This window comes from Ranitomeya variabilis, chromosome 2, assembly GCF_051348905.1.
Source record: "Ranitomeya variabilis isolate aRanVar5 chromosome 2, aRanVar5.hap1, whole genome shotgun sequence".
Lineage (NCBI taxonomy): Eukaryota > Metazoa > Chordata > Amphibia > Anura > Dendrobatidae > Ranitomeya > Ranitomeya variabilis.
This window is the reverse complement of record NC_135233.1, coordinates 457714723-458003080: the sequence shown is the minus strand read 5'-3', so window position 1 is coordinate 458003080 and position 288358 is coordinate 457714723. Positions and strand designations below refer to the sequence as shown.

Sequence of the window (288358 nt, the reverse complement as noted above, 5' to 3'; positions counted from 1 at the left end):
AGACAGATCTACATATAGATAGATCTATAGATGCATACATCTACCTAATCCTATATCTATCTATAGATATATCTGGATAGATATATCTATTGATAGATGTATGGATAGTGTAGGGTGTGTGTCCACTGTCCGGATTACATCCGAATTAGCTGCAGATTGGATGCTGCGTACTTGTAGTCCCATCGGATGATGCCTGCACACACACCCCAAAAGACCCCCCGCACAGCCCCGCACACACCTGAACAGTCCCGCACACAGCCGAACAGTCCCACACAGCGCCGCACACATCCAAACAGTCCTGCACACATCCGAACAGCCCGCAGACCCCGCACACACCTGAACAGTCCCGCACAGCGCCGCACACATCCGAACAGCCCGCAGACCCCGTCCACACACACATACACGCACACCGTCACCGCCCACACACTTCCTTCCTCCCGAACTGCAGCGTTTCTCGAACCCACATCAGCATCTGCTGCGGTTTTGCTGCGGATGTGCCCGACTCAGTGCAAATCTATGGGTGCATAAACGCTGCAGTTCGGCACAAAAGAAGTGACATGCTGCAGAAAAAAAAGCTGCGTTTCGGTGCGGCTTTTTCCGCAGCATGTGCACAACAAGTCTGCGGCTCCCATAGACTTAGGGTATGTTTCCATGGTCAGGAAACGCTGCTTGTTTGACGCTGCGCAGAGCTGCAGCGTCAAACAAGCAGCGTCCAGATGTTCCAGCATAGTGGAGGGGATTTTATGAAATCCCGTCTCCACTATGCGTGGAAACCCGCACGTGGCGGCCCTGCGACTCCGGACATGCGCGTCTTTTCAGATTGCAGCATGTCCGTACACCTTGCGGGGACGCAGCGTCCCCGCAAGGCATATCACAGGGCCCTATGGGAGCGAGCGATCATCCCGGATGTGAAGAGTTAACACATCCGGCATGATCGCGTCCCAGAAAGGGGGCGGGGCTTACCGCCGGCCATCCTGAACGTGGAGACATAGCCTTACATTGGTTGTGCACTACACTGCGGATTTGATGCAATTCTGTGCGGCAAAAAATGCTGCGGATCTGCAATCATATTCGCAACGTGTGCACACAGCCTTAGTATTTAGTGAACCTAGTAAAAAAACAAGCGTCGGATTGCACTTTTTTTGCAATTTCATTGCACTTTTGACTTTTTTCACATTTTCTGTTACACAACATGGTAAAACCAATGGTGTCGTTCAAAAGTAGAACTTGTCCCGCAAAAGATAAGCCCTCACATGGCCATACTCAGGGCCGGACTGGCCATCGGGCACTTCTGGCAAATGCCAGAAGGGCCGGTGCCAGTAGTGGGCCACTCGATCCGCCTCCCCCCGCCCCCGCCGACTCCCCCACCTCGCCGTCGCATTCAACTATACCGCCGTATAGACGCCGGTACAGTTGAATGCAATGATGGAGGAGAGAGCGTCTGACGCTCCCTCTCCCATCATTCCCCGCTCTGCCTCTGACACTGCGGGTGCGCGATGACATCATATCATCGCGCACCTGCTGTGTCCCGGGCAGACTGCAGCTCCTGAGACAGGAGCAGGAACCAGGAAGCAACGCAGGCAAGAGGAGAGGTGAGGAGAGTGTTTTTTTTTTACTGGACTGTGTGGGGCCATTCTCGGGGGGGGGGTGGAGGAAGAGAAAAGATGCGGGCTGTGCTCTGTGCTGTATACTACTGTGTGGGCTGTGCTATATATAGTACTCTGTGGGCTGTGCTGTATTTAGTACTCTGTGGGCTGTGCTGTATATAGTGCTCTGTGGGCTGTGCTATATATAGTACTCTGTGGGCTGTGCTGTATTTAGTGCTCTGTGGGCTGTGCTATATATAGTACTCTGTGGGCTGTGCTATATATAGTACTCTGTGGGCTGTGCTGTATATAGTACTCTGTGAGCTGTGCTGTATATAGTACTCTGTGGGCTGTGCTATATATAGTACTCTGTGGGCTGTGCTATATATAGTACTCTGTGGGCTGTGCTGTATTTAGTACTCTGTGGGCTGTGCTGTATATAGTACTCTGTGGGCTGTGCTATATATAGTACTCTGTGGGCTGTGCTGTATATAGTACTCTGTGAGCTGTGCTATATATAGTACTCTGTGGGCTGTGCTATATATAGTACTCTGTGGGCTGTGCTGTATTTAGTACTCTGTGGGCTGTGCTATATATAGTACTCTGTGGGGGGGCTGTATATAGTACTCTGTGGGCTGAGCTATATATAGTACTCTGTGGGCTGTGCTGTATATAGTACTCTGTGAGCTGTGCTGTATATAGTACTCTGTGGGCTATGCTATATATAGTACTCTGTGGGCTGTGCTGTATATAGTGCTCTGTGGGCTGTGCTGTATTTAGTACTCTGTGGGCTGTGCTGTATATAGTACTCTGTGGGCTGTGCTATATATAGTACTCTGTGGGCTGTGCTATATATAGTACTCTGTGGGCTGTGCTATATATAGTACTCTGTGGGCTGTGCTGTATTTAGTACTCTGTGGGCTGTGCTATATATAGTACTCTGTGGGGGGGCTGTATATAGTACTCTGTGGGCTGTGCTATATATAGTACTCTGTGGGCTGTGCTGTATATAGTACTCTGTGGGCTGTGCTATATATAGTACTCTGTGGGCTGTGCTATATATAGTGCTCTGTGGGCTGTGCTGTATATAGTACTCTGTGGGCTGTGCGCTGTATATAGTACTCTGTGGGATGTGCTGTATATAGTACTCTGTGGGCTGTGCTATATATAGTACTCTGTGGGCTGTGCTGTATATAGTACTCTGCGGGCTGTGCTATATATAGTACTCTGTGGACTGTGCTATATATAGTACTCTGTGGGCTGTGCTATATATAGTACTCTGTGGGCTGTGCTGTATATAGTACTCTGTGGGCTGTGCTATATATAGTACTCTGTGGGCTGTGCTGTATATAGTACTCTGTGGGCTGTGCTGTATATATTACTCTGTGGGCTGTGCTATATATATTACTCTGTGGGCTGTGCTATATATATTACTCTGTGGGCTGTGCTATATATAGTACTCTGTGGGCTGTGCTATATATAGTACTCTGTGGGCTGTGCTGTATATAGTACTCTGTGGGCTGTGCTGTATATATTGCTCTGTGGGCTGTGCTGTATATAGTACTCTGTGGGCTGTGCTGTATATAGTGCTCTGTGGGCTGTGCTGTATATATTACTCTGGGCTGTGCTATATATAGTACTCTGTGGGCTGTGCTATATATACTACTCTGTGGGCTGTGCTGTATATATTGCTCTGTGGGCTGTGCTGTATATATTACTCTGGGTTGTGCTGTATATAGTGCTCTGTGGGCTGTGCTGTATATATTGCTCTGTGGGCTGTGCTGTATTTAGTACTCTGTGGGCTGTGCTATATATAGTGCTCTGTTGGCTGTGCTGTATATATTGCTCTGTGGGCTGTGCTGTATATATTACTCTGTGGGCTGTGCTATATATAGTACTCTGTGGGCTGTGCTGTATATATTGCTCTGTGGGCTGTGCTGTATATAGTACTCTGTGGGCTGTGCTGTATATAGTACTCTGTGGGCTGTTCTGTATATAGTACTCTGTGGGGGGGCTGTATATAGTACTCTGTGGGCTGTGCTATATATAGTACTCTGTGGGCTGTGCTGTATATATTGCTCTGTGGGCTGTGCTGTATATATTACTCTGTGGGCTGTGCTATATATAGTACTCTGTGGGCTGTGCTGTATATAGTGCTCTGTGGGCTGTGCTGTATTTAGTACTCTGTGGGCTGTGCTATATATAGTGCTCTGTGGGTTGTGCTATATATAGTACTCTGTGGGCTGTGCTGTATATATTGCTCTGTGGGCTGTGCTGTATATATTACTCTGTGGGCTGTGCTATATATGGTACTCTGTGGGCTGTGCTGTATATATTGCTATGTGGGCTGTGCTGTATATAGTACTCTGTGGGCTGTGCTATATATAGTACTCTGTGGGCTGTGCTGTATATATTGCTCTGTGGGCTGTGCTGTATATAGTACTCTGTGGGCTGTGCTGTATTTAGTGCTCTGTGGGCTGTGCTGTACATATTACTCTGTGTGCTGTGCTGTATATATTGCTCTGTGGGCTGTGCTGTATATAGTGCTCTGTGGGCTGTGCTGTATATAGTGCTCTGTGGGCTGTGCTGTATATATTGCTCTGTGGGCTGTGCTGTATTTAGTGCTCTGTGGGCTGTGCTGTATATATTACTCTGGGCTGTGCTGTATATATTACTCTGTGGGCTGTGCTGTATATATTACTCTGTGGGCTGTGCTGTATATTTTACTCTGTGGGCTGTGTTGTATATATTACTCTGGGCTGTGCTGTATATATTACTCTGTGGTCTGTGCTGTACATAGTGCTCTGTGGGCTGTGCTGTATATAGTGCTCTGTGGGCTGTGCTGTATATAGTGCTCTGTGGGCTGTGCTGTATATAGTGCTCTGTGGGCTGTGCTGTATATAGTGCTCTGTGGGTTGTGCTGTATATAGTGCTCTGTGGGCTGTGCTGTATATATTGCTCTGTGGGCTGTGCTGTATATAGTACTCTGTGGGCTGTGCTGTATATATTGCTCTGTGGGCTGTGCTATATATACTACTCTGTGGGCTGTGCTGTATATATTACTCTGGGCTATGCTGTATATAGTGCTCTGTGGGCTGTGCTGTATATAGTGCTCTGTGGGCTGTGCTGTATATAGTGCTCTGTGGGTTGTGCTGTATATAGTGCTCTGTGGGCTGTGCTGTATATATTGCTCTGTGGGCTGTGCTGTATATAGTACTCTGTGGGCTGTGCTGTATATATTGCTCTGTGGGCTGTGCTATATATACTACTCTGTGGGCTGTGCTGTATATATTGCTCTGTGGGCTGTGCTGTATATATTACTCTGGGCTATGCTGTATATAGTGCTCTGTGGGCTGTGCTGTATATATTACTCTGGGCTGTGCTATATATAGTACTCTGTGGGCTGTGCTATATATAGTACTCTGTGGGCTGTGCTGTATTTAGTACTCTGTGGGCTGTGCTATATATAGTGCTCTGTGGGCTGTGCTGTATATATTGCTCTGTGGGCTGTGCTGTATATATTGCTCTGTGGGCTGTGCTGTATTTAGTACTCTGTGGGCTGTGCTATATATAGTGCTCTGTGGGCTGTGCTGTATATATTGCTCTGTGGGCTGTGCTGTATATATTGCTCTGTGGGCTGTGCTGTATATATTACTCTGTGGGCTGTGCTATATATAGTACTCTGTGGGCTGTGCTGTATATATTGCTCTGTGGGCTGTGCTGTATATATTGCTCTGTGGGCTGTGCTGTATATAGTACTCTGTGGGCTGTGCTATATATAGTACTCTGTGGGCTGTGCTGTATATATTGCTCTGTGGGCTGTGCTGTATGTAGTACTCTGTGGGCTGTGCTATATATAGTGCTCTGTGGGTTGTGCTATATATAGTACTCTGTGGGCTGTGCTGTATATATTGCTCTGTGGGCTGTGCTGTATATATTACTCTGTGGGCTGTGCTATATATGGTACTCTGTGGGCTGTGCTGTATGTATTGCTCTGTGGGCTGTGCTGTATATAGTACTCTGTGGGCTGTGCTATATATAGTACTCTGTGGGCTGTGCTGTATATATTGCTCTGTGGGCTGTGCTGTATATAGTACTCTGTGGGCTGTGCTGTATTTAGTGCTCTGTGGGCTGTGCTGTACATATTACTCTGTGTGCTGTGCTGTGCTGTATATATTGCTCTGTGGGCTGTGCTGTATATAGTGCTCTGTGGGCTGTGCTGTATATAGTGCTCTGTGGGCTGTGCTGTATATATTGCTCTGTGGGCTGTGCTGTATTTAGTGCTCTGTTGGCTGTGCTGTATATATTACTCTGGGCTGTGCTGTATATATTACTCTGTGGGCTGTGCTGTATATATTACTCTGTGGGCTGTGCTGTATATATTACTCTGTGGGCTGTGTTGTATATATTACTCTGGGCTGTGCTGTATATATTACTCTGTGGTCTGTGCTGTACATAGTGCTCTGTGGGCTGTGCTGTATATAGTGCTCTGTGGGCTGTGCTGTATATAGTGCTCTGTGGGCTGTGCTGTATATAGTGCTCTGTGGGCTGTGCTGTATATAGTGCTCTGTGGGTTGTGCTGTATATAGTGCTCTGTGGGCTGTGCTGTATATAGTGCTCTGTGGGCTGTGCTGTATATAGTGCTCTGTGCTGTATATAGTGCTCTGTGGGCTGTGTTATCTACTACACGCGCTGTGCTATATTATGCAGGCTGTGCTATATGTGCTTCTATGGGGGGCTACATTATATATTATGGGGAGGTGGGCTGTATTATATTCTATGGGGGGTTACATTATACTCTGTGGGGTGGCTGCATTATACTATATGTGGGCTGCATTATACTGTATCGAGGACTATGGGGAATACGTTATACTATATGAAGAACTATGGGGTGCATTATACTATGGGAAGTGAATTGTAGTACATGGATGACTATGGCGGTGCATTATACTATATGGAGCACTATGAGGAGTGTATTATACTATGTGGAGGACTGAGCAGTGTATTTTAATATGGAGGACTATAGGGAGTGTATTATACTATATGGAGGACTGTGGGGCACATTATAATATATGGAGGACTATGGGGTGTATTTTACTAAACAAGTAAAATGCTGCATATTCAGATTGTTCTTGCTGGAACAAAAATCCTTGTTCTCAGCAGCACATCGCCGCTGTAAACTGTAGATGTGCTGCTGATAACATGATACTGTATGATATTCTGTTAGTGATCTATTAGTGATCGTTCTGTCCCATCATTATTCCTCAGTTGGTGGAAAGAGGCCGGGAAACAAGTATTGAACAACTTCCGTATTGTCGATCAAACTCATTTAGCGGCCTGAACTCAGCGCACGTAAATACAACAGAAATGCTTTTGTGTGATGTGCAGTATGTTAGCATTTGGGGCCCCATTTGAAACTTTGCCTAGGGCCCCACTTTGCCTAAAATCGGCCCTGCCTACAAGTGTACAAATATATTATACAGTCACCATGTGACAAGTGGGCCTGTGTAACTTCAAATGCCCGGGCTGAATTTTAGTCCCAGTCCGGCCCTGGCCATACTGACGGAAAAATTATGGCTCTGGAAAGAAGGGGAGCGATAAACGAAAAAAGCTCCAGGGGTGAAGGGGTTTAGAAACATGGATATGGACATATCTATGGAAATAGATATAGATATATAGATATATCTGTATGTAGATATATCTGTATGTATTCATCTATCTATCTATCTATCTATCTATCTACATCTGTCTGTCTATCCCATATCTATCTATATATCCCATATCTATCTATTTGTTATCTATCTATCACAAATGTAAAAGAGGAGGTTGGACAGAAATGACATCACAAATCTTTTTGAAGATAGAGGGGGGAGAGGAGGGAGGGGTTGGGGTGTGTTTTGGAGAGGGTGTGCCAGGTGCAGAGTTACAGGCGAGTGCAATGCATCATGGAACTTGTAGTATTAGAGCACAATAACTCAGGAGAAAGGAAGTTGTCGATTAACCCCATGAGAGCTGGATCCAGCACTGAAGATGTGCTGCTACAGCATGGTAAAAGGTAATATTGCTAAAATAAACACAGTGGATGTTTTCAGTGGCACATAATAGCAAGATTTATGAAAAAAAAAAAAAATAAGTTTATTGTAGTGGACAACTTCTTTAATGCCAATATACAAGGAGTAAACATAGCATCAGTTTCCCATAAACTCTTTTTGTTCACAGACATGTTGCTTCTCCTGACATCACCTCAGTCATCCCTGCCAACATTGCTCCAAACTCTTAAGAGAATTTGAACATATCTCAGGTTTACAGATTAATCCCTCTAAATCGTACGCCATGAATATATCCCTTTCCCCTTCAATTGTCTCTCGCCTTCAACAAAACTTCCCGTTTCAATGGGCCACAAATCATCTACTTAGGAGTAAAACTGACCCCAGAATTTGATTCCTTATACGCCGCTAATTATCCCTGCATGCTACGTAAAATTTGTTTAATATTCCAGTCGTGGAAAAAGTTATATCTTTCCTGGCTTGGACGGGTACGCGCCTTAAAGATGACTATCCTCCCTAAATTGCATTACTTATTTCGAGTACTGCCAGTTTCGGTCCCCTCTCATTACCTTAAATTAGCTCAACGTCTAATCAACACCTTTGTTTGGAAAGGAGGTCTCCCCAGAGTAAATAGAGCTACCCTCTATCGCCATCATTTGAAAGGCAGGCTGGGAATTCCCAACCTTTCTAAATATTATCAAGGAGCCCAAATAGATCAATTGACCCTATACCATGCATACTCCGAACCCTCCCTATGGCTTTCTCTAGAAGCCTCTGAAATCCACTCAGACACCCTTGACACAATACTCTGGATCCTCCCAGTTCAGCGGAGACGCATCTCAAATCCCATCCTAATTCACTCCCTTAAGATTTGGGACTCGTTTAAGTACTTTTCGCCGCTAATTTCCCTATTTTTGCCTCTCGCCCCCCTCTGGGGTAATATTCAGTTTCTCCCGGGGGTGGAATCCCTTGGGAACTTCCGTCTATGGGTCGCTTCGGGTATAACTCGAATCCACCATCTCTTCAATGTAGACGGAATTATTCCTTTCCCAGCTCTGAGGGAAAAATATCATCTTTCCCCTAGCAAAATATTCCGCTACTTGCAACTTAAAAATTTTGTTCAATCTTTATTAAAAAAACTCCACCCCTCCTTACTCTTTTACCCCTTTTGAACAGAGGTGTCGCCAGAGCCCACGCGCCCCGGGCATTATATCCCTCCTCTACTCCCACATAAACTCCCCCTCCCATAGGCGATGCTTGAATTACACTTCCCACTGGGAGTCTGACATTGGCTCCACCCTGATAGACTCAGAATGGTCTCAAATTTGGTCTTCCTCCACTGGAGGTACCGTATTTTCCGCTTTGTAAGACGCACTTTATTTCCCCAAAATTTTTGGGGGAAATGGGGGTGCGTCTTACAAAGCGTATATACCGCTTACCGTTACAGGCTGGGATGAGGGGGTGTCAGCCGCCGCTGCTGCCCGCAGCCTCTGCCGCCCGCCACCGCTGCCGCCTGCCACCGCTGTCGCCCGCCACCGCTGCCGCCCTGGGTGATGCTGGAGGCTCCGGTGCTGCGGGGGGCTCTGGCGACATTTTGTGAAAGACCAGAGCCCCCCGGCAGTTCGTCCATGCGTTTCTGTATGACTGACTCTGGGAAAATGGCCGCCGGAATCTCGGGAGATAAAGATTTCAGCGCTGAGATCTCATCTCTCGAGATTCCGGCGGCCATTTTCCCGGAGTCAGTCATACAGGAACGCATGGACGAACGGCCGGGGGCTCTGGTCTTTCACAAAATGTCGGCAGAGCCCCCCGCAGCACCGGAGACAGCCCTGCAGCACCGGAGCCCCCCTGCAGCACCGGAGCCCCCCTGCAGACCCCCTCATCCCAGCCTGCAGCACAGGAGCCCCCCTGCAGCACAGGAGCCCCCCTGCAGACCCCCTCATCCCAGCCTGCAGCAATGCTCCACTCCTGCCTCCAGCAACGACCCTGGGACCCTGATCCACCGCAGCCACAACCCCTGGTAAGTAATAAGACGCATGGATTATAAGACGCCCCACCAATTTATTAAAAAAAGTTTTTTCCTATTTTTCTCCTCAAAATTTGGGGTGCGTCTTATAATCCGGAGTGTCTTACAAAGCGAAAAATATGGTATATTAAATACTCTTATGTTGGAAACAAATTACAAGGTATTGACCAGGTGGTACCTGACCCCAGCCAGAGTGGCTAGAGCAGTTGTTAACTGCTCTCCAAATTGCTTTAGAGGTTGTAATTCTTCTGGTGACATGCTTCATATCTGGTGGCTTTGTCCAACCGCACGTAGATTCTGGACCAGAGTATACCATTTAATCTACTCTATAACAAATACTCATCTTAAAAAAAATCCCTAATACCTCAAAACATTCTCGAGCCCTTATTACATTTATATTCCTAGCTGCTAAACAGACCATAGCTTCGGCTTGGAAAAAAACTAATTTAGAATTATCCGCAGTCAAATCTCGCCTCTCCTGGTATATGATAAACGAAAAACTATCTGCCATACTCATGGACAGGTTTGGCAGATTTGAGAAAATATGGCTCCCCTGGGTGGAATATGTGAACCATACCCCCTTCGCCACGCCTGCACTCCGCCTGACTACTCCCGACTCCCCTGACGTCGATTAACTTATTTAACGAACTTGGACTCATTGTAATCCTCTCTCGGGTTCCTTCCCCCCCCCCCCCCTTTCCCCGCCCTTTATTTTGTTGTTAATTGATTGTCTGATTTATCAATCGCCTATATTATTTACTATTAACATAATGTAAAAGAAAGTTAATACTGAGGCTTTTCTTTACTGCTTTGTTTGCAAACTTTAATAAAAATTTATTGTTAAAAAAAAAATGTCTTTAAAAGGTATGGCTAACCGACTAGCAAGAGATGCGACAAACTACCCAAAATACTAATATATAAGGCCGCCTCGGATAGCATAAATCACTAATGTATGTTCAATGTGACATAATTTGAAAAAAAAAAAAGTACCATTTTTAAAATTGACAGGTGAATTTAAAGGGAATCTGTCAATAGGATCAACCCTCCTAAGCCATCTATATGGGTGTGTAGGTAATGGGAAGCTGATTAAAACAATACCTTGATATCTGAGATCCAGTGTCTTATTCACGAGATATTCACGTTTTTCTTAGTATGTAAATGAGCTGTTAAGATCTATGAGCAAGACACAGCTAATTTACATATTAAGAAAAACGTGGATATCTCCGAAATAAGACATCGGATTGTAGATATCAAGGTATCATTTTAATCAGCTTCCTATGATCTACATGCCCATATAAACGGCTTAGGAGTGTTGATCCCTTTAAGTCTTGTCTGAAAATGTGCCCCAAATGACTTCATTATGTAACATCCGTGTGTATTTTCCAGATCCATTCTCATTTCTTATACATGTTCCAGTGTGACACTATGACAGTTCCAAACATTCAACCATTTCACATGCACTAATCTTAATTTACTTTGATGGAAAGAAAGCAGATTGCGTGCGTGAAATCTTCCGTGGGAATGTTAAACAATGTTCATTAATTTTATGTTCATTAAGAGTTTCCAACTGTCTTACTGTTCTGTTCTTCCCAGGAGCGATATTGGACTGTGTTGAAGCAGCTGCCGACTCTCGCTGTGATCTCTTTTTTTCATGTTTGCAAAGGGTGTTCAGACAATTCTTGATTCCAGGAGGAAGATACACAAAGGATGATACAAACAGCCTATAAACCCCGTGACAATTACTTAAGCAAATTAACTATTTTGCTGCCAGTTTACCCCTATAAAAACATTAATTTTATTTTATATGGAGTCTGTTGGACCTGAGAATAAGCCGTCATGCTGGTCTTTGAAATCAAGAAGTCAAGTTCTAACCCAAAACGGAAAGCTCATTTATCAATTTTGCTGAACACTATATGGGTAGGTTCCCACAAGCATATTTTCGGGTCTGAGCAATGTCCATAAAAAAAAAATCAGACAACACCAAGACCAATATTATTCAGTTAATTAAAATCACCTGTGCCAAATATGAGGAGTGCACATTCAAGAAAAAAAAAGACATCATGCAATATGCTGAAAAAGAGAATGGACAGCTCCTCCAAAAATCATACATTGATCTAATGCCGCTAGTCAAAAATATATATAACTGAACAAGAGGTTCCTACCGTAGTTTAACATTCTGATCAGACTGAATGAAGCCCACTGCCACGTCACGGCAGTGGAGGTGCGGTCCATTCCTTTTTTTTTTTTTGGGTGTATAGCATGTACGTTCCCCTTTCTTAGTCCAGGACACCTCCAATTTGGCACAGGTGATTTTAAATTAACAGGAGACTGCAAAGAAAAGGATCCAGCCTATTTTTGCTCTCACTGTAGAGCTCGAGGAAGGTGAGTTTCAATGCTCCTTTCATTTGGTGTGGGGTGCTATGTGGCGGCCATTGTTGCTGTGGTTTTGGGCTGGTGGGGCGGCGCAGTCTGGAGTCATGGGGACTCTGCCTTGCAGCATGGGTGCTCTGATGCACCAGGCCATCTGCCCTGCCGATGCATTGTAGCTGTGGCGGTGGTCGGTGCATGGCTCCACTCCGTTAGGGCGGTAGGGACCCTCTTAGAGGTTCGCCGTGAAGTGGCAGTGGGCTTCATACAGTCTGATCAGAATGTTAAACTAAGAACCTCATGTTCAGTTATATATATTTTTGCCTAGAGGCATTAAATCAATGTATGATTTTTGGAGGTTCAATAATTGCTCCTTTTTTTTATTCAGATTTATATGAACAATAGCCTATGTTTCTTAGCCTACTGAAAATATAGGTCTGGCATAATTAAGATTAAATGCTGTGTCGTCAAATTGCACCCCCATCGTAATTAGCCAGATGTGATAGGATTCTGATCTTACTTCTCCTGGTCCTCGGCTTGACCTGGGTAACTCCTCACATAATTGACGAGAACCGACTTGTATCCATTGCGTCTACGAATGGTGTGCTCCGCATTTCTTGGTTCCTAGATCACATCTGACTGAGTGTCAGTGACCTGGTATTCAATCCGTCGAAGCTGGCACAACTCCTGCAGTTGCCGTTTCTTATTGCAGTTATACATCCATTCTGGTCCTCTTCCCAAGGCCGAGCTCTTTGAGCTACATGGATTTATACGATGGTTAATCAACATATTAGCAAACATCGATTGTTCAAAGACCTTGCGTCCCTGTACTCCAAAGATAGCAGACAAAAACCTGTAAGAAACACACAAAGGCCTCTCAAGGAAGATTTAAAGACAGGTCACAGGAATGTATAGTTAAAAATATAAATTTTATTACATCAAAAAAAGGTAAAAACCTCAACCTTTAATATACAATCCAATCATAATATAGAAAGTACCTCCGATCTAATACAGGTTTAAAGATTGCATATACAAATATCTAAATGTCGATACAAAAACGTATATTTCAGCAAGCCACTAAGTGGCTATATGCCATGTAAATCGACATGATAGCGGCAAATATGAAGGAGAGAAGCTGACAGTAAAATGCAAAATGCATACTTGTAATGTAAACAACCGCAAATACAGAGAGAGTAATGGGGGGCTACAAATAAACCAGTACCAAGGGTATAACCCTAACACCGGGTACTAATAATGCCCCTAAATACCCAGCCAAATTGTCTGAACATAGCGGATTGTTTAACAGCCATGACAAGAAACCTCAAAACATAATTACCGCAATAGGATGACACGAGACCTGGGAACCCCTGTAAGAGCTGGTATAAGAGGTAAACGGCAGCCATTCAACAATTCACAAACATCAGTTCAAGAGTCAACGTTCAGATTCATATGAACAATAGTCTGTTTCTTAATCTACTGAAAATATACGTCAGGCATAATTAAGACTAAATGCTGTGTTGCCACATTTACATATTAAGAAAATGTGGATTTCTCTGGAATAAGACATTAGATCACAAATATCATCAAAAAAATAAAATTAGCAAAAATCACTTGACAAAGACATCGACATTTCCATGTAGGGTTTCAAACGTTCCAAACCAAAGTAAAAAGCAGATAAGCATACATGATATCATAGATCGTGAAGCAATCATGCAGACACTGTCCTCTTCAGTGCAGCTGTGTTTTGTTGCCAAGCTCCAGTCCAAATAGACAGATAGACTACATAGCAACATAATTAAAGCAAACAAATACAACATCGATACCGCTATAATAATTACACTGTCAATCAGAAAACCATGGGCATAGTCAAAAAGGTCCATTGTGCAGGAAAAAAAATGCTCAAAGAGGAAAGTTAAGATTTTTGTGGAATAATGTTCGTTATTAACGGTGTTGTCTGATTGTTAGAAACTTTCTTTTTGTAAATAAGGTCCAATTTAGCTGGATCTCCTTATGGAAACGTCCAAATATAATCATGCATATTTTTTTTTAGATATCCTAATGCCCGTGGCAGGTATCAAGGTGTGAATAAAAGTCACTTCTCAGGGCTCATTCTGACGTCTAATTTTCACTTGCGAATTCTTTCCGTGTTTTTCACCGATAGATCTCAAGAAGAAAAATTCAATTTGTGTATTCCCACAATTAAGCTCAGTTCACAAGAGTGTATAAAAAATATTGTAATTTTTCATCCAGAAAAAAAAGTACGATTTTTCCATCCGTATTGCTATTCGCATACAATCCATACGGCATCTAGATAGGTTGAGTATGAATTCAGTCTCCTTCGTAAATAATGTGAATGTATCCGTAACAGTCAGATGCTATTCGATTGATCTGTTTGGGGTCAATTTTTTTTTGCACCCATAGGCTTGAATGGGCAAATTTCAACCAAAATACACAAAATGACTAATGCATGCTGCAATTTTTTTCGCGCGGAAATTTGCCCAATGTGAATAAAATGGTCATCTGAACAGTCCTATAGAATAATTTTGCTATCCAAGTACGCTCAGCTTTTGTCATGGAAAAATATCCTTGACTTTTTTAAATATTGTTATATTAACATGTGTGAGGTCCTTTGTTTCATGAGATAAGACGAAGTTTATTTTAAACATTTTTTCATACACCTAAGCAAGTGTTTAATTCCAATTACGGCAACTGAAATGAAGAAAAAAGTTGAACCCGTTAAATATGTTTTTATTTTAATACTTTTTTTGTATTTTTTTTTTTTTTATAACTGTACTAGGGATTGAAAAACGTTTACTTTTCAAGTACAGCAAAATGAATAACAATAGTTCATGACATATTACAGACATAATGCAAAGAAATGTGACACAAAAAATAGAAATATTACTCAGTGCATAAAAAAATAAATAAATGGTTTACAGGTATTACAGGTAGAAGCCGCAACGCCGCCCTACTAGTTCCTGTACAGACTAAGCTATGCCTTGCCGCACAAGTAAAAACACCACCTTGGACCTGACTCTTAAAGGCTATTGAGGGGTTTCTCCTGAGGAACCAGAGGTGAGGCCACTGCACACTGCTAACAAGGGGAGAGGAAAGTGTGCAGCTGGACACTAAGGCTACTTTCACACATCAGGTTTTTGCCGTCCGGCAAAATCCGGCGACTTTTGAAAAAAACGGATTTGGTATATTTTCTGCCGGATCCGTTTTTTCTCTCATAGAGTTGTATTAGCGCCGGATTGCGCCTGATGGCCACATGTTTCATCCATTTTTTTGCCGGATCCGTCAAAAATTTCTATTCCGGCAGACAGAGAAAACGTCCATAGGAATGTTTTTTCTATCCGGCATCCGAATCCAGTTTTCCAGGCATTCCCCATTCAAATAATGCACATTTTCCGTTCTGGGGTCTCTCTCTCTCTCTCTCTCTCCTTCCTTTCTCTGGAGCAGGAAGTCCATCCCTGGGTTAATTTAAAAAAAAAAATGATCCAGCAAAAAAACGGATCCATTGCATCAGATTTTCCACTATTTGCAACCGATCCTTTTTTTAAATAATTAGCCGGATCCTGCCTGACGGTGAAAAACTGATGTGTGAAAGTAGCCTTAGTCCAACTGTGAGAAAACTTAAAGTCCGTTCATAAAGGGGAGAGCGGGAAAACTAAGGAGAACCAAAAATAAATGACACAAGAATAACCTCCCAGAACCCTGTGTTTAAAGGAAAAGGTGCTGGGTAGGTAGACAAACAGACACTTATCAGGAATACAAACAGTGTTTGCCCAGCAGGGAAAATCCTATAACTGAGGGTCTGGAACTCAGCACAAATCCACCTCAAGGTATAGCCAGCAAGGAAGTGCAGTGAATAGTGAAGATATAAAAACCCACCCAGAATGTGATAGGGCAGACCAAAATGGGAAAATGAGAAAGACCAGGAGAGGAGCAAACCAAGAAAGGAGAATAAAGACAATAGAAACAATTAACATTTGGATAGGGAAGAAAAGGGCAATACCTAAGCAGACAGAAGAACCAACAATGAAACTACAGGTCTCCGGATTGAATCCCAAAAGCATGACAACCATTTTATATTTTTCTATCCTAAGAATTGTTACTTGTGATCAGGCACCAAATTGATATATTATTATTATTTATTATTATAGCACCATTTATTCCATGGCGATTTACATGTGGAAGGGGTATAACATAATAAAAACAAGTACAATGATCATGAACATTACAAGTGACCGATTGGTACAGGAAGAGAGAGGACCCTGCTCGCAAGGGTTAGTCTACTGTTATGGCTGGACCTGGTGGTTAGGAGCACCGGGAATGACCTGATAGTCAAAACTGCAAAATAGAGTGAGCTCTGGGAAGTGGGAGCTCTGCTGACCGCAGCCCTAATCTATTATCACACACACTAGAATTAGCCGTGGATCGTACCTGACTCTGCCTAGACGACTCTTCACAGCCTGAGAGGTAACTACCCCTAAAGAGAAATATAGCCTCACCTTGCCTCAGAGAAATTTCCCAAAGGAAAAGAGCAGCCCCCCACATATATTGACTGTGAGTTAAGAGGAAGGCACAAACATAGGAATGAGACAGGTTTCAGCAAAGGAGGCCCGACTTACTAAATAGACAGAAGATAGATAAAGGGGTCTTTGCGGTCAGCACAAAAAACTACAAAAAGCCACGCAGAGTGAGCAAGAAACCCCCTGCGCCGACTCACGGCACGGTAGGTGCCACTTTGCAACCCAGAGCTTCCAGCTAGCGAGACAATATCATGATAGCCAGCTGGACAAAACTTAGCAGGTACTCAGAAATATATTCAGCACACAAATGAACAACAAATGAGCTTAACAGGGACTTAGCTTCTGCTGAAGTAGACAGGTCATCAGGAGATCCAAGTGAGATCTGAACCAGTACAGATACATTGACAACTGGCATCAGGTAACGATCTGAGCAGAGTTAAATAGAGGAACCAGCCCAGTCTTAAACGATGCAGCTGAGGAAGCCACCTCCAGACCAGCAGCTCCACTTTCAGCCACCAGAGGGAACCCACGGACAGAACTCACAGAAATACCATTCCTGACCACAGGAGGGAGTTCGAGAACAGAGTTCACAACAGTCTACAGGGGATGGGTGAGTAGACTGTAGGTTAGGGTAGAGCTGGTGGTGTAGCGGTATAGTCAAACAAGGTTTATTGCAGGTTGTAGGCTTGTCGGAGGAAGTAGGTCTTCAGGTTCCTTTTGAAGGTTTCCTCTTTAGGTGAAAGTCTGATATCTCAGGATAGAGAGTTCCAGAGTAGGATGATGCACGGAAGAAATCTTGTGTGCGATTGGGGAAAGAGATTAGAGGGCAGTAGAGAAGGAGATCTCGTGAGGATTGGAGGTTGCATGCAGGTAAGTACTAGGAGATGAGGTTACAGATGTATGTCGGAGACAGGTTGCGGATGGCTTTGTATGTAATTGTTAAGGTACCGTCACACTAAGCAACGTCGCCAGCGATCTGTGACGTTGCAGCGTCCTAGGGAGCGATATCGCTGTATTTGACACGCAGCAGCGATCAGAATCCCGCTGTGAAATTGCTGGTCGCTGCTAGAAGGTCTGCACATTATTTGGTCGCTAGGTCGCCGTGTATCGCCGTGTTTGACAGCAAAAGCAACCATACCAGCGATATTTTACACTGGTAACCAGGGTAAACATCGGGTTACTAAGCGCAGGGCCGCGCTTAGTAACCCGATGTTTACCCTGGTTACCAGCGTAAAATGTAAAAAAACAAACAGTACATGCTCACCTGCGCGTCCCCCAGCCTCTGCTTCCTGACTCTACTGATCGCCGGCCCTAAACTGAAAGTGAAAGCACAGCGGTGACGTCACCGCTCTGCTGTTAGGGCCGGAGCTCAGTCAGCGTCAGGAAGCAGAGGCTGGGGGACGCGCTGGTGAGTATGTACTGTTTGTTTTTTTAACTTTTACGCTGGTAACCAGGGTAAACATCGGGTTACTAAGCGCGGCCCTGCGCTTAGCAACCCGATGTTTACCCTGGTTACCCGGGGGCCTCGGCATCGTTGGTCGCTGGAGAGCGGTCTGTGTGACAGCTCTCCAGCGACCAAACAGCGACGCTGCAGCGATCGGCATCGCTGTCGCTATCGCTGCAGCGTCGCTTAGTGTGACGGTACCTTTAGGGTTTTGAACTGGAGTCTTCCGGTAATGGGGAGCCAGTGAAGGGATTAGCTTAAAAGAAAGGATGGAGATTAGCAGGGGGACAGGTGGTTTAGTTGGGACATCAGAGTTTAGAATAGATTGGAGGGGTGCAAGAGCGTTAGAAGGGAGGCCACAGAGTTACAGTAGTCAAGGTGAGAGATGAGGGTATTCACTAATGTTTTTATAGATTATTGGTTAAGGAATGTACGGATCCAGGAAATATTTTTGAGTTGGAGTCGGCAGAAGGAGGTAAGGTCTTGGATATGTGGTTTGAAGGAGAGCAGAGTCAAGTGTTACCTCGAGGCAGTGGGCTTGTGGGACTAGGCAGATTAAGCAGTCATTGACTTTGATAGATAGGTCTGTTGGTGGGGTTGAGTGAGGGGGGATGATGAATTCTGTTTTGTCCATGTTAAATTTTATAAATCAAGCAGAGAAGGATGAAATAGCAGACCGACATTGTGGGATTCTGGTCAGTAAGGAGGTGATATCGGGTCCACAGAGGTAGATCTGTGTGTCATCAACATAGGGGTGATATTGAAAGCTGTGCGACTCTGAGTTGTCCCAGGCCGAAGGTGTAAATGGAGAAGAGCAGGTGTCCTAGAATTAAATCTTGAGGGACACCGACAGATAGCGGGCAAGGTGATGAAATGGTATGGGAGGGGGAGATTCTGAATGTTCGGTCTGTTCGGTATGGAGAGATCCAGGATAGGGCCAAGTCTGTGATGCCAAGAGATAAAAGAATCTGTAGTAAGAGGGAATGGTCCACTGTGTCAAAGGCAGAGGACAGGTCCAGGAGAAGGACAGAGTGGTGTCGCTTGGCTTTGTCGGTTAGCACGTCATTTTTTACTTTAGTCAGGGCAGTTTCAGTGGAATGATGCGGTTGGAAGCCAGATTGTGACCGGTTAAAGAGGGAGGAGGTGGAGAGATGGGGGGACAGTTCAAGATGGACATGTTGTTCCTGTAGTTTTGAGTAGTGATGAGCGAGTATACTCATTGCACGGGTTTTCCCGAGCACGATCGGGTGATCGCCGAGTATTTGTGACTGCTCGGAGATTTAGTTTTCCTTGCCACAGCTGCATGATTTGCGACTGTTAGACAGCTTGATTACATGTGGGGATTCCATAGCAACCAGGCAACCCCCACATGTACTCAGGCTGTCTAGCAACCATAAATCATGCAGCTACGTCAACAAAAACTAAATCTCCGAGTAGTCACAAGTACTCGGAGATCACCCAAGCAACGAGTATACTCTCTCATCGCTAGTTTTGAGCCATAGGGGAGAAGTGGTAGCAAGACACAGAGGATGGGTCAAGGGAGGGCTTTTTGAGTATGGGTGTGATCAAGGCATGATTAAACTTGTACTGCTTTTTCCTTCTATAGATAGATAGATAGATAGATAGATAGATAGATAGATAGATAGATAGATAGAGAAAATAAATTGAGACCGTTTGAGAAAGATTCACGCTATGAACCAAAATGTCACCATATGGGCCAATACCATCTAGTAAGTCTGCATCTTTCCTGCGTTTTTCTAGTGCTGTCTCATTTTTTTTTTACATATTTGGAAGGTTTGGTAATTGCCTCCGACACTTGGCATTCAGACACCGTCTGTTAATGGCTGCTGCTTTGTTCCATTTTTAGGTTTGTTAAAATACCAAAAAGATAAAGCCACACCAATCAAAGTTTGGGTGCAAAGTCCAGACCACTGGATTATTGAATATTTATCATTAAAGGGAATCTGTCACCCCCAAAATCGAGGGTGAGGTAAGCCCACCGGCATCAGGGGCTTATCTACAGCATTCTGTAATGCTGATGCCGGTGGGCTTACCTCACCCTCGATTTTGGGGGTGACAGATTCCCTTTAAAAGAGGCAGCACTCCCATTTATAAAATATTAAAGTAGTGGTTATTCTAAGCTCATATACATGTTCTTGTAAATATACACTGCCCTAGCACAACTACTACTCTTTCACCATTTTTCAAATGGGATTGCCTCCATAGACAGATTGTGGCCAAATAACTAGTACACTCAACACCTAGATAAATAGTTATATAGTGGATAGCATCTTACAGACCAGATAAATAACACTGTTCTACATATTTTCAAAGGTTGTCAGGTTCAGTTATGAAATGGGCCATTTCTTAATGATTTTCATCTCCTGAATTAAAATTGACAGTGAAAATGTTTAGTTTGCTCGTGTCCATGTTATGAAAGTTTTCCTTTTACTGCTACATATAATTAATGCATAAAAGTTTCAGTACTTTGAAACATTATTATTTTTGCAAATACAAAGATGCAGAATATTTTGTTTTGCCGATTTGTTGATATTTATTTAGAGGAAATTTAGCAACAATTCAAATAACTAAAACCTGTCTAAATAAACACTATTGTGAATTATACAGTTACAGAAATTGCACTACAAAATGTGGTTCTCATTCAGTGACAACTCTTTTTTCCTTGTCTCTTGTACTCCTCCATCGGATCTTCTCTTACAATTGTCCAACAGTAATCTGCAGGCATTAATGGATTCCAGTTTCCTAGATATCTTTTTTCCATAGCTGCTTTGTCCTGGTGAAATCTCTCACCGTGCTCGTCGTTCACTGCTCTCTAGTTTGGTGGAAAAAGTCTAGATGCGAATGTACAAAATTAATCTTTAACCCCTTTCTGCCATTGGACGGAATAGCACGTCCGATGGCAGATCCCCTGCTTCGATGCGATGTGGGCTCCGGCGGTGAGCCTGCATCAAAGCCGGGACATGTCAGCTGTTTTGTACAACTGACATGTGCCCGCAATAGCAGCCGGTGGCATTGCGATCCACCTGCCACTATTAACTAGTTAAATGCCGCTGTCAAACGCTGACAGCGGCATTTAACTAGTGCCATCCGCCCGGAAATGCGCACACCGGTGACTCCGTCACGTGATCGGGGGTCATCGGTACGTTGGCATAATAGCCAGAGGTCTTCTGGTTATTGATGCCAGATTGCTGTGAGCGCCACCCTGTGGTCGGTGCTCATAGCAATGCTGTAGTTCTGCTACATAGGGGCGATCTGAGCAGCTCTCCTATGTATCAGAGCCGATCAGGCTATGCCAGCTTTAGCCTCCCATAGAGGCTATTGAAGCATGGCAAAAGTTTAAAAAAAATGTTTTAAAAAAATATGAAAAAAAAATAAAAGTTCAAATCACCCCCTTTCACCCCATTCAAAACAAAACAGTAAAAAAAAAATCAAACCTACACATATTTGGTAATGCCGCTTTTGGAATCGCCCGATCTATCAATAGAAAAAAGAACCTGATCGCTAAACAGCGTAGCGAGAAAAAAATTCCAAATGCTAGAATTACGTTGTTTTGGGCGCCGCGACATTGCGTTAAATCGCAATAACAGGCGATCAAAAGAACGTATCTGCACCAAATCATTAAAAATGTCAGCTCAGAGCACAAAAAATAAGCCCTCACCCGACCCGAGATCCCGAAAAATGGAGACGCTACGGGTCTCAGAAAATTGCACAATTTTATTTTTTTTTTGTTAGCAAAGTTTGAAATTTTTTTTCAACACTTACATAAAAAAAATAACCTAGACATGTTTGGTGCCTATGAACTCGTAATGACCTGGTGAATCATAATGGCAGGTCATTTTTAGCATTTAGTGAACCTAGCAAAAAAACCTAACAAAAAGCAAGTGTGGGATTGCACTTTTTGTGCACTTTCACCGCATTGGAAATTTGTTTTCTAGTACACGACATGGTAAAACCAATGGTGTCGTTAAAAAGTACAACTCATCCTGCAAAAAATAAGCCCTCACATGGCCATATTGACATAAAAATAAAAAAGTTATGGCTCTGGGAAGGAGGGGAGCGAATAACGAAAAACCGAAAAAAGCTCTGGGGGTTAAGGGGTTAAGGATATGCTATAGCCAAAATCCTTATGTTTTGAGGAGATTTTCCACTAACTCTCCATATTTATCTGCACTTCAATTTTCCTAAAAATTAATTACCACTAATACTAATGCTACCCATGCAGCCTTTCTTTTGCCTGCAACAAATGGAGAAACTCCTAATCTTGAAGAAGCTTAGAAATCGCGATCCAATAAAGACTCTCCTTTATCTTTGCTTCACTCAACCTTGGAAATTTATCAGTGAGATACTTGAATGCTTTTGCATTTTCATCCATTGCCTTTACAAAATTGTTCATTAGGTCCAACTTGATGTGCGATGGTGGTACCAAACTCTTATGTAGGTCAACAAGTGCTGGATGCCGGACATTTTTACTCCCTGGCTGAAGTGAATGTTGGAGAGGCCAGTCTCTTTTATTGTAGTGTTATTCTCTTGCACAACTATCCTTCTCACACAGAAAGCAGAAGTACTTTGTGTTTCCACCCTGGAGACCAAGTAAGAGGGCATCCATCTTTAAGTCACCACAGAGGGCCACAAACATTGGTCATAGTTCAGGCACCTCAACAGTTTTTCATGTTCTCATAGGTTTCTTTCATGTGTACGGTATAACCAACTGGAATTGAAGGTAGCGAATTGCCATCGTGTAACAAGACGGCTTTTAGTCTTGTTTTGGATGAGCCTCCATTCTTCTGGATTATGACTTACCTTCAGAGCTTCCATTATACTGTTGATGTTGTTGTATGCTATAAAAACTCCCTCCATGATGAAGTATTGGACAAGATCTTTATCGCAGTTGCGGAACAAAGAAATCTAAACATCACCCACTTGGAGATTCCACTGCTGTAGTCGGAAACCTAAGAGCTCAGCCTTACTCTTGGGCAGATCCAAATCTTAAACAAGATCATTCGGTTCATTTTGTGTTATAAGGTGTGATTCAGCTGAGGTTGCTGACAGAAAGTCTGGGTCGTGAGAGGAAGATGCTTCATGTCACCAAGCGCCCTCTTCTTCTTCACTTGACTAGACTAAAACTGTTTCTGGTGCTTTTGGAATTGGCAGTTCTTGTGTATGTGGGACTAGGCGTATTACAGATGGAAGGTTTGGTGTCATGATCTCAATGGCAAGAGATCATAGCATCAGCATATATAGGAACTAGCTCTTGGAAGATGGAAACTGAGCTGACCATGAACTAAACCTAACGCACAACTAGCAGTGGCCGGGTAGCATGCCTACGTTGATTCTAGATGCCCAGCACCAGCCGGAGGACTAAATAAAGCTAGCAGAGGAAAATATTAGTCCTAGCTCACCTCTAGAGAAATACCCCGAAAGGAGACAGAGGCCCCCCACATGTATTGGCGGTGAATCAAGATGAAATAACAAACGTAGTATGAAAATAGGTTTAGCAAATTTGAGGTCCACTTACTACATAGCAGAAGACAGAAAGGACACTTTCATGGTCAGCTAAAAACCCTATCAAAACACCATCCAGAAATTACTTTAAAACTCTGGCATTAACTCATAACACCAGAGTGGCAATTCCTGTTCACAAGAGCTTTCCAGACACAGTAACGAAACTACAGCTGTGAACTGGAACAAAAATGCAAAAACAAACATGGACAAGAGTCCAACTTATCTAGTAGTTGTCTAGGAGCAGGAACAAGCACAGAGAGGCTTCTGATAACATTGTTGACCGGCAAGCAACTAACAGAGCAGCAAGGTTATATAGCGACTCCCACATCTTGATGGGAACAGGTGAACAGAGAAGATGAAGACACCAGTTCAATTCCACCAGTAGCCACCGGGGGAGCCCAGAATCCAAATTCACAACAGTACCCCCCCCTCAAGGAGGGGGCACCGAACCCTCACCAGAACCACCAGGGCGATCAGGATGGGCCCTATGAAAGGCACGAACCAGATCAGAGGCATGAACATCAGATGCATTCACCCAAGAATTATCCTCCTGGCCGTATCCCTTCCACTTGACCAGATACTGGAGTCTCCGTCTGGAAACACGAGAGTCTAAGATTTTCTCCACAACGTACTCCAACTCACCCTCAACCAACACCGGAGCAGGAGGCTCAACGGAAGGCACAACCGGTACCTCATACCTGCGCAATAATGACCGATGAAAAACGTTATGAATAGAAAAGGATGCAGGGAGGTCCAAACGGAAGGAAACAGGGTTAAGAATCTCCAATATCTTATACGGGCCGATGAACCGAGGCTTAAACTTAGGAGAAGAGACCCTCATAGGGACAAAACGAGAAGACAACCACACCAAGTCCCCAACACGAAGACGAGGACCAACACGACGACGGCGGTTAGCAAAAAGCTGAGTCTTCTCCTGGGACAACCTCAAATTGTCCACCACCTGCCCCCAGATCTGATGCAATCTCTCCACCACAGCATCCACTCCAGGACAATCCGAAGATTCCACCTGACCAGAGGAAAATCGAGGATGAAACCCCGAATTACAGAAAAACGGGGACACCAAAGTGGCAGAGCTGGCCCGATTATTGAGAGCGAACTCCGCCAATGGCAAAAAAGCAACCCAATCATCCTGGTCAGCAGACACAAAACACCTCAGATATGTCTCCAGGGTCTGATTAATCCGCTCAGTCTGGCCATTCGTCTGAGGATGGAAAGCGGACGAAAAAGATAAATCTATGCCCATCCTAGCACAGAATGCCCGCCAAAATCTAGACACGAATTGGGTCCCTCTGTCAGAAACGATATTCTCAGGAATACCATGCAAACGAACAACATTTTGAAAAAACAGAGGAACCAACTCGGAAGAAGAAGGCAACTTGGGCAGAGGAACCAAATGGACCATCTTAGAGAAACGGTCACACACCACCCAGATGACAGACATCTTCTGAGAAACAGGCAGATCTGAAATAAAATCCATCGAGATGTGCGTCCAAGGCCTCTTAGGAATAGGCAAGGGCAACAACAATCCACTAGCCCGAGAACAACAAGGCTTGGCCCGAGCACAAACGTCACAAGACTGCACAAAGCCTCGCACATCTCGTGACAGGGAAGGCCACCAGAAGGACCTTGCCACCAAATCCCTGGTACCAAAAATGCCAGGATGACCTGCCAACGCAGAAGAATGAACCTCAGAGATAACTCTACTGGTCCAATCATCAGGAACAAACAGTTTATCAGGTGGGCAACGATCAGGTCTATCCGCCTGAAACTCCTGCAAGGCCCGCCGCAGGTCTGGAGAAACGGCTGACAATACCATTCCATCCTTAAGGATACCTGTGGGCTCAGAGTTACCAGGCGAGTCAGGCTCAAAACTCCTAGAAAGGGCATCCGCCTTAACATTCTTAGAACCCGGTAGGTATGACACCACAAAATTAAACCGAGAGAAAAATAATGACCAGCGCGCCTGTCTAGGATTCAGGCGCCTGGCGGTCTCAAGATAAACCAAATTTTTGTGGTCAGTCAATACCACCACCTGATGTCTGGCCCCCTCAAGCCAATGGCGCCACTCCTCAAAAGCCCACTTCATGGCCAAAAGCTCCCGATTCCCAACATCATAATTCCGCTCAGCGGGCGAAAATTTACGGGAAAAGAAGGCACAAGGCCTCATCACGGAGCAGTCAGAACTTTTCTGCGACAACACTGCCCCAGCTCCGATCTCAGAAGCGTCGACCTCAACCTGAAAAGGTAGAGCAACATCAGGCTGACGCAACACAGGGGCAGAGGAAAAACGGCGCTTAAGCTCCCGAAAGGCCTCCACAGCATCAGGGGACCAATCAGCAACATCAGCACCCTTCTTAGTCAAATCGGTCAATGGCTTAGCAATATCCGAAAAACCAGCAATAAATCGACGATAAAAGTTAGCAAAGCCCAAAAATTTCTGAAGACTCTTAAGAGAAGAGGGCTGCGTCCAATCACAAATAGCTTGAACCTTGACAGGATCCATTTCAATGGAAGAGGGGGAAAAAATATATCCCAAAAAGGAAATCCTCTGTACCCCAAAAACACACTTAGAACCCTTCACACACAAAGAATTAGACCGCAAAACCTGAAAAACCCTCCTGACTTGCTGGACATGAGAGTCCCAGTCATCCGAAAAAATCAGAATATCATCCAGATACACAATCATAAATTTATCCAAATAATCGCGAAAAATATCATGCATAAAGGACTGGAAAACTGACGGAGCATTTGAAAGACCAAAAGGCATCACTAAATACTCAAAGTGGCCCTCGGGCGTATTAAATGCGGTTTTCCACTCATCCCCCTGCCTGATTCGCACCAAATTATACGCCCCACGAAGGTCAATCTTAGAGAACCACTTGGCCCCCTTTATGCGAGCAAACAAATCAGTCAGCAACGGCAATGGGTATTGATATTTAACAGTGATTTTATTCAAAAGCCGATAATCAATACATGGTCTCAAAGAGCCGTCTTTTTTTGACACAAAGAAAAAACCGGCTCCTAAGGGAGATGACGATGGACGAATATGTCCCTTTTCCAAGGACTCCTTTATATATTCACGCATAGCAGCATGTTCAGGCACAGACAGATTAAATAAACGACCCTTTGGGTATTTACTACCCGGGATTAAATCTATGGCACAATCGCACTCTCGGTGCGGAGGTAACGAACCAAGCTTGGATTCTTCAAAGACGTCACGATAGTCAGACAGGAATTCAGGAATTTCAGAGGGAATAGATGATGAAATGGAAACCACAGGTACATCCCCATGAGCCCCCTTACATCCCCAGCTCAACACAGACATAGCTTTCCAGTCGAGGACTGGGTTGTGAGATTGCAGCCAAGGCAATCCTAGCACCAAATCATCATGTAGATTATACAGCACCAGAAAGCGAATAATCTCCTGGTGATCCGGATTAATACGCATAGTTACTTGTGTCCAGTATTGTGGTTTATTATTAGCCAATGGGGTGGAGTCAATCCCCTTCAGAGGAATAGGAGTCTCCAAAGGCTCTAAATCATACCCACAGCGTTTGGCAAAGGACCAATCCATAAGACTCAAAGCGGCGCCAGAGTCGACATAGGCGTCCGTGGTAATAGATGACAAAGAGCAAATCAGGGTCACAGATAGAATAAACTTAGACGGTAAGGTGCAAATGGAAACAGATTTACCAAGCTTTTTAGTGCGCTTAGAGCATGCTGATATAACATGAGTAGAATCACCACAATAGAAACACAACCCATTTTTCCGTCTAAAATTCTGCCGCTCGCTTCGGGACAGAATTCTATCACACTGCATACTCTCTGGCGATTTCTCAGTGGACACCGCCAGATGGTGCACTGGTTTGCGCTCCCGCAAACGCCTATCGATCTGAATAGCCATTGTCATGGACTCATTCAGACCCGCAGGCACAGGGAACCCCACCATAACATCCTTAATGGCATCAGAGAGACCCTCTCTGAAAGTCGCCGCCAGGGCGCACTCATTCCACTGAGTAAGCACAGACCATTTACGGAATCTTTGGCAGTAAATTTCCGCTTCATCTTGCCCCTGAGATAGGGACATCAAAGTTTTTTCTGCCTGAAGCTCCAAATGAGGTTCGTCATAAAGCAACCCCAAGGCCAGAAAAAACGCATCCACATTGAGCAACGCAGGATCCCCTGGTGTCAATGAAAAAGCCCAGTCTTGAGGGTCGCCCCGGAGCAAGGAAATCACAATCCTGACCTGCTGTGCAGGATCTCCGGCAGAGCGAGATTTCAGGGACAAAAATAATTTGCAATTATTTCGAAAATTCTGAAACCCAGATCTATTCCCCGAAAAAAATTCCGGCAAAGGAATTCTCGGCTCAGATACAGGTGCATGACAAACAAAATCTTGCAAATTTTGTATCTTCGTGGCGAGATTATTCAAACCTGCAGTTACACTCTGAAGATCCATTGCAAACAGGTGAACACAGGGCCATTCAAAGGAGAGAAAAAAAAAAAAAAAAAAAAAAATTTCAGCAGACTACTTATTTCTCTCCTTTCTCAGCCAAGGATTTTAACCCTTTAGTGGTCCGGTCAAACTGTCATGATCTCAATGGCAAGAGATCATAGCATCAGCATATATAGGAACTAGCTCTTGGAAGATGGAAACTGAGCTGACCATGAACTAAACCTAACGCACAACTAGCAGTGGCCGGGTAGCATGCCTACGTTGATTCTAGATGCCCAGCACCAGCCGGAGGACTAAATAAAGCTAGCAGAGGAAAATATTAGTCCTAGCTCACCTCTAGAGAAATACCCCGAAAGGAGACAGAGGCCCCCCACATGTATTGGCGGTGAATCAAGATGAAATAACAAACGTAGTATGAAAATAGGTTTAGCAAATTTGAGGTCCACTTACTACATAGCAGAAGACAGAAAGGACACTTTCATGGTCAGCTAAAAACCCTATCAAAACACCATCCAGAAATTACTTTAAAACTCTGGCATTAACTCATAACACCAGAGTGGCAATTCCTGTTCACAAGAGCTTTCCAGACACAGTAACGAAACTACAGCTGTGAACTGGAACAAAAATGCAAAAACAAACATGGACAAGAGTCCAACTTATCTAGTAGTTGTCTAGGAGCAGGAACAAGCACAGAGAGGCTTCTGATAACATTGTTGACCGGCAAGCAACTAACAGAGCAGCAAGGTTATATAGCGACTCCCACATCTTGATGGGAACAGGTGAACAGAGAAGATGAAGACACCAGTTCAATTCCACCAGTAGCCACCGGGGGAGCCCAGAATCCAAATTCACAACAGTTTGGATAATGTAAAGTCCGCTTTTTCTTCCTTGAAACACCTTTCCTAATGGGGGGCACCATGCAGAAATAACAATTGGTATTGTGATCGGTTGGCTCTCTCTAGATCATTGAGATTGCAAAAGGCATAGATTTTCTTTTCCCATGCAACTACTGGGTAAGATGTGAAGCATATCTATTGCAGCATATGTGTGGTGCCCAACTATTGTCCTGATTTATTCTGCAGCCAAAATACAGGTTGTAGGCTTTTCTTATCATGATACTCAAGATTCGCCTTTGTGACTCAAAAGTGACTTCTCCGCATATGTAGCAAAAACTATCTGCTTTGTCAATGCAAGAATGAGGCATATCTGAAAAAACATAGAAACATGTCAATACGCTAAGAAACTAAGCTAAGGGGTCCTAAAACTGTATACCTTACACAGAAAGAACTTATAAAAGTAGATGATGCAACTGTAATTTGGATTACATCATCGGAGCTGAGGTGGCTTCTTTTATAGGTCATCCTAAGGAGATGGAATACTGAAGGCTCAATAGATGATTTAATAGACCAGCTACTAACAATGCAATAATAAATACGCAATTTTTTTATAAGCCTTCATGAAAGGTGTCATAAGCAATAACAACCTCCTCTGTATCTTGAAAATTAGAGCCAATCAGCAAATTTAAGCATTATATTTGTCTTCGGCACCAAAAAATTAGTTGAGTACAACTGTTCAACTGCCATAAAACAATTATCAGGAAATCCTAGCTTGAGTGTCATTGGAACAGGAGAATGATTCCAAGCATAACTCAAAGTTTTGGCTTTGTACAAAGTTTCTAAAGATTCTGGAGTGACCGTCACAATCATCTGACTTGACCCCAGAACAAAATTTTGGTGGGATTTGAAGAAGGCGGTAGCAGCACACAAACGCAAGAATAGTAGGAAAACAGAGGCCATTGTCAATGAAGAATGGATAAGATTCCTCATAAACATTCCCAGAAGCTGCAGTCCGGCTATTATTCGTTTGCAGCAGGTCATAACAGCCAGAGGAGCTCTACTAAGTACCAAAAACGCTTTCAAGAAGGGCTGGAATAATTCTGAGACTGCAGCTGGCAGTAAAAGTTACATTTGGAGAAACAAGTCGTTATATTATTGTGTTCGGTTATTTCAATTGTTATTGTTTGATTTAATGCAAATTTCAGAAAGTTTGTAAATTTTGCTAATAAATCAAATTTGCAATAGGAAGATTGAATAATTTTGATTTAAGCTGAATAGATCTATGAGGAAGTTCGCTCAGGTCGTGACACCCAACCGTCAGCCCTCGGGATTTCATGAACATGTGAATCTTACGTCACAGAAAAAAATACATAACGTTGCTTAACTTTTTGATAAATAACAATTTATTTTCAGAAGTTTGGACTTTTTACATCGTGATCACTCGATTGCAACATTGAATTGTAATTACACAACTATTTATAAGTTTGCATTAGTTTACAAAGAAGGCAAGCGGCTGTTAGGTTAGGAATAAAAATCAAGCTGTTATAACTTGCTATCATTGTTCACACTAATAGTTTTTATTTTCCCAGTCCATAAAATCCATGCTAAAATCAAAATTGCTCTCATCATTGGATGATAATTCCAAGGGATGACACTTTTTTTTCTAACAGTAGAGCCATGTAAATCCCATGCTGCAACTTCTGCTTCTTCTTCTTCTTGCATTGTTTCAATAGCAAACAAAGTATTATATTTAGGAGTGCCAATCCAAACAAAGCAGAAAATCAAAGCTTAAAAAAAATAATTCAGAAGGTTCTCAAAGTCATTAAAGTTTTGCCAGACAAACAACACATTTAATTAGTAAACAGACATCTAGACATATTTAACCTGGCAGCAAATGCTGCCTCTCTGGCTTTACTGCCTTAGGCATTAATGCTGCTCTTTCGAGCTAGCCCTCAAGGCGGTTGGTTCTGGTAATTTGGCAGCATTTACTTCTGGGAAACAGTTAGACTCTATTAAATGTATTTTAGAAGAAGGATTATTTAGAAACTTATACCATATGGAAAGCCACTTGTCCCTGTCTAAGGCTTAAAGGAATTGTCCGGGCTTGGGGCTCAAGTCTTTAAAACAATATCATCTGAACTGAAAACATATTCTATTAACACAATATGTGTAATATGCCTTATGCCTCAAAATGACCCATTCAAATAAGCAGATGGACACTCCCAGCATGGAATATACTACTGAAAACATGGAGTCATAAGTCTATCAAAATATATTCAATAAATGTTATTAAGTCATAGAAGAAATGCCAAAACATATGTACATCCCCATATAAGAATCAAATCTATAACAATAAGACTCAGGTATTAAAGGCATGTAGTCCACATATGGGGAGGGAAGAGAAAATCATAAGAAAAAAATTATACAAAAAGTGGCAATGCTAATTAACGATACATAGTGGTATCAAGCTTAATACACGAGCACCTGTTTAGCAAAAGGAAGTAAACAAAGTATTGATTATATGTATGGCAACCATTAGTGTGTACCTATATGGTCTATGTTATGATACTGCTAAATAGCTGAATAGAAGACAACAGCAATTAACCTAAATAGAAAGGTAGAGATATATCTTACCCATTTCTCTCCCTGTGAGATGCAGTGCATGCAGCCCCGACGCGCGTTTCGCTTTACGCTAGACACGCATCGGGGCTGCAGGCACTACTTTAATATTGATGAGCTATCCTCAGGACTCATGATAGGTCATCAATATCAGATCGATGGGAGTGCATCAACATCACCCCTGCCAATCAACTGTTCCCGACACCGACCAGATGTGATGAGTTGCGGAGCTGAAGAGCACTGCTCTGTCAACTGCATTGGGGCTGCAGAGGAGTACTGCATAAAGGGTGAAACAAATGAAGCTAGGATGCGAATACTACATATAAAATACCAACTTGAAATATCCAATCAGTTTTTCTCTTCCAAAGTGTTATCTTTATTATTACGCAGCATACACAGAATTTAAAAAAAAAAATCGACATTTCTGCCACAAAGGGCCTTTTTCAAGCCATATACAAAAAGAAACACATATGCACAAAGGCTGCATGGTTCTCAGAGTGGTGCACAGTACCACACAATTTTGACGTATAAAGTGCCACACACTAAAATAACCTGCAAAACATATAAGAAAGAAGAAGTGGGTGTAAGTGATCTAATTACTGTCTAATACACAAAGCTACCAAAAGTAATCAATTGTATCGGATATATATGATCAAACTTTTAAAAACAATGAAAAAGGACGCCAAAAAAAGATCAAAGGTTAGTAAGGGTCCTCAAACTGATACATGGCAGATTCCAGAAATTTGTACCCAATATGCTGTAAAATGAGGACTGAAGACCCCAAGTATCAGAATGATGTCATCATAAAACTATTCAATAGAAAAAAAATAATTTGCTAATTTAACCTACAATGCATGTAAATAAAAGCAAAGCAAATACAATCAGAAAATAAGGTCCGCAGGAAGTTAGTGTGACGCTGAATCGCTCTCGAAGACAAGACGTGAGTCAGGGAAGTCAAGGAGTCCGAGGTAAAGAGCCAGGATGGTACGTCATAAATACAGGGAAGAGACAAACCACGTAGTCAGGGCACAGTCCAGGGTCAGAATTCCAAAGTCAGAGTGCATCAAGGCAAAAGGGGTAATACAAACAAGTAGTTAAAAGGCAAATCAAAGGTTCACCAACAAAAGATCAGAATGACTGAGTTCAGAGAACAAACCACAGAGAGAATACACCACTGAGCTGAAAGCTATGACTACCAGATGGCTGGGACTGATAGCTTAGCTAAATAGCTGGGTAAACACTAAGGACAAGGAACACCTGAAGGAAGCTCAGCACCACCTAGTTTCAGATTGGACAGCTGAGCTGTCTATCAAAATATTGACAACTCTGCACGCCCCTGCATTAGATTGGATGACTGAGCTGCCAATCAAAATACTTACAACCCAGCATGGATAACAGACAGAGGAGACGAGAACTGTCTAAGAACTTGAAAACCAGAATTGTTGAATAATATAAACAATCTAAGGTTACAAGTCCATTTTCAGAGATCTCGATTTTCCTTTGTCCACAGTGCTCAACATAATCAAGAAGTTCACAACCAATGAGACTGCAACTAATATACCTGGACATAGAGAGACATAGAGAGAAAAATTGATGAAAGGTTGCAACGCAGGATAGTCTGCATTGTGTATAAGCAGCCCCAATCAAGAAATTCAAGCTATCCTGTAGGCTCATGGTGCATCAGTGTCAGCGCAAACTATCCGTCGACATTTGTATTATATGAAACACTATGGCAGGAGATCCAGGAGGACTCCACTGCTGACACAGAGACTTAAAAGAGCAAGACTGCAGTTTAGCAAAATGTAAGTGAGTAAGCCAAAATCCTTCTGGGAAAGTGTCTTGTGGACAGATGAGACCAAGACAGATCTTTTTGGTAAAATACATCATTCTGCTGTTCAGCGGAAATGGAATGAGGACTACAAAGAAAAAGAACACAGCACCTACAGTCAAATATGATGGAGGTTTAAAGATGTTTTGGAGTTGTTTTGCTGCCTCTGGCAGTGGGTGCCACGACTTTGTGCAAGGCATCGTGAAATCTGAAGATTACCATAGGATTTTGGGTTGCAATGTAGTGCCCAGAGTAAGAAACCTGGGTTTGTGTCGTAGGTCATGAGTCTTCCAGCAGGACAATGACCCCAAACATTCTTCAAGAAGCACCCTGAAATATGGATGGAAACAAAACGCTGGAGAGTTCTGAAGTAGCAGCAATGAGCCTGGATCTAAATCCTATTCAACACCTGTGCAGACATCTTAAAATTGATGTTGGGAGAAGGCTCGTTCAAATATGAGACACTTGGAGCAGTTTACAAAAGAAGAGTGGTGCAAAATGCCAGCTGAGAGGTGTAAGAAGCTTGTGGATGGTTATAGGAAACGATTGATTGCAGTTACTTATGCCAAAGGGTGTACAACTAAATATTAAGTTGAGGGTGCCAACAATTTTGTCGGGCCCGTTTGGGGGGTTTTGTGTGAAATGATGTCCAATTTGCCCTTTTTTCTTTATTTGTTTTGTGTGTTGTTCCAGTACACAGAAATGAAATAAACACATGTATAACAAAGCGTGGATGATTGTAATAATTTTCTGGGAAAAATACTTCATTTTCTGAAATAATTTCAAGAGTGCCAACAATTTCGGCTATGACGTCTATAAATTTGCAAACACTATAGTAAGTAAATATGTAAATGGTAATAGTACATGTAAATAACATAGGGTACTCGGTTAACACTATTTTGATAAAAGAAAAGCTGAAAAGCATAAAGCTATGTCACCAAGACAAGATGTACCCAGGTGGGATAGTCATAGTGTGAATAAGCTCTCACACATTGCATACGTACCGACTTAGGCTCGGACTCATTTCTTTGGTTTTCCTGTACCAATCATGCAGAGATAGCTGCCAATCACTAGTAGGACCGCCCACTGGACTCCTATGTATGCAAACACCAGGGAGGTCAAGGAATAAAATACAAGTTATACTGAATGTTTCCCTTTGTATATATCACTCTACTCAGCTTCTCCTCTATACCGTGCTGTCCACAGATTGGATGGCATGTACAACGTAACAGGCTCTCTTTAATGTACAATGACAACCATTTTTTTTATTTTCAAATAATGACGTCAATAAATACCTGGAGCAAAAAAAAATCATCATATGAGGCATTTATTGAAATATTTTTTGATAAACTGCCCAAAGAAAAAAAGGCACCGACATAATCACAGCCTCATCCCTCCGTACCTCTCTCTCTGATCTTTTAGAAAACAATCGTGTGTACTCGATATTTTGTCGTCAATATGAGTTGCATTAGGTATTGTCTGACATGATGTAAGGGGTTAATGCATTTCTTAGTCTGAATCCTTGCAGCTTCCAATTACCTTTTATCAGAACACACTAATAGTGGTATTTCTGCCCGCTGTGGTACATTAATACATACCTCTTCAAAGTTTACAACCCACTTACCTAGTATGGAATTGCCTTGCTAAAAGCAACTACCATACATTTTCTTAATCCCCAGCAATCAGTAGTCCTTTCACATGTGGGGTCATGTATTGTTCCATCTTTGCAGGTGTTCTTACTCCAGTAAAATGATAGTTTGAGAGGAGCTAAAGAAAAAAAAATACAAGAGGTTTCATTACACTGATCCCTTTTCTGGAATTAGATTAATTGGCTCTGAGCAAATGCTTTTCGTGTTACGTATGGCTCCATTATGTGGCTCGTTATAACGTCCTGATAATAAATTCTAAAAAAAGGGGCTTCCTAATGAGGCACAAAGCAGGTATCAGAACTATAAAAATGTGATTAACTTGATATTTTTTAATTAAAGGGGTTATCCAGGACAGTTCATTTTTTTTTCACTATGGTCAAAAATCTTACTGGCAATGTAATTGATAACTACCTGCCTGTTGTGCCCGAAGCCGATCTCTCCCGGCACAGAGCGGTCACTGACTGCTCCTGCCGGCGATTCAGTGACTTCTCATCCATGCTGCTCTGTTGATGGGATGTGACTGCCGACATCATGCTGATTGACAGCCGGCTCCCCGCTAACCTAACTGCGGGGAGCCAAAGGTCAGTCATTATGATGTCAGCAGTCACGCCCTGTTAACTGAGCAGCCCGGAAGAAGAAGAGCCGCTCTGCTGATGTGAAGCAGCTAAATTTCCAGCTGGAGAATTTGATGACTATGTTGCTTAGACGTCTGCATGAGCCCTTAAAAAGTGAAGAATGGACAGCACTTGGATGGCATCCGTGCACCATTTTATTTTTTACATGGACCCATCAATTCGAATAGGAGAGTTTGATCTGTGACTTGGATCAAAATTGACGTCTCCATTTTTTTGCAGACACAACCCACAGAAAAAAAGCAAAACAAATGCAAACAGCGCCTTAGGTAATAATGGGCATAAACAATCTGTGAAATAATGAATAGACATCTGAATGAGGCATAAGGAGGAACAAATCTGCAGAAAATTTGTCTTGAGTTTTGTCATGGCTCATCTGGTGAGGGGGATCCACTAAACCAAATAAACAGATTAAAGGGCACCTGTCACCCCGTTTTTTCAGTATGAGATAAAAATACTGTTAAATAGGGCCTGAGCTGTGCATTACAACAGTGTATTTTGTGGACCCCGATTCCCCACCTATGCTGCCAAAATACGTTACCAAAGTAGCCGTTTTCGCCTGTCAATCAGGCTGGTCTGGTCAAAAGGGCGTGGTGTCTTCCCACAGATCTTGCTTAGTTTTCCGTTGGTGGCGTAGTGGTTTGCGCATGCCCAAGGTCCCGAATCCACTGCACAGGGGAGTTAAAAGAGCGCGATGTGCACTATTTCATTGGTGATCGGTGGGGGCGGCCATCTTCCTTTGGCCGCGCGTGCGCAGAAGCGGCGCTCTGCTGGCCGCGGCTTCAGGAAAATGGCCGCAGGATGCCACGCGTGCGCAGATGGAGATCGCGGCGGCCATTTTCCTGAAGCAGAGTTCGCATCTTGGCTTCAGGAAAATGAACACTGGTGCAAGGAAAAGTTGAAAAAAGCAATCCAAACACTTTTCTATCTCCAAATCCAAGTAAGAGCACTTTATTGTATCCACAGTCTTTCAAGTAGGTCAAGAAAATCATCCAGGAGGATATTCTGATCTGGTCAAAAGACTGTGCATGCGGTAAAGGGTATTTAATTGGATTAAAACACAAGCGTAGTTGGAAAAGTCAGACAGCTTGTGGAACAGCAGAGCCCGATAGGCAGGTCAGGAACTGAACTCTGTGGAACAACGCAGCTGGATATCCTGGATGGCACATGATGTATCATGGAAAAGTGGAGCTGGATATGGTAGAAGGCAGATGGTACTACGTGGAGAAGGAGTTGGATATGTTGGACAACACATCGAACAGGTGAGCTTGATATGCTGTATGGCATGTGGAACAGCAGAACTGGGAATGTAGACGGGCACCTTGGTACAGCAGAGCCAAGTGTGGGGACTGAGACCTTAGTCTAGCAAAGCTGATTATGCAGACTGACACCTTGGTACAGCGGAGTCGAGTGTACATACAGGTACAGACAGCAGAGCCTAGTATACAGATCTTGGTAATGGAGCGCTGAGTATGTGAAGGGGTACCTTGAAACAGCAAAGCTGACAAAGCAAACTGGCAAGTCAAATTTGTCAGGACACTTACTAGAAAATATTTAGTAAAGCTCAGTGGTACAGCTCAGATGTGTTTGTCAGGAGACACAACAGATTCCAGATGGATAGTAGTGATGCATGTCTAACTACCTGAATACATGTAGAAAAGCCGCGGAGACACCATCACGTGTTTCTCAACGCAAGCAATCCATCCACAGACAGCTGTTTCGGGGTATTTGCCCCTCATCAGTGTGGAGTAGGAAACTGGCTATTAGGAGCAGTGCCTAGTGAAAAGACTATAAACAAGGGTGAATGACCTCGGGGAGATCGAAACATCCAACACCGCGGAGACACCATCACGTGTTTCTCAACGCAGTGATCCAGAACACTGCCCCCATCCCTGATGGGAAATATGCAAATGCATGTAGAAAAGCCGCGGAGACACCGTCACGTGTTTCTCAACACAAGCAATAAATAGCCAGGTCTTTCACCTAGAAGGAACAACCATGGGAAGGGCAGCATCCAATAAAGGAAAACCACCTATGCCAAAACATGGTATCCATCCACAGACAGCTGTTTCGGGGTATTTGCCCCTCATCAGTGTGGAGTAGGAAACTGGCTATTAGGAGCAGTGCCTAGTGAAAAGACTATAAACATAAGGGTGAATGACCTCGGGGAGATCAAAACATCCAACACCGCGGAGACACCATCACGTGTTTCTCAACGCAGTGATCCAGAACACTGCCCCCATCCCTGATGGGAAATATGCAAATGCATGTAGAAAAGCCGCGGAGACACCATCACGTGTTTCTCAATGCAAGCAATGAATAGCCAGGTCTTTCACCGGAAAGGAACAACCACGGGAAGGGCAGCATCCAATAAAGGAAAACCACCTATGCCAAAACATGGTATCCATCCACAGACAGCTGTTTCGGGGTATTTGCCCCTCATCAGTGTGGAGTAGGAAACTGGCTATTAGGAGCAGTGCCTAGTGAAATACTGAATACTCAGGCAGTGTAGTGCTGCCTGAGTTGGCCTAAAAAGGCCTAGGCAAGAGCAGAGGGAGCTGGTCGCCGGGAAAGGAAGATACGGAACCCTGCAAAATATTTTGGACAGGTGAGTAATAGGTTTCCCACTTTTCATTGTAAAGGTTAAAACCTGCGACAAATCTGTAACGTAACTGATTTTAATAGTCGCAGCACAAATTTTTCCAGTATATATACAGGAAAAAATTATTGTTACCTTGAACAGTTAAGCAAATTGAAGGTGAAATGATCTCTAAAAGGCCTAAAGTTAAAGATGATACATTTTCTCTTGTATTTTAGGCAAAAAATATATATTTTTTCATCTTTTACGTTTTAAAAATTACAAATAGGAAAATGGGACAATGCAAAAGTTTGGGCATCCTGCATAATTAGTACCTTGTAGCACCCCCTTTTGCAAGTATCACAGCTCGTAAATGCTTTTTGTAGCCAGACAAGAGTTTTTCAATTCTTGTTTGAGGGATTTTTATCCATTCTTCCTTGGAAAATTCTTCCAGTTCTGTGAGACTCCTGGGTCGTCTTGCATCTTCTGCTATTTTGAGGTCTAGCCACAGATTTTCAGTGAAGTTTAGATCAGAGGACTGTGAGGGCCATTGTAAAACCTTGATCCTGCACCTTTTGAGGTCGTCTGTTGTGGATTTTGACATGTGTGTAGAATTATTATCCATTAGTATAAGCCATCCTCTTTTCACCTTCAGCTTTTGTACAAATGTTGTTATGTTTTCATCAAGAACTTGTTGAAATTTCACTTAATCCTTTCTTCCCTCTACCCATGAAATGTTCCTTGTGCCATTGGTTGCAACACAACCCCAAAGTATGATTGATCCACCCCGATGCTTAATGGTTGGCAAGATGTTTTTTTTTTCCTGAAATTCTGTGCTCTTTTTTCTCCACACATACACTCTGATCATTGTGTCAAAAGGGTCATATTTAGTGATGAGCGAGTATACTCGCTACTTGGTTTTCACAGAGCATGCTCGGGTGGTCTTCAGTATTTTGGTGTGCTCGGAGATTTCGTTTTTGTCGCCGCAGCTGCATGATTTGCGACTGCTAGACAGCCTGAATACATGTGAGGAATGCCTCTTTGTTAGGGAATTCCCACATGTATTCAGCCTGTCTAGCAGCTGCAAATCATGCAGCTGAGACAACAAAAAATAAATCTCCAAGCACGCCAAAATACTCGGAGACCTCCTGAGCATGTTCGGGAAACCAGAGTAACGAGTATACTCGTTCATCGCTAGTTATATTTTAACCTTATTGGTCCACAGGAGTTGTTTCCAAAATGCATCTGGCTTGTTTAGATGTTCTTTTGTTTACTACTGACACTGAATTTTATGGTGAGGATGCAGGAGAGGTTTTCTTCTGATGACTCTTCATGAAGGTCATATTTGTGCAGGTGTCTCTGAACAGTAGAACAATGTACCACAACTCCAGAGTCTGCTAAATCTTTCTGAAGGTCTTTTGCAGTCAGTCAGGGTTCTGATTTTCCTCTATAGCAATCCTACAAGCAGCCATCACTGAAATTTTACTTGGTCTTCCAGATCTTATCTTGACCTCCACTGTTCCTATTAACTGCCATTTCTTAGTTACATTTAGAACTGAAGAAAGGGAAACTTGAAAAGCCATAACCCTAACAGACTAATTAAGGTCTGAAACCTTGGTCAAAGTTATGTGAGCACACAAATCTCCAAGGGTGCTCAAACTTTTGAATCTGTCCATTTTCCTTTTTGTAATTTTTACAATGCAAAAGATGAAAGTGTATTTTTTTCCCCCTAAAATACAAAGGAAATATGTAATCTTTACTTCAGGCCTTTTAGAGATCATTTCATCTTCAACGTGCTTAACTGTTTACAATAACAGTTATTTTGACCAGGGGTGCCCAAACTTTTATATGTCACTGTAGTTTATTTAAATGTGTTATTGTTCAATTTGTCAGGGATTTTAGATTTATTATTTTTTTTAATCTGCAACAAATCTGCCATGTCTGAATGTGCCCTAACATAAAGACCGGAACATAAGCATTTCTGCAAGATGTGACCAGCCTTTGCTTTATTTGAATTCTGCGAAACCCAACATAATTGTTGAGACTATCACCCCATATTCTTTATATGGGTGTCAGTCACGTCTTTTTAGGATCTACACGGAGAGTCATATGTTGGATTCATTATGTAGCTGTCGCTATGATTTATTTTATTTTTTTTATAAATAACGGCATGGAATAAAGCCGTTTTTGCCCTTTGAAATGAAGAACGTATTTAAGTGGCCATATTGTGTAAGGGGTTTTAATGGTTTCATGTTTTAGGGGAAAAAAAACGTCCCCCCACCTGGTGTAATCTGAGCTCCTCAGAATTATTGTTCTTACACCTGCATAGTCTCACATCCAATTCTCTTTCTCACTTCTAGCACAAAAGGCGCCAGACTAACACAATCACGAAATAAGAGCGCTGCAAAACAAACACCCGGACCCTCCAACATGATCCTCCCATATAATAGTCTATATTCAAAGGCCCCCTTATTATATGGCCCCCTTACCTAAAAACAATTACAGACCCTTTATCTTTCGAGTTATTATAAATCGTATTAATCCTTTGAGCATTTCTGAGAAATTCGAGTGTCAAGTAAAATGAAAGAACTTTCCAAATGAATTCTTCTCCCACCCCTGCCAAATAATGTAATGTGTTTTTATAAAAAATAATGTAAAAAAATAAAAAGTAAAAAAATTCAAATCACTTCACTTTACCCCATTAAAAATAAATAAATAAAAAATAAACTACATTTGTAAAAGTCAAATTGATCATAGCATAAAATTTTAGCTCTATGGCCAAAAAATGGTAGTCGTGAACAATTTAGAAAATGGAATCCCTTAACGACGGCCAATGTGCATTAAAACGGTGGTCGTTAAGGGGCCTTATTCCGGATTGCCGTTATAAAACGGCGGTTGGAAATAAGTTAATAGTGTCCACCCCCGCAGGCACAATTTTCGTGGGTGACAGCTTTACAAGAGCCGATAGGGACAGTTTAACTCTTTAAATACCGCTATCAATCGTAACAGCGGTATTTAAGTGGTTAAATGACCCCCTATGGCAGGATCGCCCCCCCCACGATCGTAAACGCAGGTGCCGATCGTTGACCTGGTACTCTGAAGTCATCTGATGACCCCAGGGTACGGTGGCCTGTGAGATCCAGATATAGGCTGGGTCTCACAGGTAAAGTCAGTGAGTCACTGACAGGTCTCAGGCACTGCAGTACACGAGTACTGCAATGCCTGAGACCAACGATCAGAGTGAAAAATATACACGTCCCACAGTGGGACTTAGTGAAAAATAGCAAAAAAATAAATTTGGAAGACTGTGAATCAAGCAAAATCTCCAACGTAACCACTCACTTATGAGGCAGATGGAGTCGCTTTTGACTCCGTTTGGTCTGTGTTCAGTCGGTGTCACTTATTTTAGGCATCTTTCTAGTGCACAGTGTGGGCGACCACAGATCTGTGCATGCCTAAAAAGATGGAGACCGCCGGAGCAGACGCCAAACGGAGTATGAAGTGTCGCCATCTGCCTGATGGTGTGCGGTTCCATTGGGGTTTTGTCGAAATCACATCTTTTGTGAGATTTACACAGAAACCCCGAGGTAAGTGCCCAGTGTAGAACACAAGAATGTGATTCTGCCTTATTCTGGAAGCGATCCAAAAATATATACCACAAAATGTTACTGATAAAAAACCTAATTTATCCAGCACGAAACCAGCCCCCACTCAGGACTGTCATCTGCCACTGGAACTATAGGGGGTTCCCATGTTACTAGTACAACAAAGACTCCGGAAAAGCAACATAGCCCCCGCCCCCTCAAATAGGTTCAAGTGAATTCGGCGCTCCCAAATCCATATACCCCCCTCCTCTTGAGCCCCATTGTGCCTAAACCACAGTAAGAGACCACATGTTTGACATTATTATAGTGGGGAGAGCCCAATAAGTAATTTACTTGGTGCATATCTCCAGAAGCACAAGCTGGGCACAATATATGGGGGCGCTACACTATATAGGGGCTCCACACTATATGGTTGCACAATGTATGGGTATTAGATGGACAGATTTGCAATTCTCCAGATTAAAGCTCACCGTGAATGTTACAAAATAGTCACTGCAGCAGTAGATTAATTCATTTAGAGGTGCAGTTTCTACAATGGGGTCACTTTTGGGGTCTTTCTATTCTGTCATGTTCGGGGCTTCACAAATGTTGCCCGTAAACTATTATAGCAAAATCTGTGCTCCATAAGCCAAATAGCGCTCCTTCCTTCTCAGCCCTATGGGGCAGCACCACGTTTGGGGGAAATTGTGCAATAAATTGTGGGGGGTCTAGTTTCACCTATTAACCCTTGTTTAACTGACAAATTTGCTCCAAATACAAAAATTACATTTTTACCACTAAAATGTTATATTTCCACTTCCCAATGTTATGAAATTCTGTGAGGCATCTATTGGTTCAAAATACTCACTAAACCCCTTGATGAATTCCTTAGGCAGTGAAATTTCCAATGCGGGGTCCCCTGTGGGGGTGGATGGAAGGGAGTTCTGCTGTTCTGAAACCTCAGGGGCTCAGCTAATGGAGCCCACAATCTACTCAAGCAAAATCTGCATTCTAGAAGCCAAGCAGGGCTCCTCCAGATTCGATCCCTACCGTGTGCTCAAACCACATATGGGGTACTGCCACATTCGGTAAAAAATAGCAAAAAAATATCAGGGGCTCTGCAAATGAGATATGGATTCTCCAATCTATTCAAAAAAAATTACATTCCAAATACCAAATGTCGTTTCTTCCCTTCCAAGCCCTGCTGTGGCTCCAAATAGAACTTTTTGATGGTATTGAAGAAAGAAATATGGCTAAAAGCTCAGAAAGTGGGTAACAAACTGTGAGGTCCACTTTTTCATGTTACCTATTTAAAAACTGAAAAATTTGAGGCTAAGGCTAGGTTCCCATTGCGTTAATGGGTGAGCGCTAACGGACAGCGTTGCACGGCGAAATTAACGCCGTGCACCGCGTCCGTTAGCGCTCCCATTGCCCGCAATGTTAAAGGGCATTGCTAGCGCGTGTCATTTTCGGCACGCGCTAGCGATGTGCTGGTCTTTTGTAGCGCAACTCGGACGCTGCTTGCAGCGTCCGCGGCGCGCCCGAGGTCCGTTCCCCGCTCTTGCAGATCGGGGATCTGCACTAGCAGGGACGTTTAACGCGACCCCGAAAAATACATTGCGTTAGCGCAATCCGCTAGCGCTTAGCGCTAAACGGATTGCTCTAACGCAATCTGAACCTAGCCTAAGGCAGCATTATCGTGAAAAAAAAATGAACATTTTCAAAATGACAACCTAATGTTATCAAATTTTGTGTTGTACCTGTGAGTTCAAAATGATCACTGTACCCTATAACAAAATCCTTGAGGGTTGTAGTTTCCAAAATGGGGCCACTTGTGAAGGTTTTCTGCTGTTTGGGTGCATCAGGTGCCCTTCAAATACAACATGGTGCCCATAATTTAATTCAGCCAAACTTGTGTTCCAAAATTCTAATGGTGCTCCTTCCCTTCCGAGCCCTGCTGTGTGTTCAAACAGAACTTTTCTACTATGTGTGGGGCATCACCACGCTTAGAAGAAAGTGACTAACAAACTTTGCAGTCCACTTTTTCATGTTACCTCTTGCAAAAGTGAAACATTTAGGGCTAAAGCAATTTTTGTGAAAAAAAAATAAAAATTTTCAATATGACGACCTAATGTTATCAAACTTTGTGTAGTACATGTGAGTTCAAAATGTTTACTATACTCCTGGATAAAATCATTGAGGGGTGTAGTTTCCATAATGGGTTCCCCAGTGGGTTTTTGTATGGCTTTTTTGGCGCCATAGAGCCAGCACAAATGCAACATGGCATTCACAATCTATTTCAGCCAAATTTGTGTTACAAAATTGAAATAGTGCTCCTTCCCTTCAGAGCCCTGGTTTCTGACCATATGTGGGGTAACAGTGCACTCAGAAGAAAATGGCAACAAATTGTGGGGTCCATTTTATCATGCTATTCCTTGTAAAAGTGAAACAATTGGGGCTAAAGCAACATTTTAGAGTAAAAAAAAAAAAAAAACTCATTCGACATTGCATTAATTCCTGTGTAGCACCTGAAGGGTTAAAAAAAATCCTGACAGCAGTTTTGAAGTATTTGTAGAATGTGATTTTTAAAATAATATCACTTTTGGGGAATTTCCAATATATAAGCCCCTCAAAGTCCATTGAAATCTGAATAGGTCCCTAAAGAAACAGGTCTTTGAAAGTTTTTGAAAAAAAAATAGAAATTGTTGCTCAAACTTTAACCCTTCTGAGCTGATCTATGACTGGAGACCACATCCAAGTTGAGCTGAACTTTGAAATGGCCAAAAATCATCCGAGAGGAGTTCAGAAAAAGTCAGAAAAAAACAAATAAAAAATCATCCATCATTGCACATTCACTGACCGATTCTCATTTAACTCAATCTGCAGCCAGCAATGTATAGGGAAAAAAAGAAGTTTGTAGGTGACAAATTATGCAACATTTTTAATGCAACTCAAATGTAAAAATTAGTTGTAGCCCATAATACATGCATTTAATTGAAAAATGCCAACGAAGGTGTCCACATCATTTAAAATTATTGATTTAAGTTCAAACATTTAACACAAATCTGTCACTAGGATCAACTGTCCTGAGCTGTCTATATGGGCATGCAGGTCATAGGAAGCTGAATAAAATGATTCCTTGATATCTGCGATCCGATGTCTTATTCCAGAGAAATCCATGTTTTCCTTAATATGTAAGTGAGATGTTAAGATCTACAGGTGGGACATAGATCTTCCCGAGAATCTGCCTCCAGTGTATATTTTAAATAAAAGGGAGAGTTACCAGTGTGAGACATGTAATGACTGACAGTCTGCTCTCCTGATTTATATATATCACAGTGGTAACTCTCCTTTTCTTTTAAAATAAGCTCTGGAGGCAGATTCTCGGGAAGATCTATGTCCCACCCGTAGTCCCTAACAGCTCATTTACATATTAAAAATAACATGGATTTCTCTGGAATTAGACATCGGATCGTAAATATTAAAGTGTAATTTTATTCAGCTTCCTATGACCTATGTGCTCATATAGACGGTTTAGGACAGTGGATCCTATTGACAGATTCCCTTTAACCCCTTTCTGACATTAGACGTACTATCCCATCGAGGTGGGGTGGGCCCGTATGACCACCGATGGGATAGTACGTCATGGGGGAGCCGATCGCGGCCGGGTGTCAGCTGACTATCTCAGCTAACATCTATGTGCCAGGAGCTGTCACGGACAGCCCCCGGCACATTAACCCCCGGCACACTGCGATCAAACATGAGTGTTCCGGCGGTATAGGGAAGCATCGCGCAGGGAGGGGGCTCCCTGCGTGCTTCCCTGAGACCCCCGGAGCAACGCGATGTGATCGCTTTGCTCCGAGGGTCTCTTACCTCCTCCTCCCTGCAGCAGGCCCGGATCCAAAATGGCCGCGGCATCCGGGTCCAGCAGGGAGGTGGCTTCACAGCTCACAGAGCAGGCGCCGGGAAGCCTGGAGCTGTGCACGTCAGATCGCCGATCTGACACAGTGCACAGCAAAGTGTCAGATCAGCGATCTTACACTATAACATGATGCCCCCCCCCCCCCCCCCCCCCCGGGGCAATGTTATAGTGTAAAAAAAAAAATATTCACATGTGTTAAAGAATTTAAAAAAAAATCAAAAAAAGTATTGTTCCTATAAATACATTTCTTTATCTAAATAAAAAAAAAACAATAAAAGTACACATATTTAGTATCCCACTAGTTAACCCCTTCAGTGAACACCGTAAAAAAAAAAAAAAAAAAACGAGGCAAAAAACAACGCTTTATTATCATACCTCCAAACAAAAAGTGGAATAACACACGATCAAAAAGACGGATATAAATAACCATGGTACCGCTGAAAACGTCATCTTGTCCCGCAAAAAGCCGCCATACAGTGTCATCAAAGAAAAAATAAAAAAGTTATAGTCCTCAGAATAAAGCGATGCAAAAATAATTATTTTTTCTATAAAATAGTTTTTATCGTATAAAAGCGCCAAAACATAAAAAAATGACATAAATGAGGTATCGCTGTAATCGTACTGACCCGAAGAATAAAACTGCTTTATCCATTTTACCAAACACGGAACGGTATAAACGCCTCCCCCAAAAGAAATTCATGAATAGCTGGTTTTTGGTCATTCTGCCTCACAAAAATTGGAATAAAAAGCGATCAAAAAATGTCACGTGCCCGAAAATTTTATCAATAAAAACGTCAACTTGTCCCACAAACAACAAGACCTCACATGACTCTGTGGACCAAAATATGGAAAAATTATAGCTCTCAAAATGTGGTAGCGCAAAAATATTTTTTGCAATAAAAAGCGTCTTTCAGTGTGTGACGGCTGCCAATCATAAAAATCTGCTAAAAAACCCGCTATAAAAGTAAATCAAACCCCCCTTCATCACCCCCTTAGTTAGCAAAAAATAAAAAAATTTAAAAAATGTATTTATTTCCATATTCCCATTAGGGTTAGGGTTAGGGCTAGGGTTAAGGCTAGGGTTATGGCTTGGGTTAGGGTTAGGGCTAGGGTTAGGGCTAGGGTTAGGGCAAGGGTTAGGGCTAGGGTTAGGGTTGGGGCTAGGGTTAAGGCTAGTTAGGGTTGGGGCTAAAGTTAGGGTTAGGGTTGGGGCTAAAGTTAGGGTTAGGGTTTGGATTACATTTACGGTTGGGAATAGGGTTGGGATTAGGGTTAGGGGTGTGTTAGGGTTAGGGGTGTGGTTATGGTTAGGGTTGGGATTACTGTTAGGGGTGTGTTCTGGTTAGGGTTGGAGTTAGAATTGGGGGTTTCCACTGTTTAGGCACATCAGGGACTCTCCAATCATGACACGGGGTCCAATCTCAATTGCAGCCAATTCTGCTTTGAAAAAGTAAAACAGTACTCCTTCCCTTCCGAGCTCTCCCGTGCGCCCAAACAGGGGTTTAGCCCAACATATAGGGTATCAGCGTACTCAGGACACATTGGACAACAACTTTTGGGGTCCAATTTTTCCTGTTACCCTTGGGAAAATACAAAACTGGGGGCTAAAAAATATTTTTTGTGGAAAAAAAAGGATTTTTTATTTTCACGGCTCTGCGCTATAAACTGTAGTGAAACACTTTGAGGTTCAAAGTTCTCACAACACATCTAGATAAGTTCCTTGGGGGTCTAGTTTCCAAAAAGGGTCACTTGTGGGGGGTTTCTACTGTTTAGATACATTAGGGCCTCTGCAAACACAATGTGACGCCTGCAGACCAATCCATCTAAGTCTGCATTCCAAATGACGCTTCTTCCCTTCCGAGCTCTGCCATGCGCTCAAACGGTGTTTCCCCCCCACATATGGGGTATCAGCGTACTCAGGACAAATTGGACAACAACTTTTGGGGTCCACTTTCAACTGTTACCCTTGGAAAAATACAAAACTGGGGGCTAATAAATAATTTTTGTGGAAATAAAAAGAATTTTTATTTTAACGGCTCTGCGTTATAAACTTGGGGGTTCAAAGCTCTCACAACACATCTAGATGAGTTCCTTAGGGGGTCTACTTTCCAAAATGGTGTCACTTGTGGGGGATTTCAATGTTTAGGCACATCAGTGGCTCTCCAAACGCAACATGGTGTCCCATCTCAATTCCTGTCAATTTTGCATTGAAAAGTCAAATGGCGCTCCTTCCCTTCCGAGCTTTCCCATGAGCCCAAACAGTGGTTTACCCCCACATATGGGTTATCAGCGTACTCAGGACAAATTGTACAACAACGTTTGGGGTCCAATTTCTTCTCTTACACTTGGGAAAATAAAAAATTGGGGGCGAAAAGATCATTTTTGTGAAAAAATATGATTTTTTCTTTTTACGGCTCTGCATTATAAACTTCTGTGAATCACTTAATGTGTCAAAGTGCACACCACACATCTAGATAAGTTTCTTAGGGGGTCTACTTTCCAAAATGGTGTCACTTGTGGGGGGTTTCAATGTGTAGGCACATCAGGGGCTCTCCAAACGCAACATGGCGTCCCATCTCAATTCCAGTCAATTTTGCATTGAAAAGTCAAATGGCGCTCCTTCGCTTCCGAGCTCTGTCATGCGCCCAAACAGTGGTTTACCCCCACATATGGGGTATCAGCGTACTCAGGACAAATTGTACAACAACTTTTGGGGTCCATTTTCTCCTGTTACCCTTGGTAAAATAAAACAAATTGGAGCTGAAGTAAATTTTTTTGTGAAAAAAAGTTAAATGTTCATTTTTATTTAATATGCAAATTGCCTCTTCTGAGAAAAAGAGGACTTAAACTCTATAGCGCCACCTGTTGGAACTATAGAGTTTAAGTCCTCTTTTTCTCAGAAGAGGCAATTTGCATATTATATTTCCCAGAGGATCATTGCACGGCGAATAAGCCTCCTTACCTTGACAAGCCAGAGATGGTATGTCACTCTCCATAAGGAGAAACGATACCATTTTTATTTAAACATTCCAAAAATTCCTGTGAAACACCTGAAGGGTTAATAAACTTCTTGAATGTGGTTTTGAGCACCTTGAGGGGTGCAGTTTTTAGAATGGTGTCACACTTATTATTTTCTATCATATAGACCCCTCAAAATGACTTTAAATGAGATGTGGTCCCTAAAAAAAATGGTGTTTTAAAAATGTGAAATTGCTGGTCAACTTTTAACCCTTATAACTCCCTAACAAACAAAAAAAAATTTGGTTCCAAAATTGTGCTGATGTAAAGTAGACATGTGGGAAATGTTACTTATTAAGTATTTTGTGTGACATATCTCTGTCATTTAATTGCATAAAAATTCAAAGTTGGAAAATTGCAAAATTTTCAAAATGTTCGCCAAATTTCAGTTTGTTTCACAAATAAACGCAGGTAATATCAAAGAAAATTGACCACTATCACGAAGTACAATATGTCATGAGAAAACAATGTCAGAATCACCGGGATCCGTTGAAGCGTTCCAGAGTTATAACCTCATAAATGGACAGTGGTCAGAATTGTAAAAATTGGCCTGGTCATTAACGTGCAAACCACCCTTGGGGGTAAAGGGGTTTAAATTTAGGTTTATATATTTTACTATTATCTGAGAAAAATACATATTTCCCGTTAAACATATTTTTTTTTTCTCGTGTCACTTTTGACGTTGAACCTTGCATTAGTCTCATTTTATAGGGGTCTCTTTTTTTGAATTTATTATTATTATCATTGGCAAGAGGCAAGATAGAGCTGTAGGCAATGAGGGGAAGCTTTGCACCCAGCATACCCATCACTCCATCTTACAGAAGGTAATAGGTAGCTTTTCTTTTTACTAAGGTTTCGTATATGTCTACTTGGCTACTGCGCAGATCTTTTACAAGACAGATCGGGAAAGATGGCGCCATAACCGTATACAGAAAATAAATAATATAGTTCAATATTTGGCTTAATAATTGAACCAAATAAAGGTGATGTATCTTCCTGTTAAATGTAAATTTTGTAAAAAGGATTCGCTGCAGGCAATGTCGCCAGTATGACCCAGGAAAGGACGAGGAAGCGACTCTTTATCACACTTTTAGTATTTCCACCAATTACTTTAGCTTTGCAACAATGTCCTGTAGGTTTTTTTTTCTCTTTACATAAATCGAACATATTCTATATTTCCTAACAATTGTTTTGTCTCCTGTGATTGTATGTAAATAAATTGTGTAGGATGCCTGTGGATTTTAGGAAGGAAATGTCTGGTTGATCAATATATATATTTCAATGGCATCTCAGAGACAAAATGTGATGTTACATCGAACCTGTTAAATTGAGATATAACCTGTAAATTAATTTTTCTGCAGTTATGAAAAATAATTTATCAAGAGACAACCAGGCTAAAGTATATGAAAGCTTAAGCAAGGCGGTAGACTGCAATAAAGGCTATAAAACCAACTTTTGATACCCCAGGCTTAAAGGATGCTATCATCAGAAAATTACTCATTGATTTAATATTTTTGTGTTAAATATATATTTTTTTCTTTTTACAAATCACAATCTGTATTAAAAATAAATACGATAAATAAATAAATGCTGCAATTTTCACACTGGTTGCTGGGTTCTTTTTAAGACTCTCAACTACCTGTTTAAGGAAACAATACCTGTACATGGTCACAATGACCGAACCCTGACCTTACCTTTTGTATCAAAGCATGTAATGAGAGTGTGCAAAGGTTATTGTGAAGGGACCGAGAGCAGGCGGATGGTGAGATCTGTATTAAGTCTGTAAAGACATACTGATAGGGAATTTAGGTTGTGAGCCCCATCGGGGACAGCGATGATAATGTGTGCAAAAAACTGTAATGCGCTGCGGAATATGTTAGCGCTATATAAATATAAAGATTATTATTATTTATTATTAAAGAGGTATTACCTGTCATTGTAATCCTGCCTCCTATGATAAGAGCCTGCTGATAACAATTCAAGAAAATACAGGAAGTATGAGTTTGTCCTCTCTGTAAAGTGATGCAGAATAGGTTGGTACTATAGAAATAGAAATTATTATTATTATTTGAGTTGGGGAAGCATACATAATACTTATTGTGAGCCGAGCTACGGAGAGGAAATAACCTTTATTCCTCCTGGCAGCCTCCGGCTTTTAGTCATAGAGGAGTGGCTGGAGCAGTTTCAGTCACCGCTCAGTACATAGTGAGCGGCAGCTGCAACCGGGCCCCGCCACTGACTGACAGGAGGCTCAGCACTGCATCAGTAAAGAGCCAGTTGTCAGACAGTGCCGGTGAGCAGTTATAGCTGATGCTCAGTATCTACTGAGAGATGACTGAAGCCACGCCAGAAGCACACCTATGACTGAAAGCCGGAGGCATTGCCTGCGCCGAACAGCTTTATAAACTCTATAAACCTGAAGATTAGCCCCATATTTGCACGTGAATACGTTTTTTAACATGACAGGTTCCCTTTAATTTTGTCATGTATAAATTAATTTTTCAAGTAATTATCGGTGTATGTTGTGAGGTTCTAGTTACGGTTAGTTGATGGCTATAGAAAAACCAATGGCGGAATTGAATTTTTTCACCATTACACAGCACCACGATTTGTTATTACCATTTTTCAGTACATTATGTTGCAAAATGAATGGCGAATTGACAAAAAAACAGAATTTAACCCACCAAAAAAGGCTCTCATATGACTTTGTTGACGGAAAAGTAAAAAGTTATGGCACTTGAAAGACATGAAACAAAGAATAAGAGCGCCAAGATGAAAAATGCGCCAAAATAACTAATGGATATTAAAAAAAATCACTCCTGGGGAGGATTAAGGTAGAATTTAGCAAAATTTTGTGACTTTTTAACAAGCAACATTTCATGAATCTGTCTAAAACATCTAGAAAAGCCACAATGGTGTAAAAATCAGAAAACGAACTAAACTACAAAAAGACAACTTTGAAAAAAAAATACTCCTCAAATCGCTGGATGAATTTGTCGCAAATCAGAAAGTCCCTAATTGAGATATATTCTCAAAAAACTGGCAGAAATTAGACAAAAAAACTTGTAATTTTAAAACTGGTAATAAAAAGATGATTTTCCTATATAAACAGTAATGTCATTTTAGCACCACCACATATAAATCAGCATTTTTTGTGGTTAAATCTATGCAAATTCATGACACCGGTACATTAAATGTTTGATTAAAAGCAGCAATTAAAATGATAAATGTGTGGAGCTGTGGAAAACTATAATGAATACATGCAAAGTGCCAAATACTATTCAAACACTTCTGCTCTTCAGGAAAAAACTTCATCTAATTTGATTATGATCGGGGTTCGCTAGTTTTTTATAACAAATACATAATATAATAATGACTGATATGGGGAATGGGTACAGCATCACCCTCCTAATGTCTGGTGTCACTGCCTCCAAATGTCTTATTTACAGATGAGCCGATCTTCTGAAATTCAAATTCACCAACTTCACTGAATTCCTCCCAAAAATTTGTTGGAAAGTTTGTAATTGCTTTGAATATTCACAGGGCTTTAGGAGGAGAGAGAAAGATAATTCTGCTGTCCATAAGAGCTTACATTCTATAGGGGAGAAAGAGGACCCCGCTAACCATAAAAACTTACACTCTACAGGAGAGCGTGAAGACTCCGCTGACCATAAGAGCTTACACTCTATAGGAGAGAGCAAAGACTCCGCTGACCATAAGAACTTACACTATATAGGAGAGAGCGAAGACTCCGCTGACCATAAGAACTTACGCTATACAGGAGAGAGCGAAGACTCCACTGACCATAAGAGCTTACACTCTATAGGAGAGAGCGAAGACTCCGCTGACCATAAGAACTTACACTATATAGGAGAGAGCAAAGACGCCGCTGACCATAAGAACTTACACTATATAGGAGAGAGCGAAGACTCCACTGACCGTAAGAGCTTACACTCTACACGAGAGCGTGAAGACTCCGCTGACTATAAGAGCTTACACTCTATAGGAGAGAGCGAAGACTCCACTGACCATAAGAACTTACACTATATAGGAGAGAGCGAAGACTCCGTTGACCATAAGAACTTACGCTATATAGGAGAGAGCGAAGACTCCGCTGACCATAAGAGCTTACACTCTATAGGAGAGAGCGAAGACTCCGCTGACCATAAGAACTTACACTATATAGGAGAGAGCGAAGACTCCGCTGACCATAAGAACTTACGCTATATAGGAGAGAGCGAAGACTCCGCTGACCATAAGAGCTTACACTCTATAGGAGAGAGCGAAAACTCCACTGACTATAAGAACTTACACTATATAGGAGAGAGCGAAGACTCCGCTGACCTTAAGAACTTACGCTATATAGGAGAGAGCGAAGACTCCGCTGAACATAAGAGCTTACACTATAGGAGAGAGCGAAGACTCCGCTGACCATAAGAACTTACACTATATAGGAGAGAGCGAAGACTCCACTGACCATAAGAACTTGCACTATATAGGAGAGAGCGAAGACTCCACTGACCATAAGAGCTTACACTCTACAGGAGAGCGCGAAGACTCCGCTGACCATAAGAACTTACACAATATAGGAGAGAGCGAAGACTCCGCTGACCATAAGAACTTACACTCTACAGGAGAGAGCGAAGACTCCGCTGACCATGAGAACTTACTCTCTACAGGAGAGAGCGAAGACTCCACTGACCATAAGAGTTTACACACTACAGGAGAGAGAGAGGACACCACTAGCCATAAAAATGTACACTTTACAGGAGAGAGCAAAGACTCCACTGACTATAAGAGCTTATACTCTCTAGGAGAGAGAGGACACCACTGAGTGTAAGAACTTACACTCTACAGGAGAGAGAGGACCCTGCTGACCATAAGAGCTTACACTCTACAGGAGAGAGAGCAGGGCCGGACTGGCCATCGGGCACTTCTGGTAAATGGCTATCAGCGGCGCCAGGGCCGACTCCTCTCGCCAGCGCCGAATCACCCCCCCGATCGCCCGCCCTGCCTCGCATTCAACTATACTGGCCTCTATGACGCCGCTACAGTTGAATGCAATGATGGAGGAGAGAGCGTCCCTGTCGCTCCCTCTCCCATCATTCCCCGCTCTGCCTCGCATTGACACTGCGGGTGCATGATGACGTCATATCATCGCGCACCTGCTGTATGGCCGGGCAGACTGCAGCCGCTGAGACTGGAGACAGGAGCAGCGCGGGGCAAGAGGAAAGGTGAGTAGAGTGGTTTTTTTTAAAATATATATCAGTGAGTGATAACTGGATTGTGGGGCAATTTGAGGGGGGCTGTATTACATTCTATGGGGGCTGTGCTGTATTACCTTCTATGGGGGGCTTTATTACATTCTATGGGATCTGTGCTGTATTGCATTCTATGGGGGGGCTGTATTACATTCTATGGGGGGCTTTATTACATTTTATGGGGGCTGGCTGCATTACATTCTATGGGGCTGGCTGCATTACATTCTATGGGGGCTGGCTGCATTACATTCTATGGGGGCTGGCTGCATTACATTCTATGGGGCTGGCTGCATTACATTCTTTGGGGGCTGGCTGCATTACATTCTATGGGGGCTGGCTGCATTACATTGCTGCATTACATTCTATGGGGGGCTTTATTACATTCTATGGGGGTGCTTTATTACATTCTATGGGGCTGGCTGCATTACATTCTATTTGGGCTGGCTGCAATACATTCTATGGGGGCTGACTGCATTACATTCTATGGGGGCTGGCTGCATTACATTCTATGGGGGCTGGCCGCATTGCATTCTATGGGGCTGGCTGCATTACATTCTATGGGGGCTGTGCTGTATTACATTCTATGGGAGGCTTTATTACATGCTATAGGGGGCTGGCTGTATTACATTTTATGTGGGCTGTGCTGTATTACATTCTATGGGGGCTGTGCTGTATTACATTCTGTGGGGGCTGGCTGCATTACATTCTATGGGGGCTGGCTGCATTACATTCTACGGGGGCTGTGCTGTATTACATTCTATTGGGGGGGCTGTATTACATTCTATGGGGGCTACATTATATTCCATGGGGTGTTGTATTATATTCTGTGGGGAGGTGGGCTGTATTACATTCTATGGGGGGGCTGTATTACATTCTATGGGGGGGCTGTATTACATTCTCTGGGGGCTACATTATATTCTATGGGGGGCTGTATTATATTCTATGAGGGGTGATTGCATCTGTTGTGAACTCTATTTTTGGGCTCCCTCTAGTGGTCACAAGCGGTACTGTGTAGTGTTGTCTTTCTGCAGGTTGGCTGCATCAGCTGGTTCGTTATCCTTGGTTAGTTTCCTATTTAGCTCACCTGGATACTCAGTTCCTTGCCTGCTATCAATGTATTCAGTGCTCTTCAGATTCCTTGTGACTACCTTGCTCCCAGTCTCTCCAAGACAAGCTAAGTTTTTGTTTGTTCATTTTTTGATTATCAGCATTCATCATGTTTCTTGTCCAGCTTGCTAAAATGTGATTTCCTCGCTTGCTGGTTGCTCTAGGGGACTGAGTTTCTACCCCCACACCGTTAGTTGGTGCGGGGGTTCTTGAAATCTCAGAGTGGATATTTTGTAAGGGTTTTTTACTGACCGCATAGATTCCCTTTTCTATTTTCTGCTATCTAGTATTAGTGGGCCTCATTTGCTGAATCTGCTTTCACCCCTGTGTATGTGCCTTCCTCTTACCTCACCGTTATTATTTGTTGGGGGCTTCTATATCTTTGGGGATTATTTCTCTGGAGGCAAGAGAGGTCTTTCTCTCTCTCTAGGGGTAGTTAGTTCCTCAGGCTGGATCGAGACGTCTAGGATTTTTAGGCACGTTCACCGGCTACTTCTAGTGTGTTTGGATAGGTTCAGATTTGCGGTCAGTCCAGTTTGCCACCTCCCTAGAGCTTGTCCTATGTTTGTTACTTAGCTGGAGTAATTTGTGATCCTCAACCACTAAGGATCATAGCATGCATCATACTCTATGAGGGGGCTACATTATATTCCATGGGGAGCTGCATTATACTATATGAGGGGGGCTGCATTGTATTCTATGGAGAGGCTACATTATACTCTATGGGGGGCTGCATTGTGCTCTATGAGGGGGCTACCATATATATGCCGGGACTGCATTATACTATATGAGGGGGCTGCATTATATTCTCTGGGGGGTTACATTATACTCAGGGGGCTACAATATGTTCTGTGGGGTGGCTGCATTATACTCTGGAGTAGCATCATTATACTATATGTGGGCTGCATTATACTGTATTGAGGACTATGGGGAATGCATTATACTATATGAAGAACTATGGGGTGCATTATACTGTGGGAAGTGAATTGTACTACATGGATGACAATGGCGGTGCATTATACTATATGGAGCACTATGAGGAGTGTATTATACTATTTGGAGGATTGTGGCGGTACATTTTACTATATGGAGGACTAAGGAGTGTATTATACTATATGGAGGACTGAGCATTGTATTTTAATATATGGAGGACTATGAGGAGTGTATTTTAATATATGGAGGACTATGAGGAGTGTATTATACTATATGGAGGGCTATGAGGAGTTTATTATACTATATAGAGGACTGAGGAGTGTATTATACTATATGGAGGACTGAGGAGTGTATTATACTATATGGAGGACTGAGGAGCGTATTATACTATATGGAGGACTGAGGAGCGTATTATACTATATGGAGGACTGAGGAGTGTATTATACTATATGGAGGACTGAGGAGTGTATTATACTATATGGAGGACTGAGGAGTGTATTATACTATATAGAAGACTGAGGAGTGTATTATACTATATGGATGACTGAGGAGTGTATTATACTATATGGAGGACTCTGGAGTGTATTATACTATATGGAGGACTGAGGAGTGTATTATACTATATGGATGACTGAGGAGTGTATTATACTATATGGAGGACTGGGGAGTGTATTATACTATATGGAGGACTGAGGAGTGTTTTATACTATATGGAGGATTGAGGAGTGTATTATACTATATGGAGGACTGAGGAGTGTTCTATACTATATGGAGGACTGAGGAGTGTATTATACTATGTGGAGGACTGGGGAGTGTATCATACTATATGGAGGACTGGGGAGTGTATTATACTATATGGAGGACTGAGGAGTGTATTATACTATATTAAGGACTGAGGACTGGTGAGCAGACTGATGAGTAAAAGTGCACAACTCCGTAATCAGTTGTATCTAACACAGGCATTAAACAATATTATCATATGTGAATCCTACCGACCGGTTTCACACATCAGTTTTTTTTCCTTGCCAAACAGGCACTTATGACAAATGCTGTGAATATGCCATCAATTGTGAAGATGAAACTTTGCCTTCAATTTTACTACAAGAAACGGAAGAATTTACAATTACTATTTCTCGATTTAATTTTTCATAGAGCAGCAGAATTGGAGCAAATCGATTTGCATGACCTAATATTAGTGCACAACTAGGAGGAAAATAAAGGGAGAGAGTGAGCCAAGGGGAGCTGCTCAGTGAGAGCGCGGGGAAAAAATATCCTGGACATTTGTCTGGTACAACAGAATATTACAAACATTTAATAGTGCAATCCATGTGTCTGATGGGAAAAAAGGAAGCAATTTCACTCTTAAAGGGAATCTGTTAGCATGTTTTGCTATGTAATCCAAGAGCAGCATGATGTAGTGGCAGAGACCCTGATTCCAGTGATGTGTTGCTTGCTCATCAGCATGCTGTAGTTTCAGTACAATCAAGAGAAGATTATTACGGCAGGACTAGGTGTCTTGTGCCATGTAGTCCAGCTAATCTGTGTAACCCCGCCCCTACCACTGATTAGCTGCTTTCTCACAGTGTACTCAGGAAGCTGCCAATCAGTGGTGTGGGCGGGGTTATACAGAGCTCAGCATTCTGACCTCTATTTCATCTACAGCAGAGAAAACAGGGATTCTGTCAAAAGTGCATCAAGCAGCCCAGTGAGTGATACATCACTGGAATCAGGCTTTCTGCCCCTACATCATGTCAATCTCAGATTACATAGCAAAAATTCCCTTTAACGAAAATATTTTTTTCGAGGCCAGCATGAGGTAGAAAGGATAGATGTATAAATTCTTAAAATCTACATTTATTAACCTGTAAAATAGTTATGTGACTACACCATGAAGGTATCAATACAAACGAGTGGGGGGGGGGGGTGCCGGTTTCATAGGTGGGTACTTTCTGTGCTGGAGTTTATATGTACAACACACGTTCTTTACCCTAAGTGGATACCGGCAGCTTTGACAACACCTTCGTGAAGTAGAAAATACTTTCGGAATGATTGTCGATAGTGAACCGCAGGTGAGAATTCCTGTAGAAGGATCTGTCCACGTCTGTGTAATCATGCCATACATCACCCTTATCAGCACTTCACTCCGACAAGAGCCTTTTATTGAAATTACACCTCGTACACACTGGTTCTACCAGTTTCATATCTGGGATATATGCACGGATTTCGCTATGCCAGTATTAACTGAATGCCGCGGGTTATCTTCCTCCGAACCTGTGCCAAGCATTGTCTATAGAGAAGGAGCTGAAAAAAAGAATTACGCGAGGGTTCTTTCATGCAAATTTTAATCCTCAGTGAACCGTACTATAGTGCTAGTATTTTAGCTTCAGGAATTGTGATACTTTTTTTTTTTACAGTATATCAAGTATCTGTTTGCTCTTCACACCCTGTGAATAATCGCTAAAGTCAGGAATCGTCACGATGTAGCTGCCTCCAAGAAAATTATAATGATTGACCATGAAAATGTGGGAAAAGATCATTGATGAAACCATTATTTATCATGGATCTTGATTGATTGTGCCAGAAATCACAGTGCAGAATCTATGGTTGATGGGGTGGTCAGAAACCAAAGGGGAATTTCGTACTAAACATCTATTAATCAAGTCACTATTTTTATATACTTCAATTAAAAATCCCTTTTCTGTCCCTCTTTACTTTAACTTTCTGTCTGCTTTTTCTTTTTAACTCCCAGTGACATGACGTCTGTTTCAGTGGCTGGTCTCTGTTCTCCATGCTCGCCGCAGTTTTCTTTTTCAATAAGAACTGACCGTGCGCTCTCTTGTCGGCTCATCACTTCTCTTTAGAGTCGGCGAGGGAGTGCACTGTCACTGTGCTTTCAAAGAAGTAAAACGCAGGGAGCACATACTAAGCATGCATCGGAATTGACAACTAACACGTGCTCAGTGGAGCAAGGACTAGAAATTGAAGTCACTGATGATGTTTCCTTACAGGATGGGGACAGCACGCAGCCCTGATGATGTCCCACCTGAGCGTCCCAGCATGCACTGGGAATTCTCAAATTACACATCTCCAGAAGTAAAAAAACAACAAGATATCAAGATAGAGTAGAGATTGAACAGTAGTGAATTTTTAATGGAGCCACGTATGGGACACAGCGTTCATGTGGAAGGAGATGCTGTGGTCAAATGAGAGCAAAGTAGAACTTTTTGCACTAAACACTGCACATCACCCTAAAAACACCATCCCCACCATCAAACATGGTGGAAGCATAATGCTGTTTGGAGGCTTTTCTTCTGCGGCTGCGTTTCTCCTGGAAAAAAAAAACATGACAAAAATGCAACGAGTGAAAAAGCCCTAAGATTTCTGCTTAAAAACAAAGAGAGAGAGGAGCGCACATGAGTGGTATCAGCCAGGAAAAGAATGTAGAAAGGTCATAGACCTACTCACTGCAGACAGTTATGCTAGACAAGCATAACAATGTTGTGGAATGGCTCAGAAGGATTCCCAGTCCTGTCCGACAGATGAACGGCAGCTCTCAGACCTCCACAGGGAAGGCGCAGGGCAATGATAGATGGTTGAAGTCCGGAGATGTGCCGGCATGCAGGAGACTCCGAGTACTGCGTCCCACATGATCAATGACCTGCCGGTCACGTGGTGGAAGGTCCTGGAGCAGTGAAGGGCAATTTGGCTTGTCAACTGCAGCTCCCACCACAGTCCCTCGAGGAGGGAGCAGTAATGCAAATAAAAAGAGTATAGCGGTCTTGATGGAGCGCTAATGACAGAGGCCACCGGAACACAGATTTAGGGGTTTAAAATCTTTAATCACAACGCGTTTCAACAGCCAATCGCTGTCTTCTTCAGGTGGCAATAAAAAAGTTTAAAAGGGAAGAAGGAAGTATTTAAAGGGACAAAGACCAATGAAAATTAAGGAGGGAGGTGCAAAAAAGGAAAGGGGGAGGAGGGACAAAAAGTGGTAAATAACCAGTAAGAAGGTATACACAAAATGCAACTATGCAATAAAATATTAAAAACCAAAATAGATATAAAATGTATAGTGTAAAAATAGCATGATGAACAACCATAATACACAGTTAAAAGAACAGACAAAAAACTATCAAAAGTGTATGTAAGGTAAAATAAATGTCACATTATTTAGCCACATTTTCTATTGTAAGATTAAGTCCCTCAAGGGAAAGAGTGCCCAATTTAAAGATCCAAAAGCTCTCCCTATTGATTAGTCTCCTATACCGGTCAGGAACATTAACAAGTATGCAATCAGTAAGATTCAAATGGCTGGGATCTTTCTGATGTGTTAATGAGAAATGCTTAGATAGACTATGCAAAAGGAACCCATTGCGGATATTCTGCCTATGTTTGTTCAGACGGGCGTGCATCGTCTGGATGGTGCGTCCCACGTACTGGAGCCCGCCCGGTGGATCACTAATATCCCATATGGCCAGTATTGGTGTATCCGGAAAAATTGTACCAATGAAAATGATTTTCAGAAGGAATCCAAGATTTTAAAGAATTATTTTTTAGAGAAGGGCTACCCTAAAAAATTGATCCATGATGCTTTTAATAAAGTTCAACCCCTTTCTCAAAAAGACTGTCTCAGCAAGATTAAAACCGATAAGAGGAAAGAAACCTCTGAAATTAGTAAGTGGAGTTTTATTACAACTTATAATTATTCCCATGCATCCATCCAGGGTTTACTCAAGAAATATTGGTTTATTTTAAGAGGGGACCCGATCCTTTCAAAATATCTTCCTGCTAAACCTAAATTTATTTTTAGAAGGAATCGTACTCTTCGGAATATGGTTGCCCCAGTAATCCGACACTCAATATTCACTCTCCATTAATCACTAATACGCGTAATCCTGGTTGCTTCGCATGTAAGGCGCCAAAATGCCTCTGCTGCACTTCTATTGTGCATGGTGCTAAACAATTTAAATCGACTATCACGGGCACTAACTTTAACATTACGTATCATGTCAATTGCCAGTCCTCGTATGTTATTTATCTGATCCAATGTACATGCGGGCTCCAGTACGTGGGACGTACCATCCAGACGATGCACGCCCGTCTGAACAAACATAGGCAGAATATCCGCAATGGGTTCCTTTTGCATAGTCTATCTAAGCATTTCTCATTAACACATCAGAAAGATCCCAGCCATTTGAATCTTATTATTATTGATTACATACCTGTTAGGCCGGCGTCACACTAGCGAGTTTTACGGACGTATGAGCGCATAAACTACATCCGTAAAATACGCATAACACACGGCCCAATGAATCTCTATGGCCCAGCTCCTATCTGCCGTATATTACGCATCCCTAATATACAGTCTTGTACGGCCGTAGAAAATCGCAGCATGCTGCGCAAAAAAATCGCCAATGAAAGTCTATGGGGGCGAGAAAAATACGGATTACACACGGACCATGCGTGTGACTTGCGAGAAATACGCACCAGTGTTAGAGAAAAGCCGGTAATTTAATTGCCGGCTTTTCATTTCTCCTTCCCAAACCCGACAGGATATGAGACATGGTTTACATACAGTAAACCATCTCATATCCCTTATTTTTTTGCATATTCCTCACTACTAATGTTAGTAGTGTGTATGTGCAAAACATGGGCGCTGTAGCTTGTAAAATCAAGGGTTAAATGGCGGAAAAAATTGGCGTGGGCTCCTGCGCAATTTTCTCCGCCAGAGTGGTAAAGCCAGTGACTGAGGGCAGATATTAATAGCCTAGAGAGGGTCCATGGTTATTGCACCCCTGGCTACAAACATCTGCCCCCAGCCACCCCAGAAAAGGCACATCTGTAAGATGCGCCTATTCTGGCACTTGGCCTCTCACTTCCCACTCCCGTGTAGCGGTGGGATATGGGGTATGTGGTGTAGTGACCCCTGTGGCAGCTAGGGGGCGCTCTGTGCGCTCTGTGAGATATGCATGGAGGCGTATCTGTTGTGGTAATAGTGGTGAACCTGTAATCGGCAGTGTTGTGAATGGCCGATATGTGTCGCAGAGGGAGTCTGCGTGGTAAGTCTGATGTATTGTGGTTATGCTGGGACCTGTAGTCCCTCAAGAGTTTGTGTAATGTGTATAGTTAAGTTTGGGTGACTTACTAGGCTAGTCATGAGAGATGGGAGGGTCAGACTAGCCACACATACACTCCCACCCAGGGGAGTGGTTACCAGTATGTAACGTGACCTGGGTGTGGGTCAGTGTTGGATGTGAGCTCCCTGTGTATGGAGCTGAGAGGTGTGTCCGGTAGGTCCTGTGTGGTTCCTGTGTGGAACCTGTGTATGGACCTGACCGTGAAGGTCCCGAATGGTGCTGGACTGTTCTAGGAGTGACTAGGGTCCTGCAAGCACCTGAGTTCGTGGGACTTGGCTTCGGGTGGCCTGGGTATTGGACGTTCCCAGCTGGGGAAGGACGTCCTGAAGAATACCCGGACTAGGCCACCGGCGTGATCCTGGTTACCTGTGGTGACGGGTGGAGGACGGGGTCCAGGACCTATGCTGACAGGTGGAGGACGGGGTCCAGGACCTGCGGTGACAGGTGGAGGACGGGGTCCAGGACCTATGCTGATGGGTGGAGGACGGGGTCCAGGACCTGCGGTGACAAGGTGAGAACCGGGATCTGCGGAGCCAGAGACACTTACTGTGTGGGGAAGCTGGAGTCCTTCAGTAAGGTCTGGACTGACTACTGTGTGCCGGACAGGCAAGTTGGTGATCCCCGTTAGGCAGCTTACCCGGAAGAGTGTTAACAGAGTGTGGGGAAGCTGGAGTCCTTCGGTGAGGTCTGGACTGACTACTCTGTATTGACCAGGCGAGTTGGTGATCCCCGTTAGGCAGCTTACCCAGAAGACTGTTAAAAAGAGTCGGCAGGTGGAGCAAGGGCTCCCGTCAGGTACCAAAGAGACTGTTGGTGCCTGTTGTGTTCTATGTGATACAAGTAATGAACTGTGCATTACCCGGTTTATGGCACTTTAATAAACCGCATGGACTGCTTTGTTTTATAAACCCGTGCCCGTGTGCTTGAATATCGCGGTCAAGTGAGTGTCCCCCAACACTCTCAGTAAGAGAAACCTTACAGGTAATGAAGGGTTAATGTCACCTTGCTATTGTAAGGTGACATTAAGCCAGATTAATAATGGAGAGGCGTCAATTATGACACCTATCCATTATTAATCCAATAGTACGAAATGGTTAATAAAACACACACACATTATTACAACGTATTTTAATGAAATAAAGACACAGGTTGTTGTAATATTTTATTATACTGGTAATCCACCTGAAGACCCTCGTTCTGTAACAAAGGAAAAATTAAAAAACAACAATATCTCATACATTCCGTCACTCAGGTCAAGTCCCACGAAGTAAATCCATCTGAAGAGGTTAAATCATTTTACAGCCAGGAGCTCTGGTAAAGCAGTGCTCGTGCCTGTAAAAACCCCAGGGAATGAATGGAAAGCAGGGTGACCTGTAGTTACCTTGAGTTGCGGTAATGCGCCCTCTGCTGGATGTCCTCATGAACTGGAGCCTGGGAAAAGTTCCCACGCTCGAGTTCATATGAGGATGGAGCGCCCCCACACCGCCGCAGGGCCGAGGGGTACCCGGAGCCGGGCCTCTGGTTCTCAGTCTCGGGGTTGTCACGGTGGCTAGACCCGGTCCGTGGCCCTGTCTGTCAATGGGGGACGTCCGGTGCAATAAGTGGTGTGGTAACGGTGCAGGTCGCGGTAAATAACGAGGACACCAGTTTGCAGTCTCTTTACCTCTTTACTGAAGATGTTGGAGACCTCAGTCCAGAGCGCTGTTAACTGGGTTTTCAGAGACCGGCCGGTCCAACGACACATCAGGAGTTCTCCTCACAGGTGGGAATCAGTATCTACCTTCTAGCGCTGTGTGTTGTAGTTCTTCCCTGCTGAGCTCCCGGGATAGTCCTCACAACTGTTTCTTTCTGTCTCTACTGTTCGTTCTCCGTCCTCCAGGTGATATGGTAGGACGCACCCGTATGACGGGGTAGGCCTGGAGTTCTTCCGGGACTCTAGAGTCGCCCCTCTCCCACAGCTGCCTCCGTTGTCTGCTTAGGTGTTAAGTGAGACAGCCAACCTGTAATTAGCTGTCCTGCCGTGGTTTGCAATGTACTTAAAGTCTCTTACTTGCTCGGCGTTCCGGCCACCGATTGTTTGCGCCTCAGCAAGGTGCTGCCTCTTTCAGCACAACCCCTGCTGGTATTCTCCTTTTCTGTATTCCCGTTGTTTGTTGGTTAGTTCTGCTCTGAGGAGTCTGCCAGGATCCCCATCCCTGACAGGTCCTCTCACTAGCTCTTCCCAGCTACTTCTCCCTGTCTTCCTGTCCAACCCCCAGTTTTACCAGAGTTGTGAGGAGTGGCCTACTAGATAGGACCACCCCCCCTGGTGGCCGGAGTGTGAAGTGTGGTGAAAATGTACCTGGTCAGAGAAACTCCTTAGTGCAATCAGACGTACCATAGCTCCCCATAGTGGCGGAGCCGCAGTACTGCAACAACCAGGACTCTGGGGTGCTGCACTCCCCCCCGGTTAAATCCAGTACTCCGGGACTGGGAAAACAAGAACAATAATACATGTTAACAGGAAACACACAAACTTTTGAAATAGCATAACAATTGAACATAACAATGCTTCCCTTTACGGGAGGTGAGGATTCTTGAACGTTGCAAAAGTTAGGTCATGCACAGTTTATGACTCTCAGTTCAGTGGTTGAAACAGCGGGGACCCCGGGTAAACAAAGGGGTCCCCCTTATGAAAGTTTTTGAGCAATTCACTGTCCATTACTCTATTGTCCATTTTAACAACCTGTAACAAAAAGATATGCATACAAACATTTTTAATGAAATAGCAGCCCTTATCAATACCTCCACATTTTGTAGCGGAGGGGAGTTTGGTTCTGTGTGCTGCGTGTGGACCTTCGCAGCGCAGGGGTTGCTATTGGCCTAACAGGGCCCGCTATGCTTGCTACCGCTGGTGTAGTGCGCTGTCTTCTAACTACACTTCTAGTGAGTCTGGGTAGCACTGGCAGGTTGGGGCTCTCAGAGCTGCTGCTATCAACAGTGGGTACGGCAGGCTCACTGATAGCAGAGGGAGGATTTGCCGGTTCAACGGTCAGCATGGCTTCTTCAGGCAAGGCTTGTTGAGGTTGCGGGGCCGGATGATCTGGTTCCACCATTGTTTCTGGCGGGTCCGGCTGTTCAAACATTACAACAGGTACCACAACGGCTTGGTTTATCAGAGTCCAGGACTGGGGAAAGTCACCAAGGACAGTATGGAACATTTTCTCCTTTTCCACCGGCGGGGAGATTTCTGGGGCCGTGCCCCTCTCTTTCAATTTATCGGGGCAGACCTTAAGGTGATCCCTGGATACCGCTGTCGAGGTCTCCCCTTTGTCCTTGCTGATGAGACAGACCTTAGTGTTGTCGAAGTCGGATGGCAAGATGGTATACGGTTCCGCTTCCCATTGGTCATCGAGCTTGTGTAACCTCCTCTTTCGTTTAAGCACCTGCTCACCAGGTGACAGGGGAATCGCAGGAGCGTGTTGGTTGTAGTCCCTTTCTTGCCTCTGCCTAGCCTGGGCGAGACTTCTCTCCACACACTCTTGCACTTCGCGGTACCTTCGCTGCCTTTCTGCATCCCAATCCGCATCCGGCGAGGTATCTTCGGGTACTAGGACCCCCATGTCCAGATCAACGGGTAACCGACTAGACCTTCCTCGCATCAGGTACGCTGGAGTACAGTTGGTGGAACTTACTGGGATGTGGTTGTACATATCCACCAAGTCAGGCAACTTTGTCGGCCACAGATTCCGTTCCTCCACAGGCAAGGTCTTCAATAAATCGATTACTACCTGGTTCATCTTCTCGCACATCCCGTTGGTTTGAGGGTGGTACGGTGTAGTTCTGATCTTCTTACACCCGTACAACTGGCAGAATTCTTGGAATACTTCTGCTTCAAAGGCAGGTCCCTGGTCGGTCAGTACCTTCTCTGGGTAGCCATGGGGCCTACAAAAGTGCTGCTGGAAGGCCCTGGCGGCAGTCCTGGCCGTTAGATCTTTAACAGGCACAACCACCAGAAATCTGGAGTAGTGGTCCACGATGGTAAGGGCGTAGATATAGCCCGACCGGCTAGGTGTCAGCTTCACATGATCCAGCGCGACCAGTTCAAGCGGCCGTTTGGTGATGATAGGCCGCAGGGGGGCCCGTTGGCTGTCACGGTCCTTTCTGCGCAGACTACATGGACCACACTCCCGACACCACTTCTCAATGGTTCTCTTCATGCCAATCCAATAGAACCTCCCTCGGAGTAGCTTCTCCAGCTTCTTCCATCCGAAGTGTCCGGCTCCATCATGGTAGGCTCCCAGAACCATGGGCGCATCTCGCCTTGGCACCACTATCTGCCACACCAATTCATGAGTACGTGGGTCGATGCTCCTCCTGCACAGCTTGCCATCATGGATAAACAGCTTGCTTCTTCCCTTCCACAGCTGTTGGGTTTCTTGTGGATCATCTGGGCCAGGGTGCAACCCAGCCTGCGTCAAGAGCTCCTTCACCTGACGGACCGCGGGGTCACTATCCTGGGTTTCTGCCCATCCGTGGTGGGGCAGGGGATTCAGCGTGGCATCCGGTTGGTTCTTGTGCCTGTTCTTCACATAGTGAGAGCTCTGAGTGGCTTTGGGGCGATGGAAGGCAGGCAGCTCCACCTCTTCAAGTGCCTCCGGGTCTTCTCCCACTTCTGGTAAATTGGGCATTCGGGACAAAGCATCGGCATTGGCATTCTGGTGCCCTGCCCGATATTTGATGGTGAAATCATAGTTGGACAGCCGGGCCATCCACCGCTGTTCCAAGGCCCCGAGTTTGGCGGTATCCAGATGCGTTAGCGGATTGTTGTCCGTGAAGACGGTGAATTTCGCGGAAGCCAGGTAGTGCTTAAACCTCTCCGTCACTGCCCAGACAAGGGCAAGGAATTCCAGTTTGAAGGAACTGTAGTTGTCAGGGTTCCTTTCCGTGGGACGGAGTTTCCTGCTGGCGTAAGCGATCACCCTTTCCTTGCCGTTCTGGACCTGAGACAGCACGGCTCCTAGTCCCACATTACTGGCATCTGTGTACAGCACAAACGGTTGGTCGTATTCGGGGTAAGCCAGTACCTCTTCCCCCGTCAGCGCCGACTTCAAGCAGGTGAAGGATTCCTCCAGCTCTTCGTTCCAATCAAAGGGGGTTTTCCTCCCCTTGGTCTTCTTTGGTTGGCCCACCAGCAGATTTTGCAAGGGTGCGGCCTTCTTGGTGAAATCCTTAATGAATCTCCGGTAGTAACCTACCAACCCGAGGAACTGCCGGACTTCGTGGAGGTCACTAGGCTTTGGCCAGTCCTGGATCACTGTGACCTTGTCGGGGTCTGGGGCCACTCCTTCAGCGCTCACTACATGGCCCAGGTACTGCACTTTAGGTTTCAGCAGATGACACTTGGACGGTTTCACTTTTAGGCCGAATTTGGACAAGGCTTCAAACACCTCGGCCAGGTGCTTCAGATGGTCTTCGTAGGTTTTAGAGAAGACTATGACGTCATCCAGATATAGCAGCACGGTTTCAAAGTTCAGGTGTCCCAGGCAGCTCTCCATCATCCTCTGGAACGTTCCGGGAGCATTGCACAATCCGAAGGGCATGTAGTTGAACTCACAGAGGCCCATTGGCGTCGTGAAGGCCGTCTTTTCCTTGTCCGCCTCCGCCACAGGAACCTGCCAGTACCCACTGGTGAGATCTAAGGTAGAGAAATAGTTAGCAGATTTTAAAGCAGCCAGAGACTCCTCTATCCTGGGCAGTGGGTATGCGTCCTTATGTGTAATGCGATTCAACTGTCTGTAATCAACACACATCCTCATTGTACCATCTTTCTTTTTAACAAGGACTAACGGAGCCGCCCAGGGGCTACAGCTGTCTCTCACCACCCCAGCCTCCTTCATTTCCCGCAACATGTCCTTGGCACACTGGTAATGAGCTGGGGGTACAGGGCGATATCTCTCTTTTATGGGTCGATGATCTCCCGTGGGGATGTGATGTTGGATCCCTTTCACCTGTCCAAAATCTGAGGGGTGTTTGCTGAATACCTGTTCGTACTCGTGTACCACCCTGTAAGCCCCCTGTATTTGATGAGATGGGGTAGAGTCAGTGCCCACATGCAATTCCCGACACCAATCTTTCGAGTGCTCTGCAGAACCTTTGTTCTCCGCCACGTTTGACGGGCCCAAAGGTTCAGGTGTCTGTATTACACTATTATTGACAGTGAACAGTTTGGCGAGCGTAGTATACTTGGTTAGGTGGACCTCTTCCTCCCCACAATTGAGGACACGTACAGGCACTCTCCCCTGTCGGACGTCTACCACCCCCCGGGCTGTCAGAACAGTAGGCCTATTGTCTGAATATACAGGTTCTACCAAGGCCTGGTAGTCCTTACCCCTGAGGCCTATGGCTGCTCGACACCATATTAACATTTCACTCTTGGGAGGTATCGCGATGGGGTTTGAATCACTTACAGTGACACGACCAATCTCACCACCAGTCAGCTCTACCTGCTGTCTCTGCATCAGAGCTCTGATTTCCTTCTGCAGGGCACGTTGCTCACTGTGGCCAGCGTTTTCTGCCACCTGTTGCAACAAAACAATCACTTCTGCAAGACAATTTTCTATAACATTAGTACCAAGAGTCATCATGGGATTACATTCTCGATGATCAATATCTACAATCACAATCCCTTGGGCTTTCAATTCCACCCGCCCCACTTTGATGGTGACCTCCTTATACCCCACTTGTGGCAATGGCTGACCATTACTGGCGATTATGGTGAAATCATCATCAGGGCCACGAGTAATATCAGCGTCCTCCCAATACCGTTTGTAGAGCACGTAAGGTATAGTCGTCACCTGAGAACCGGTGTCCAGCAAAGCATTCAAGGGGATTCCATCAATCACTACAGGGAGAACTGGTCGTCCTCCAATATACTTGGTTCTCCAATGCTGCGGGCCTGACCGTCCTACTCCTGGGGGTTGGCCCTTTGCCCCAGGGGTTGCTCGTTTAAAGGACAGTACCTTGCAAGATGGCCCACCTGGTGACAGCGGCGGCAGATGGGTCGTCCATCCTGGTGGAAGCGATCGTCGGGCCGGCTCCTGGTCGGCGGAGTCCTCCTCTGTCGCATCCAAGGGACATCCTCCGGGCTGGAAGCCAACTGGATCTTCTCTTTGGGGGCCTCCTGTAGGGACTGCACCGTCCGGGCCAGGGCAGCAACGCTCTTGGTTAGCTCTTGCATCTGGAGACGAAGTCCTGCAGGGGAGTCGTCCTCGAAGCTCTGGGCGTCGGCCTCCGCGGCAACTGGGGTATCCGATGCCACCTCCTGGTGGTATGTGAGAGCGGGGCGCCTGGGTGGTACTGCGCGGCTGGGCTGTCGCTCCTGCAATGCCTGGATAGCTTTATCTTTAAACTGCGCAAAAGTCAAGTCTGGATTTTGCATGGCCAGAAAGTGCAATTGGCCCCGCTGGTGACTGCACAGGAGCCCCTCAATGAACCGCTCCTTCAGGATTTTATCTTCATCCTGCATGCTGCCGGGGTCACTCTGCTTAATGGCCCGCATCGCTTCCTGGAGATTAAGGGCATAGTCCCGCAAGCTATCCTGTGACTTTTGTTTGCATCCATAAAAAGTCAGTTTAATCTCTGTAGCAGTGCGAGTGTCAAAGGTGGCTTTAAGCTTGGCAAAAATCTGTTGTGCAGTTCCTTTATCCTCAGCGGGCCAGGATTTCAATTCCCTCAGAGCCGCCCCAAAGAGTTGGCCGGTTATCATATGGACCTTCTGGGGCTCGGTTAGGGGATAGAACTCGAGCAGGCTGCAGAGCCCTTCTTTAAAGTCAGTGAACGTATGCGCCTCCCCAGAGTATCGTGGGAGCCAGGCCGCTCCGGGCAGGTAGGGCATGGAGAAGGGCATTATGGCTTTTGCATTAGCGGCAGTGTCCGACTGGCTGATGGGGGCAGCGGGTTCTGCGGCAGTCAGTGGTGGTATTAGGGCCGCGGCTTCGCCCGCTGCGGGGACCGGAGCTGCCCCTGCGTCCGCGGCTGCGACCGCCACCTCCTCTCCTCCCGACTCGGACATGGCCGTCCCTTCCTCCCACTAACCTGCTGGAGGTTGGAGTTCCTCTTCCGGGATTGGCGCCTCACCGCGCTTTCCGTTCCGCGCTTCTTTTGGCTGATCCCGCCCACGTAGCTAAGGCTCCTCCCTCCGCGCGCGGCAATGGCGAATTTTGGCGGCAAATGGCACAGCACAGTCTTTTCAATAAAGTACAGTCCAAGCACAATAACTCACAGTTCCAAGGCACACATGACCTGATTCTTCAGGCTTAAGTAAATCCTGTTCGTGACGCCAAGTTGGAGCGCCCCCACACCGCCGCAGGGCCGAGGGGTACCCGGAGCCGGGCCTCTGGTTCTCAGTCTCGGGGTTGTCACGGTGGCTAGACCCGGTCCGTGGCCCTGTCTGTCAATGGGGGACGTCCGGTGCAATAAGTGGTGTGGTAACGGTGCAGGTCGCGGTAAATAACGAGGACACCAGTTTGCAGTCTCTTTACCTCTTTACTGAAGATGTTGGAGACCTCAGTCCAGAGCGCTGTTAACTGGGTTTTCAGAGACCGGCCGGTCCAACGACACATCAGGAGTTCTCCTCACAGGTGGGAATCAGTATCTACCTTCTAGCGCTGTGTGTTGTAGTTCTTCCCTGCTGAGCTCCCGGGATAGTCCTCACAACTGTTTCTTTCTGTCTCTACTGTTCGTTCTCCGTCCTCCAGGTGATATGGTAGGACGCACCCGTATGACGGGGTAGGCCTGGAGTTCTTCCGGGACTCTAGAGTCGCCCCTCTCCCACAGCTGCCTCCGTTGTCTGCTTAGGTGTTAAGTGAGACAGCCAACCTGTAATTAGCTGTCCTGCCGTGGTTTGCAATGTACTTAAAGTCTCTTACTTGCTCGGCGTTCCGGCCACCGATTGTTTGCGCCTCAGCAAGGTGCTGCCTCTTTCAGCACAACCCCTGCTGGTATTCTCCTTTTCTGTATTCCCGTTGTTTGTTGGTTAGTTCTGCTCTGAGGAGTCTGCCAGGATCCCCATCCCTGACAGGTCCTCTCACTAGCTCTTCCCAGCTACTTCTCCCTGTCTTCCTGTCCAACCCCCAGTTTTACCAGAGTTGTGAGGAGTGGCCTACTAGATAGGACCACCCCCCCTGGTGGCCGGAGTGTGAAGTGTGGTGAAAATGTACCTGGTCAGAGAAACTCCTTAGTGCAATCAGACGTACCATAGCTCCCCATAGTGGCGGAGCCGCAGTACTGCAACAACCAGGACTCTGGGGTGCTGCAAGGACATCCAGCAGAGGGCGCCTCACCGCAACTCAAGGTAACTACAGGTCACCCTGCTTTCCATTCATTTGTTACAGAACGAGGGTCTTCAGGTGGATTACCAGTATAATAAAATATTACAACAACCTGTGTCTTTATTTCATTAAAATACTTTGTAATAATGTGTGTGTGTTTTATTAACCATTTCGTACTATTGGATTAATAATGGATAGGTGTCATAATTGACGCCTCTGCATTATTAATCTGGCTTAATGTCACCTTACAATAGGAAGGTGACATTAACCCTTCATTACCCCATATCCCACCACTACACGGGAGTGGGAAGAGGGTGGCCAAGTGCCAGAATAGGCGCATCTTACAGATGTGCCATTTCTGGGGTGGCTGGGGCAGATGTTTGTAGCCAGGGGGGGCCAATAACCATGGACCCTCTCCTGGCTATTAATATCTTCCCTCAGTCACTGGCTTTACCATTCTGGCGGAGAAAATTGCGCGGGAGCCCACGCCAATTTTTTCCGCCATTTAACCCTTTAGTTTACAAGCTACAGCACCCAAATTTTGCACATACACACTACTAACATTAGTAGTGTGGAATATGCAAAAAAATAAGGGATATGTGATGGTTTACTGTATGCAATCATGTCTCATATCCTGTCGGGTTTGGGAAGGAGAAAGAAAAAGCCGGCAATTGAATTACCGGCTTTTCACATATCTCGCGCTGAATTAAATATACAGTATGTATATATATATATATATATATATATATATATATATATATATATATATATATATATATGTGTGTGTGTCTCAATGACATATATATATATATATATATATATATATATATATATATATATATACTGTATATATGCTTTAACGAACATTTGAGCACATAAATCCATTAGATGTCGGTTTTGCAAGCCTGCGAGAAAATATCGCAGTACGGATGCCATACGGATTACATACGGAGGATGCCATGCGCAAAATACGCTGACACACCCTGCCTACGGATGACATACGGATCACTATTTTGGGAATATTTCTGCGTATTACTGCCGTAAAATACGGACCGCATTTTCACATGCTGAGTGTGACGCCGGCCTTAATGTTCCTGACCGGTATAGGAGACTAATCAATAGGGAGAGCTTTTGGATCTTTAAATTGGGCACTCTTTCCCCTGAGGGACTTAATCTTACAATAGAAAATGTGGCTAAATAATGTGACATTTATTTTACCTTACATACACTTTTGATAGTTTTTTGTCTGTTCTTTTAACTGTGTATTATGGTTGTTCATCATGCTATTTTTACACTATACATTTTATATCTATTTTGGTTTTTAATATTTTATTGCATAGTTGCATTTTGTGTATACCTTCTTACTGGTTATTTACCACTTTAGGTACCTCCTCCCCCTTTCCTTTTTTGCACCTCCCTCCTTAATTTTCATTGGTCTTTGTCCCTTTAAATACTTCCTTCTTCCCTTTTAAACTTTTTTATTGCCACCTGAAGAAGACAGCGATTGGCTGTTGAAACGCGTTGTGATTAAAGATTTTAAACCCCTAAATCTGTGTGCCGGTGGCCTCTGTCATCAGCGCTCCATCAAGACCGCTATACTCTTTTTATTAAGATTTCTGCTAGCAGTTAAAAGGAACTCTCAAAGGGTAAGTTCACACTAGGCGGATTTTTTCTGCAGCAAAAACTGATATAAACATGTTTTCCGTGTTTTTTCTTGTGTTCTTTTGCTGCTTTTTGATTCGTTTTGTACCTTTTTTTGGAAGCGGATTTGTCTCTTGTGCATGCTAATAAAGTTTAGCGTTGAAAAAAAGAAGTCCTATATCATAGAATCAGGATGTGGCTCAAAAAGACGCAGCAAAACCTGACTTAGAAAACCAGTGGTATATGGTAAATGTGTCTGTCGTCAGTGATTTACCTTCTTTTTCTGAACCTAACCTACCTAATGAAGCTTCCGGAGCCCTGACTGCACATTTGGGATGATGAGGAGTCCCGAGAGTGATAAGAAATAAAAATGATCTGGTTATTTTTACTGTCGGAATATATGAAGTTCTCTGGGAAATTCCCACCCGAGACGCCCATGTAGTGTCTTAGGATCCTTCCTTCCGTTGACTGCAGTGCGCGCTCTGCTCAGTGTCTCTACCTGTCCCAATGACTTCACATCTTCATTCCACAATGCTTGTAATGAATCGGAGGCTTTACTTCGCCTGCTGCATTTTTTTTTGGAGCAGTAATTACTGGTATCCAAAATGACATTTTTTTCAGAAAAAAACTGTTTCCATGCAAAACCACTCTGCAGTGCCGAGCAAATGCCAACAGGAACAAAGCCACATGACTGAATTCTCAAGTGCAGGTTTTTTTTTTTAAGGGTAAGTTCACACAGGGCGTTTTTGCTGCGTTTTTTTATGCTAATTTTCAGCTGCTTTTTACAGTACCAGCAAAGCCTATGAGATTTCAGAAATCTCATGCACACACATTGGTTTTTTGTTTGATCAGTATTTTGTGCTTTGCTGCGTTTTTTGGACATAGAGCGTGTCACTTCTTTCAGCGTTTCTGCTGCGTTTTTTCACCCATTGACTTGAATGGGGGTTGAAAAACACGCAGCAAAAACGCAGGTATCATTATGTGCTGAAAATCCAAGGACATTAGCAAGGACAAAGAGAAAAGAAACGCACCAAAAACGCACCTAAACCTGCGTTTTTGACGCAGCTTCTTTCCTGCCAAGAAGATCAGGTTTTGCTGCAGAAAAAAAAAGCAACAAAAACGCCCTGTGTGAACTTACCCTTATATAGTTTTTGTATGATTAAAATGTTTCTAAAAACACAGTTAAAGTGTAATAATTTTTAAAGGGGTTGTCCAGGATTATTTTTTTTTATCTATGGGAATAAAAACAAGCAGGCAGGTAGTTGCTAACAGAGGTAACCACCTGCCTGTTCTACCTGGTGCTCAGAGAAGTCACTGTCCGCTCCTGCCGGCGATTCAGCTGCTCCACGACAACAGAGCAGCTCTTCTTCTTCTGCTCTGCCCTGTTGATTGAGCGTCACTGCTGATGTCATGCGGATTGACTGCTGGCTCTGCGCAGTTAGGCAGCGGGCAGTCGGCTGTAAATCAGCAAGATGTCAATAGAGCAGAGATGGAAGGAAACATAGGCAGAGAGAGACAGAGAAGCTTGCTGAGGCTTCTGGTGCACAGGGAAAAACTGCTAAAAATCATGTGATGGTCAGTATATTCATCTTGCTGAAATGTCACTGAAAGGGGATATCCAGGGCTGTTCAATTTTTATTCCTATGGGCCCAGCGCTGATCTCTGGCCACAGACCTCTCCTGCCAGCGATTCCGCTGACATCCCGTTGGCAGAGGAGCGGCTTGTCTCCCGCTCTGCTCTGTTGACGGGGCGTGACTGCCGACGTCATGCTGATTGACTGAAGGCCATTTGGCCAAATAGTGTGAGCCCATCAGCCAGGTGTTTGTATTCACCCATGCATTCAGAGATTAGCCAGAGGTAAGTGTTCACACTGGGCAGTTAGGTCAGGGACCCATCAGATTCATGAGATTACCTTGATGATGGTGGATGGGCTCAAACTATTTGGCCAAATTTTGTGGTAAACGTCTCATGTGTATTTTCCCTAAATTTCAAAAGCCATTTTGCTATTGCCACTTCATGTATTTCACATTGACATGCTCTAACACAATTGAGTGCAGCCACTTTCATATTTTGATATATAAGTGCGGAGAGCCAGCAGTCAATCAGCACGACATCGGCAGTGACGTCCCATCGACAGAGCAGAGCACAAGAAGAAGAGCTGCTCTGGTGATGAAGAGCAGCAGGAGCGGACAGTCCAAGCCCGCAGCGGGTAGAACAGGCAGCTGGTTACCTCTGTTAGCAACTGCCTGCCTATTTGTTTTGATTCCCAAAGCAAAAAATAAAATAATCCTGGACCACCCCTTTCACTGGTGTCGGTGGTTTGATGTCTGATGACATGTGACCCTGCTAGTCCGATGCTTGAGCTGATCGCTTCTGATGCTTGATCTGATCGCTTCTGATGCCTGAACTGATCACTTTTGAGCTGATCACTTCGATGCCTGAACTGATCACTTCCGATACGTGATCTGATCACTTAAGATACCTGATCTGATCGCTTAAGATGCTTGATCTGATCACTTTTGATTTGATTGCTTCCGATGCCTGAACTGATCACTTTTGATCTGATCACTTCCGATGCCTGAACTGATCACTTTTGGTCTGATCGCTTCCGATGTCCGATCTGATCACTTCCGAGCCTGAACTGATCACTTTTGATCTGATGGCTTCCGATGCCTGATCTGAACGTTTCTGATGCCTGATCTGATGGCTTCCGATGCCTGAACTGATCACTTTTGATCTGATCTCTTCCGATGCCTGATCTGATCACTTCCGATGCCTGAACTGATCACTTTTGATCTGATCGCTTCCAATCCCTGATCTGATCACTTCCGATGCCTGAACTGATCACTTCTGATGCCTGAACTGATCACTTTTGATCTGATCGCTTCCGATGCCTGATCTGATGGCTTCCAATGCCTGAACTGATCGCTTCTGATGCCCGATCTGATCATTTCCAATGCCTGAACTGATCACTTTGGATCTGATGGCATCCGATGCCTGATCTGATCACTTACGATGCCTGATCACTTCCGATGCCTGAACTGATCACTTTTGATCTGATCGCTTCCGATGCCGGACCTGATCGCTTCTGATGCCCGATCTGATCACTTCCGATGCCTGAACTGATCACTTTTGATCTATTCGGTTCTGATTTGTATGCCTGGCATCACAGTGAATGTATGATGTTGGGCCTAACTCCTCGGGAGAGGCGCGGGCAGCCGCCAGGTAATAGGCAGTCACAGGGCCACCGCCATGAGCCACTGATGTATAAACAGCTGCTGGATCAGGATCGGTCCCTCGTCTCTGCACAAAGTATACAAATCCCTCCTTCCTTTTTACCATTTCTTTTAAAGAAAACAACATAATTGAGTCCGCCACATCTGTAAAAGTTTTAACTATTAAAATACCATATATTTTTTTCCGCACCGAAAACAGCTTGAAATTTAAAATAAAATAAACGTTGTGGTTGTAAACTAAAAAAAAAATAAAAAAGTTTGGGGTCATGACATAAAGCAGACGTGGGAACAGAATCCTGAGGAAGAAACAGGAATAATATAAAAAAATAAATGAATTAAATATTTACTTTAACAAAAATCGAACAATAAAGCACAATTTAAAAAACAAAGAAAACAGGCAAATGTGAACGGATCCCGAAAACACGCACGCAGCGATAGTGAGTGACCCGTCACGGAGCCGTCACTGAGCCGCGGAGAGGGCGGGCCGTGTGGGCGTGTTCTAAGTGTTGCACTTGGAATGTGGGCGTCGCCTACTAAAGCGATGTCAATCGGATTAAAGGCGGGGCTATGTAGATTTGGAAGGCAGAGACGCGTTGTTATAGGCTAAGGGGCGTGTTTGAAGTGAAGGCGTGGTTTGTCTAGGTAAGGTGTGCAAAGAAGGGGGCGTGTCGTTCCAGAGTCCATGAAGCAGTCGGGAGAGGAGAAGGAGGGATCGCAGGAGGGGGGGTCCGCGGCCATGGGATCTGCCTGAGACAGACGGAGCCGGGGAGCCGGGAGAACATGGGCGCTCCGCTGGGGGCCGCGCTCCTGCTGTCCTGCTGCTTAGCCTCCGTCCAGGGTGAGCTCTCGTTACTTTCCTCCGCCATGTGTCCGGTGCCGGGAGAGTTGGGGGCGCCGCCGCCGCTGCAGCTGATGTGTGCGGGGAGCGGAGGAGGGGAGCTGTCTGCACAGGGCCATAAAAAGTAAACTATGCACAAGTCGGAGCCTGACTCCTCATCCCCCGTGGTGCAGAGCCGTGATAAACACGAGTGGGGGCGGCACGAGTGCAGCAAGGGTCCTGCAGGCATGCTGGGAGCAGTAGTGCCTGTCACGGGGAACTGCTGGGAGCAGTAGTGCCTGTCACGGGGAACTGCTGGGAGCAGTAGTGCCTGTCACGGGGAAATGCTGGGAGCAGTAGTGCCTGTCACGGGGAACTGCTGGGAGCAGTAGTGCCTGTCACGGGGAACTGCTGGGAGCAGTAGTGCCTGTCACGGGGAACTGCTGGGAGCAGTAGTGCCTGTCACGGGGAAATGCTGGGAGCAGTAGTGCCTGTCACGGGGAACTGCTGGGAGCAGTAGTGCCTGTCACGGGGAACTGCTGGGAGCAGTAGTGCCTGTCACGGGGAACTGCTGGGAGCAGTAGTGCCTGTCACGGGGAACTGCTGGGAGCAGTAGTGCCTGTCACGGGGAACTGCTGGGAGCAGTAGTGCCTGTCACGGGGAACTGCGGGGAGCAGTAGTGCCTGTCACGGGGAACTGCGGGGAGCAGTAGTGCCTGTCACGGGGAACTGCTGGGAGCAGTAGTGCCTGTCACGGGGAAATGCTGGGAGCAGTAGTGCCTGTCACGGGGAACTGCTGGGAGCAGTAGTGTCTGTCCCGGTATTCGCCTGTTATCCCCCGGCGGAGAGTTTTTAAGATTTTCCAGAATAAGTTTAAAATGTAAAAAAAAAAGTTTTTCAGTTCTGTTGTTGTTTTGTATAATTTGTAAATCTTCTCCCATAATAATCTGCAGATTCTCAGATTGTTTTTTTGTGATGTCAAAAGTTCTGTTGCTGCATTGAATAATCAGAGTGTACCCCATAGTGGATCATTACTCAACAAGAACCTGGCCCCCCTATAGACCGCTCCGGGGTGTACTCAGCGCTGTCTGGTGGCCCCTCTATAGACCGCTCCGGGGTGTCGTTAGCGCTGTGTGGTGGCCCCCCTATAGACTGCTCTGGGGTATACTCAGCGTTGTGTGGTGGCCCCTCTATAGACCGGTCTGGGGTGTACTCAGCACTGTGGTGGCCCCCCTATAGACTGCTCTGGGGTATACTCAGCGTTGTGTGGTGGCCCCTCTATAGACCGGTCTGGGGTGTACTCAGCGCTGTGGTGGCCCCCCTATAGACCGGTCCGGGGTGTACTTCGCGCTGTGTGGTGGCCCCCCTATAGACCGGTCCGGGGTATACTCAGCGTTGTGTGGTGGCCCCTCTATAGACCGGTCCGGGGTGTACTTAGCGTTGTGTGGTGGCCCCTCTATAGACCGGTCCGGGGTATACTCAGCGCTGTGTGGTGGCCCCTCTATAGACCGGTCCGGGGTGTACTTCGCGCTGTGTGGTGGCCCCTCTATAGACCGGTCCGGGGTGTACTTCGCGCTGCGTGGTGGCCCCTCTATAGACCGGTCCGGGGTGTACTCAGCGCTGTGTGGTGGCCCCTCTATAGACCGGTCCGGGGTGTACTTCGCGCTGTGTGGTGGCCCCTCTATAGACCGGTCCGGGGTGTACTTCGCGCTGTGTGGTGGCCCCCCTATAGACTGCTCTGGGGTATACTCAGCGTTGTGTGGTGGCCCCTCTATAGACCGGTCCGGGGTGTACTCAGCGCTGTGTGGTGGCCCCCCTATAGACCGGTCCGGGGTGTACTTCGCGCTGTGTGGTGGCCCCTCTATAGACCGGTCCGGGGTGTACTTCGCGCTGCGTGGTGGCCCCTCTATAGACCGGTCCGGGGTGTACTCAGCGCTGTGTGGTGGCCCCTCTATAGACCGGTCCGGGGTGTACTTCGCGCTGTGTGGTGGCCCCTCTATAGACCGGTCCGGGGTGTACTTCGCGCTGTGTGGTGGCCCCTCTATAGACCGGTCCGGGGTGTACTTCGCGCTGTGTGGTGGCCCCCCTATAGACCGGTCCGGGGTGTACTTAGCGTTGTGTGGTGGCCCCCCTATAGACCGGTCCGGGGTGTACTTAGCGCTGTGTGGTGGCCCCCCTATAGACCGGTCCGGGGTGTACTTAGCGCTGTGTGGTGGCCCCTCTATAGACCGGTCCGGGGTGTACTCTGCGTTGTGTTGTGGCCCCTCTATAGACCGGTCCGGGGTGTACTCAGCGCTGTGTGGTGGCCCCTCCATAAATCGGGCATCCAGACTTCTCGAGTAGTGAGGGACGCTGGCTACGCCGATGGTGGCTCCTGTAACTCACTGCCATTATTTATTCTTTTGTTGTTGTATTATTTTCTCTCCTTAGATAATATCACCCGATGTTGATTTTTTTTTTTTTTTTTTTTTTTTTTTAATATTTTCTATGTTTTTGTTCTCTTCCACGACTTCAGAATAGAGAAACATTTTGGAAGTTCTCTATTATTGATGGAAATACCGTACATTTCAGCAGAAAAGTTTATTTTCCCTTCTCTTTTTCCTTTTGCTTCTCTTTTTTTTTTTTTGCGCTTACACTCTCCTTCCCTAATGGGTCATATGCATTTTGTAGCGGGGTCCCCTGCTTGGAATCCCCCTTTACGAGCTACTTCATTGCCGCGTTTCTGAAAGGACTTCTTTCTAATGAATGTTTGCCAATTCTCAAAGTCTCGATATCGCACAAATGGCGCTTAGTTTTAGCAACCGGTGAGGCCGGGTATGATCTCTACTGATCTTGTGTGGTGCTAGAGTTCTAGTCCACTTCCTCTCTATAGAGACAATTTGCATATTTAATTTCCCAGAGGAGCATTCGTGGCCTATAAGTCTCCTTATTGTTGACATTTCAGGCTTGACTTGTCACTGTCCACAAGGAGAAACTTTACACCTTACACCCCAGTCCAAAGCCTCTCACCTAGCCAAATCATATCTCATACTTTGCACTGATGAGGGGCAACACCCCCAAACACTGTCTGCAAATTGAGATTTCGGTTTGGCTTTCATCCTTAATCATATTGCAAGGCTCGTTAAAGGGTCGATATTGACTTTTGACATATTTGACATAGAGCTTTAGTTGTCTTCCTTTCTGAAGAAGAATTTGCATATATCATTTTCCAGAGGAGCATGCATGGCTTATAAGTCTCCTCACTCTGGAGCGTGCCAAGCCAAGCCTGGCATGTCAAAGGGGAAAAACGTTAGTCATTAGATCTCTACTGATCAAACTGTCACAATGTTTGAATAAAAGTTGAATGTTCCGTCCCAGCTGTTCCCAACTGTATACATTGTGTCTGAAGCTATAGGGCTGCGCTGCTGATTTTGTACCTCTGTGATAAGTGAATGTGTTCACCTGGCGTATCCCCTGGGTCTGGGGAGCTGAGGAATGGTGGGACGTATTAGGACCATGGCTTCCATATGGTAGAACATCCTCTTGATTTCACCGGATTGTTGTGTTTTCCTGGTTTAAAATTTTTTTTCTGACCCTGTAACAAAAATTAAAATGAAAAACTGATCGCCTTATTTAAAATGTGGTGTGTGTATGTTCCCAGTCATTGTGAACCCCACCAAATTTGTATTGTACTTGCATAGTGATATGTAGTCTCTCAAAGTTTATGGGTTTTTGTATATAAAAGTTTGTCATCTGGGACTGACATTAAAACATCAAAAGTCGCAAAATTCCAAGCAGTTTTATGCCACAATTCTGGAGATAACGGCTTGTTTGATGAATCATGTGTGTTTTGTTTTCTGGCTACTAATGGGAAATTATTAAAAGCATTTGAAGGATTGCATTTTGTAGCTTTTTTTTTTTTTTTTTTTTTTCTTCAGGCTTTTTGTTTCAAAACCCAGCACGCACATGGCTTTTTTTCACAAACTTTTGTATATGCAGAAAGGAAAAGTAAAAAAAAAAATGCATATGGGAAGTGTCCAGATATGGGTTTTATTTACTATGTTTTTCTATGTTTTTCTCTAACTTTGCCCTTGTTGCTCTATAACTGCCATCGCTCTTTATTGCACCGATTTTCGATTGTGTAATATCCTGGGCACAGAGAACACGTTTACTGTCAGCTATAAACTTTCTCTTTCTTCCTATAATCAGATTGTTTTAATCAGTCATTTCAATTTCTGAAATGTTGGCAGTGTTTTAACTTTAATAGATCCTGTGAATAATTGTTTTTGTGAAATCCTTAGCCCATCACTTGCTCAAGAAATTAAGTACCTTGTAAAAAAAATTTCTGAGCTCCCCTGATTCTGCCATGCTTTTCCGTTTTGCATTGCGCCACTGCATTGCAGAGATATTCACATTTGTTTCTTCGGAAGTGCAGCATGTGAAATCTCTGCTTGTAGACCAACTGGCCATTTCTTCAGAGTCCTTTCTGAGGGGCGTGTACTTTCATCACAACCTCCCAAGCCGCTGCCAATCACGTTGCAGCAATTGATCTAGCAGTATAGCGGTCTCAGAGTCTGTGGTTGGAAGAATCTGGCAAGCGAAGGGTGAAAGTGTGCGCCTTTAGAGAAGACTCTGAAGAAATGCCCAGTTGATCTGCTAGCAGAGATTTCACATACTGTGGTCCAAAAGCAACAAATGTGAATATCTCTGCAATGGAGCGACACAGCGCAAAATGGAAAATAGCGGCAGAATCAGGGGAACTTAAGGATTTCTATAAGATATTTATGGTAAATAAAAAAATATTTAGCAAGTGACTTTTCTTTTGTCTTGTGTTGATCTGTTTGCACCAAATTGGCTCTTTTGGTTGATGAATTTTTTTGCACAATCATTTTACCCCTTTTCCTAAAATGCCTTACCGCCTACCAGCTCTCTCGGGGTTTCAGTTGCCGGTCATTTGAAGCTTCTTCCAGAGCGGGCGTGTTGTGTCATGAGTGTCGTTGTGCCCCCGCTGTAGCAGCAATGCACCCCAGCCTCTTGTATTAATTTCTTGGATTATAATCTTTCCATGGGAGCTGAGTAAGACGTCTGTCGGCTCCCAGAAGACTTCTTTATGTGTTTGAGGATCAGTAAAAGCTTTGGGTAAATCCTGTAAAAAACGTGTTTATGCCTTCTAATTAAAGTATTTAAAGTTCGGCAGCTAAATATTGTGACTAGAGCCGACTCAATAAATTGAAATAAAGAGGGAATTTATTGATAGGAGTTTTAGTTATTTAAATTGCAAAAAAACTTGCTTGTAATATAAGTCCATCTGATTCCATAGGTGGTCTTGTATAAAATGTGCTCGGTAAGCACCAAATACAATGCACTGATCCTGTAAGTGGCACATATGGATTATGGACCTATAGGCGCAGCATGTGCCACTGTATGGCGCTCTTCTGCAACACTGGATTCTGCCCCAGCCAATAACATAGTAATAATGCAGGCTACGGGTGTACAGATCCTTAGGCTATTTTCACACTTTACGTTTTTGCTGAGTTTTTTTATGCAAATGAAAAGCTGCTTTTTACAGTACTAGCAGAAGCTGTGAGATTTCAGAACTCTCATGCACACGTTTTTTGTTCTCTCAACCCCCCCCCCCCAACTAAATTGGAAAAGTCTTTTTTGCTTTTTTGAAAACTGCAGCATGTCAATTCTTTGTGTTTTTTCAGCACTTAGTCACCCATAGAAAGCAATCAGTAAGTGCAGAAACGCAGCAAATAAACGTTGCCATAAGTTTTTGCAGCGTTATTGGACAAAAAGCTGGTATGGCAGTATGTAAATCCAACATATTTTGGGTTAAACTTAAAATCATAAGATGTTAGTACGGTTTAATTAAATTAGTTATGTTAAAATAAACAAAGCCTGACCAACTCGATGCCCAACCAACATGTGAAAGTAAACTGTGCCCTACCAACTCAGTGCCCTACCAACATGTGAAAGAACTCCATTCCCTACCAACTCAGTGCCCTACCAATGTCTTAAGTTAAAATGTACCTGACCTACTCAATGCCCTGCTAGTGTCTTAAAATAAATTATGCCTGGCCTACTGAATGCCCTAACAATGTCTTAAGGTAAATTGGACCTGACCTAATAGTACTCAATGCACTACCAACTCAATACCCTGCCAAAATGTGAAAGTAAACTGTGCCTGACCTAGTCAATGCCCTGCCAGTGTCTTAAGGTAAATTGTACCAGACCTAGTCAATGGCTTACCAATGTGTTAGGTAAACTATTCCTGACTCCCCCTGCTGTTTTTACATTTGCAATTGTGTACTTTTTCTGGACTCATATGAACTTTTTTGTTCATAAGTCACTATTTTTTTCGCACACAAAAATCTTTTTCCACTAAATAATTTAATCAAATTGCCCTTTTTTTTCTCCAAAATGTTTTTCAATTTAACATATGTCTTGCATTGGTGGCCTGACAACTTACATTGCAAAAACAGTTGTTTAATCATCATCATCATCATGAGTTTAGCCTTGCCCAAAAACTATGTTAATAAAAATCCAGTGATCCTTCATTTTAGGATATTAATTGCTTCTGGAGCGACCATTGTAATATAGTAGCTTGGGATCAAAACTAGGGGAAAAATGAGAAGTCGCCCCAAAATAACAAAAATGAAAGATTAAAGAAATAAATCCAAATTAAAGCAAAGTCCTCGCGCATAAAAAATTTGTGAATGGCACATGGAGTACCTGAAAATAAATTGAGGCTCTCAGGACGTGTACTACTGCATTGTGCTGTCAGGAGGGACGGTCAATGCATATTCTTCAGTACTACAAGGTGTTGTGTGGTTTATTTTTATTTTTTTCCACATTTTCTTTTTCAATGTAAAGTCATTGGGAGAAACAACTTTTGAAAGTTTGATTATTTCCGGTTGCAGAGAGTAGATCTCCCAAAAAAAAGTGTATTTTACCAAGAATATGCTCCGGCTGGATTTTGGCATTGCATGTTGAACATGATTTCAAATTGCTTTGTCCCAGGAAAGACCTGAAAATACTGTAATTTGAGGCAGTTCTAATGGGACCCCGTGTATGTAGATCCTGAGCAAGGTCCCTCGCTAGGCCTGATGTTGGCAGCAATTGGGGTGGCTTCTCCAGTTTCACTAGTGGCCCGTTTGCAGTTTCACAGCGTGATTGAGTTTCTCAGAAAGCATCTGGACAGGGGGGGGGGGGAGACGTTGTTGTCAGTCTATTTCGGATAGAAGTTCACAGTTCTGTTTCTGACAGATGGACTCTCCTCGTGTGTGAGAACATTTGCTCCTGTACTGTCTTTGCCAAAATAACTTTTATTAGAGGGGTTTCCCTGTTACCTAGAACTGACTTGTCCAAATGTATCCAAAACTGCAGTAAAGGTGTGAAATGATGTAAAAATAACCCCCCCAAAAAAAGTAACTTGCCGGAGAGAGTGGCCAAAAGAAACTTCAACTTGCTGTAAGATTGTAGGTGGGGAGGGATCTTGCCACTCCAGCTTTTTACTATTCCGTTGTTCAACCTTTGGCTGCAGCAGTCAAGCAATCGGTGACTTTCACTGCCTCAATCTGTCTGTCTAGGCATGAATGAAACTAAAGAGCAACGTCCTATGTCATTTGTAGTCAATTTGGGACATAACCACTGCTGCCATGTTGTCACTCCTTGATCTGATTTTCTCATACATGGAGACATAAGTAAAAAAATAAAATAAAAATAATCTCCACCTTCTCCTTTCTGACACTGTCAAAATCGGACCCCGCTCGAATGTCAGAGTGCAGCCAGATTTTATTTTTTTTATTTTATAATATATATTTTTTTTATACCCACGGACACAGACTTCCATTTCCGATTTTGATCCGACCCTCAGATCAAAATTGGACATGCCTCTGCAATTTTCCGAGGGTCAAAAATCACGGACATGTGAATGACACCAAAGACTATCACAAAAAAGCAGATGTGTCAATATGGCCTAACGGAGCAAACATTTTTGGTAGCGGAATTACACCAAAGACTATCACAAAAAAGCAGATGTGTCAATATGGCCTAACGGGGCAAACATTTTTGGTAGCGGAATCCCTGTTCCTAATATTTAGTAAGAATTCCACAGAACCAAACTTTTCCTTTATAAAACCTAAAATAAGTGATATTTTCCTGTATTCATATCGTGCTCAGTGAGATATTAAATATCCAGACATTAGCGGAAAAAAATGAAATAATCTAATCTCCATAAGCTTCTCAGGAGGCTGCTCTCCGAAGACTTGCAGATCCTGAATAACAAATGTTCGGAATTCTGCGTATTACAATGCTCCGACTGTTCTGAAATCCATATGTGTTTTTAAGTTCTCCGGCCTCTTGGCAGACGGAGGGGTTGAGCAGGGGGGAGTGTGTCTTGGAGCTGTATCGTTGGCAGTGCCCATGGGAATGTCTGCTGTCAGTCCCCTTTTCTTGAAATGAATTTTACGTTTTTGCAAATGGCAAACAATAGTCGTCTACATAAACTTTACTCCACTGCTGGAGAGAGTGGCCAAAATAAACTCCCGACTAGCTGTAAGACTGGGGGGGGGGAAGGGATCTCGTCTTCTGAATCCCAGCGGAGGGAGTGTTCTTCTGAAAAGAAGGAGCTTTGAAATTGGAGGAAACATAATCTCCATAAACAAAGGGTAAAAATGATCGGCCTCAAGTGATTATTCTCTGAGAATCGGGACGTAGGTGAAAATTGTTCAGTGGTTACACAAACCCTGACACAGGAGACCCGTCCTCCTCCGTGGGCTGGCCCTGTACACGCCGGTGTGTGAGCTACAAAGGTGGCTCTTTATTTCTAAGCCATTGTTTAGTTGTACAGTATCCGGCGTCCCGCGCGGCTCAGCCGTGTAATTGCCCAAATTGGATCCTGATTGCACAAAGCAAAAGTTGAATTTCGGGGGTCGTCCAACATCTGGTAGAAGTTTTGAAATATTTTTTTACTTCCTTAAATATTACTCTTAAGGGATAACCTGCTGATTGAGGGGGAGCTCCAACCCCAGGACCCCTCGCTATCCTAGAATCCAGATCCGCTACTGCACATGCTCAGTCTCTCCTCCAATCATTGATCCCGGTTCATCAAAGCTTTCACACCAGAATTCTTTAGTGACTTTTGCTGTTTTCACGTTGGCTTCTCCCAGCTTTGCCGAAATGGGTGGAGCTGGCGCTGCAGTCAGTCGCTGGCCTCAGTGCTGTACATGCTCGTGCCCACTGCAGCCAATCGCTCGCCTCAGTGCTGATGTTCTGTACATGCATGTGCCTGCTGCAGCCAATCACTGACTTCAGTGCTGACGTTCTGTACATGCATGTGCCCGCTTCAGCCAGTCGCTGACATCCGTAATGTGCTGTACATGCACATGCATGTGCCTGCTGCAGCCAATCGCTGGCCTCAGTGCTGATGTGTTGTACATGCATGTGCCTGCTGCAGCCAATCGCTCACCTCATTGCTGTACATGCACATGCCCACTGCAGCCAATCGCGGATCTTCGTTATGTGCTTACTGCAGCCAATCATTGACCTCAGTGCTAATGTGCTGTACATGCACTTGCCTGCTGCAGCCAATCATTAGCCTCAGTGATATGTTGTACATGCACATGCTCGCTGCAGCCTGTCGCTGATCTACATGATGGTTGCACATGCCCACTGCAGCCAATCACTGACCTCAGACTACCAATAAAGAACCATGAAGGCACTGGATCCAAAATGTACCAAATATAAAAAACATACTTTATTAACACATTTGTTAAAAACAGCACATGACATGTAACACAATAAATATAATATAACAATGAGCCAATACAGGGTCACCACAGAAACTACAGACTGATACAACCCCCTTTGTATCTGCACCCGGTATTGTAAGAGATCATAGGTCCTCTATCATAACAGGCACCCTAACTAAGCTGCTGGGAGTGTAACATACTAAAACATCTAGCCACCAAATCCGGATACTGTGATCCATAAATAGTTGTAGCTATGCAAAAAACAGCTAGTAATGGTGATTACCTGTAGTCATCATGAACTGGGGATAGGGGGGGGTCGACCAAACTGAGCGCACCTCGACGCGCGTTTCACTGCAAAGGCAGCTTCGTCAGATGTTTTAGTATGTTACACTCCCAGCAGCTTAGTTAGGGTGCCTGTTATGATAGAGGACCTATGATCTCTTACAATACCGGGTGCAGATACAAAGGGGGTTGTATCAGTCTGTAGTTTCTGTGGTGACCCTGTATTGGCTCATTGTTATATTATATTTATTGTGTTACATGTCATGTGCTGTTTTTAACAAATGTGTTAATAAAGTATGTTTTTTATATTTGGTACATTTTGGATCCAGTGCCTTCATGGTTTTTTATTGGTAGTTTCATGTTCATCTATGAAGGGATCCCGTTATAGGGGATGAGGAAATCATAATTGTTTAATCACTGACCTCAGGGCTGATGCCTGCCTATACAGCTATATTATTACTGTAGGACCAGTCACCAGTGGGCACTTCTGGAGCTGCAGGGGTTAAACAGTAACTTATTTTTCTTTCTTTTTAATACCCATGAATAGCAGACAACCTTAAGAAGCAATAAAAATCTGCGACTATTTGGATAAATATGGAAGTGGCGTAGGCATCTGTATTGGATGGAAGGGCGCAGAAACTCTGCTTAGTCCGAATTTATTTATTTATTTTTTATACCCCTTGGATTCTTTTATAAACAGAAGGAACCATTAAAATACTTCCACAAATAGAAAAGGAATCCCAAAGTATTTGAACTATTTTCTCGGGCAGCCAGTGTTTGCCGTACATCACCCCGGGGCTTGTTTTCTTTCAGCTGGGGCCACCCAGTGTCCAGACAAGCCCTCTAATTAGTGGAGATGTAGTCCTGTGCCAGCGATGTGACCTGTTTACGCAGGGCTGCCTCCTGTGTGTGTCATAGGGAAGGTGGGCGACGGACCCTGCGCAGGAGCACGGTTATAGCTTCTGTGGTCATTATGTGGTTTATAGTCCAAGGAAATCTCCGAGTATCATCTGATCAAATACCATGTAATGTGTGAGACCATAGGGGCTGCCGGCTGCACGGTGCCGTTGTTTATTTTTTAATTTGTATTTTTTTTTCATATTTTTATTTTTTTTATGTGTGCTATACATCAGATAGCAGGGAAAGGGAAAAATAAAAACTGTTAGGTCGGTTTCATACATTTTGTTTTGCAGTTTGTATTTAAAGGGTTAGTCCAGCTTTAGGGTACAAATCTGTGGTCACTCTGTGACTGTGTGCTGTCGGCATTCTCCGGTGTTGGGCGCAAATGTGATTTGCATACTTCAGTCCACATTCACACTAGACTTGTCCGGCCTCGCACAATTTGCTTGCATTGAGTGAGACCTCACACGTCTAGTCGGCATGTGTGCAAATAACATACCCGGTGCTGGAGAATCCACATAGCCCACACTGTGAGGATTCACAAGGCTGCAGTCACTCTAAGGCTGGACAACCCCTTTAACGTCGATGCACAGACTTGCCACCGAACGCTGCACGTGGCTGATGAATTCAGGACTGTCAGTGCCGCAAAACATTAATAGTGACATCGGCTCTAGTCTACAGTACAGGCCCAAAGTTTGGACACACCTTCTCATTTAAAGATTTTTCTGTATTTTCATGACTATGAAAATTGTACATTCACACTAAAAGCATCAAAACTATGAATTAACACATGTGGAATTATATACTTAACAAAAAAGTGTGAAACAACTGAAATTATGTCTTATATTCTAGGTTCTTCAAAGTAGCCACCTTTTGCTTTGATGAATGCTTTGCACACTCTTGGCATTCTCTTGATGAGCTTCAAGAGGTAGTCACCGGGACTGGTTTTCCAACAATCTTGAAGGAGTTCCCAGAGATGCTTAGCACTTGTGGGCCCTTTTGCCTTCACTCTGCAGTCCAGCTCACCCCAAACCATCTCGATTGGGTTCAGGTCTGGTGACTGTGGGGGCCAGGTCATCTGGCATAGCACCCCATCACTCTCCTTCTTGGTCAAATAGCCCTTACACAGCCTGGAGGTGTGTTTGGGGTCATTGTCCTGTTGAAAAATAAATGATGGTCCAACTAAACGCAAGCCGGATGGAATAGCATGCCGCTGCAAGATGCTGTGGTAGCCATGCTGGTTCAGTATGCCTTCAATTTTGAATAAATCCCCAACAGTGTCACCAGCAAAGCACCCCCACACTATCACACCTCCCCCTCCATGCTTCACGGTGGGAACCAGGCATGTAGAGTCCATCCATTCACCTTTTCTGCATCGTACAAAGACATGGTGGTTGGAACCAAAGATCTCAAATTTGGTCTCATCACACCAAAGCACAGATTTCCACTGGTCTAATGTCCATTCCTTGTGTTCTTTAGCCCAAACAAGTCTCTTCTGCTTGTTGCCTGTCCTTATCAGTGGTTTCCTAGCAGCTATTTTACCATGAAGGCCTGCTGCACAAAGTCTCCTCTTAACAGTTGTTGTAGAGATGTGTCTGCTGCTAGAACTCTGTGTGGCATTGACCTGGTCTCTAATCTGAGCTGCTGTTAACCTGCAATTTCTAAAGGCTGGTGACTCGGATAAACTTATTCTCAGAAGCAGAGATGACTCTTGGTCTTCCTTTCCTGGGGCGGTCCTCATGTGAGCCAGTTTCTTTGTAGCGCTTGATGGTTTTTGCCACTGCACTTAGGGACACTTTCAAAGTTTTCCCAATTTTTTGGACTGACTGACCTTCATTTCTTAAAGTAATGATGGCCACTCGTTGTTCTTTATTTAGCTGCTTTTTTCTTACCATAATACAAATTCTAACAGTCTATTCAGTAGGACTATCAGCTGTGTACCCACCAGACTTCTGCACAACACAACTGATGGTCCCAACCTCATTTATAAGGAAAGAAATCCCACTTATTAAACCTGACAGGGCACAGCTGTGAAGTGAAAACCATTCCCGGTGACTACCTCTTGAAGCTCATCAAGAGAATGCCAAGAGTGTGCAAAGCAGTCAGCAAAGCAAAACGTGGCTACTTTGAAGAACCTAGAATATAAGACCTAATTTCAGTTGTTTCTCACCTTTTTGTTAAGTATATAATTCCACATGTGTTAACTAATAGTTTTGATGCCTTCAGTGTGAACGTACAATTTTCATAGTAATGAAAATACAGAAAAATCTTTAAATGAGATGGTGTGTCCAAACTTTTGGTCTGTACTGTATGTTCACACAAAGTTATGTGAATTTTTTTTTTTTTTTCCCCTGATTAAGTAGAATGCCTGGGGCCAAAAAAAAGTGCAATCCGGTCCAAACAAGGCAAACCAAAATCTGCACAGGAAAAAAAACAACAACTCGTCAAACTGCAAAACTCTGGTTGCTGTTGCGCATACCTTCTGGCATTGAGTGTGGGTGAAATCTTTCACTTCTCCTGTCTCCAGGTGCTGCATTTTAATAAGGATCCTCTCCCTTCTGTGCAGCTGAGATATTGTTCTTAAATCTGTCAAAACAGTTTTATTACCCCGACTGAATAAGCTGCCAGATGATGACTGATCTGTTTAATGAAGCAATTCGAGAAACTGGGGATGTGTGACTAACCCGGCTGTCTTGCAGATTTTCTCCTTTTTGCAGAAGACACATTCCTTTATTGTGTTTTCTTAAAGTAGGCAAACTGCATGTTGTTTTTGCTGTTAGTTTAATCTCATTCTCTTTGCATAAAAATGCATATTAGTCCGTGTCTTTAAGACTAAAAGTTCTAATTAAGCAGGTAATCGCAGGGGTTTACGATGTAGAGCGCCCCGATACGGAAAATCCTTTTTATGTTCATTCTTGCAGTCTGTCATTCTTCCTCCTCGTACGTCTCCATGTTTTTTTTTTTCTGTTAGACACCTGTTAACTTTCCTATCTTTTGTCACTTCTTGTTGGTAGGGGGAAAAGTAATCACATATACTTAAGTTAAGACACCTTTCTAGATAAAGGTCCATTCATAGATAAAGGTTCATTTGTAGATAAAGGTCCATTATCATAAATGAGTCTCCAAGGAAAGCTCCTTTTACTATAATCTTGCAGTTTAAACCAGCGGATGAGCGAATGTGCAGGGATAAGGTGTTATCTGAGCATGCTCAGGTGGTTACCGAGTGTCTTCGGCGTGCTCGAATAAAATGTCCGAGTCCCCGCAGCTGCATGTCTCACAGCTATTCGACAGTCACAACACATGCAGGGATTACCTAACAAACAGCCAATCCTTGCATCTGTTGCAGCTGTCGAACACCCGCGAGACATGCGGCCATGAGGACTCGAAGATTTTTTTGGGCATGCTGAAGACACTCGGCTAGCAGCCGAGCGTGCTCAGATAACACATTCGCTCAACACTACCAATTACCCAACAAACTAGGAAAATACTTGTTCGTCAGGTGAAATTATTTTTTTTTTGTTTGCCCAAACAATCTTCATTCTCAGCAGCACATTGTCCTGTAAACAGGACTTGCGCTGCTGAGAATAATTCCATCCTTTGCTATAAAAAAATTGCTCATTGACCAGCTGAAGCGAGGTCTACGAAACAACGTCAAATCGTCAAATGTGTACCGATGGGCATCGCGCAGTGTAAATGAACCCGTAGTCAGTCAGGCTTGTGACTGTGACGCTAGTCACTTCTCACGGCCTAGCCGGGAGTCAGTGTGGTCAAGGAGTCCAAGGTCAGAAGCCAGGAGGGTATGTCATAAACAGAAGGAAGAGAAAAAGGCGTAGTCGGGTAACGTTCCAAGGTTAGAAGCCAGGAGGGTACGTCATAAACAGAAGGAAGAGAAAAAGGTGTAGTCGGGTAACGTTCCAAGGTTAGAAGCCAGGAGGGTACGTCATAAACAGAGGAATGAGACAAAAGTGTAGTCGGGTAACGTTCCGAGGTCAGAAGCCAGGAGGGTACGTCATAAACAGAAGGACGAGACAAAGGCGTACTCAGGTAACGTTCCGAGGTCAGAAGCCAGGAGGGTATGTCCTAAACAGAAGGAAGAGACAAAGGCGTACTCAGGTAACGTTCCGAGGTCAGAAGCCAGGAGGGTACGTCATAAACAGAAGGAAGAGACAAAGGCGTACTCAGGTACCGTTCCGAGGTCAGAAGCCAGGAGGGCACGTCATAAACAGAAGGACGAGACAAAAGCGTAGTCGGGTAACGTTCCGAGGTCAGAAGCCAGGAGGGTACGAGATAAACAGAAGGACGAGACAAAAGCGTAGTCAGGTAACGTTCCGAGGTCAGAGTATCGGGAGGATAACGGATCAGAGCAGAAGGGGTTAAACAGGCAGATGGTCAGAACGAAGTCCAAGGTCAGGCAACAGAGCAATCATACAGAACTCATGGCACAGGAAGCACAAACCTCACAGGCTGAATGTACGTCGGTCAGTGGGAGAAGCTGCTCAGTTAAATAGGCATGGAAATCACCTGGGATAGTGAACACCTGGAGACAGCCGACGCCTCCCAGTCACAGATTGGACAGTCGAACAGTCAATCAACACGCTGACAGCTTCAGCACGCGCCTGTACCGGATTTGACGGCCGAGCTGTCAGTAACTGCATCCCAGACACACTGGGGTGGAACCGTGACAGTGAACTTGTGGTTTTGTTTGACAAAGTAAACCTCTCAATCGCTGCGAATAACGGAAGAGTCAGACGGTCCTGTAAGTTGGACCGGAATATAAATACTTGGGTCGGGACAGACAACATCCAGTACGATTTTTCTGGTCGGTCGACAATCACGGACATGTGAATGAACCCCACTCACTATTGTAGGTGCCATCTGTCAAAAACACATGCAGCACTCTTACGCAAAAAAATGAATGTCTGAATGAGGCCTGAGCCTGGAAGTTTGTTATGTAACCTACTTCTTTGTGTATATTGTTCAGTCATATGCGAGATGCTTTTCCGTGTGTATGCCAGACCTAACTTGGTGCAGAAATTGGATCCAGAAAGTGTATTTTTTCCTGCATGTCTCCTCTATCAAATCAACCGAGAAATTGCTGTCCTCCAAAGGCTTTCTTACGATGAGTATTTGGTGCATATTTTTTTTTCTATTGTGTATTTTCATTTTTCCAAAAAAATCAGTGTATTACAGTTCCCGCAAGGTGAATGAGATTCATGTAATTCTGCGCAATGTGCAGTTTTTAATGTTGCACAAATCCACAGCATGTCAATTTCTCTTAATGTGTTTATTTCTGGATTTTTTTTCCCCGGAGACATTGAGATGCAGAAAATCCACATATATATATATAAAAAAAAAAACCCACAAAAACAACTAAAAAAAGCACATGCGTTTCTATTGCAATTCCTCAATGGAAATAGATGTAATACACCGATGACTTCATTCATAAACTTCTATGCGAACTTTCTTGGCAGACCAAAACTGCAGCAGGAAAGCTAATAAATGTATGCATTAAAAAGACGAAAAAAAACATGCACTTAGTATGGTAATGAAAAAATGTAAGTAATCGAATTGGTACAGAAAATCTGCAGCATCAAAAACGCACCAAATACTCATGGTGGGAACTTGGCCTTAGGAGCATGTTTTGCATTGGACGCCTCGACTGGTCATACTGGTTTTAGGTGACTGTCGTCCTGTCATTCTTGTAACTTCAGTTTCACGTTCCAGAGATATTTTCATGAACACCACGAGTCGGACTTAATACCGCCATAGGGACAGGAAATGGCCCTTTGTATTGTGCTTTTGCTTTCAGCCGTATAAGATGTATGAGGAGGACATTTTTTCTGGATGTCGATTTATGTAAACCACCGTCCATTATCTGAAGAATGTTTTGTAGCACCTCCAGGTACACAGATGGGGGATGATTATACACCCAAAACCTGTGCTACACTTCCACCATCGCTGATCTTTTAATACCTTCCTGAGGTCTCATGCCCACGTTGCTTATTTTTTTCCTTGCAGATCTGCAGCATTTCAAGTCTTTCGGTGTTTTTGCCGCAGATTGCTCCCATCAGCCTAAAATTGGAAACAAAACACAGGTTAAAAAAAAAAAAAAAAGTGACAACGTGCACTTTTTTTGGTTGCAAATGTTTCCCCTGCTTATTAGTTTGGTTGAAATCTGCAGTAAAAACTCTGAAAGAATTGACATGTTGCAGATGCAAAAACAAAATGAGCAACGTGGGCATGAGATTTTAGAATTGTCATACTCTTTGCTGGCCCTAGGAAATCTTAAAGGTTTTGTGGCAAATCTGCGCAGGAAAAGAAAACTGCAACGTGTGCACAGGCCCTTATGGGAAAAGCATGAAGACCATTACTCTTTTGTAGTCTCCGTTTTAGCCATAACTATTGATTGGGGGCTCTTCTCCTCCTTTCTGAGTAGGGATCTGTTCACAACTCTTTTTTTGTACCCTCTTCAGTGTCTCCGTCGGGACTTGCGTCTCAAGACCTGAAAAATTAAAGGGATTTCGTGGCAAAATTTTGACTTTCGTGAAGTTGACGGAGTCACTTTTTGCTGTCGGCCATCATTATCGGCAGGTACAAAAACACAGTGGTTCACGTTTTGTTGCCCACCTCAAATGAATGATTACTGCCGAAAACTTTGTCCAACAGAGCACGAAGTGACCCGTCTGCTTAAATTCAGGCGATGGCCCTGTCGGCAAATATGATCTTGGTTTAAAGGCCTTCTGACCGAGGTTGGGTGAAGCCCCTGACGAGGGGCTTAAATCATGATGTGAACACATCCTAATTCTCATGTTTGTTGTCATGAACACAGCCTAAGACTCATGTTGCCAATGAATAACGACTCCATCTATATTCTTAAGACCTGGATCTTTAGGTCTAGTAGATGTGGACCCACTGCAGACCCCAGTTTGCGTTATTCCTTCTCCTTTGTAGCATGGTGCTGTAGGGGCTTGGCGTGCCAATGCATGGTGAATATTTTTTGAAATACAGCATCAAAATAAACATGGCACTATTTTGATTTTTTCTGTTTTGGCGTACTAAAAGAAGAGCCGATACTGGGGTGATGACCTCTAATGGCATAATTGGTGCAGACTGTGACATGGTGGAGATCGGCAGCTTATGCCACACAAAGCCCGTGTTCATTCACTTTAACGAGCTAATAAACATTGTGGCATTGCTGGTTCCTGCCGTATTTTTAGACAATGCGGTATCCTGTTCTACTTTCTGGGAATCAGACCTCGCACAGATGTTTCTTTTAATAGATTAACTTGTTAATGGGACACAGATTTTCTGTTTTGGACTTTTCAGGCTTTTTTGTTTATTTGGATATATACATTTGGTGCCCCCTTTCCAGCTGTATAATGGACCTGTGTCATCTAGCTTTATACATCCATGGGGAATGATGGATGCTTATTGCAGTTTTCTTGGCGATCCATTCTGAGGTTGCCAGTGTTGGTCGTTGGGGCTCATACACACAGTTGTATTTCGGTTTCCTTCGGAGGTTTAAGGGACGTCCGTCCTAGTCGGTAACCTTTTGCGGTTTCCAGCATTGTGACTGAGGTTTTGCAATCTGCTCTGCAGACATGAAGTCATCCTTCAGTTTACTCGCGGGTTACAATGCAGCTAGTATAATCTGCAGAAAAATCCATATTACGATACGGCTCAGATTCAGACAAAATATTTGGCACACTTTATTTATTTGTTTTATTAGTATTCAATTAGATTTTTAATAACCATTCACCATGTGTCTGATTTTTTTTTTTTTTTTTTTTAAAGGGGTGGAGGAGTGGACATAAGCGTGGTATACCATACTTTCTGACTTTAAGAAAACAAAAAGAACATAGCCAAAATGGAGGCCAGTGATTCCATCTTCCTCGTTATAGTGGGTTTCTGTCAGTGTCTCATGACTGCACAACGGAGAGAGGGGATTTGTCTTTAAGGACAGAAAACCTACAAAAGGGCGGTATCTCTCCCACGCATCAGTTGGTTTCCTGTCCTTGAAGGGGGAACCTTCATTTAAATCGGTGGTGCTGGATGAAGAGGAGAAGATTTACCCAGGCCTGGCCGGTTGATTCAGGCAGTAGCTCGGTCCCTGCTGTGGCCGGTGCAGGGTCCTGCAAGCGCCACGGTAGGTCCAGGGGGACTTGACTGGTGGGACGGCCCAAGTAGCTGTGCCATTCTGTGGTTGGCCAGATACCAAGCGTCCCCGGTCTGAGTATGTTCGTTGCGTGCACCTGATGACCAGTGACATTTGACCCTGAGGTGGTTATTTTTCACTTCCAGGGTAAGACCATAAGAGACCTCAGCGGAGGGACTGGTTGTGTCTTGCAGGTCCCGCATTTAAATGCGGTTAGACCGCTGGCAGAGCGGATTGAACAGTACTGGCAGCTAAATCGGTGACACTTTCTAATGTGGTCCATAGATCTCTCTGTTGAAATGCTGACCGGGGGATATTCAAACCAAGTCCAAGCTTTGCTCTATCCCATGTGAAAAAGAATACTTATTAGGCCTAGTCTTGGATGACCTTTTGGAGAAAGCAGGAGACTGCAAAAAAAGTATTTCCTAATTTGCCAATTCCAGCCGATAGAAAATCCTTTCGGAAAGGTAGGCATAACCGGAGAAGACTCCCCTCCCCCCCCAGAGATGAGGATAGAAGGGATGACTGGAGGAAAAAGTTAGAGGTTCTATGTTTGGGGGACCCTCCCATGAAGGAAAAAAATCCAGTGACTTGTGTTCCCGCTTATGGGGAAGGCTCTCACTGCAGAGCCCTTTCATTCAGTCTGGCTGTGGCCCCTCTGATCTTTGCAAAGCACAAGTGATAGCTCACCTTCAAGAGAAAGATGCGCTGGTAGTTCCATATCGGGACGACTTCCTAATTCTAGGCAGCTCAGTCACTGCAATGTTCAGTTAGAAGAGGTCAACGCCACCTTCAAAAACTTAGGTTGGCTCTTAAATCTAAAAAAATCAATACTAAAGCCCCTGAAAGTACAAATCTTTTTAGGTCTCATGCTGGACTAGTGGCCTTAACATCTGCTGGCAGGGTTGATGACTTCCAGGCCCTGTCAGAAGGTCCTCACTTCACACTGATCTCCCTAGGCTATGTGCACACGTTCATGTTTTTTCACGATAAAAACGCTATAAAAACTCATTAAAAACGCATACATTATGCATCCTATCATTTAGAATGCATTCTGCATGTTTTGTGCACATGGTGCGTTTTTTTCCGCGAAAAAAACGCATCGCGGTAAAAAATTTTTTGTGGATTTACCGCGTCTTTCCCGCAATTCTATGCATTTGGGAAAAAAACGCACAAACGCATAAAAACGCGGTAAAATCGAGGTAAAAACGCATGCGGATTTCTGGCAGAAATGTCCGGTTTTTGTCAGGAAAGTTTCTGCCAGAAATCCTAACATGTGCACATAGCCTTAAGGCTGTGTGTTCACGTTGCTGATTCTTCGCGTTTTTTTCAGGATAAAACCGCAAAAAACCAACATACAATATGCATCCCATCATTTAGAATGAATTCTGCAATTTTTGTGCACATGATACGTTTTTTTCTGCGAAAAAAACGCATCGCGGTAAAAAACGCAGCATGTTCATTAATTTTTCTGGGTTTTTTTGCGGATTTCCCACTATAAAATGCATTGGGAAATGTCTGGAAAAAAACGCACCAAAAATACGACAAAAACGCGCAAAAAACGCATGCAGATTTCTTGCCGAAAATTTCAGGTTTTTCTCAGGAATTTTCTGCAAGAAATCCTGAACGTGTGCACATAAGCCTAAAGTAGCTTCTAGGTTCAATATGACTCAAGAAGTACCGTAGTTCTTCCATCTTTTTATTCTAATCCCAAAAGTCACAAAGAAGAGAAACTTCATACGCTAGACGTCAAAAGATGTCTGATTAAATACTTTTCAGTCACGGAGTCCTTGAGAAAAGATTGATCATTATTTGTCTTGTTTCCTGGTACTAGAAAAGGGCTTTAAAGCATGAACACTAACCAGATGGATTAGGGGTGCGATCAGTTTGGCTTATTCTGTGAGGGCTGAAGTCTCACTGCACAAGAGCCGTTGCAACCTCCTGGCCGGAGAGGTTGGACGTGTCCATTGAACAGATTTGTAAGGTAGCTCACCTCCTACTTTTTATAGACCAGATAGTCTGCATTTGACTTCCTCTTCTGGTCTCACCTTTGAGAGAGGTTCTGCAGGCTGTGATCCCTCCCTGAATACTTATAGCTCTGTAATTCTCTCTGACTTACCGTACTTACTGGTAATGGGATTTTTGAGAACACACGACAGCCCTCTTTATATTCCCTCCTGTCACTTGTATGGGTGAACACTATTTCTTTTTGGTTGTATGGTCACTTAGTGCTTAAGGGAAACGTGGTGTTGGTGTTTTAATCTTGTTAATAACCATTGGAAGTCCTCTTATTCTCTGTAAGGCCTCTTTCACATTTCCGTCGGTACGGGGCCGTCGCAAACCGTCGGCCCGACGTACCAACGGACGTTGTGCAAATAGTGCACAACGTGGGCAGCGGATGCAGTTTTCAGACGCATCCGCTGCCCATTATGAATTCCGGGGAGGAGGGGGCGGAGTTCCGGCCGCGCATGCGTGGTCGGAAATGGCGGTTCCGACGGACGAAAAAACGTTACATGGACCGTTTTTTCGTCACGACGGACCTCAAAAACACGACGCATCCGTTGCATGACGGATGCGACGTGTGGCCATACGTCGCTAATGCAAGTCTATGGAGAAAAAACGTATCCTGCGGGCAACTTTGCAGGATGCGTTTTTTCTCCAAAACGACACATTGCGACTTTGGCCAAACGACGGAAGTGTGAAAGAGGCCTAATCCAACTGATGTGTGGGAGAGGTGCTGCCCTTTAATCCTGTAGGTTTCCTGTCCTTGAAGGCGGATCCCCTCTCTCTGTGGCACTGTCATGGGTTCTGAAATTTCCCATTACCGGTAAGTAATTACATCTTTCGGAGCTTAAACGGAATCTCAAACTTGGGGTAAAGTGAACATAGGCTTTACCCGCTTGAGTTGTCTAAAAGACAACCCTTTAGGATATGTGCACACGACTCCTTTTTCAGGTGGCCAGAAGTTGTTTTTTTTTTTTTTACAAGCGGAAATTGCTCCTTTTTCTCTGGAGTTTTGTAAACCTAAAACAGCTTTCACTTTCTAAAACCTTTTCCTGAGCTCGTTTTTGTCTGGCTCCAACCTAGGAATTTTTTGAGCGCTTATACTCCATTTTTGGGTTGTCTTTTAGTGTACTTGTTTGTTCTGGACTGTTCTATTTTTTTTTTTTTTTTTTTAACTACAACTTCGAGAACACTTGACAAAAAATTTCAAAAAAGACACTCTGGCATCTTCTCAACTTCTTTTGAGTCCTTCCATTGACTTGTAGTGTAAGGCCTCTTTCACACTTTCGTCTTTTCAGATCCGTTGCAATGCGTCGTTTTTGGAAAAAAACGGATCCTGCGGACACATTTGCAGGATCCGTTTTTTCCCCAAAACGACCATAGACTTGTATTAGCGACGGATGGCCACACGTCGCATCCGTCGTGCGACGGATCCGTCGTGTTTTGGCGGACCGTCGTCTGGAAAAAACGTTCAATGTAACGTTTTTGTCTGCGTCGGGAAAACGTGTTGCGACGGATCCTGCGGCATACGTCGTTTACTAGAATGGAAGCCTATGGACGCAGGATCCGTCGTGACACGTCGTATGACGGAATCCAGCGCTGTAATCCGTTTTTTTACACTGAGCATGCTCAGAATCAGGAATTTGTAGCCAATTGGGCAGACAGGCCCCAAATCTATATAAACCTGGCCTGGGGCGTCACCCCCAAATGTGCCAGCAAGACTCCTGCCAGACTGAAGAGACAGCCAGTCAATATATTGGTTTCGCTATTTTCCAGTAGCCAATCACATTTGAGAGACTCCCATTTTTAGGCAGGGAAAATGGATCCGTGAAAAAAGGATGAAACGGATGGTAAAAACGGACAAAACGGATGCAACGGATCCAGTTTTTCGACGGAACCTTCTAGCGGATCAGTCGAAATACTGGATGCGTTGCATCCGTTTTTCACTATTTTTGACGCAACCGTCGATACATCGCGCCGACGCATTGTGACAGATTCAAAAAAAAGGAAGTGTCAAAGTAGCCTTAGTTTAAAGCATCTTTAGAGCAGAAGATGCCGGAAGAATGGTCCGCTTCCTTTTTTTTTAAAACTGCTTGGTGTCTTTAGAAACCTGGAGTGTTAAAATGGTGCTCCAGGATGAGTATTGTAATAGCAAGTCTTTTTGCATAGAAATTAATACGTTGGTGCTTTTGAGTGTTTTGTTAGTGCTTTTTCCACCCGGAAACGAGGCATGTGAACATACCCTTAGGCATCATGCAGGTAGCAGAGCTGCACTCGGCACCATTCCTCCTGTCAAATGTGACAGATGTATGACTGCGGTTCCAAACGGAGTAAAATCTGAGGACAAATGGGTACTATGTTCCTTCATTGCTGCTTACTGTTTATGCCTTTTATATAGCTCCAACATATTCTTCAGCGCTTTACTCAGATTGTCCTCATTCCCTCCGATCCCTGTCCCAATTGGGGCTCACAATCTAAAATCAAAATTAACCCATCGGCTTGTTTCTGGAGTGTGAGATGAAATCGGTGTTTGGAGAAAATCCATGTGAACGCTGAGAACATGCCAACTACATGCAGACGTTGTCCTTTGTGACAGATTAAAACCCAAGTTCCTGACCCGCACATCCGGTTTCTGGCTGGTGTAGTCCCTCTGAGAAGTTGCAAAGTCTTACAAAAGACTAAATTCATGATACTTTTGATAATTTAGCTCTTTTTTTTTTTTCTTTTATAGTAACTTATGATTTTTCTTTTACTTCTATATTGGCTGACCAGTAGTCTTTAGGGTGTTTTTTAGTGTCGGGTCATATTATGATGCTAAGTGGTCCCCGGGTGTTGAGATGGTTGGTATGCGTCTGGAGATCATATTAGACTTAACGTGGACTCTAAAAATATTTATTCAAGCAGGTCTTTCATCTCCAATGCGTAAAAATAACAGCTGGGCCCCATTTTTGCATCTGAATGTGGCGGTTCAGTCTGTTTCTTAAGCCTTCCTGGTAATCCAAGAAGCTGGATGGCGTTCTATTCTGGCTCTGGCCTGAAAGGGTTTGTATGTATGAGGCTTGTGAACAGATCCTGCCTTATGGCCTATTCTTCTCAAACTTTACTCTTTTTTTCTTTTTTTTTTCTTTTTTTCACCTATTTTTCCTGGAATAAAATATACACATATAGAAGAAGAGGCACCAATGTAAGTTGGGTTTTATCTGTTCTGTACACAGCAATATTTCCTTGTATGTATCGTCTCTATATATGTATGTATGTATGGGCGTTACAACCTGTATTATAGTGCAAAATGGAAAATATCCCTGCATTCATTGCTGGCCCTCTTCTGTAAAAGTCCGTATTGGGCCTGAAAAGAAAAAAAAAATATTCGGCTGGGTCATAGACATAGGCACTGAATACAAATGTAAAAAAAGACTGTCAAATCCAAACATGGACTAAGTGTGAACAGGTGCTGAACCTAGCGTCACCAACTCATACACATACAAACAAAAAAGGCAGCACTCTGTAGCGCCATAGCATGCAAATATGAAATATGACAATTGAATTGCATTACTGCACTAGAAATATGAAAAATTGAGAAAGCTTAACTCATAAATTGGCCAATTCATGTGTACCTGTAAGGCGTTTCTCCTTTTCCAGGACCTAACACTGCCATTCCTCTCCTAGAATAGAGTCTTCATCTGAATGGGAACCTAATGTGAGTCCTCTCTTAGACTAAAATCTATCTCTCTGTGGAGGGATCTCTCAAGAGAGGACTCACATTAGGTTCCCATTCAGATGAAGACTATTCTAAGAGAAGAATGGCAGTGTTGTGTCCTGGAAAAAGAGAAACGCCTAACCGTGGCTTCCAGGTACACATGAATTTGCCAATTTATGCGCTAAACTTTCTCAGTTTTTCATATTTCTAGTGAAGTAATGCAATTCAATTTTCATATTTCATATTTGCATGCTATGGCACTACAGAGTGCTGCCTTTTTTGTTTGTATGGACATAGGCGCTGTCACAGCAAATGTGTATCCACTGCATGGTTGAGCAAGGAGCTGACGGATCCCTGCTCCATCATCCTACTCCAATATACCGTTGAAACCAAGAAGCCACTTGGTCTTCTGCTACCACCGGCGGGATTTAATTATATGATTTTTATTTTTTTTTTAAGAGCAGTCTCTGTACTGAAGTGTAGAGAGTAAAGTGAACACTCCACCACAGATACGTCACACAGGAACGCACCCGTAGAAAAATAATAATAATTCTTATTATTTAATTCTTAATTCTTAATTATTAATTCTTATTTCCTACGACGCATCCACTTATCACTGTATACTCTGGAAAAAGAGGACCAAGTGGATTTATACCGTTTAGGGTCATTTTGGGATAGATTGAAAGGACATGCCTTGTATATACGATGTCATAGAATTAAGTCCCATGACCCGGTATCGGACTTGTAGAAATTTTGATTGTTAGAATAATTGGTGACACATACTATTGGTGACATAGTGATGATTGAACGTGCTGGGATAAGGTGCCATCCGGCCATGGTTCGGTGCCATCCGGCCATGGTTCGGTGCCATCCGGCCATGGTTCGGTGCCATTCGGCCATGGTTCGGTGCCATCCGGCCATGGTTCGGTGCCATCTGGCCATGGTTTGGTGCTATCCGGCCATGGTTACGTGCTACCCGAGTGTCTTCGGAGTGCTCAAAAAATATGTTCCAGGTCTCGCGGCTCTAACAAACAGGAAATCCCCGCATGTGTTGTGGCTGTTGACCTTCAGGCGCGGGGACTCGAACATATTTTTCCCTCTTTTAGCACCCGCGCATGTTTGGATCCGACCACATTCGCTCATCACTAATCCTTCGTCTTTATTTTTGGTACGCCGATATGATCCACCAATTCGGCATCCAATTTCTGCCATTGTGTGGTCAAGCTGTGCGTTGAAGTTTTTGTGTATTATTTTTTTTTTTATTTATTTATTTTCTTTATTTTCATCTCACCGTGAAAACAGAAGCCATTAGGGGAACAAAGCTTTCTGCCCCGACAACTAACAGGTCTCCAGGTTCAAGCGTATTGTGTGATCAGTTTTGCACATACCTTGCGGCTTACCGAGCATTGAAGATTGGTGCGTTCCACCCATCATCCCTCCCACCCTCTCAATGGAATGTCTCTATTTTTTTTTTTTTTTCGGCATCCACAGAAAGGTGAACAGATTGGAAGCAGTAAGTGAAATAAGAGACTATTGTTTCACAATGGATGCTTTTACTAATTGTTGTAACTTGTTTTTCCAGGTCTTGCGTGTAGCGATTCTACTCAACTGTTCGTATTTACCGTAGTTTGTGTTCTGTGTATCGTCGGGAAAGAAAAATGATTTGGCCGCTGCGATGACGGCAACTTTTAGTGCTGCTAGAGAAAAACTGAGTAGCACTTGGGTACCGTGTGGAATCATAGGCTGCTGTTCAGACTGTGATGGATGGATGCTGCAATTTTTTTGAGAATTTTTTTTTTTTTTGTGAAATTTAAAGCTAATCTGCTTCAAAACCCATAATCGTTGCTTAGATTTTAATCTAAATCAACAGTACACGTAAAAATAATCAACTTTGTAATATATCTTATCCGAGGAATCTGTTTCTCCTTCTGGACTGAATTTATATTCTCAAAATTCCCAATTTGTCGGTGAAAATCTGTCTTCAGTAAATTCAGACTTTTCCATTGCGGAGATAAGAGATGACAGTTGGTGCTCATAAAGTTCTATGGAGAATCCTCTAGCTCCTCCCCTCCAAAGAATTTTCAAAGCACCAAGTGTCATATCTGATCTCGGTAATGGGAAAATCTGTCTTCGCTGAATAGAGATTTTAGACATGAATTGAGGGGGAAACCGTTAGGAAGAAGGAAGCTGATTTATCTGATAAAATATATTACAAAATTTCGGATTTTTCCCGTGCACTATCGATTTGTAAGGTAAAGAGTAACCGTTTTAATTTTTAACTACTTTTTATGCGGATCTGCTTCAAAATACGCCAAATAAATCATGTGAAACCTACCCTTAAGAACAAGATATCATGTTCAGATATATCTAAACCCCCCAAAAATAGCCTTGAAGAAGACAGTAGAGTCTCTTGTACCACCTATTGTAGGGACAGCATCCTTTAGTCAATATTAACCCTTTGAGTCTTGCCACATGACTAAAGACATGAGGCCAAATCAAAATGGAAGATCCTCCATTTTCTAGACATCTGTTTTGGAATTCTTGTCCCTTGTTGGTGCAAAAAAAAAAAAAGTGTCTGGGTGAAAGGACTCTAATGGAGGCCTAGGGGGGGTAAAGTTTTATCTTTAGTGTAATGAGACTTAAAGGCCAGATTGTTTCCTGGGAAAAGATCTGCAAATGGCCTCTTCCAAAAAGAAGAGAACCTCAACTGTCACCTATTGGATCTAGCATCCTAGAACTAAATATTTACCCCTTGATTTTTTTTTGTTTTAATTTTCTTATGAAGAAGATATTTGCATAGTTTTCTCCCTGGTAGCATAGCCTGGCCTTTTAGTCTCCTGACAGAGAACCTTTTTTTTTTCCCCCTGAGACCTTATCTAAATGTGCATTCTATGTAAAAAATAAATAAATAAAATAAATTCTAAAAAGCCTGGCCAAAATCCCCAATAACCATGTACAGAAAGAATAAAAAAAATTATATAATTTTCTTTTTACGACCTCATAGATGATTCATTCATTTTAATTTATTCCATGTCAATAGTCTCCATTCTTCTGTAGAGATCAGTGCCGAGTATCGCTTCTTTTAGCAGTTTGTTATAGAAACTTTAGTTTTTTGGTTTTTTTAACTAGTACTCCGATAACTTCCGCTGATTTATTTTGCATTCAAGTTAAATGTGCTGTCTCCTGTTCGCGTGACACGGGGAAACTAAAGGCGGAAGGTGCCATCTCCCACCTGCACCCACCATGAGATCGAGAACAATGGGGGCAGTGGAGTGTTTTTTCTGCTTTTTGCTCATTGTGTGAACTCTCGCCTGTGTACACACGCTCCCGACGCCTTTCTCCTCTTGGAAGTAACACACCTTAAGTTTTATTTTTTAAGCTTAATGAAAGCGTTTTTGCTCTTTTTGCACTCGTGCATGATGAATCCAGATGTTTGGGTCTTGCACAAAGTATTGACTGGCAGTGAAGTCCGTCCTACGTGCTGGTGCGCTTTGATCAGCCTTTTTTTCCTCTTTTGGCTCGCGGATTAAAGAACCGTGAGTGCCAGTGGCTTCTGATCAAACAATAGATGTTTGCTTACAAACTGGCATCTTACCTTGTGTGCGCAAAGGAAAAATTATATAACTTCCCTCTGTGTCTGCAGCAAGAAGACAAAGTGTTCCTATGGCGTTATAAGGAGGAACTAGTTGAGCTGCGTTCACATGTTGCGTTTTTGCTGCATTTTTTTAATGCAAATTATTTAGAAGCTGCTTTTTACTGCACCAGCAAAAGCTACTAGATTTCAGAAATGTCATGCACACACTTCCTTTTTTTTTTCCTGACTCTATTGGAAAACTGCTGTTTTGTTTTTTTTTAAATCTGCAGCATTTTAATTTTTTTTTTTCCACCATAGAAAGCAAAAAAAAAAAACCCACGTAACCATGCAATTTTTTTTTTTTCTACTTTTTTGTTGGATAAAACGTAACTTTAGACAAATGACACGTGTAATCTGCGCCAAAAAAAGCAGCAAAAACCTGCTTTTTGGAAGCAGCTCCTTTTTACTGCCAAGAGATCAGGTTTTGGCTGCAAAAAAAATCAACGTCTTAAATTACGTGGGAAAAGATTCAGTATAAGGGTCTGTGCACACGGTATTTTTGAGCTGTATTTTTTAAGACTGAAAAATCCAAATAAAAAATCCGCAATCAAAAACTCGGTGTTTTTTACATTGAATTTTCAGCCCCTTAATTTTTTATTATTTTTTTTTCCTATGGACCCTTATTTCTTGAAGGAATTATTCCCAAGATTAATAGGCCTCATAATGATGTACATACGTTTTTTTTTTTTGTTTGTTTTTTTTTCATATAAAATTTTCCTTAGTAAACTTTTATTGCAATATTTTGCCAATAATTAGCCTGGGTCACACGTTACATCTGACGGTTATTTATTAAAGTCAGACAATTTTTGGCTCAATTCTTCCCCCTCCACCAATGTGGTGTTGTATAATTACTGAAGTTTTCTGTTTTGGTCCATGAGGGGATAAAAAAAAATACCCTTAGTTGAATGGAAAGGTTTTTGTTTTTTTGTTAGGGGTTGACTGTTTTTCAAGTCCTCACCTAGTTGCAGTTTTCCGTCTTTGAAGACCTCATTGATTAAATATCAATTCCTTTTCTGTCATGAAGATCGAGGCAAGAAATTGCTTTTAGCAGTTTATTTTAGAAACTTTTTTTTTTGTTAAACTAGTACTCCGATAACTTCCTCTCATTTTTGCGTTCAAGTTAAATGTGTTGTCTCCTGTTCGTGCAACACGGCAAAATAAAGGCGGAAGGTGCCATCTCCCCATCACCCCCCTATGGGCAGCAGCATAGAAGATAATATATATATTTTTATGCCATAGTATAAATGCGTTAATGTTTGTAGACTTTTGTACTAATGACTCGGAGATCAGTGTTCAGGAATTAGAGGGGCTTGTCATACAGTGGATTCGACTTCCAGCCCACCAGGTGTGCACTAAAAAAAAAAAAAAAACTTTAGATAGTTGTGAAATGTTGAACAATGACCCATTGTTGGGTACAGAAATGAAGTAAATGTGGCTAACGTCGCTCTCTGCCGCGCTCTCACATTTAATAGTACAGTTGTTGTCTGTCTCTTGGCTTTTTGCCTTCTTCCTTCTTTTTCCGCCTACATTATTATTACTAGTTAACTGCAAAAGCCTTTACCTGAGTCCACTTTGGCTGCAAGAGGACATTTTCTTCGAACCTAAGCTTGTATTCTTTTTTTTTTTTTTTTTTTTAAATGCCTGAAGAAGGAGCCTCTTTGCCGAGAAAGCTGCAAATCTAATTTTTCTGTTTAGCCAATAAAGTTATCATTCCTAGAATACTTTTTGTCATTTTTGGGCGTAAAAGTATTTACACACTGACACTGTATCACAATATAATTTTTGTTGTTGTATATCTTAGTACATGAATTAAGCAATATACAGTAAGAGGAGCCATTGTGACAACACAGCCTACCTTTATAGTATACACCTCTTGAAACTTTGTCAAATAAAAAAAAATAAAAAATCGCTCTACTACTACGGCTTGATATGGTGTGTAGTTTTCCTATAGGGTAAGTCATCAGGATCGTTTGTCTACCTCCAACAGAAGGTGTCTCAATGTAAATAGTTTGCCTATGATAGGGACCGAGCCACGTGGTGCAGGTACATGTTGTTGCAACGGAGGAACAAGAGAGACTCTTAACAGGTAGTCAGATTCACACTCCGGTTCCGGCCAGACTAGTGTCTGACAGCTTTACTTATACAAAATTATAACAACATACTTCAATGGGAAGTCAAGCTTATTCCTTCTCATAATAGACTCACTACTGCTAATGACGTATATAATTCTGATGATATCTGCTTGTAGTAGACCATTTCTTGGAATTGGCACGGTGTTGCTTCCACACAAGCAGGGTGGCATAGCGCCACTTGATTTCTTCTTGATTGTGAGCAAAGAAACTGGAACACAAAATGGAGTCTTGATCCAAAGTCTCTAAAATGGCTGCTGAGCAAGAGTAGGCCTGAGGCCTCCTTCATCAGGGTAGGTACTATAAAGGTAGACCATGTTGTTGCAACGGGCCCAATGGGCAATTGTCCAATCTCCTTTTAGTATTGAGTTTAAAAACAAACAAACCCTTGAAGAACTTTCTTCAGAGAAACTGAATTTTTACCAAGCAGGACGCCAGGAGACTGATCCAAGGGTCGTTTAAGAGGTGTTGAGAGAGGAACAGTCAATGGGTGGCAAAACCTGGCGGGTATAGTCTTATTTTTCTCCTTTTCTTACTGCAGTGATGGGTTGCCTTCTGTGGGAGATTGCCCTATGGCCAGACTCAAGTTCTTGGACAGGGATGGCTGGTCTCCCTTGGGACACATGTAGATTCTTATTATCATTATTTATTCCTTACCGTTTTTGTTGCAGCTGAATGAAATGAAGGGGATGCTTAAGAGCGAAAAAAGTAGCATTCCTTTGTCCCTACGACAAATCCTAGGGCAAGGCGCTTGCCTTAACTTACAATCCATAGTTACATAACCCCTGTTTTTGCGCTTTGTCTAGGGCAGTGTTTCTCAACTCCACTCCTCAATACCCACCAACAGGTCATGTTTTCAGGATTTCCTTACCACTGCATAGGTGATGGAATTAATGCTTGTGCAGGTGATGAAGTTATCACCTGTGCAATACTAAGGAAATCCTGAAAACATGACCTGTTGGTGGCTCTTGAGGACTGGAGTTGAGAAACACTGGTCTAGGGATCGTGCCTAATGTAGCTGAAAAATTTGACAGTTGCCTCGCGCTTCAATAGAGAAACTGAAAATCTTAGTTAACGGCTGCCGCGTTGTAGTTTTGGCCACTTTAATATGTACAGCTAGCCTCTGCCCCCCCGTTACCAGCCCCGTTGTCACATCAGCAGCTTTGTGTGCCAGGTCACATTGTGGTTTTTATTGGGGTTAGAACAAATAACATCACTAAATGATCTTCGTTTATTGTTCTAAGCCAGTTCTAAAACTCGCCTGACGGGAAGGTGAAGGTAGATCTCCCTCTCTTATAAGCTGTAGACCGTACAGGAACACACAACATCGTGTGAAGGATACTACTAGTGAATTATTTTCGTTCACATTTCGATTCTGTCCCAATTCTAAAAACTGACAAACTGAACTAATATCAAAAACTGATCCGTTATGTAACTTGTTCAAATCCCATTGACTATGACGGCATCACGGGGACCTTTTATCTCTTCCATCTGGATTCCATTGTTAGTCCTTAAAACAGAAAACCGAACTCATCATTCAGATTTTTTTTTTCATGTTTTCGATTTCCAAAACGAATATCTAACGGAACCCAGATGGACCCTCTTGTTGTCTGCATCAGTTATGCAACAGATCCATTTTATATTTTATTTCAGTTTGTCTTTCTAAAAATTAGGCCATAAGAACGTCCGAGCAGAAATGGACATGGCATGGCATATACTAATTTGTACAGTATTTTTGATTAAAAAAATTTCTGGCATTTCCTTCTTTTGGATAACTTGCATACTCCATTACAATCAGCTAGTTACCAGGAAACCTGCCTAGTCTTTAGTGTGGTCCTGATGTCCTGTATAGTGGCCAGCTTTTGACTCCCTATTATGCCATAGGTTTTAAAGAAAATTTGTCACTTGAATCAATCCTCCTAAGCCATCTATGGTCATGTAGGTTATGGGAAGCTGAACAAAACTATACCTTGATATCTGCGATCCGATGTCTTATTCCAGAGAAATCCCCGTTTTTCTTAATATTTTAAATGAGCTGTTAAGATCTATGGGCCGGACATAGATCTCCCCAAGAATCCGCCTCCAAAGCTTATTTTAAATGAAAGGGAGTGTTAACCGTGTGAGGCATGTAATGGTTGACCATCTTCTCTCCTGATCTGCAGTTCTCACACTGGTAACTCTCCTTTTCATTTTCAATAATTTCTGGAGACAGACTCTCAGGGAGATCTATGTCCGGCCCATAGATCTTAACAGCTCATTTACATATTAAGAAAAACTTGGATTTCTCTGGAATAAGACATCGGGTCTCAGATATGAAAATATAATTTTATTCAGCCTCCTGTGACCTACATGCCCACATGGTAGGATCAACCCTCCTAAGCTATCTGACAGATTCCCTTTAAGTGTATTGCCACCCTGAGGACACAGTACAGTTGAAAGTCGTGAGACCAATCGCAGCTGCTTCAAGTCCTACCCCACAAAAGGAACTCATTTTTGTCTTCATATGACCTGGAAGAAATACGTAGTCGCGTTGCACCTCACCCTATATTTAAGGTCAATGTTTGTTTGTTTTTTTTGTCTGCTTCCTGACCCTTTTTAGGTTGAAACCTCCAGATGACCTTTTATACAGTGATCCCTTACAGGTGGTCACCCATGTCCCACTACGCACGTTCGCTCACCTTGTATTCCTTTCTTTTGATGTGGGGAAATTGCTGATACTTGGCGTTCTGCACACAGATGTAAAAGCAAAAAAATAGAGATTTTATTATTGCATTTGAAGGTTTTCTTTCCTTTATAAACCATTTGAGTGATTACACAGTATCGCTCTGACCTTGTACATTCATTTTTATATGAATTGACATTTAAAGTAAATATTTCCTTTTTTTGTCTGTCAAAGGTCACATTCTTTGATTACATTTGTTGCCCATGTTTGAATACACTTTTTTTCCCTAAATGCATGTATTTCGGCTAAAAATAATCATTTTTTGGAATTGGGCGTCATTAAAAATGTTGCACTGTTTGCCTTTTAAAGTCAAAGATGAATTTGCAGGGAAAGAAAGATCTTGTCAAAGCTATTGGTGTAATATTTTTTAATGATGCTGAACGGCAATAAGTGTTGTTTTGTTTGTTTTTTTTTTTTTTAGCCCCAAATACATGTATTTAAGGGAAAAAGATTAAAATGGTCGACCCTTTTTTAATACATTTTGGTGAAGTAGTCCTGGGGACATTGAACCGCCTTATGACAATTGCTGTGGGTCCCAGCAGTCAGATTAGGGCCGGGCTCGACTGAGGGCCGGGCTCGACTGAGGGCCGGGCTCGACTGAGGGCCGGGCTCGACTGAGGGCCGGGCTCGACTTGTGTTTTTAACAGGGTGAGAAGAGAAAGCTGCTGCCAAAAAATTAAAACAGCCCGATCCTTCTCGATCAGGAGGCCACCATTCACATCAGATGGGCCGCCGGTCCCATCAAAAACGGCAATTTCGGTCTACTTTTATCTGTGTTTTGGGGGCATTTAAATATTGAAAATGAAGCCCAGTGAATTGTTTTTGGAGCAAAGTGCATCAAAAAAGTCCTGAATTGTAAGTTGTCGAATTACCCCAAATACTTTTCATTGCACACTACAAAATACAGACCAATGTGGGCGTCGTTTCAATGTTTTAGACAAGTTGTAAGTTGAAAATCTGAAAATATTGAACATTTTTGGCACACCGTTACACCTGCAAAATGCCTACATTAATTGGGGTGGGCTAACTTTATTACAGTTTGGTAAAATTTACTCCAGAAAACCTTTTTTTAAAATTTTAAAGTGTTTTTAATGTTTTTTCTTAATCTTTGTTATTGCAGGATCACCTTTACTACTTTTTGCCAACCGTCGAGACGTCAGATTGGTTGACACAGGGGGAGCAAAATTAGATTCGGTGGTGGTGGTGAGCGGTTTGGAGGACGCAGCTGCCGTGGATTTCTTTTACTCTCAAGGACTTATATACTGGACAGATGTCAGCGAGGAGTCGATAAAAGAAATCTCCTATAACCAGAGCGGGAGCTCGCAGCATGTCATCATCTCTGGCCTGGTATCTCCGGATGGTCTGGCTTGCGACTGGATTGGAAAGAAACTTTATTGGACGGACTCTGAAACCAACCGGATAGAGGTTGCTAACCTCAATGGCACTTACAGAAAAGTCATTTTTTGGCAAGATCTGGACCAACCCAGGGCAATAGCATTGGATCCGGCTCATGGGTAGGTTATGATCTCTTGTCGTCACCATTGTCTCCTCTATAGTCAGTTACCTTTTAGGAATGTAGAGAATTTTTATTTTATTTTTCGGACTTACCATGTGACAAGGGAATAGTACTAGTGAGTTCATAAAACTTCATTTTAATAGTGGAAACATCCATCGTCCTCAGTTCCCAGCATCTGGTAGTCCCCTTCTCGCTGCTTTCAAATTGTAACTAAAAGAGGAGGAGGAGGGAGATGGAGCTGCAGCATATATTAGCAAATTCCTCCAATTAGAAATGTAGTAAAGTTCTGATTCAATATGTCTCTTTCCTCATGTACAGGCATTGCAGAACCTTAGGTTTCCATGGTTACGACCACTAGCTAACTAATTATCACTATATCAGTGCTCTTAACCATGGATACCTAAGATCCTGCAATGCCCTGTACATGGGGTAAGCGACACATTGATTCAGAAGAACTATACTACATTTCTAATTGGAGATATTTTCTAATATTTATTATTATTACACCTACTACATATTGGGATAGGATCTTGGAGATGGGAATACCCCTTTTAAGTACATCTGTGTGTTCTTTTGTTACAACTAGTGATATATATATATATATATATATATCGGGGACGAGCGAGTCCTGGAGGTACAAGCTGCAGATTCTCGACAGTCTCGAGTAATTCCGGAGATGTTTCTTCGGTAAGGCCGAGCCTCCTTGGCCCTCAATACTCTTGACACGGTTGCTCTGCACAGATCCGTCGTGCTGAGATTGTTGACATTGCATTTTGGCTTGTGAGGAATGAACATATGCTGGCGAGTGGCGGCCTCTATTTTAAGCTCAACCACAGCAAGTGAGGTTTCTCAAACTACCGGGTCCCCGGCCGTACGCACACAAATGAGTACACCACGGTTGTGCCTCTCGTACGGCTCGGAGCGGTGTCATTCTTCATTCTTATTCCTCCAGATTATCCTTTGTAACGTTTTTCAGATCTTGAGGGACGGCGCATACAAGCTAGATTTTAAAGGGAAGGTTCAAATTGCCACATTTCACTATTTGAAAGTGTTTTCCAAGACTTTTTTTAAATTCTTTTCTTCAACTGATACTTCAGACTGAAAACAGCCTAAGGTGAAGATAGACTGTTGCCGTAGCTCTGCTAGTCCTCTCGGTGCAAGCTTCTGCTCTGTAGCTCTTGATATTCTTGTGTTCCTGCAATCCCTGCCCCCCTATGTTTAGTTGCCAGCTTTCTGCCTATGCACAGTGTAGGCAGACAGCTGTCTATTACTGGTATGGCTGGCTCATCAATTAGAAGACTAGCATAGCTGCAGCGGATAAAACTACGGCAAAGCCAATATATTACAAAGTCTTGGATTAAGGATCTGTCCTTATTTTTGCAGCTCTCAGATTTATCCTTCCTAATCTATTTACAGATACTCAATTAAAAGTACCTGTGTTCCCTGAAATGCATTAATATTTTATTTTATTTTATTGTATAATATTTCTCTGTAATCCTGAGCGCTTATAAAGACTGCGTATTACAGGTGTTTTCCTACTAATTACGGTAATATTAAAGAAGTTGTCCACTACTTGGACAACTCATTCCCCGCGGTTGGTCCAGATTTTAAAAAACAAAACAACCCCTCCCATACTCGCCTCCCGTGTTGGCGCCGTTACTGTGCGGTGTTGCGACATGTGGCCCAGCGGCACCCAATCAGCGCTGGCATCTGTCCCCACCTCCAGTCAAATTGAACATGAAGAGGAAGTCAGAGATCAGCTGCCGCCCGGACTTCCTCTTTATGTCCGATTTGTCCGAAGGAGGAGACAGTGACTCCAGCGCTGATTGGACGCCGGGGTCACATGTCACAACAACTGCACGAGAGCCCCCCGGACCGCAAGCGCTTACACTTTGGGAACTGTCGGCACAGGCGGTTAGTATGGGTTTATTTTATCGGGGCCAAACATTTAGATCAAAAAGGTGTTGTCCTATTAGTGGACAACCCCTTTAAGGGTCCTTCTTTGGAACACAAAACATACTAGTTCTAGTGCCCCCCTCCCTCTAAGAATGACCACCTAAGGTGCACCGGGTGTATGAGAGGATCCTGTTTTGTCAGCGGGTCCACTCTTCTCCCTAGGTTATGTCTCAGCTCAGTCAAGTGGGTTCTTTTCTTGAGATATATATTTATATCTCATATATTCATTTTTTTTTTGTTATTCAGGACAACCCCTTTTGGATACTGTATAATATATATATATATATATATATATATATATATATATATATATATATATATATATATATATATATATATAATACACCTTTTTAATGTGGATGAGCAGAATGAGCTTCTTCATAGACAATCTCTTTATAATGGACGTTGTCTGGCGTTTCAGACATTATTAAATTCTGAAATCCTAGCAATAAAATAAATGTGGTCAGTGAGTAAGAGGTAGACTTGATCTAGTGTGACAACCTGAAATAAAAAAAAAAAAAAAACGTGCCCACGCTGTTCTCAAACCAAGAGGTTGTGTGGTCCGGGCACCAGTGTACTAGAAGGCGGCCTTCTTGCCAAGAATGAGAATAATGAAAAGTATTGACCATTCTCACCATTTGGATGGTCCAATCAGTGCTAGTAATAAGGGAATTTGTAGGGACACACCCAGTTGTCTGTTATATTCATATAAGGAATAATGGGAACAACACACAAGGCAAAGAAAACGGAACTACACCCCTATAGGGATGTCTGTGATGCTGCCTGCCCTCCATTGTGCTGGTCTAGTGTAAGGCTAGGTTCACATTGGTACAGTGCTCTGCGCCGAGAACTAAGTCAAGGTTTGTGTCAAAAAATAGTATTCCAACGAGAGGGCCGATGGAGTCGCTATGGACACTGACCTTCTTTTTGGCAGTATCTGTCTTTTTCAACCAGCACAAACGGTCAAGTAATAGTTAAAGAGGACATTACTAGGACAGCCCCTTCTTAAACGAAATGTTCGCCCTGATAAAATAATAAAGCCTATACTCTCCTCTGGAGGCCGGCGCCGTTCCCGCGGTGTCAGCACTCGCTATACCTGAGGCCGTGATGTGTTGTGACATGTGACGCCGGCGCCCAATCAGTGCTGCCATCACTGTCCCCGCCTTCGGACAAACTGAACATGAAGAGGAAGTCAGAGATCACCTGATCCCCGGCTTCCTCTTCGTGTTCAGTTTGTCCGAAGGCGGGGACAGTAATGGCAGCACTGATTGGGCGCCGGCATCATGTGTCATTCCACTGCATCACCGCCCCGGGGAGAGCGAGTGCCGCCACCACTGGAACGGCATCGGCATGGGAGTATAGGTTTTTTATTTTAACGAGGCATAACCTTTAGTTTTAAGAAGGGGGTTGTCCTAGTAGTGTACAACCCCTTTAATGTGTATTTAGAGAGTGATTTTCCTGATTATCGGCCTTCTAAACAGACTTCCAGTCTCCCAACAAACAAACAAAAGACTCAGTCATTGAGAGAGATGAATTTTTAAGCTTAACGTAACAATCCTCATTCTCGGCAGCACATCGTTCTGTGCGCAAGGAGGTACGGTTGGCCGGTCTAAACAAGCTCTTAAGAGGAGTCTGGCATCGGAACCCTTAGGGTGTGTTCACACATGGCTTTTTCCAGCTGGTTTTTCTGCACCCATAACCTTCCCTCTTGGCAGTTATAGTTTTGTCTTTTACATGTGTTTTTTTTTTTTGTTTTTTTGTTTTTTTTATATATATACATTTTCCAAGCGGATTTCATATTTTTGTGTGCGGTATATTAAAAAAATAAATAAATGTATCTGTAATGTGTGTTTTTTGTTTTTTTTTTTGTAAACCACAAAAACCCAACGTGTGAGCATACCCTTGATCTGAAAAATAAAATCCATAAGTTTTTGCCACTTAAAAATTGACAGTCAGATGCAGACGTGTGATTGGCTACCGTAGCCACCGTTACTATAGCCGTATAGGTAGTAAAGTTTGCAAAGTTAGAAGCATTTTGGTTATTTGGGGTGATGTCTTATTTTTATTATTTTAGGTCTAGAACTCGTCTAATGTATTTTTTTTTTTTTTTATAAGTTTGTCTTGATTTATTGTATCATTACCCATTTATTTTATGTCTTTATTATAGATAGATTTTATCTGATTCATATTTGGATTGCCGACAGATTATTTTTACTTTTGGCAGCTCCATTATGTGATTAATAGCCCTGCCTCATACATCTTTTTTTCTTTTTTTTTTTTTTGTAACTTATCTGTAATAATAAATCAAAATGAATGAACGTCGTTGGCGGCTCCATTATTTATGAAATCTGTTTCCGTAGAAAAGAGGCGGTTGTTTTGTCACATAGTAAATGGTTCACTAACATGTCTGATAGGACGAGTACCGTAATTTGATTTGCGCTGCTTTTGGTTCTGCTTCCAGTCTTAATTGGCAGTCAATCTTAATTTCCGCATCGGACATCCTCGTCCCGGCATCCTGGGCCTGGTAAGTACGAGTGGTGCCCAAGATGCCGTACACAAAACTGAGGACCGATTGCCAAAGAAAATCATACCAGACCAAAGGGGCACCAACTGAATTATTGAGCTCTCGTGTGTAGTCCTTTACGAAAGTTTAATCTAATCTCTTCCCAGATAACCTGATTGACAAATCCTCAGTGACCCTCCTCCTTGCTACTGCTGAGATCTCGCACTGCTCAGTACAAGCTGCAGCTGTCAACAGCTGTGAAATTTGCAAGATTTAAAGGGGTTGTCCAGGCTTGGGCTCTTATGTTTGCAGACATTTGATGTGACTGCAAATGTGTGAATCTATTGGGATTCTCCGGTGCCAGGATCGGTATGAGCTCAAATAATGTGATTTGCATACATGTGGTCACATGCCGACTAATCGTCTGTGGCTTCTCTCCATACAAGTGAGTCTGACCCGTCTAGTTGGAATGTGGCCGGAAGTATGCAAATCACACACAAAAAGTGATGTGCACAGATCAGAACATGATTAGAACATGTGCCTCCTGTAAAGACTATCCCTAAATGTTGTTAAAGGGTTATTTCCATTTTCATAGATGGTTAATGTCAGATAGTGTTTGTAAAAAGGAGCACTTTTGCAATTTACTTCTTATTAAACTTTTCAGACTTTCTTGAATTATTAGTGCTTTTTTTTTTTTTAACAGCTCGTTTATGTTTACAGCTCGTTGCCTAGGACACTGACCACCACAGCTGTCTCTCTTGTAGGCACTGAAGATGACCAGAATTAAGTGATATCGGCACGCTCCAGTGATCCTGTCCAGCTTCCAGATTGTGCTTACAAGCTCAACAGGAAACGGCTTGTAAGCACTTCCAATGTTCTGTCCAGCAGTGGTGGTCGGTCTCCAAGGAAACGAGCTGTAAACAAAAAAGTGTCCATATCTCAAGAATGGCTAAAAAACTTAAGAAGCCGCAAGTTGCAAAATTGCTTGTATTTACAAGCGCTATCCGACAATAGTCCATTTAGAAAAATGGAATTAACCCTTTTAGAGAAGCTGGCTGCCCCTCATTCATTAAAAATATCTACAGTTGGAGGTTATAAGCAGCTTTATGTTTTACTAATAAATAAAAAAAAATACAGATTCATTCCATTTTTAAGCTAACTTGTCAGATTGAGCATGCTGAACTTTCTAGGGCACGAAGGTTGGAGCTGATTCTTATCTAGTTTTATAGGATTCCATATAACCTGAGTTTATTGTCTTGAATCTCTGCTAAATCTGTGTTTGAGTCCAACGATCAGTTACTCCTTGATTGACCGCATTCTTTGTTGAAGTCCCTGCTGTTACACGGTTGTAGTCAAATTTCTTAACACCAGTTGCAAATTAGATTAATTGGCAAAATTTACAAACTTTCTGCATTTTGTTTGATTGGTTTATTGCAATGTAAATATCTCCACACAACTAATATAACAAGTGGTTTTACAAAATTCTCACAGAAGTGCCACCTTTACTGCAGTCTCAGAATTATTCAAGCCATTCACAACACTTGTTTTAAGTACTTAATAGATCTCCTCTGGCTGTTATGACCTGCTGCAAATGCTTAATAGGTAGACATCACCTTCTGGCAATCTAGTCTCCTTCTTGAATAATCCTGGCCTCTCTTTCTCTACTATACTTGGGTTTGTGTACTGCTACCCAACAAATTTTTTTTTTTTTTTTTTTTATGGGGAGCGGGTCAGGTGGTTATGGCAGCCACTCTAGAAGTATTTATTTATACAGCACCATTAATTCCATGGTGCTGCACATTAGACGGGATTACATCAAAATACAAATATCATTTACAGTAAGCAAACTAACAATGACAGACTGGTACAGCGGGAAGAGGACCCTGCCCTTGCGGGCATACATTCTACAGGGTTATGGGGAAGGAGACAGTAGGTCGAGGGTTGCAGTAGCTTCGATGGTGTTGAGGTGACCGTGTGGTCATTACAGGCTGTAAGCTTTCTTGAAGAGGTGGGTTTCAGGTTTCTTTTAAAGGATCCAAATGTGGTGGATAACCGGACGTTTTGGGGCATAGAATTCCAGGTGATTGGGGATATTCGGCAGAAGTCTTGGAGGCGATTGGGTGAGGAGCGATTAAGCGTGGAGGAGAGAAGGAGGTCTTGGAAGGACCGGAGATTACGTGAGGGAAGATATTGAGAGATTAGTTTGGAAATGTACGGAGGAGAAAGGCTTCTTCTGAAACAAAGCCTTTCAGGTCTGCTTGAGATCATTCTCCTGTTGAGCGTCATTGGAGCGTCAATCTTCAGCTTCATCACAGAAGACAAGATGTCCTCTACTAGCATTTCTTCATAATGGATTTAATCCATCTTGTCCTCCCACATACTGCAGCTTTCCAATGTTGGAGGAAGCAAAGCAGCCCCAATTTGTCACTGATCCTCCATCATGCTGTACTGTAAGAGGCATCACCGAGACTCCCGTCGTGCTGTACTGTAGGATCACTGAGTCCCCGTCGCTCTGTTCTGTAGGAGGCATCACTGAGCCTCCGTCGCGCCGTACTGTAGGTTTCCTGTGCCAGAGGAAGCGGAGCAGCCCCATGTTGCCACTGAGCGCCCGTTGTGCTGTAGGCATCACCAAACTTCCGTCGTGTTTTGCTGTATGCATCACCGAGCCCCCGTCGTGCTGTACTATGCAGGGTATTTTTTAGGGTATGCTTCATCCCTCAACCTTTTACAGTTTTGTTTCATCCTTGCACAGGCCAGAGTTTTAAAGCTTCTTCTGTTGATCATGTTTATGGTTTTGAACATATTGGAGCCGATTTCCTTGTGCTTTTGGGTCCTTAAAGGTGATGTCTTGGAGTTCGGGAATGGAAATTTTCTGCCTTTGATAGGTGTCTTAATGTGCAAACTGAAACATCAGTGCTGCTGCCGCCGCCAAATCTTTCTACTGATCTTTTGCAGTCTAGTGAGGATTTTTGACCATTGGCCTCCTCAGTGGTGGTAGCCGGTAATGGCTTCCTCTTTCCGTCACGTTCAGGTAGCTGGTGTGCCTAGACCTTTGAACTTGTGAACAATTCTTCCAACCGCATCTCTGGGAATATTCAATCATTGCCTTTGTATCCTTTCCTTGTTTATGCAACACAATGAGGTCTTCTCAGCTTTTCGGACCACTCTCTTGCCATATTTTTATTTGGTTTATTGGTAATGGCAGAAATGTTATACATTTTGATAAAAACTCAATTTGCAGTGCAGGTGGAATAATTTTGATTGCCAATGACGACATGCTTTGTTATATTGATTTATTCCGAAACTACATCCACCATGGCACATAAGGCTGTGTTCATACTGACCTGCATGATACATGTAAAGGGTCCACTACACATCGGATAGTTTTCTAACCCATCTTCAAACCTTATTTTGCCTTTAATATATGGATTTACCAGTGAAGTAGATTATTTTACTTGTCGGTTAAGAAAACTCTACTGAGCCAATACCACCAGTATGAACAAAGAAATTGAGGAATGCCAATTCATAGGTGGCATCTGGGACTCCTTGAAGAGTGCCATTGTCCAGTTATACACCACTTTTTTTCCAGTGCCTGTAGCAAGTCTTCTAACAATGCATTGGCAGTAATTCCTTTTCATTAAACGGCATCAGTCACATTGGCAGAAACTGGTGGGAGTGAGTTTACCGCCAAGTGCCAAGCTTTCACTTTTATCTTCTCACCCAACATACTGTCCCAAGTCATAAAGTTGAAGTTCCTGTGGTATTTCTGAATACAATTGATTGTGTGTGTGGATGAGCTCATAGGTGTTCAGTATTCCTCCTTTCCCACATAATATTTCTCCTGGGCATTGAGTCTCTGCTTATGTGGCCTTGGATGTCTTCTCGGTAAATGCCTTCTTCCGCATATCTCCTCTCCTCCTCCTCCTTTCTTTTTCGCACTCCCATCTTACATCTTTGTATTTGCAACAAAACAACTTGTTACCTCTCTCTCCCTTTGCTGTGACTGGTCCTGTGTTGCACAACTTATTTCAGTTAAGCAAATATTTCCTCTGCTCATTTGGTTCTTCTATAACTTGTGTTTGGTCAAGGTTGATGAGGCTCTGATAAACTTGTTGACTACAGCATGTGCAAACCTAATTTCCAGACTCTGAGTACTCTCAGACCCGTGTCTGTGCTCAGTACAAGAATTGGCATGAAAAAGGCAGTAATACAACTTTATGTATCATAAAATGCCAGTCTGATCTCCTTTTTTTGCCCTGATGAGGGGCAAACTCCCCCGAAACACATGTCTGAAAATGGATTAACTGGTTTGGCTTCTTATCCCTAGTCATGTGGTAAGGTCCACTAAAGGATCGATCTTGACTTTTTTAGGATTGCCACATCCAATAGGTGACGCTAGAGTTTTTAGTCCTTTTCCTTTCTGAAGAGACTGCATTTATAGAAGAACAGGGTAGGATATGTCTGTGCAACCTGGACAATCCAACTTTTTCTTAAAAAAATAAATAAATATAATAATATATTATATATATATATATATATATATATATATATATATATATATATATATATATATATATATATATATATATACATATATATATATATATATATATATATATATATACACATATACATATATATATATATATATATATATATATATACACATATACATATATATAGTGGCGTAACTACAGAGTTATGGGCCCCGGTGCGAACTTTCAAAAATATTTTCCACCCAAATTGATACTTTCCCTATTAATTTCGCACACTATATTTTTGTTGCAATGTTTCTGAAGTGCAATATTTAATAAGTATAGGCACCTATGTTAAATTTCTTAGAAATAAAATAAATATATATATATATATATATATATATATATATATATATATATATATATATATTATATATATTGCTCAAAAAAATAAAGGGAACACTTAAACAACAGAATATAACTCCAAGTAAATCAAACTTCTGTGAAGTCAAACTGACCACTTAAGAAGCAGCACTGTTTTACAATCAACTTCACATGCTGTTGTGCAAATGGAATAGACAACAGATGGAAATTAATGGCAATTATCAAGACACACTCAATAAAGGAGTGGTTCTGCAGGTGGGGACCACGGACCACATCTCAGTACCAATGCTTTCTGGCTGATGTTTTGGCCACTTTTGAATGTTGGTTGTGCTTTCACACTCATGGTAGCATGAGACGGACTCTACAACCCACACAAGTGGCGCAGGTAGTGCAGCTCATCCAGGATGGCACATCAATGCGAGCTGTGGCAAGGTGGTTTGCTGTGTCTGTCAGCATAGTGTCCAGAGACTGGAGGTGCTACCAGTAGACAGGCCAGTACACCAGGAGACGAGGAGGGGGCTGTAGGAGGGCAACAACCCAGCAGCAGGACCGCTACCTCAGCCTTTGTGCAAGGAGGAACAGGAGAAGCCCTGCAAAATGACCTCCAGCAGGCCACAAATGTGCGTGTCTGCACAAATGGTTAGAAACCGACTCCATGAGAATGCTCTGAGTGCCCAACATCCACAGATGGGGGTTGTGCTCACAGCCCAACACCGTGCAGGATGCTTGGCATTTGCCACAGAACACCAGGATTGGCAAATTCACCACTGGCGCCCTGTGCTCTTCACAGATGAAAGCAGGTTCACACTGAGCACATGTGACAGTCTGTAGACGCTGTGGAGAGCGATCTGCTGCCTGCAACTTCCTTCAGCATGACCGGTTTAGCAGTACATCAGAAATGGTGTGGGGTGGCATTTCTTTGGAGGACCGCACAGCCCTCCATGTGCTCGCCAGAGGTAGCCTGACTGCCATTAGGTACCGAGATGAGATCCTCAGACCTCTTGTGAGACCATATGCTGGTGCGGTTGGCCCTGGGTTCCTCCTAATGCAGGACAATGCCAGACCTCATGTGGCTGGAGTGTGTCAGCAGTTCCTGCAAGATGAAGGCATTGAAGCTATGGACTGGCCCTCCTGTTCCCCAGACCTGAATCCGATTGAACATTTCTTGAGACATCATGTATCTCTCCATCCACCAATGTCACGTTGCACCACAGACTATCCAGGAGTTGGCGGATGCTTTAGTCCAGGTCTGGGAGGAGATCCCTCAGGAGACCATCCACCGCCTCATCAGGAGCATGCCCAGGCATTGTAGGGAGGTCATACAGGCACGTGGAGGCCACACACACACTACTGAGCATCATTTCCTTGTTTTGAGGCATTACCGCTGAAGTTGAATCAGCCTGTAATTTGATTTTCCACTTTGATTTTGAGTATCGTTACAAATCCAGGCCTCCACTGGTTAATAAATTTGAATTCCATTGATGGTTTTTGTGGTATTTTGTTGTCAGCACATTCAACTCTGTACAGAACAAAGTATTCAATGAGAATATTTCATTCATTCAGATCTAGGATGTGTTATTTGAGTGTTCCCTTTATTTTTTTGAGCAGTGTATATACAGTATATACACAAAAGGTCTTGTCTAAATAGAAATTCTGGGAAACTCATTGACCTTGTTGGGAGGTCAGTGTAGTGCACTGCAAAAAACTGATCAGTAAAAAACGTCTAAGGCTACTTTCACACTAGCGTCGTGCGCTGCACTTCGCTATGCGACGTAGCGGCGCACCGACGCTAGCTGTGGAAGCGCCGCACAACGGGGGCAGCAGATGCTGTTTTTCAACGCATCCGCTGCCCCATTGTGAGGTGCGGGGGGGCGGAGTCCCGGCCGCGGGAACGACTCACCAAAAAACGTTACAAGCAACGTTTTTTGGTGGCGACGGTCTGACGCAACACGACGCAACCGTCGCACGACGGTTGCGACGTGTGGCAGTGCGTCGCACTGCGTCGTTAATAAAAGTCTGGAGAAAAAAACGCATCCTGCAAGCACTTTTGCAGGATGCGGTTTTTCTCCAAAACGACGCATAGCGACGTGCAGTGCACGACGCTAGTGTGAAAGTAGCCTAAGGCTACATTCACACACAGCATTTTGACTGCATTTTGTGAGGATCCGTTTTGGGTGCAGAAACTGCACCAAGAATGGATTCTCACAAAGCGCTGCCTTGTGTGTGAATGCTGCTGCGCTAATTATTCACCTTCCCCGCACCCCCACGGTGATCTCCAGCGCTGTCCCCTCATCTCAAAGGCTACAGCATTCTGTACCTCTAGGGCCCTGCTCATGTGACTGAGTGTCGTCGTTCAGTCACATGGTGTTGTGCCAGGTCATCTCACAGGTCCTGCAGCCTCTTGCAGCCTTCTTGAGCCCAAGAACGAATCCTTAAAAAGCGCAGTGTGTGAATGCAGACACACACGGTACAACACTGCCACACACACAGTACAACACTGCCACACACACAGTACAACACTGCCACACACAGTACAGCACTGCCACACACAGTACAGCACTGCCACACACAGTACAACACTGCCACACACAGTATAACACTTCCACACACATACACACACACAGTACAACACTGCCACACACACACAGTATAACACTTCCACACACACATACACACACACAGTACAACACTGCCACACACACACAGTATAACACTTCCACACACATACACACACACACACACACACACACAGTACAATACTGCCACACACACACACACAGTACAATACTGCCACACACACACAGTACAACACTGCCACATACACACAGTACAATACTGCCACACACACATACACACAGTACAACACTGCCACACACACAGTACAACACTGCCACACACAGTATAACACACACACACACACACACACACACACACACACACACACACACACACACACACACACACACACACACACACACAGTACAATACTGCCACACACAGGGGGCCCAGCTCTGCCCCACCACCTCACACATGGGGCCCCTCTATGCACAGGTCTCCAGGGTCTACATCACGACACCAGGGGGGTGATGAGCCAGCACCCACCTGCCTCTCTGAGGTTCTTGTCTGGCCCCAGCAGGTATGGGGTAAGAAAAGGCTCTGAGGGTCTGAGGTTGGAGAAGCCGTTAGTGCACAGGATACATGTGGGCAGCACACCAGCACTCAGCTTCCACCGGGCAGCAGCTGAGCCTTCCTGCTGTGCACTGCCTCCCTCAGCTCCATGCCGGGCAGACAGTAGAGCTCAGCCCTGAACACAGCACAGAGGCGCGGGGAAGGAGGGCAACGGCTGCAGTGCTGGAGACTCCGAAGCAGCAGGAAAAAGTGTGATTACAACCAGCACAAGCTCACTGCCAACCGGCCTCATGTTCTAGTGATGTGTCGTAGAGGAGAGTGCTACTAATGCGGGCAGCTATTGGCTGCGAGAGAATCACATGTCCTGTCGCTTTTATTACTACTGTTCTGGACTGGCAGTGGCACATGTGATGGATCGCGCGATCAGCGATTGTGGCATATACTATCTTTCATGGTACAGTAGCGGAGCTACGGGGGAAGCTGAGGGGCCCACCCGGAGCTACGCTACTTTAACTGCAGGGCCCCTAAGCACTCCGGGCCCCGTCGCAGCTGCGACCTCGGTAGTTGCGCCCCTGTATGTATGTATGTATATGTATGTGTATATATATATGTGTATGTATATATATGTATATATATATATGTATATATATGTATATATATGTATGTATATATATATGTGTGTGTATATATATGTGTGTATGTATATATGTATATGTATATATATATGTATATATGTATATATATATGTATATATATATATGTGTGTGTATATATATATATATGTATATATATATATATATATGTGTGTATATATATATGTGTATATATATATATATGTGTATATATATATGTGTGTGTATATATATATATATATATATATATGTATATATGTGTATATATATATATATCTATATATATATATATATATATATATATATATATATATATATATATATATATATATATATATATATATATATATATATATATATATATATATATCTATCATACTAGTATGAAATACCACGGCTCATAGATGTGCGGTTAACATTTATTTTTGTGAGAATTCAGTATGTGCAACTGGAAAAGACGGCCAACGTTAGCGTTTCGGTCTATCTCAGACCTTGGTCACAGCCTTGAATAAAGCAATAGTATGCAATCAATACACCTAGTATATAAAAAAAACAGACAATACATGTACAAATTAATATAAAATAAGGATTCGGTTAATAGCCCTGTTACAAGGGAAGTACGTCAAAGTTTGTGATGGACTGAAATCTTAATGTTGGCCTTTTTTAGTGTTTCCACATTCCGACTTATCAATAAAATGTACGGTAAATCTTTGCCGCGTATCTGAGTTAGTGCTGTGGTATTTTGTATTATTGTTTGGGAAGACATCCCCTACCATGTAGCACCATGGTGTACAAGCTAAAGCTGGCCATACACGTTAGATGACTCTTTGCTAAACAATTTTTTTTGGCCAATGGTTCGGTGGTCAGCCGTCTCTCCCTCACACAGGCCAAGCGCGCCTTTGTTCTGAGAAAGTCGCCGGCTGAATTGTTGGCTGGTTGCTTATCTACGTGAGAATAATGCAATCGGCGTTCAGAAATTGGACATCCCCGATCGATCTCTTCCCTGACCATCAGTTGGCCGGCATCACGCAACACATTTGACTGTTGGCCAAACCCATGGGTTTAACCGGCATTAGACTAATGAGTATGGAGACCTTAAGAGAGCTTACCAGATTTTGATTAATGATATTGTGTATGTCCTCAAAACCGTTGACTCTCCAAAGCTTAGACTCCCATACGACCTCTAAAGGTGTTCTGTGGAATTTCTATGGTTGTGGTTGTAATTATCCACTTTCATCAACTTTTACCTAATGTGTTATATCTGGTATGCAAGACTGTTTTGATTTTTCTGTAACCTATTCCATTGCAGTTGATTACTTTCCATTTTTTATTTATTTCCCCCCCTCTGCCAGATACATGTATTGGACTGACTGGGGAGAAACCCCCAGAATTGAACGGGCTGGAATGGATGGAAGCACACGGAAAATCATAGTGGACTCCAATATTTATTGGCCCAATGGGCTAACAATCGACCTGGATGAACAGAAACTTTATTGGGCAGATGCCAAGCTGAGTTTTATTCACAGAGCCAATTTGGATGGTTCATTCAGGTAAATTGTTTTGTTTTTGAATTTTTTATCATCGTTTCCTCTAAAGTGGTTTTTCCTCTAAACCTCAAGTTTGGGGAGGGAGTGGGACAGTCTTTACTGATCAGTAAATGGCTGACCAAGCACCTCTTTATTCTTCTTGTACAAGGAATGGTAGAATTAGGCTTCTCAAATGCCTTGAATTTTTGTCTCCCCAACTGACAAGTGCTACCATGCAGAGCCAAATAAATGCCAGATGCAACATACATCCCAATCGGCCCCAAATTAATGCACACTGCCATTCTAGAAGTGCAAAGCAAATACTATACTGCGCCCCTTGTACCTCCTGCACTTTCAGCCACATTGTCCCATTTTCTTTTCCTTCACCAATGGCTGCAACATTGTCCCTCAAATTACCTCCTCGTTTTGCAGTACCACCCATTCTCCGAATAACAGCAGCATTTTTCCTCTTCCCGCCTTCCCCTATAAACTTCAAGTTTAGCATTCTACAATCCTCTCACCCTGTTGCAGTAGAAATTTTCCACCAAACCACCGTTCCCCATTGGCAGGAACATTTTGTGTTTATCGCCTCCTCCCTGACTGTCAGCAGCATCTTGACTCTGCAAAAGAGGGTGGAGACTGATTGGAGGTGTGACCGAAAGTGTCAGCAGAGCACTCCACTCCTTTCTTTACCGCCTCTTCTGTCCATTGCCAGACTCCAGTCTGAAGAACCTGTGACCATGATGTCCCTGAAGCCCTTAATCCCTGGGAACGCCACTAGTGGAGCCGGCAGCATCGGGGCAGTTCCTGCTCTTTATGCTGAAGCTCGACAATGGTGTATGCTCAGCACCTAACTGGTTAACATGTCATGTCTCACTTTGGGAAGCCTTGTATTAAATTCAGCTTTTAAGAAGTCCCTCATGACATTGTAGTTCCGGCACCCGATTTACTCTATATTTACTTTCTAGAGAACGTACGGACAAGTACCCAGATACAAAGCTGCCCGAACTGTCTTGACTTCAGCGAGACCCCAGAAATTCATGAGAAAATTGACAAGTTCTCTTTAACTGTAGAGAAAGGGTGTGGTGTTTTTGGCGGGGGAATGTCACTGCCTCACCAAGTCCAACTCTGACCCTTTCCCAGCATTTCTCCGCCACTGTTTAGACTGCTCTCGTGTGGAATTTCACAGGAATTTTCAGCATTAATTTCTGGAAACCGTATTGACAGCAGAACAAACACTGTTGAGAATAAAGGCTCAATTTAAAAAGAAAAGAGAACATGAAGAAATGCTGAAAATAGGGGATTGCATTAACAATTCCATTAATTTTTAATTTTCTTGGACCTAATGAGGCAAACTCATAGACAACAGCTGCAAAAAGTCCTGCTCTACTCCTGAAAGAGGAAACCCAAGAACTTTGCTTGGCTAAGGGGGTTCTCACAAGTTCTCTACCCCCGAAACAAAATTACTAGACTGTTGAAATCCAACTGCCCGGTCTGAATGTCCTTCAGTGTCCACCATGGGGGGCAGAGTTTGGAGGCCCTAATACACATTATATGCTATGCTTGACCTGCAAGTCAGTGTTTCTTCCTATATCTACTGTGCTATTTGCAAAGATAAAAACTATACGCTTTTAATATATATTTTTGTCCAGCACAGAAATTCTTGAAGCTTCGAAATCACTTTAATAGGAGATCTGTGGTCATTCCTATAAGGGGTAAAAAAAAGTATTAGTTTGGAGTACAGATGATGGCAGTGAAAGGGTCGGCACTTGTGTCTCATTGGCTCTTTCTGGGGATAGGAGGAGGAGCTGAGTGATCACTGCCATCATATGTACTCCAAATGAGTATGTTCTGATATGAAGGCAACTAAACGCAGGGCAATAGACTTTTGAAATGCCTGGGATTGGAATCCACTAGTAGACATAGATATATTTCGGAAAGAAGGCAGATCCCCTAATAAAGTAATTTGCCAAGTTTCATAACTTTCCAAGTTACAAAAATATACAAAAATGTTAGTTTTTTTTTTTTTTTTTCCAATTGTCCAGTTAAACTTTCCAAGTGATGTACCAAAAAAATCATGATGGTGCGTATATTAGCACATGCACGATTTTGGCCTGATACATTTTGCAGATTGATGGTACATAGTGGACACTTTATTGTGGAGCTCAGTAGATCGTTTGAGTGGCTTTGCATAGTAGGATCCTTTACCGGGGCTGTATTTTTTTTGGGGGGGCGGGGGGGGGGGACCAGATAGCACCCTGTGATCTATTATTCCATGTTGTCTTGTAACTGGTTTGTTCTTTCATATACTGTCTTCATATACCACCAACAGGCAGAAGGTTGTAGAAGGAGGACTCACACATCCATTTGCCTTAACGCTGACAGGAGATACGTTGTATTGGACTGACTGGCAGACTCGTTCCATCCATGCCTGCAACAAGCGTATCGGAGAAAAAAGACGAGAGATCCTTAAGTCACTTTACTCTCCAATGGACATACAAGTTTTTAGCCAGGAACGACAACCACATTGTGAGTTATTTTTCCATTATAAGTTCGGTAACCATTTGCGGTCTGTTCTTGGACCATGAGTGTTGGGCTTGTGAATCTAGACTTAGACCAGTAGAAGTCGCTACCCGAGGCTTAGATTTGTGAGCAATAATGATGAGTGAACATGCTGGAATAAAGTGTTCTATAAGCATGCTCGGGTGCTGACCGAGTGTCTTTGGCGTGCTCGAAAAATATGTCCAGCTGCATGTCTCATGGCTGTTCGACAGCCACAACACATGCAGGGATTACCTGTTTGTTACACAATCCCTGCATGTGTTGCCACATGAACTTCCACGAGACATGCAGCCACAGGGATTCGAACATATTTTTCGAGCACGCTGAAGACACTCAGCAACAAAGCACGGTCGGGTAATACCTAAGCCCAGCACGTTGGCTCATCACTACTGTGTATCTTTGTTATCAATAAATAATGCCAAAATGTCATGTGTGTTTTTTTTCTTTTTCTTTTTGTAGTAAAACCCTTTGGGTGCTTTTTGTACTTTTCATTCGTCCCTGATATTACTGTTTTTTTTTTTTTTCTTTTCAGTCGAAACGCCGTGCGATGACAATAATGGTGGATGCTCCCATCTTTGCTTATTGTCACCAAGGGATCCTTTTTACAGCTGTGCCTGTCCAACTGGGGTGCAGCTGATGGATGATGGAAAATCGTGCAAAATAGGTAAAATATTCATTATTTCTGTTTTCTAACGTCATTATAAGACTGAATTCTTTTGTGTCCCTTCATTGTCGGCAATAAATTTGTCAAATGTTTCGGACAACTGTTCAGTCGGGAAATGTTTATGATCTAAAATACTTTTAGAGGTGATAGGCTTTTATATAATATTGTGCAGGTCTGTTTTCAATAAGGTAATAGAAGCAAAAGAGATGATCCATCAAGATTTTGGCTGTCTAAAATGTCAGTTGTGGCCCCAGAACCAGAATCCCTCCAGTTGGACTAAACTAATTTATAAGACCATAGAAGTCCAATTGAAACTACCCAAACTACAGGCAGCATGAATTGGAGCTACGAAGCGCTGCAGCGTTTCAGAGAAAAAGGTTTGTAGGAAGAGGCCTGCCCGGCTGCTTCCCTTGTCCCGCGCCGGCTGCTTCCCTTGTCCCGCGCCGGCTGCTTCCCTTTGCCCCGCGCCGGCTGCTTCCCTTTGCCCCGCGCCGGCTGCTTCCCTTTGCCCCGCGCCGGCTGCTTCCCTTTGCCCCGCGCCGGCTGCTTCCCTTTGCCCCGCGCCGGCTGCTTCCCTTTGCCCCGCGCCGGCTGCTTTCCTTGCCCCGCGCTGGCTACTTCTCTGCCAACTGCTCCCTTCCTCACGCCGGTTGCTCCTTGCCCCGACCTATCAAATATGTGTACAAAGTGTGACCTGTAAATAACAGGGAGCTGATTAACAGAAGCCAGCCGGGCCACCATATATCTAATTAGGTCTCTCTCTAGTGTTGGCCACCAGCTTTTTAAAATTTAATGCCAAATCCAGCAACACCTTTACATGGCCGGCCTTTCCTCCATTACTGAGAAATCAGTGTTTGAATTAATATGTAAAGGGAGCTACAGAGCTATTGTAGATCTGAAGCCTCTGTCACTCCAGCTCTACTCCTTGTCCAGGAAGAGGCGGCTCTGTGTGGAGACTGGAACTGGAGTGACAGAGGCTTCAGATCTACCATAGATATTCAGCCTCATTTGCATATCAATTCAAACGCTGGCTTCTCAGTAATGGAGGAACGGACTGGCCATGTAAACGTACTACTGGACTTTTCTTTTAAAGAGCTACATGTGCGTATAAATAGTTTGGAGTATGCAATCCGGCTGAAAGGTTCCCTTTTTAAAGTGTTTAATTAATTTTTTATATATTTTTTTCAGATAAATAAAGCACTGTTTGTTGTGGAAATCTGATAAAAAAAAAAAAAATCAGGCGAAGTAAACATGTTTTGATTGTACTTTTTATAGAATTGATGCAATATATGGGAGCACTTGCCTAGTAAAGAGCAAATTGTCTATTTTTGGCATCGGTCTGAAAAGATGGATGACGCAGATCATTGATTTGTGATTTTTATTTTTTAATGACCACTCTTGCTTTTTAGTGGTCTGTTTTCGGTCTTGATATCCGTTACCTTTTATCTGCAACCTAAATACGCATAAACCCAGTCTTCTAATCTGCCACATTATATGGGCACACAGAAAAAGGCCCCCAACTAGAACAAAGCCATTCCCTATAAACTTCCCTTTTCTCCCGTAGGTCAGAGGTCAGAAGATGACCTGAACCCATGTCTGTGAGCAGTAAACATTTGCTTTAGAAATCAAACTGCTAATTTCTATGCCACGTCCAAGCGAGACTTCTTGATCAAGGCCGTGGACGGCTCATTTACAAATGAACAGCTCAGTTGTGCAATGGGAATGGTTTGCCATCATTTGTCAGTCTGTATAATTGCTCCAAAGCGGAGTTGTTGTCTTTTTTTTTAACTTTCTTCCATAGTTGTCCATAGCTACCCCCTTAGAATTTACGGGCCCAGGCGAACTTGTCAGAGTGGAGTTTTTTTGTCTAGCAAAAATTTATGCGTACCTTCTGTGAAGCAAATGCCTTTTCTTTGTTTTCTCTGCCTCCCCCCCACACCACCAATCTTTAAATTGGGCGAACGGGAGTGACATTTTAAAAGAAAGCTTAACTTTAGTTTACAGGCTGTACTTTTCTCACAGTCCCGGAGTAACATTCATTATATTCCTGGAACATCAGACCAGCCCCATGGGAACTGCTAAAATTGCTTTTTAGACATCTTTCCGCATTTTTTAACGCACCGTTTCGTAGCAGCATTTTTTTTTTTCTGGCATTTAGTCTCTGATTTTGTGATTGAACAGCAGCTTTTTTTCATTTTGTTTTGTTTAGTGGTGTTCACTTATTTTTAGGAATTTTCTTATGATAACAAAAATTCTTTAAAAAAAAAACTTAAAAATGCCAGTAAAGTGTATTTTTTATATTTTTTATATTGAAATATTTATATTGGTTTAGCAATAAAAAAGGTTCCCATCAACGGCACAACTGCAAACATTCATGTGTTGGGTCACCTGTGTTTAAACTTGTAGAACACAATCAATAGTAAATTGCTGTCACAGAGGAATCATTGTTCCTAGAGTTGCTCTACAATTTCCTGGAAGACCCCTACTTTACAGATCTCAAGATCATGATCAAAATGTCATTTCCCGCTGAGGAGATTTCTTGAGCTGCCGGTTTGTGCATTTGGAATTGGTTAGAGCGAGCGCTTGGCTTTGTAAAAACAAACAAAAAAAGTAAAGAACCATATTAAAAAGGATATGTCAACAAGTCATAAGTGGTCACCTTTCGCTTTTTCTTAATTCCAGCTGTTCCCGAGATTATAAAGTTTTTTTATATTTTTAAAATATGCTATATGGTTCCAGAGATATGGGCCTTTTTTGAGTATTGTGTGGCTAATAGGATCCTCTGGGCCGTGTCTTTAGGCTTCTTTGCGTAATTAGCCTGTGAAGCCACGCCACCTTGTAAAGACCATAAAAAGTAGCACTAAATAAAAAGGGCCATATCTCTGGAAACGCATGGCGGATTTAAATATAACAAAAAAGTGTATACTCAGGGAAACAGCAGGAATAAAGTAAGAGAGAGATTTCCCCCCCAAAAAAAAACAAAAACAAAACTAGAGTACTCAGAGGAAACAGGCAACCCAGTTGCATAATAATGTGAGACACTAAGGGTTGGTGCAATGGGTCACAGTCAAAAAACCTACCTCAAACTAGCATGAGAAAAGCAGGAGCAAACGGAGTATCAAAGGCTTAAATAGTAATTTTAATGCAAAATGTGCATAAAGACAGATAGATGAATGTCAGCCATAGGTAAATCAAAGTTGCCAATGATTCAGTGCAAGGTACATAACATCAGGGCTGTGGAGTCGGTAAGCCAAACCTCCAACTCCTCAATTTTCAGGACCCTGCAGACTGTGAGCCCTCGCGGGCAGGGTCCTCCCTCCTTATGTACCCGTGTGCCTTGTTTGTGCTCATGTTTAATGTATTTGTCTATATTTGCCCCGTATTTCACATGTAAAGCGCCATGGAATAAATGGCGCTATAAAAATGAATAATAATAATAACACTGACTCTGACTCCACCAAAATGGGCTCCGACTTCACGACTCCGATTCCACTGCCCTGACAGGGCTGTGGAGTCGGTAAGCCAAACCTCCGACTCCTCAGTTTCCATGACATTGGCTCCGACTCCACCAAAATGGTCTCCGACTCCACGACTTCGACTCCACAGCCCTGCATAGCATATAGTTATAGGTAAGAGGATCACAGAGCCAACCATAGTACGTGTATTCTCAAGCTCAATGAGCATTATAAATATATGGCTGGAAGGGGTTCATCTTACCAAGGTGGAACAGAGAAACCAGGCTGTCAAGCAAAACGGATGGTGGCAATCCCAACGCGCGTTTCGCGTACTTGAATGTTGCTTTTTCAAGGGAATAGTCTCAGTTTGCTCCTGTTTTTCTAATAGAGGAGCAGCTGGGGAAAAACCCCAAAAGAATAAGGTGAGGTGAGAAAAACAAAAAAAACCAGTGAGGTGTTTATGCAGTGGATTTTTTCCTCTACCGTCTCTTAGTGACTGGTATACCTTATGGCTATCCTCTTGACTCTGGTCGGTCTCACAATCTTAGTTACAGCTCTGAAGAATATAATGATGCTATTTAACCACTGGAATAACCTTTACATTAGGGAATCCTAGTTGTGCCGCTCGGCTGGCCGCCACCCCTCCGTCTTCTTCAGGACCACAGTGTCGGTAACTGCCTGGGCTTCAGGTCTATTCCCTTCTCTAAAGTATTGTTCCATTGTGTGAGTTTTGAATCATTTGACCACCAGTTTTCACAGATGGCTCGGTGCTGTATATGTACGGAGTGATTGAAATCTGAGCTGAAATCCATCTGATGCAAACACTTGGAATACTTTTTGTAAACAGGCCCCAGGCGAATGTGTCGTGTCTGGGAATGTGCGCCACTTCCTTCTACCAGATTGATTGGAGTTCTGCAAATATAATATATATCTATTATCACAAAGTGCTGAAAGCACAATCCTAACTTCTGCATTACGTGTGAAGATCACGCCGCCTGTTATCGTAGGCTTTTTCCCCTTTCACATGAATTTTGTCGTCTTCTGCAGTCTTTACTATATAAGGCTGTGAGCCGTCCGTCCGCTCTTAATAAGGGTCTACAAGTATTTAACGGAAATGTGTTGCCAGAAAATGACATTTTTACCTGTTCAGTATTCTGCAGGGTTGGAATACGGTTAGCCAAGTCGTAATTGGGCTTGTGCCGCCAAATGTGAAAAAACTTAACTTGGTTTTTCCTCTAATGAATTTGAGAGGTTTGGTTTTTTTTTCATTTTGTGCAAGAGAAAGCTAGGGAACCAAAAAATCCCAAATCAATAATCTTTTTTTTTTTTTACTAACAACATTTATTATATGTGATAAATAAGGTAATATTTTAGGTGTGAACATTTACAGATGTGACACTGACCCTTTTTTAAAAAAGAATTATTATGTTTAATAGATTTTTATTTGTTTTTACTTCCCTTTTTAGACGTGAACCTGCAATCACTTGATCAGTATATTGTCTTTTTATTGATATCCTTTTTAGATTTCCCTTTATGGGTAATGTCGTTAGAATTGGCCTACTGATTAAAGGGGTTGATTTAAAAAAATAAAAAAAAAAACACACAAACTTGTACTCTCCTCCCGCACTAGCTCTTTTCTGTGATGTTAGTGTTTAGTCTCCCGATACTCGCTTGACAGTACTAGGCTACGGCACTCACACTTTCCTTGGCCAATTTTCCTCAGAGGGGTAAGTGAGCGCTACAGCCCATCAGTGGCCGCTGATGGTCTGCAGCGCTCATGTGATGAAACATGAATGTCACGCAAGCAACAGGAGATCTGGCGCCAACATTGGTGGAACAATTCCGATTCAGTAGGTGAGTATAGGTATGTTACATTTTCCTTATTTGCTTCTGTTTTTGATGAGTATTCTACACAAAAGCCAGAGTGCTGGCAAATATGCACATTCGTATGTGCAGTTTTCCATTGTGTTTTTCAACCTATTCACTTCAATGGGTGAAATTCTCTGCAAAAAAGTTTAAAGAATTTACTCACTGAGCCTTGGCTAAAAAGCAGCGGGACTCAAAATACACGCTTGGGTAAAAAGGTAGAGTTTGCATGAGATTTCAGAAACCTTATTGAATTTCCTGGTGCTGGTGAAATTCGTCTTAGTATTTTTTTTTTTTTTCTTTTATTTGCTCAACTTTTTTTTATACATTATACCATTAAAATTTTTTACAATTCTCACTCTGACCACTAAGCCAAATACTAGACTCTCACTTCCTGTTCCATACAGAACTGGTTTAAATCACAGAACAGGAAGTGAGAGTCTATTATTTGGCTTAGTGGTTAAAATTTGAGAAATTGTAAGAGATCTATTTTTCTTTTCTTTTTATACATCAATTTACTCTTCGATTTGCAGGCACATACGATCAGCATTGGTTTTAGGTTAGATGACTTGACCGTTTCCGTATCCCTACTGAAAGTATCTAAACAATATTGTATCCTGTAGTGACAGCTTCACGAGAAAACCTGCAGCTTCTGTAGTTCTATGAATGAAGCATTGAAAATGGCCTCATCCCTGGTCCTTGCTGATTTTTGATTGATGTCCCTTTCATGTTCTCCTTGTGTTTCATGTGCCGTTTTAGGCTTCTGATCATTAAACACAAGCTGCTTCCTTCCCAATTTTGTAGCTGTATATTTTATCTTTGAGATGTGCACTCTAATGAGAAAATGCATGAATATAGCCAGAATAATTGCAGACTATGACCCTGATCCCATCCAAGATGCAGTCTGTGACCTCTCGATAGTGAATTTGGTGGACCTTAATCCATTGAATACACTTAAATATACTTTGTTAAGGAGGTATATACTTTGATAAATTGATCACGTCCCCTTCTCGGCTAAGCTCTAGTCACTGTTTAAAAAATTCAGCCGCGCTTTGGGGGGGACTGGTGAAACTCTGAACATTGTCGAAAAACTACAAGTTTTTCAAGTACAAGTACACAGTGTACAAGTACACGAACATTTTGCAAAATTCCAAACCAGTTTACACCTGAATTCTGGCCAAAGCCGATGGATCAAGGCCTTTAAATCTTCCCCCCCCAAAAAAGGTTTTCCCCCATAGATGACAGACAATTGTTGGCTTCCTCTAGATAGAAGGGGCTGTACAATTATCTTATCGTGAAGTAGGGGTAGTCAACGCACAGATTCCCCAAAGGCCCTCCATACATATTAAATTGTGGTCAGCCAAACTAGTTCTTTTTGGTAGGAGAGGCCAGATATCTAATGTGTATGGGCATCTCCCAACTTTCCCCCAACATCCGTTTTAACGGCTGAAAGAAGAGTCTGGTGGTGTCTTAGATCTATCTACCCATAGAGAACTCAATTATCAGAAGACTTTGACACCTACAGGTTACTCGGTGTTAAAATTTGTGGTACTTGATGTGTCCACAATCTCTTACAATGTCCATTTAACATGGGCTAACCAGATTTTTTTTTTCTCCTTCATAACTATATCCCTAATTCTATTGAGCAGATTGGTAATAGCCATCATATTCTTGTTATAAAGTCTACTGCAGTTTCTGTCCCATGGAGTAATGTTGTCCCTAACCAATTAGTCGTTTTATTGAAATCCTGTTCGTGATTCTTGTAGGAGCTGATGATGTCCTGCTGCTTGCAAGAAGGACCGATCTGCGGAGGATCTCTCTTGACATGCCGGATTTCACAGATATCGTGCTGCAGATCGATGATATAAGGCATGCCATTGCCATCGACTATGACCCAGTAGAAGGATACATCTATTGGACTGATGACGAGGTTCGCGCAATCCGGCGCGCCTATCTGGATGGTTCTGGAGCACAGACGTTGGTGACCACCGAGATAAAACATCCAGATGGAATAGCCGTTGACTGGGTGTCCCGGAATCTTTACTGGACGGACACAGGGACTGATCGCATTGAGGTGACCCGTCTTAATGGAACCTCCAGGAAAATCTTAATATCTGAAAATCTGGATGAACCAAGAGCCATTGTACTAAATCCACTAACTGGGTGAGTTTGTTTTTTTTGGAGATTACCCCAACTTGCTTTTGCTATATATTGTTACTAGTGATGAGCGAGTATACTCGTTGCTCGGGTTTTCCCGAGCACACTCGGGTGGTCTCCAAGTATCTGTGAGTCCTCGGAGATTTCGTTTTTATTGACCAAGCTGCATGATTTGCAGCTGCTGGACATCCTGAATACGTGTGGGGGTTGCCTGGTTGCTAGGGAATCCCCACATGTATTCAAGCTGTCTAGCAGCTGTAAATCATGCAGCTTCGTCAACAAAAACTAAATCTCTGAGCACTCACAAATACTCGGAGACCACCCGAGCATGCTCAGAGAAACCCGAGCAACGAGTATACTCGGTCATCACTAATTGTTACTTATTCCTGAAAGAAATTGTCGCTTAATCAATTAGTGTTTTGCACACCAGTCTTTGATCTAGGATGTCCTGGAATAAGATGCTCCAAATTCACCTTTGGCTTCTTCTTGAATTTAGAGCATCCTTCAACTGCCATGTGCCAGTGTAAGGAATGTGCTCCAATCGTGGACGCAAAAGTGGTGTCGACTATGGTGAATTTGTTGGTCCACTCTTTATCGCATCCAGTCCCACTTTTCAGAAAGTTGGCAATGACTAAAAAAATGCACAATTTTTGTGCAGCTATGAGTTACGCAACCTTTGTAACAGCGTTAAACCCAATTTCTGGAGCAAACTGGTGGATCGCCACCTAGACATTTTTTTTTTTGTCCAGAACTTTGTATATATTTTACGATAATCATAGTAATATGTTTTTATATTTTTATTTTAGTTATATGTACTGGACGGATTGGGGTGGAAAACCAAAGATTGAGTCTGCTTACTTAGATGGGACCGAGAGGGTTGTTCTGGTTAATTCGTCTTTGGGTTGGCCTAATGGATTGGCTCTGGATCTCCAAGATGGAAAACTTTACTGGGGTGATGCCAAGACGGACAAAATAGAGGTAAGTAATGATGTGTCTGGTGTCTTACATTAGTTTTCAATGTTGAATTCCTTTTACAAATGTTTAAATTGATGTTATAATGAGATAAATCTGGCGTGTCCGTGATGGTGGTACGTTTTGGTAGCAGAATCTCATATTGTGTGTGAAGCCTCTGTGATTCTGGACCTTGGTGAACTGTGTACAGTGGCATAAGACGATATTTAGAATGTGTACTCGCACTTCTTACCTAATCGCCTTTGTTTCTAAATTAAAGGGGTTGTTGTCCTTGGACAACCCCTTATTAGTGGCCTCAGAGTGCTACATAAATGTAAAAACAAAAATAATAATCTATGCTTGTCTCCTGGGCTGGTGCAGCTCCTCTACTCTTAGCTATGTGTGCCCCACTGGTCTCTTGATTAAAAACATTGGCATGTGACCACTGCAGTCAATCAGTGGCTCAAAATGATGTCTGAGTGGAAGAACATTGTCGGGAGACACATAGCCAAGAGCAGAGAAGAGGCGCCAAGTCCAGGAGATAAGCACAGGTTATTATATACATGTAGGTGTCCAACCCTTCTATCCTTGGGGACATAAAGATCCCTCACAACCTCTCCAAACTTTTGCACGCTCGGTTTGGCCGAGCATGCCTGTGTTCACAGTAGGTAGCTAATTTTGGCAGTATCTCCCCAAGTATAGAAGGATTGGATAAATGACCTCCAACTGCTGATCCTTCTATCTCCCAATATCTGCAGTTGGGGAAGACTATGGAGGCCCCTCCACCTCATACATTGCTGTAATCGCCGGGTTCAGCCAATATACATCTAATATATATGGCCTGCTGTATATCCAAACACCGTCTTATGTATCAGAGACCTCGTCTTCGATTCCCCGATCATTCGCTGCCTTCAGACAGATTTGCTTTAAAATGGCCAAGAAGGAATCGTAGCCGTATTATAGGATTTACCATCACCTGGTCCATATTCGGTCACTCGCTAACCCAAGATGAAAGTGTAATTATGTGCCGGTATGTGAATAATATAATAGTAATTTTGGTAATGACTAAGGAGCATATGCTGGAAAGGTTTGAATAAGTATGTGACTATGTGTTATGGATGAGAATATGAACATATGGGATTTTTGAGGTTGTGGCTCGAAAGACCAAGTCCGGCAATAGCGACATATTCTCCTTCACATAGGCAGAACTTTTTTTTTGAAGACTTCTAAGTTGAGCTGTTCAGCAGGACTGTGAGGACTATGTGCTGCTATGTGTAACATTTCACGTCTCGTAGCCAGCAGCTGTATCTACAGCATGTAAGCCGGAGCACAAAGGGCTCAGTCACTGCGCTCCAGCCTATGGAGCCATTTGGCAACGCTCGTCAAACGTTTGCGTGACAGCAGCCTATAGGACTTTTTTTTTTTTTCTTCCTGTAAATTTGGCACCCTGTGGTAACATTGTTCCGGGGCCTCTAAATGTCTTTGCTTGTCTGCTTGGCAGGCACTTGGGGAAAATGAGTCCGCTTCTTCAACATATGGTTTTTCCGCTTTTGTGAGGGAAGATTTATAGATCTGTATGTTAATTGGCAGAGATTCATGGTCAGTGAAATTCTGTGTGAGAACAAGTCTTGTCAGGGAGAGGAGCAATATCACGTCTGGGCTTTCAGGTTCTTTAATGGACGCACTGTAGATTAGTGGGGGATTACAAGAATCAAGCAGAGAGGGAAGCGGAGAGCTTGCCACAAGCACGCGCGGGACATCCCTGCCTTATTGTGTGTGAGGTTATTAACCCATATGCCGAGAACAGCATGATCCATCGTCTCCTCCGGAGGCTAGATCCTGGTATTGAAGAGCCTAGTACGTACCCCAGTATGGTGGCATGGGGGGTGGGTGCTTGTAACACTTCTCTTAGCTCTACCATGTTCATTATTTATTAGATTTGTATTATCAAAAGTGAATACTAATTTGTTTGTCCACTAAATAAAAAAAATTTGAAAACAAAAACTCTCACAGTCCTTCTCACTGGGCCATATCCATTCCTTTATGATGCTGCTGCCTGTGTCTCCTGACTGTTTCCTGACTCTTATATTTCTGTATTCATGTACATAAACCAAACGCTAGGAGACCCGCAGCAGCATGGAAGATTGTCAGGAGGTAGGTTCTCATGGTGTAGGCCTTGGTGGTGTAGGCCTTGGTGGTGTAGGCCTTGGTGGTGTAGGCCTTGGTGGTGTAGGCCTTGGTGGTGTAGGCCTTTGTGGTGTAGGCCTTGGTGGTGTAGGCCTTGGCGGTGCAGGCCTTGGCGGTGCAGGCCTTGGTGGTGCAGGCCTTGGTGGTGTTGTTTTCTTTTTTGGGGGGGGGGGGGGCTGGCGCTGTCTTTTGGTCTTAATGTTTCTGATGTGTTTATTTACATTTTGAGTCCTTGCAACAACCCTTTTAATAAATTGTTAGTACAAACGAAATTTAAGAAACTTGGTAATACACGTTGGAATTTTATTTTTCATTCTCCTTGTATGAACAACTTTATTTTCACCTACTGCTGAACTCATCCTCTATGCCAGTGTTCCCCAACTCCGGTCCTCAAGAGCCGCCAACAGGTCATGTTTTGAGGATTTCCTTAGTATTGCACAGGTGATTGAATGCTTGCCTGTCCAGGTGATGCAATTATCACCTGTGCAATACTAAGGAAATCCTGAAAACATGACCTGTTGGTGGCTCTTGAGGACCGGACTTGTGGAACACTGCTCTACGCTGAACATCAGCTCAAATGGTTTTGCACAAGGCAAGATGGACTGCCTGCACAGTGAGGTGTCAGGTTACAGCTCCTATTATACTCTATGAAATAGAAAGGGGAGCCTATAAGCTAGATGAGTACTCCACACAGTAAGAGGCCAGGCAGACCCAGGCAAACTGTGCTGCAGCTTCTAGCAAAAGTGTTTAATTTTAATGCACTGTGAATGCGGAACAATAAGCTCTTAAACTTTAAAGTGGTTGTCAACTACTGGGCATCCCCTGCTTAATCAACTCCGGAATCTGGACCCCAATTTAAATAAAAACTTGGATATTCGTTTCCCATAGCGGCACTGTTCCTACAATTTCGGCACCCCAGTTGCTGTGTGTCAAGGTACATCTGTCAATCGGTGTTGTGGGCGGGGCTTTACACAGCTTAGCATTCTGAGCTCTGCTAGATCTGCAGCAGAGAATACGGTGATTGTATCAAAATGACAGCAAGCATTCTAGTAAGTGACACATCACTGGAATCAGGGTCCCTGCCCCTACATCATGCTGCTCTCGTATTACATAGTAAAAACCTGGTGACCGATTCACTTTAATTATTACACTCTAGGAGATTTTCTGCTCACATTCTGTATTTATTATATTTTAGTGGTTTAATATGTGAGCATTCTGAATGTTCGGGATTGTTTCGCAATTTTGGGCTCAGGAACAATTTTTTCCATATGCAAGTAACTACTACGTCAGTAACCACTGATGCGTGATTTGGTGTTAATCCCATTATTATACCGTTAGGTGGGGTATTCACTCACAATGTGAACTTTCAGCATTTTTTTTTTTTATATCTCCCTTACCAGAAATAGTAAACTTAGTATGGAGGGTTCTCCGAATTAAGTAGGAGGTTGTTTGGAGCCTCTTTCCTCTAACTATAAAGTTGTTTCATCACGCAACCCTATTACCATATCGCCCCTGCACGAGACCCCTATCAAGAGACATCAGGAAAAGTTTATGTTGGCTGCTTTTTCTCCTACAGAGGCCACAAAGGGGGAAATGTAGCCATCCATGCGGCCTCTTAGATGAACGTAACACAGGGATGGACCAGGTCCCCCATGGTGAGGTCCAACTGCTTGTTTACAATTCTCAACCTTTGACCTAACTGGGCTTCTGGATAGGGGGTTTTGAATTGAGGAAACCATTTTGAGGGCACCGTGTGTAACAAGATTTTGCAATTTTATCATGCCTTTGTTTGCTGCCCTAAAGGACTGATTTGTCAAGTATGATTTTTTGTTTGTTTGTTTTTATGCCAAAGCAAAATTTTGAGACTTTTGGCCTTTCCACGATAGTTTTGACCAGGTCCACCAAAATGGGCTGAGTTGGGATAGGGCGTTGGCACTGAGCTTATTCACAACAAGCTGTGGCATCCAAACTGAAGTGAGATTTGTGACATGGTGCCTCTTATTGAATCGGGAACATCCTGATTCCAACATGTTTCCTTATCCCGACCGGCATGAACAACACCAGTCTCGATGAATCAGGAGGACCTCTTAAGAGCAGGCGCAGATTTGTGCCAAAATTTATGGTGAAAACCGCTCAAAAACGTGCAAAAGTTTCAATCAATTTGCCACTTTTTAGGGCCTAATTTACATCAAAAACTGGTGCAAATGGTTTGATGAATGGAGGCCACTGAGTTGTTTTTTAATTCTATGGTCAGTTGAAAGTTGAAATGGGAAAAATCTTGCTATAAAACGTTTGTCTGGAGCCCTGGGTTTTTTTCTTCTTTATCTATAAACGTCATTTAATTTTTTATAATGTTTGGAAGTTACCGGTACACACTGACGACAAAGCCACTAATTCCATATTTTGATTGAGTAGCTCTTCGCTGTGAGAAAATCGAGGTTTTCCTAATCCCGAGACAGACATTTCATTTACTGTGCAATAAAAGCATAATGGAGCTTGAGCTAGGACTCATTAACGCCCCCTCTTCACTGCCATCTGTACTCTTCACCAGCACAAGTGGCTTTCACTTCAGCTCAAATCTGACAAGTACTTTCTTCCTCTATTCAGGAGAGCCCCTCAAAGGCAACTCCTTAAAATGGTTTTCTCTGTATTTCACCCTCTCTTCGGTGTACTTGACCTGCCTCAAACCATTGCTTCTGATGCTAAGCGTTTAAAATTTGCCTCCTCCCGAACACCCTTTTTCGGGGTGTGTGAGGACGTTCCTAACGTGCAGACAACTTGTGCTTTGTGCACCCGAATTTTTTTTACTTTTCACTTTCTTCTAATTAGAAATCTTCGAAGGAAAAGTGGACTATTGATCAAAAGTCTCTCAGCAAAATTGTGGAACACAACCCCGGCATTGTTTATAAAGTCTTCATTCTACGGGGACCTCCTCTCATTGTTGGCAGAGCTTCAGTAGATGACCCTTTGGCCATATTTAAAAAAGTTCTGGCCTTCTTTGAAGGGAAACTGGTTGAAGGTCATCATGGTCTATATACAATGCCCAGTAGAACAGAAAGGAGGCAGTCGGTCTCTGATTAGGCAGGGTGCTGCTTCGTGTCGATTTCGACTGTTTGGGCTCCTTGTTTACCGACATTTTTAGATTGAAAATCTAGTTGATTGCACGGATTGGCTAACAAACAGGAAATCCATACATGTGTTGTGGCTTTCGAAGAGCCGCGGGACTTGAACACATTTTTTGAGCACGCCGAAGTCACTCGGTTATCGCATGAACATGTTCGGATAACTCCTTATCCGAGAACGTTTGCCCATCGTTATTAGATGCCTAAAAAAAAAATGTCAACTTTGACAGATTTTGGGTTACGGAGTGACTCTTGACCGGGGTGGAGCTCTTCTTGGGGGGGAAAATATGTTTAATCTCCTTGTAAGAATTTATTTTTAATCTTTTGAGTTGTATACTTTTTAATTTTTGATATTACAAAATGCCGCGTGTATAGGAGTAATCACCCCCCATTTTTCTTTAGCATGTCGGAATGAGATTTTCTCGCTTTCGATGATACAGTCCCGTCTTGCAGAGAGACTAAATGGAAGGTTGCTAATAAATGCAGTCTTGCTTCTTTTTATGGTAGTTTTTTTATGTTAAAATTGGCTTTTACAAGAGCAAAGTGAAGGCTATTAACAGCGCATTCATTCGTTTGATATGTGCATGGACTAAAGATTGAGTAATACTCTTTGATGCTAATATGGCGCAACCCACTCTGATTGATGGCATCTGGTATTGTTTAGCATTTCTTTTTCCTCGCAGCCCTGGGTGGATTTCTGTCAGGAAAGGAGGCATGCTGGTATGTAAAGTCCAGCTGAAAAGACCCTAATAGAGGGGCCGGAGGAGTGGAAATACTGCCAACATGAGAAATTCCCTTTTTGGCTATAGATGGGACTCTCCATGAAGGTTCTTCAGACGTGTGATGGACGGAGTTCTAATGACTTTGGCTTGTTCTTGTCTCTTTGGATTCTTCATTGAGCTTGGGTTTTGTTTTTTGTTTTTTTTATAGGAAAATTGTTAGGATTCCGATGAATGCCAGTTGGAGAAAAATCGAATTTTGCCACATAATTTTTGAAGTTGTTTCTTGTGAAATCATGTGGAAATTCTTTTAGGAGGGAGGTATACAGTCTATATTTAAAACCGGTCAAGAGTGGGACGGATAAAAAGTTAATAAATACCGGAATTATGCCGAGACATTCATGTCTGTCTCGGGCATGCTGATGAGCTAGATTACAGGAGTTTATAAAAACTTATACTATTTTTATATTTAATTTTTTTTTCTTCTTTCTTTAAGCAAATTATAAATGTCTTGACCGATACTAACAAACCGCTTGACGGCCGTATAACACGGATGACGATTGCATCACAATACTCGGACTCGCTGGCAGCTCTCCTGATCAGCACGTATTTCTATGCAGCTGTCACGCTCTGGTCAGGAGAGCCGCCAGCCGTCCATGCACTGCAATGCGGTCGTTGTCCATGTTATACAGCCGTTTTACTGTGCCTTTTATAAGGGTACTGATATGGCAAGTTTATCTGTACTCAACTCTTCGTGAATTTTTGGCATAGTTTCTGTTGCAAAAATCTTCTACTAGCTACAGAACAAGTCCTTTTAAGGATATATTTTACACAGTGACTTTTTCAGATGGACTCTAAAAAACACCCCGTGCAATGAACAAAACAACATTTTCCTTCTAATTTCACTTCTTTTATCCACTTCTAGGTTCGGAAACTTTTAAGGGGTTACAATTGACGTACTCATTCTTCGGGCAGCTTCCGCTTGGAAGCTGCTCAATCTATATGCTTAACAGTATAGAATAAGACGCAAGCAGCGGAGCCACTTCAAGAATGACTGCATTTTCCTGAAGTTGTTTTGCCTGGGAAAACTCAGTGCTGTGGGCATATAGACTGGTGGAGAGAAAAAAAGCAAGAGCATGCTGCAGATTTGCCATGTCAAGGTGAACTTTGATCTAAAATCACCTCAGATGGTGGTTCCGAAAGGGAAGAGAATTAAAATACTATTCTACTAGACGTGTTTGACCCCCAACTCATTCTTCAGTCTGTTATGTACCATGATACAAAGAGGCTGTAGAAACCAAACGGTCCATCATTTTAACTGATAGAAAGCTTTTTTGCCACAAGGTATCAGATAAACATGAAAAAGGAACAAGTTACCCTTTCTCCCGTAGGGGTCCACAACTGATATGGAAAATGGAGTGCTGCCTTCTTTTTTGGAATATATATATATACTAGCTGTACTACCCGGCTTCGCCCGGGTTAATGACTGCTGTTAGCAAAATAGAATGTGTTAACAAAAATTTATTCTGCACACAAAAACCACAAAACAAATAGATAGAAATGTAATTATTAAAAGGCAAAAACTAAGCAAATAGAAGCATTTCACAACATATATTAGCTTTGTTATACTGAGAATGTCTTTGTTGCCTATATTAACCAATCAGAGCTCAGGTTAATTAACTGTAGCAAAATAGAAGCTGAGCTGTGATTGGTTGCTATTGGCAGCCTGATAAATCCCCAGCCAACAGGAAGCCCTCCCCCCTGGCAGTATATATTAGCTCACACATACACATAATAGACAGGTCATGTGACTGACAGCTGCCGTATTTCCTATATGGTACATTTGTTGCTCTTGTAGTTTGCTTATTAATCAGATTTTTATTTTTGAAGGACAATACCAGACTTGTGTGTGTTTTAGGGCGAGTTTTATGTGTCAAGTTGTGTGTGTTGAGTTGCGTGTGGCGACATGCATGTAGCGACTTTTGTGAGATGAGTTTTGTGTGGCGACATGCGTGTAGCAACATTTTGTGTGTTGAGTTGCATGTGACAGGTTAGTGTAGCAAGTTGTGTGCAGCAAGATTTGTGCATGGCGAGTTTTGCGCGTGGCGAGTTTTATGTGTGGTGCATTTTGAGTATGTGCAAGTTTTGTGTGAGGCAACTTTTGCATGTGGTGCAACTTTTGTACATGTGGCAATTTTTCTGTGTGTGCAAGTTTTGCATGAGGTGAGTTTTCCATGAGGTGAGTTTTGCACGTGTGGCGAGTTTTGCGTGAGCCTAGTTTTGCATATGGCGAGTTTTGCATGTAGCGAGTTTTGAGTGGTGACTTTTGTGTTTCGACTTTTATGTGGCGAGGTTGGTGTGTGTGTGTGGTGAAATGTGTGCTGAGGGTGGTATATGTGTTCAAGCACGTGGTAGTGTGTGGCGCATTTTGTGTTTGTGTTCATATCCCCGTGTGTGGTGAGTATCCCATGTCGGGGCCCCACCTTAGCAACTGTACGGTATATACTCTTTGTCGCCATCGCTCTCATTCTTTAAGTCCTCATTGTTCACATCTGGCAGCTGTCAATTTTCCTCCAACACTTTTCCCTTCACTTTTTCCCCATTATGTAGATAGGAGCAAAATTGTTTGGTGAATTGGAACGCGCGGGGTTAAAATTTCACCTCACAACATAGCCTATGACGCTCTCGGGGTCCAGACGTGTGACTGTGCAAAATTTTGTGGCTGTAGCTGCGACGGTACAGATGCCAATCCCGGACATACACACATACATACATACACACATTCAGCTTTATATATTAGATATACCTGTATGTAATCTCCTGTATATAGTATATACCTGTGTGTCATCTCACCTATATATAGTATATATCTGTGTGTCATCTCCTGTATATAGTATATACCTGTATGTCATCTCCTCCTATACATAGCATATACCTGTGTCATCTCCTCCTGTATATACTATATACCTGTAGGTAATCTGCTCCTGTATATAGTATATACCTGTGTGTCATCTCCTCCTGTATATAGTATATACCTGTATGTCATCTCCTCCTGTATGTAGTATGTACCTGTATGTCATCTCCTCCTCTATATAGTATATACCTGTGTGTCATCTCTCCTGTATATAGTATATATCTGTGTGTCATCTCCTCCTGTATATAGTATATACCTGTGTGTCATCTCCCCTGTAAATAGTATATACCTGTGTGTCATCTCCTGTATATAGTATATAGCTGTATGCCATCTCCTCCTGTATTAGCCCTCGTTCACACGTTATTTGGTCAGTATTTTTACCTCAGTATTTGTAAGCTAAAATGGCAGCCTGATAAATCCCCAGCCAACAGTAAGCCCACCCCCTGGCAGTATATATTAGCTCACACATACACATAATAGACTGGTCATGTGACTGACAGCTGCCGGATTCCTATATGGTACATTTGTTGCTCTTGTAGTTTGTCTGCTTATTAATCAGATTTTTATTTTTGAAGGATACCAGACTTGTGTGTGTTTTAGGGCGAGTTTCGTGTGTCAAGTTGTGTGTGTTGAGTTGCGTGTGGCGACATGCATGTAGGGACTTTTGTGAGATGAGTTTTGTGTGGCGACATGCGTGTAGCAACTTTTTGTGTGTCGAGTTGCATGTGACAGGTTAGTGTAGCAAGTTGTGTGCAGCAAGTTTTGCGCATGGCGAGTTTTGCGCGTGGCGAGTTTTATGTGTGGTGCCTTTTGAGTATGTGCAAGTTTTGTGTGAGGCAACTTTTGCATGTGTTGCAACTTTTGTGTATGTGGCAATTTTTCTGCGTGTGGCAATTTTTCTGCGTGTGCAAGTTTTGCGTGTGGCGAGTTTTGCACGTGTGGCGAGTTTTGCATGTGGAGAGTTTTGCGCGTGGCGAGTTTTGAGCGGCGACTTTTGTGTTTCTACTTTTATGTGGCGAGGTTGGTGTATGTGTGGTGAAATGTGCACTGAGGGTGGTATATGTGTTCGAGCACGTGGTAGTGTGTGGCGCATTTTGTGTGTGTGTTCATATCCCCGTGGTGGTGTGATTATCCCATGTTGGGGCCCCACCTTAGCAACTGTACAGTATATACTCTTTGGTGCCATCGCTGTCATTCTTTAAGTCCCCCTTGTTCACATCTGGCAGCTGTTAATTTGCCTCCAACACTTTTCCTTTCATTTTTTCCCCATTATGTAGATAGGGGCAAAATTGTTTGGTGACTTGGAAAGCGCGGGGTTAAAATTTCACCTCACAATATAGCTTTGACGCTCTCAGGGTCCAGACGTGTGACTGTGCAAAATTTTGTGCCTGTAGCTGCGACGCCTCCAACACTTTTCCTTTCACTTTTTCCCCATTATGTAGATAGGGGCAAAATTGTTTGGTGAATTGGAAAGCGCGGGGTTAAAATTTCACCTCACAACATAGCCTATGACGCTCTCGGGGTCCAGACGTGTGACTGTGCAAAATTTTGTGGCTGTAGCTGCTACGGTTCAGATGCCAATCCCGGACATACATACATACATACATACATACACACACACACACATTCAGCTTTATATATTAGATATATAATATACCATTCCATTGCAGATTTTGTTTTATGTTTGGGATCATTGTCTTGTTGGAAGACAAATCTCCGTCCCAGTCTCAGGTCTTTTGCAGACTCCCAACAGATTTTCTCCAAGAATGGTTTTGTATTTGGCTCCATCCATCTTCCCATCAATTTTAAACATCTTCCCTGTACCTGCTGAAGAAAAGCAGGCCCAAACCATGATGCTGCCACCACCATGTTTGACACTGGGGATGGTGTGTTCAGGGTGATGAGCTGTATTGCCTTTACGCCAAACATATCGTTTGGCATTGTTGCCAAAAAGTTTGATTTTGGTTTCATCTGACCAGAGCACTTTCTTCCACATGTTTGGTGTGTCTCCCAGTTGGCTTGTTGCAAACTTTAAACAACACTTTTTATGGATATCTTTGAGAAATGGTTTTCTTCTTGCCACTCTTCCATAAAGGCCAGATTTGTGCAGTGTACGACTGATTGTTGTCCTATGGACAGACTGTCCCACCTCAGCTGTAGATCTCTGCAGTTCATCCAGAGGGATCATGGGCCTCTTGGCTGCATCTCTGATCAGTCTTCTTCTTGTTTGAGATGAAAGTTTCGAGGGACGGCCGGGTCTTGGTAGATTTGCAGTGGTATGATACTCCTACCAGTTCAATATGATCGCTTGCACAGTGCTCCCTGGGAAGTTTAAAGTTTTGGAAATCATTTTGTATCCAAATCCGTCTTCTTTAAACTTCTCCACAACAGTATCACGGACCTGCCTGTTGTGTTCCTTGGTCTTCATGATGCTCTCTGTGCTTCAGACAGAACCCCTGAAGCAGTTTTAGTTTTTAGTGCTGCAGCTGAATGATTTACATATATTAGCCAGCATAAGTACATGTGGGGGTTGCCTGGTTGCTAGGGAATCGCCACATGTACTTTATGCTGGCTAACAGATGCGCTAAAAACTAAAACTTTGAGCACTAAAAAATACTCGGAGGACACCCAAGCGTGCTCTGGAAATCTTGAGTAACGAGTATAAACGCTCATCGCTAATCCACAATAAACTTCTGCAGTGAGTTTGCTGCTCTGAAAGTAAAGGGGCCGAATAATATTGCACGCCCCACTTTTCAGTTTCTGAATTTCCACAAAAATGTAAAATAATCAATAAATTTCGTTCAGCTTCACAATTGTGTTCTACTTGTTGTTGATTCTTCACCAAAAATGTACATTTGGTACATTTGGTAACTTTATGTTTGAACCATGATATGTGGGAAAAGGTTGAAAAGTTCCAGGGAGCCGAATACTTTTCGCAAGGCACTGTGTGTGTGTGTGTGTGTTATATATATCAGCTAGGCTTACCTCATTTGGTTGTTAATTTTTACCTGAATATTAATGGATTCCTTCTCTTCAGTTAGGTAATGTGACCACCTGGAAATTACATGGTATTATGTTTATTGATGGATAGGTGGGTGTTACCATCACAGTCCCCAATACAGTATATGAACGATGAAATTGCATGGACTGTACTACTGAAATTCTTAAGTTCTTCTTAAATGGAGTAACAAACTCCTATCACAAATACTGATGATGATTAGACAGTTCCTTTCATACAGTTAAAATGGAGAGCACAGTTGAACCTTCTGACTGTATATTTGTAATCAATTATCTCATTTAGGAGAATCTATTGGGAAGGATAATCACACTGTTCCCACGGCATGCAGGAATAACACTTGATCTAGCTGCACATGTGATTTTTATACTGATGCATTATGGGATTGATAGCAATGAATTGAGGAATAAACTGCAGGTTGAAATATGATACAGGAAAGAGAAATATCTTGGTAACGTGTTAGCCAGTAGATACAAAAATATTTAGAATTGAGAGTCCTCAGTGGTTGATACCTTTTGATACCTGGTTGATGCCTTTTAATGGCTAACTGAAAAGATGGTAACAAATTGCAAGCTTTTGAGACTACTCAGGTCTCTTCATCAGGCATAAACTAGTCTTTGCCTGATGAAGGGACCTGCATAGACTTAGTCTATGCCTGACGAAGAGAACTGAGTAGTCTCGAAAGCTCGCAATTTGTAACCATCTTTTCAGTTATCCGGTTGAAATGTGGGAATCAAGATAGAGGCTGAAGAGAAGAAAGATGAGGATAAACTGCAGGGAAGCAAGTCCTCCACATATAGAAGAATTGCAGGGTGTAATAGACAATTGGGGGGTGCAAGGACTGAGAAAGAATTGATAGACTTCCTTAAATAGGTCAGGAAACAATAAATACCATTTCACAGGGGTAAGATCAAGTCACTAGAATTTCCACCTATTTGGTTTCAATAGAAATTCGTATGTCAGCCATAACTACTTGAAGAATGGGCAAAATTTGATGTGACCGTAAAGTTTCATACCCCAAAAATCTGAAAATTATTGTTGAAATCTGGCTGATGTAGTTTATGGGCTTTCCAACCTACCATGGTCCATATGGTGAGCGCAAGGGTTCTTTTCCTTTCCTAGAAGTCTGTAAGTTCCGTATACTGGGGAACGTTCACAGCCGATGGGTCGAAGGTCACATTCCATCCTCTTTATACTCATCTGCTGGAAACCAGAGTGAGGGAATTGGATGCATTCAAAGTATCTGTGAGCCATTTTATCCCTGTCCTGTGCCATCCGGCGTGCGCTCAGTCCCACATATGGGATGCATTGTGCAACACATTTCTTTGCATCCCTGTCATCCGCCTCCGACCGCAACGTCGGTGTACGACAGGATGGAATCCAATCCTAGTTTTGCTGCAATTATGTAAATGAGCCACAGACAAAACCACCCCTCTCCCAGGACGACCATCATCGCCGCAGATGTTGTGTATGTCTGCGGATTGTGGGATCTGTCAGACCTTACATATGGCTCTTGCATTTCCCCCATTTATTTCTCCTATGCTGGGATGTTTAACCCCCTTCCCACCATCTGACCTACTATTACATAATGGGTGGTATTTCACATGAACTTCTGTACAATTACCACAATCACACATACTGTTATAAAAATTGTGGGACTAAATTAAAGCGAATCTATGAGAAGATGTTTGCTATTTAATCTGATGTAGGGACAGAGACCCTGATTCCAGCGATGTGTCAGTTATTCGGCTGTGTGCTATAGTTTTAATGCAATCAGTATTTTATCAGCAGGACTAGGTGTCATGTGGAAGGCAGTCTGGCTAATCTGCGTAACCACGCCCCCACCACTGATTGGTTGCTTCTTGTGTGCATGTCAGCAAGCTGCCAATCAGGATTGTGGGCAGGGTTATATCTACAATAGAAAAAACAGGGATTCTAACAAAACACCACCATGTAGTCCAGTAAGTGACACACAGCTGGAATCAGGATCTCTGCCTCTACATCATGCAATTCTCAGATTACATAGCAAGAGCCTGCTGACAGATTGGCTTTAATTATTAAGCGGTAGGAGATTTTATACTCACATTCTGTCTTTATTATATTTTGGTGGTTTAATGTATGAACGTACTGAGCGTTCTGCATGGTTTTGCAATTTTGGGGTCAAAAACTGTTCTTTTGCATATGCTAGTAACTACTACATCAATAACCACTGAGGCATGATTTGTTTTTAACTCCTTTTATTACGGTATCTTGTTTTGGTTGTATTATTATTGTGCAGGCATAACAAAAAAAAACAAGCAATAAAAAAGCAAAAACAAAAAAACAACAAAAACTTTGCATTCCGAGTCCCATTGTGTATCCAAACAGTCTACAACCCCATATATGTTATCTATCGTTTTACTCCGGAGATAATTGGTAACAAATTTTGTGGTGTTTTTTTTTTTTTTTTTTTTAATCATACGTTTTGTTAAAATGAAAAAATTGAGGGTTAAGTAACATCTAATGGAAACAATCATCTTTGCATTAATTCCTGTAACGCACCTGAAGGGTTAACAAACGTCCCAAATACGATTTTAAATATTTGACAGGGTGCACTTTTTTAAATGGGGTCATTAGTGTATTGTTTCCAATATATAGGCCCCTTGAAGGCGCGTGAGAACCGAATCCGCTCCTAAAGAATAAGAGGTGTCTGGAAGTTTCTTTGTGAGATGGGAAAATGTTATTCTAAACGATGAGGAGTTTTCCCATGAACAAAAGTAGAACAGACCATGTTCCTGTACGATCAGACACAACCATTACACAGTACACAGCAGGGGCACATTTATAAGATTATCTCAGCACAGGAACATTTTATGTAAAAACATCCAATTGTGGAAATTATTATTATTCGAAGATCTATTGATTAAAATGAACTTTTGTTTGTGGGAAAACCCCTCTAAAAGCCGTGCAACCCCCCCCCCCCTCCCAAAAAAATAAAAAATTCAACAGCTTCCCCTTAGGCCATCCAAGATACATGTTGTTGTTATTATTATTTATTATTATTATAGCGCCATTTATTCCATGGCGCTTTACATGTGAGGAGGGGTGTACATAAAAAACAAGTACAATAATCTTGAACAATACAATTCACGACTGGTACAGGAGGAGAGAGGACCCTGCCCGCGAGGGCTCACAATCTACAAGGGATGGGTGAGGAATGGATACAGTAGGTGAGGGTAGAGCTGGTCGTGCAGTGGTTTGGTGGATCGGTGGTTACTGCAGGTTGTTGGCTTGTCGGAAGAGGTGGGTCTTCAGGTTCCTTTTGAAGGTTTTGATGGTAGGCGAGAGTCTGATATGTTGTGGTAGAGAGTTCCAGAGTAAGGGGGATGTGCGAAAGAAATCTTGTATGCGATTGTGGGAAGAGGAGATAAGAGGGGAGTAGAGAAGGAGATCTTGTGAGGATCAGAGGTGGCGTGCAGGAAAGTACCGGGAGACGAGGTCACAAATGTATGGAGGAGACAGGTTGTGGATGGCCTTGTATGTCATGGTTAGGCTTTTGTACTGGAGTCTCTGGGTAATGGGAAGCCAGTGAAGGGATTGACAGAGGGGAGAGGCCGGGGAATAGCGGGGGGACAGGTGGATTAGTCGGGCAGCAGAGTTTAGAGTAGATTGTAGGGATGCGAGAGTGTTCGAGGGGAGACCACAGAGCAGGGGCTTGCAGTAGTCAAGGCGGGAGATGATGAGGGCATGGACTAGGGTTTTTGCAGATTCTTGGTTTAGAAGTTGAAAGGGCTTGGATATGTGGTTTGAAGGAGAGATCAGTGTCAAGCATTACCCCGAGGAAGCAAGCTTGTGGGACTGGGGAGAGTGGGCAGCCGTTTACTTTAGTGGATAGGTAGGTTGGGGGGGTCGCGTGAGATGGGGGAAAGATGATGAATTCTGTTTTGTCCATATTAAGTTTTAGAAATCTGATGGAGAAGAAGGATGAAATAGCGGACAGACATTGAGGGATTCTGGTTAATAGGGTGGTGATATCTGGTCCAGAGATGTAGATCTGTGTGTCATCAGCATAGAGGTGATACTGAAAACCGTGAGGTTCTATGAGCTGTCCCAGGCCAAAGGTGTAAATGGAGAAAAGCAGGGGCCCTGGGACTGAACCTTGGGACTCCGACAGATAGAGGGCGAGGTTAGGAGGTGGTGTGTGAATGGGAGACGCTGAATGTCCGGTCAGTTAGGTATGACGAGATCCAGGATAGGGCCAAGTCTGTGATGCCAAGGGATGAGAGGGTCTGTAATAATAGGGAATGGTTCACTGTGTCAAAGGCAGAGGACAGGTCCAGGAGGAGGAGGACAGAGAAGTGTCGCTTGGCCTTTGCGGTTAATAGGTCATTGGTGACCTTAGCTAGGACCGTTTCAGTGGAGTGGTGTGACCGGAAGCCAGATTGTAAGCTGTCGAAGAGGGAGCAGGAAGAAAGATGGGAGGACAGTTCTCAAAATGGCGAGTGTCAACTGGACCATGGGCTCAATTGAGGATGGAGCAAGCCCGTCCTTTGTTCTGATGACTGTCTTCCAGGCTATTGGTGAGTGTTCTTAGTAGCCACATGGCACCATATTTTTTTTGTGTGCCATTTTTTCCTACCATGAATCCGAACCTGTACTGGTAACAAGCTGCTCTTACACAGGCTAGCATATACGGGTGATTTCCATGAACTGGTACTCATGAACACAGCAGGTGAGACGTCTCGGGTAGATTCCAAACAGACAATGCCGTTAAATTGCAGTCAATGAACAAATTACAGTAGTGCTTTAAAAAGCAGAGCTCAACAGCATCAAAAACTAAAGAAAAATCATCTGAGCATTCGCATAGTGTGAGACATGTGGTATGTTTTGTTTTTTTTTGTTTTTTTTATAACACTGGAGTCAAAATGGCAATTTCTTTAGATGGTGTTCCATATGTAGGGAGAATAAAAACTTCCATAAAAGTCAAAGCCAAAATGTGTAGCAGAAAATATTCCTTGCAATGGTTAGTTGCTTCCTCTAGTGTCGGCTTCGTCCTTGACCTTTGCTAAGATGAAGCGGGCGATGTACAAGCTAGGTACAGGTCAAGAGAAGAAACCATTTGGTGGAAAGCTGTGCACCTGTCGAGCATTCTTCTCCCAGCTGTTGTGTTGTCTGCAGTACATTAATCCATATCAGATCCATGATGGGCTGACTCTCTTGCATAACGATAAGATAAAAACATTCCTGTATACTGCCACGTGTCGAAATGAACGTGATGGTAATGCATCAGTAGATGTTTCCGGTGTTCATGCAGGTTATGGACGTTGAGTGTTTGAAGCGGACAACCATGTTCCCCAAAAGTGATCGATTCACGAACAATACCAGTTCCTTTGGAATTCGGTACGTTTAGGAAGGGAAAACCACTGTCGACCAGATATTTTCTGGCTGCTGCAAAGGAAGTTAAGTATTGCATGGCAGCCAAGCTGATAAATACGAGACGGTTGATGTCTGCCAAAGCATCGCCTTCACTCTAGGTCATATATGGAGCTTCTGACTTGAGGGCCTCACAAAACTGTGGTTGACTGCAGCCTTTTGACTGTTCCAGTGCAACACGCAACCGGGACAGCCACGAGGCTGGAAACAGTAGTGTCCCGCACCACTCGGTTGCCCTTCACCCGTCATCTCAATTTCACTGGTTTCTGCATACGTTGTATGATATCCGTGAATACAATGATCGAACTGGGAGTTGTCAGCTTGTTTTTCTGCCATTGAGCCTGTGTGCGTCTGTACATGTTAGAAACTGTGTGGACGTCATACTGAACATTGACATAATTTGGCGGTCTTTTGTTGGTGGCATCATACTGTACTGGGGAACTTTGTGGGGATATCCTACTGTATGTTGGGACATTTTATTTTAGGAGGGTTTTGTGAGGACATTCTTCTGGTTTGGGGGTGTTGTGAGGACCTTATCCTGTGTGGGGACATCATGCTGTGTCAGGGGCTGAATGGGTAAATAATAATGTGTGGCGGGGAGCTCTGTGTGGACATTGTACACATGTGACCTCCTATTCACGTAAGTGAGCGCTAACAACATTATCAAGCACCTGGGGTTGACACCATCTATTCCCATTGGTTCAGGGACTCCTTAAATACTACCACCCTCCCGCTTACCCTTCATACACTTCCCCTGAGGAAGCAGGGTGAAACGCGCGTTGGGACTCAGCACACATGGGTCAGCAAAACTGTAAAGTAAGGTTTTCCCTTTTCATTATCTCCATCTTCCGTTCTGATGCCTATTATTGTCACTCTGACATATTGCACAATGATTAGCTTCTTTACGATTCAGAGGATATATGCACTTGCACTTTATTTTGACATCACATGCTGTAATTCATTAGTTAGTTTTTTTAGGCAATTTATTCTTTGTTACCATTTAGTATGTATAATTATACTTGTATACTTATCTTTACTAATATACATAAAAATATGGGAGATGATATAGCAATATATGATACCATTTCTAAGTCTGCCATACTTGCCTCTACTAATAATTTGGCATATACTGTTTAATACTCACTCCACTGTGCATTAACTTTTGTGAAGTAGTGTTGCGTAGCATTACTTTTCTTGTTGACTGCATCCCTGTAGAAAGTCATGAGCAGCCTTACGAAGATTGCAAAAATAATTTGACCCATTAAAAAAAAAAAAAAAAAAAATCAGTATGAAGTCAGTTGCACAGATTTTTGTTGTGGTGGTCACTATAGAGTCTTAGATTATTTTATTTTTCTGGATGGAGCTGAAAAATGGAGATGGGTGCAACAGAATCTGCGCAGGTGTACATTCCGTATCCTTCTGCTCCCTGATATATTGTTCCCGTTTTCCCAGAAAAATTGGGAAAATGTATTGACTAAGTGTGAACGAACGTCAAGGATGATGTAAATGTCAATCATCTAGAAATGTTTTCTTGTTTAGTTAAATAAGACCACTTATTTCAGATTAATTTGATAAATGTTCTAAGGCTTCCGATATGTTCCATCATGTCCACCACCCATAGCGGACAATAGACCAGTCTTTAGTTTATATCAACAGAAGACTTGTTTAATAAATGGAGACAGACTGCAAAAATCTCCCCCCTACAGAATAAGGTTTTCTAAGGGTTATTGGAAGGACAGGACCCTCCGGGAATATTAACCACAGCGTCTACATAGTGCAAGACTTGAACCTATTTCAAAATAAACGAGCCGGGTTCTCCGCTCTGTCTCCTTTCTGTGTCAGAAGCGAAGGGGGAATTAGATGTAGTGGTTTATGGCTTACATCTACTTGGCGTAAGAGAGAACAGCGGTGACATGCTGAACCCGCTCATGAATGTTGTAATTATCTGGTGCAAGAGTTAAACCAGCAGTAGAAGTGTCGCTCTCGTCGCCCACCCTTCCAATTTTAGGAGCCCGAAAGACGATGGATGTTGTGGTGCCGAGATTGAGACGCCTTGTCTGCTTTCCTTCCTTTTTCCTCCTGTTATTTTTCCCCTTTTTCTTAAACCTATATTGTGCCTCCTTGCATTAACCCCCTTGTGCCTTCAAAATTATTCTACTGCGTTACGATCACTTAGTATTTTTCTTCACGATTTCTTTTATGGCCCTCAAAACACTCTACAGAGCCATGCAAAGCTGTCGCCAACCAATCTCCCCAATAGGGTTAACTGCCTAATTTCATTTTCACCTTCACTTAACTTTTCAGAGTAAACCATGGTGTGTACATGCAGAATAACCCTATTCCTGGCCATTATACGACTTCTATTCTGCCTTTTCAGCATCTATAAACTCCCTTCACTTGCAATTAAGTCTGAGATTGTAGGAGAAAAATAATTGCTATGATGTCTGCCATACGCTAAAGAGCGGGATTCCGGCGCTTCATTCCTTAGTTAGCACACAGACCGAAACAGCAGCTCCATGGATGACATTCTGAAGCAGTACTGAGCTGTGTAGATGTGAACTCCGCTCTGAAGAGTAGGTAATAGTCTTGTTAGAATGCTCAGCACAACCTTTCTGTGTCTCCTCTGCTTGTTTTTTGTTTTGTTTTTTCACTGTCCTCTCCATATAGGATGTGTAGCCTGACTTCTCACTGTTCTGGAGGTCTGTACTGTTTTGACCAATACTGGGTTCATCTGTTTTTTTGTGGGTTTTTTTTTCCAGAGTGAATGATGAGTTCAGGATGGAGGTTTGGGAGTGGGAATGTTTTTTTTTTTGTTTGTTTGTTTTTATAAGTGGAGAAATATCATAAGCAGAATTCTCTGATAAGATATATTAGAAAGTTTCTTATATTCGCTTGTGCTATTTATTTATGCAAAGTTTGTGAAAGTTCTAATTTAGCTTAGTCTGAACTTGTGTTTTTTAAATGTGCTGATGAATTCGTGTAGGATATGTCCTGCTGTGAGCCCAATGTGTATCCGTTTCCTTTCTGGTCTTAAAATAATTTTCATGCTCTCCCTCGAGTAGACTTTATAAGCCGTCTTAAGAACATTCCTGCAGAATGGTTTGTTGGCATGTAGAACTGTTCAATGAATCTATTGAATTTCTTATGGATGTAAAGTGGAATTAAATGTTATACAGAAGCTTTGACTATGCAAACAATACAATTTTAATAAAGTGGTTTTTAAAACGACCATTCTCCCCCCTCACCTCCTAAATCGGCTTCGGAGGCAGTTTTGACCTGGATGAAGATCACCAAGTTCTGACTGTTCCACGTATACTTCTAGTCGGCACTCTTGGGATAGCGGTGCTTGTGTCAAGGGATGTCTTTCCACTTGCATATAATTGTAGAAAGACTGACGCTCATATATGTTTCAAAAGGTTTTCCAAAATGTACTCTATTTGATGATCAGTCCATCGTAAACTACGCGTTTTGGCTCTGGCAAAGGCGAAACACGTTGTCAATGATGTATCGATCATCAAATGGAATATATTTTGGTAATTATTTCAACATAAATGAGCACCAGTCTTTTTATAATCATGTTCTGGCTGATGAGACCTCAATAGGAAGATTTTTGGAAGCTCTGATTCAATAAATATTATCCATACTGGTTCTACATCTTTTCTTGTTCTATGATCACTTAGCCAGGAAATTGCTTTTATCTTCCATTCATTAGTGGTACAAATGTTTTAATTGACTGCTGACCGGTTCGTTTTCCTAGAGTTTGGGTCTCGCGTTTGGGTCTCGAGTTTCTCGTAAGTGATGAAAAAAAAAAATCTCCACGGTCTCCTTTCTGACAGTCCGTAAAAATCAGATGTCACCAGAGTGTGGTCTGATATTTTCATGGACCCACCGACTCTGCCGATTTTGATCCAACCCTCAGATCAAAATCTGTCATGTCGCTGATATTTTCCACAGACCACTTGGTACAAGGAAAAAATTTGACATGTTCACAGGCCCGTAAAATATAGGCACCAGTGCTATCTGGGAATAACATGGATAACACTCGTACGTGAAAATTGAAAGCGTGAACAAGCCCCATGTCAAAAAAAAAGTGTCCAGGAGATTTCTGGAACCTCATGGCTTTTGCTGGTTTTGTGTAACACGGCTTCTTTTCTGCAAAAATCTAAACTTCAAAACCTCTTCGTGTGAACATAGGCTGAAACTGTCCGTGTGCCTACAGTCCTGACGTGGAAAAGTCAGGGTCTCTTGATAAAAGTCTTGATAAAAGTCTTAACAGATGCAATCCTGCGGCTCCGCTCCCATCTCCTCTGTCTGAGATGTTCCTCCTCCAAGACTTCCATTCATTTTCTCTCCCCGAGGTGATGAGTGTAGATTTCATTCAGAGAATCCTCATGTCAGTCTCCTCCAGAGTATAAGGTGTGGTGATCCAGCACTCCGGAGCTTAACGTGCTTCTGTCATTGAAGAGAAATAGGATTAGGCATATCAAGGTACATTCTGGTGCCTCTCTGCTATAATATCCTTAATTACCCAGCAGTCTTCTGTTCCTGCGGACTTAAAAGCTATAATCCCTGTTATTAGATGTAAAAAAAAAATATTTTTTTTTCGCCTTTTGCAATATTGTCTCTCTGTATCAGTGAGTATAACATACACGACTTGTTTTATGGACGGCTAACATGAAGAGGCATGTTGGTGAAATCATAGGGCATTATTTGCTGTTTGACGAGATACGTGGACTTGTTGATGGAGGGGAGAAGAACAACCCGACGGAAACTGTGATCTGCTCTGAGTGCAATTTTTGTTTTTTTTAATATATTGCAGTCACTCGACTTACAATATTAATTTGCAATTTTTTTTAGAAATTGAATAATTGGTTGCAAACGTCCAAAATGTCTCCAAAGATGAAAAATGATAAAGATCAAGAGTCCTTCTAGAAGTTGGATATATGTTCGAAGCTGTAATTTATTTTCTATGTTGAGCTTCTTTTAAATGTTTTTTTTTTTTCTTGAAAAAAAAAAAAAAAAAAAAATCCCAACAAATTATCCCCTATTCTTATCACTGGGGGTCCAACACAACCCCCATCTTAATTGGGGCAGAAGTACACATTCTTGGCCTGTTATCCGTTCATTTTTATTGGGACTCCCGGAAAAGCCAAGTACATCATTCAGCTTTCTCAGTCAGTCCCTTAGATTAGACTGAACTACAGAGCTCCGTTCTCAGGATTGGTGGGACCCCTAGCAATAGACAAGCTATCCCCCATCCAAATAAGAAGGGATAACTTTAAATAAATGGAACCTTCTTAATTGGTGCCGAAAGAACAGCATGGAGAACCATCCAGAGTATGTGACACTGCCCTGTAGAGGGGTAATTCTAGACAATCGGCCCATGTAGTTCAGCATGGCTTCGATCACACACTAGGGAAGAGCTTGGCATGGAGCACTCTTAGATTGGAGGTGGACCGGTGGTCATGTCTTTAAACCAGAAAACTGTTGTGACCTGCCACCTGGTGTGTTTATTTTTTGTAATGAGGAAAATTGGCAGCGTCTTTTTTGTAGAACTTAATAATTTACTTTTTTTTTTGTTAGCGGCCTTTAGCTCAATCTCAAGTCATGGTAACATGGATGAACGATCTGTAGGAAGATTGAGTTTGTGCTAGCCTAGATAGATTCACCAGGGTCTTCTCAGTCATCACATCGATTGTATCAAGCCATCTGGTTGCTGGTCTTCCACTTCTTGTTCCTTCTATTTTTCCGACCATGATGTGATTCTCCAGTGATTGAACACCTCCTTCAAAGAGAGCAAAGTAGGCAAGTCTTTGCTTGGTGGTCCTTTCTTGGAGTGACATGTCTGGCAGGATTTGTTCCAAGATTGATTTGTTTGTTCTTCTTGCCATCCATGGTATTGATTAAATCCTTCACCACCACCACATTTCGAAGACGTCTATTTTGGATGGTTGACTACACTATTGTTTACCGGAGATAGAACAGAGTCTATTTCACCCAACACAGTGCGCCAATTCCATTGTATTGACGCATATGAAGGGGCACATCTAGGTACCGTTTTCTGGTCCTAACCTACCAACCCCCTTCACCATTGGAGTGTTCAGTGCTGAACATTGCTCTTGAGTGTGCACAACCTCATGCCCATTTTTTACCGAACCGCAGATCAATGTCATTGGCATTGTATGTCAAATGTCGATTCTGGTTATGGTGTCCTAGTAAAGACCCCATGAACTTTCATCCTTCACGCCCATACATTTCCCCACAGGCTGGGCTGGCAGGAAGCTCCTTATGAACAGAGACCAGTGAAGGTAGAAGGATGCAGCCGTTGCATCCATTGTAGGCCTGTGACTGTTTCTACCATGAGAGATGGAGCTTGATATCGCTAAATTCAGCACCTAGTGGAAGCAATGTCCAGACAGTCTTACATATTTATAATGATACTTAAAAAAAAAAAATTTGTTTTATATTATTTTTTTTTATCTATAATGGTAAATTGTGTTTTTTTTTCAAATGGTCAAATTTAATTTTCATGATGGAGATAATTTTCCTAACAATCACAGACAATCGTGTTTTTAATCCTTTCAGTGCCATGTGTAGTCTTTTTCTTTGCGTTAGATTTTTTTGTGATCATTTATATATTATTTTATTTGCTTAGGTAATCAATGTGGATGGAACTATGCGAAAAACCCTCATAGAAGACAAGCTGCCACACATTTTTGGTTTCACCCTGCTTGGAGATTACATCTATTGGACGGACTGGCAACGAAGAAGCATCGAAAGAGTTCACAAAGTCACGGCGAGTCGGGAAATAATAATCGATCAGCTGCCGGATCTAATGGGGCTCAAAGCAGCCAGTGTAACCAACACTTTTGGTAAGGTTATAGGCATTGGCTCATGTATATTTGATATCATGCGAATAAGAAAGAGAGGAACCACTCATATCTACATTTCCCTTATACAGTATGTGCTCGTTAGTAGATTTGCACTTAGGAGTGATATATTCATAAGGGAGGTATACTGCTGTAAATTTATATTCCCCTCCACCTCAACATTGGCACGTTTTTTGGTAAACCTATATGTGCTGTTTCATGGATGATGCAGAGGCTGCTGTAAGCACCTGAACTGCAGAACCATTTTCAAATGGACATTACATGAAACGTTACCAACTCGAGATGGAAGATTTCTCCATTCCGAGGTTCTCTTTTTTTTTTACAATACTGGAGCACACCCCTTCTCTGCAAAAGCTCATAATTGTCCAACAGCATGTCACATTAGCGTAAGATTGCAGGTATATACATGTACCTTCAAAGGAAAACATTTATTTGTGCCTTTAACAATTAAAGGATTTTGTTTTCTTACTTTGTTTTCTTTACAAGTAAACATCAATGCACATGTACACTTGGCACAATCTGCTAGTTTGTCATGTCTTAGTGTGCAGGCTTTGTTTTATTACTAAATTTTATCTTTAAATTTTAGTGGATGGGTTATTACTTTTTTTTTTTTTTTTTTACAACTGTGTTGTATTTCACAAGAATGAATAATAATAATAAAAATCTTGCAGTTTTCACACTGGCCACCGGGGCTATTTTACTCGGACTTCCCTGTTTCAAGAAATGCTACACTTACATTAGCAGCGACGTACAGACAGACATCTAATGAGCGTGTGCAAAAGTCCTTGTGAGTCGGAGAGGAGCAGGGTCGGAGCTGATTCTGTGTTATCAACTCTGTAGTTTGCTGTCATTGAATTTGTAGTCCTGCCTCTGACGATAACAAAATTGCTGTAAAGTATTTCTGAAATGACAGGAAATATGGGGCCGATTCATGAAGATTGGCGTAGATTGACGGTGTTGATAGAATATGAGGCACCAAATTCATTAAGAAGTGCACGCCACTCAATGATTTACGGTGTACCTCATTGAAATTCTTCAATTCGGGCATACCAAGCACCGCCACGTTTAGTTGGCGAGCTGACAACCATCTAGCCTGTTGTGTCGGCACAGTATTCTCGGGAATAGTTCTAGAAGGCCATGCTGGCCAAATTTCAACAAAATTCAAAGAATTTGGTAGTGGTTTAATTTCATTTTATTCCAGGTACCAACCCTTGTGCAGATCATAATGGAGGCTGTAGTCACCTCTGTTTCTTCACCCCCCGCGCCATCCGATGTTCCTGCCCGTTGGGATTAGAACTTCTGAGTGACATGAAAACCTGCATCATCCCGGAGGCATTCTTGGTTTTCACGAGCAGGGCAGCGATTCACAGGATTTCTTTAGAAACCAACAATAATAATGTAGCAATTCCACTGACGGGAGTTAAAGAGGCATCGGCTTTGGATTTCGATGTGTCGGATAATAGGATCTACTGGACAGATATCACACTCAAGGTACGATGTTGCGCCACGTTTTTAGTAGTCTACACTTTCATGTGTAGTTGGTGAAATAAAAAATGCTATTGCTAAAATCATATTCGTCATTGTTTGGGTTCCGACCAACTAGAAAATGGCGATTACTGAGTCTTGCCATCTGTGGTCGAAGTGTATATCAAAATTAGAGATTGAACCCAATTTACCAGTCTCCTGAATGTTTCCGATTAACCTCTCTCGGAACATCTTTGGATGATCAAGTGCCACCTTCGATCATGATTGCTGAAGCCAATTAGTGGCAGCAACAGCGATTGACTGCAGTGGTCATTTAGATAGGTGGCACATGGTCAGCTTCTAGGGGAGAAGGTAAGGGCGTTTGAGATTGACATTTCAAGCTGTTCTTTTCTTACCGGCTGGGTGAGTGCCAAAAGAGTCAATTCTGTTTCCAAACTAAAAATATGGGCTAACAGAGAGGACAATTTATCTAAGGGTATGTGCACACGCGATAAAAACGCATACATTATGCATCCTATCATTTAGAATGCATTCTGCATGTTTTGTGCACATGATGCGTTTTTTTCCGCGAAAAAAACACATCGCGGTAAAAAAAGCAGCATGTTCATTAATTTTGCGGATTTTCCGCGTTTTTCCCGCTATTCTATGCATTTGGAAAAAAACGCACAAAAAAGCGTCAACGCATGAAAAACGCGAAAAAAAACCGCATGCGGATTTCTGGCAGAAATGTCCGGTTTTTGTCAGGAAAATTTCTGCAAGAAATCCTGACGTGTGCACATACCCTTAAGATTGATTTTCTTCATGGATGGAGAATGTGAACCCCACCAGCAATCGGGGGCATCTCACCGGTGAAGCTCCCCTTGCAGTTTGAGAAGTTTTGGTCTTGAGTTACTTGGCTTCGTAGCTGGAAATACCTAAAGTATGTATTAAAGTGTCTCCATTTTTGGTTTCTGTAGACCATCAGCAGAGCTTTTATGAATGGAAGCTCTGTAGAACATGTCATTGAGTTTGGCCTTGATTACCCGGAGGGAATGGCAGTTGACTGGATGGGAAAGAACCTTTATTGGGCAGATACTGGTACCAACCGCATAGAAGTCTCCCGTCTTGATGGACAGTTTAGACAGGTTTTGGTTTGGAAAGATCTCGACAATCCAAGATCTCTTGCTTTGGATCCAGCACAGGGGTAAGCAATAAAGTTTGCAATGAGTCCTGATATCTTGCTTTTTTGGGGGGGTGTTGGTACCAAATAATAATCACAGTAGATTGGTTATGAAACAGGTCTAGTTAATTTTTTTTTCTCTTTTGCTGACAAACTCCCATTAATTATCACAGGTCTCATGCATGCACCTTGGCAGCTATGTGCCGATGTGATGTCACCATCGCCCCCTCACCACCCCTTGTAAATAAAACGGCCTCTTCTGAATATGTGCTTAAAGAGTATCCGTTGTTTTTATTTCATAAATCAATAGTACAAGTGTAAATAGGAAACGTAATATATACTGTCAGAGAAATGGGCTTCTTCTTCCTCCCGGACGAACCTTTCACTCTCAATTCATGGGTAAAATCCGTGAAATCTGTACTTGTTGAAGACAGGTTTTGCAATTGCTGAGATCGGCAATGACAGTTTGTGCTTATATATGTTTTTTTTTTATTTTATTTTGTGAAGGAGAGGGGGGAACTAGTGGCAGATAAACAGTTACCGTTCTCCATAGAACTTTATGAGCACCAACTGTCATCAAGGGCACCAAAACTATGAATTAACACATGTGGAATTATATACTTAACAAAAAAAAGTGTGAAACAACTGAAATTATGCCTTATATTCTAGGTTCTTCAAAGTAGCCACCTTTTGCTTTGATTACTGCTTTGCACACTCTTGGTATTCTGTTGATGAGCTTCAAGAGGTAGTCACCGGGAATGGTCTTCACTTCACAGGTGTGCCCTGTCAGGTTTAATAAGTGGGGTTTCTTGCCTTATAAATGGGGTTGGGATCATCAGTTGTGTTGTGCAGAAGTCTGGTGGATACACAGCTGATAGTCCTACTGAATAAACTGTTAGCTGCTTTTTTCTTGCCATAATACAAATTCTAAGTAAAGAAAAACGAGTGGCCAAACTTTGAAAGTGTCCCCAAGTGCAGTGGCAAAAACCATCAAGCGCTACAAAGAAACTGGCTCACATGAGGACCGCCTCCAGGAAAGGAAGACCAAGAGTCATCTCTGCTTCTGAGGATAAGTTTATCCGAGTCACCAGCCTCAGAAATCGCAGGTTAACAGCAGCTCAGATTAGAGACCAGGTCAATGCCACACAGAGTTCTAGCAGCAGACACATCTCTACAACAACTGTTAAGAGGAGACTTTGTGCAGCAGGCCTTCATGGTAAAATAGCTGCTAGGAAACCACTGCTAAGGACAGGCATCAAGCAGAAGAGACTTGTTTGGTCTAAAGAACACAAGGAGTGGACATTAGACCAGTGGGAATCTGTGCTTTGGTCTGATGAGTCCAAATTTGAGATCTTTGATTCCAACCTCCGTGTCTTTGTGCGACGCAGAAAAGGTGAACGGATGGACTCTACATGCCTGGTTCCCACCGTGAAGCATGGAGGAGGAGGTGTGATGGTGTGGGGGTGCTTTGCTGGTGACACTGTTGGGGATTTATTCAAAACTGAAGGGATACTGAACCAGCATGGCTACCACAGCATCTTGCAGCGGCATGCTATTCCATCCGGTTTGCGTTTAGTTGGACCATCATTTATTTTTCAACAGGACAATGACCCCAAACACACCTCCAGGCTGTGTAAGGGCTATTTGACCAAGAAGGAGAGTGAAGGGGTGCTACGCCAGATGACCTGGCCTCCACAGTCACCAGACCTGAACCCAATCGAGATGGTTTGGGGTGAGCTGGACCGCAGAGTGAAGGCAAAAGGGCCAACAAGTGCTAAGCATCTCTGGGAACTCCTGCAAGATTGTTGGAAGACCATTCCCGGTGACTACCTCTTGAAGCTCATCAAGAGAATGCCAAGAGTGTGCAAAGCAGTCATCAAAGCAAAAGGTGGCTACTGTGAAGAACCTAGAACATAAGACATAATTTCAGTTGTTTCACACTTTTTTGTTAAGTATATAATTCCTCATTTGTTAATTCAGTTTTGATGCCTTTGGTGTGAATGTACAATTTTCATAGTCATGAAAATACAGAAAACTCTTTAAATGAGAAGGTGTGTCCAAACTTTTGGTCTGTACTGTGTGTATATATATATATATATATGTGTGTATGTGTATGTGTATGTGTATGTGTATGTGTATGTGTATATATATGTATATATGTATATATATATATATATATATATATATATATATATATATATATATATATATCTAATATATAAAGCTGAATGTGTGTGTGTGTGTATGTATGTATGTATGTATGTATGTCCGGGATTGGCATCTGAACCGTAGCAGCTACAGCCACAAAATTTTGCACAGTCACACGTCTGGACCCCGAGAGCGTCATAGGCTATGTTGTGAGGTGAAATTTTAACCCCGCGCTTTCCAATTCACCAAACAATTTTGCCCCTATCTACATAATGGGGAAAAAGTGAAAGGAAAAGTGTTGGAGGCGTCGCAGCTACAGGCACAAAATTTTGCACAGTCACACGTCTGGACCCTGAGAGCGTCAAAGCTATATTGTGAGGTGAAATTTTAACCCCGCGCTTTCCAAGTCACCAAACAATTTTGCCCCTATCTACATAATGGGGAAAAAATGAAAGGAAAAGTGTTGGAGGCAAATTAACAGCTGCCAGATGTGAACAAGGGGGACTTAAAGAATGACAGCGATGGCACCAAAGAGTATATACTGTACAGTTGCTAAGGTGGGGCCCCAACATGGGATAATCACACCACCACGGGGATATGAACACACACACAAAATGCGCCACACACTACCACGTGCTCGAACACATATACCACCCTCAGTGCACATTTCACCACACATACACCAACCTCGCCACATAAAAGTAGAAACACAAAAGTCGCCGCTCAAAACTCGCCACGCGCAAAACTCTCCACATGCAAAACTCGCCACACGTGCAAAACTCGCCACACGCAAAACTTGCACACGCAGAAAAATTGCCACACGCAGAAAAATTGCCACATGCACAAAAGTTGCAACACATGCAAAAGTTGCCTCACACAAAACTTGCACATACTCAAAAGGCACCACACATAAAACTCGCCACGCGCAAAACTCGCCATGCGCAAAACTTGCTGCACACAACTTGCTACACTAACCTGTCACATGCAACTCGACACACAAAAAGTTGCTACACGCATGTCGCCACACAAAACTCATCTCACAAAAGTCCCTACATGCATGTCGCCACACGCAACTCAACACACACAACTTGACACACGAAACTCGCCCTAAAACACACACAAGTCTGGTATCCTTCAAAAATAAAAATCTGATTAATAAGCAGACAAACTACAAGAGCAACAAATGTACCATATAGGAATCCGGCAGCTGTCAGTCACATGACCAGTCTATTATGTGTATGTGTGAGCTAATATATACTGCCAGGGGGTGGGCTTACTGTTGGCTGGGGATTTATCAGGCTGCCATTTTAGCTTACAAATACTGAGGTAAAAATACTGACCAAATAACGTGTGAACGAGGGCTAATACAGGAGGAGATGGCATACAGCTATATACTATATACAGGAGATGACACACAGGTATATACTATTTACAGGGGAGATGACACACAGGTATATACTATATACAGGAGGAGATGACACACAGATATATACTATATACAGGAGAGATGACACACAGGTATATACTATATAGAGGAGGAGATGACATACAGGTACATACTACATACAGGAGGAGATGACATACAGGTATATACTATATACAGGAGGAGATGACACACAGGTATATACTATATACAGGAGCAGATTACCTACAGGTATATAGTATATACAGGAGGAGATGACACAGGTATATGCTATGTATAGGAGGAGATGACATACAGGTATATACTATATACAGGAGATGACACACAGATATATACTATATATAGGTGAGATGACACACAGGTATATACTATATACAGGAGATTACATACAGGTATATCTAATATATAAAGCTGAATGTGTGTATGTATGTATGTGTGTATGTCCGGGATTGGCATCTGTACCGTCGCAGCTACAGCCACAAAATTTTGCACAGTCACACGTCTGGACCCCGAGAGCGTCATAGGCTATGTTGTGAGGTGAAATTTTAACCCCGCGCGTTCCAATTCACCAAACAATTTTGCTCCTATCTACATAATGGGGAAAAAGTGAAGGGAAAAGTGTTGGAGGAAAATTGACAGCTGCCAGATGTGAACAATGAGGACTTAAAGAATGAGAGCGATGGCGACAAAGAGTATATACCGTACAGTTGCTAAGGTGGGGCCCCGACATGGGATACTCACCACACACGGGGATATGAACACAAACACAAAATGCGCCACACACTACCACGTGCTTGAACACATATACCACCCTCAGCACACATTTCACCACACACACACACCAACCTCGCCACATAAAAGTCGAAACACAAAAGTCACCACTCAAAACTCGCTACATGCAAAACTCGCCATATGCAAAACTAGGCTCACGCAAAACTCGCCACACGTGCAAAACTCACCTCATGGAAAACTCACCTCATGCAAAACTTGCACACACAGAAAAATTGCCACATGTACAAAAGTTGCACCACATGCAAAAGTTGCCTCACACAAAACTTGCACATACTCAAAATGCACCACACATAAAACTCGCCACGCGCAAAACTCGCCATGCACAAATCTTGCTGCACACAACTTGCTACACTAACCTGTCACATGCAACTCAACACACAAAATGTTGCTACACGCATGTCGCCACACAAAACTCATCTCACAAAAGTCGCTACATGCATGTCGCCACACGCAACTCAACACACACAACTTGACACATAAAACTCGCCCTAAAACACACACAAGTCTGGTATTGTCCTTCAAAAATAAAAATCTGATTAATAAGCAAACTACAAGAGCAACAAATGTACCATATAGGAAATACGGCAGCTGTCAGTCACATGACCTGTCTATTATGTGTATGTGTGAGCTAATATATACTGCCAGGGGGGAGGGCTTCCTGTTGGCTGGGGATTTATCAGGCTGCCAATAGCAACCAATCACAGCTCAGCTTCTATTTTGCTACAGTTAATTAACCTGAGCTCTGATTGGTTAATATAGGCAACAAAGACATTCTCAGTATAACAAAGCTAATATATGTTGTGAAATGCTTCTATTTGCTTAGTTTTTGCCTTTTAATAATTACATTTCTATCTATTTGTTTTGTGGTTTTTGTGTGCAGAATAAATTTTTGTTAACACATTCTATTTTGCTAACAGCAGTCATTAACCCGGGCGAAGCCGGGTAGTACAGCTAGTATATATATATATATATATATATATATATATATATATATATATATATATATATATATATATATATATGAGAGAGAGAGAGAGACACGCTGCACACTGAATATATATAACAATATCCAACTCTGCGATTCCATTTCCTAACGCCTTTATCATTGCAGGTACATGTACTGGACAGAATGGGGAGGAAAACCCAGGATCGTTCGCGCCTACATGGACGGGACCAACATTATCACTTTGGTTGATAAACTGGGTCGTGCGAATGATCTGACCATTGACTACGCTGACCAAAGACTTTATTGGACGGACCTGGACACTAACATGATCCAATCGTCCAACATGTTAGGTAAATGTGGGACCGCATGGCGTTGGTGCTGCTGAACTTCTCCCTGCTGTGTACATCTGTCAGACATCATATGTAGGTTCGGCTTTTTGGGAGGTTCCTCAGTTGTCACTGGTCTGAGGTTATGGACTACTAGTTGAAGAATTCTTTGTCTCGACTTGCATGAGTTCTAATCTGATGCTTAGACTGATGGCAGCGTCCTTATATCCAGTCCAACCAGACTCTTCCTTTTCTGTCTGTAATGGTAGACCAGGCTCTCCAACCTAAATATAAAGTAATGATGTAAGGCGCAGTTTTAAGCAGAAAACCAGCTGTTGTCTCAGGCACTGCATTCATTCTCGCTTTCACCACCTGTCTGAGAATATTATGACTTCATGCGTTTTATGGTCATTCCTTGCAAATGGCTGTGATCTAGATTGTATGGAGAATGTGGCTCTTCAGCAGTTAAATGGTCCATACATGTTCACATGCATTAATGGCTATGGACACTTTCGACATGGGGATCATTGTTGGCTTTAATAAAATTGCACTCTTCAGTCCTTCTTTTGTTTCCAGACCCCTTAATGCGCAGTTTGCTGCCTGAGCCAAGTTTCAGATTTTTGTCTTGTGGGAGTGTCCCTCTCAGTAATATAGGTTGTATGCTGCTGCCTTCACTTGCTATGGATTATTAGCACAATGCCAACATTGCACTTATTTCCTCTCCTTTTCTATAGCCTGCTTTCTCTGTTATAGGCCACGTTCACACACTCAGTATTTGGTAGTTTTGATACATTGGGTCTTTGTAAACCAAAACCAGGAGTGGGTGAAAATTACAGAAGTGGTGACATGTTTTTATTATACTTTTCCCCTGATTGTTCCACTCCTGGTTTTGGTTTACAAATACTGACAAAATCCTCATAGTGTGACTGTAGCCTTACATAAAGTTTTAGATACTTTCTTCCCTCTCCACAGCAGATCTGTGAACAACCTGTACCTTCTGCTATCTCTAACACTGAGAGAAGCAGAGAGCTGTCAGGAATTTTTTTCCCATTCATTTGAATGGGTGAATACGACTGTGGAAAAGCTTAAATTACCCTACTGCGGAGTAAAAAAAAAAATCGTGTGAATTGGATTTTTGAAATCTCATTCACTTTGCTTGTACTTTAAAGTGTTTTTTGCCGCAGGAAAAAATGCTGCAAATGAAACCCCACGTGAACGTCTCTTTAGTCTTCATGAAACATTTTCTACCATTTTGCTGTTGCAGAGTCGATTTAGAAAGCTGCTTATCTTTATCCATTAAGGAAGCTAAAAGGAAAAAAACAATGCAACAGTGCGAAGGTGCAGATAATGACCTTACGTGTATGTTGAATATACTAACCTACTGTACAACTAATGTGTATACGGTATTCTGCCCCACTATGTAAGAGATCAGATTCTATTATACTGAATATAAAATATAGGTACAAATTCTGGATTTGAGAGCAGACCACGTAAGCTTACAATGAGAGTTCGCCAGTAAATCCACTTCTTTGTTTCCTGTTGTTTGCCTTAGGGATCATTCATATTGATTTTGTTTTCTTGTACGAGAAAAATGGACCCATTATGTTGACCCGTGTGTGGTCCGAGTGTCTTCTGTCTTTATTTGTGGAAAAATAGAAAAAAAAATCTCAATTCTGACAGTCCTTGAAAATCAGACCGTTCTCAAATACAAAGGCCCACCAGTAACATTTGATTCTTGGGGCCCACTGTTCAGCTACATGCAATAATAACCTGACCCTCCTAGTACACAAATTTTACTTATGCTTATCCACTGTCCTCCTGTCGGCCAGTCCGAGAGTACTCCGATATCACCCAGGTTCAGTCCAATTTTTTTTTTCTTTTCGCGGACCCATTGACTTGCATTGCTGATTTTGATCCGACCCTCAGATCAAATTCTGACATATCTCCGTGACTTAACTAGAATGTTCACGTACATGTGAATGGCTCTATAGTCTATCCCAGGTACAAGTGCTCTCCGTGAAAACCATGGATTGAACTTGTACGTGAAAAACGGATTTCTGAATGAGCCCTTACATCACTAACTTTCCGCCATCATGTCTTTATATTGGATGATTCTGAACCTTCCCCCTCTTTTGCTCCACAGGGGAGAACCGAGAGATCATTGCTGACGACCTGCCTCATCCCTTCGGTCTTACCCAGTACAGTGACTACATCTACTGGACAGACTGGAACCTGCACAGCATCGAAAGGGCAGACAAATCCAACGGCAAGAATCGCACTTTGATCCAAGGTCGCTTGGACTTTGTCATGGACATTCTGGTATTCCACTCCTCCCGGCAGGACGGCTCCAACGAGTGTGTGCAGAACAATGGGCACTGCAGTCAGCTCTGCCTGGCTGTGCCAAATGGATACAGATGCAGCTGCTCCTCTCATTATACCCTGGATACCAACAACAAGAACTGCAGCTGTACGCACCCGTAGAGTTCATTACTTTTATTTCCAGACTGCTCTGAATGACTGCAGCATTGTTGATAACCATCAAAGCTACGATCATCTCAATATATTGCAGTCATCATATTATACAGCACTGTGTTCTTACAATTGCTCATTTTGCCTTTTTACCCAGGTTATTCTTCTCTTTTCCATTAGGTCTATGACCTCACATGATTAAAAACAGACTAGCTAAATCCTTCTAAGCTCTATGTCAAATTTTCCTGCATGAGTCATCAGTAGAACTACAATCATAAGTCACTGCAAAGTCCCGGGCAGGGGGAGGAGAGAGCAGCTGGGTCAGGTGTTGACCTGGAGGTGGAGCTCGGCTGATGGGGACTTTGCAGTGACTTAGAATTGTAGTTGTAATGATGACTCATGCAGGAAAAAGAGGCAGTGTATTTTACATGCAAATTAAATACGTGCTTTGTCTGCAGTGCATGTTTTAGTCACCAAAAAGGTCAGCGAAGACGCATGGTTTTTTCAGGGTTCTTGCACTTTCTCAGAAAAAACAAGCGTGTGCATGTGATTTTTGAAATCTCATAGCTGGTACTGTAAAAAGTCACTTTTAATTTGCATAGGAAAAAACCTTAAAGTAGCAAAAACCCATTGTGTGAACATAGCCTAAAGTGTTGTATTTTTTTTTTTTTTTTGAGGATGATCCTATTTCTTGCTCTTTTTAGAACAAGCTATTAATATATGATCCATGGTGTCACATGAGCTGAATGAAGGGCTTGCGTCACTTGGTAGCGCCTGGTATTGCTGGTCACATCAGCTCCTTTCCATGCAAGTAAATGGACTGAGCTGCAATACCGAGCACAGCCACCGCCAAATATACGGCGCTGTGTTGAGAAAATAATTAAGGGGATCCTCCAGTACAGTTACTTTATTTCAGCTAAAGTATGGGGTCCTGGGAGTTGGACCCCCACCGATCAGATTTTAATGGCCTGTTCTGAAAATTAAAAGGGGCTGTCCACTATTTTAAGCAGTCACTGATTGGCTACAGATGTTAAAAGCAGGAAACCGGCAGATGGATACATACAGTCAGCACAGAGGCATTAGAAGGCAAAGGTTGCAACATTTTTAATGAAGCCAAAATGATTATTAGCCCAAATTGCATGCACGAGATCGTGTCCCCAACACAAGATAAAAAAATACATATCTAAGATCTGTTAAAGTAAAGATGGAATCGTCAATCCCTTTAATATTTAAAGGGGTATTTTGTGTTTTATGTTGCAGTGCCTTCCAGCTTTCTTCTGTTTAGCCAAAAAACGTCGATCAATCGAATGTTGGTAGACGAACAGCAGAGTCCGGACATCATCCTACCGATTCACGGCCTCCGAAACATCAAAGCCATCGCTTATGACCCACTAGACAAACTCATCTACTGGGTGGATGGGCGGCAGAATATTATTAAAAGGGCCAAGGATGATGGCACACAGGTGAGACTTCTGTCTCTTATTAGATTTTTCACTTTAATACGAGCTTCTTTCTGGGAATCTACTTGAAACGTTACCTTGGTGGTTGTGGAGGTTCCGCAGAGGCGGTCCCGAGCAGGGGGACTGCTTTGATTGACAGGTGCACTCCCGCGTCAGGGATGACTCTTGACTCTCGGGGGATCAGGGGAACCTTGCTTATTCTTCCACCAGTCCTAGTGTTGCGATTGCTAGAGCTGACTGTTTTATATGGGCTCCCTGAGGAGCACCCCCACCTTCGCGGCAGCCATGCTTTCATTTTTTTTTTTTACAGTTTTCCGTTGCGGCACTTAAAGTCTGTGTTCTTTCACAAGGTATAGTCTCGGTGGACAGAAATCAAAGTTACTTTCCATGTGAAGGTATTTTGGCCAGTCTCGAAGTTATTAGTTTTGCATTCTTGGTATTTCGCACGCTCTAAAAACAAACATGCCATCATTCGAATAGAATTGAAATGAATCCGGGTTGAAAGGATGCCAACTTTTATGGGTGGAAGCCAAGGAACAGATGGATCTCTTGGGATGGGGCTGGAGAGAGGAGACCATTTATATTGCATATGTCAGCAACCTGATTTGCAAATTTTTTTTCCCCCTAAAATCTGTTAAAATGGTTAAAGCATTGTATCCTGACCGCTATACCAGGTCTGTATGGAAGGAATTACAAAATTGTCCTTCAGCTCAGCACCTTAGCTGGAGCTTCACTTTTTCCCCAAATCACAAACAATCCCCTCTGATTCTTGGGACCCGGAGATAGAGTTCTGCATTGCCCTGTCATGAATGGAGCAGAGGTGTCCATGCTTGACCTCCATTGCATCCATTGTCTATAGGACTACCACTAGAAAAGGTGGAGTATAGTGCTCTTCTCTGTCCGGCAGTCCCATTGACCACAGAAAATCCAAGATTCCGAGACACCAGAGAAACTGGGATAAAGCAGAACCTTTATCCTATCCTTAAAAAAAAAAAAAAATCTCATGGGAAATACAATTGAGGTAGACTAGTGAAGCAACGTTTTGGCCCAAAAGGGCCTTTTTCAAGCCAGAAATACAATTAAAAATTACAGCTATTTTCTCTGGTGCCTCGGAATCTTGGGTTTTCTATGGCTGTGGACCTAAGGTGTAGGGGAGGAGGTTTGTCTAACCGAGTCAGCATGGAGCCACCAGTGGTTCATGAATCACTGTTGGATTAAATACCATTGACCATCAGTGGAAAAGAGGCCAAGCATGTGCACCTCCACACATTTAAAGACAGGGCAATGCAGAACAATATCTCAGGGTTTCGGAATCCCATTCTTGGGATCGCTGGGGGTTCCAGTGGTTGGATCACCAAAGGTCAGCAAGTTAGGAAAAGGTCTTGTTGAGTATGTCCGTTCCTGCCGTTGTGAGCTCAGAAACAAGTGTGGATATTGCTCTTGTGGCAAAGTCAAAGCAGTAGACTGAACATCTCTACCAACTTATGGCCTCCATACACATTAGACTAATGTTGGCCAAGCCTGGAGGTTCTGCCAACGTTAATCTATATGGGGCACTGGCTAACATATGGTCAGGGGAGATGTCAATCAGACATGTCTGATTTCGGGCTGCCAATAGTATTGTTCTCCCGGAGATATGCCGCCGGCAGAGACTGTGCGTCAACATCTGTCTCATAGGGAACACAGGTGCTCCGCCAAGTGAGTGCTCTTGTGTATGGAAGAGACGGTCAAGATGGTGGTCAGTAGTGGAGCAAAATATTTTCAGTGGGTGGTACCAAGGCGGAGATAAGTGTTTATTTGGAGTTCAACATTGGAGTTAATCATTCATATTTGTAACAAATATTTGATAATGACCATAAAGTAAATCCATACCCAACAGTTGTATATATTGCACTTCCACAGATAAGTGTATTCCAGGTGTTAGAAGAGGTGGTGTGATCTCCAGAATAGTCGCGAGCTTGAGCATAAAAACTGATTCAGCGCTGTGGCCCCTTTAAATTTATTTTCCTTTCTAAATCAGCCCAACCTCTTTCGAAAGGAGTAGTGACCCCTGACACAGCGGGTGGCAAAGGTGCCAATGTGCATGGATGAACCAAAGTGGTCCCGGCCCAGAGCTGTTCCTCTTCATTTTTTTTTTTTTTTGTGCCTGGTGTGGAACATAGAGGTCCGACCTTCAAGATTCTAAAATGTTGCCGTATCTTATTCCATCAATGTTGACATCGAAATATCCAGTTAGGCCGTCTTGGTCATTACATGGATGCAGAATGAGCTAACTGAGAATTCATCAGTAAGCTCAGTCTTCACGGAGACTATTTTATCTGCCGTTTTCTGATGTCCTCTCATCTGATTTATGACCACACTTTGAGCCACACTTTGACGTGGTCATAAATGCAAAGAGAGGAGCCCAGAAAAAGACCAACTGCAAATTCGTCAATGAGCTGGACTGTTTGTAATTCTTTTAGCGAACGCATTTTAGTATCAGTGTTCAGAGAAACAAACAAAAAACCCTATAGAAGCCCAAACATGCAAAATATTATATGAAACCAAATTAATAAGCAAAGCAAATTGCGCATTTAAGTAGAAGAAAAATGTCCTCTAAAGGGTCCATAGTCTATAAGCCTTTGGAACGTTGGCCCCTTTTTCTGACACTATGTTTTAATTTGTGTTTTTATTTAATTTTTTCTTCCTTCCCCTCTATAGCCTCTGGTGTTAGTATCCACTCCAAACCAAAGCCAAACCCTAGAAAAACAGCCGCACGACCTGAGCATTGACGTATACAGCCGCACCATGTACTGGACGTGTGAGGCCACCAACAGCATCAGCGTTAACAGGGTGACGGGAGAATATATCGGCACGGTTTTGCGCGGAGACCATGACAAGCCAAGGGCCATTGCTTTGAATGCAGAACGAGGGTAAGTTTTTTTTGTTTTTTTTCTTTTTCTTTATTTGTTTATCTCTATGGTTCAATTCTGCATGTGTTGCAGCAACTCAAATATAGTATTCAATCTCGCCGGAGATACTGTTAGCACCTGAGCACTGCAAAAAAATGCCACGACGCGCGTTTCGCCCATGTGCTTTTTCAAGGGGAGTGTCATATTTTTCTATGCTTTTTGAATCTTTGTCTTGATGTTATTTGTAGATTTGCAGTAAATATAATTATTGGCATTGCAAAGGGTGGAATCCATAATGAGTTCCACAGAAAGAATTGACAATCTGCGTATTTTCAGCAACATGTTGATGAGCTTTGTTGGAATCCCATCTACTTATTTGCTATTGCATTATGCTACTGATTTTTATCCCAACACGTTTGCTCATCACTAATGGTTAAGTTTCGAAAAAAAATTGAAAAAAAAATTATTTTTTTTTTAGAATTTTTTTTATTTTGCTTTAGCACGGCGGCAGCTGCTCGTAGATTAGGACCCTGATCAGTAGATACATGACAACCCATCACGTAACCTGCCATTACACCAGCAGGCATGTACCGGCATGCATCCTTTGGTATGTGGTTGTGTTTGCGCTGCCTGGCAGGATGGGGGATGTAAACGACTTGCCATCATATTTTTATTTTTTTTTCTCCAAATGTGTCCTGCCAGTTTAAATCCCTGAAGACAGATAAACAAGCGGGCAAAATGGGAACCATGTGTGGTGCAGCTGGAGAGGAGCTGCAGATGGGTTTGTCAAACAGATGTGAAGACTTCGGCCGGCATTTGCCTTGGCTGAATCATTGTGTTCTTTGGTTTGTTTTTGTCTTTTTCTCCCCCCTCGGAAAAAAAAAAAAAAATGTTACCAATCACTCAACATAAAGAGCAAACAGATGAAGAAAAAAAAAGAAAAAAAAAAACTTATTTGGCTTTCTTCTAAACAAGTTTGGAAACCACGGAAAACTTTGTACATTTTAATATCCGTTATTAAGAATAATTTCTAAAACATTAGGAAAAGTAAATTGCTTTCTTCATCTAATTAAAGATTTTAAAAAAATAAAAATGGACTGGTGTTGCCAAACTGGGAAATGTTTTCATGAACAAAATTGGACGTCTCTGCACTTGAGTTTCTGGAACGATCGATATTTAAAGGGGTTTTTGCGAAAATGTGGTTGGTGTGTTTTTTTTTTGTTTTTTTTTCAATTCCGACTTCCTTCACTGGGCTTTGTTGGTGATCCAGTAATGTATTTCTAAGCACTGGCTTCACAGAGCTTTGGTCAATGACGTTGGATAGAAAGAGTTGCTGTCTAAACTCTCACAACACAAGAGCGACTAAAAGGGCATAAGCCCCACTACTAGAGCCGATCCTCTCTAACAGGATGCATGACCTTTTAATTTGGATACATGATGGCTTCATCAGGGTCAAGTCCCTACCCCTTATGAAGGTGCAAAAGCAGTGAAACATAGGAGGATGGACTTTAAAATGTAACACACTAAAGTTGTCTCCTGACAGGTTTCACTGCTTCTATGGCTTCATCAGGGCCAAATCCCTACCCCCTATGAAGGTGCAAAAGCAGTGAAACATAGGAGGATGGGACAAGTTGAGCGTATTACACTTGTACACTTTACGCAATGCGCCTGGCACACTCCTAGTGAGGAACTATTCCAGACTGCTGCCTCCAGCAATAATTCCGGCCACAAGTGGTGCCAAATGGTTAACCGTTGCTAGTAATCTGAAAATTATTGTTCCAAAATTGTTGCTGCAGTCTAGACTACTGCAAAGCTCAGTGTCGATTTTAAAATGTAACTCACTAAAGTTGTCTCCCTTACATGTTTCACTACTTCTACGGCTTCATCAGGGTCAAGTCATACTATGGTCCTTTCCCCAAATGAGGTAGAGAAGCAGTGAAACATATTGGGGAGAGGGGGGCAACTTTAGCATCTTACATTGTTAAATCAATATGCTGAGCTTGGCATACGCCTAGTGGGGAAGTTTTCTAGACTGCCTCCTCCAGCTTCAGGCCACAAGCGGTGCCAAATGGTAACAGTTCCTAGTAATCTGAAAATGATTGTTTCACTTGGCACCAGTTGTGCCCAAATAATTGCTGCAGTCCCGACTACTGCCTTGCTATTAGTATGCCAAGCTCACGGTGTAGATTACATGTTTCACTGCTTCTGTGGCTTCATCAGGGTCAGTCATAATATAGTCCCTTTTCCTGATGAAACCGTAAGAACAGTGAAACCTATTGAGGGAAACAACTTTAGTGCGTTACATTTTAAAATCTGTACCTTGAGCATGGCATACTTATAGCAAGGCAGTATTCTTAGCTACCGTTACCATTTGGACTGAATTAATGCTGTAGGCTGCAGTCTGGAATACCTCCTCTCTAGAAGTACCCCATGCTCACGGGTGATAAGAGTGTCTTCGGCGTGCTCGACTAATATGTTTGAGTCCCTGCGGCTGCATGTCTTGCGACTGTTCAACAGCCACAACACATGCAGAGATTGTAGCGGCAAGTCATGCAGCCGCGGGGACTAGAACATATTATTCGAGCACACCGAAGACGCTCAGATAACAGGAGCATGCTCAGATAACACCTTATCCCAGCACGTTCACTTATCACTCATCATTCTTGTACACACACTTAGGAATAGATCTGTCAATCAAGTTCTGAATGGTCTCTACCGTAACTCTCATATACCATGGCTGAGTTATAGATATTAAATTCTACATTTTATATTGCTTTACTTCTACATACGTTTTACATGGCACGTACCCAATGGTGATGTATGTTTTGTATTTTTTAATATCTCTACATCCATCCATCCATCCATCTATCTATCACAATTTTTGTTCCTGGCTTCCATGTGTAATATTTCAACTGCTTACGTTTAAAGACTATGGAAAAATGACTTCATTCAGCACAAACTTTGATTTTATGACCACAGGGCTGAAAAATGTTGTATATATTGCGTCAAAAAAGGAAATTACACTATAATAAATTTTTTTATATTTTTTTGTTCCTGGGTCCAAAGTGTGTTTTCTTAACCCTTTATGCCTAAAACAAATAGAAAAGAGTTGTTGTCCCACAAAAACTTTGCTTCTGTGATCAGGACAATGAAATTTTGAAATTTGTCTGTTTTTGGGAAAATTCTCCATTCATATTCAATACTGAGTAGCCTTCATTGTCCTGATCACAGAAGCAAAGTTTTTGTGGAACAACTATTTTCTATTTGTTTTAGGCATAACGGGTTAGGAAAACACACTTTGGACCCAGGAACAAAAAAAAAATAAATAAAAATTTGTGACATTCTTTTATGCCTTTTTTTATCACAATATCTATTAATCCTTGAGTGATACATATGTATGTACTTCTAGATACATGTATTTTACAAACATGCAAGAAAGATCCCCAAAGATAGAGCGTGCCTCCTTAGATGGGACGGAGCGAGAGGTTCTCTTCACCACTGGGCTAATCAGACCCGTTGCGTTGGTTGTCGACAACAAATTGGGAAAATTGTTTTGGGTGGATGCAGACTTGAAACGTATAGAGAGCTCGGACTTATCTGGTAAGTGTTAAAAAAACAAAATCTATTTAAACTAAAAAGTTAATGAAACCGTTATATGCTTCTGATTTTCTCCAAATGCTATATCCTGATCTGAAAGTATTTTACAAGTGTGTTATTTTAATATTTCTCTTCATTGTACAATTTGTAATTGGTTTGAGGTATTCAAACTTTCAACTTACTATTACCACTTGAATAATCCATTAAGGATTCACACCTCATTTTTCTGGTGTGTTCCCAGTCTTATATATATCAAACATGTTCATATGTCCGATCGTATGTCAAAAGCATGTCTATAGCCGTATCATTGCCATATCTTTTCTTTCACCGTATGGGAAAGTATTTTTGTATGCAGAGGCTGCTGTAAGCACAAGACCTTATTTTTATTTTCTTTGTTTATGTCTTTCTCTTTGAATGTCTTCTTTTACATTTAATGTAATCAGAGCGGAAATAAAAAGCTGCAGTAATTTTAAATCTCATCCACCTTTGCCCTGTATTAAAACCCAGAAGCTACCAGACCGAATACAGTGCTCTTCACTTCTTGAAGCTATACATTTAGGCCAGGTTTACACTTTCAGCATTTACCGTTTAAGTGCAGATCGTGACGGCTGGACCGGCTGTCTTCCGTCTCAGATTATGTATGTCGGAGGTTTGAATCACTAGGGATATTCTTACCCATTCACTGTCGAGGATTTTAGAGACTTGAAATGTACAAATAAAACCTTAATGTTAAATGATCTACCTATATATTTTCTGGATGCAGTTCACCTGGCAATTACCAACTCGCCTCAGGACCCGATCATCAACTTGAAGGTTGGGTTAGATGGAAGAAATGAAGTTGCCTGTGCCAAAGTTAACTATTAAATTATTTGTAGTATCAGACATATACAGACATTTATTTATGGTTTGATAAAGCGGTGAAATTGGCGCATAATGAAGAAAGTTTTGATTAAAAATCTGTATGGATCTCTGCTGTTTTTGTGATGTAGCCGGTGAGCTCCAAGTTTCTGAACCTGCTACTAGTGATGATGATTTATTTCAAGAAGATGAAAGGCGGGTAAACGGCGTGAGATGAGAGGACACGCATCGCTTAATGAGACAATGATTTTCTGTTTGATCCATTCACGCTTGTTTTTGTAATCCATCCTATTTAGTGAATAATGAACACAATTGGAAGAATTCAGCATCAGACTTTAGTGAATGCAAGGCAAAAAAAAAAAAAAAAAAGCTGCACAGCTGCTGCGGGGGGAGAGTTTATATCTGGAGTGGACTGCAAAGCTCAGAAATTGAAAACATATAGATCCAGACCAAAGACCAGTGCAGAATTTTCCACTTGTTAAATTTCTCCCAGAAATCTGAGAGATGCACTTTCCATTTTTTAGAAGATTTTTTAATACAAAATCATTGAAGATTAAATATATTCACTGAAACTTTAATTTTTATAAAAAAAAAGAAAAAAAATCTAAATCTCAAAGCTGTGCGATATTGCTGAACTTTGCAAACATACAAGTCATTAGAGCAAAGATATAAAATCTCAAAATTGAAATTATCTTCTAAATCTCAAATTCTCATCACCCATATTTCCTGGCCCCACTCACCCTGTATCTTTCTGTCATTACTGTTATGTTTTTTTTTTGTTTTTTTTTTTGTTTTTTTTTTTTTAACCTCTCCATGTTCCTCACCTGAATTCCTTGATGCTCAGGGTATGTGCACACATTCAGGTTTTTTCGCGTTTTTTTCACATTTTTTCGCAATAAAAACTCATTAAAAATGCATTCTGCAATTTTTGTGCACATGATGCGTTTTTTTTCCGCGAAAAAAGCGCATCGTGGTAAAAAAAAGCAGCATGTTCATTAATTTTGTGGTTTTTTCACGTTTTTCCCGCTATTCTATGCATTGGGAAAAAACGCATAAAATACGTGCAAAAACACAAAAAAACGCATGCGGATTTCTGGCAGAAATGTGCGGTTTTTGTCAGGAAAATTTCTGCCAGAAATGCTGACGTGTGCACATACCCTAACAGTTGGCTTTATCTGTCTATTTGGATCTATTTCCTTTTGTATTTTCCCTTCTATTTAATCCCCTCCTGTGTCTGTGACCAGTCTCCCTGCTGCCCCCTTCCCTCCTGATCACACCTGGCCTAGGTCATGTGCACTTAGTTTGTTATAAATTCAGAGTTGTTGGTCTGTCTGACCTTGGTCTGTCTCCAGAAGGATGTCTCTAAAAGGATGCAGCATAAATAATACCAGAAATAGAACACATGGAACGACTAACCACTGTTATTTACTGTACTAAATGTATTTTACCCTCTTCCACACTTACTCTCATTAAGCTGAGATACGCTCTAACAGCTTTGACTCCATTACTCCTCATTCTCCTTCCACCTGCTCACCCTCTCTCTGCTTCTCCTCACTGCAGGCAACATATCGCCCAATCCTGGACCCCCACAGCTCATAATTTCCATTATTTTCCCTTCCAAACGCTCACAACCCAATGAAAACAACAAAAATCACACCCACTTCAAATCCTGCACCCTCTCTCTGGATCACTGGAATGCCTGCTCCATCTGCAATAAACTCCATGTGATTCACGACCGCTTTCCCGCTCGTAATTTTTCCTTCTTGGGCCTCACCAACACATGGCTGACACCTCCTTTGAAGTCCACTCTGTCCACATGCACTTTCCCTTCAACCACCATGTGGCCGTCTTCTATCAACCTCCAGGCCCAGCCACTGCCTTTATTGACCACTTCTCCACCTGGCTTCTTCACTTTTTCTCTGCTGACATTCCCACCATCATCATGAGTGACTTCAATATCCCCATTGACACCCACCAGTCTGCAGCCTCAAAACTCCTGTCGCTCACTTCATCTTTTGCACTTACTCAGTGGTCCTCCTCAGCCACCCACATAGACGGACATGCACTAGACCTGATCTTCACCCATCTCTGCTCTCTATCTAACTTCACAACCTCTGACCACCACCTACTCACTTTCTTATCCCTGGCCTCCTCTCCTGTCACCCATGTCCAACAACATGTGCACCCCCGCAGAAACCTCGCACACTTAGACACCCACACTCTCTAACTCTATTCTACCACTGTCCTCCATACCCTCACTCCACAACATACACTGCCACTAGTTTCTACAGTGCCACTCTTGCATCAGCCATCAACTCAGTCGCCCCTGTCATGCATAGCAGAGTGCAAAGTATCAATAGACAACCCTGGCACAATAACATCACTAAAAAGCTTTGTCAAGTATCCAGAATTGCAGAGCAGCGTTGGAAGAAAACGAACTCACAAGACGACTTCACCTCATTCAAATAAGCTACACTCGCATTCAAATCCGCTCTCACCTCTGCTATACATGCCTACTTCACATTCCTTGTATCTTCCCTATCCCACAACCCCAAACAGTTGTTCAACACTTAACTGCCCCCTCCAACTTTGTGACGCACTTCAAAAATAATATAGACCAAACAAGGTAAGTTTTTGTTGTCCAACCACCACAACCCCTCTGTATAACAGCCCAATACCCTAACCCAATAACTTCCCTCTCCAAAAGCACTGAAGGAGAGCTTGCTCATCTTCTCTCCAAATCACACCTCACCACTTGTGCTCTTGACCCCATCCCACCTCCTCCTCAACCTCACTGCTACAATTATCCCATTCTTAACCCATCTCTACAAACTATCACTAACTTCTGGTACCTTCCCCTCTGCTTTCAAACATGCCACAATCACACCTATTCTCAAAAAGCCATCCCTTGACCCGAGTGCTATGTCCAGCTATCTCCCCCTATCTTGGCTCCCATTTGCTTCCAAACTCCTTGAGGAGCACATCCACGCTGAACTTTCCTCTCCCTTTGCATCAAACTCGCTCTTCGACAACCTACAATCTGGCTTCCGTCCCTACCACTTCACTGAGACTGCCCTGAACAAACTTACTAACGACTCACTTACAGTCAAAGCTAACAGACAATTCTCTATACTCCTCCTTCTACACCTGTCCTCTGCCTTCGACACAGTTGACCACTGCCTCCTACTACAGATCCTCTCTTCCAAAGGTCCAAAGACCTTGCCCTAGCCTGGATCTCCTCATACTTTACTAACCGCACGTTTAGTGTTTTCTACTCCCACACTACCTCCTCATCTTGCCCTCTCTCTTTTGGTGTCCCTCAAGGCTCTATCCTAGGACCTCTTCTCAGTCTATACCTTTGGCCTGGGACAACTCAAAGTCCTATGGCTTCCAGTACCATCTAGATGCTGATGACACTCAGATCTACCTCTCTGGCCCAGATGTCACCTCTCTGTTGTCCAGAATCCGAGTGTCTATCAGCCATATCCTCCTTCTCCTCTTGCTTCCCCAAGCTCAGTGTGGATAAGTCTGAACTAATTATCTTTCCTCCATCTTGCATATCTTCCCTACCTGATCTATCTATCACAATAAATTAAATCACACTTTCCCCTTGTAATGCAACTGCAAGGCAGTTGCATGCAACCTCTATCAGGGGGCGCAGGTAAGGGGAAAAAGCTAGCAGTCACCATGTAGCACCACAGTGCACCACCAGGAGGCGGCAGAGTAGTCAGACTGGTCAGCAACAAACAGGAAGACGAAGTACCAGAGGTCACAGCAATGCACGAGGTCAGAGACAAGCCAGAAATCAGAACCAGACAAGAGCACGGGATCCAAAACGTGAGACTAAAGACTTAGTCGGGGTACGAGCCAGAGAGTCAAAGCCAGACGGGAAAAGTAGTAACAGAGACAGGAGGCAGGGTTCAAAATACAAGCCAAGTCATACACTGTAGGAAACCACCAAACACCCACTAAGTCAGGGACAGGGAACAAGTCAGGCACAAATACGGGTAAACAGAGGCAGAAGGATCACTAGGGTATACAGGTCAGTTGCTCAAGCCAGGGACTAGAACTATCACTGACACATGCTACCAGGAGTGGCACCAATAAATAGCTACCCACGAACCAAAGAGAGGCAGGAAAGGTTAATCCCACCATAACCAGGCCAGGGAAGGAAAAGCAAGAAGCAAACCCCGACCTGGAACATGACACCCCTGCCCCGGAAATCCACTGCCTTGGAGTAACCCTTGACTCTGCCCTGTCCTTCAAACCGCACATCCAAGCTCTCGCCACCTCCTGTCGCCTCCAGCTCTAAAATATTTCCAGAATCCTTCCTTTCCTCAACCCTCACTCTACCAAAATGCTTCTGCATGCCCTAATCTTCTCCCGCCTCAACAACTGCAACATCCTCCTTTGTTGCCTACCTTCTAACACTCTCTCACCTCCAACTTTTCTCTCGAATATCCCCCATCATATGGAATTCTGTGCCCCAACACGTCCGGTTATCCACCACATTTTGATCCTTCAGACTGAACCTGAAAACCCATCTCTTAAAGAAAAAAAAAAAAGCTTACAACTAGTGTTGAGCGATACCTTCCGATATTTGAAAGTATCGGTATCTGATTGGATCGGCCGATATCCAAAAAATATCGGATACCGATACCCGATACCAATACAAGTCAATGGGACACAAATATCGGAAGTGATCCTGGATGGTTCCCAGGGTCTGAAAGAGAGGAAACTCTCCTTCAGGCCGTGGGATCCATATTCATGTAAAAAATAAAGAATAAAAATAAAAAATATGGATATACTCACCCTCGGACGAGCCCTGGCTGTAACCGCTACAAGCGTCTGCCTCCGTTCCTAAGAATGCAGAGTGAAGGACCTTCGATGACGTCGCGGCTTGTGATTGGTCATGTGACCGCTCACGCGACCAATCACAAGCTGCGACGTCATCGCAGGTCCTACACTCACTGCATTCTTAGGAACGGAGGCTGCCGGTTGCACGGCTGAGGTCCGGGTCAGTCGGAGGGGTGAGTATATCCATATTTTTTATTTTTATTCTTTATTTTTTACATGAATATGGATCCCAGGGCCTGAAGGAGAGTCTGCTCTCCTCCAGACCCTGGGAACCATACGCACCGCACATGCCTGGGAACCTTTAGGAACTTCCGATTCCGATTTCCGATATCACAAAAATATCGGAACTCTGTATCGGAATTCCGATACAGCGAATATCGGCCAATACCCGATATTTGCAGTTTCGGAATGCTCAACACTACTTACAACCTGTAATGACCAGGCGGCCACCTCAACACCATCAGAGCTACTGCAACCCCGACCTCCTGTCTCCTTCCCCATAATCCTGTAGAATGTAAGCCCTCAAGGGCAGCATCCTCGCCCATCTGTACCAGTCTGTCATTGTTAGTTTGTTTACTGTAAGTGATTTGTATTTTGATGTAACCCCGTCTCATGTACAGCACCATGGAATTAATGGTGCTATACAAATAAATAATAATAAATACAGGATTTGAGTGGCCAAAGTTGAACTTGCTGTGCCGCTTTGGTGAATCTGGAGCAAAGTGCACCAGCTAAAAAACAAACAAGGAGACAGAAAAAGGGCTCGGAGCTTTTTCAGATGTTCGTCATCAACAGTCCATTCTTGGATTGCAATGCACAGACTGGCCATGCGTCTCTTGACCCGTAGCGTGGCAGCTTCATATATTTCTATGCAGCTGTCTCTCTCTGGGATGGAAGACACGTGGCCAGTCCGTGCATTGCTATCAAAGTTCGGACTGATGATCACTGACATCTGAAAGAGACCTTGGAAAAAAGTGCACTTGATGAATTGGGGCCATAGTCTGGAATTATGAATGGAATTCTTGGTGCAGTTTTTTTTTCTTAATTTATGCATAGCAAGGAGTGGCTACAAAATAAAGGAAAGATTAATACTACTCCTTCTAGTGCCACAGATATTACATGTGTGGCTTCCACCCGAGGCCGTTATTAAAGGGCCGTAACGCAACATTTTTAATTTCAGCATCTGAAGTCTTGGACAAAGAGCCAGATGCTGGCCATGTAATCCTGTCAATGATGTCTGTATTTCCTTTTGACCAAAAAATTGTTACCATCAAAACTATTTGAACTCCATTGCAAATTAGATTTAATAGTAAAATTGACAACCATTCGGCTGCTTGCAATTTAAGAACATTGTAAATGGATCATCACAACTTGGATAACTAGTATTTGCTCCAAATTCAGTACAAAATGGAACTTTTACTGACTACTGCAGTCTCATAATTATTCACCCAATTCTTTAGTACTTAATAAGGCTCCTCCGTTATAATCTGCTGTAAAAGTGATGTGTGTAACTAGATGTCAGTTTCTGGCAGCGTTCCTGAAGAACCTTAGACTGCTCCTCAAGGACAATGGCCCCTGAGGTCACTACTATTCTTGGGTTGTCAAGAAAGTTTTCCAAAAACTTCAGAAGAGATCATTGTCGTGGAAGGAAGGTCTCCATGTTTGAACGCCAAGACAAATGCCTCTATTGACCCAAAAGTACAAGAGAAGTCTCCAAAATACTCTAACCATAAAAATAAGCCACAGCAGTTCTCGTTCTTTGCAGCGATTAAACAAAACAAACTCTTCAGGCCTAGGGATCAGCTGTATATCTAAGGAAGGAAAAATGAAGCCTGTGCTGAAAGAAAGAAAAAAAAAAGACCCTGCCCACTGTAAAGCACGGCGGGGGCTCGGTGACGCCTACAGTGAAGCAAAGTGGGGGCTCGGTGACACCTGCAATGAAGCACGGCTGGTGCTCAGTGACTCCTGCTATGAAGCATGGCAGGGGGGTCTGTGACGCCTGCAATGAAGTACGGCTTTGGCTCGGTGACGCCTGCAATGAAGCCCGGCTGGAGCTCGGTGACTCTTGCAATGAAGCACGGTTGGGGCTCGGTGACTCCTGCAAAGAGGCACGATTGGGGATCGGTGACGCCTGCAATGAAGCACGGCTGGGGCTCGGTGATGCCTGCAATGAAGCACGGCTGGGGCTTGGGACGCCTGCAATGAAGCACGATTGGGGCTCGGTGACGCCTGCAATGAAGCACGGCTGGGGCTCGGTGACGCCTGCAATGAAGCACGGCTGGGGCTCGGTGACGCCTGCAATGAAGCACGATTGCGGATCGGTGACGCCTGCAATGCGGCTCGGCTGGTGCTCGGTGACGCTTGCAATGAAGCACGGCGGGTTCTCGGTGACGCATGCAATGAAGCACGGCGGGTTCTCGGTGACGCATGCAATGAAGCACGGTGGGTGCTTGGTGATACTGGAAACCTGCAGCATGTGAACAAAAATATGGATTAAATAAAGTATCAAAACATTTTTGGCAAAAACATACCCTGCGTGAGGAAGCAAAATCTTGAACATCATTGGATTCTGCAACACGGCCGTGATTCCAAACAAACCTCAGTTTACCTAGCAAGCTTTGATTTCAGAAGTTCATATAACACAGTTGCAATCAAACTTATTCAGAGGAGTAATGAAAGGTGAATAAATGAGGGGAATTTTGCATGTAAGCTGTTCACTACCTGACAAACTCAATCAAGACTGCGACTGAAAAAATGCAATGTGCTCGCTGTGGTGGAACTTCTATGCTTGAGTTCTTTGAATAGCTTGAGGATAAAAATTGAAGGATTTATTCCTCGCCTCCTCCCCTCCTTTGTGCTTCATGTCGCTGAACTATATATTTGTCAGTTTGCAAATCAAACCAGCGCTTTTATGGAAAGGTTTTTATTAATCACCAATATGCGATGACAGCCCCACAGGCTACAGTAATTAAGCAGTCTTCATTAAGACCCCTTGCGGCAGTGGAAAACATCTTGACATGTAGGAAACAGCTCTGTAAATATGACCTAGTATTCCTGGTATGCACATGTTTTAGCTGAAAAGTTGACTGGTGTTCCGAGATCTCCTGTCCTCCAGCTTGTCTCCACTGACTGTTAGACAATACCTGCAGTATCTAAGACCTAATATCTTCAGCTAACATATTGCTGAACTTTACTTTTAGTATTTTTTACCTTATAATTTCTCACTGTGCTCTTTTGACTACTCCAGTTTCCAATGCTTTCCTACAGACAGGAAAGCATGAGGTTGTAGGCTGAGAATAATGAGGAACAGTCTGCCGGGACAGCCATATTAGTGTTACGGTACTTATTTAATCAGTTTTGTCTTTCTCCAGAATTTCTATGTCATTCTCGGACATAAATCTTTCTACGTCTAGTGAACGTACAAGCATTCTCCTTGCTTCTTGAAGAGCAACGTAATTCGATAATGAAGCCATCAGTTGCCGATAACGCAAAATAGATGCTTCTTTACACTGACTACATATGTAACAGGCGTAAAATAATCACTAATAACTAGAGCTCTCGCTGATACCTGTAGACACTGGTACGAAACACATTTATTGACTCTTGATAGAAGCAATTTGTGGTCTTCATCACTAGCCTAGCTTGGAATCCACAGGATAAGAAAGACCATTCAGACCGATAAAGGGATTGTGTTGTCAGAAATAGACCTGCTGTTTAAAAGGCATGTGTCAGTAGGATAAACCCTCCTATGCAGTCTATATGGATATACAGGTCAAAGAAAGTCGAATAAAATGATACCTTGATATCTGCAGTGCGATGAACGGTTCCTGAGAAATCCAGATTTTTCTCTATATGCAAATGAGCTGAAAAAGATCTCTGCCAGATCTTTGCATCTCATTTCCATATAAGGAAAAACGTGGATTTCTCAGGAACCGTTCATCGCATTGCAGATATCAAGGTATCATTTTTTGCGACTTTCTTTGACCTGTATATTCATATAGACTGTATAGGAGGGTTGATCCTACTGATACATGGCCTTCAAACAGTAGGTATATTTCTGAAGACTATTATTGATACATATTAATTCAGGGTTTGTTTGTTTTTTAATGTTAAAGAAAATTTGTCAGCAGGTTTAAAGTCCTTATTTTATTCCTGCTGCTCCCCTGAGCATTTAAGTGTTGTTGTTTTTTTTTTTGTTTTTTTTATCACAATCTGTATTTAAAAAAAAAAAAAAAACTTGCAATTTTTACACCTCTACTAGGGCTAATCTAGATTAATGCTGCTTGCTCTTTCAGAAAATCCACATCTACTGTACGCTAGCAGCAATCGACTGACTCAGACCCCATTTGATTGCAGTGAAACATCTCGGAGCCTTTGCAAAGGTTGTAGTACAGGAGGGCAGAGAGGCGAGCTGTGAAATCACCTATTGGGAATGGCTGATCCTGTATAGAGATGTTATCATGTCTGTGACGATAATGAGACTTCTGAAAAGTCATGTATAAAGAACTAGTAAGCCGGAGTCTAAAATTGCCCTAATGGCCGGTGTGAAAGTGTAAAATTTTTACTACATTTGTTTTTTTGCATTTTTTTCTTTCATATCACATATTGAATACAAACCTGATTTAAACAATTAGGTCATTTTCTGAGGACACATTCCCTTTAATGTTCAGCATCCGCATCAGTCAATTTGGTAATTGGGTCGGTCTGAAGACACTATTTAACCGTTCATAACATTGCTTTTCGTGATGAAGTCTGTTTTAAGTTCTACTAGTTCGTGATGACTAGAGTTGAGCGAATTTGCTCGGGTCCCCTCTTTTTCAGCAAGCTATAGCGCTTACCGAATAAGCTGCAGAGGGAACCCAGATACATGGAGCGCGCTGGCTGATCAGCGCCGCAGCTGCATGTGTCGCGGCTGTGTCACTGTCACAGCACATGCATGGAGAGCCTGTGTGTTTGGCTCTCCATGCATGTGCTGTGACGGTGACACAACTGTGACACATGCAGCTGCGGTGCCGATCAGCCGGCGCGCTCCATGTATCCGGGTTCCCGCTGCAGCTTATTCGGTAAGCCAAATAAGCGGGGAACCGAAGAAATTCGCTCAACTCTAGTGAAAACCACTGGAACATGTTGCTCAAGAACTAGTAGAGGTTTTTTTTCTGTGCTTGTTAGAGGGTCTCGTTTAACTTGTAGGTATTTTTCTATCATTACAATAGGAGCTAATAGAATTACTTTGGAAGATTCAAATATCCTTCAACCCATGGGACTGTCCATTTTGGGTGATCATCTCTACTGGATTGACCGTCAACAACAGATGATTGAAAGAGTAGATAAGACAAATGGGCTGCAAAGGACAAGGATTCAAGGCCGCATTGCCCACCTTACCGGAATTCATGCTGTGGAGACTCTTGATACGAAGGAGTTCTGTAAGTTCCTTTTCACATCAGTCTGTTACTGAGGTTTAACAATGGAGGGTCCAGAAATAGTGATCATGATAATGGCCCACATAAATAAGTTGAGAGCTCATTTTTTTTAGAGTTACATCTGCCTTGTTTTGTACAAAACTTGTAGTCAAGCGTTGGATACTGGTCAATTAGTTTGGCTTTTACTAATGTTGTCGTTCCTTGATTCAGATTTTACTTAAAGTGGACTTATGCCAGAGCCTGTGGCTCAATAGCTGTAGCTCCTGCCTGTAATGTTGACGGTTGTGTGTTCGATTACTGGGGAGATATTCCTCAGTACACAACATTGCGGGTTATAGATAATTTACTAACAAAAATTAGTGGAGAAAGGCTGAACTTGTTGGACCTAGGACTTTCTTTTCAACTTATACAACTATGTATATAATAGAACAGAATCAGGTTGGTTTTTTTTAGGATAATTTTTTGTTTTTCATTCTAAATAGTAATTAGATGGTAGAAATGCAAACTCCTTTGGTTTCCAAACACTTGAATGGTTAAATCCAATTGGTCAAGTGAGTGCAATCAGCTTCCACATCCAGCCATAAACAGATTGCCCTTCCTACCCCCAATATACGTTTTTGTGCTTGTTTTCTTTTTTTTTTTTTTTTTTTTTTAAGGACCATAGTATATTTTGGGAGCCCGTCTAGATTATTACATTATTGGGAATACTTGGATTTTAAGTATCGCTACATAAAATAAGCGTTAGGTGTACATTTTAGACCCTCGCTGCTATGTATACCCATGCTGGTTAATTAACATTGTATTGATTAGAAAAATTTTACGTTTTAGCCGTGCACCCATGTTCAAGAGATAATGGAGGATGTTCTCATATCTGCATTGCTAAAGGAGATGGCACCCCTCGATGCTCCTGTCCGGTCCACCTTGTCCTCTTGCAAAACCTATTGACATGTGGAGGTACTCATTTTTTTTTTTGCTCCTACTGCTTTCCCAAACAATATGTTTGCAATGTGAAGAAATATTAATTCTGCTAAAAGATTTGGGCTGTCCCTCAAGCCAATCCTCCATGACAGCACAAATCTTTATCCATCTGAAGATAAATCCTAAAGTTTAATGAAAAGATTTTCTCTATGAGCTGGCGTCCAGTTCGATCCTCCATGGCTGTTGGATGAGGGTAGTCTTCACTTCTGCGGCTGGCATTCTGGGTGGTTCTAACATATTTACAAGGCATGGTCTTGAAGTCACATACGGGTTAATCACTGCTCATGTCATGATGTTATGGGGCTGAGTAAATGCCTGAGGTGCCAAGGATGCTTGTCCCAAAAGCGATGACTACCTTTCTCCCCATGGAGAATCCAACTGGACACCAGACCAGGGCAGTGTGAATCTTCTCACTAAACTCATCTATCTGTCCATCCGATGCTTGTTTTTTTGCACAGAGCCCCCGACTTGCTCTCCCGAACAGTTTACATGTGCCACCGGCGACATCGACTGCATTCCCCTTTCTTGGCGTTGTGATGGCTTCTCGGAGTGCGAGGACAAGAGTGACGAGGAGAACTGCCCATTGTGCTCCGACAATCAATTCCAGTGCGAGAAAGGACAATGTGTAGACGCTCGTAAGAAGTGTAATGGAGAGTATGATTGTCAGGACAAGTCTGATGAGCTGGACTGTGAAGGTATGAATAGAAGTTTTCCTAAAAATGTATATCCCTTACACGATTTAATCCCAGTTTCTTTCCATGTAAACAAGGAAAGCTACTGAAAATGTACAAATGGTCTGCGTTTCCGATAGTCTCACTAAGAGGCCTATATCTGACTACAATAACTTATAATATTTAAGTGTTGATCATGTTAAAATGGTTCTCCAGTTTGCTCACCTTTGTTTCGGGAGAAGAGGATGGAGTTGCATGCACAATCGGTGGGTATCATGCCGATGTCCTATGGCTGACCCAACGTTATTGTTACTGCTCGTGTCCCGACATGAAACTTTGCAACACCCTAGAACTTATTTATTGTGAACTACTAATCACAATTCTGGAGGTGAAAAACACCGAACTTCTAGAATCATGACGTTTTATAAAATTCCAAGCCGCGTTCTAATAATTTCTGCTCATGGACATCTTCGCCCTAATGCTAGTCTAAGCTGCCTGACTTATCCATCAAGGAGACAGCTTGTCTGATCTTCCCATAATAAATGAGGGTTTGGCGGAGAACAAGACTTTCCAGTCCAGCGTTTAGAAGTTGACATTAAATGTTTCAATCCCCCACTCGTATTGAATAGATTTCTTCTCTCCGTACATTGCAGTAATCTGTACGTCTAATCAGTTCCTCTGTGACAATGGCCAATGCGTCACTACGAAGCAGCAGTGCGACTCCTTCGTGGACTGCGGGGACAACTCGGATGATATCATGTGTGGTGAGCAGCACAGCAGACTTCCTTTCTCATATGGGGACTGTGAATGGGCTTATTTCTTGATATATTCCCAAAATTTTATTTGTTTTGAACAATAAACTATTTCCACATTTTCACCAACTTCTCATTTAAATTTTAGAACTGAATAGGTCCACCTCCGAGGAGACCCCTTCACACAGCAGTGCTATCCTACCAGTGATTGGCATTATTCTATCCGTCTTCATCCTTGGCGGGGTGTATTTTGTGTGCCAGAGGGTTGTGTGCCAAAGATACACGGGGCCCAATGGCCCTTTCCCGCATGAATACATCAGCGGAACACCTCACGTTCCTCTCAACTTCATAACCACTCGAAGTTCTCAGCCGGGCAACTACACAGGTAAGTCTCGATCTTCCAAATCTGCATGATACGCCACAATCTAGCTTTCCTTCAAAATCTGACCAGCATTTATCTAAATATTCACTCCATATAGATAATTATTTATTAGTCTAGCCTAATAAATTTCCACAATTTCGGGTCAGCCTTTCTTGACACTTTCCACTAGTAGCTCCCAAAACAACCGTTAACCCCTTAATGACCTATGGCAGATACATCAGTCATACTTCACCTCCCCCTTTTTGGTGCAGGCTCTGGCGCGGAGACCGCACTTTTTCCAGCACATGGCAGATGATCTGATCAGCTGCCATATGCCCTTAACAGCAGCGGGTGGAATCGCGATCCACCCGTGGCTGTCAAACTCCCAACAGTGGCATTTAACATAGCAGCACGGGAAACTCGTCTTAGCTCTGCCCATCAGCTCCCGTGTCACATGACCGCAGGTTGCTGGTGAATTGGCATGACAACCTGGGGTCTGCAGGAGACCCCTGTGGTTGTCATTGCGTAACTGCTATGAGTGCCGCCCAGTGGTCGGCGCTCATAGCAGATAAGCATTTTTGTTACAAATAGTAGAGCTGTAGCTATAGCCCTTCTATGTGAAACACAAGCGATCAGATGATCGCAACTTCTAGTCTCCCATGGAGACTATTGAAGCCAGTAAAATGTAGGAAAAAAATTTTTAAAAAAAATTATAAATTCAAATCATAATGGCAGGTCAGTTTTAGCATTTAGAGAATATGGTTAAAAAATAAATAAAATTGTGGAATTTTTTTATGGTAAATGCAATGGTGTCGTTCAAAAGTAAAAAAAAAAACTTGTCCCACAAAGAGCAATGTGGCCATGTTGACAGAAAAATAAAAGTTATGGCTCTGGGAAGAACGGGAGCAAAAAAACAACAACCGGAAACGCAAAAACGGAAATACCCCTGGTCATCTTAAGGGGTTAATAAGCTCTTTAGTGGTAGACAGACCTTGATAGGGGCTCCTCTAATGAAGGGTCTCTGCTTGGGTGTTTCCTGAAGAATCTGCCATGACAGCTGGAAAGACGAACTATAGGATCAGCCGAAATTTGATCCGATAACATTTAAAGCACCGAGTCATATGGATTACACTGAGCTGTAAGCTCTCCCCGAGCCTTGGTTTCAAGTGATCTGTCGGAGTGAAAATTTCATATTAGTTTCCCACTCTTTTTCCTTCAAATTTCACCTTTTGTTTCCATCTTCAAAAAAAAACAAAACAAAAAACCTTCTACTTTAGTTTGTGTTAAAATTAGTATTTTTAATGTCTGTTTTTAGAAGTTAAAGTATAATTAAGTTAATTATTAAAGGGAAGCAGTCGTCAAAAAATGACAAAAAAAAAAACCCTAAAAAATATGAGTTGAAAAATACATTTATGAACAAATATTTAATCTTTATTTTTTAATATATATTGAGATGTAAAAAATAGCAATTTTCACACTGGCCAACTGGGCTTTTTTAGACTTAACTTCCTGTTGTTTCAGGTAACGATAAATGTACATTAGCCACAATGGTCAGAACCCGACCCGATCTTTTTGTATTAAAGTGTTTAATGAGCGTGTGCAAAGGTCAATGTAAAGGGAGTGGGATCAGGGTCGCCTATTGTGATTGGTGGATCCTGTGTTATCAGCTGTAGACGTATTAGATGTCATTGTAGTAAAGGCTCTGATGATAATGAGCCTCCTGAAAACACTTCCTTTGAGAGTCTGAAAAACCCCAGTGATCAGTATGACAATTGCAAGATATTTTATACTAATAAAAAAAAAAAATTACCATAAATGTTTTAAAAATACATGTTACACAAAAGCCCTCAACATTTTTTGATATTTTAGATTGACGTAAACGGAGAAAACACCATTTAAAGGGAATCTGTTGCCAGCTTTTTGCCACCCAATCGGGAAGACGCAGAATGTAGAATCAGTGACCCTGATACCATTGATGTGTTACTCACTATTTCATCAGTAGAAGATTATCACTAGAGGACTAGTAAACCTGCTGCCTGGTAGTCCTCCGTATTCATGAGCTCTGTGTAACCCCGCCTCCACCACTGACTGTGGATAGGCAGAAAGCTGCCAATCAATGTTGTGGGCGGGTTTATACAGGGCTCAGCATTCAGAGAATTGCTAGATCAGTTGAGAAAAATCTCTGTTTTCTCTGCTGCAGAGCAATAAGTGATGCGTCGCTAGAATCTGGGTCTGTGCCCAACATCTTGCTGCTCTCGGATGGAGTAGCAAAGCCTTGGTGACAGATTCCCTTTAAGATTTTCCATTGTGGTATACAGCCTCTATATCTGAATTATTTAAAGGGTTATTTTATCCTAAAAGATGGGTAGAGTTGTAAACTGCCTGTAAAAAAAACAAAGCAACTTGACAACTTTTTTTTTCTATTACGTATTGCCTAGCTTTCTGGCCACCACTGCAGTTCAGTTGTTTGGCCAAACATGCGCAGTGCTTACAAGCTCTTTCCAATAGAGCTTGTAAGCGCTGAATTTAAAGCTGTCTGGAATCGCCAGATTCCGGGTAGCTTCTGCACTCTCTAGCTCCTCCAATGCAGAGGAAAAAACTGCATGGTCCTACTCATTGTCGACAGCTCTCTTCATAGGCTTAGATATAAGGAAGGCTGTCATTCATAAAGTTGTAACACCCACTGGACTCCTAAATTCGGGGATGGAAAAAAATGTTTCCAGTTATACTGAATATTTCCTTAAAAAAATATAGATCTGTTTGCTCCTCTTCTCAATTCCTTCACGTTCTGCCCATAGATCGGAGAGTGCATTCAATATGGCAGGTTCCCTTTAAGGAAAACGTAATATGGAAAGGTTTTATGTAACAGAAGTCATGGCCGCTGTTCTCCCAAATCTGCCTAGAAATGTGATTCTAGATGAGATGCTACCAGGGTGCATGCGAATTGATGAGGCTCCATGATGTGTAAACGTGCACGTGCCGAATATTGCAAAATGTGGAATTTTTAATGTTTATGCCACAGTCCAAATGATAGCCGGCACTCACATCTTAAAGGAATTGATCCAGTAGTATAAAAGGCAGAACAATATCCGCTGCGCTCCGAAGCAACAGGTTTCAGACCTACATGGTTAAGCCTGGCCTGACCAAGGACCATGAAGGTCTGAAACATGTTGCCTGCGAGCGCAGCAGATATTTCTTTTCTGCCTTTTTACATTTTTGTGCCATTTTATTCTACTGGATCAATAGAGCAATTCTTTAGCAATGATGTGAGTGGCGGCTATCGGTTGGACTGGAGTATTTTGCCGTGTACCTAGACAGGCGAGATGATATCTAATTTTTCACATTTTTAATGTTCACCCTTTGTCTCTGCTCAGGGATACCGTGTGGGAAGCAAATGATCAGCTCCATGAGTATAATAGGGGGCGGCAGTAGTGGCGCTCCCCTTTATGACCGGAATCACGTGACTGGAGCTTCTTCCAGTAGCTCTGCAAGTACCAAGGCCACTCTGTACCCGCAGGTGAGCATCCTCCAAGATCATCCTTGTAGTTACTGACCATTTGTGGTGTCCGCTGTTATTCTGTACTCTTGCATCTCGAATGCGCCACATGTTGAAAACTAAGGCAGACATGATATTCTGGCTCGTTCAGGGAAACAATTCATACTTTACTAATATACAGATGGACAACACCCTCATAGGTTAGAAACCTCACCTAGTAAGGTGGCACCCAGGCATAGGCCCTTGCTCGAATTTGGCCCGGTAAATAAAGATTAGCAATTAAGGTATTGTGAATCGAATGTTCCTTATTAATCCCAATTTGGGGTACATATACTCTTTGTTTGTATATTTTTTTCGGGAGGCGTGGTGCCTTTAGTGTTCGACTTGACTTTAGATGTTGTGAGATTACGGTACTGCATTGTATGGAGAAATTGTGCCAAGATGGCCCCAGGCTGCCACAGTAACCCGTTGCTACTTCATTATCACTTTGCGATGGGGCCAATGGTAGACTGTGTTCTCCAAAGTGTTTGTGGCATCTAAATGGTTGACAGCAGGGATCCGTGCTTAGTTCTAGGTGCCGCGGTTCGGTCCCACGCTTGTGAAATCCAGTTTTTGTTATTTTCTTTAAACACACAACTGTATTGTACCCATTATGGATGACTGCACATGTGACTTGTTTCAAGACGGTGAGCGTCTTTGTTTTGACTTGTTATACACTGCATATAACACTCCTACATCCATTACCACCTGAAGAAGCGGCACCTGCCAGCGAAACGCATGAGAACCAATCCTATCCACATTATCAACACTGCATTTGTGGTATGTAGCTGCTCTTCCGTGTATTTCCCCCGACTTCTTTGGATTTTTTACTGGCTACGTCTGAGCAAACTTTGCTGTCTGTGTTCGTGGTTTGGGTGCAGTATATGTACAGTACGTGTGAAGAAACTTTAGATTTTCACTGGTTTATACATTCCTGACGCATTTCAGAGCAAGCTTAATTTGAGTAGTAGTGTTGGATGGGCAGCCGCAGGGAATGTGCCTGTGATCCATGGTTAGTTGGTGAGGTTTTTAACACATTCTATATGTTGTTGCCTAATTGCGTATATTAATAAAGGTTGATTTTTTTTTTTTTTTTTAGAATTTTCTCAGTATCTATCCATGTATACGACCTGTCACTGAGCAGTATTTGTATGTCAGCTGCTTGACTGATAGAACACTAGGTGGTCTTTATGATATTGGCTAAAGAAGCAGTTCTGCTGCCCGGCGATGATAAACACATCTAAACACGAGCAGCCGATGGGACAGCTGGAGAATGCCAAGACTGCGCGATGGCTACAATAAATATTGCTGTATATCTAGTTCATTGCACAAGGAGCTTGATAAAAGAAAATCACAAATCTTAACCTGGAAACGTTCCTTCACTTGTTCTGGGAGAAATGTAAAATTCTAGATCCTACATTTATTATATAGTAATGGCGAGAAATCTGTGCTGAAAAAGGTCCACCTATGAGGACCAGGTAGCAGTGCAAGGTCATTACATATCATTGCACAATATACCAAGATGGATGGACAGTCAACCTGAATTGCAATGTTTTTTTGTCAATACTCTCAAACTATTGACAATGACTTGCTTTTTATTGCAGATTTTAAACCCACCGCCATCACCGGCTACGGATCGCTCCTTGTACAATACTGAAGTGTTCTACTCTTCGAATAGTCCATCCACCACCAGATCTTACAGGTAAGCAGAGTTTATTTTAGATAAAAGCTGCACTTGTGTGGATGAGAGAAGCGGTATGATTGACCGGAGCTAGATGAGGAACAGTCCCCTTAACTGCCGCGTGGGCAGAGCTAGATGAGGAACAGTCCCCTTGACCACCGAGTGGGCGGAATGAGATGAGGAACAGTCCCCATGACTGTCGAGTCCACGGAGCTAGATGAGGAACAGTCCCCTTGACTGCCGAGTGGTCGGAATGAGATGAGGAACAGTCCCCATGACTGTCGAGTGCGCGGAGCAAGATGAGGAATAGTCCCCTTGACCGCACACTCCGCGGAGCTAGATGAGGACCAGTCCCCTTGACTGCCGAGTAGGCAGAGCTAGATGAGGAACAGTCCCCTTGACTGCTGAGTGGTCGGAACGAGATGAAGAACAGTCCCCATGACTGTTGAGTGCACGGAGCTAGATGAGGAACAGTCCCCTTGACTACCGAGTGGGCAGAGCTAGATGAGGAACAGTCCCCATGACTGCCAAGTGCGCCGAGCTAGATTAGGAACAGTCACCTTAACTGCCGAGTGGGCACAGCTAGATGAGGAACAGTCCCCTTGACCGCCGAGTGGGCGGAACGAGATGAGGAACAGTCCTCATGACTGTCGAGTGCACGGAGCTAGATGAGGAACAGTCCCCATGACCGCACACTCGGCAGAGCTAGATGAGGAACAGTCCCCTTGACTGCTGAGTGGTCAGAACGAGATAAAGAACAGTCCACATGACTGTTGAGTGCGCGGAGCTAGATGAGGAACAGTCCCCTTGACCGCACACTCGGCGGAGCTAGATGAGGAACAGTCCCCTTGACTGCTGAGTGGGCAGAGCTATTTGAGGAACAGTCCCCTTGACTGCCGAGTGGGCAGAACTAGATGAGGAACAGTCCCCTTGACCGCATACCTCAACTTTTTTATTCTCAGAATTGTAGCTGCTTTTTGTAGTAAAGCGTGGCTGTTTGTGAAGAGTTTTTGTCCGACTTAAAACGCGTCAGTATTTTTCTATGGCCTTGCTACTATTTTAATGAAGTCACAATAAAGAATTTTTTGCTTTGAGTTCACTTTGCAGGATTGCAAAACCTTAATCACTAATGATTTCTAGAAATGCCGAGCCTTAAAAGTCCCCCATACACGTTAGATACGTCTGCCTGTCTTGCCGATTTCTATGGGACTGACTGACTAATATGTTTGAGGGGGCCTCTCTAAACTCCCGACAGATGATGTTGGGGAAGAGAAGGATCAGGCATTGTTGGAATTTCAATGCCTGATCCTTTTGTTTTCTGGGGGAATAAGCCGATGCCAGAGGAGTCTGACGGCGGCTTTCTCCTCCCTCCGGTAAGCCGTACACTTTTCTGGGGAAGTCGGGAGCGGAAGCTGTTGGCTGAGGAGCTAACTCGTTTCCATCCAAGTTTAGTTTTTTTGGCAGTGGAAGAAAAAACAAAGTTACCTACTTTACCAAAAAATATATTTTTTGTTGCAGACCTTATCTCATCCGAGGAATAGCTCCTCCAACAACACCGTGCAGCACTGATGTTTGCGACAGCGACTACACCACCAGCAGATGGAAAGCCAACAAATATTACATAGATTTAAATTCGGATTCCGACCCGTACCCTCCTCCGCCAACTCCGAGGAGTCAGTACATGTCGGCCGAGGAGAGCTGCCCCCCGTCCCCTACAACAGAAAGAAGCTACTTCCATCTCTACCCACCTCCCCCCTCACCGTGTACAGACTCTTCATGACCCAAACTGAAGGATCCTGCCCCTCCAATATTGTAAATAATTTAAATATGAACGAAAGAACAAATATATAAATATATTTTATGATTTTAAAAGATAATTTGGATTGATGTTTTTCTAAGAAAAAAGAAAAATAATAAAAAAAAAAAATCAAATGTGAATATAAAAACGGGAGGGGAGGGACTGTGAAAAATGTACAGCGGATAAATATTTATATATATATATTTTTTTCTATTTAACTGCCATGTGCCATGTTTCTTATACAATCTACGGAATGATTTGTAGAAGACCTGCCTTTTTCTAACTGGTGCTAAACCGGGATAAAAGTTTAGATATTACCACCATGTTATTAGTATCAGTTGATGCATTGTGGATGAAAGATAGTATACTTTCAATTAGAAATGTAGTATAGTTCTTCCGATTAGCTATGTTGCGTACCCCATGTGCAGGACATTGCAGTAGCTTAGGTATCCATAGTAACGGCGACTAACAACAAACTCTCACTATGTGACTGGCCGTAGCTATGGGTACCCTAAGGTACTGCACGGCCCTGCACATGGGGTCAGCAACATAGCGAATCAGAAGAACTATACTACATTTCTAATTGAAAGTATTTGCTACTATTATTACACCTACCATATATTGTCATAGGATCTTGGCGATGGGGGAATACCCCTTTAAGTATATGAAGATGACAATCTTGGTAATTAAAGTAAGCTATAATTTAACTTTTTATTCCTATAGCCCCAAACTGAGGTTTTTTTTGTGCTTTTAAGAAAAAAAAAAAAAACTTAAAGAAAATCAAAACTGACACAAACTTGTATTTTCTATTTTTCCATAAAGATAAGTGAAAAGAATAAAGCCAACCCTAGCGCATGTTCCAGTTCGTTAAAAAAAAAACGCACAACATCCTACAAATTTACATAACATTCCGCAAATTGATGCATTGTATGAAGAGGAATTTATGTGTCTTTGTAGAATATTCACCGGCTATTAACTTTGGTCTGGACTACAGAAGAGCAAAAAATATTATTCGAGCACTCTGAAGACACTCGGTTAGCACCCGAGCATGCTCAGATAACACCTTATCTGAGCACGTTCGCGCATCACTATTCTTTTCCCAAGTAGGAAAATTACGAGCTAAATATAAATCCCGAAATTTGCAACTCTGTTTTTTCGAGGTATTTTTTTCTAGAGGTTGTTCAGACACTGATGGCATTTCACTAGGCGATGTCAGCAATGTCTGGTCGACTAGGGTCCGACTGTTGTGATCCCGGACTATTATTGGATCTGCGTGACAGTTGCGCTTGGAAAGTGTCGAGCCCAATGTCATCATCATTAGTTCCTGCCATCAGCAGAGGTCACATCAGTCGGGCTAATACCTGTCTGACATTGACGGCATATAGCATAGTGATGCCACCAGCACCCTTACAGTGTAACTATCGGTTTAATTTTTATTTCATAAATCAATAGTACACATAAAAATAAGAAACTTTGTAATATATCTTATCAGAGAAATCTGCTTCTTTCTCCTTCTGGACTGAGCTTTCACTTTCAGTTCACTGGTAAAATCTGTATTCCGTGAAGACAGAATGTTCCATTACTGAGATCGGAGATCGGAGATGGCGGTTGCTACTGATGAGAATCTATGTAGACAGGAGAGGGGTGGGGCTTCGCTTCTAGCTCCTAGCTTCTCTCTCAGTAATGGGAACGTCAAGTCTTCACCCAATACAGATATTACCCATGAGTAGGAGAAAGAAGCAGATTTCTCTGATAAGATATATTACAAACTTTCTTATTTTCATGTGTATTATTGATTTATGTAATAAAATTTACTAGCTACGGTTACTCTTTAAATGTCACTTTAAATTATTTTAGGTGCTTTCGATAAATGTATGATTTTTTATTTTTAGATTTCCCACTTGTTTTTTTATATAGTTCATATTGTTATGTAGATTTTTAGATAATTTTTTTACTGGACTGAATAATTTAATACATTGCAAATAATTAGGCTGGCAATTATGGATTAATGGAGTTTAGCTTGCTAAAGACAAACAGAACGCTTTAGCCATCTTTCTTGTATTTTTTTTCTCATTCTCAGCCAGTACCAGGATGAAGATGTGACAGCTGCCACCAACTTATATATCTAATGTCTAAGGCCACCAAACATGCTGCCAGTGTATTATACAGAAGAATTTGGCTTCATGATTTTCATAGCATGTAAATATCAGATTCCATTTTTTTATGGAGAATAAGATGGTTCAGTTACTAATTGTATTGTTTAGATGGATTTTTATACTCTATAGAGCATAAATTAAGACACAATCGAAAGCTTAGTCTTCATAGAGCAAGATATACTCATAATGGCTTTATTATCTTCGGGTAGGAGCTCACCACAGACCATCAAACATATTCCATCTATATATGTAGCCATAGGGCAATATAATTTTATACAATTGATTTTCATTGGAGAAAAAAAGTTTTTGGCTATATGTTGACAAAAGGAAACTTTGTGTTAGCTAACGAAAGCGTATAGACACATTGATGACTGTGCAAAATGACATGATCGTTGCCTAACCCTCCAACAGCGAATGACATGATCGATGCCTAACCAGAAAATAGCGAATGACATGATAGTTGCCTAACCAGTAAACAGCGAATGTTGACCAGTCCGATTGCCGTTTTAAGGCTACGTTCCCACGATGCGCGTTTGAGTCGGTTACTTATTTTTTTCAAAAATACAAAGGAGTAAGAAAACCTCACCAAAAACTCATTGTTGGGACATAATTTTCCTTCCTGGTTGCCAGAAAGTGTCAACACAAAATAACTGTTCAAACCAAGCTTTTTTTTTTTTTTTTTTTTTTCTTTTTTTAAAGCATGGCCAAGAATTCAATGCACTTGTTATCCATTCATCTCCCCCCTTCTCTGACTAGTTAGTTGTTAAAGTATGATGGCGATCGTGCACCTTCCCAACAACTTATTTTTCATTTTAGGGTGCACCGAGCAACTGAGCTTGGTTTGATCAGTCATTTAGTGATAAACTATTTTAAAGACTTATTGGTCCTTTATTTTTATTAATATGGAGAAAACAAGTTCTAAAATGTATAACCTTCTCTTTACCCAAATCCTCTTTCTTCTCCTGGTTGAACTTGAGGGACATGCATATTTTTTGTTTTTCATCCATACTTATGTAATTATGTTAGATCTTGGATATGTAGCTTCAGTGCAGCTTTCTATTTACCAAGTGTCTCTGTTGAATTGCTAATGTAACACTTCTTATGGCACTTCATAATATGTATGATTTTGTATAGTACAATACTACATTTCACTGATATATTGAGATTAAAATAATTTATTTTGATTGTGACCTACAGTATTTTGATTTATTTGTCGGTAAAGTTATTCCTTTCGAATTGCTCAAAAAAGGGTTTAAGCTTGCAGTAACTCCATGAATCCTTATTGTGTGCACATTATGAAGATTCTTTCATTCTGGGAGTGGGCAGTCATGTGACTGCAAGTATGCGATTTGCATACTTTCCGGCCACATTCAGACTAGACGTTTCCGGTCTCTCTCGATTCGTTTGTATTCCGCGAGGTCGTGCACGTCTAGTCTGCATGTATGTAAATCCCATACTTGCAGTTACATACCAGCCCGCTGCTGGCACTGGAGAAATCTGATGGCGCGCACACTACATTCTGTAGCGATTCACCAGTCTGCAGTCACAGACTTGTACCCCAAGCCTGGACAACCCCTTAAAGCAAATATTGTACACTTTATTTCACCCCTGCTAAGTTATACAAATTAAAAATATTGCTCAGATAGTTTGCATGAATATAAAGAAAAACTTAAATAAAATTCTGAGCAATATTCCCAATTTGTAGAACATAAGTGTTGAAGTGTACAATAATTGCTTTAAAGGGATATGCTTTGTGCAAAAAGAAAAAAAAAAAAGGAGCATGAACCGCACATCCCAAAATCATACGTTGATCTAAAGCCGCTAGGCAAAAATTTATATACTGAACATGAGGTTTTCAGTTTAACATTCTGATCAGACTGTATGAAGCCCACTGCCCCTTCACGGCAAACCTCGTAGTGGGTCCTAACGGAGCGGAGCCGTGAGGCGACCACCGCCGCAGCGGCCATGCACCAGCAGGGCGGACGGCCTGTTGCCTCACAGCACCCATGCTGCGAGACTGAGCCCCCATGACTCCAGACCGCGCCGCCCCACCAGCACAAAGCCACAGCAAACCTGTTAAACTGAAAACCTCATGTTCAGTATATAAATTTTTGCCTAGCGGCTTTAGATCAACGTATGATTTTGGGATGTGCGGTTCATGCTCTTTTTTTTTTTCTTTTTTCACAAAGCATGTACTTGTCTCTTTCTTGGACCAGCACTCCTCCCATTTGGCACAGGTGATTTTAATTAGCAGGAGACTGCAAAGTAAGGGGTCTAGCCCATCTTGGCTCTCACTGAAGAGCTGGAAGAAGGTGAGTTTAATGCTCCCTTCATTTTGGTGCTGGTGCTGTGTGGCGGCCATTGTTGCTGTGGCTTTGTGCTGGTGGGGCGGCGCGGTCTGGAGTCATGGGGGCTCAGTCTCGCAGCATGGGTGCTGTGGGGCAACAGGCCGTCCGCCCTGCTGATGCATGGCTGCTGCGGCTGTGGTCGCCGCACGGCTCCGCTCTGTTAGGGCGTTAGGACCCTCTACGAGGTTTGCCGTGAAGGGGCAGTGGGCTTCATACAGTCTGATCAGAATGTTAAACTGAAAACCTCATGTTCAGTATATAAATTTTTGCCTAGCGGCTTTAGATCAACGTATGATTTTGGGATGTGCGGTTCATGCTCTTTTGTTTCTTTTTTTTTTTCTTTTTTCACAAAGCTTTAAAGGGATAGTCCAGGCTTGGGGAACAAGTCTCCTCTCACTCTGTGACTGCAGACTGGTGAATCATTACAGCATGTAGCATGCGCGCCATCAGAATTCTCCAGTGCCAGCAGCAGGCTGGTGTGTGACTGCAAGTATGGGATTTACATACATGCGGTCGCATGCAGACTAGACGCGCGCGGTCTCAATCCATCCGGAAGACCCTCGCTTGGCAAAATAAGAAACCCACAATATACATACCCTCTGATGAACTGTCACGTCCCACGAGGTAATCCATCTGAAGGGGTTAAAATATTTTACAGGCAGGAGCCCTGCTAATGCAGCTGTGCTCGTGTCTGTAAGCCCCAGCGAATGAAGGAAATGTAGGTCAATGACCTATAGTTACCTTCAGTCACGGTGATGCGCCCCCTGGTGGATGTCCTCATATGACCTGGAGCATGGGAAAAAGTTCCCAGGCTGCAGTTCATGAGGACACGCCAATTTTTTCCGCGATTTAACCCTTTATTTTACACGCTAAAGCGCCCACATTTTGCACATACACACTACTAACATTAGTAGTGTGGAATATGCAAAAAAAAAAGGGGATATGAGATGGTTTACTGTATGTAAACCATGTCTCATATCATGTCGGGTTTAGGCAGGAGTAATGAAAAGCCGGCAATTGAATTACCGGCTTTTCACAGATATCGCGCTGAATTAAATATAAATACAGAATATATATATATATATATCTACATCTACATATCTACTAGCTGTACTACCCGGCTTCGCCCGGGTTAATGACTGCTGTTAGCAAAACAGAATGTGATAACAAAAATTTATTCTGCACACAAAAACCACAAAACAAATAGATAGAAATGTAATTATTAAAAGGCAAAAACTAAGCTAATAGAAGAATTTCACAACATATATTAGCTTTGTTATACTGAGAATGTCTTTGTTGACTATATTAACCAATCAGAGCTCAGATTAATTAACTGTAGCAAAATAGAAGCTGAGCTGTGATTGGTTGCTATTGGCAGCCTGATAAATCCCCAGCCAACAGTAAGCCCACCCCCTGGCAGTATATATTAGCTCACACATAATAGACTGGTCATGTGACTTACAGCTGCCGTATTTCCCATATGGTACATTTGTTGCTCTTGTAGTTTGTCTGCTTACTAATCAGATTTTTATTTTTGAAGGATAATACCAGACTTGTGTGTGTTTTAGGGTGAGTTTCGTGTGTCAAGTTGTGTGTGTTGAGTTGCGTGTGGCGACATGCGTGTAGCGACTTTTGTGAGATGAGTTTTGTGTGGCGACATGCGTGTAGCAACATTTTGTGTGTCGAGTTGCATGTGACAGGTTAGTGTAGCAAGTTGTGTGCAGCAAGATTTGTGCATGGCGAGTTTTATGTGTGGTGCGTTTTGAGTATGTGCAAGTTTTGTGTGAGGCAACTTTTGCATGTGTTGCAACTTTTGTGCATGTGGCAATTTTTCTGTGTGTGCAAGTTTTGCATGAGGTGAGTTTTCCATGAGGTGAGTTTTGCACGTGTGGCGAGTTTTGCGTGAGCCTAGTTTTGCATGTAGCGAGTTTTGCGCGTGGCGAGTTTTGAGTGGTGACTTTTGTGTTTCGACTTTTAGTGGCGAGGTTGGTGTATGTGTGGTGAAATGTGTGCTGAGGGTCGTATATGTGTTCAAGCACGTGGTAGTGTGTGGCGCATTTTGTGTTTGTGTTCATATCCCCGTGTGTGGTGAGTATCCCATGTCGGGGCCCCACCTTAGCAACTGTACGGTATATACTCTTTGGCGCCATCGCTCTCATTCTTTAAGTCCCCATTGTTCACATCTGGCAGCTGTCAATTTTCCTCCAACACTTTTCCCTTCACTTTTTCCCCATTATGTAGATAGGGGCAAAATTGTTTGGTGAATTGGAACGCGCGGGGTTAAAATTTCACCTCACAACATAGCCTATGACGCTCTCGGGGTCCAGACGTGTGACTGTGCAAAATTTTGTGGCTGTAGCTGCGACGATGCAGATGCCAATCCCGGACATACACACATACACACATTCAGCTTTATATATTAGATATACCTGTGTGTCATCTCACCTATATATAGTATATATCTGTGTGTCATCTCCTCCTGTATATACCTGTAGGTAATCTGCTCCTGTATATAGTATATACCTGTATGTCATCTCCTGTATGTCATCTCCTCCTCTATATAGTATATACCTGTGTGTCATCTCTCCTGTATATAGTATATATCTGTGTCATCTCCTCCTGTATATAGTATATACCTGTATGTCAACTCCTCTATATAGTATATACCTGTGTGTCATCTCCTCCTGTATATAGTATATATCTGTATGTCATCTCCTCCTGTATTAGACCTCGTTCACACGTTATTTGGTCAGTAGTTTTACCTCAGTATTTGTAAGCTAAATTGGCAGCCTGATAAATCCCTAGCCAACAGTAAGCCCACCCCCTGGCAGTATATATTAGCTCACACACATAATAGACTGGTCATGTGACTGACAGCTGCCGGATTCCTATATGGTACATTTGTTGCTCTTGTAGTTTGTCTGCTTATTAATCAGATTTTTATTTTTGAAGGATAATACCAGACTTGTGTGTGTTTTAGGGCGAGTTTCGTGTGTCAAGTTGTGTGTGTTGAGTTGCGTGTGGCGACATGCATGTAGCGACTTTTGTGAGGCGACATGCGTGTAGCAACTTTTTGTGTGTCGAGTTGCATGTGACAGGTTAGTGTAGCAAGTTGTGTGCAGCAAGTTTTGCGCATGGCGAGTTTTGCGCGTGGCGAGTTTTATGTGTGGTGCCTTTTGAGTATGTGCAAGTTTTGTGTGAGGCAACTTTAGCATGTGTTGCAACTTTTGTGCATGTGGCAATTTTTCCGCGTATGCAAGTTTTGCGTGTGGCGAGTTTTCCATGAGGTGAGTTTTGCACATGTGGCGAGTTTTGCATGTGGAGAGTTTTGCGCGTGGCGAGTTTTGAGCGGCGACTTTTGTGTTTCGACTTTTATGTGGCGAGGTTGGTGTATGTGTGGTGAAATGTGCGCTGAGGGTGGTATATGTGTTCGAGCACGTGGTAGTGTGTGGTGCATTTTGTGTGTGTGTGTTCATATCCCCGTGGTGGTGTGGTGATTATCCCATGTCGGGGCCCCACCTTAGCAACTGTACAGTATATACTCTTTGGCGCCATCGCTCTCATTCTTTAAGTCCCCCTTGTTCACATCTGGCAGCTGTTAATTTGCCTCCAACACTTTTCCTTTCATTTTTTCCCCATTATGTAGATAGGGGCAAAATTGTTTGGTGAATTGGAAAGCGCGGGGTTAAAATTTCACCTCACAACATAGCCTATAACGCTCTCGGGGTCCAGACGTGTGACTGTGCAAAATTTTGTGGCTGTAGCTGCGACGGTTCAGATGCCAATCCCGGACATACATACACACATACAGCTTTATATATTAGATAGATAGATTATATATATATATATATATATATATATATATATATATATATATATATATATATATATATATATATATATATATATATACACATACTGTATATATGTTTTAACGAACATTTGAGCACATAAATCCATTAGATGTCGGTTTTGCAAGCCTGCGAGAAAATCTCGGCATACGGATGCCATACGGATGTCACACGGATGTCAAAAGGATCATTTGATGCGAGGAAATCGCATCCTCGCACTGCACACGGATCACTGTTTTGGAAACATTTGTGCGATTCTCGTCCGTGAAAAACGGACAGTTTTTTTATACGTTGTGTGTGTCCCCGGCCTTAGGCAAATAATTGTACACTTAACCCATTACTTGCCAAATTAGCAATTTTCATTTTTTTTTTTTTAATTTAATGACAGATTTTTAATGATTTGGGTCCTAATGAATCCGAAACCTAATTTGCTAATTTTTTTCCAGTACGGATTTTTCAGAAAAGGGCTTCCCAATATTCAATTAAAAATGACAATGACATGATTTCCTATTTTGAAAACATTCATTTTCCAAACACAAGACAAAAAATTGGACCTAATTATAAAAATTATAAAATCTTAGTTGCTAGAAGCTAATGATTAGGCGTCCCAAAAAAGGACATTGGTAGATAATGGGTTAATTTGCTAGGTGAAACAAAATGAGAACATTGCTCAGATTGCTAGAATGTTTTATAACTTTTCTATATTCATGCAATTTGCAGGTAGATTTTCACTAGTTAAAAGGAAATCAAGGTTTGTTACCTTAGATGGGTAAAGTACCATGTTTGCCATGTGTAGCTCTGTAGTAGAACTTAGATTTGTAGTGCATGGTCTATGGGACATGTACTTTAGTAGAATAAAGTGGTCAAATTACCCAAGCACGTCATCCATGTCTAAATCATCCATAAAAGTATCAGTTTATCAATTAAAGAGGCAGTTTCACTTCATTATTCATTTTTTTTTTTTTTTTTTTTATACTTTTTTGCTGAACTCTAATTGTCTCAGCTCCTCCGATTATGAAACAAATTTTCTTTTTGTTCTGTGCCCCTCTGTTCCAAAAGGATGCTCTCCAATAATAATGGTGCAAATTTTCCCTTCCAGGAACTGGGCGTATACTACAGAACTTTCTGTGGGCATGGTCCTCTTTTGATTAGCCAACACCAGAGGAGAAGTTCTGTAGTACACGCCTAGTTTGAAGGGGAAACGGTGCATCACGATTACTGTAGGGTGTAACTTTGGAATGGAGGGACACAGAAGAAAATGAAAAAACATTCCAGAATCAGTGGATCTGGACAAACTTGAAGAGGTACTCCATTTAAACTTTAAAAATCCAATGAAAGGTCCCCTTTAAATGAGGTGAAGAAGTGGAAAAGTGCTGAGAGTGATGCCTATCCAGTGTAGTTTAGTAAAAGTAAAGATATAAACTCAATGAGATCAGATAAGATGACGATTCCGGTGGATCAAAACAGTCACAGAAAAGAAATTGCCACAAATTAATACCAAGTGCAACTACACAGTTTGAACATCTTACCAAGATCAGACATATCTTTTTTTTTTTTTTTGCCATGTACAGTAACCTTGGCCTAAAAACCTTGTATAAACACTAGTAAGTTTAAAGGGAACCGGTCAGCTATTCATACTGCCCAAGCGAGGGGCAGCAGGCTACATTATTGCGGCCTTAGAAAGCATACTTTGAAAAACTATCCAGGGACTATGCGTCTTGGATGATGACTCTTCCCACCCCCCCACACGATGCTTAGAATGGCAGGTCACTCTCCACAAGGAGAAACCTTAACCCTTAGACCTCAGTCCAGAGCATCTCACCTAGCCAAGTCAATTCTCATGCTTTTCACTGATGAGGGCCAACAGCCCGAAACACCGTGTCTGAAAATTGAGATACTGATTTGGCTTTTATCCCAAGTCATATTGCAAGACTCGTTAAAGGGTTCATTGTGACTTATAGGATCGCTACTTCCAACAGGTGGCGCTATCGAGTTCAAGTCCTCTTTTTCTCTGAAAAGGCAATTTGCATATTAGGTCTCTTCTTATGCGCGTGTGTGTTAAGGGAGAAACCCTACCTGCCGCCAAGTATCTGCCTGAGACACAGTTCCCGGAAGAATTTTCAAAGTATGTTTTCTCTGAAACGCTACAACATTTCCAAATAAAACATCGGCAGTTGCAATAGCGTAGCCAGACTCTAATTCATGATGCCAGTGGATTGGGCAGCATGGATCATCTCAAAATGTTAACTAGCCGTATGAAAAGTTCAACAGATGTAATCACAAAATATATTATACACACAATTCAGTATATTAATACACTATACATATCCCAGACTGGGGGTTATTGCCCACATTAAGTAGTAAAATATACTCCCCAGTGATAGTCCAGACGGTGGAGATGTGCCAATGTAATTTTATATCAAAGCAACTACTGCAACTGCTGAGACTAACTGGCTCCAATACCAGCAGTTACCTCCTCAGATGGCAAAAATCAATATCACCTGTCACCTTTAAGGAGCACATATGTAGAAGTTTGTTTCCTTAGCATTAAAAGTGGGAGAAAATGGAAGTTCATCAGGTTCAAGGAGGCCTTTTGCTTGAACCACCATTAATCTTTGTAGTCTACAAGACATTCTCTACAAGCAGGACAGCACCAAATGCAACATCCTGGTGGTCTAAGAGTTGCCCTAAAATGTAGTGACTCATCGCCTAGTTTCTATTTTTGTAAAAGTGGAAATGAGTCTCTTCTATTATCAAAGGGTGGTAGCCACACAATGCTGAGGAACGTCTACTTGCAATACCCCCAAGAAAACCAGTTGCCTCCTTATGTCAGACCTTCCAGACCACTTTCCTATTAAACAATCGATCTTCTACGCCAAGAGTCCCCAACTTTTGCCTAAGAAGACATCAAGTTTGCGTGTCTCTGCCAGCTTGGTGCTTTAGGATCAGGTCTATCAAACAGCTATGAAGAGAAGGTCTTCAGATGGAAATTTTTGTGAGTAGCCCTGCACAGTAAAGCAGATCTGGATGCACATGTACTGTACAGGCGGGGGGGCAAAGGGGATAAATATGGTGGGCTGGAGATAGGATGACACTGCAAGTTAGAAGGTTGCTTGATCGTGGAGTCGAAGAGTGATTGATTCGAGATTAGTCGATGGTGGGAATATACTGCCTTGGTGTTATTTCTGGCAGAACGTTTTGACTCCCATCTGGTAATGGGGGCTCTAGATGTCTCTACTCTGGGGGGTTGGAAGCTGGATGTCAGAGCTGAATGCAAGAAAGGTTGGGGACCACTGTTCTACAACAATAAAATGTGTATCTAAGGGGTGGTCTTAATTAGAACATGAAGGAGATTATGTCTGATATCCAAAGTCTACGGAGGTTTACAACACAGTGGCTGTCGGCAATCAGGCTCTAGCTCATTCCTAATGTTACAAGATGATGAGGTCTAGAATCATTCTACATATTCATTTCTAGTTGTTCAGTTTTAGAATAGATTTTTTTTTCCACCAACACGGGAAGTGAACTCATTGATTTATCCTTTCCGATGTCAGAACGTTTCAGGCTAATTGCTTCTCAGCTTACAATTCTAATCTCCCAAGATAAAAATTCAGAGGAAATAATCTAAGTTTAAGGGATGAAAGATTTGCACTTAACAACTTCCTAATTCCTTATTGAGAGGAAAAGGTCACGGGGAGATGTGAATTATATCAGTGTGTCACCGAGTCTTCAAATTATAAGTGTTCTAGAGACCGGAGCACAATGTCAACCCTTATGTCTGTGTTAGACCCTGTTGTCAATTTTTTTTTCTTTGAATGTAAACTGGGAAAGCCCCCAACCTACATTCTAAATTTGCTACTAGGAGTTATCGATCAGGCCAAGCCCAAAAGAGCAATGTTTGTGGCCTCCACTACATAAAAAAAAAAAAACGCTATAACAAGTGTGCACCAGGTTTTGTCATGGGTAAAAAAAAAAAAAAAAAACGTACCAAGAAAAATGATTTCAGAACTTTTTTCCACCAATCACATTTATACTTATGTCAAATAGTAGTCAGTACCCGGCCGCCAACATTTACAGTGATTCTGATTAACACCATATAAAGTTTAGCTGTTCTAGTAGAATTTTGCTGACATTTTCTTAGATGCATTTTATAGCAAAAAAACATTTTCTGTAAATGGCTTACAACACCGCAAAGAGATCTCATTGTTACCGGAAGAAGGGCACAAACATTTTTTCCCTTATCATAAAATATACCATGAAACATTGTGAAGACTGTCATTAACAAGTGGCTTAAATTTGGCACAACAGTAACATTACCTAGAACTGGAAATTGATGAAAAGACCAGAAGAAAATTGGGCTGGGAAGCTGCCAAGAAGCCACAGCAACATTAAAGGAGCTGCATGAATTTCTGTGAAGTACTGGTTGTGTACTGCATGTGCATTAATCTCCCATAGTGTTCATATGAGCATCCTCCCTTATTCTGTATAGTGCCATCCCTTATTACAGTGGGGAAAAAAGTATTTAGTCAGCGACCAATTGTGCAAGTTCTCCCACTTAAAAAGATGAGAGAGGCCTGTAATTGACATCATAGGTAGACCACAGCTAGGAGAGTCACAATGAGAAAACAAATCTAGAAAATCACCTTGTCTGATTTGGCAAGATTTATTTTGCAAATTATGGCAGAAAATAAGTATTTGGTCACCTAAAACATGCAAGATTTCTGGCTCCGACAGATCTGTAACTTCTTTAAGAGGCTCCTCTGTCCTCCACTCATTACCTGTAGTAATGGCACCTGTTTGTACTTGTTATCAGTATAAAAGACACCTGTCCACAACCTCAAACAGTCACTCCACTATGGTGAAGACCAAAGAGCTGTCGGAGGACACCAGAAACCAAATTGTTGCTCTGCACCAGGCTGGGAAGAGGCAAGCAGCTTGGTGTGATGAAATCAACTGTGGGGGCAATAATAAGAAAATGGAAGACATACAAGACCACTGATAATCTCCCTTGATCTGGTGCTCCACACAAGATTTCACCCTGTGGGGTCAAAATGATCACAAGAACGGTGAGCAAAAATCCCAGAACCACACGGGAGGACCTAGTGAATGACCTACATAGAGCTGGGTCCGTAACAAAGGCTACCATCAGTAACACACTACGCTGCCAGGGACTCATCCTGCAGCGCCAGACGTGTCCCCCTGCTTAAGCCAGTACATGTTCAGGCCCATCTGAAGTTCGCTAGAGAGCATTTGGATTATCCAGAAGAGTATTGGGAGAAGGTCATATGGTCTGATGAAACCAAAGTAGAACTGTTTGGTAGAAACAAAACTCATCATGTTTGGAAGAGTCAGAATGCTGAATTGCATTCAAAGAACACCATACCTACTGTGAACCATGGGGGTGGCAACATCATGCTTTGGGGCTGTTTCTATGCAAAGAGACCAGGACAAATGATCAATGTACATGAAAGAATGAATGGGGCCATGTATCGTGAGATTTTGAGTGCAAACCTCCTTCCATCAGCAAGGGCCTTGAAGTTGAAATGTGGATGGGTCTTTCAGCAAGATAATGATCCCAAGCACACCTCCAGGGCAACGAAGGAGTGGCTTCGTAATAGCCAGTCTCCAGATCTCAACCCCGTAGAAAACCTTTGGAGGGAGTTGAAAGTTCATGTTGCCCAGCGACAGGCCCAAAACATCACTGCTCAAGAGGAAATCTGCATGGAGGAATGGGCCAACATACCTCCAACAGTGTGTGCCAACCTTGTGAAGACTTACAGAAAACATTTGACCTCTGTCATTGCCAACAAAGGATATATAACAAAATATTGAGATGAACTTTTGTTAATGACCAAATACTTATTTTCCACCATAATTTGCAAAAATAATTCTTGCCAAATCAGACAAAGTGATTTTCTGGATTTCTTTTCTCATAGTTGTGGTCTACCTATGATGTCAATTACAGGCCTCCAGGGCCGGACTGGGACTAAAATTCAGCCCTGGCATTTGAAGTTACACAGGCCCACTTGTCACATGGTGACTGTATAATATCTTTGTACACTTGTAGGCAGGGCCGGTTTTAGGCAAAGTGGGGCCCTACGCCTAGGCAAAGTTTAAAATGGGGCCTCAAATGATAACATATTGCACATCACACAAAAGCATTTCGGTTGTATTTACAAGCGCTGAGTTCAGGCCGCTAAATGAGTTTGATCAACAATACTGAAGTTGTTCAACACTTGTTTCCCGGCCTCTTTCCACCAGCTGAGAAATAATGATGGGACAGAACGATCACTAATAGATCACTAACGGATCACCATACAGTATCATGTTATCAGCAGCACATCTACAGTTTACACCGGCGATGTGCTGCTGAGAACAATGATTTTTGTTCCAGCAAAAACAATCTGAATATGCAGCATTTTACTTGTTTGGTAAAATACACCCCATAGTCCTCCATATATTATAATGTGCACCACAGTCCTCCATATAGTATAATACACTCCATATAGTCCTCCATATAGCATAATACACTCCTCATGGTCCTCCATACAGCATAATACACTCCTCATAGTGCTCCATATAGTATAATGCACCGCCATAGTCATCCATGTAGTAAAATTCACTTCCCATAGTATAATGCACCCCATAGTTCTTCATATAGTATAACGTATTCCCCATAATCCTCGATACAGTATAATGCAGCCCACATAGTATAATGCAGCCACCACCGTACAGAATATAATGCAGCCACCCCATAGAATATAATACAGACCAACTCCCCATAATATATAATGTAGCCCCATAGAATATAATGCAGCCCCCCATAGTATAACACAGCCTCCCCCATAGAATATAATATACCCCCACAATAGTATATAACAGCCACATAGTATATAACACGGCCTCCCCCATAAAATATAATATACCCTCATAGTATATAGCACAACCCGCATAGCAGATAACACAGCCCACGTAGCAGTATACAGCACAGCCCATGTAGCAGTATACAGCACAACCCATGTAGTAGTATACAGCAGAGCGCACACAGTAGTATATCGCACAGCCCACATAGTAGTATACAGCACTGCCCACATAGTAGTATACAGCACTGCCCACATAGTAGTATACAGCACTGCCCACATAGTAATATACAGCACTGCCCACACAGTAGTATACAGCACAGCCCACATAGTAATATACAACAAGCCCACACAGTAGTATACAGCAGAGCCCACATAGTAATATACAACAGAGCCCACACAGTAGTATACAGCACAGCCCACACAGTAGTATATAGCACAGCCGACATAGTAGTATACAGCAGAGCCCACATAGTAGTGTATAGCACAGCCCACAGCAGTATATAGCAGAGCCCACACAGTAGTATACAGCAGAGCCCACATAGTAGTGAATAGCACAGCCCACATAGTAGTATACAGCACAGCCCACATAGTAATATACAGCAGAGCCCACATTTCTCCTTCCCCCTCTAGAATGGCCCCACAGTCCAGTAAAAACACACTGCACCCGCAGTGTCAGAGGCAGAGCACCGGGGAATGATGGGAGAGGGAGCGCCAGCAGATACATTCAACTGTATCGGCGTCATAGACGCCGGTATAGTTGAATGCTGGAGCGGCGGCGCTTGGGGGGTCGGCGTGCAGCGACTCACTACTGGCACCGGCCCTTCTGGCATTTGCCAGAACTGCCCTATGGCCAGTCCGGCCCTGCAGGCCTCTCTCATCTTTTAAAGTGGCAGAACTTGCACAATTGGTGGCTGACTAAATACTTTTTTTCCCCACTGTATATAATATCCTTTTGTAATGTGTAACACCATCCCTTATTAAGTAGCATCTTCCCTAGATATATATAGTGCCATCCCATTATTGCAGAGTCAACCCTTGTTATGTAGGGTGCCATCCCATTATTAGGCCTCCTTCACATGTCCGTGCAAACCACACGGAGACCTGTCCAGGTTTTTGCAAGCAGCACAGATGATAATGACAAATACAAGCCCATATAAAACACGTACAGCGCACTTACGGCGTCAGTGTGTCATCGTGTACTGTATGTGTTTAACATTGCAAAATGTAGTAGTGTAATATGTACAGTAGTAAAAAAAATAATTGTACTTTTTTTTTTTTACTGCATATGATCTCTAGCTTTTGTTTCAATTAAGAGAGAGGGGTCCAGATAACTTCTTGCACAAGGACCCCAATCAGACAGTCCCCGCCCCTGGTAATACTTATGGATTTAGAATGGGGTGCTATAGAAGTTCCTATAGGTATAATGTATAGGTGTTCCAATACTTTTTTTTTTCCTTAACATGCAAAGATATCTAGGTGCAAGACATCCCTGGGATCTTCAAATTAAACAAGGATTCAGTGCCACAACCCCATCCCATTCACAGCGGCTGCAAGACCCATAGAACTTCTTCCAGGCACTTCCCAATATGACATGATTTTTGGACAGTGGAAGAAGCAAAAAAACTAAGTTTTACTCTATAGGAACACAAACATTCCAAAATTATAAAAGTGTTTCGGTCTCATTTCCTGCACAGATTGCTTTTTCCAGTTATGCTGTCTCACATACTGTATGTTTGGTTTGGTATATACACACACGTCAGGTGTACTTGTGTCTCCTTGAAACCCTCGTGTCTCCTATTGCTTCTTCATAAACGTCCACACATCATGTCCACGATGGACGTTGAATGCTAGCTTGCACAAATTCTTACGATGAAACATTAGCTCTCGTAAAAGGTTATAGTTTAGTTGGCCTCAAAAAACAAACCCTGTGCCAAGACTAGATCATATCATTTTGGCATGAAGGCGACTGCAATATGTCACCTTTTCTTACTCTGTATTCCAGTTTTCTCTAACACTTATCAAACACCAATGTATCAACTTTGCTAAAATGAAAATATATGGGCAGGATTTAAACATTTGTCCACGATTTGGCAAAGTCGAGTAAAGAATCTATAATTAGATCTGGGCTAAGACACTATATTGGACCTCAAAAGGCCCATCTAGAGACGATCCCAATGAGAGCCAACATTGGAGACGATCCCATTGAGAGACAACATTGGAGACAATCCCAATGAGAGCCAACATTGGAGACGATCCCAATGAGAGCCAACATTGGAGACGATCCCAATGAGAGCCAACATTGGAGACGATCCCAATGAGAGCCAACATTGGAGACGATCCCAATGAGAGCCAACATTGGAGACGATCCCAATGAGAGCCAACATTGGAGATGATCCCAATGAGAGCCAACATGGGAGACGATCCCAATGAGAGCCAACATGGGAGACGATCCCAATGAGAGCCAACATTGGAGACGATCTCAATGAGAGCCAACATTGGAGACGATCCCAATGAGAGCCAAATTGGAGACCATCCCAATGAAAGCCAACATTGGAGACGATCCCAATGAGAGCCAAATTGGAAATGATCTGAAGAGACAATTCCAATGAGAGCCTCAGCCAACATAGAAGACAATCCCAAACTATGTATGATATTAAAATCTGACCTTGACATTACAATATTGCAAAACAATCTGATTAAGATGACTGAATGGGCAAACATCTGGCAGATGAGATTTAATGTAGATAAATTGAGAGTAATGCACCTAGGAAGGAGTAATCCAATTGCTGCATATACATTAAATGGGAGTATACACGGGGTTACATAACAGGAGAAGGAATTGGGTATTCTGGTTACAAGTAAGCCGAGCAGCAGTACTCAATGTCAAGCATCAGCCGCAAAAGTAAACAAGATTTTAGGATTTATAAAAAGAGATAACATTTTGCAATCCCAATGTATTATTACCCCTTTATAAATCACTGTTGAGGCCACATCTGAATATCCTTTTTAACCCCCAAAGGTGGTTTACATGTTAATGACGGGACAATTTTTACAATTCTGACCACTGTCCCTTTATGAGGTTATAACTCTGGAACGCTTTCATGGATCCCGGTGATTCTGACATTGTTTTCTCGTGACATATTGTACTTCATGATAGTGGTAAAATTTCCTTTATATTACTTGCGTTTATTTGTGAAAAAAATGGAAATTTGGCAAAAATTTAGAAACTTTTGCAATTTTCCAACTTTGAATTTTCATGCCCTTAAATCACAGAGATATGTCACACAATACTTAATAAGTAATATTTCCCACGTGTCTACTTTACATCAGCACAATTTTGGAACCAAATTTACTTTTGTTAGGAAGTTGTAAGGGTTAAAAGTTGACCAGCAATTTCTCATTTTTACAACACCATTTTTTTTTTAGGAACCACAACACATTGGAAGTCACTTTGAGGGGTCTATATGATAGAAAATACCCAAGTGTGACACCATTCTAAAACCTGCACCCCTCAAGGTGCTCAAAACCACATTCAATAAGTTTATTAACCCTTCAGGTGCTTCACAGGAATTTTTGGAATGTTTAAAAAAAATGAACATTTAACTTTTTCACAAAAAAATTACTTCAGATCCAATTTGTTTTATTTTACCAAGGATAACAGGAGAAATTGTACCCCAAAAGTTGTTGTACAATTTGTCCTGAGTACGCCGATACCCCATATGTGGGGGGGAACCACTGTGGACGCATGGCAGAGCTTGGAAGCGAAAGAGCGCCATTTGACTTTTCAATGCAAAATTGGCTGGAATTGAGATAAGACGCCATGTCGCGTTTGGAGAGCCCCTGATGTGCCTAAACATTGAAACCCCCCACAAGTGACACCATTTTGGAAAGTAGACCCCCTAAGGAACTTATCTAGATGTGTGGTGAGCACTTTGAACCCCCCAAGTGCTTCACAGAAGTTTATAATGTAGAGCCGTAAAAATAAAAAATCATTTTTTTTTTCACAAAAATGATCTTTTTGCCCCCCAATTTTTTATTTTACCAAGGGTAACAGGAGAAATTGGACCCAAAAGTTGTTGTCCAATTTGTCCTGAGTACGCTGATACCCCCATATGTGGGGGGAACCACCGTTTGGTAGAGTTCGGAAGGGAAGGAGCGCTGTTTGGAATGCAAACTTAGATGGAATGGTCTGCGGGCGTCACGTTGCATTTGCAGAGCCCCTGATGTACCTAAACAGTAGAAACCCCACATAAGTGACCCCATATTGGAAACTAGACCCCCCAAGGAACTTACCTAGATGTGTTGTGAGAACTTTGAGCCCCAAAGTGTTTCACTACAGTTTCTAACGCAGAGCCATGAAAATAATCTTTTTTCCGCAAACATATTTTTTTTAGCCCCCAGGAGAAATTGGACCCAAAAGTTGTCCAATTTCTCGCTGATAGCCCATATGTGAGGGTAAACCACTGTTTGGGCACATGGCAGAGCTCGGAAGGGAAGGAGCACTGTTTTACTTTTTCAATGCAGAATTGGCTGCAAGTGAGATTGGACCCCATGTCATGATTGGAGAGTCCCTGATGTGCCTAAACAGTGGAAACCCCCAATTCTAACTCCAACCCTAACCAGAACACACCCCTAACAGTAATCCCAACCCTAACCATAACCACACCCCTAACCCTAAAACGCCCCTAGCCCTTATCCCAACCACACCCTTAACCCTTATCCCAATCCTAACCATAACCCTAACCACACCCCTAACCCTGACACACCCCTAACCCTAATCCCAACTGTAAACGTAATACAAACCCTAACCCCATCTCTAGCCCCAACCCTAACTTTAGCCCCAACCCTAACTTTTGCCCCAACCCTAACTTTAGCCCTAACCCTAAGGCTTCTTTTACACATACCGGGGTTTTTGCGGCCCGTTATTGCTGGCCTTTTTTGCAGGCTGTAATGCTGCAATTTTCACAGTCTGCCGCAATAACGGACCGCAAAAACTTGCGGATCGCCGTTTTTCGGGTTTCCAATACTATGTATATAGTATTGGGAAAAAAAACAGCGGTCTGCAAAACCAGAAGTTATGGTGCACCGCAAAAACAAACTTCCATTTTTGCGGCCCCATTTATTTTCAATGCGGGCCGTGTCCGCAAGCTGGAAAAAAGATTGAGCAGGCTCGATTTTTTTCCACGACCGTAAATACGGCCCTCACTGCCATAAAGAGCAAGGTGCACCGTGAAATTATTGCGGCCCGTTTTTGCGGTCCCATAGAAATCTATTGGGGCCGCAAAAACGGGCCACAAAACAACGGTATGTGTAAAAGAAGCCTTACCCTAATGGGAAAATAGAAATAAATACATTTTTTTTAATTTTATTTTTTTTCCCTAAGGGGGTGATAAGGGGGGTTTGATTTACTATTTATAGCGGATTTTTATGTTTGGCAGTTGTCACACACTAAAAAATGCTTTTTATTGCAAAAAATAGATTTTGCATCACCACATTTTGAGAGCTATAATTTTTCCAGATTTTGGCCCACAGAGTCATGTGAGGTCTTGTTTTTTGCGGGATGAGTTGACGTTTTTATTGGTACCATTTTCGGGCACATGACATTTCTTGATCACTTTTTATTACGATTTTTGGTAGGCAGAATGAAAAAAAAAACAGCAATTCATGAATTTCTTTTGGGTGGGGCGATTATACCGTTCCGCATGTGATAAAATTGATAAAGCAGTTTTATTAGTCGGGTCAGTATGATTACAGCGATACCTCATTTATATCCTTTTTTTATGTTTTGGTGCTTTTATACAATAAAAAGTATTCTATATAAAAAAATAATTATTTTTGCATCGTTTTTTCCGTTTTCAGCGGTACCATGTTTATGTATATCCATCTTTTTGATCGCTTGTTATTCCACTTTTTGTTCGGCGGTATGATGATAAAGGATTGTTTTTTGCCTCTTTTTTTACGGTGTTCTCTGAAGGGGTTAACTAGTGGGACAGGTTTATAGGGCGGGTCATTACGGACACGGCAGTACTAAATATGTGTACTTTTATTGCTTGTTTTTTTTTATTTACATAAAGAAATGTATTTATTGGAACAATATTTTTTTTTCTTCATTTAGGTTTTTTTTTTACATTTTCTACACATTAATTTTTTTACTTTGTTACATTGTCCCAGGGTGGGACATAACTATATCGTGTCAGATCGCTGATCTGACACTTTGCAGAGCACTGTGTCAGATCAGCAACCTGACAGGCAGTGCAGGAGGCTGCTCAGCGCCTGCTCTCAGCAGGCACTGACAAGCCACCTCCCTGCATGACCTCGCTGCCATCTTGGATCCGGGGGCCTGCAGGAAGGAGACAGGAAGAGACCCTCTGAACAATCACATCGCGTTGTTTTGAGGGTCTCAGGGAAGCACGCAGGGAGCCCCCTCCCTGCGCGATGCTTCCCAATGCTACCAGAAAGCTGCAATCATGTCTGATGGCAGTGTTCCAGGGGTTAATGTGCCGGGAGCGGTCCGTGACCGCTCCTGGCACATAGTGTCGGGTGTCAGCTGTGATAATCAGCTGACACCCGGCCGTGTTCAACCCATGAGCGCGGCTCATCACGCTGGACGTACTATCCCATCAATGGGAATTAAGTCCCGGGTCAACTCGACGAGATAGTACATTCGATGGCAGAAAGGGGTTAAAATATGGAACCCAAAACTGGATCCATATTCTAGAAATTAGATTCAGTTCATAGACGGGCAACTAGATTATTACAACGGATAGAGGCCTCTCATGATGAGAGGTTGGAAAAGTTGGGCTTGTTTAGCTTAGATAGAAAGATGCCTCAGAGGGGATCTCATTTATTTGTATAAATATATGTGTGGCCAGTACAAAACACTGGCACATGACTTATTCCTTCCAAAGACCATACTGAGGACTAGGGGGCACTTATTACGGGTGGAAGAAAGAAGATTCCGGCAGCTAAATAGGAAAGGGTTCTTTACAGTTAGAGCAGTCAGAATGTGGAATGCCGACCACAAGCGATAGTAATGGCAGACAGTATAACAGCTTTTTAAAAATTGCTGGAATATTTCCTTGATACAGATAACATTGTGGGTTATAGATAAATTAGTGAGGAAAAGTACAATTGGTGGAGGAAAGTTGAAATTTATGGACCTAGGTTTTTTTTCAACCTATGTAACTATCTAAGAGATAAGAGACAATCCCAATGAGAGCCTCAGCCAACATTGGAGACAATCCCAAGAGACAATCCCAATGGCTCCAACGGTGGCTCTCATTGACATGTCAGTGATTTATAGAATAAAAGAACAATTTACATTTTACTCAAAAATATGCCTATAAAGAGAAAAATCAGACAAACTGAAGATTTTGTAGTGGTCTCTTAATTTTTGCCAGAGCTGTATGTACAGTATGTATGTATGCATGTATGTACAGTGCCTTGGGAAAATATTTGGCCCCCTGGAACTTTTCAAGACCTTTTCCCACATATCATGCTTCAAACATAAAGATACCAAATGTAAATTGTTGGTGAAGAATCAACAAGTGGAACACAATTGTGAAGTTGAATGAAATTTTTTGGTTATTTTAAATTTTTTGGGAAATTCAAAAACTGAAAAGTGGGGCATGCAATATTATTCGGCCCCTTTAACTTAATACTTTGTTGCGCCACCTTTTGCTGCGATTACAGCTGCAAGTCGCTTGGGGTATGTCTCTATCAGTTTTGTACATCGAGAGACTGAAATTCTTGCCCATTCTTCCTTGGCAAACAGCTCGAGCTCAGTGAGGTTTCATGGAGATTGTTTGTGAAGAGCAGATTCAGCTCTTTCCACAGATTCTCGATTGGATTGAGGTCTGGACTGTGACTTGGCCATTCTAATACCTGGATACGTTTATTTGTGAACCATTCCATTGTACATTTTGCTTTATGTTTGGGATCAATGTCTTGTTGGAAGACAAATCTCCGTCCCAGTCTCAGGTCTTTTGCAGACTCCAACAGGTTTTCTTCAAGAATGGTCCTGTATTTGGCTCCATCCATCTTCCCATCAATTTTAACCATCTTCCCTGTCCCTGCTGAAGAAAAGCAGGCCCAAACCATGATGCTGCCACCACCATGTTTGACAGCGGGGATGGTGTGTTCAGGGTGATGAGCTGTGTTGCCTTTACTCCAAACATATTGTTTGGAATTGTTGCCAAAAAGTTCAATTTTGGTTTCATCTGACAGAGCACCTTCTTCCACCTGTTTGGTGTGTCTTCCAGGTGGCTTGTTGCAAACTTTAAACAACACTTTTTATGGATATCTTTGAGAAATGGCTTTCTTCTTGCCACTCTTCCATAAAGGCCAGATTTGTGCAGTGTATGACTGATTGTTTTCCTACGGACAGACTGTCCCTCCTCAGCTGTAGATCTCTGCAGTTTATCCAGAGTGATCATGGACCTTGTGGTGAAATTTGTGTGTGTATATATATATATATATATATATATATATATATATATATATATATATATATATATATATATATATATATATATATACAGTGGGGCAAAAAAGTATTTAGTCATTCAGCAATAGTACAAGTTCCACCACTTAAAAAGATGAGAGGTGTCTGTAATTTACATCATAGGTAGACCTCAACTATGGGAGACAAACTGAGGAAAAAAATTCCAGAAAATCACATTGTCTGTTTTTTTATCATTTTATTTGCATATTATGGTGGAAAATAAGTATTTGGTCAGAAACAAACAATCAAGATTTCTGGCTCTCACAGACCTGTAACTTCTTCTTTAAGAGTCTCCTCTTTCCTCCACTCATTACCTGTAGTAATGGCACCTGTTTAAACTTGTTATCAGTATAAAAAGACACCTGTGCACACCCTCAAACAGTCTGACTCCAAACTCCACTATGGTGAAGACCAAAGAGCTGTCAAAGGACACCAGAAACAAAATTGTAGCCTTGCACCAGGCTGGGAAGACTGAATCTGCAATAGCCAACCAGCTTGGAGTGAAGAAATCAACAGTGGGAGCAATAATTAGAAAATGGAAGACATTCAAGACCACTGATAATCTCCCTCGATCTGGGGCTCCACGCAAAATCCCACCCCGTGGGGTCAGAATGATCACAAGAACGGTGAGCAAAAATCCCAGAACCACGCGGGGGGACCTAGTGAATGAACTGCAGAGAGCTGGGACCAATGTAACAAGGCCTACCATAAGTAACACACTACGCCACCATGGACTCAGATCCTGCAATGCCAGACGTGTCCCACTGCTTAAGCCAGTACATGTCTGGGCCCGTCTGAAGTTTGCTAGAGAGCATTTGGATGATCCAGAGGAGTTTTGGGAGAATGTCCTATGGTCTGATGAAACCAAACTGGAACTGTTTGGTAGAAACACAACTTGTTGTGTTTGGAGGAAAAAGAATACTGAGTTGCATCCATCAAACACCATACCTACTGTAAAGCATGGTGGTGGAAACATCATGCTTTGGGGCTGTTTCTCTGCAAAGGGGCCAGGACGACTGATCCGGGTACATGAAAGAATGAATGGGGCCATGTATCGTGAGATTTTGAGTGCAAACCTCCTTCCATCAGCAAGGGCATTGAAGATGAAACGTGGCTGGGTCTTTCAACATGACAATGATCCAAAGCACACCGCCAGGGCAACGAAGGAGTGGCTTCGTAAGAAGCATTTCAAGGTCCTGGAGTGGCCTAGCCAGTCTCCACATCTCAACCCTATAGAAAACCTTGGGAGTTGAAAGTCCGTGTTGCCAAGCGAAAAGCCAAAAACATCACTGCTCTAGAGGAGATCTGCATGGAGGAATGGGCCAGCATACCAACAACAGTGTGTGGCAACCTTGTGAAGACTTACAGAAAACGTTTGACCTCTGTCATTGCCAACAAAGGATATTTTACAAAGTATTGAGATGAAATTTTGTTTCTGACCAAATACTTATTTTCCACCATGATATGCAAATAAAATGATAAAAAAAACAGACAATGTGATTTTCTGGAATTTTTTTTCTCAGTTTGTCTCCCTTAGTTGAGGTCTACCTATGATGTAAATTACAGACGCCTCTCATCTTTTTAAGTGGTGGAACTTGCACTATTGCTGAATGACTAAATACTTTTTTGCCCCACTGTATATATATATATATATATATATATATATATATATATATATATATATATATATATATATATATATATATATATATATATATATATATATATATATACACAGTGACCTTATGTATCAGTGACCTTATGTATAGGCATTGTGTGACTAGGAACATCTGTCCTGAAGGCTGCAGGTTTGCACCCAGGTGTTAATATGTATTTTCCTGGGACAAGTAGAATTCTGTCTCCAATCTCACCAGGGGGACCTGCTGGAAGCCAAGAAGAAAGGTACCATTTGACACCTCCTAGCTCTTGGAAGAGAGATGTTAATTATGGCCTGATAGTATCTCTGTGGGAGCTTTTACCAAAGGATCTCAAGAGAAAATAATATATTCATTGGGGGGCGCGGCCGGCCGTGGTCCAATCAAAAACCGAGCAATTATGATATTAACCTGAGGGGCTGGTCTAGAAACCTGACCCCCGGACCAAAGCTATAAATTAGACCTGTATACAGAGAAACTTGTTCACATAATGGGGGCGGCCGAGCTGGTGTGATCCAATCTACATTCATCCTACCCTCAGGGAGCAGAAGCAGACTACCAAGTTAGATGATTTCTGTATGTTTTCTCCTGTTTATTTTTATACTGTTTTGCATAAGTTGTATGTCTTTTTATTATCATATTTTTATAACTTTTCTTACTGTAAGTCTACGTTCACATTTGCGGTGTGCGCCGCAGCGTCGCCGCCGCAACGCACAGCGCAAATGTGAACACATGCACAACGCTGCTTTTTGCGCCGCATGCGTCCTTTTTTCCATTGATTTTGGACGCAGCAAAAATGCAACTTGCTGCGTCCTCTGCGCCCCGACGCGGGCGCCGCAGGGACGCATGCGGCGCAAAAAGCAAGTGCACCGCATGTCCATGCGCCCCCATGTTAAATATAGGGGCGCATGATGCATGCGGCGCCGCTGCGGTGCCCGACGCTGCGGCGCTAGCCGCGAATGTGAACGTAGCCTAAGAACTGAACCTTTTTTGTATTAAAGTATAAAACTTTAACAAGTTGAACCTTGAATGTTCCAAAAGAATCCATATCCTAAGGTGTGTGAGCCTTATGAGTAGTAGACATTATTAGTATTAATATTTCCGGGACTCATTGCCCGTGTATTCGGTGAGTGGTGGCAGCGTGTATGAGCGGGTGTGTGGCCTGGGGCGGTGTGTGATTTATGCTCCCATTACAGCATAGTACAGAGGTTGAATGCTGGACTGAGAGTGGGGAGATAGATTAACCCTTGCAGGCACAACCCAAGTTACGTGCTGAGAGCGGGCACGTGACAAATTAGTTACACCACGCAGAAGGGATCCGTGACAGACCTCTTGGCTGCATCTCTGATCAGTTTTCTCCTTGTTTGAGATGAAAGTATAGAGGGACAGCTGGGTCTTGGTGGATTTGCAGTGCTATGATACTCCTTCCATTTCAATATGATCGCTTGCACAGTGCTCCTTGGGATGTTTAAAGTTTTGGAAATCATTTTGTATCCAAATCCGGCTTTAAACTTCTCCACAACAGTATCACGGACCTCCCTGTTGTGTTCCTTGGTCTTCATGTTGCTCTCTGTGCTTCAAACAGAACCCTGAGACTATCACAGAGCAGGTGCATTTATACGGAGACTTGATTACACACAGGTGGATTATATTTATCATCATTAGGCATTTAGGACAACAATAGATCATTCAGAGATCCACAATGAACTTCTGGAGACAGTTTGCTGCACTGAAAGTAAAGGGGCCGAATAATATTGCACGCCCCACTTTTAAGTTGTTTTTTTTTAAATTTCCACACGAATGTAAAATAACCATTAAATTCCGTTCAACTTCACGCTTGTTGTTGATTCTTCATCAAAAATTTACATTTGGTATCTTTATGTTTGAAGCATGATATGTGGGAAAAGGTCGAAAAATTCCTGGGAGCCGAATACTTTCGCAAGGCATTGTATGTGTATATGCTTTGCCAAAAACTTAAATAAATATATATATATATATATATATATATATATATATATATATATATATATATATATATATATATATATATATATATATATACACACACTCACCGGCCACTTTATTAGGTACACCATGCTAGTAACGGGTTGGACCCCCTTTTGCCTTCAGAACTGCCTCAATTCTTCGTGGCATAGATTCAACAAGGTGCTGGAAGCATTCCTCAGAGATTTTGGTCCATATTGACATGATGGCATCACACAGTTGCCGCAGATTTGTCGGCTGCACATCCCAAAGATGCTCCATACAAGGCAGGATGGATCCATGCTTTCATGTTGTTTACGCGAAATTCTGACCCTACCATCCGAATGTCGCAGCAGAAATCGAGACTCATCAGACCAAGCAACGTTTTTCCAATCTTCTACTGTCCAATTTCGATGAGCTTGTACAAATTGTAGCCTCAGTTTCCTGTTCTTAGCTGAAATGAGTGGTACCCGGTGTGGTCTTCTGCTGCTGTAGCCCATCTGCCTCAAAGTTCGACGCACTGTGCGTTCAGAGATGCTCTTAGGCCTACCTTGGTTGTAACGGGTGGCGATTTGAGTCACTGTTGCCTTTCTATCAGCTCGAACCAGTCTGCCCATTCTCCTCTGACCTCTGGCATCAACAAGGCATTTCCGCCCACAGAACTGCCGCTCACTGGATTTTTTTTCTTTTTCGGACCATTCTCTGTAAACCCTAGAGATGGTTGTGCGTGGAAATCCCAGTAGATCAGCAGTTTCTGAAATACTCAGACCAGCCCTTCTGGCACCAACAACCATGCCACGTTCAAAGGCACTCAAATCACCTTTCTTCCCCATACTGATGCTCGGTTTGAACTGCAGGAGATTGTCTTGACCATGTCTACATGCCTAAATGCACTGAGTTGCCGCCATGTGATTGGCTGATTAGAAATTAAGTGTTAACAAGAAGTTGGACAGGTGTACCTAATAAAGTGGCCAGTGAGTATATATATATATATATATATATATATATATATATATATATATATATATATATATATATATATATATATAACACTTTTTGGTTCTTTTGTCCATTAATTGAGTACTTTTGGATTTGTTTCCTACTTTTTTTTGTATTTTCATTAAGCCTTTTGCATGTTTCCGTGTCATGTCATTGTTGTACAGTTATTGGACTAAGCCCTTCTGGTTCAGCCACTGGGATGGATTTTATAACATGTGGGGGGATGACTGCTAGAAGCAAACAATGAAATATTTCCTGCCGTTTCACTTTTATATAACTCAGTGATTACAGAATTACTGGTATCTCCTATAAGCATTAGATCTGAGAAATTTATGAAATCTAATTTTACATCACTCGTAAATCCAAAGTTAAAAGGGGTTGTCTACTACTAGGACAACACATTCTTGATCAAAATGTCTGGTGCCCATAGAATAATAAAGCCTATACTCACCTCCTGTGCCAACGCAGTTCTCGTGGTATCGGCACTCGCTTTCCCGTGCGGTTGGTGTGACACATGACCCCGGCGCCCAATTAATGCTGGCATCACTGGCCCTGTCTTTGGACAAATCAACCATGAAGAGGAAGTCCGGGCTGCAGCTGATCTCGGAAATACTCTTCTTGAGCAATTCGACAGGAGGAGAGGACAGTGATGCCAGTGCTGATTAGGTGCTGGCGTTACATGTCGCAACCAGCATGGGAGCCCCAGGAAATGGCATTCCGACACTGGCATGGGAGTAGAGTATATGCTTTATTATTTTATGGTGGCCAGCGAGAGGTATAACAAAAAGAGTTGTCCAAGTAGTGGACAACTTCTTTAAGACTGTTATGACTGAGAAAAAAGGACTCTGAAGTACAGCTTGTAGGGCTTGATCACAAGTTGTGTTTTACCATGGAAAAAGCGCAGTTATACAGTACCAACAAAGTGAATGAGATGTCTGAAATGTCATTTGTACACATCAAGCAGATAGAAAAAGGAGACCCAAAAGCGCAATAGGGTCTTATCTCACGTTACATAGGGTGCACCCACCAAGAGAACTACTCTCCTGGTGAGGACGATAAAAAGACATATAATAATGGTGGCTGCTGCAGATCCACAGGTCAGTGCCGGACCTGGTAGAAGTATAGCCTTAGTAGGAGGAGAGGATCATCACCGAGCTGCCTCAAGAAGAATTCCAGGAATAGTAAAACTTCAACGTGGTTTATTCAATGCGTTTCAGGGTTCACGTTGAACTTTTACTATTCCTGGAATTCTTCTTGCGGCAGCTCGGTGATGATCCTCTCCTCCTACTAAGTGTATATTTGTACACATCAAAAATGCATGCAAAAAAATACAGCAAAAACATGCATTTTTTTTTTATGGAGCGGTTTTCTTGCCAAAGGACTCCCTTTTGGTGCATAATCAATGCGCGCACATTTGGCCATGACTGTACCCTTACGCGGTATGGGTCCTTTGGAACCCATAGTTATAATGTCCTATCAAGATGCTATTATGGTCTCCTGTCGAAAACCCATAGATAAAGCATAGTGGACTTCTGCAGCGGTCAAATTTTATTGTCCAGTCACAGTCATCAATATTTATTCTGCCTATAGCAATGCAGGCAGAAGCTGCCATAACTTGTGTCTGCTGATCGGACGGCAGCAGATGGGATTTCTTTGCTCAATTATTGGATCATGGGCTATATGGACAACTTGAAGAGTAGAACCTCGCCGTTCACATAAGCAGAGCAACAGAGGCGTAGCTAGGGTTTCAACTTAGGGGGGGGCGAAACATCTGAGTGGGCCCCTACCCAGCTATCCCTGATTACAGCTACGGTTGCGCACTCTAATTGTGAATATAGGGGAACCTCAGAATATGACCGCTCTGTTATTGAAAATAAATCTATATACAAAAACGAACATTGACTTTACCGCCATATTGTGACCATATGCAACTTTGATGGTCACAATACTCTGAGTGCCCCTATAACAATAATGCTTAAGTGCCCACTTAACATTTAATAATGTACCCTAAGTTCCCCCATGTACTGCTCCATTATACACAGTATGGTGAGCTTAAAGCTTAACACAACAACACAAAAAACCATTACACAGGCAGAGATGCTTACCTGTCTGAGGCCTCCAACCAATTACACTAACCAAAGTGCAGCGGACCCAAGTTAAGATGGTGGATGACAAATGCACAGGTGCAATAATACCAATACTGCAAGCCAGCCTACAATCAGGATTTGGCCGCCTGGCACACCTGCGCAAAAATGATCTGTATGTGGCATGTTCACACAGAAATACAAAGCATATGGCTCAGGCCTATTAGTAACGCCATATAGCGGGCCAGCCATTGCTATCATGCATCCTGTGTGAACAGAGGCCACAGTATACAGAGCCATCTAGGGCCCAGCTGCACCCTGAAAAAATGACGTGTCCAAAAACATAACAATGTATGTAAGGTATTAGTTGGTATTATGGCCACAATACTTAAGCCGGCAACCCGCGTCAAGGGTCCTCACATATTGCCGGTCCTAACGCTAACCTCTTATGGGTTTTTTTTCTTGAGCTTAAAGCTTCCCTATACACAGTCTAAGGCCCCCACAGCTCCCCTATACACAGTATGATGTTCCCACTGCTCCCCTCTACACAGTATGATCCCACTGCTCCCCTATAGATAGTATGAGCCCAATGCTCCCCTATACACAGTATAATGCTGACAGAACTCCACTATAGAAAGTATAATGCCCCCCAGAGCTCCCCTATATACAGTGTAATGGGCCAACAGCTCCCATATGCACAATATGCCTTCACAGTTTCCTATACACAGTATGATGGGCCGGCAGCTCCCGTCAAACAGTATGATGTCCCCCACAGTTCCCCTGTACACAGTATGATGGGCCCACAGCTTCCTTATACACAGTATGATGGGCCCACAGCTTCTTTATACACAGTATGATGGGCCCGCAGCTCCCTTATACATAGTATGATGGGCCCGCAGCTCCCTTATACACAGTATGATGGGCACGCAGCTCCCTTATACACAGTATGATGGGCCCGCAGCTTCCTTATACACAGTATGATGGGCACGCAGCTCCCTTATATACAGTATGATGGGCTCGCAGCTCCCTTATACACAGTATGATGGGCTCGCAGCTCCCTTATACACAGTATGATGGGCTCGCAGCTCCCTTATACACAGTATGATGGGCTCGTAGCTCCCTTATACACAGTATGATGGACCCACAGCTCCCTTATACACAGTATGATGTGTGCACAGCTTCCTTATACACAGTATGATGGACTCGCAGCTCCCTTATACACAGTATGATGGGCCCGCAGCTCCCTTATCACAGTATGATGGGCCCGCAGCTCCCTCATACACAGTATGATGGACCTGCAGCTCCCTTATACACAGTATGATGGACTCACAGCTCCCTTATACACAGTATGATGAGCCCCCAGCTCCCTTATACACAGTATGATGGGCTCGTAGCTCCCTTATACACAGTATGATAGACCCACAGCTCCCATATACACAGTATGATGTGTGCACAGCTTCCTTAAACACAGTATGATGGACTCGCAGCTCCCTTATACACAGTATGATGGGCCCGCAGCTCCCTTATCACAGTATGAGCCCCCAGCTTCCTTATACACAGTATGATGGGCCCCCAGCTTCCTTATACACAGTATGATGGGCCCGCAGCTCTCTTATACACAGTATGATGAGCCCGCAGCTCCCTTATCACATGATGGGCCCGCAGCTTCCTTATACATAGTATGATGGACCCGCAGCTCCCGTATACACAGTATGATTGGCCCGCAGCTCCCTTATACACATTGTGATGGGCCCGCAGCTCCCTTATACACAGTGTGATGGGCCCGCAGCTCCCTTATACACAGTGTGATGGGCCCGCAGCTCCCTTATACACTGTCTGATGGACCTGCAGCTCCCGTACAAACAGTATGATGGGCCGGCAGCTCCCGTCAAACAGTATGATGTCCCCCACAGTTCCCCTGTACACAGTATGATGGGCCACAGCTTCCTTATACACAGTATGATGGGCCTGCAGCTCCCGTCAAACAGTATGATGTCCCTCACAGTTCCCCTGTACACAGTATGATGGGCCCACAGCTCCCTTATACACAGTATGATTGGCCTGCAGCTCCCGTATACAGTATGATGAGCCTGCAGCTCCCTTATACACAGTATGATGGGCCCGCAGCTCCCGTATACACAATATGATGGACCCCCAGCTCCCGTATACACAGTATGATGGACCCGCAGCTCCCTTATACACAGTATGATGGACCCACAGCTCCCGTATACACAGTATGATGGGCCCGCAGCTCCCGTATACACAGTATGATGGGCCCGCAGCTCCTTATACACAGTATGATGGGCCCGCAGCTCCCGTATACACAGTATGATGGACCCACAGCTCCCGTATACACAGTATGATGGGCCCGCAAGCTCCCTTATACACAGTATGATGGACTCACAGCTCCCTGTCATGATTTGGATGCCCCGGTCATTTACTCCTCCTCCGGCGTATTCACTATTTTGTGGCACTGCTGCAGTGCCGCTGCTCAAACTTGTGAGCGCAGCTTCTGACTGGCCAGAAGTTAGAAGCTATGTCACAAGCGCTCAATGTAAGACTATGAGGCTATGTGCACACGTTGTGGATTTGTGCGGATTTCCTGTGTTTTTTGTGCAGATTTCACCTGCAGAATTCTATACAGGAGCAGGTGTAAAACGCTGCGGAATCCGCAAATAGAATTGACATGCTGCAGAAAATAAAATGCAGCGTTTGTGCGGTATTTTCCGCACCATGGGCACTGCGGACTTGGTTTTCCATAGGTTTACATGGCACTGTAAACCAGATGGAAAACTGCTGTAAATCCGCAGCCGCGAATCCGCAGCCGCTAATCCGCACCGTGTGCACATAGCCTGAGAGTGAGAAAGAGGCCAGAACAAGGCTCCCACAGACTCACACTGATTAGTGACCTCTGCGCTGCTCCATGAAACACTGGAGCCGCGGACAGGTCACAAACTGTAGGAGACGGAGCCGAGCGGAGACTAAAGGCTCATTTCCACTTGCGAGGAAAACGGACGAGTGCAATCCGATAAAAAATCGGATTGCACTCTGACCAATGTTATTCAATAGGTGTCTTTTCATTTGCGATTTTTTTCTCAGCCGAAATCGGACTGAGAAAAAAATCGCAGCATGCTGCGATTTGCTGCGAGTCTCGGACGAGACTCGCCAATGCAAGTCAATGGGTGCGAGAAAAAAAACACATGGAATACGGACCATCCGTATTCTGTCCGCTTTTTACGTATACATTACCATTCTGTGGCATAGAACACTGTAAATGATCCTGTAAATGACTGTATAAAAATAGTTGCAGAGAAAAAAAACGGATTGCATACGGATGTAAAACGGATGGTGTGATTAAAAATCGCATAACACTCGCATGACAATCGCATGACAATCGCATACACTAAATCCGTTTTTTCGGTCCAGATTACGGACCGTTTTTTCTCTTGCAAGTGGAAATGAGCCCTAAAACAGATGAAAACGCCGGAAGATGAGTATCAGACAGGGGGCAGGGGACGTGGATTTTCAGCACCGGTCCAGCAATGAAATAAAAAAAAATGCTGGAGTGGTGCTGTACATGTGATGCAGCTCTTGGTTACTGTATGCGGCTCCTTATACTAACACTCATAAAGACCCAGGTGGTACGTATCAAAGCCCCCTACCCCCCCCCCCCCTCCCTCCCTCCCTCCAGCCTCCCCAGACAGCAAATATTACATGTGATGGAGCACATATAATATCATAACTAAACATTATAATATTCAGCCCCCAGTGACCTGTCCCCCCTCCCCCACTTCAGCCCCAATACCCCCATCGTCTCACAGCCACCCCTCGGTGCCCCGTCCCACCTCACCCACCTTCAGCCCCCCCACACCCCCATGGTCTTACATTCACCCCCCAGTGTCCTGTCTCCCCTCCCCCACAATACCCCCATGGTCTCACATTTACCCCTCAGTACCCTGTCCCTCCTCACTAACTTTCAGCCCCCACAATACCCCAAAGGTCTCACAGTGACGTACCTGAATTTAATAAACCTAATAAGTCCCATCCCCACTTACACTTACTGATAAAGTTTGCACTGCAGGCAGGACCAGGAAGTGTAAGTGAAATGTAAGGTGTGGGCACTAGGACCCAGCGTGCCTGAGCCAATCCCAGCGTGCACAGAGTGAATGCTGCAGCCAGGAAAAGCTTCATGATCAGGTCAGACGGGCGAAACCATTCACTGCAGGGGGGAGACTCTGCAGCCGGCCACTGTGCTAATAGCCAGCTTGCAGCTTGTCAGATAGGAGCAGACATTATACTGCTCTGCTCCTATGCTGTGTTCTGCCTCCCGGTGGGCCCCTTCATGTGACAGGGCCCGGGGCGATGGCCCCCTCTGCCCCCCCAGTAGCTACGCTACTGCAGAGCAATATTCAATAGACACAAAACAAATTTTTTTTTGTGTTTGTTTTTTTTTTAACATTCGCATAAATATCTAAGATTAAATTGCGTGCGTAATGGAGCACGACCTGAATATCTTCTACTCATTGACGTTTTGCTTCGTATTTCGCCAGTGTCATCACTAACATGTGAGCACATTGACTTAAAGTGTTTTTACCACAAGAAAAAGTTCACTTTAATCAATAGATTTTGGAATAATAATAATTTCCACAATTGGATGTGTTTAAATAAAATGTTCCTGTGCTGAGATAATCATATAAGTATGCCCCCAGTGTGTACTGTGTAATGGCCGTGTCTGACCGAACAGGAACATGGTCTGATCATACAACAGCTCCTGGGGGAGGGGGGGGAGTAAAAGAAAATATACAGACAGGACAGCACAGGATCACAGCTGATTCTGTGAGGTAAAATATTTCCCTGCTTGTTTTTAAACAATGTTTTACTTCAAATAAAGAATCAGCTGTGATCCCATGCTGTCCTGTCTGTACACTCTTTTGCTTCCCCCCCTGCCCAGGAGATGTGGTATGGTCAGACCATGTTCCTGTATGGTCAGACACGGCCATTACACAGTACACAGCAGGGGCACATTTATAAGATTATCTCAGCACAGGAACATTTTATTTAAACACATCCAATTGTGGAATTATCATTATTACAAGATCTATTGATGAAAATGAACATTTGTCAGTGGCAAAATCCCTTTAAGAGTGAAGTAAGTTTACATGCAATGCAGATACATGGTAGTGTGCCACTGTGCTAATGGAGAGCAACGAAGTAATAGTGACACATTGTGGTCATTCTGTGTATTGCCATTCTATAAAGATCGAGCCTTAAAAAGAAAAAAAAGTAAACTATAGTAAAGTAAATAAAAATAAGTGTAAAGCAAATTACTATAAAAGTCCACATAATCCCCTAAGTACACAAATATCCCCCTAAAAAACTTTTAGACAACTTAGAAAACAATAAACCGAAGTCTTGTAATACACTAAGAACACAAATATTAATCCATCAGGAATAGACACTTAAAATCCACTAGAAAATAATTCACCAGAAATGAAAAAAGTTTGAAAGCATATTTGTTTTCCAATTTTTAAATCCCCAGAAATACAGATCGTTCGCCTGCGTTTGGACCTAAATTTCAGATGACAGACTTAAAAATGGAGTGTCAGGAAGGTTTAGGTTAGTGGATTTGTCCCTAAGAGAATACGGCAAAGAGGGCTTTACAAAACTCCCTTCGAATATAGGACAAAGGAGTCTAGACATAAGTGAAGTCTTTCTTTCTAATAGTGAACAAGAACGCGTGCACCACTGGATGGAGGTGCAAAGGTAGGTTCCCACACCTTACAATAGATAAAATGAAAACCTTGCACTCAACTTAGATGCTCAAGTGAAGAATTTAATGTAGTACACCACAAAACGTTTCGGTCCAAAAGGCAGGACCTTCATCAGTTACGTACTATAGGAACAGTGGAGGGTAGACACGACTGGCGTGTCAGTAGGCACGTGCGACTGTAGTGTCTGGTATCTGTTGTTGCTGGTGAGCGTGCCCAGTTCAGACGCGGTGTCCATAGAGGGTGCCCGGAGGGGCAATATAAGTAACGTGCCACCCCAGGGACTCCATTACTGGGTAAGATTGTGCTTGCGCTCTGGTAGGGGGGTTTCTTTGATGCCAGGTGGCACGTTACTTATATTGCCCCTCCGGGCACCCTCTATGATAGCCTTTACTTGGGATCACGTTCTCTGGCCGGCCCCCTTTCAGAATTTTAGCCTTACTGCCAATTATACACTATGGTCAATATAGGGTGGTCAATGGTAACTTGGTCCTTGTGTTAGGGTGGCATGGAGGGATTGCATATCTTTCCGTTATGTATTTACACATGCCAACATTTGGCTGTTTATATAAAATACATGGATCTCTGGTGTTTTCTTTTGGTGTCTTTTAAGTGTGTCTGTTTTTAATTGTGTCTTAATAAAGTTTATAATTTTGCTATATATACTCCCGTTATCCTCCTTTATACATAGACGTAATAGCTGTCTACAAATATCTGAAGGGATGTCAGAGTGTAGAGGGATCATCCTTATTCTCATTTGCACATGGAAATGCAGCGCCCCAGAGTCCTGGTTGCTGCAGTAATGTTATTCCTCCACCAGGGGGAGTGATATTACGTCTGGGGGCAATAAAGGAGATCTCCTGTCCAGGTATCACAAACACACCGCACACTTCACACTCCAGTCCACCAGGGGGAGCAAAGGTTCTATCTATTAGGCCACTCCTCACAGTTAGGTAAAACTGGTGGGTTGGTTAGGAAGTTAGAGAGTTCCTGGCTGGAGACAGAGAGAAAGGTCTCCAGGCCGAGCTGTCTGGAGTGATCTCCAGCAGATCCAGACTTCGGTCTGAGAAGGACGAGGGTACACGGAGCTGCGCCTGCACCCCATGCGGCAGCATCCTAGGAAAGAGACATTGAAAGGAAGCGTGTTCTAGTGAGTGAGAAACGAAGGCATAGCAACAAGTGGATACCAGAGAGGATAGTAGACGAGAGGAGCTGCATCCTTCTGGTGCGCATTCCGGTAGCCAGGATACTGAGGGAGTAAAGTGCTCTATGCCATTGCTTCAGAGACTGGCAGGACAGTCAATTCCAAGTTGGCTGCCCGACCTAAAATACCTAAGAAGACAGGTGGCAACTTGTGGGGGTCGGGGCGTCTCTAGGGTCCCTATAAACAAGCCTCAGGCCATCAGTCATACGGGTTTTGTTCTATCCGACCACGGGGAACAGAGAGAGAAGAGTAATAACAGTGAGGACTTCATTAGAGCTTAAGCAAGTGAGGACCTACTGTGTTACTGTGCGCATAGGAAGGCTATTGCATTCCACCTGGATAAGGACACTCTGGATTTGCCTTCAGACCAGCCGGACTCTGCCTACCCCGTGATCCGGCGCCCAGGACTGTGGACACTGAAGCCTTCAGTAAAAGGTAAAGAGACTGCAACCTTGTGTCCTCGTTATTCCCTGCGCCTTACACCATCACCATCTACACTCTGGGAAGCCCTGGGGATACACTCCACCTGTGGGAAGGTATACCATCTAGCTGCCATAACATCACCCCAGCGGACCCCTAAGCAGCGTCAGTCACCCTGACCGAATACCACAGGTGGCGTCACGAACATCATACAAACTTTCCTTTTCATTGGACGTCCCTCAAAGGGCCACGGACCGGGTCAGGCCACCGTGACATTCCCAGAACCGAGAAGAACCCGGTACCGAGTACCCCATTGCCCTTAACGTGGGGGGCGCTCCAGAAACACGAGGAGCAATGGAGTGAAACTGAAAGGGAGAAGAGACAGATTAGATATTAGAAAAAGCTTTTTGACAATGAGGGCAATCAATGAGTGGAACAGGCAGCCACGAGAGGTGGTGAGTTCTCCTTCAATGGAAGTCTTCAAATATAGGCTGGACAGACATCTGTCTGAGATGGTTTAGGGAATCCTGCACTGAGCAGGGGGTTGGACATGATGACCCTGGAGGTCCCTTCCAACTCAATCATTCTATGATTAGACCTGAGCAATGCATGTGACTAGTTTCTCCATACAGGAGGTGTCTTAAAATTGTCATCACCAACAAAGGTTTTTGTACAAACTAGTAAATAAACTTCAGCAAGCGTGTTCAACATTTTTCCCTTGTGTCATTTCTCCTTATTACACATAACTTAAATTTATGGACATCTATGGCGATTTCTTTGCTTGTGTGGTTTGGGTGGGTTGTTACCGACATCTGGTGAGAATTTCATGTCAATAGCGCCTTTAGAAATATATTTATTGGTGACGTGTTCAATACTTATTTCACCCTCTGTATAACACACATGCAGTTTATATACAGTCATACATATACACACAGTATATGACCCAAGGTAAGAAAATTTTGGAGGGTCGGAAACTAGTTATATTTGCTCTCTTTTCTAAGATTTGGCTGCCAAGGTAAATTATGTAAACTATTAATAGCACATGCCATCAATCTTGCTAACATATTAGGAGCTAAAAGGGTTTTGAGATCTTTCAAAGCTGTGTAAAGAAATTGAATATTAGGGCTGAAATGAATTCTTCGTCAATGTAAGCAGAAATTCTCCAGTTGGTGAAAACATGGCATGTATACCATAAGGAATCTCACAGATTATACTTAAACCTCATATTGAGTGAATTACAGGGACATAGATGTGAAGATGTGCTCAGGTCACTTTCTTCCTTTCTGTTTTTTTTCATCTACTCTTTATTACAGGGTCAGAAGAGATGAAAAACCATGTCGCACACAAAAGGAATTGATGAAGTTCAAAGCCACCCACCTGAGCTGAAAACAACAAATAGCGGAGCCGCCATTGAGCTTATTGCATCTTTTAGGGAAATCCCATCTCAGACATTTATGGTATATACCATATGGGTCTCAGATGCAGTTCCCACCATTTAATACTGCAGGAATACCACAAAATAGCAGAGCAGAGCAAGGTGTGGGTCCCAGAGGTGGAACTTGTTATCAAAAGTGCGGATCCCTATGGTGGCTATGCCACAAAGTTGACATTCGCTACTCTTCCAGCACCACCTCCTTCTAATGGTAAAGTAACTTTTTATGCAAACAGAAAGCCCCATCCAGAAAAATTATAGTTTTAAAAGCACTACCTTGTAGAGGTACAAGCCTTGTTCCTTCATCAGCACCTCCTCACAAATTCGGTTATCTATAACCTGCCTCAAATAACTTAGTAGTGGTTACTATTGTAAGAAGAACACAGACTAACCAGCAAAGACTTAAAGGGTTAAAAAAAAATTGTAAAGTACTTGTAGAAACAAGCAACTTTGTAATACAGCTATTAAAATGTCCCTTCCTTCTTAAAAGAGTTGTCCACTACTTGAACCACACCTTCTAAATAATTAAAGTTTCACCCCTTCTAAAATAATAGCAGCTATACCCTCTTTTGGTGCGGACTGTTCCAGCAGTGTCAGCACCGGCTCTACTGGGGCTCACGTGATATTGTTACGTCACATGAGCCCTGCAGCCAATCGGCGGCCACTTCACGCTCCACTCCTTAAGACAAAATCAGACATCTGGAGGAAGTAGGAGAGCGGTCACAACTCTCACTTACACCGGATGACAGTTATGTCCGAAGGCAGGGAGAGTGAAAAGGCTAAAAGACACAGAGCCAGAAAACAGGAGTGTGGACATATGCAGAGACTGGAGAAGTGTAGCCAATCAAGGACTTGCAGCAAACAAATGGTTAACTAACGGTACAGTTTCATGCTATCAGTAGACAGATGGACATGGCACAGATGTAGGCAAATCACTAAATCAGCAAACAAATAACTGCAGGCATAAGTGATGATTAGGCAAACTGAATACTTTTTGAAGAAGTAAAGATTACACACTCTGGCAGTAGTGTTGAAGTGTCAACGGCACAAAAGTTCGCAATGCTTACAACATACAAATGGTTAACCAAAGATCTGAGCCAGGCCATAAGGGCTGGACAATGGCACAATAATGAATGTTTACAAGCAGCAGTGAAGCATGGTGGAGATTCTTCAATAAATTTAGTCTTTGGTTAGAATTAATGGTCTCCTCAATGCGGAAAAATACAGGCAGATCCTTAACCATCATGCAATACCATTAAGGAGGCGTCCAATTAGCAACAAATTTATTCTGTAGCTGAACAATGGCCCCAAACATCCAGATAATGTCATTAAGAACAATCTTTAGTGTAAAGAAGAACAAAGAGTCCTGGAAGTGATGATATGGCCCCCACAGAGCCCTGATCTCACATCATCCAGTCTGACTGGGGTTACATGAACAGAAAGAAGGATTTCCACAAGCCTCATACACAGAAGATCTGTGGTGGGTTCTCCTAAGATTTTTGGAACAACCTCCCTGTCGAGTTTCTTCAAAAACTGGGTACAAGTACTTAGAAGAATTGATGAAGGCAATGGGTGGTCACCATATATTGATGGGATTTAGATTTCTTACCTTGTTCACTCTCTTTTCATTTTATTAATTGATACAAAAAAAATTATTAAAAGGGGAGCCGAATTATTGATAAAGGTTCCCCATGTATTGAGCAGTATGTATTAGCTGTAGGTTTTTGTCAACACTTCTATTTTTGAAAGATTTCGCACTTTGCAGCATTTTTTCCACAACTGCGTAAAACATTTGCACAATAATGTATGTATGTATGTATGTATGTGTGTATGTACAATTACCATGATTCTGTATTTCCCTTTTTGCCTATCCAATATGGTCTGGAGTGTGTCCTGTGATAAGTTATGGGGCTTCCTATTGAACCACGGTTGATGTGACCTTTATGGCAAGTTAAATATATATATTTTTCATTAAGATAATCAAGAATCAATTTGTCTTCATTATCTCAGGATGTAGTTAACTGTCTCAAGTTGAATAACTCAATAAGCCATAACATGTTCGACTGATCATCTTATATGTTACTGAGGAGCTTTTTTCCTCCAAGATGGAGAAATAGGTCTAAAAAAAAAATACTTCTTTCAACGATTTGTCTAAAAAAAAAGACAAAATGTAGTTATAGTGTCGATCTGTCCCTATCATTACATCCAATCATAGCAAGGACAGGAGTGCATCTAATTCAATCATTTCAATGCAGGAGAATGGTGGTTTCATTATACAGGAAAAAGATTGCTGCAATCATTTTGATTAAGAAATATATCAGGGCTGGAAGGATTTTCTGGTGTCTAAAAGTATCGATTCTTTTTTTGGGAATGAAAGAAAAAGGTCAGCCAAATTTCTAGTGGGGTCCAAGATGAATATGAACAGAAAAGATAAGATGTTATTGAGTAGTAACTTTACAAAGAATCGGTCACAGAGGGTAACCTAATCTTATAGTGCCCCCCTCCGGAGCAGGGAAATGCCGACGTCTACAGGCTCAAACCCTTGGACTTTAGAGAAAGTGAAAACCAATTGAAAACCATACTTGAATGACATGAAAACCATTTATGTCTCGCACATACAGAGTAATCTGCAGAGCCTCTGCAGCCAAAATTATAGTGTCGTGTTCTATGTACTGTAGAGTTCCCGAGAGTCCTAAACAAAAATTCATGGTTTTTGCTTTCAAACTCTAATGCAAAATACTAAATTGAGGAGCAAAGTTCAAAAAGGACTCTTGTGTGTCACTCCTAAACCTCCTCAAGGAGTAAATAATATATAAGATTTCCTAATGTTTAAACATTTTACATTACATACATTTTATAGTTGTTGACAATGTTTTTCTTTTCCATATCACAATCTGTATTTACAAATAATCACTGCTCAAAAAAAATAAAGGGAACACTTAACACAATGCAAGTCTCTTTCCACATGATGTCACAGCTCCCCTTCTCTTCCCACATGATGTCACAGCTCCCCCTCTCTTCCCACATAAGGTCACAGCTCCCCCTCTCTTCCCACATGATGTTGTTACGGATCTGCAACACAGAACTAAGGTAGAAGGGGGAAAATTGACCCTGCACTATGACTAGGCTGAAATCCTGCGATGGAGTGGGTGACCCATTCCTTGCGAATAGACCAACCGACGATCCTAGGTTAATCTCAAGCGAAGACCTATAGATAAGGGGAAGAGGTACCCTAAAAGAACTAAGGACTGGGTACAAAAAAACAGGTCACCTCCTAGTAGAAAACACAGAGAAGGCTGCAGAAACCAATAGAGAACAGAAACTAAGGCTAGCAGAACCAGAGGTACCAGCACTGCACAAATAATACACACAGAACACAAAGCAAAGCACCAAGCTAGAGCTCAAGCAGATAAACACTGTTGTCCAGCATGGACTGGGAGGCAGGTGCTGGTTAATAAATAGTGAAACAAACACCTGACACAAGACAAACCCAGCACCAGAGGGAAAAGACCAGCAGCCAGAACTCCACAAGAAAATGGCGGATAGTAACAAACTAAACAGATTCTAACAGTACCTCCCCTTTAACGAGGATCCACCGAATCCTCTAGGCCGGGCCTTATTCGGAAATCTCCTGTGAAAAGCCTTAATTAACCTTGAGGCTGAGACGTCCACAGCTTTCACCCAGGAATTGTCCTCGGGACCGAAACCCTTCCAGGACACAAGATACTGTAACCCTCCTCTATGCCACCTGGAATCAAGAATGAGTAAAATCTTAAACTCGCAGTCCTCATCAATTGGAGGAGCAGACGGCATAGCCACCTTATCAACCTTATTCAGCAAAGATACATAAAAACTGAATTAATTTTCCAGGACGAAGGAATGTCTAATCTCAACTGCCGAATTGACAATGTGAACCACTTTGAAAGGTCCTGCAAACTTCGGCCCCAACTTTTTAGAAGGGATCTTCAAACGCAGATTTCTAGAGGACAACCAAACCATGTCCCCAACAACAAACCTCGCCTCCCTTCTTCTCTTGTCAAAAAATTTCTTAGACCTCCTATTAGCCTGTTTAAGATTATGGTGCACACTGGTCCAAAGCCTTTCCAAATTTCCAGAAAAACTCTCCTCCTCAGGTACCGCTGCCCCAATCCTAGGAAAAGGACCGAAAGATGGATTCTTCCCAGTACAACAAAAGAAAGGACAACACTCAGCCGAAGAAGATGTATGATTATTGAGAGCAAACTCAGCTAATGGTAGATATTCCAACCACATCTCCTGATTGTCCGCTACAAAATATCTCAAAAACTGCTCAATATCCTGGTTCTTCCTCTTGGTCTGTCCATTGGACTGTGGATAATAGCCCGTCGAAAATGACAAATGAACCTTAAGTCTGTAACAAAAGGCACGCCAAAAGCGAGCCACAAACTGTGGTCCCTGATCGGAGACAATGTCCGTGGGAACACCATGAGTCTGACTATCTCTTTCACAAATGCCTTGGCAAGTGTCTTAGCGCAGGGTAATTTATTGAACGGGGACAGATGACACATCCTACTAAACCGGTCCACAACGACCCAGATAACAGAAAAACCATCAGAGACCGGCAGTTCGGTGATAAAATCCATTGCAAGATGCATCCATGGAGAACTAGGAACCTCTAACGGCCAAAGCAACCCTGCCACCGGAGCATGAGAAGCCTTAGGGTACCGTCACACATTGAAATTTCCATCGCTACGACGTTACAATTCGTGACGTTCTAGCGATATCGTTACGATATCGCAGTGTCTGACACGCAGCAGCGATCAGGGATCCTGCTGAGAATCGTACGTCGTAGCAGATCGTATGGAACTTTCTTTCGTCGCTTGATCACCCGCTGACATCGCTGGATCGTTGTGTGTGACAGCGATCCAGCGATGTCTTCGCTTGTAACCAGGGTAAACATCGGGTAACTAAGCGCAGGGCCGCGCTTAGTAACTCGATGTTTACCCTGGTTACAAGCGTAAACGTAAAAAAACAAACCGTACATGCTCACCCGTCGGTGTCCTTCAGGTCCCTTGCCGTCTGCTTCCTGCTCTGAGTGCCGGCCGGAAAGTGAGAGCAGATCACAGCGGTGCTGCGATCTGCTCTCACTGTACGGCTGCACTCAGAGCAGGAAGCAGACGGCAAGGGACCTGAAGGACACCGACGGGTGAGTATGTACTGTTTGTTTTTTTACGTTTACGCTGGTAACCAGGGTAAACATCGGGTTACTAAGCGCGGCCCTGCGCTTAGTTACCCGATGTTTACCCTGGTTACCCGGGGACTTCGGCATCGCTCCAGCGCCGTGATTGCAACGTGTGACCGCAGTCTACGACGCTGGAGCGATATTCATACGATCGCTGCGACGTCACGGATCGTGCCGTCGCAGCGATGAAAATTTCAATGTGTGACGGTACCCTTAGACCTACAGGTCCTTCTCAAAAAATTAGCATATAGTGTTAAATTTCATTATTTACCATAATGTAATGATTACAATTAAACTTTCATATATTATAGATTCATTATCCACCAACTGAAATTTGTCAGGTCTTTTATTGTTTTAATACTGATGATTTTGGCCTACAACTCCTGATAACCCAAAAAACCTGTCTCAATAAATTAGCATATCAAGAAAAGGTTCTCTAAACGACCTATTACCCTAATCTTCTGAATCAACTAATTAACTCTAAACACATGCAAAAGATACCTGAGGCTTTTAAAAACTCCCTGCCTGGTTCATTACTCAAAACCCCCATCATGGGTAAGACTAGCGACCTGACAGATGTCAAGAAGGCCATCATTGACACCCTCAAGCAAGAGGGTAAGACCCAGAAAGAAATTTCTCAACAAATAGGCTGTTCCCAGAGTGCTGTATCAAGGCACCTCAATGGTAAGTCTGTTGGAAGGAAACAATGTGGCAGAAAACGCCGTACAACGAGAAGAGGTGACCGGACCCTGAGGAAGATTGTGGAGAAGGACCGATTCCAGACCTTGGGGAACCTGAGGAAGCAGTGGACTGAGTCTGGTGTGGAAACATCCAGAGCCACCGTGCACAGGCGTGTGCAGGAAATGGGCTACAGGTGCCGCATTCCCCAGGTAAAGCCACTTTTGAACCATAAACAGCGGCAGAAGCGCCTGACCTGGGCTACAGAGAAGCAGCACTGGACTGTTGCTAAGTGGTCCCAAGTACTTTTTTCTGATGAAAGCAAATTTTGCATGTCATTCGGAAATCAAGGTGCCAGAGTCTGGAGGAAGACTGGGGAGAAGGAAATGCCAAAATGCCTGAAGTCCAGTGTCAAGTACCCACAGTCAGTGATGGTGTGGGGTGCCATGTCAGCTGCTGGTGTTGGTCCACTGTGTTTCATCAAGGGCAGGGTCAATGCAGCTAGCTATCAGGAGATTTTGGAGCACTTCATGCTTCCTGGCACCTGCTCACAGTGCCAAAACCACTGGTAAATGGTTTACTGACCATGGTATTACTGTGCTCAATTGGCCTGCCAACTCTCCTGACCTGAACCCCATAGAGAATCTGTGGGATATTGTGAAGAGAAAGTTGAGAGACGCAAGACCCAACACTCTGGATGAGCTTAAGGCCGCTATTGAAGCATCCTGGGCCTCCATAACATCTCAGCAGTGTCACAGGCTGATTGCCTCCATGCCACGCCGCATTGAAGCAGTCATTTCTGCCAAAGGATTCCCGACCAAGTATTGAGTGCTTAACTGAACATTATTATTTGATGGTTTTTTGTTTGTTATTAAAAAACACTTTTATTTGATTGGACGGTTGAAATATGCTAATTTATTGAGACAGGTTTTTTGGGTTATCAGGAGTTGTAGGCCAAAATCATCAGTATTAAAACAATAAAAGACCTGACAAATTTCAGTTGGTGGATAATGAATCTATAATATATGAAAGTTTAATTGTAATCATTACATTATGGTAAATAATGAAATTTAACACTATATGCTAATTTTTTGAGAAGGACCTGTAGTGCACACGGTACACTGACGCACCCACTTGACAATCTTTCTTAGCCACCCCGGCCACCAGAAACTCCGACTGATCAACTTTCTTGTTTCGGCAATCCCTGGATGAACAAGACTCATGACATTCCGTAAACGAAGCTTTCCTCAGGGCTTTAGGCACAAATAATTTCCCATGCGGAGTGTTAGTTGTTGCCGCATCCTGGGCTTTAAGAATGCTATTTTCCAACTCAGAACCTACTGCTGCCACCACCACCCCTCTCTGCAGAATAGATTCTTCCTTTTCAGTATTAACCACTGGGGAGAAACCTTCAGACAAATCATCAGCTTAAGGCCACGTTCACACTTTGCGGCGTCCCTCTGCGGGTTCTCCCGCAGCGGAATTGATAAATCTGCAGGGCAAAACCGCTGCGGTTATCCCTGCAGATTTATCGCGGTTTGTTCCGCGGTTTCCGCTGCGGGATTACTCCTATACTATTGATGTTGCATATGCAGCAATATGCAGCATCAATAGTAATGTTAAAAATAATAAAAATTGGTTATACTCACCCTCCGATGTCCGGATCTCCTTGGCGCTGCACGCGGCGCTCCGGTTCCAAAGATGCTGTGCCGAGAAGGACCTTCGTGACGTCATGGTCATGTGACCCGGGCGTCATCACGGTCATGTGACCGCGACGTCACCGCAGGTCCTGTTCGCCAAGCAACTCTGACCGGCCGGCCGCGTGCAGCGCTGAGAGGTGAGTATAACATGATTTTTTATTTTTATTCTTTTTTTTACCCCAAATATGGTTCCCAGGGCCTGGAGGAGAGTCTCCTCTCCTCCACCCCGGTTACCACCCGCACATTAACCGCTTACTTCCCGCAACATGGGCACAGCTCCATGCGGGAAGTAAGCGGTTCAATGCAATCCTATGGGTGCAGAATCGCAGCGATTCTGCACAAAGAAGTGACATGCTGCGGGTTTTAAACCGCTGCGTTTCTGCGCGGTTTTTCCCGCAGCATGTGCACAGCGGTTTGCGGTATCCATAGGGTTTACATGTGAATGGAAACGCTATGGAAACTGCTGCGGACCCGCAGCATCAAAATCGCCGCGGTTCTGCGGGAAAAACCGCAAAGTGTGAACATGGCCTTAACATTTTTTGTCCCAGGGATATATGTCACAGAGAAATGGAAGCAGGCAAAAAACAATGCCCACCTAGCTTGACAGGCATTCAAACGTTTAGCAGCATCCAGGTAGAACAGGTTCTTATGATCAGTAAAGACTTGTATAGGATGTCTAGCGCCCTCCAAAAAATGTTGCCAATGCTCAAACGCAAGCTTAATAGCCAGCAATTCTCGGTTCCCAACATCTTAGTTGAGCTCCGCCTCTGAAAATTTTTTAGAAAAGAAAGCACATCCTCCCCCTCCTGGGACAGAACATCCCCCACTCCTACTGATGAGGCTCCACCTCTACCAGAAAGGGCTTAGTCTCATCTGTCTGGATCAAAACAGGAGGAGAGCTAAACCTTTACAGGTTACAGGGGACCATTGGACAGTATTGGAACCCTTCTTAGTATGATCAGTAAGTGGTTTTGCGATTTCAGAAAAATTCTTTATGAATTTTCTATAATAATTAGCAAACCCCAAAAATCTCTGAATTGACTTCAAGCATTCAGGTCTAGGCCACTCCAATACCGCCTGAACCTTCACCGGGTCCATCTCAAAACCATCATTGGAAACAAAGTACCCCAAAAAACTAATTTTCTGTACCGCAAACTCGCATTTCTCCAGTTTAGCAAAGAGTGTGTTTTCTCTCAGAATCTGCAGAACCTCACAAACTCTCTGCCAATGAGACTCCAGATTGGGCGAATAAATAAAAATATCATCCAAATAAACAATCACACTCCTACCGATCAACGGATGTCGTTAATGAAATTTTGAAAGAACGCCAGAGCATTTGTAAGGCCGAAAGGCATAACTGGACACTAAAAATGACCTTCCGCGATATTAAAGGCTGTCTTCCATTCATCGCCTTCTTTGACCCTCAGCAAATTATATGCCCCACGGAGATCGATCTCAGAGAACCACTTGGCTCCAACTAATTGGTTAAACAAATCGGGAATTAGCGGCAAGGGGTAAGGATTGCGCACAGTGATCTCATTAATCTGCCTGAAATCCAGACACGGCCTACCCCCATCTTTTTTTTTTTTACAAAAAAGAACCCCACTGCCACAGGGGACTTAGAGGGTTTTATATGACCTGATGCAAGACTAATCTGCAGGTATTCCTTTAAGGCCTCCCTCTCGGGAATTGTCAGATTAAATAAACGACTCTTAGGGAGAGTAGCACCTGGGACGAACTCAATAGCGCAAGCGTAATCTCTATGACGTGGGAGAGCTTGTGACTCCACTTCTGAAAATACTTTCCAAAATTCCTGAATGGCTTCAGGTAGCTCATTTTTCACAACAGCAGCAATGTGTACATCACAACATTTCCCATAACACTCCTGACCCCAGGATCTTATCGTACTTGACGACCAGTCCAGTACAGGATTGTGTATTTCTAACCAGGGTAACCTCAGGACAACTAGAAAAGGCAATTTAGCAAGTACTAACAAATCTAAAGATTCCTGGTGTTCCATATTCACAGTGAGTGGAAACCCGGTGACCTTTCGAGAAACGCACCCATGCTCTAGAGGAGTGTTATCAATCACTACTACAGGAAAAGGGCATGATAAAGGTACAGAATCAATCTTATACTTGTCTAGAATTTATTGATCAAATTAAGTGCAGAACCACAGTCCACCATCACTTGAAAATCAATCGAATGACCATGACAGGTAGAACTACCAGAAAAAGAATCTCCTGCCGACCGTAAAAATGCAATGCGAAAGGGAGGGTTATTCTGATTACCATTTTTTTCTATTTTCCTTGTCTATGCGTCCTTCACATTGCTTAATAAAATGGTCAGCCTTACCACAATAAAGACATAGCCCATTAGAGAATCTTCTCTGCCTTTCCTGGGAACGAGAGGACATCGCCCCAAGTTGCATCGGCTCCCCACAGACAACGGGGCTCTCCAGCAATATTGAAACCTTCTCCTCATTCTGTCTACTTTTTAATCTTCTATCCACCCAGATAGCTAATTGCATAGCAGCCTCAAGCGTAGCAGGTGCAGGATATGCAATGAGCAAATCTTTAACCCTGTCATTCAAACCTGCTAAAAACTGACTTTTGAGTGCTGGATCATTCCAGCTGACCTCTGCAGACCACCGTCTGAACTGGGTACTATATCTCTCAGCGTCGCCAGAACCCTGTTTCAGCCGCCTGAGTTCTGCCTCGGCCGTAGTGACCCGATCAGGATCATCATATAATACCCCCATAGCAAAAAAAAAACGCTTCTACAGACATCAAACAAGGGTCATCCGAACGCAATGAAAATGCCCAAACTTGGGGCTCACCTCACAATAACGACACAATAATCCCCACACGCTGTAATTCAGCCCCTGAAGACCTGGGTCTAAGCTGAAAATAAAGTAAACATGCATTTTTAAACTAAAAAAATTCCTGCCGTTTACCAGAAAAACATTCAGACAAGCCCACCTTAGGTTCTTCAGAGCGGATTCCAGGGCAATTATTCACGTGCTGCTGTAAGCTGGCAACTTCCAACGTTAACCCTTGCAGACGCTGAGCAAGATCTTGAACGCTGTTCATGTTGCAGAAATCCGGGAGGGTTTTTTTTTGTTTGTTTTTTTTTCATCTTTCAGGCTGGACAAACTGTTACAGATCTGCTACACAGAACTAGGCATGGCCGGTTTTAGGCAAAGTGGGGCCCTAGGCAAAGTTTAAAATGGGGCCCCAAATGCTAACATATTGCACATCATACAGAAGCATTTCTGCTGTATTTACATGCGCTGATCTCGGGCAGCTAAACGAGTGTGATCGACAATACTGAAGTTGTTGGACGCTTGTTTCCCGGCCTCTTTCCACCATCTGAGAAAGAATGAAGGGGACAGAACGATCACTAATAGATCACTAACAGATACAGTATCATGTTATCAACAGCACATGTACAGTTTATACAGGCGATGTGCTGCTGAGAACAAGGATTTTTATTCCGGCATAAACAATCCAATCACCCAATGAACATGCAGCATTTTGCTTGTTTAGTATAATATACCCCATAGTCCTCCATATAATATAATGTGACCCATAGTCCTCCATATAGTATAATACACTCCTCATAGTCCTCCATATAGTATTATACACTTCCCATAGTCCTCCATATAGTATAATACACTCCTCATAGTCTTCCATATATTAAAATACACTCCTCACAGTGCTCCATATAGTATAATGCACTGCCATAGTCATCCATGTAGTACAATTCACTTCCCATAGTATAATGCACCCCATAGTTCTTCATATAGTATAATGTATTCCCCATAGTCCTCGATACAGTATAATTCAGCCCACATATAGTATAATGCAGCCACCACCCGACAGAGTATAATGCAGCCACCTCAGAGTATAATGTAACCCCCCACAGAGTATAATGTAACCACCCCATAGCATATAATGCAGCCCCCCATATAGTATAATGTAGCCCCCTCATAGAGTATGATGCAATCACCCCTCATAGAATATAAATATAATACAGCCCACAGTAGTATACAGCACTGCCCACAGTAGTATACAGCACTGCCCACAGTAGTATACAGCAGAGCCCACAGTAGTATACAGCACAGCCCACAGTAGTATACAGCAGAGCCCACAGTAGTATACAGCACTGCCCACAGTAGTATACAGCACAGCCCACAGTAGTATACAGCACTGCCCACAGTAGTATACAGCACAGCCCACAGTAGTATACAGCACAGCCCACAGTAGTATACAGCACAGCCAACAGTAGTATACAGCACAGCCAACAGTAGTATACAGCAGAGCTGACAGTATACAGCAGAGGCCACAGTAGTATACAGCACAGCCCACAGTAGTATACAGCACTGCCCACAGTAGTATACAGCAGAGTCCACAGTAGTATACAGCAGAGCCCACAGTAGTATACAGCAGAGCCCACAGTAGTATACAGCAGAGCCCACAGTAGTATACAGCAGAGCCTACAGTAGTATACAGCACAGCTCACATCCCCCTTCCCTCCCCGCCTCTCTCCTCCCGAGAATGTCCGCACAGTCCAGTAAAAAAAAAACAAAAAAACACAAGCTCCTTACCTCTCCCTGAGCCCGCGCTGCTCCCTGCTCCTGTGTCGGCGGCTGCCGCCGCACTGCCTGACACAGTGAGTACACGATGACGCGCACCCGCTGTGTCAGAGGCAGAGCGGGGAATGATGGGAGAGGGAGCGTCAGGTGACGCTCTCTCCTCCATCATTGCTTTGAACTGTAGCGGCAGACGCCGGTATAGTTCAATGCAGCGGGGGAGTCGGCGCTGGCAGCAGGCGGCCCCCCCTGCCTCACAAGGGCCCCATAGCGGCTGCGTGACTTGCCGCTAGCTGGGGGCCCCTGGGGGAGCGGGGGCCCCAGGCAGCTGCCAGGTCTGCCTGCCCCTAATGCCGGCCCTGATCCTAGGTTAATCTCAAGTGAAGACCTATAGATAAGGGGAAGGGGTATCCTAAAAGAACTAAGGACTGTGTACAAAAATGGGTCAACTCCTAGTAGAAAACACAGAGAAGGCTGCAGAAACCAACTGAAAACAGAAACTAAGGTTAGCCGAACCAGAGGTACCAGCACTGCACAAATAACACACACAGAACACTAAGCAAAGCACCAAGCCAGAGCTCAAGCAGATTAACTCTGTTGTCCAGCAAGGACTGGGAGGCAGGTGCTGGTTAACCCCTTCCTGACATCCGACGTACTATCCCGTCGAGGTGGGGTGGGCCCGTATGACCGCTGACGGGATAGTACGTCCAGCGCGATCGGCGGCGCTCACGGGGGGAGCGCGGCCGATCGCGGCCGGGTGTCAGCTGCCTATCGCAGCTGACATCCGGCACTATGTGCCAGGAGCGGTCAAGGACCGCCCCCGGCACATTAACCCCCGGCACACCGCGATCAAACATGATCGCGATGTGCCGGCGGTGCAGGGAAGCATCGCGCAGGGAGGGGGCTCCCTGCGGGCTTCCCTGAGCCCCCCGCAGCAACGCGATGTGATCGCGTTGCTGCGAGGGTCTTACCTCCCTCCCTGCCTGCTCCAGACCCGGATCCAAGATGGCCGCGGATCCGGGTCCTGCAGGGAGGGAGGTGGCTTCACAGAAGCCTGCTCAGAGCAGGCACTGTGAAGCAGCCTGCACTTCTCGCAGATCGGTGATCTGTCAGAGTGCTATGCAAACTGGCAGATCACCGATCTGTATTGTCCCCCCCTGGGGCAAAGTAAAAAAGTAAAAAAAAAAATTTCCAAATGTGTAAAAAAAAAAAAAAAAAAAAAAAAATATTCCAAAATAATGAAAACAAACAAAAAAAATATTCCCATAAATACATTTCTTTATCTAAATAAAAAAAACAAAACAATAAAAGTACACATATTTAGTATCGCCGCGTCCGTAACGACCCGACCTATAAAACTGGCCCACTAGTTAACCCCTTCAGTAAACACCGTAAGAAAAAAAAAAAAAAACGAGGCAAAAAACAACGCTTTATTATCATACCGCCGAACAAAAAGTGGAATAACACGCGATCAAAAAGACAGATATAAATAACCATGGTACAGCTGAAAGCGTCATCTTGTCCCGCAAATAACGAGCCGCCATACAGCATCATCAGCAAAAAAATAAAAAAGTTATAGTCCTGAGAATAAAGCGATGCAAAAATAATTATTTTTTCCATAAAATAGTTTTTATCGTATAAAAGCGCCAAAACATAAAAAAATAATATAAATGAGGTATCGCTGTAATCGTACTGACCCGAAGAATAAAACTGCTTTATCAATTTTACCAAACGCGGAACAGTATAAACGCCTCTCCCAAAAGAAATTCATGAATAGCTGGTTTTTGGTCATTCTGCCTCACAAAAATCGGAATAAAAAGCGATCAAAAAATGTGACGTGCCCAAAAAGTTACCAATAAAAACGTCAACTCGTCCCACAAAAAACAAGACCTCACATGACTCTGTGGACCAAAATATGGAAAATTTATAGCTCTCAAAATGTGGTAACGCAAAAAATATTTTTTGCAATAAAAAGCGTCTTTCAGTGTGTGACGGCTGCCAATCATAAAAATCCGCTAAAAAACTCGCTATAAAAGTAAATCAAACCCCCCTTCATCACCCCCTTAGTTAGGGAAAAATAAAAAAAATGTATTTATTTCCATTTTCCCATTAGGGTTAGGGTTAGGGCTAGGGTTGGGGCTAGGGTTAAGGCTACAGTTAGGGTTGGGGCTAAAGTTAGGGTTAGGGTTGGGGCTAAAGTTACGGTTAGGGTTTAGATTACATTTACGGTTGGGAATAGGGTTGGGATTAGGGTTAGGGGTGTGTCAGGGTTAGAGGTGTGGTTAGGGTTACTGTTGGGATTAGGGTTAGGGGTGTGTTTGGATTAGGGTTTCAGTTATAATTGGGGGGTTTCCACTGTTTCGGCACATCAGGGGCTCTCCAAACGCGACATGGCGTCCGATCTCAATTCCAGCCAATTCTGCGTTGAAAAAGTAAAACAGTGCTCCTTCCCTTCCGAGCTCTCCCGTGTGCCCAAACAGGGGTTTACCCCAACATATGGGGTATCAGCGTACTCAGGACAAATGGGACAACAACCTTTGGGGTCCAATTTCTCCTGTTACCCCTGGGAAAATACAAAACTGGGGGCTAAAAAATAATTTTTGTGGGAAAAAAAAGGATTTTTTATTTTCACGGCTCTGCGTTATAAACTGTAGTGAAACACTTGGGGGTTCAAAGTTCTTACAACACATCTAGATAAGTTCCTTGGGGGGTCTAGTTTCCAAAATGGGGTCACTTGTGCGGGGCTTCTACTGTTTAGGTACATTAGGGGCTCTGCAAACGCAATGTGACGCCTGCAGACCATTCCATCTAAGTCTGCATTCCAAATGGCGCTCCTTCCCTTCCGAGCCCTCCCATGCATCCAAACGGTGGTTCCCCCCACATATGGGGTATCAGCGCACTCAGGACAAATTGGACAACAACTTTTGGGGTCCAATTTCTCCTGTTACCCTCGGGAAAATACAAAACTGGGGGTTGAAAAATAATTTTTGTGGGAAAAAAGTTTTGTTTTATTTTTACGGCTCTGCATTATAAACTTCTGTGAAGCCCTTGGTGGGTCAAAGCACTCACCACACATCTAGATAAGTTCCTTAGGGGGTCTACTTTCCAACATGGTGTCACTTGTGGGGGGTTTCTACTGTTTAGGTACATTAGGGGCTCTGCAAACGCAATGTGACGCCTGCAGACCATTCCATCTAAGTCTGCATTCCAAATGGCGCTCCTTCACTTCCGAGCCCTCCCATGCATCCAAACGGTGGTTCCCCCCACATATGGGGTATCAGCGCACTCAGGACAAATTGGACAACAAATTTTGGGGTCCAATTTCTCCTGTTACCCTCGGGAAAATACAAAACTGGGGACTGAAAAATAATTTTTGTGGGAAAAAATTTTTGTTTTATTTTTACGGCTCTGCATTATTAACTTCTGTGAAGCCCTTGGTGGGTCAAAGCGCTCAAAACACATCTAGATAAGTTCCTTAGGGGTCTACTTTCCAAAATGGTGTCACTTGTGGGGGGTTTCAATGTTTAGGCGCATCAGTGGCTCTCCAAACACAACATGGCGTCCCATCTCAATTCCTGTCAATTTTGCATTGAAAAGTCAAACGGTGCTACTTCCCTTCCGAGCTCTCCCATGCGCCCAAACAGTGGTTTACCCCCACATATGGGGTATCAGCGTACTCAGGACAAATTGTACAACAACTTTTGGGGTCCAATTTCTTCTCTTACCCTTGGGAAAATATAAAATTGGGGGTGAAAAGATAATTTTTGTGAAAAAATATGATTTTTTATTTTTACGGTTCTGCATTATAAACTTCTGTGAAGCACTTGGTGGGTCAAAGTGCTCACCACACCTCTAGATAAGTTCCTTAGGGGGTTTACTTTCCAAAATGGTGTCACTTGTGGGGGTTTCAATGTTTAGGCACATCAGAGGCTCCCCAAACGCAACATGGCGTCCCATCTCAATTCCAGTCAATTTTGCATTGAAAAGTCAAATGGCGCTCCTTCGCTTCCGAGCTCTGTCATGCGCCCAAACAGTGGTTTACCCCCACATATGGGGTATCGGCGTACTCAGGACAAATTGTACAACAACTTTTGGGGTCCATTTTCTCCTGTTACCCTTGGTAAAATAAAACAAGTTGGAGCTGAAGTAAATTTTTTGTGAAAAAAAGTTAAATGTTCATTTTTATTTAGCATTCCAAAAATTCCTGTGAAGCACCAGAAGGGTTAATAAACTTCTTGAATGTGGTTTTGAGCACCTTGAGGGGTGCAGTTTTTAGAATGGTGTCACACTTGGGTATTTTCTATCATATAGACCCCTCAAAATGACTTCAAATGAGATGTGGTCCCTAAAAAAAAAATGGTGTTGTAAAAATGAGAAATTGCTGGTCAACTTTTAACCCTTATAACTCCCTAACAAAAAAAAATTTTGGTTCCAAAATTGTGCTGATGTAAAGTAGACATGTGGGAAATGTTACTTATTAAGTATTTTGTGTGACATATCTCTGTGATTTAAGGGCATAAAAATTCAAAGTTGGAAAATTGCAAAATTTTCAAAATTTTCGCCAAATTTCCATTTTTTTGCAAATAAACGCAGGTAATATCAAAGAAATTTTACCACTATCATGAAGTACAATATGTCACGAGAAAACAATGTCAGAATCGCCAAGATCCGTTGAAGCGTTCCAGAGTTATAACCTCATAAAGGGACAGTGGTCAGAATTGTAAAAATTGGCCCGGTCATTAACGTGCAAACCACCCTTGGGGGTGAAGGGGTTAATAAAGAGTGAAACAAACACCTGACCCAAGACAAACCCAGCACTAGAGGAAAAAGACCAGCAGCCAGAACTCCACAAGAAAATGGCAGATAGTCACAAACTAAACAGATTCTAAGATGTCACAGCTCCCCCTCTCTTCCCGTTGCCATTTCGGGTAACAAGAGTGGTATCTGGTTGTGAAGGTTTTCAATCAATAAAGCTCATCCTATCTCTGTAAATGAAATATTTCTCCATCTTTAACCTCCTTTAAGCACCCTGACTTGGCAATACATCACAGGATGCCCATGTGTAATGCGGGCCCAAGAGCTGAGTCTGAAGTGGCAGATGCCGGCTGTGTTACACAGCTAGCATCTGCCTGTAACAACAGTGATCTGCACTGTGTGAATAACTCTGCAAGTCTGCTGGGGATATGAGAAGGATCAGCCTGGTGGAAAAATCAATGTGGGCGAGAGTGGTTCTATTCATACATCCAGGGGAAGCTGAAGCTTGGTTTTGTAGAAAGTACAGAAAATTCCTTTGAAATTATATAAACGTTCTGATTACTTGTAGGTCTTAAAAGTGGATTGAAAGCATAGTCCTGGAATAAATGAGCTTTGCAGTGTAGACAGTGGGAAGGATGGCCTAGTTGTTACAGCCCTTAAAAAAAGAAGGTACCTGGTTAATGGCTGTCTAAGGGTATGTTTCCACGTTCAGGATGGCCGGCGGTATCGCCGCAGCGGCAAAGCCGCTCGGCGCTAAGCCCCGCTCCCTTTCTGGGACGCGATCATGCCGGATGTGTTAACTCTTCACATCCGGGATGATCGCTCTCTCCCATAGCGCCCTGTGATATGCCTTGCGGGGACGCTGCGTCCCCGCAAGGTGTATGGACATGCTGCGATCTGAAAAGACGCGCAGCATGTCCGTAGTCGCAGGGCCGCCGCGTGCGTGTTTCCACGAATTGTGGAGACGGGATTTCATAAAATCCCCTCCACTATGCTGGAACATCTGGACGCTGCTTGTTTGACGCTGCAGCTCTGCGCAGCGTCAAACAAGCAGCGTTTCCTGACCGTGGAAACATACCCTAACTCTCCAAGAGAGTAAGTTGGGTTGGGCTGAAACCCTGGACCCAGAGGGACAGTGTCGGAGGGAGACGCAAAGCCTGTTTGACCAAGGTCTAAATGTAAAGAGAAAATCCTCTAGGAATGGAGAAAAGATGGCCCACAATTGGTGAGAAGGTCTGAGAAAAACTATAGCCTATGTCAGTCATGAAATAGGAGAGTAATCCTGTTATATTCGATTAATTTAGTTTTACTCATTTACATAATAGTGGGGAAAATAATTATTTGATACACTGCCGATTTTGCAAGTTTTCCCATCTACAAAGAATGGAGAGGTCTATATTTTTTATCGTAGGTACACTTCACCTGTGAGAGACAGAATATAAAAATAAAATCCAGAAAATCACATTGTATGATTTTTACATAATAAAATGTAAATTAATTTCAAGAAATAAGTATTAGATACAATGGAAAAACAATACTTAAATATTTGGTACAGAAGCCTATGTTTGCAATTATAGAGGTCAAATGTTTCTTGTAGTTCTTGACCAAGTTTGCTCACACTGCAGCAAGGATTTTGGCCCACTCCTCCATACAGATCTTCTCCAGATCTTTCAGGTTTTGGGGCAGTCGCTGACTAACATTGAGTTTCGCCTTCTTCCAAAAATTGTCTGTTGGGTTCAGGTCTGGAGACTGGCTCCAGTACCTTGAAATGCTTCTTATGGAGCCACTGCTCATTCTCCATGGCTGCATGTTTCGGGTCATTGTCATGCTGGAAGACCCAGCCATGACCCATCTTCAATGCTCTAACTGAGGGAAGGAGGTTGTTGGCCAAAATCTTGCGAAACATCACCACGCCATCCTCCCTTCAAAACAGTGCAGTTGTCCTGTTTTCTTTTGCAGAAAAGCACCCCCAAAGTATGATGTTTCGTCCACCATGCTTCATGGTTGGGACGATGTAGTTGAGGCTGTACTCATTCATCCTCTTCCTCCAAATACGCTGAGTGGAGGTGATACCAAAAAGTTCTACTTTGGTCTCATCTGACCACATGACCTTCTTCCATGCCTCCACTGGATCATCCAGATGGTCATTGGCGAACTTCAAGCAGGCCTGGACATGTGCAGGCATGAGCAGGGGGACCTTGCATGCCCTGCAGGCCAGCCTACTGTGTTACTAATGGTAATGTTTAAGACTGTGGTCCCAGCTCTCTTCAGGTCATTAACTATGTCTCCTGTGTACTTCAGGGTTGATTCCTGACCTTTCTCAGAATTCTCTGTACTGCACGAGGCAAAATTTTGCATGGAGCCCCAAACCGAGGAAGATTGACGATCATCTTGTGTTCCTTCCATTTTCTAATAATTGTGCTAACAGTTGTTGCCTTCTCACCAAGCTGCTTGCCTATTGTCCTGTAGCCCATCCCAGCCTTGTGCAGGTCTACAATTTTGTCCCTGGTGCCCTTAGGCCGGGTTCACATTAGCATTTCTGTGCGCAAAGCATGATCCGCATAGATCCGCATGCATCATGCATACATATCTTTAACATGGTGTATGCAGAGACACACGTTTGCATACGCATGCGTCGTTTCGTGGTGTGCGGCAGTTTCCGGTGAACGCAACATGTTGCATTTTTTGAGACTTCATATATTGCGCAATCATGCGCATGCGGATGATTGCGGATGAGTGAGTAAAAAAAAAGCATTACTGTCTATGGAAACACATTTGTACGCAAGGACATGCGAACGCATGCGTACTTTAGACTACGCTCAGGGCCGTATTTAGAGTTTCTGCTGCCCTAGGCACTTTTAGTGCTGCCTCCCCCTTTGGTGAGTATGACACTATCGGCAGTGACTTTGGCAAGAATCGCTGATGTGAAAGTCGCCTTTTGCAGCAGATCTGGCAGTTTTTCTGCATCTGCCGCGTAACGGATCACTTACGGCAACACTGCGTTCGGCCTCATTCATTCCCTATGGGATTTGTGGCACTTGCCATGATCTGGCAAATGCGGTACCATACCTCCCAAGTTTTGAAGAAGGGAAGGAGATATAAAGTTTGCAGCGCGTGTAGTGCGCCGCGGCAAATTTTAGGCCACGCCTCTGACCACACCCATTCACAACTAGTCACACCCATATCCACGTCCCAACCACAGCCATTTAGCACTGCTGATCACACTGTTTTATATACATAAATTCTAAACCAAAAAAAAATATGGCCACACAGTGCTCCATACTGTATAACGGCCACCACACATGATGCTCCATACTGTATAATGGCCACACACAGTTCTCCATACTGTATAATGGCCACACATGATGCTCAATACTGTATAATGGCCACACATGATGCTCCATAATGTATAATGGCCACACATGATGCTCCATAATGTATAATGGCCACACAGTGCTCCATACTGTATAATGGCCACACAGTGCTCCATACTGTATAATGGCCACACATAGTGCTCCATACTGTATAACGGCCACACACAGTTCTTCATACTGTATAATGATCCCACATGATGCTCAATACTGTATAATGGCCACACATGATGCTCCATACTGCAAAATGGCCACACATGATGCTCCATACTGTATAATGGCCATTGGCCACACATGATGCTCCATACTGCATAACGGCCACACATGATGCTCAATACTGTATAATGGCCACACACAGTTCTCCATACTGTATAATGATCCCACATGATGCTCAATACTGTATAATGACCCCCCTGTATGCATGGCTCATATCCCCCCTCCTGTATGCATGGCTCATATTCCCCCCCTGTATGCATGGCTCATATTCCCCCTCCTGTATGCATGGTTCATATTCCCCCCCTGTATGCATGGCTCATATTCCCCCCCTGTATGCATGGCTCATATTCCCCCCTGTATGCATGGCTCATATTCCCCCTCCTGTAGGCATGGCTCATATTCCCCCCCTGTATGCATGGCTCACATTCCCCCCCTGTATGCATGGCTCATATTCCCCCCCCTGTATGCATGGCTCATATTCCCCCCCCTGTATGCATGGCTCATATTCCCCCCTTGAATGTGTAAGGAGGTAAAACACAAGAAGAGTCTGGGGGCGGTTACCTTCTCGGCTCTGTGCCTGGAACCATTGAGCTATGCTGCAGGTTCCCGAAGGGGCAGACTTAGAGACTGGGACAGGAAGGAAGCGGGCAGAGAGCGGGAAAGGCACACGTGCAGGGGACAGAGCAGCGTGAGCAGCAGTCAGAGAAGGGTGCAGCTGCGCTGCGGGAGAGAGAGAGCTCCCGGTCTGAGGACAAATAGAGAGAGACTGCCCAGAAAGACTGCATCATGTGATTACATGAAAGCGGACTCTGCTGTGACTGGAGAGGGGCGATTTGAGACCCGTGTAGAGACATTGGCCCGTGCAGAGACTTCGACCCCCTGGTCCCCGCGATATCAGTACAGAGACTGATTCCTGGTACATACAGTGACTTAACAGTGCAGCGCCCGTTTCCAGGTACAGAGACTTAACAGTGCAGAGCCCCTGATTCCTGGCTGTGCTGTAAAAGCTAAAGACTCAGAGCCTGTGCATACCACATTAACTCCCGAAACCCCAGGCAGCAGGCTCCTAGAGACTACTCAGCCCACGGACAAGAGGGACGACAAGTGCCGCTGTTTCTCGGCGCCTACGTTGGAGAAGACGATCCTTCAAGCAAGTCCTCATCAGACTGATAAGTGTTCTTTTCTCAAGGAATCTTGCTTACTTCGGTTACATTGTTTCACTCCCATATTTTTGCACTGTTTTATTGCTAGTTCTTTTGAATTGCTTCCTCCCTGCGAGGAGAACCTGATTCCTGTTATTAAACCCCTCAACTGTTGGTCTGTCTGTTCCGTGGTGACATACTCAGTACCTGCATACTATTACATTTGGAGTAGTTGGCAGGATGTCACACGGTAGCGCGGACAGGGCAGACCAAGCAGCTGGGGAAGTTCCCAGGTCTAGCATTTCCCTGGGAGCCATGTTGAATAATTTGCTAAGGTTTACTGGGAACAATGTAATGCTGTGGAGTTGGATGGAGCGTATAAGGGGTAATGATGCGGATGCATCCCATGACACCCGCCCTAGAGGCAGAAATTGCATTGATGGCTCTGGAGGGGGAGGCGCGGGATTCTGTCATGCATAGGTCCCCCCGGGAGAGAGATACCCTGGACAAAGTGCTGCGCATACTTGAGGAGACGCATGGGGACTCCACTGACGTAGAGGAACTTCGCATGCGACTGTTTCACCGGGTACAACGGGAGGGGGAGACCGTGACCCAATTCATGAATGCCCTACAAGAGCTTCACACTGCTATCAGACGAAAGGATGGTGTAGGGGTTGGGTCAGTTGATGTGGTGCTCAGAGATCAGCTGATGACGGGACTGCGTGACGCAATGATGAAACAGGCACTGCGAGAGCGCATGCGAGTAAAGCCAGACATGACTTTCTCTGAGGTTGGCAGTGGGGCACGTGTGCGAGAACAAGAACAGGGAGTGACGGGGCTGGTGGGAAGGGTGCAGAACGGGGAGGTAACCACCACCGCAAGCAATATCCCCCAGTGGGTGGAGGACCTGAGAATGGAGATTAGACAGGTCCGTGAAGAAATGGCGGCCTCCAGAAGAACTCTGGCAGAAGGGCCCGGCCCTCTGGTGCGAGACAGAGAAGCTGCCCTCCGAAGGGAGATGAAACTACCAGGAGGAGAAGCCCTCTTACATGCTACACTTGTGGAGAATCCGGCCACATTGCTCGATGGTGTCCCTGGCGGAGCCGACCATCCCCTCGCCCTCCTTTAAACTAGGTGGCTCTGAGCTTGAGGGGCACCGCTCAAAGCGTGAAGAACAGAGGATGAGGAGTAAAAGTCCCCACAGTCTTGTTTCCACGTGCCCTCTGGTCTGGGCAGAAATCAATGGAAGAGCAGTGCGATGCTTGATAGACACTGGCTCACAAGTGACCACCATGCCTGAGAGACATTTCCGCCGTCACTTCACAGAGGCGCTACGGCCCGAATGGGGCCCTGTAATCAAACTTATGGCGGCCAATCACTTGCCCATCCCGGGCGCAGGGGTGGAATGGACATAGAGGTCTGCGGAAAAGACCTCGGGAGAAGAGGAGTGGTACTGGTGGATGGAGAGGTAGCTAAAGACCATACCGTGACCCTGGGCATGAATGTGTTAAAAGACCTCGGAAGCCTTGTTTTCAATGAGTCCCCAGAACAGTTCCTGCAACAATGGAGTGACCAAACCCGCCAGAGAAGGGTCTTTCAACAACTGATATGCACCGCAAATGTCCGGGAAGCATACAGCGATGGAAAGGAACTCGGCAAAGTCGTCGCCCCCGCCTCAGTCAATCGAGTGTTGCCCCCTGGGCAGACGGTGCTTCCCCTGCCTGTACGAGCTGGCATCCCGCTGGAAGGGGTCGAAGTCCAAATTGAGCCCAGCAGAGCCGACCAGCTGACATCATGAATAATGGTCGCACGGTCCCTCGCTACAGTGCGGGATGGAACTGTCCTTGTGCGCTGCATCAATTTGGGGGAGACAGATACAACTTTGCCCCCTAGAAGCGAAGTCGCTCAAGTCCTGGGCCTCCCAGACGAGTTGGTCCCCACTGAGGCGGTACAGCTGACAGCAAGGCCAGAAGATCCGTGACTGGTGACCGTCAAAGCGGAGGCAGCTCCGGACCCCAGATTACTGCAAGAAGGGCGCCAGATACTGGAACGCATGAGGGCAGAGCTCTCAGAACTTACTCTGCAGCAGGTACCTGAGGTGGAAGCCGTATTGGGGAAATTTCAGGATGTGTTCGCCAAAGATGAAGATGACTTTGGACGTACCACGGCCATCACCCACAAGATACCCACCGGGGATGCGGCACCAATCCGGGAACGGTACCGCCAAATACCCCCACAGATGTACCAGGAGGTGAAGGGAATGCTGTCACACATGCTGAAGAAGGGAGTTATACGCGAGAGTCAGAGCCCGTGGGCTGCCCCTATAGTCTTGGTGAGAAAGAAAGACGGATCCCTGCGGTTCTGTGTGGACTATCGCCGGCTCAACGCTTGCACAGTGCGGGACTTGTACCCACTGCCCAGGATAGAGGAGTCCCTGACGGCACTAGGGAATGCCAGATATTTCTCCACGTTAGACTTGGCCAGCGGCTACTGGCAGGTGCCCATGTCTGAGCAAGACCGAGCCAAGACGGCTTTCATCCTTCCGATGGGACTGTATGAGTTCGACTGAATGCCCTTCGGCCTAGCAAATGCCCCAGGACAATTCAGCGACTCATGGAGAGATGTCTGGGAGACCTGAACTTTGAAGCCACTTTGATCTACTTGGATGATATCATCGTCTTTGCCCTCACCTTTGAGGATCATCTGCAGAGACTAGAGCAAGTTCTGAGTCGGCTACAGAAGTATGGCTTGAAAGTGAAACCCCAGAAATGTCACCTCTTCCGTACCGAGATTGAATACTTGGGACACGTTGTCTCCGCTGAGGGGGTGAGGCCTTCCCAGGAGAAGATCGCTGCGGTACAACAGTGGCAAACTCCAAAAACTGTGAAAGATGTGCGTGCGTTCCTGGGACTCACAGGATACTTCAGACACTTTGTAAAAGACTTTACCCGCCTTGCTAATCCACTCCAGGAGTTGTGGAGGGAAGTGCCCTTTTGCGCCCAAAACAGGAACATACAGTGGGGGAAGCGTCAGGAGGAGGCATTCTTGGCTTTGGAGATGGCCTTGACGGAGGCCCCCGTGCTGGCCTACGCTGACTTCACACAACCGTTCATGTTGCACACTGATGGGAGCCTGCAGGGCCTCGGGGACGTACTATCGCAGATGCAGGACGGGAAAGAGCGCGTCATCGCATACGCCAGTCGGTCTTTGCATGACTCGGAAAGGAATCCAGAAAACTACAGTTCATTTAAGCTGGAGTTGTTGGCGCTGGTGTGGGCAATGACTGAGAAGTTCGTGGAATATCTGGCTGGCTCAGAAGTTCATGTACGCACCGATAACAATCCATTGGCCCATCTCGAGAATGCCAAGTTAGGTGCCCTAAAACAACGTTGGGTAGCCCGAATGGCCAAGTTCCGATACAGAATTTCGTATAAAAGAGGAGCTGAGAATGTTCATGTGGATGCCCTCTCCCGAGTAAACTATCGCAAACCAGCACCCAGCCAGGATGAAGAACTGGAAGATGTGGAGGTTCCAGGTTTTGGAGAGACTGCCAGGACGGTGGCAGCGGCGCGGGAAATTGAACAGGAAGAGGCCTGTGTGAATTTGCTGGAGCAGCTCCGCGATGAGTGGGTCCGAGTGCAGCAGGAGGATCCGGAGCTAGCTCAGTTGAGAAGGTGGGTCGTGTCTGAACAAATGCCCAATCGGCACGAGAGGAGGTCCATGTCACCTGAAGTACTGAAGATGCTATGCCAGTGGGAGAGGCTCCAGTTGCGGGATGGTATCCTGTACCGGAAGGTATTCTTGCAAACAGAACTCAGTCTTCTATGGCAGACGTGATTCCCTTGTCCTTGATAGACCAGGTGGCTAAAGAAGCACATGAGAAAGGAGCACACTTTGGGCCAGAAAAAACTTTCCAGTGGTTACAGCGCCTATTTTATCACCCCAACTTAAGGAACATTGTGTAGAAGGTATGTCAGCAATGCAGAAATTGTGAGCTGGTCAAACCACCAGAATAACGAGCTGCCACAGAGACGGTGAGGTCTTCTGGCCCCATGGACCTACTGGCAATAGATTACTTGACAATTGGACCAGCACACCAAGGCTATGAGCATTGTTTAGTGATGATAGACCACTTTACTAAATTTGCCGTAGTGACGCCCATGCGGGACCAGACTGCCGAGTCTTCTGCTCACACAATCTGCAAACACTTCATACAGGTGTACGGGTGTCCCAAGCGCATCCATTCTGATCAAGGGGCCTGCTTCCTCAGAAGAGTGATGGACCACTCTACAAAATCGATAAGTCCCGGACCACCCCTTATCATCCACAGGGGAATGGGGCTTGTGAAAGATTTAACCGCACTCTGATTCACATGCTGAGGACCCTGGAAGAGGACCAGAATTCGAAGTGGACTGAGTCCATCCCTGAATTGGTGTGGGCGTATAACAATCGGAAACACAGCACCACCGATTCACCCCCTACTCTCTGTTCTTTGGCCGACCCGGGAAGGGTCTAGCAGAGCTGGCGCTGGAACCCGAGGAGGACTACCCACAGACGGGGGTGTGTGCTCCTGGGTTCAAGAACATCGTCGTCGGCTGCAGACAATTCAACATCTAGTGCAGAACCGGCTGCAAGAATTGGAGCATCCCCAGGTAGCTCCTCAAAAGGGGACAGCCCTGCGGCCTGGAGACCGAGTCTTAGTGAGGGAAAAGCGCCCACACAACAAACTAGAGTACCGGTGGGAGAAAAGGCCGTACCGAGTGAAGCAGCGGCTTGGCAACGGGGTACCGTTTATGAGGTCCAGCCCGAAACGGAAGAGGGGACTCCCACCCGCACAATGCACAGGAATATGTTGCGTCCATGTTTGTCTCGAGATCCTGAATCAGTCCAATTGGCTCCAGCGCCCCCACTGGCTGTGCCAGTGATCAATGTAGATGTGGAAGACGAGGAAGACTCCCAATCTCACCCAGGGAACCCAGGAACAGGGCTGGTGCCTGAAACTACCAACGTATCGGAGGAAGCCTCGACTCCTCCCACAGCAGTTGACACCACCACCCTGCTGGTTTGAGAAGCTCTGAAGGTTCAACGGCTGGTGTACCCCCTGTTCGCTACAATCAGGACGAGTTCCTCTGGCAACAGATTGTGCAAGGACTGGAAGATTGCCAACAGGAACTCCTGAAGATCTCGCCCGTGGAATGGCGAGCAGAAAGAGGGGGGAATGTAAGGAGGTAAACACAAGAAGAGTCTGGGGGCGGTTACCTTCTCGGCTCTGTGCCTGGAACCATTGAGCTATGCTGCAGGTTCCCGAAGGGGCAAACTTAGAGACTGGGACAGGAAGGAAGCAGGCAGAGAGCGGGAAAGGCAGGCGCGCAGGGTACAGAACGTTGGAGAAGACGACCCTTCAAGCAAGTCCTCATCAGACTGATAAGTGTTCTTTTCTCAAGAAATCTTGCTTACTTCGGTTACATTGTTTCACTCCCATATTTTTGCACTGTTTTATTGCTAGTTATTTCCATTGCTTCCTCCCTGCGAGGAGAACCTGATTCCTGTTATTAAACCCTTTAACTGTTGGTCTGTCTGTTCCATGGTGACATACTCAGTACCTGCATACTATTACAAATGCATGGCTCATATTCCCCCCCTGTATGTATGGCTCATATTCCCCCTCCTGTATGCATGGCTCATATTCCCCCCCTGTATGCATGGCTCATATTCCCCCCCTGAATGCATGGCTCATATTCCCCCCCCTGTATGCATCGCTCATATTCCCCCTCCTGAATGCATGGCTCATATTCCCCCCCGTATGCTTGGCTCATATCCTCCCCGTATGCTTGGCTCATATCCCCCCCTGAATGCATGGCTCATATTCCCCCCCCGTATGCATGGCTCATATTCCCCCTCCTGTATGCATGGCTCATATTCCCCCCCGAATGCATGGCTCATATTCCCCCTCCTGTATGCATGGCTCATCTCTCTACCCCCCGCTCCCATCTTGCATGGCCCGGCTTACCGTCCTCCTACATCCCCCCTCCCCTGTCCCCCCGTCCCTCATACTCACCTGTCCCACACCGCGCGGCTGCGCCGACATCCCTCTGGCTCTGTCCCGACTCCCGGCGCAGCACCTTCTTCCTGCGTGAGCGGTCATGTGATACCGCTCATTAAGGTCATGAATATGCGCATATTCATGACCTTAATGAGCGGTACCACGTGACCGCTCATTCAGGATGAGCTGCAGACGCCGATGTGATGGGGTGTACGGCAGAGCAAGAAGGGACAACAGGCCAAGGGATGATTCCACAGATTTATTATCAAGAACGCTGGAACAACACATGCAGGTAGATCTACAGAGTCCACAATTAGTCCAACGGAACAGGTTCGGGGGCACCTCCCGATAATCCTTGTGCCAGCTAACAAAGCAATAGTCCACACGAGTCCAAGGGATCCCAAAACAATCTCACGAATGACGAGATATGTCCTCAGCTCAAGTCTCGCCCCGTTCGCTTCCGCAGTCACAGATGGACGTGGGGTCTTGCCTCAGCTAAGAATCCCCACTCCTTCTCCTTCCAAGATCAACTCACATCTGATCTCAAAAATAAGAATGGATTGTCTGAGCTCCTGGGATCCGCCCATGAAGGGTGGTAGGGGTCACACCTTCTATTCAATGGTTGGGTCCATCACAAGATTCTAGACTAGTGGGCTCCACTTAGTCTAAGTAGTATGTACATTTGACTAGCCACCTGCTGTGAGGAAGAATGGCTATTCTGCACTAGTGGTGTTTACAAAGCTTAATTACATTATAGCTTAGGGCTGCAAGTATTGGGGGAAGGAGACATTGTTACAGGTGACTCCCAGCACAAGAAAATACATAAATTACAGCTAATAGAAACCAGAGAACAGTTACATACATCAAATGGCATATTATTCAAATACAGGACAGGGCAAAAGTACATATCATGACAATCCCTTCCCCTCCCAATTTGTGTACGCACTAGGGACCTCTACAGGTCGCTGGTTAAGTACACACAGGCAGAGCGTAACTTACATGTGGCTTCATGCAGCCACGAATTGGGATCGTAGCTCTCCCACATCATTGCCCAGGAGAACATCTGCAGGCAGACCACCCATCACCCCAACCACACATCGCCTGACCCCAAAACCAGAGTTCAGATCCACAGTGGCTGTGGGAATAGTCCTCAATTGTCCACCAGCCAGTTTAATGACAATCCCAGGTCCTCTATGAATTGCCTCAGGCCGAACCACTCGGGGATCAGCCACTGTGAGGGAAGCCCCTGAGTCACAAAATCCAATAAGTCTCTGTCCATCCAGCACGACCTCCTGCAAGTGCTTACCTCGAAAAGCAGAAGTCGTCATAGCTGCAGGTCGCACACCATAAACTCCTAGTGGTGCAACATGGGTGGGTGAGGCACTAGGCCAGTCCTCACGTAGTGGTGACACGTCTTCCTCCATGGCACTTGGCTGTACGTAATTAATAATACGACTGGGTACAGGATCAATCCTCATTTGAACAGCTGGGCAGGAGGCTTGCAGATGCCCCGGCTGCCCACATCGATAGCATCTGTGCTGGGTCTCACTCCATCCAAGGCGTCCTCTTGGGCGAGGGGTAAGGGAACCTGGAGGCCGGCTCCCACCTGAAAGTGCTGTAGGGGTTTGAAGACGACTCCTCCATGGTCTGGCTGGGCATGAGGCCTGCAGATGCCCCGGATGCCCACAACCATAACACCTGCGCTTTGCTACTTCCTCTCCTCGTCGTATTCCAGAAAACGCAGTAGAAGCAACTGGAGGCACATTTACATGGGTATCAGCATGAGGTGGTGGCTTAGAGGAACGGGGAACAATGGGGACAGAAGAACTGGGGGCCACCGATGTTGTGGAGCTGGTAGGCCTCTCTCCATCCTCCAACAGAACCCTCCACTGCGGCTTGATGGTGAGAGCCTCATCAGCGAGAGATGCAGCTTCTTCCACTGTCGCTGGTCTCCTCTCACGCACCCATTCCCAGATCTCAGCAGGGCACTTGAAGTAAAACTGATCTTTTAGGATAACCTGGAGGAAGGTCTCCCAGGTTAAGGCCTCCTCTGCCTCCAGCCAACGATGACATATTTGTTTGAGTCTATGAGCATATATCTTAAAAGACACTTCCCCATCACAGACTAAAGTACGGAACTGAGTCCTGTAAGTGTCTGGCGTCACAGCATAATGTTCTAGAATAGTCTGTTTAATCTCCACATACTCATGGTTCCCCCGAGGGTCCATAGCTCTATAGGCTTCGGCAGCTCCACCCTCTAAGAGCCCTACCAGATGTCGGACTCGCTCCCTTTCCGGGACTTCCATTAATCGACACTGATGCTCAAAGTCCTGGAAGAAGCCCTCAATGTCACCTGCAGCCTCATTAAACGTCTTGAAGTCTTTGCAGGACACTCTGGGGAGTTCCCTCATGGTGGGTGCTGGGGTTACAGTCTGTCTGGAGCTTCTAGCTGCTTCCAAAGCGATCTGCCTCTCCAGCAATGCCATCTCCTGAGCTCTGTCCTTGGCTCTGTGAATGGCCTCCCTCTCCCTCTCCTCGGATCTGTGAATGGCCTCCCTCTCCTGAGCTCTGTGAATGGCCTCTCTCTTATCGTCTATGGTGGCCTCTTCTCCCAGCAATGCCAACTCCTCCTCGTACCACACAACCCACTGACTTTTTCGTGTATTTACCTCCGGCTGCCGACTTTCCTCCGTTTGCTGTGGGGATCCTTCCTCAGCGTCATCTTGCAGGCGAACGCCTTCCAAAGCCTCAATTAGCTGCTCTTTGGAGAGTCCTTTAAAACGGACTCCTACTTCACGGGCCTTTGATTGTAGGCTCCCCAAAGTCCAGTTCTTGTACTCTGCGGTGCTGGTTCCCGATGTTGGGCCATTGTCCTCCATTCCTTCTGCTCTGATCCCTCTGCTGCCAACCAGTTTGTGACGGGGTGTACGGCAGAGCAAGAAAGGACAACAGGCCAAGGGATGATTCCACAGATTTATTATCAAGAACGCTGGAACAACACATGCAGGTAGATCTACAGAGTCCACAATTAGTCCAACGGAACAGGTTCGGGGGCACCTCCCGATAATCCTTGTGCCAGCTAACAAAGCAATAGTCCACACGAGTCCAAGGGATCCCAAAACAATCTCACGAATGACGAGATATGTCCTCAGCTCAAGTCTCGCCCCGTTCGCTTCCGCAGTCACAGATGCACGTGGGGTCTTGCCTCAGCTAAGAATCCCCACTCCTTCTCCTTCCAAGATCAACTCACATCTGATCTCAAAAATAAGAATGGATTGTCTGAGCTCCTGGGATCCGCCCATGAAGGTGGGTAGGGGTCACACCTTCTATTCAATGGTTGGGTCCATCAGAAGATTCTAGACTAGTGGGCTCCACTACAGCCCCCGTCTCACTAAGCGAGATTGCTAGCGAGATCGCTGCTGAGTCACAAGTTTTGTGACGCAACAGCGACCTCAGTAGCGATCTCGCTATGTGTGACACGTAGCAGCGACCAGGCCCCTGCTGTGAGATCGCTGGTCGTGTCGGAATGGCCTGGACCTTTTTTTGATCATTGAGGTCCCGCTGGGTAGCACACATCGCTGTGTTTGACACCTTACCAACGACCTCGTTGACGACTCAGACACTGAATCGTCATAATAGCTCCCATGTGACATCGTTGTACAGGTCGCTACAGGTCGCTGGTGAGATGTCAAACAGTGAGATCGCAGCAGCGATCGTTGGGAAGATCTCACTGTTTGACATCTCACCAGCGACCACATAGCGACGCAGCAACGATCCCTGAAGGTCGTATCGTTGTCGGGATCGCTTTAGCGTCGCTAAGTGAGACGGAGCCTTTAGTCTAAGTAGTATGTACATTTGACTAGCCACCTGCTGTGAGGAAGAATGGCTATTATGCAATAGTGGTGTTTACAAAGCTTAATTACACTATAGCTTAGGGCTGCAAGTATTGGGGGAAGGAGACATTGTTACAGGTGACTCCCAGCACAAGAAAATACATAAATTACAGCTAATAGAAACCAGAGAACAGTTACATACATCAAATGGCATATTATTCAAATACAGGACAGGGCAAAAGTACATATCATGACAGCCGAGACCAGGCATCGCTGGAGCAGGGTGAGTATCGTCTTCAAGGAGGTTGGGTGGGAAGCAGGGGGGTTGCGGGGGGCGGTCGGTCAGGAGGTGACCCAGGACTTATTAAAAAAAACACAAAAAACCTTGCTCAGGTGCCGTCCCCTGCATTGTCCCCGCCCTAGGCACGTGCCCTCAAGTGCCTAGTGGCAAATATGGCCCTGACTACGCATATCCAGGAAATGATGTCACCAACTCGACAATGCGCATAAAAAACACAAACGCGTGCCAAATTGCATTTAAACGCATGTACACACAGTGTTTTTTGGGTGTCATGTGTATGTGATAAGCATGCGTTTGCATACGTTTTGGCATGCAGATGATACACTGCGCACAGAAACGCTAATGTGAACCTAGCCTTAAACAGCTCTTTGGTCTTGGCCATGCTGGAGAGGTTGGACTGTGATTCAATGAGTGTGTGGACAGGTGTCTTTTATACAGATAATGAGTTCAAACAGGTTCAATTAATACAGATAATGAGTGCATAGTAGGCAGCTTCTTAAAGAAAAACAAACAGTTCTGTGGGAGACAGAATACTTGCTGGTTAGTATTCAAATACTTATTTCATGCAATAAAATGCAAATTCATTATGTAAAAAAAATACAATATGATTTTATGGATGTTTTTTTTTCTAAGATTCTGTCTCTCACAGTTGAAGTGTACCTACCATACAAATTACAGACCTCTCCATTCTTTGTAGGTGGGAAAATTACCAAAACTGGCAGTGGATCAAATACTTATTTAACACACTGTATGTATTGAAGCTGACCTGGACAAAGTGCGGCCGTAGACATGTGGGCCATTAAGATGATCCTGACCACTTGACTTGTGTTACATGTGCCTTGAATATCATGGTCAGCATTTTTAAATATATTCCTGGGCAAAGGTTAGCCAATTAAGTTTTGGCGAACTGCACTCTTCTATGCCTTTTGAACTCCAAATTAATAGGATTTATTTTGCGAACGCTTGGAAATCAATACAGCACAGCCTTGTATGGTGTACTCAGGATTTCTGGTTTATTAATACAGAGCTCAAGGTTAAATAGTGTCCCAGACAAAGGAAAAATTCCCTCTGAAATATAAGCAAATAGGAACTTTGTGGGTGTGTATAGAAATGTGAAACTTCCCCTCTCATCAGTGTTATTTGATCACCATGACAAAGGAGTTATAGGACAAGATGGAGTCCACAGACACAAAATGGATTCTGTTCTATCACAGAAGAGAATGGCGAAGAGGAAAGGTGTTGGAGGAACAAGAAAAGGTGAATTACCTGGACAGTGAAGGAGATTGTAACACCCCAGGTAACCGGTTGTTACAGTGATGTTGCCTTCCCTTCGGGGAGGGTGATATCACGCTTGGAGGCAAGGGAGATTCTTTCTATCAGGTAAGGCACTCACATTGAACACATCTGAATCTAGGCCAGGAGGGGGAGCTCAGGATCTGGATTCAGGGGAGCTTCCTTAGACTTTATGTATCCTGGTCTGGAGGAGGTGTCAGCGAATCTAGAGGAGAGAGTGAGAGGAGAAGGACGTCTGGAACAGACAGAGATGCCTAGCAGCCACGTGGGAGCTGCAGCCTCTGGAAAGAGTGAGAATTTGAAGGAGTTGAATAGTAGGGGAGCTTAGAGGAAAGAAGAACAGAGGAGGAAGAGGCTCAGGAGGGGAACAGCGGAAGGACACCCTAAGAACCAGAGCGCAGAAACCAGGTTCTGGGAGCCCAAGGTTGTATTGTTCTCCAGGACGCGTGACAGAACTGGAGGGCATAGGACTGTATGCCAATTGCCCGCATCAAGTCTGAGGTGAAGCAGTAACCTAAGAGCCTGGGTCGTGATAGAGACAGTATAAACCGGCTAGCACTGCCTATCGTACAGACATCTGTCTTAGGACAGGAGAGAGGGGACTTTGCAACCAAGCTTCAAGCGGCATTGACCTCGCCAACTAAAGTAGCGCAAGTAGGAAAGGCTTACGGACCTCACCTGGGAGAGGGATCTCCTACTGCATCCAAGCCGGCTGGACCACAGCTACCCTGCACTTGGTACCCTGGACTGAGGACTGCTATCATCAGTAAACCAGGTAAAGACTGCAAACCTGTGTCCTCATTCTTTGCCATACCATCCACCACACCATCGGTGCCCTACACCTGGGAAGCCCTGTGGGACCCCGCTTCACCTGTGGGAAGCGTCACCATCTTGCTGCATACCATCACCCTAGAGGACCCCCTTAAGCAGCGTCGGTCCCTACTGACCGAGAACCACAGGTGGCTTCACGAACAATAGACTTTATTCACAATACCCCTTAAAAGACCATTCCCCTTTAATTGGGCTCCCAGGGCCACGGACCGGGTCTCAGCCACCGTGACATCCCCTTTAAGAGTGCCCGGACTCGGTACCGAGTACCCCACGGCCCAGGCAGGCAACTCAGATGATTGAAAGATGATGCAGTAGTCTTAGTAGTATAGAATGTACACACATTTTCCTTCACTTAAAGAGCGGATTTAAGACATTTTTTCAAAGTAGAAGCGGCAGGTGGTGGCAAGTGCTTGGATTTGTGGTTTGAAAAAAAATAGCAAAAATTGTCTTAGAACAGCATATTTCACATAAAAAATTACTGTTTTGTGCTACTTGGCAATTTATTATTGTGCCATTTTCAGCAGATAAATCACAGTTGCTATTGGTTCTATACATCGGGTCACGTTGGAACAACTTCTTAGAATGGACTAGAACACCGAAATAGACATGTTCATGTACGTCGCCATCTCTTGCATCAAATGATATCATTACAATAAGAGTCAATTTAGGAAAAGATTACATTGCAGTAAAGAACACCAACTTTGACAGCAAAGAAATGATCTAGAACAGGCTTACAATGTATAAAATTATGCTCTTTAGTGATAGCATTATATGCTTGTGAGTAATCAGGCAGAATGTTTGCTGTTTGCAATTACCCCTATTAGAAGGAGCAATCTGTGCCGAGGACAACATTACTTTAACTATTTGAGATGAGGGTATGCTGGGATATGCTTGGAAGACTGTAATCTATTCTGACAATAGAGCATTGGCTATTTGGAGTTTAGAGGAACTAGTCCTGCCGTCTATTATTCTATCCTGGCAATCAAATGGCTGGGGAACAAGTACAGTGGTTTTATGGGGTTAATCCTTCATCCTCATTTATCCAAACTGTCCATAAGAAAAAAGGGGCAAATGGCGATATACTGTCTAATGTATATCAAAAGGACCCTTTTCTTGGGCGCAATGCACCTCTGATGCTAGTTGACAAGTTTTCGATGAGGAATGTGGCAACAATTCATTAACACCAGCTTTGTAAGTCCCAGTTTTAAAGAATGAGGCCACTGGAGTAATTAATTAATGAATTAGGTGCAATTTACAAGTGCCGTGCTCCTCCAACAGAAATGTGATATCTCTCACTGGAAAACAGATTACCTCTGTAACTGGGGAATTGGGAGAAATCCACCATTGAAATTACATACTACTTAGCCGTAAAAGCTTTGGGATGTGTCAAAGCACTTCCAGCTCCCTGGCCCTCAATCCTAATTCCCTGCCCGGGAATTCAATTAACAGTTCAGCCTCTGTCTTCTGCCACCTCTTGCCAGGATCTCACAGAAGTGACATTAGTGTCTGTGTCAGTGTGCAAGATCTCGACTCTGCATAAATCTGCCGTTCCTGGGCTTATTATCCACCAGTTATCTCTTGTTATGTTGACTTTAGTAAAAAAAAAAAAAAAATTAAAAAAAAAAAATGACATGACCATATTACATTTGTGCAACCGTTCTAAGTGCTTTTACCCCCTCACTTTGTCAGACATGTTGTAGTTCTGTACACATGAACGCATATTTCGAAAGCACTTTGTGACGGTTTGTAATGCATTTATATTGGAGAAACGTGCCCCAATTTGTGTCGTAGGTCCTTGTGTTACTATTTATTCACATGTCAGTTTTGCTCATACGAGTGTGCAGCGCCCCAGAGTCTGGTCGTTGCAGTAACGTTGCTCTTCCACCAGGGGGAGTGATGGTACGTCTGATTGCACTAAAAGAGTTCACCTTGCAGGTATCACAGACACACATTACACGTCACACTACGGCCGCCAGGGGGAGCAAAAGGTTCTATCTACTAGGCCACTCCTCACACATGGGTAAAACTGGGTGGTACCTGTCTTAACGTTTTATCAATTGAAACCGCCAGAGCTAGATGTGGTGCCAGATCATCCGGACCCGCAATCACAGCAGACCCCACCAGAGGATGCCATGCCAACGGTTGAACCGGCAAGTCCTCCCTCTGCCATCGGTTAATCTGCCATACCCACCATTAGTAGCAGCAGCCCTGAGAGCGCCAGCGTGCCAGTGCTACCCAGACTCACTAGAAGTGTAGCTAGAAGACAGTGCACTACACAAGCGATAGCAAGCGCAGTGGGCCCTGTTAGGCCAATAGCAACCCCTGCACTGCGGAGGTCTACACGTAGCACCAAGAATCAAACTCCACTTCGCTACAAAACTTGGAGATATTAACGATAGCTGCTATTTGGTTGAAAATGTTTGTGTAAATATCTTTGCTACAGGTTTAAAAATGGACAATGGAGTAATGGACAGTGAATTGCTCCAAAACTTTCACAGGGACCCCTTTGTTTACCCGGGGTCCCTGCTGTTTCAAGGTTGCACCCACTGAACTGGGAGTCATGAACTGTGCATGACCAAACTTTCGCAACGTTCAAGTGTCCTCACCTCCCATAAAGGGAAGCACTGTTATATTTACTTGTTCATAGCATTTACTTGTTCATAGCATTTCAAAATTTTGTATGTCTTTTGTTAACATGTATTGTTGTTCTTCTTTCCCCAGTCCGGGAGTACTGGATTTAACGGGGGGGGGGGGGAGTGCAGCGCTCCAGAGTTTGGTCGTTGCAGCAATGTTGCTCTTCTACCAGGTGGAGTGATGGTACGTCTGATTGCACTAAAAGAGTTCACCTTGCAGGTATCACAGACACACATTACACTTCACACTCCGGCTACCAGGGGGAGCAAGAGGTCCTATCTACTAGGCCACTCCTCACACATGGGTAAAACTGGGGGTTGGATAGGAAGTTAGGGAGAAAGTAGCTGGGGAGAGTTCGAGAGAGGACCTGTCAGGGGTGGGATCCTGACAGAGGGCTAGAAAAGGACAGATCGTTACAGAGCCGTGCCTGTGCCTTATAGCGGCAGACTCCTAAGAAAGGACACGAAGCGAAGTATATTGTGGAGAAGTGAGAAACGGGATCACAGCACAAAGGAGATAGAACCAGAAGGAGTCGTGCCTCAAGATCAGCAACATCCTTCTGAGGTGCGTAGTCGGCCGCCGGAACGCCGAGGAAGTAATAGACTCTACGCATTACTTTGAACTACGGCAGGGCAGTTAACTTTAGGTTGGCTGTCTCACCTTAATCACCTAATGAAGACAACGGAGGCAATTGTGGGAGAGGGGCATCTCTAGGGTCCCTATAAAATAACTCCAGGCCTACCCCATCATACGGGTGCATCCTAGCCATATCATCTGGGAGACGGAGAGAAAGAATAGATACATACACGTCAGTTGTGAGGACTATCCCGTGGTGCTCAGCACGGAAGTACTACAACACACAGGCGCTAGTAGGAAGGCTACTGATTTCCACCTGCAAAAAGGGAACTCTAGATGTGCCTTCGGACCGGCCAGACTCAGCCAGCCCTGTTAGCAGTGCTCTGGATTGCGGATGCTGAAGCCTTCAGTAAAGAGGTATAGAGACTGCAACCCTGTGTCCTCGTTATTTACTGCGACTTACACCACCACCACCTACACCTTTTATTGGGCGCCCCTTGCAGGACCACGGCCTGGGTCGGGCCACAGTGACATCCTCAGAACCGAGAGACCCGGATCCGAGTACCCCGCTGTCCTGCGTTTGGGGGCCGCTCCAACTTGGCGTCACAAACAGGATCTACTTAAGCCTGAGGAATCAGGTCATGTGTGCCTTGGAACTGTGACTGAATTGTGCTTGAATAGTGATTTATTGCAAAGACTGTGTATTGCTATTTGCCGCCAAAATCCGCCATTGCTGTGCCGTGCGGAGCACGAGGGGAGGAGCCATAGCTTAGTGGGTGGAGCCGGCCGAAAAGAGCGCAGAACAAGAAGACGCGGTGAGGTGCCGATTCCGGAAGAGGAACCCCCGACTTCCAGCAGGTTAGCAGGGGGAAGGAACGGCCATGTCTGATTCGGAATGAGCAGAGGCGGCAGTCGCAGCCGCAGACCCAGGGGTTGCTCCGGGCCCCGCAGTAGACGCAGCTGCGGGCCTTGTACCACCGCCGGTTGCCGCAGAGCTTGTCGCCCCCATCAGCCAGCTGGATACTGCCGCGGCTACAGCAGCCATAATGCCCTTCTCCAATTCAAAGATAAAGCCATCCAGGCGCCACAGGAGCAACAGCCCAGCCGTGCAGTACTTCCCAGGCGTCAAGCTCTCACGTACCACCAGGAGGTGGCGACAGATGCCCCAATTGCCGCCGAGGCCGATGCCCAGATCCTGGAGGACGATTCCCCTGCAGGACTACGCCTCCAGATGCAGGAGCTGACCAAGAGCGTTGCTGCCCTAGCCCAGACCATACAGTCCCTACAGGCTACAGGAGGCCCCCAAGGAGAAGATCCAGCTGGCTTCCAGACCGGAGGATGTCCCCTGGCAGCGACAGAGGAGGATTCCGCCGACCAGAGGCAGGGACGACGTCGCTTTCATCGGGACGGACGACCTATCTGCCGCCGCTGCCACCAGGTGGGCCACCTTGCAAGGTACTGTCATATAAACGAGCAACCCCTGGGGCAGAGGGCCAACCCCCAGGAGTAGGAGGAACAGGCCCGCAAAATTGGAGAGCCAAATACATTGGAGGGTGACCAGTTCTTCCTATCGTGATCGACGGTATCCCCATGAACGCTTTGCTGGACACCGGTTCTCAGGTGACGACTATGCCTTACATCCTTTATAAACGTTATTGGGAGGACACCGACATTACTCGTGGCCCCGATGATGATTTCACCATAATAGCCAGTAATGGTCAGTCATTGCCACAAGTGGGGTATAAAGAGGTCACCATCAAAGTGGGGCGGGTAGAATTGGAGGCCCAAGGGATTGTAATTGTTGATATTGACCGCCGTGAATGTAATCCCATGATGACCATAGGTACTAATGTCATAGAAAATTGTCTTGCAGAAGTTATTGTCTTGTTACAGTAGGTAGCAGAAACAGCTGGCTACAGTGAACAATGCACCCTGCAAAAAGAAATCAGGGTTCTGATGCAGAGACAGCAGGTGGAGCTGACTGGTGGTGAAATTTATCGTGTCACAGTGAGTGATTCAAACCCCATTGCGATACCCCCCAGGAGTGAAATGTTAATATGGTGTCAGGCAGCCATAGGCCTCAGGGGTAAGGACTATCAGGCCCTGGTAGAACCTGTATATTCAGATAATAGGCCTACTATCCTGACAGCCAGAGGGGTGGTTGACGTCCGCAAGGGGAGGGTGCCAGTACGTATTCTTAACTGTGGGGAGGAAGAAGTCCACATAACCAAATATGCCACACTTGCCAAACTGTTTACTATTAATAATAGTGTGATACAGGCACCCGGGCCCTTGGTCCCGTCCAATCCGGCGGAGGACAACGGCTCTGCAGGGCAACCGAAAGATTGGTGTCGGGAATTACACGTGGGCACTGACTCTACCCCATCTCACCAGAAACAGGGAGCCTACAGGGTGGTTCATGAGTATGAGCGGGTATTCAGCAAGCACCCCCTAGATTTTGGGCAGGTAAAAGGGATTCAACATCATATCCCCACAGGAGATCATCCACCCATAAAGGAGAGATACCGCCCTGTACCCCCAGCTCATTATCAGTGTGCCAAGGACATGTTGCGAGAGATGAAGGAGGCTGGGGTAGTGAGAGACAGTTGTAACCCCTGGGCAGCTCCATTGGTCCTCGTTAGGAAGAAAGATGGCACCATGACGATGTGTGTTGATTATAGGCAGTTAAATCGCATTACACATAAGGATGCATATCCACTGCCCAGTATAGAGGAGTCCTTGGCTGCTTTGAAATCTGCTAACTACTTCTCTACTTTGGATCTCACCAGTGGGTACTGGCAGGTTCCCGTGGCAGAGGCGGACAAGGAAAAGACCGCCTTCACGACGCCGATGGGTCTCTGTGAATTCAACTACATGCCCTTCGGACTGTGCAACGTCCCGGGAACGTTCCAGAGGATGATGGAGTGCTGTCTGGGACACAAGAACTTTGAAACCGTGCTGCTGTATCTGGACGATGTCATGGTCTTCTTCAAGACCTATGAAGACCATTTAAAGCACCTGGCCGAGGTGTTTGAAGCCCTGTCCAACTTCGGCTTAAAAGGTGAAACTGTCCAAATGCCATCTGCTAAAACCCAAAGTGCAGTACCTGGGCCATGTGGTGAGTGCTGAGGGAGTGGCCCCAGACCCCGACAAGGTTACGGTGATCAAGGGCTGGCCGAAGCCCGGTAACCTCCATGAAGTCCGTCAGTTCCTCTGGTTGGTAGGCTACTACAGGAGGTTTATCAAGGGCTTCACCAAGAAGGCCACGCCATTGCAAGACCTGTTGGTGGGCCAATCCAAGAAGACCAAGGGTAAGAATACCCCATTTGATTCGAACGAGGGACTGGAAGAATCGTTCACTTGCTTAAAGTTGGCGCTGACGGGAGAAGAGGTACTGGCCTACGTGGGACTGGGAGCCGTGTTGTCCCAGGTCCAGAAAGGCAAGGAGAGGGTAATCGCTTACGCCAGCAGAAAACTTCATCCCACTGAAAGGAATCCGGACAACTACAGTTCCTTTAAGCTGGAATTCCTCGCCATCGTTTGGGCAGTGATGGAGAGGTTCAAATGGAGCGCCCCCCACTGCCACAGGGCCGAGGGGCACCCAGTACTGGGCCTCTGTGTCTCAGTTCTGGGGTAGTCACGGTGGCTAGACCCGGTCCGTGACCCTGCTGAGGGGCGTCCAGCGAAGATAGAACGTGATGATGTTGGGGTGTGGGGTGCGATGAATAACGAGGACACAGAGTTGCAGTCTCCTTACCTCTTTACTGAAGGTCTCGATGTACTCAATCCAGAGCACTGTTAACAGGGCTGTCTGAGACCGGCCGGTCCGAAGGCACATCAGGCGTCCCCTTAACAGGTGGGAATCAGCGCCTACCTTCTAGCGCCTGTGTGTTGTAGTCCTTCCCTGCTGAGCACCCCGGAATAGTTCTCACAACTGATTCTGTCTGTCTCTGATGTTCGTTCTCTCCATCCCCCAGATGATATGGTTAGGACGCACCCGTATGACGGGGTAGGCCTGGAGTTCTTCCGGGACCCTAGAGTCTCCCCTCTCCCACAGCTGCCTCTGTTGTCTGCTTAGGTGATTTGGGTGAGACAGCCAACCTATAATTGGCTATCCTGCCGTGGTTTGCAGTAATGCTTAGAGTCTCTTACTTGCTCGGCGTTCCGGCCACCGACTGTTAGCGCCTCAGAAGGATGTTGCCTCGATCTTACAGCATGACTCCTTCTGGTCCTATTGCCTCTTTGCTGTATTCCCGTTTTTCTCACTTTTTGTCCTTTCTTAGGAATCTGTCAGGATCCCATCCCTGACAGGTCCTCTCTCTAGCTCTTCCCTGTTACTTCTCACTGTCTTCCTGTCCAACCCCCCAGTTTTACCAGAGTGTGAGGAACGGCCTACTAGATAGAACCACTCCCCCTGGTGGCCGGAGTGTGAAGTGTAGTGTGTGTGTTACCTGGTCAGGTGAACTCCTTTAGTGCAATCAGACGTAACATCATCCCCCTTAGTGGCAGAGCGACGTTACTGCAGCGACCAGGACTCTGGGGCGCTGCACAAACACTACCTGGCCTCAGCAAAATTCACCATCTTCACGGATAACAATCCACTAACGCATCTGGACACAGCAAAACTCGGTGCCTTGGAGCAGCGGTGGATGGCCCGGTTGTCCAATTACAACTTCACCATCAAGTACCGGGCAGGGCACAAGAACGCGAATGCTGATGCATTGTTCCGGATGCCCAACCTGCCAGAAACGGGAGAAGACCCTGAGGCACTTGAAGAGGTAGAGCTGCCCGCTTTCCATCGCCCCAAGGCCACCCAGTGTTCCCATCAGGTGGAGAACAGGCGCAGGAATAAGCAGGGCGCCACGCTGAACCCCCTGCCCCATCACGGGTGGGCAGAGACCCAGGATGGTGACCCCGTGGTCCGTCGGGTGAAAGAGCTTCTGATGCAGGCAGGTGTGCATCCCGGCCCGTATGACCCACAAGAGACACAACAGCTGTTGAGGGGGAGAGGCAAACTGTTTATTCACGACGGTAAGCTGTGCCGGAGAAGCATCGACCCACGCACTCATGAATTGGTATGGCAGATAGTGGTCCCAAGGCAAGATGCGCCAATGGTTCTGGGAGCGTACCACGATGGGGCCAGACACTTCGGATGGAGGAAGTTGGAGAGGCTACTCCGTGGGAGGTTCTACTGGATTGGCATGAAGAAAGCCATGGAGAAGTGGTGTCGAGAGTGTGGCCCATGTAGCCTACGCAGGAAGGACCGTAACAGCCAACGGGCTCCCTTGCAGCCCATCATCACCAAACGGCCGCTCGAACTGGTCGCCCTGGATCATGTGAAACTAACACCTAGCCGGTCAGGCTATGTCTACGCTCTTACCATCGTAGATCACTACTCTAGATTCCTGGTAGTTGTGCCTGTCAAAGATCTAACGGCCAGGACGGCCGCCAAAACCTTCCAGAAGTACTTCTGTAGACCACATGGGTACCCGGAGGAGGTACTGACCGATCAGGGGCCAGCATTTGAAGCGGAGGTGTTCCAGGAGTTCTGCAATCTGTACGGGTGTAAGAAGATCAGAACCACACCATACCATCCACAAACCAACGGGATGTGTGAGAAGATGAACCAAGTGGTAATCGACTTACTGAAGACCTTGCCTGTGGAGGAACGGAACTTGGGGCCAACAAAGTTGCCTGACTTGGTAGACATGTACAACCACATCCCAGTGAATTCCACCAACTGCACTCCGGCGTATCTGATGCGAGGAAGATCTAGCAAGTTACCTGTTGATCTAGACATGGGGGTCCTAACCCCTGAAGATACCTCGCCAGATGCAGATTGGGATACAGAAAGGCAGCAAAGGTATCGCAAAGTACAGGAATGCGAGGAAAGAAGTCTCGACCAAACCAGACAAAAACAAGAAAGGGACTACAACCAGCATGCTCCTGCGATTCCCTTGTCACCCGGTGAGCAAGTACTCAAATGGAAGAGGAGACTACACAAGCTTGACAACCAATGGGAAGCGGAACCGTATACCATCCTGCCATCCGATTTCGACAACACGAAGGTCTGTCTCATCAGAAAAGATAGAGGGGAATCCACAATGGCAATATCCAGAGACCACCTTAAAATATGCCCTGATAAGTTGAGAGAGAGGGGAACAGATCCAGGAACCTCTCCACCTGTAGAAGAAGAGAAGATGATACATACTGTTCTTGGCGATTTTCCCCAGTCGTGGACCCAAATAAATCAGGCCATCGTGGTACCTGTCTTAACGTTTTATCAATCGAAACCGCCAGAGCTAGATGTGGTGCCAGATCATCCGGACCCGCAATCACAGCAGACCCCACCAGAGGATGCCATGCCAACGGTTGAACCGGCAAGTCCTCCCTCTGCTATCGGTGAATCTGCCATACCCACCATTAGTAGCAGCAGCCCTGAGAGCGCCAGCGTGCCAGTGCCACCCAGATTCACTAGAAGTGTAGCTAGAAGACAGTGCACTACACAAGCAATAGCAAGCGCAGTGGGCCCTGTTAGGCCAATAGCAACCCCTGCACTGCGGAGGTCTACACGTAGCACCAAGAATCAAACTCCAATTCGCTACAAAACTTGGAGATATTAACGATAGCTGCTATTTGGTTGAAAATGTTTGTGTAAATATCTTTGTTACAGGTTTAAAAATGGACAATGGAGTAATGGACAGTGAATTGCTCCAAAACTTTCACAGGGACCCCTTTGTTTACCCGGGGTCCCTGCTGTTTCAAGGTTGCACCCACTGAACTGGGAGTCATGAACTGTGCATGACCAAACTTTCGCAACGTTCAAGTGTCCTCACCTCCCATAAAGGAAAGCACTGTTATATTTACTTGTTCATAGCATTTACTTGTTCATAGCATTTCAAAATTTTGTATGTCTTTTGTTAACATGTATTGTTGTTCCTCTTTCCCCAGTCCGGGAGTACTGGATTTAACAGGGGGGGAGTGCAGCGCTCCAGAGTCTGGTCGTTGCAGTAACGTTGCTCTTCCACCAGGTGGTACGTCTGATTGCACTAAAAGAGTTCACCTTGCAGGTATCACAGACACACATTACACTTCACACTCCGGCTACCAGGGGGAGCAAGAGGTCCTATCTACTAGGCCACTCCTCACACATGGGTAAAACTGGGGGTTGGATAGGAATTTAGGGAGAAAGTAGCTGGGGAGAGTTCGAGAGAGGACCTGTCAGGGGTGGGATCCTGACAGAGGCCTAGAAAAGGACAGATCGTTACGGAGCCGTGCCTGTGCCTTATAGCGGCAGACTCCTAAGAAAGGACACGAAGCGAAGTATATTGTGGAAAAGTGAGATACGGGATCACAGCAGAAGGGAGATAGAACCAGAAGGAGTCGTGCCTCAAGATCAGCAACATCCTTCTGAGGTGAGTAGCCGGCGGCCGGAAAGCCGAGGAAGTAATAGACTCTACGCATTACTTTGAACTACGGCAGGGCAGTTAACTTTAGGTTGGCTGCCTCACCTTAATCACCTAATGAAGACAACGGAGGCAATTGTGGGAGAGGGGCGTCTCTAGGGTCTCTATAAAATAACTCCAGGCCTACCCCGTCATACGGGTGCGTCCTAGCCATATCATCTGGGGGACGGAGAGAAAGAATAGAAACATACACGACAGTTGTGAGGACTATCCCGTGGTGCTCAGCAGGGAAGTACTACAACACACAGGCGCTAGTAGGAAGGCTACTGATTTCCACCTGCAAAAAGGGAACTCTGGATGTGCCTTCGGACCGGCCAGACTCAGCCAGCCCTGTTAGCAGTGCTCTGGATTGCGGATGCTGATGCCTTCAGTAAAGAGGTAAAGAGACTGCAACCCTGTGTCCTCGTTATTTACTGCGACTTACACCACCACCTACACCTTTTATTGGGCGCCCCTTAGCAGGACCACGGACCGGGTCGGGCCACCGTGACATCCTCAGAACCGAGAGACCCGGATCCGAGTACCCTGCTGTCCTGCGTTTGGGGGCCGCTCCAAGTGCTCTCCGTGTTTTTCACGGACAGCACATACCTATAACAGTGAATTGGGCTGCTCACATGTCCATGATTTATCATGGAATTAATTATTGCGGAGACATGTCCATGTCTCAGATGAAAATCCGCAAGTCTATGGGTCAACCGAAAAAAAAATCAGACAGCGTCCAGATGCCTAGATAGGAAAAAGAGAAACTTTTTTGTTTATTTCTTGTCTGTGAAAAACTGATGAAGCCCAGACCAAACTCTAAAAGTTGACCAAACTCTGATGATTAGTGAGTCCACATTCAGATCAGATTTGGACAGTCCTTGAAAATGAAGTCCAATTTTTTCCATGGTCCCATTGACTTACATTGCCAATTTTGATCCAACCCTTGGATCTACAGTCCATGCGGTCTGCCGTAAAAAAAAAAAAATTGGTCCACCCGCGGTACGAGTGCGGTCCATAAAAAACACAACTAGCACTTGTACGTGAAAATCAGACATCTCAATGAGGCTTGACACTTGGTGATTTTCTTGTACGAGAAAATCGACCCAACGTCTCCATGGGCCCAAAGTTGAGTGACCCTGGTTATTCATTTATTTCCTACTCCGGCCTTTCATGTAGGAAAGATTTCTCGCGATTTCTAGAAATCCATGTTGTCAACGCATCCTCTGTACTGGCCATGGAGCTTATTCTCAAATCTGTACCATGGATGAAAGGTGCATCCGGTTATTTATGTGACCCATAAAACCTGGAAGACCCCATTAATATCTTGGCCAGTGATTCCTACGCAAAGAATAAGGCCAGACAACTATTTGGATCACATGCGGATATTTTTAAAGACTCCTACAATGATATGAGAATATATTGTATAGAATAAATTTTATGGTAAATGGATTAGATTTACAATCTGTATTCATCAACAGAACGACTCGTTTCTGGTTGCGTCTTTGAAGTCTTTACCTTTATCTAACAACTTTGTATATGTGAGTGCCTGCGTTGTTGGCATGTTTTTTTTTCCCCCACCAGCAGTCAGGGTTGAATGTTAATCATTATATGTAATGTATTCTAATACATGCAAGTTTTTGTCTTTTTCTATTTAATACAGCACATTATTATATTGTGATCCAAGAAACCAATAATCCACCACCATCTGTCATAAAAAAATTAATACGACGGTCTTCATTGAAACTGAAAACTAATCCGAAACTAGAAAAAAAGGCTTGAAACACTTTTAATCCTTATGATAATTAATATTTTTTGTACACAACTCCTGTTAGTCATTTCTACCAAGATGTTTTGCATGTCAGAGGTATAAAAAAAAAAAATAGTAAATTCAGAAAAATTCTCTTTCTTATGGGAAAAACAGAAACGAACATTTAGAAATGGAATTCGTGGGTGTAAACAATGGGCGCTTCATGTAAATCCCAAAATCATTGAAAGCATTGGCTGGGTGCCATTGGCTCCAAACAGTGACCTGAAATAGATAGTGATGAGCAAAAGTGCTCAGATGTTATATAAGTTGTTATCCTCCATGCTCGGCGTGCTCGAAAAATATGTTCGAGTCCCCATGGCTGTATATCTCCCGGCTGTCCAACAGCCGCAACACATGGAGGAATTGCCTGTTTGTTAGGCAATCCCTGCATGTGTTGCGCATATAAGATAAAAGTCATTTTTACTGCGTTTGTCTTTTATTGAAAAAAGTGAAAAGTGTCTAATATTTTTATGAAAGGCTCATTGGTTATTTAGAAACTGGAATATTCCAAGATTTGTTTCCCACCACGGACATTTTGCATTTTTTGCTTTTATTTCACTTCCAACAGCTATACGTTGCTATTTTTGCATTGACCTACCCATGGGTAGGGATTGATTTTTTTGCAGGACAAGATAG

At 43.6% G+C, this 288358-nt stretch overlaps 1 protein-coding gene and 1 long non-coding RNA gene across 2 annotated transcripts; one reads left to right on the top strand and one right to left on the bottom strand.

Annotated features, from left to right (window-relative positions):
• The first annotated feature begins 76976 nt into the window (after positions 1–76976).
• LRP5 (LDL receptor related protein 5) lies at positions 76977–205359 on the top strand. The gene is made up of 23 exons (XM_077287388.1): positions 76977–77135; positions 111491–111884; positions 126318–126515; positions 128824–129020; positions 129586–129717; positions 136805–137201; positions 138002–138173; positions 162172–162388; positions 163608–163897; positions 164848–165074; positions 170525–170709; positions 172829–173152; positions 174415–174617; positions 177315–177526; positions 180915–181105; positions 192031–192240; positions 193066–193191; positions 193674–193910; positions 194540–194650; positions 194787–195023; positions 198374–198516; positions 200139–200236; positions 201734–205359. The coding sequence occupies exons 1-23, from the start codon at positions 77078–77080 to the stop codon at positions 201993–201995; spliced, it is 4821 nt and encodes a 1606-aa protein (XP_077143503.1). The 5' UTR covers positions 76977–77077; the 3' UTR covers positions 201996–205359.
• LOC143806632 (uncharacterized) lies at positions 105987–114920 on the bottom strand. The gene is made up of 4 exons (XR_013221524.1): positions 114763–114920; positions 111979–112096; positions 110327–110374; positions 105987–106871 (listed from the first exon to the last, which is right to left on the bottom strand). It is a non-coding gene; the product is annotated as an uncharacterized LOC143806632 (long non-coding RNA).
• Positions 205360–288358: the final 82999 nt, after the last annotated feature.

Excerpts from the sequence above, each read along its gene's own strand:
- LRP5 (XM_077287388.1), top strand. The coding sequence starts at position 77,078 with ATGGGCGCTCCGCTGGGGGCCGCGCTCCTGCTGTCCTGCTGCTTAGCC. Across the intron at positions 194,651-194,786 it reads CTCGGATGATATCATGTGTG|AACTGAATAGGTCCACCTCC; the intron begins GTGAGCAGCACA and ends TTTAAATTTTAG. Across the intron at positions 198,517-200,138 it reads AGGCCACTCTGTACCCGCAG|ATTTTAAACCCACCGCCATC; the intron begins GTGAGCATCCTC and ends TTTTTATTGCAG.